Genomic DNA, 217661 nt, shown 5'->3' with positions numbered 1-217661 from the left:
TTAGATCTTAATTAACCTTAACCCCTAGAAATGGACCTAGATTAAATTCCATTCAAGAGTTTACCATTCTAAAACCTGAAACAGCTGACCTGAAAGTGGGAAGATGAAAAATCTCTACACAATCTATTCCAGAAACTCAGCATTATAAAATGAGACTTTCCAAAGCCTGATATCCCAAAACTCCCAGAACATAAAAATTGGACCTAGGGTTAGGGAAAAGGTCAACCCTACCCTAGGTTAGGGTCAAGGTCATCCTTGACCTTAGTTAGGGTCAAGATTAACCTTGACCCTTTAGGTCATTATTGACCCAAAAAGTCAAAGTCTTCAATTTCTCAAAGAAAGTTGTCAAAAAGAGGCTGGAAACAAGGAGAGAGAAGCAAAACATGTGGGAAACAACCAAATACATGCAAAGACCCATTCAAGGCACTTGACATGACCCTAGACTACTTATGTAGAGGGCTAAATACTCTTAACACGGAAGTGCTTAAATTTTAAGATGATACAATATTATTAGTATTATTCTATATAATCACCATTTGCCCCAGATTAGGTTAATGTGATGGATCATTTTCTATTATTGTACCCTTGTTTTGGTAAAACAAGAAAAGTATAAATAAAAAACACAACATATTAGAAGTGCTTGGGAATAGAAGATAGAATCTAGCATGCAGATGCAACATAAAACCCCAGTTTAAAGAAATTATTTCACATAATAACTAGTAATTTAGATATTTAACCCATAATTATATTATTATTTTCCAAGTGATTGTGATGACATCACTAAATTCCAAGGCAACACTTATTTTTGTATATTTATGTATAGCTTGTGAGAGCTCTTTGAAACCAATGAGAAGTCTGATATAGAGAGACAACATGTTTGAGCTTTGGTACATAATTATATAGAATGGCTAAGTCATGTGGATTGACCTTTTGTGGTGGAGAGAGCATTGTTAAATGATAAAAACTAGGTATGATGAGTATCCAATTGATAAAATATATTTCTGCTTCAAAGATTATAGAGGATTCAAGTAATAACATCTACTTCAAATTAGTTGGTTTAGTTTAGTTTTATAGATTACAAAAAAAGTAGCTTCTATCAACAACTCATTTTTTTGATTCTTTGAATGCAAGCTTATGGAGATCCACAAAGGAAATTTCATGTATCAGGAGAAGAAGTAAGTCTATGTGCAATGTGAATAGGGACACTTCTTTCTATTTTCTTTGATAGAACTTTATTTGTATTCCTTTTATCAATGTTATTCAATGTGGCGTCTGTTAGCATTATTTAGAAACACACTCACCCTTGAAATTTTCATTGTTATATTGATTTTGGAAGTCAAGGACAATACTCTAAATGCATGTTTCAAGAAATGAAGATGCATTCCAAGCCATTTTTTTAGTTTCATATGTAAATACTTATACAACTTGTCCATGGATTGTACTTCTCCAAGAATAGGTATGAACCCAAATTTATTTTTGTGTATGGAATGTAATGCAATGAAGATACAAATATTTCTATGATAGTATGTAGTAGTTGGCCCATAGTTTAATAGTCCCTATCTTGAGAGTTAGATGCTTTGATGTTGTTGGTTGCATCTTATAGAGAACTCTATATAGTGTTATTGTGTATTCCACTTGTATTGGTTTTATTAGTTATTGATTAGGGAAAGAATGAAATTCAGGTGACCTTATTGATTGATTAATGCATTGATGCTTACTTTTAGATCAAACAAGAAGAAGACACTTGGTTTACTAATAAAACATTGTACTAATTCAATTATGTTGTAATAGAATGGAAAATAAAGGTTTTATGTAGCCCTCAAGGTCTTTTTTTGATGCCTTGGTATTGTTAACGTAAAATAAAAATGACAACAAGGAAAATATGCATGAATCCTTAAACTGTATGCATGAATCCTTAAACTGTAGGAGGAACTATTTAAAATTATTATCAACTTCCTCATTTTGGAAATCCTTGGATACTTTTAAGTGGTATTTTATGTTCTTTTGATTGGATTCAAAATGGCTAATCACAAAATAAGTTGTAGAAAATGATTGCTCCAAATAATTTTCACTATTAGTATTGAACATCACAAGGCCTTGATTATTTTTCAATCTTACTAAACACTACTGTTAGCATGAATTCTGATGATACTACATTGGGGGAGTATCATAAGCATTAGATGGTATTGACATGTTGCATTCATGACTGTGTTTGTCATTTATGTCTACATAATAGTAGGTCTGTGAAGACTGACAGAACAAAAAACATAGATCTTAATTGTACAGACAATGTTTTGATTGTCTGGTGATGCACATTCATGGACATGTTGGATATAGTGTCCTGATGTGAAGGTTCAATGTAGAGTACCTGAGTTGAAGACGTATGGAAGATATGCCTGCTTTACAAAGAGAAGTACAGAGACAAAGTACCTAAGAAATAGTTTCTGATGTTTTATTATATCATCTGACAAAGATATAATCTAGAGATGCATGGTCAGCCAATGCCATAAGATAGTCCAATGATGATGTCAGTGAATGTGCAAGCCCTAGTATCACACATGTGAGAAGTTGCCTAGAGTGTGAGCCAACAATCTATTGTAATTATGAATTTAATTAATTATCTTATTATAATTAATTAGGAAAGCTTCAAGGCCAACTCAAGGAATTATTTTGAAGATACGGTATAAAGGAAATATTTTTTCCTTGTTTGTAAGATGGTATGGAAGTTGTGATCATTATATTGAGTGCAAACTGTGAAAAGGTGCAGAGTATTTAGTGAATGTGAGTAAGCGATCCAAGAGATTTTTGGATGCAAGATTTGTGATTTGGTTACAAGATCAGAAGGAGCAGAAGTCTAGTTGACAAGACAAAGAAAGAGGAAGGAGTAGTACTAGTATTTTCTATTATTCTACAAGGAATAATATAGAGATCATTTGGACAATGGGTACATTGGTCTTGCCCTGAAGCTGTTTGAATAGTGGGTCCATCTGTCTTCCACAACTCCTAGCAGGGTTGACACAACTCCTAACAAGGATTCAAAGTCTCCTAATAGGGACTGATATGTATTGAATGTTGTTATAGACTCCTAATAGGGCTTATCTCCTAATAAGGAATACTTATATTAGTACATCACCTTGTGGGTACCATCCCAACTGGGGTTTTCCCTTTGGTCAAGGGTTTCCTTACTTAACATATCTAGTGTTATTGTGTATGAGTATCTCTTTGTGGTTTTTGATTATATTGCTCATACAATTAAAGTTTAATAAGGTTGATAATTATGATATTAGTTGGATAACCAATTCACCCCCCCCCCCCCCCCCCCCCTTTTAGTTATATTGGTGGACTATATATTCTAACAATTAGCATTAGAGCATCAGGTCCTTGAAGAAAAAGCTAACATCTTTGGGAGATCAGTGGAGAGCCATTTTAGAAAATATAATCCAAAGTCTAATGGAGGAAATTTTGACACAAAGAAGATGAATATTCTTGGTCAATTATTAGATATGTGTAAAGATCTGATCATTGAGTTTCTTGATCTAAAATCTTTTTGTTGCACACAAAAGAATAGAGACACAAGTAAAGACAAATTCATATCCAAAGAAGACAACAAGATCAAGGAAGGTATTGATCTGCTTATGAAAAGAGATCCAGAAGGTATGGAAATTTTTGTTTGTTGGACATATAAATAGTTTGGTCATTTTTTGTCTAGATTTCCTAAGAGAGTAAGAAAATAAAGAAAGATTTAATTTATGAGGAAGATGAATAATTTAAAGTATGGAAAGATTCTTGAATGACTATGATGCTAAGCATAATGAGCTTGAATTGTTTAAGAAAGATGAAGTAATAGAGGAGATAGCTTTGGTAACTATTGTTGATCCAAAGGCTAACCATGAAAATGTGGAAGTTATCATTGAGACTAACAATGATTTGCAGAATGAGAATCTTATTAAAGAGCATAGATTTGAACCTAGAGTAGAAGAAAGAGTTGAATTGACAACTTGTAGCAGCAATATATCAAAGAGGATGAATGAGCAAGGTGAATTTGTAAGGAACATGGCTAAAATTGTTTGCAAAGGATATTCACAATAGGAAGGAATAGAATATGAGGAGACATATGCCCCTGTAGCCAGAATGGAAGCAATAAGAATGTTGGCTTATGCAGTGAATAAAAAGTTTAAAGTATATTAGATGGATGTTAAATCAACCTTCTTGAATGGAGAACTTGAAGAAGAGGTTTATATTGAGTAGCTTGAAGGTTTCCCTCTAAAAAAAGACAAATATATGGTATGCAGACTAAAGAAAGTTCTATATGGACTAAAGAAAGCACCTAGAAATTGGTATGCAAGGTTGGACAACTATTTGGAGAAACTTAGATTTGCTAAAGGAATGATAGATAGTAACTTGTATTTGAAAGAAATTGAGAATGGTTTATTGATAATATAGTAATATTTTTTGATGACATAATAGTTGGAGGTAATGATGAAGCAAGTGATAAGTTTGCCAAAGAAATGAAGAATGAGTTTGAGATGAGCATGACTGGAGAAATGAAGTTTTTGCCAGGGTTGTAGATTATGTAGAATTGTGATGGTATTTTTATTTCACATGCTAAGTACTTGAAAGATTTGTTGAAAGGGTTTGGATTGAAAAGTTGTAAGCCTATTGGTACTCCTATGATAATTCATCACAAGTTATGTAGCAAGGATGAGACACCTATAATTGAGAAGAAGTACAGATCTATGATTGGAGGTTTGCAATATTTGACTCACACCAGACTAGATATTGAAAATGCAGTTGGAATTGTAGCTAGATTTCAAGTTGGTCCTAAGGAGTATCATTATGTAGTAGCAAAGAGGATATTCAAATATTTTAAAAGAACATTTTATTATGAAATATGGTATGAAAGATCGAGTGATTTCACTCTATGTACATATACTAATGTAGATTGGGCAGACAATATGGATGATAAAAAGAGTATTGGTGGTGGAACATTCTTTCTTGGAGGAAGATTGGTTTCTTGGCTGAGCAAGCAAAAAGATTGTATCTCGTAGAGTATAGGTAAGGTAGAATATGTGACAACAAAAAATAATTATAATCAAGTTTTGTGGATGAAATAGATACTGAAGGGTATCAAGATTGAGTTTACAAAACCTATTATCATAGACTATGATAACACAATTATAGTATGTATGTCTAATAATCTTGTGTTGCATTCTAAGATAAAGCATATATCTATTAAGTGTCATGTCTTGAGAGAGAAGGAAATAGAAAAAGAGATTAGATTTAAATATGTGAGTAATAAATATTAGATTACAGATATCTTTATGAAGCCCTTACCTAAAGATACATTTGGGTACTTGAGAGGTATGCTTGGGGTTATGCCCCTACCTACTTCTGAGTAGATAATGTAAAGATTACACCAGTCTAGTGATATAGAGCATTATTGTTAGACTAGACTGAATGTTGATGCTTCCTATACGGGGGAGTATCTATTATGAGTTGAGTCATTGATGAATGTTGGTATTTGGTCTTGAACAATATCTTTGGACACTTGAGTTGATAGAAGACATGGAGTAGTAGATTGACATAATTATGCCTTTTTCATTAATGTCAATGGGGAAGAATATGCATGAAAAACATCTCCTAAGTATGTATGGGAGAAGAGTGCATGAAAATATCTACTTTATTAGGGAGATTTAGAAAGATTCATGTAAGAAAGAAGGAGGAATATCTCTATGGGGGAGATATGCAACATGAGGAATTTTGATGTATGGCGAGTTGTGTATTGTGAACAACTATTGCTGATTCTAAAGAAGATACAAAACATAGCAATGCTCTAGAGGTTTTCAGATTTGATTGATAAAGAGGATTTGAAAAGATGAGAGCAAAAACTGCAACAATAGAGTGCTAATTTGGTATTCTTGGAACTTAGATGTTTTTTAATCTATGTTGTCATCAATGCCAAAGGGGGATATTGTTAGCATGAATGCTAATAATACTACACTAGGGGAGTATCCTAAGTATTGGAGAGTATTGAAATGTTGCATTCATGACTATGTTAATTATTGATGTTAACATAGTAGTAAGTTTGTGAATACTGACAGAGCATCAGAAAAAGATCTTAGTTGTACAGAAAATGTTTTGATTTTTTGGTGATGCATATTCATGGACATGTTCGATGTAGTGTCTTGATGTGAAGGTTCAATACACAATACCTATGTTGAAGATGTACATAAGATATGCTTGTTTTATAGAGAGTGGTACAGAGACAGAGTACCCAAGAAGTAGTTTATGATGTTTTTATTATATTGTTTGACAAAGATATAATCTGGAGATGTGTGGTCATCCACTGACATAAGATAGTCTAATGATGACATCAACGAATGTGCAAGCCCTAGTATCAAACGTATGAGAAGTTTCATAGACTGTGAGTCGACAATGCTATTGTAATTATGAGTTAATTAATTATCTTATTATAATTAATTGGGAAAGCCTCAAGGCTAAATCAATGAATTATTTTGAAGATACAATATAAAGGAAAGATTTTTTGCTTTTTTGTAAGATGGTATGGAATTCATAATAATTATATTGAGTGTGAAGTACAAAAAGGAGCAGAGTATTTGGTGAATGTGAGTAAGCGATCCAAGGGATTATTGGATGCAAGATTTGTGATCTGGTTACAAGATCAGAAGGAGTTGAAGTTTGGTTGACATGATAGAGAAAGAGGAAGGAGTAGTACTATTCATTTCTATTATTTTGCAAGGAATAATATAGAGATTATTTGGAGAGGGGGTTCATTGGTCTTGCCCTAAAGCTATTTGGATAGTGGGTCCATTTATCTCCCATAACTCCTAAAAGAGACTGATATGTACTAGATGTTGTTATAAAATCCTAATAGGGTCCATCCTCTAATAAGGAATATTCATATTAATACATCATCTTGTGGGTAACATCCCCACCAGGGTTTTCCTTCTAATCATGGATTTTCCTAGTTAACATATTTGGTGTTATTGTGTATGTGTATCTTATTGTGGTTTTTGATTATATTGCTCATATGGTTAAAGCTTAATAAGTTTCATAATTGTGATATTAGTTGAATAACTGATTCAGCTCCACCTCTTAGTTATATTGGTGGACTATATATTCTAACAACTACGTCAAACTTTATTCAAATGGAAAAAATATGTGTAAGCCTTTTAAACTTTGTGCAAATTTTTATTGACTATATACTTGGTTTAGAACAAAGAAGAAATGATTGGAAAATTTGTAGATAGTATTAGAATTCGTCTAACAAGCTAAGCTATTTGTAAGATACTCCAAAGAGGATTTTCTAAGGAAGAAATGAAGTTCATTGAGCATATAGTCACATAAAAAAACATAGAGATGAACTCCAAAAGGATCAATGTGGCATTGATCAATATTGATGAGGTATAAGAATTCTCCAAGGATTTTTTGTTTTACATGAATTCCGCTTTGAGCATCTCATAAATTGTTGGAGTGTTGGTTGAATGGTTGGATAAGGTAAGAATGTTCTTTTAGAAAAGAAAGAGAATGAAAGAAATCATATAAATGTCTATGGATGATCAAAGACATTTAAGGGGGACTAGTATCAATATTAACATGTATGAGTATCAAAGTAAGTGTTATAAGGCATCTCCACATAGAGAGACGAAAAGATGGTTTCAATTAGAGTTGTGTGGAAATAGATACTATATCAGATATGTATATTATGTCAAATACATATATATGAATTTTAATTTTTTAAAAGATCTTATAGTACAGATATAGCTAGAAATGACAATGATACAACTATACATGTATTCAATTAGTAACATATTTATAACTTCATACATATAAAGAATCACATATAGCTTTAAAAATAATAATGAGTTTTGGATAAAATATTTTAGTTTATAATAGTTATTGTGTCATCAAAAATTTTAACTATGTGTGTGCATGTGCATGCCTATGTGACCAATTTTTTGATATTTTCTCCTTTTTTTACAAATTTTTATTTTTTAAATTAAACCTAAACTAGACATGCAATAGGATAGTGTAGTACTATATCCAAACATATTGGAAATGACCCAAATATAGGCTCATGCATAGATATGTTTGGAGATGATATCCATGCTACATTTGGGAGTATTACATATGTATCGAGTATCCAATATGTAGAAATATGTACTTAGAAAGAGGAGGGAAAGTTTCTAATAGCATTGGTTTTAACTTTTTTGAACAAAATAAAATTACAAAATTTTGAATGCTAAGTTTCACACAAGGGTTATTCATATTTATTTAAGTGGTATGGTAAAAAAAGATTGAAGGATTTGATAAGAACAAATCCATAGATCTTGTAGAGCACTTGCATGCAAGAACTTGTCATAGAAAAGAAAAAGACAAGAGAAGGCAAGGGTTTGGCTCTAAAAATATAGAATAATACATTATTAGACTAAAAGAATGAATGAAAATACAACAAATAAATCCTAAGAAAGGAGATCATAAAACCCTAAAAGGGAAACCCTAAGAAGTAAATGGAATTTAATAATTTATATTTAATTATCAAATGGAAATGCATGTTCACAAGGTGAAATATTTAAGGAGTAATATTAATTTAATAAATGAAATGAAATTAATCCTTTACTTTAACACTACCCATTAAGATGAGAAACAATGCAACTACAAACAATGTAAGAAAAAGCAAGGAAACTACAATGCTAAAAGCATAAATGGATCCCAACAACATGGCCCGATGAGGTACCCAATACAACCAAATTTCTAAAAAATGAAGAACTAGAGAAAATCACATGGGAAAAACCCTACTCCAGAAAGAGATAGAAGAAGCTAAAAAATATAAAAGAAGGAAGAAAGGACTCATCACTGAGACCCCCCCATGGAAAAATTCCTTCATCCCAAGCATAGAATGTAGCTAAAGATACTACAAGGATGCAAAAGGTTTAGTGAAGATGTCTACAACCTGCTCAACAATGGGAATGTACTCCAAGCTAAGAGAACCATCCCAAATCAAATGCTTGATGAAGTACATTCAAAGCTCAATGTGCCTAGTCTTTTGATGCTCAATTAGGTTGTGGTAAATGTGTATAACACTCTGATTATCATACCAAAGAAAGGTGGAACAATTAGGGGGAAATCCAAACTCTATCATCAACTGTCAAAGCCATAAAACCTCTTGACATGCTAGCTTAGTTACCTTGAATTTTTCCTTCGTAGATGATAATGTGTGAGCATTATTATTTTTGCAAGACCATGTGATAGGATCAGATCAAAGAGAAAAAAAAGCTAGAAGTAGACCTTTGATCATCAATATTAGTAGCCCAATCTAAGTTTGTATAACCAACAATGTGATGATCCTTTGATGTACAGTGAATGACATAACATATATTACCCTGTATGAACCTCAAGGTACATTTGGAAGCTTGCCAATGATTTTCATGTGGATCATGTGAGAATCTAGAGACAACTCCATCCACAAAGAATATATCAGAAAGTGTCTGTGTCAGGTACAATAAACTACACACAAGTTGTCTATATAAAGTGGAATCCATTGTAGGAGTAGCACAAGTGGTAGATAGAACAACACCCAACAGAAAAGGTGTTGGAGTAGGTTGCAATCAAGCATGATGAATCTCTTAAACATATCAAGAGCATACTTCTTCTGGAGTATGGCTATCCCATCTAAAGAATGAACAACCTATAGCCCCAAAAATAGTGTATTTGTCCAAGGTCTTTCATCTCAAAGTATTATCTTAAAGCTCATTGAATGATCTTAATCATAGAGGATGAGCTACCTGTAATAATGAGATCATCATAATATAGCACAAGTATCAATAAATCAGCCCCATGACACTAAATATATACTGCAGGATCAAAATGACAATGAGTGAGCTGTGAAGCAAGCAACATGAAATCTATTTTCTCATACCAAGCCTGAGGGGCTTGTTTGAGACCATATAAAGACCTCTAAATTCTACATATGATAGAAGAGTCCTACAAAAAACCATGAGGCTACTCCATATAGATCTCCTCATGTAGATATCCATGTAAAAAGATGCTCTTCACATCTAGATGAAATACTACCCATCTCTGAGAAGCTGCAAGAGAGAGTACAAGGTGAATAAAATTTATTTTGGTGACAAGAGAAAAGGTCTTTGAGTAATAAATACCCTCAATTTGTGAAAATCCTTTTGCAAAAAGACGTGCCTCGTACCTATCAATAGAACCATCTATAGCATACTTGGTATGGTACACCCACTAGCACCAACCCAACTTGCTTCCTTTTAGAAGATGACAAAGATCCCAAGTGTAGCTCCTCATCAAAGAATAGTACTCCTCATCCACAACTCTATCCCACTCTAATTGTCTCATTGCTTGTAAAAAAATTTGTGGATCATTTGAAATGGTATGAATTAATAGTTGAGTACTAGATGTCTGAGCATGAGTGCAACAAGAATTAGAAGGATCTCTTGTCATAGGCCCAATTGTATCAACAATATCACAAGCCCATTTGGGAACTCTCTAAACATCTGGAGGAGTTGGTGAAGGGGGGTCAAAATCAAGATCTTCCTTAGACAATACATAATCTTGTAGAGGAGAAGAGGAAGTACTAGCTAGTGAGGAAGAAGTTGGTGATGAAGACTCCATTTGAGGATAACAGTCATCAAATTGGACATCTCACTAAAACAAGACCTCTCTAGAATTAGGATCAAAAAACTTGTATGCCTTTACATACTCACAGTAGCCAACAAAGATGAGTGGTCAACTCTTCCACTCCATGGCTTTCCTCTAAGCATCTAGAATAAATTCCCAAGCCTCACTACCAAAAATGCATAATGTAAAAACACAGGGCTTGACATGAGTCTAAGCCACCTTAGGAATCAAAGTTCACAATGCCTTATGAGGCATCTAATTCTAAATATAGTTAGAAAATTGATAGCCTTAGCCCAAAATGAGAAACTCATAGCTCGACATTGTATCATAGAGTTGACAATATCCTGTAATGTCCTATTCTTTCTCTTTGCAACCCAATTCTCCTAAGAGGTATGGGGAACTATGAACTAATGTTGTAAACCATGCTAAATGAAAAAATATCTAAAATATTGATTCAAATATTCCCTAGCATTGTCAGTATGTATACACCTAATAGAAAGACCAAATTTATTCTCCACAAATGTCTTAAATATTCAAAATGAATCAAAGACATTATACTTGTACTTCAAAAAGTACACCCATGTGCATCTAGAGAAGTCATCTATGAAGGTAACCACATATAGAGAACCTAAAAAAGATGGAATGAGGAAGATATAAGGTCATTGTGTATTAAATCTAATGGTACCTTATCACATGTGGATCAACCTACTGGAAATGGATCTCTATAATTTTTGCAAAGTGCACAACCTTGACAAACACTATTTACAAAAAGTAAACCTAGCACCCAAAATTAAGCCCCCTATTTACCTACATGATCACAGGTAGGTAGAGTTGGGTGGTGGTGGCCTAGTGGTGGCACTTTGGTGATGTGCTCGAGTGGTGATGGTGTGGAGACCGCGGGTTGGTGAAGTGAAGGTGAAACTAAGGTTGTGATGGCATGGGAGGTAGAGGTTGGGTGTAGGTGGTGTAGAGGTTGAGTGCAAGTAGCATGGAGGCCAAGCATGGATGGTACATTGATGACACACTGGCTATATATTTTTTAATGCTATGTACATTTAAAAAATAAAAATAAAAAATGCATCAATTTGCATGCTGAGGGCCATATGACCCTAATATGCAATTGTTTTTGCTTCCCTTATCAACTATGGCCAAAATCAAAGTTGTATATGAAACTAAGTGTTTTGACATGCTCTAAACCCAATTATGAGGTCTGTTTGAACTCAAAGTGCTCCAAAAATTTAGACACCCCCCTATTTCCACAAAAAAGACCAATTTTTTTTTGTCAAACACTCGTTCCTCTTTTTCTCTAAATAAGAACAAGCTACAACATATCTGACTTCGATACCATGAAGGATTTGATGAGAATGAATTCATAGATCTAGTATAACACCTTCATGCAAGAACCTGCCATAGAGAAGAAAAAGACAAGGGGTTTTTCTTTGAAAATATGGAAGAATATATTATTAGACTGAAAGAATGAATGAAAATACAAAAGATCAGTCCTGATAAAGGAGATCTTAAAATCCTAAAAGGGAAACCCTAAGAGGTAAATGATATTTAATAATTAATAATTATTTATTAAATGGAAATGCATGTACATAAAGTGAAATATTAAGTATGGACTAAAGCTAATTTAATAAATGAAATTAAATTCATCCTTTACTCTAGCAATGATCTATTAAAAGTTAAAATGTTGTGATATTTTGTACAATAGCCAAAAAAATGACAAGATGAAGCAAAGTTATAAAATTAAATGTTAGGAGCTCTTAGCATTAATCCATGTGATTAAAGGCATCGAACTATTATATCAAAAACAAATCTAAACTTTGCTCCCTAGTTAAGAAGAATTGGGTTTTTGACAATACAGATTGACCATGCTCTTGAATGAGGTTAATTCAAATTTGTCTTATAATGATAATAATGAAAATTTTATGGATAATATATAGAGGATTAATTTTTCCAAGGAACATTTGGGGAATATTTAAATCAAGCACAAGATAAGATAATTGGTGTTAGCAAAGAACAAGATTCTGAGAATAAGACAAGTTGCATTTCAACTAATAAAATAGAAAATGATGTAGTACAGAACAATGATAAAATAGCCATTTTGGATGTAACCAAATCTCAACACAAGATCTCAATCTTTATAATAAAATTATTAGCTATCCATGGAAAGGAACAAGATGTATAAATCTTTCAAATTTCAAGTTGTCAGAGATTTCCCCCCCCTGATGTCTATCATTAGCAGGGATGAAATGCCATGGATTTGAGGCCATAAATGAGGCGCTTGACATATTTATTCAATCCTAATCATCCAAGGCTTTCATTTTGTTTTTGAAAATTTTCAATATTATTAGATATTTCTAAAAGGAACAACTTTAAAATGAATATGCAACAAGAAGGGGCTCCAAACCAAGATGAAGGTATAAAGTTGGAACCTAAAATGTAATATTGAATAGCCATTGGTTTCTCCTAAAAAAGAAGTTGAACACAAGGATGTATTTATTATTGACTAGTATTTTGAAGGGTTCAAATGATGATTTCCAGTGTGGAATTAAGGATAGCTATTTCCATATAATTGAAGTCAATACAAATGCATTCGCTTCCAATGTAAATAGTACAAATAATAGTATGAATGATGTTGTACCTATGTCTCATTTTCCTCCTAAAATTATAACCCTTACTTTGGATATTGATAAAAAGGATCTAAAAGAAGGTCCTTCCCTTTAGGAAACTTGAAAAAAATCTTTAACTCAATATCTTGAATTAGATATTTTTATTTTGAATGACACCAATCTAATGCCTATTAGAATCAGAAGGAAGAGCACAAATATGGAGCACATCTTGAAGATTTACCTCTATTTTTCCTTGACCTAGAAGGTGAAGAAGAAGAACACCAAGAAAGAGTTATGTTCAAAAAGACTTTGTTGAGGATGATTCCATATGTGGAAAGGATATATCATAAAGATTTCCATGCTCTTAAACCCACAATACATATAATTGATTGCAAGGTTGAGATATGTATTAATAAGCATGTGTCCAATGTTGTGAGTAATAAATTTCCTTATGTAGATTCTTTTCAACTTGTGCACAATGGTACAAACATTTTCTTATCGATTCCAAAAACATGTGATGAAAAGTGGCTTTTTAGTTATGACCCCCTATACCATATCCTAGTTCTTTTTAAGAGTCTCCATTCAATTTGCAACCAATCTTACATTCATATTTTCTTTATAAGTATGCATTTCACTTTCACTATGGATTCTTTTTCTCCCATCTTGTTAATGGTTTTACTTGAATTTTTTAGAGTTGATGTCTCAAGTAGGGTATTCCTACACTACACTTTTGTGAATAAAATTTTGTTGCATTGTAGGTTTCAATCAAATTTATCTTTTTTAGCCTTGTTTTTTTTGTCATATTCGCATTTTCCCTCCTAGTTGCATAGCTCCTTATATTTCTCATTTGACTCTGTAGCCAAATGGAGTGTTGGTCATTGTTTTGAGTTTTGGATTCTCTTCATCCTCTATAGTGCTTATCCCTATTCAGAGCCTATTTTTACCCCTAATCTGAGACCTACCTTGATTTAATTTTTTTGAAATTGGTTCCTTTAATGATGGTGTTAGTAAAAGATTGGAAACTACCTAGTTCATCGCAAAGTCATTATGCTAAGCCAGGTTGTCACATTTTGTCCAAAGATTGGGGACATGAAAAGCTTTCCCCTATTATAAAGCTCAAAAATTGCATGATCCTACATACTATCATGTCCACCACAACTTTGAACCATATTTTGGACTTCTTGTTTCTCGCAATCCCCTTAAATAGAATGATCTATGAGCAGATTGGGTCTTTTCATCCTGAAGGCATTAGAAGTAACAACTCCAAATGTCCATGATTATTTGAAAATATAATTTACCTAAGGGTAATAAATATGCCAATACTCAACCAACATGTGATGCTCATCTTTCCATGTGAATTTGTTTGAATCTAGGAAAATACCATTCTTTAAATGTTGAAGTGTAACAAAATTGACTTATCAAGGTGGCACATATTTTTGTAAATAGGAATTATCATCACTCATCATAAACATTTAATGAATTTGAAAGCTTGATTATCAAGGAGGGTGATGATATTTTTGAGTCAATTCTTCTTTGCAGAAAACAATCAATGAAAATTTTAAAATGGTGCTTCAAGTGATTGCAAAAGAGTAGGAAGAAAAACCTGTACTTGTGGTTTAATCAAATTTGGGTTGGCCTAAGTTAGACTATCTTGATATCATATTTGACTCATGCCATTTTTCATGGAAGGAAAGGACCAACTACATGGAGTACCATTGAGATATCTTTGTCTTGCGAGAAAAAGAGATAGATGTCAAGCTTCATCAACTTTTCATGGAAACTTAGTTGGAAGTTGAATGGGCCCCTACACTTTAGGTAAAAAAAATCATATTATAGTGTGTGTGGAATCTTGGTAATTGGTAATTTTTTGAGTGATGTAACTTTTAATGCCTTTAACCTTTTCATGACACCAATTTCTTTCAACATTGTTACTGTATATTTTGAACATGTTTTGCTCTCTTTGGTATATATATGGACCTTGATGTCCAAAAAAAGTGGGGGAGGAGGGAGGAAAAACTTTCAAAATAATTATTTTTTGTGGTGGAAAAAAAATAAACTTTACATCATGAATTTCTCTATGATTATCATTTAATAGGAATATATGTGTGCAAGGATGTGAATTTGTCATGTTCTTCCTTGACTATAGATTAAACTTTGTGTTATGATAGTATTCTATGATATTTTCCCATTCAAAAAGGTTGGTATTATTTTAAATTTGTTCTAGATGAAATATTGGTCAACTAAAAATCTACAGTCATCCCAGAATCACAAGATCTCTTTGTGTCATCAAACTTTTTGATGCAAAATTTATAACCATTGCATAACATAGCCTTGTGATGTTTCACCTACAATAATGTCAAACGTGTATAAGTTATTGCATCACAAGTTCCAAAACATATGGTTGATTAACATACTTATAAGTACTTGGAGATCTCTTAAACCATATGCTAAATCTATCTTCTTTTGTGTAACATTGGGATCTGATGCAACCAAAATTCCCCAACTAATAAACATAAACATAAGAGAGAAATAACACAAAAATAAATATTAAAACTCCAAATTATTCTTTATTCATCTTCCCAATTCTCTTTCAAAGAAATGCAAATATGAAATTGCCTTTTTTGGCATTTTTTTTCATAAAACTAACTATTGTCTTTTTTGGTAATTTTTAAAAACAACTCAATAAAAACTAATTTTTTTTGTGAAGCTTCCTAAAATTGTGATAAGATGAACTACCAACTAACATTCAAAGTTGGAAGTAATATTTGAAGGTTATTAATAAAAATTAACTTTCCAAAAACTAAGAAAAGCATTAAAAGATTTTTAAAAACTACTTAAAGATCATGCATCAAAAAAACACTAAAAGCTCCTGCATCATTCTCCTCTGGTTGAAAGAATGCAGCTCCTATAAGTTGTTTTTGAATGTTTATAATTTCTTTTCTAGAATGTTTTCTTCCATTGTATCAAACATTAATTTTAATGACGTAGAGGAATGCGAGTTTATTCCTTCTTCTTGGTCTTCCAATTTTTTGAGATCTTATCATTCAAGTTTGCAACTATCATGGGATCCCTCTTCATCTTATTTTTCTTAACCCATAATCTACCCAACATCTTCTCAGCCTTTAAATCTAAAATTCCAATTCTTTTGTATAAACCTTTGTACCATAATCATTTATGTCTTCAACATATAATATATCAACATGTTCACCATGACCACAATTAACATAATACCTTTGGGAACATTCATATACCTCATTAAAAAAAATTTGAAACATCTTCATTAGAAATCTCATAATAAACAACCATTTTTGTTTGCTTATTCTGAACATAAGGTTGAAAATGACAAAAAAACGGTTCCACAATTATGTTTATCTTGGCTTCTTCAATTCTTGATGTCAAAAATAGTCATTGATATATTCACCATTTCATTTTTTGGATCTTCCTTTATTTTTCGTGTCTCTTCTTTCCTTTTCTTCTTCTAAACAATCTTTTGAATAGGCCATGTGATCTTCTTCTTGACTGGTAGGTACCATTTTTGCATTTCTAATTCTATTAGCTTTCTTAATTGTTGCCAACTTTCTTGTAATTTTCTTAACCTTTCTTTCAACTCTAATCACCTCATCTCTTCCTCCTTCCTCTTCCTCTCTTTCTCTTTTATTTTATTTGCTTCTCTCCTCTTATGCAAATACTTCATCAATAAATCTAGTTTTTCAAATGAGTCCATTAACCTTGTTTTTTCTTTGCCTTTGCCTCAACTTAGGTATTTTATCTTCTCTACGTAGTCTTAAACTAGTTCCTCTTCTCAACCTGCATAAACATAAACTCAAAACCACACAACTACAAAAATCTTCTTTTCCCAAAACTTCTTTGCTCTGATACCAGATGATGTAGCCAAAATTTCTCAAATGATTAATAGAAACATAAGAGAAAAAGAAAACAAAAAAAATACTAGAACTCCAAATTCTTCTTTATTATTCTTCCAAATCTTGATGATGAAGCCAAAATTCCTCAAATAATTAACAGAAACATAAGAGAGAAAGAACACAAAAATAAATATTAGAACTCCAAATTCTTCTTTATTATTATTCCAAATCCTCCTCCTCCTACAATGAGAGAAATTACAATTTTAAATACAAATATGAAATTACCATTATTGGCAATTTTTTCATAAAACTTATTTTTGCCATTTTTGGTAATTTTTAAAACAACTCGAAAAAAGCTGATTTTTTTCATGAAGCTTCTTAAAATTGAGATAAGATGAACTGCCAACTAACATTTGAAATTGGAATTAATATTTTGAGGTTATTAATAAAACCCAATTTTCTAAAAACTAAAAAAAAATAAAAATTGGAACTAATATTTTGAGGTTATTAATAAAACCCAACTTTCTAAAAACAAAAAATACATTAAAATTGGAACTAATATTTTGAGGTTATTAATAAAAACCAACTTTCTAAAAACTTAAAAAAAATTAAAAGCTTTAAAAACTACTAAAAGTCCATGCTTAGAAAGCCACTAAAAGCTCCCGCATCATTTTCCTTTGGTTGAAAGAACACAACTCTTGCAAGTTGTCTTTTCAATGTGTATAATTTCTTTTCTAGAGCTTTTCTTTCCATTGTATCAAACATTGCTTTTATTGACTCAGAGGAATGCAAGTTTATTCCTTCTTCCTGGTCTTCCAATTTTTTGACATTTTATCATTCATCTTTGCAATTGTCACTGGATCCCTCTTCCTCTTATTTTTCTTAATCCATATTCTACTTAGTATCTTCTTAGCCTTTAAAATCCAAAATTCCATTTCTTCTATATAAACCTTTGTATGATAATCATTTATGTCCTCAACATATAATATATCAACATATCCAACATTACCACAATTAACATAATACCTTTGGGAACATTCATATACCGCATTAAAAAAATCTGAAACATCTTCATTAGAAATTTCATTATAAACAACCATTTTTGTTTGCTCATTCTGAACGTAAGGCTGAAAATGACAAAATGATTCTTCTGCAGCTATGATTATCTTGGCTTCTTCAATTCTTGATGTCAAAATAGTGATTAGCATACTCACCATTTCATTTTTTGGATCTTCCTTTATTTTTGTGTTCTTTATCTCTTATGTTTATGTTAATTATTTGAGGAATTTTGGCTGCATTATCTAGTATTAGAGCACAGAAGGTCTGGAAAAAGGATATTTTTGTGCTTGTGTGGTTTTGAGTTTATGTTTATGCAGGTTGAGAAGAGGAACTAGTTTCCTAAAGACTAGGTAGAGAAGATAAAATACTTAGGTTGAGTCAAAGGCAAAACAGAAACAGGGTTAATGGACTCATTTGAAGAACTAGATTTATTGATGAAGTATTTGAATAAAAGGAGAGAAGAAGATAAAATAAAAGAGAAAGAAAGGAAGAGGAAGGAGGAAGATAAGAGGCGATTAGAGTTGAAAGAAATGTTAAGAGAATTACAAGGAAGTTGGCAATAATTAAGAAAACTAATAGAATTAGAAATGCAAAAATGGTACCTACTAGTAAAAAAGAAGACCACATGGCCAATTCAAAAGATTATTCAGAAGAATAAAAGGAAAGAAGAGACAAAAAATAAAGGAAGATCCAAAAAATGAAATGGTGAGTATACCAATGACTATTTTGACATCAAAAATTGAAGAAGCCAAGATAAACACAACTACAAAAGAGTCATTTTGTCATTTTCAAACTTATGTTCAGAATGAGCAAACAAAAATGGTTGTTTATAATGAGATTTCTAATGAAGATGTTTCAAATTTTTTTAACGAGGTATATGAATGTTTCCAAAAGTATTATGTTAATTCTGGCAATGGTGGATATGTTGAAGACATAAATGATTATGGTACAAAGGTTTATATAGAAGAAACATAATTTTAGATTTTAAAGGCTGAGAAGATATTGATTAGAATATGGATTAAGAAAAATAAGAGGAAGAGAGATCTAGTGATAGATGCAAAGATGAATGATAACATGTCAAAAAATTGGGAGATCAAGAAGAACGAATAAACTTGCATTCCTCTGAGTCAATAAAAGCAATGTTTGATACGATGGAAGGAAAAGTTCTAGAAAGAAACTACACATTGAAAAAACAACTTGCAGAAGTTGTGTTCTTTCAACCAGAGGAAAATGATGCAAGAGCTTTTAGTGGCTTTCTCAACATGAGCTTTTAGTAGTTTTAAAAATCTTTTAATATTTTTCTTAGTTTTTAGAAAATTGTTTTTATTAATAACTTCAAAATATTAGTTCCAATTTGGAATGTTAGTTGGCAGTTCAACTTATCTCAGTTTTAGGAAGCTTCATGAAAAAAATCAGCCTTTTTTCGAGTTGTTTTAAAAATTATCAAAAATGGCAAAAAATAGTTTTATGAAAAAATTGCCAAAAATTGTAATTTCATATTTGTATTTAAAATTGCAATTTCTCTCATTGTAAGAGGAGGAGGATTTGGAATAATAATAAAGAAGAATTTGGAGTTCTAATATTTATTTTTGTGCTCTTTCTCTCTTATGCTACTGTTAATTATTTGAGAAATTTTGGCTGCATCATCTGGTATCAGAGAACAATAGTTATTGGAAAAGGAGATTTTTGTGGCTGTGTGGTTTTGAGTTTATGTTTATGCAGGTTGAGAAGAGGAACTAGTTTCTTGAAGACTAGGTAGAGAAGATAAAATACCTAGGTTGAGGCAATGGAAAAGAAAAAGCAAGGTTAATGGACTTGTTTGAAGAACTAGACTTATTGATGAAGTATTTGCATAAGAGGAGAGAAGAAAATAAAATAATAGAGAAAGAGAGGAAGAGGAAGGAGGAAGAGATGAGGTGATTAGAGTTGGAAGAAATGTTAAAAAAATTACAAGAAAGTTGGCAACATTTAAGAAAGCTAATAGAATTAGAAATGGAAAAATGGTACCTACCAGTCAAGAAGAAGATCACATGGCCTATTGAGAATGAGCAAACAAAAATAGTTGTTTATAATGAGATTTCTAATGAAGATGTTTCATACTTTTTTAACAAGGTATATGAATGTTCCCAAAGGTATTATGCTAATTGTGGCAATGGTGGATATGTTGATATATTATATGTTGGAGATATAAATGATTATGGTACAAAGGTTTATACAAAAGAAGTGGAATTTTGGATTTTAAAGGATGAGAAGATATTGAGTAGAATATGGATTAAGAAAAATAAGAGGAAGAGGGATCTAGTGACAGATGCAAAGATGAATGATAAAATGTCAAAAAATTGGAAGACCAGGAAGAAGGAATAAACTTGCTTTACTCTGAGTCAATAAAAGCAATGTTTGATACAATGGAAGGAAAAGTTCTAGAAAAGAAACTATACACATTGAAAAAACACCTCATAGGAGTTGCATTTTTTCAACCAGAGGAAAATGATGTAGGAGCCTTTAGTGGCTTTCTAAGCATGAGCTTTTAGTAGTTTTTTAAAGCTTTTAATATTTTTCTTAGTTTTTAGAAAGTTATTTTTTATTAATAACCTCAAAATATTAGTTCCAATTTTGAATGTTAGTTGGCAGTTCACCTTATCTTAGTTTTAAGAAGCATCATGAAAAAAATCAACTTTTTTTGAGTTGTTTTAAAAATTACCAAAAATGTAAAAAATGGTTTTATGAAAAAACTATCAAAAATGGTAAATTTTAGATTTTTATTTAAAATTGTAATTTCTCTCATTGTAGGAGAAGAAGGATTTGGAAGAATAATAAAGAATAATTTGGAGTTCTATGTTGATCTTAGATTAGTTTTGACAAGTGAGTGTCAACACACTTAAGTTATTTACTTAGTTCATGTTGAACAAGTAGTACATGTTCAGCACAACATGTATATTATAGAGCATGCCGAGTCAAAAGCGAGTGTTGAGTCACTCAAGTTCTAAACAAATAGTGTATGCCAAGTAACAAAAGAGCTAAGCAAACAGTGGATGCTGAGTGATATAGATGTTGAGTCATAGCATAGAGAACAGTATATGCCGAGCATCAGAAACTTTAGATGCTAAGTGGCATAGCTTTGATATATTTGTTTGTAATGACACAAAAAACTATTTAAACCATTTTTGAGCCAACTTAAGATTGAATTTCAATATTTTTGGTGATAAGGATGAATCTCAAGTTGGATTCCCTATGCAATTACATGCAGGCAATTAGTAAATAGGAAGGTTTAACCAACAAAATGGATGAATCTCAGCCATAGATTCATACCAAACCCTAAGTCACCAAAGTCTTTTTAAGGAGGACAAACCCTAAACTCTATGTTGAGAAGAAGAAAATAGCTTGCATGCACAAACATAGCATTCATGGTGGCTAAGTAGTTATGAAATAATCTATTGCATTATTAAATCAGTTAGAGCAGAACGAAGGATAGAAACAGGAGACAACAGAGAGACATTTGATCAAGGAGGATTGAGAATACATCAATTTAGAGGTGATATGTTACCAGGCAATCAAGGGCTAATTGCAAGATCAATGCTGAGACATTCTAATAGGTGATTTCAGTTAAAGTCTCTTAACAAAGTAGTCCTAACAGGCTGTATGAAATCTTTTAATAGGGGTTCTTACTTAATTGTGAGTTAACATCCTTTAACCAGGAACACTTATAACAAGGTGTTGAAATCCTCTAACAGGGTAAGGCCTAATAGTCTTTGTAAGCCTTTAATAGGGCAAACCTTTTACAAGGTAAATCATTTATCATGGTCAAAATATTGTAACCTTCATTAAATACACTTTATTACTACAGTAATGAAGATTTGTGGGTGTCATTCCCACCCTAGTTTTACCTTCAAATTGGAGGATTTCTAGGTAATCATATCTAGTGTTACATGTGTGTGTGTGTGAATGTTTACTTGCTTATATGTTTTAGATGTACATGCATTACATGTTATTTCACTTTACTCATTGAATTCATGAGATGGATGTGTGGTGAAATTTTTATGGGTCCAAGTTTAAACTACTAATTCACCCCCCACCCCCCCTCCAAAAGTTTACCTTTCCTATTGTAATTCCAACAATTGGTATTAGAGCCTTGTCCTTTGAAAGAGAAGCTTTTTAGCTTTGAGGAAAGATCTTGAAATGGAAGTCTACAAGTTGAAAAATATTATTGAGAACTAAGGAATTGAAATACAACTCATTCTACATCAACTGGATGAAGCAAGAGAAGAACTAAAGAAGTCTTTGAAGAGAAGGAAAGAAATTGCTATTGCAGAGAATGATACACAATACAAAGAGATGGACACTACTAAGCTATTTGAAAGTGGAGACTCTAATAAATTTGTCACAAAAATTATAGATCTAATGGAAAAGAACAGAGCCCAAGCTGAGGAAATTAGAAATCTCAAGTTAGAGCAACAATCACAAGTTATACTGCTATATGAGGTGACTGAATAGAAGAAGAAAGCTATGGAAGACAAAGCCATGATTGAAGAAGACAAAATAATCTTGACCAATAGACTGGAAGAGAAGCCAACAGAGCTAATCGATATTTCAAACATGTAATTGGATACTTTAAGTCAAATGATGAATTCCAACAATGAATTGAATGTCAAGGACATTGAGACAACTACATTGAAATTCTAGAATGAGCAATTTTAGAATGATCTAAAAAGGGAAAAAGAATCTGTTGAGACCTTCAACAAACCAAATGAAGCCATCAAATTGTTTGAGAAATTATTGAGATCTCCTAGATCCAATAATGATACGTCTAGACTAGGATACACAAGCACTGAAGAAGGAGAGTCATCCAAAAGTGCTAAAGAAAGGAACAAAAAAGGTAAGAAATCTAAACCTAGTTGTCATAATTGTGGTAAGAAAGGACATACTACTAATGTGTGTAGGAGCAAGACTAAAAATCAGAATGTCAAGCCTAAGAGCATGATTCATTGTCATGAGTGCAACAAGTAAGGTCATCAAGAATTTGAATGCAAAACCAAGACCATGCAGACACAAAGATTTGAAGGATATTGCTAAAACTATTAGAAGTATGGACATAGAGCTTTTGAGTGCAAATCCAAACCCATGTGGTCATGAAACAGACAAACAGGCAAGACACAATGAAAGCAATTATAACTAGGATTATAATACGAGATATAGTTGTCATTATTGTCAAGAATATAGACATGTTTCTAAGAATTGTATTAGGACACACTTTAAAGGTGACTACAACAGGTGGTTAAATCAAACCGTATGTTTTAGCTACTTGAAGACTAGTCACATCAGTCAATATTTTCCAACTAGGTCAAAGGCATAAAGTTGTGACTTTGATAAAGGAAAAGGCAAGGAAGATGTTGAACACATCAAAGATGAGATGAATAAGACATGGAAGAAAAAGGATGATTGCAGTACATCAAATGGAGAAGGGATCACTTCACCCAATGGGTTAGGTGATCACATCTCATCAAACTAGGCAATCAAGAGGTATGTGGGACTCATATTTAAAAGCTATATCATACATCATTTTCAAGAGGTTTTAGTACTGGGAATATTACATTAGCATGAAAAAAAATGCAAAATGTTGATAGGGATCCAAGATAGATCTTTAAGTTTTTCATGTTGTTGCCAACCATGAAATATTTTCTATGAGTGTTGAGTGAAATGTTAGAAGATGTCAAGCTAATAGACTGGCTAGTTGATGCTGAGCTTCTAATGGTTGCCGAGTGATTGAAATCATAATGGATGCCGAGTTAGCCTAAAACTTGTTTATGCTGAGCTTACAATTATGTAAGCACTCAACAATAATTATAGGGTTTCAAAGGGTATTTGATCAACTTTTAACTCATTTTTCATCATTTTGAAATCGAGAAATAGCAAGTGGAGCAAAAGGTGATCATAAAACTCATCCAAAGAGATTGTGGAAGATTCAAGCAATGATTCAATATTGTTTCATCTGATCTTACAAGGTATTTATGAAGAGTCGAGCTACACAGTTTATATTTTTGTAAACCCTAGTTTCATACAATGGCATCTAGTTCAAAGAGTGCAGAGGGAAAGGAAGTTTTGAATGTCTAATTAGTAAGTAATGAAGTTAAGCAACCCATTTTCAAAGCTATTCCCAATATTTCTTACAAGGAAGACCCTTTTGGTGTGTTATCTATGATACCACCAAACATTTCAATGGTGAAAGATGTTAGGAAATGCTATAACTATAAAATTGCTAGCATTGGGGATATGGAGATCAGCGAAGCATATAAAAAACTCTATGATAATGATGTTCTGAAGGAAGAATTCAAATTATAGAAAAGAAGGGATCAACACGAGCCCTAGAATTCCCAAATGTGTTTCAGATAGAATGGATAAGGATAGTACTTAGCTAAATTCATGATAGTTTATTTAGGCTAGATAATGGGCCTATCAAGATAACTAAGAGAATGATCCATAGGGTTACTAGTTACTTAACCCTAGATTAGCCTAAGACACTAAGAAGTGGTGCTAAAGAGGTAATTGAAAAGAATACTAGAGTTGTATGGAACAAGAGAGTTATGACTATTGATACAATCACTAATCCATTGATTGAGTTTTCTATCAAGATCATTTCACACAAGTTTTACCAATCTAGTAGATTAAAAAGTGTGCCCTATATAGCTATGGATGTGAGATATTAAATTGTTAATAAATATCATACATATGATCTAGCTTAGTTACAACTACAATAGCTAGTTGAGAACCTTGGAACAATCAAAAAGACAAAGAGTGCACAATGTAAATTTGGTTCTATATGATATGTATATTATTTTATGTGCAAAAACTTTTCCTAGTTTTGGAACAATTACTTGGAAAACCAATAGGTTAGTAGCAATGCAGATTGGTGAATACATTGAGCAATTAGGAGATAATTTTGAATTTGTGATGACTAGCTACTTTGAGGACTTCATGCAGTCAATGAAGAAGAGAATGTGAAAACTAGTATCTCTAGTAGAAAAGCATTGTGATGATGTATGTATTCTAGTAGATGTTGACTATACTTTTGTACAAGCTACTACATCAAGGGTGAGATAGTTAAGACCCTTAGGTTATGAAGTAAATGTGGATGAAGCCTTTGTAGCTATTACAACCTTGCTTACGGAAGAGGTAGATAAAAATGACAAGGAATTGGGAAATTGTGAATTTGTGAATTAGTGAAGTCCAACATTACCATGGAATTAAAGACAACTTCTGCTATGAAGAAGAATGAGAAGATAGTGAAGAAGTTATAAGCTAAATTTAGAGAGGGTGTCAAGTAGGAAGAAGAAGATGAAGAAGAGGATGAAGAGGAAGAAGATTCTCAAGAACATGCATCACTAGTTTTAACAAAAGGTATAGGAAAAGACCAAGAAGAAGATGAGAATAAGGTTACTAAAGGTGTTGAGGAAGAAGAAGCCAAGGAAGCATCTACTTCCACTAAACAATAGAAAAGAAAGGACAAGGCACAACTTGTGGCAAGGGCTAATAAAAAATGTCAAACCAAGCCAAGCCAAGACTACTGCACCTACTACAAGAGCTACTAAATGTGTAACATCATAAAAGGCCAAGGAAAAGATGAAACCAGTAGAGCAAGGAAGTCAAGTACAAAAAAGACCAAGAATGAAATATGTGGCACAAGTAGATTTTAATGAAAAGAAATTAGAATTAGATGAAATCAGCCAATTTAAAGTGGCGAGTCATAATCCTTTATTAGATCTTGAGAACCATTGTGAAAATATTAAGAATAGTGCAGATCTTTTAGGATTTTCTCATGTAGATTTTGACAATCTTGGTAAAATGGAGAAAAATCAAGTGGAGGAGGCCATATATTCCATGATGGAAAAATTCAAAACTGCCCTGCTAGAGATTGCCAACTCAATACATAAGAGTTTATATGATAGAGTTGAGAAAAAATGACACTATTGTTTGAAATTGGAGAGACAAATTAGAGAAACATCTCTAGCACAAGTGATGCCTAGACTATTTAAGGAAAAAATTGCTAAGGCTATGATTAAATATGTAGTTAGGTTTACACCTAAATATAGAACCTTCAAAATTTTACAAAATAATATTCTAGATGTAGTTAAGAAGTCTACATAGATGTGGAAGCTCACTTATGGGTTGACTGCAGTCAAGGAAGGTGAACAAGAACCCATTGAAGTGAAGGATGATGAAGAAGATGATCATGATGACACTATTGAGGGAGGAATAGAAATGAAAATAGATGACAAAGCAATAACTAAGGAAGAGCAACATGAAGAACAAAGTGTGCAAGATGCACAATTGATGAGCATTAGCCCTCAACATGTAACTAGTGTAAATACTAAAACAATCACTATTAAGGATGTTTCTAATGTCAAAGCTTAGAACATCAATCTCCTTATAGAATAAGATCTCAAGAAGATATTAGATCAGTCCACACTACAATAAAAGCTTTGTGATTATCCTATACTAGGCAGTATGGATGAGCTACAAAAGACAGTGACTAATACTGAAAGGGAGAAGGTGAATACACAAGAACCACCTTCAATGCCCCCTCGAGCCTCTCATGTAAAAGCTTTGGACATAGAACCTGAAGGTACATCAGACAAGGTTGATACAATTGCAAAAGATACAGTGGAAGCCCAGGCCATAATAAAAAAATAGAGTGGAATAGGAAAGGTAATCTTATCTAAACCTACAACACAAGATCAAAGTGCATCACAAGTCAATATGGTAGAATAGGGGAAGACTAAAGAGATCAAGATGACACCACAACTAAAGGAACAAACAACCATTCAAGACCTAGTAACCTTACTAGTATCTAACACTCCTTCAAGTCATACTCTTCAAAAGCCAAGCATAGATGCAACTTCATTACAGATCTTAGTGCCGAGCTTGAGTTCATTAAAGGATTAAGAAATAATCCAATATGGAGATGTGAGCCTTGATGAAGAAATAATTTTTTCCAAGTATGAATATGATATAATAACTATAGAACAAATGGGCATATTGCAACAAGCTCTAGTAAGAAAAAAGCATCAAGAAATGCTTAGAAGGGAGCATAGGCAGAAGCAAGCACTATAGGTTATTAAATATGTCTTTTTAGATGCATTTAGTCTACTAACTCTAGATGATACCAAGCCATTGATTGAATAGCTAAAAAACTTAGTGGAAAAGGTGAGTGATGCTAACCTAGATACAAATGCAAAATTGCTAGAATGGTCAGAAAAGAAATTTCAAAGGAAAGTCAATGAAAATATATTAGGTGACAGAGCACTAACACAAGTTGCATTGGAAACTAAGGTTGAGGATGTGAAGAAGGTACTTGAGAATATTTTCTCATTATACACTAAATTGTGTAATCCAACACTCTTCACCCAAGAGAGCAGAAGTCACATTTTGAGTTTGGAAAGTTAGATAAGTTCATCAGGTGCAAAACTGCCAATGCCACCAGCTCAGAGTGAGAAGTACTTCAAGACATTGCTTCAAACCCAGAGTTAATTAGCTACATTAAAAATAGATGAGACCAACATAAGGGCCAAATTGATTAGCATTTAGAAAAATTTGACCCCTCATATGGAAATTTTGCACAAGGAACTAGGTTATGTTGAAACCCTAATAAAGAAAGATCCAAATCTTTCTACACTCAATGGTCTAGTCCACCTTGGTGCTGAGCTGGCCATCCAAATCAAGTTTTTGGATGTAGCATGTGAGACTTGGGATGTAGCACTCAAGATAATCCTAGATGTCCATGAATCCTTTTTGGACAAACACATATTAAGTATATAACCCATTGACATAAGTGTCAAATAGGGGGAGATATATATTTTGGGGGAGAATAAGAGAATTTTGGGGGGATATAAGGAGAATGAGAAATGGGGGACAATAAAAAAAGGGGGAGATAAGAAGAATGAGAGAAAGTAGAAAAAGGGACAGAATAAAGACAAAATAAGCTAAGGATATTTACTCAGTAGGAGTATAGAATTTTGGATATAGAACAAATATATTAACTCAAGGGGAGTTATCAGATTTTGAGGTATCCAAGTCATTGAATTTTTTTAAAATTTTGAAGTTTTGTATATAACCGAGTTAAGATATGTTATGCTTGTAAGGAGAAGGATTTTAATTTATACTTAAAGTGTTTTTGACACTCATGTCAAAGGGGGAGATTATTGATCTCAGATTGGTTTTGGAAAGTGAGTGTCAACACACTTAAGTTATTTACTTAGTTCATGTCGAACAAGTAGTACATGCCAAGCACAACATGTATATTATAGAGCATGCCAAGTCAACTATGAGTGTTGAGTCACTCAAGTGCTGAGCAAATAGTGTATGCAAAGTAACACAAGAGCTAAGCAAACAATAGATGCTGAGTGATATAGATGTTGACTCACAACATAGAGAACAATGTATGTCAAGCATCAGAAACTTCAGATGTTGAGTGACACAGTTTTGGTATATTTGTTTGTAATGGCACAAACAACTACGTAAAACTTTTTTAAGCTAACTTAAGATTGAATTTCAATATTTTTGGAGATAAGGATGAATCTCAAGTTGGATTCCCTATGCAATTACATGCAACTAATTAGAAAATAGGAAGGTTTAAGCAACAAACTAGATGAATCTCAACCATAGATTCATACCTAACCATAAGTCACCAAAGTCTTTTTAAGGAGGACAAACCCTAAAATATCTATGTTGAGAAGAAGAAAGTAGTTTGCATGCACAAACAAAGAATTCGTGGTGGCTAAGGAGTTATGAAGTATGATTGTATTGTTAAATAAGTTAGAGTAGAATAGAGGAAAGTTAAAGGAGACAAAAGAGAGACATTTGATCAAGGAGGATTGAGAATACATTAGTTTAGAGGTGATATATTATCAGGCAACCAAGTGCTAACTGCAAGATCAATGCTAAGACATTCTAATAGGTGATTTTAGTTAAAGTCTCTTAACAAAGTAGTAATAATAGGTTGTATGAAATCCTTTAATAGGGTGCTTTCTTAATTGTGAGTTAAAGTCCTTTAACCAGACACACTTCTAACAGGGTGTTGAAATCCTCTAACAAGGTAAGACCTAACAATCTTTGTAAGCCTTTAACAGGGTAGAACTTTCATAGAGTAAATCATGTATCATGGTCAAAATATTGTAACCTTCATTGCATACACTTTATTACTACAATAGTGAAGATTTATGGGTGTCATCCCCACCTCAATTTTACCTTCTCATTGGGGGTTTTTTGTGTAATCATATATGGTGTTACATGTGTGTGTGTGTGTGTGTGTGTGAATATTTGCTTTCTTGCATATTTTAGATGTACATGCATTACATGTTACTTTAGTTTACTGATTAAATGCATGAGATGGATGTGTGGTGAAAGTTTTATGGGTCCAAGTTCAAACTACCAATTCACCCCACCCCCCCACCCCCCTCAGAAGTTTATGTTTTCTATTGTAATTCCAACATTCTCAATTTTTTTTTTGTGTTATCTCTCTTATGTTTCTGTTAATTATTTGAAGAATTTTGGCTACATCATGATCTCCATTACAATAAGCTTGCATAACAAATGAAGACATAGATTCCCATTTTAATCTATGACCAGAATGTTGATATCATTCAATCCATACCTTTATCCAATTTTAATTGTTTGCAATAAACAAATATATTGTATCCCACTCTTTAGAAACTGTACAAAAGTAATTGGATGACTTACAATAGATTTATTTTGAAGATTAAGAATGAATTAACTACAATAATATCTCATAATTTATTACCTTTCACTATCCTAAATTTTTCGTTCCCCATCAAGTATGTTAGAATTCTTTAGAATAACAGAGAGAGGCGTGAATCAGTTATTCAAGGTCCAATAATGTCCAATCCAAACTTTCTAATAAAAATAGAGAGTGAATCAGAAGTTCTATCATTTTCACTTTCTTATCATGCATGCAATTAAACATTAAACAATCATGAAAAGTAAACATGCATCACACCATACCACAAAGGATTTTGGTGACCCAAAAACCCTCCAGAAATAAGAAGGTAAAATTGGGGTGGGGATGACACCCACAAAATAACTATGCAATTGATTTCAACCACTTCTGATGGTTTGCCCTGTTAAAGGCCTACCCTATTAAAGGCTTTACACACTGTAAGATTTGACCCTATTAAAATATTTCTACACCCTGTTAAGAGTGTGCCCTATTAGAGGACTTAAGAACATTCAACTTAGAATGTCACCCTATTAAAGGATTTACATAGAGCTGTTAGGATCAGCCAAGTCCATGGGATCTACAGTCACCTTCTCAAAAGAATATTTTATCCCTCTCTAAGGATCTCTTATCCTTCTCCTAAGGATCTCTTATCCTTCTCTTGAGGCTTATCCACCTAGCTATTAAGCTAAACTAGCAATGTAGGATTTCATTATCTAATACAATGGTAAGAGAGTATTAGAAAGATTTTGACCTGCTAAAGATTGCAACCCTAACCTTGCAGATTTTATATCACTCTTCAATTCCTTTCTTTGCTTGGATTTTCTTCCTTGCAGTGCTGACAGCTTGTTCACCCTTCAAGATCTGTCTCCTTGAGTTCTTCTACTCATTATTCCAATGCACTCTATGGTCACTTGATCAACTTAGAGTCTTGATGCTCTTTACTTACTCCTCATTGTGTCCTCTTCTTGACACCTCACACTAACCTTCTCTTGGCTTCTTCACATGACCACACTTATGACCAACTCCCTCTCACACATGCTCTTGATCTCTGACCTATAACTCCTTATAAAGAAGTTATGTTCTTCATTTCCTGCTCAAATCTTGATTTGATCTAAGAAAATGATATTGTTTTCCCTCCAAATTGTTTCTTCCAGAAACTTCATGATAAGTCCACCTACATTGGCCTTGAATTGGTTTGCATGGTTTACATAAAATTTTGTGAAATCTACTCATCATCCTTATCATCCAACTATTCACAAAATTCAATGTAACAAACTTATCGTCACTGATCTGGTGAATCTTTTGACTTAACAAATAATGCAACAACTTGGCATCATTGGTTTACTGATGCTTGGCTCCTTCTATGTTACTCAGCTTCTACTGCATTTACTGATGCTCGACACCTGAAGAAATTTGCTCAGCATCCATTAATTTTTTTCTGATGCTCAGCACCTAAAGTCTTTTCCTGAGTTACTCATCACTTGAACAATTACTCGACACCTGAACATTCTTGTGTTACTCTGCACCTGAAGGATTGCTCAGTACACACTGAAGTTGAACTTGCTCGACTTCAACTATGAATTCGCTCGGCTCTAACTAGTTTGCTCAGCTGTCTCAAATGAACTTAGTTAGACTTTACAAATGACTTAGTTAAACCTTACATCTTTGATGTGTCTTAGTGTGTCCATTCTCTATGTCTTAAAGTATGTCATCAATACACTATTTCATCAATGGCTTAGCTGATCCTTATACTTCTTTACAACATCATAACATCAACCTTTCTCTAGGTGCTCTAGTTACATCTTATTGATTACCTCCTCCTTGTCAATCAACCAATTGATAGTACTTGGATCACTTAAGCAATCGTCATTCCTGCAAGTAGCAAGTTTGACATCAATGACAAAACAATGATTGAAAACATTCTTTACTAGTTCCATTATTCTTCATTCATGATCCTTTCAATCATTTCTAACAAAGTACCCCCCTTCAAAATTTATAATGGAGTTGAGATCCCAAATGCAATCTATATGGGTTTTTGCTACAAGATTAGGAAAATATTGAGTAATGTACACCATCATCTAGTATACCATATATCTCTCAACCATAGAAACCTTAGGACATGCTTTTTGTCAAGCCAAACCCTTCAAAATTTTTAAGTGTCTCTCAACCATCCACATTGACCTAGGATGTATAAGTCCATGCAATTCATTCTCCTCAACTCAGTGTATGAGGTAGTGTTCTTGTGCACTGAAAAATGTTGAAGGTAAACACTTTTTCATTTCACACATTAGTCAAAAAATTATTTTCTTCCAATATTTATATCTTCTTTATGGATTTCTTTAGATGAAAACCACCTACAATGGATTCAAGACACAAAAACATATAAATGTGAGACTTTACAATATATTACTTGTTTTATATATTAAACAAATATCACTGCTTACCTCATGTATTTTCTAAGATAATATATCACTTGTTTGATATTATTGTCGAAGTTGTCTAGGAGTGATAGGGGTAGCACATATTGTAACTATTGTCAACTAATGATTTCATTCTTTTCTAACATAATACAATGAAATTTGAATGCAATTTCAAAAATATTATTGTGATGTGGAGCCTAATCAGACTCAGAGGTCTATTCGACGTAGTTTGCCTCCTGATTATTTCTATGGGGGTTTTGAGGTAGTGCCTCCAAGATGAGGTCAAGGGGTAGCACCCTTGTGGGGTCCTTAGGTAGTGCCCCAGGTGCACTCCTTGTCGCAGTACAGGGTGGGGTTGAGGGGCAACACCCCCAAGGGGGTTTTTGGGGGTAGCACCCCTAAAGCCAAAAATGACCTTATATTGTAAAAGGCATCAACTACTATTTTTCTATTATTCTAGCCCTAATTTTTTAAGCAGAAAAAAATATTGTATAAAAGGGCTTAGGGTTAGGGATTTTTATAAGGTGTGATGCAAAAATTGGTTCTTGCAGTGGTATTGAGCTGTACGGGATTACAGATTATAATCAAGTTGTAATCACTAGATAATAATAATATTGGACTTGCTATTAGCGAACATAGCCTAGGGATTGGGTGAACCACATTAAATCTTGATTTTTTGTGTTCTCTTTTATGTGATCTACTATTTTATGATATTGGTTATATTTGCATATAACTATTATTTTTGTCTAAGGTTAATCCTAACAAATATATTATAAATAAAAAAGACCATGAATTACCTTCATGAAGGTATGCCAATCATGAATTTTTAGCCTTGGCCCAAATTCACTTTTCTTTGATATGAGATTGCTTATATTCGTAGCAAATCCTGTAGGAAATCAATTTTTTTGTATGATTTCTTTTATGGCATTACTTTGCTACTCTGTTAATAACCAAGGAAGGGCACTTGAATTAATTTGGTCTCCATTTCTATTTCATTTAATGATTATTTTCATTGCATGATTGGAATCATGAATGTCATTGCAAATTTTGGCAAGTTTTTCTTTGTCATGCCTTCCATCCAATATATTCCATAGTGCCTTTGTTACATTCTTTCCAATATTCATAGTATCAAACAAATGCACAATTTTTTGCTAATTGTAGTAGGAAAACCTATTAAATTCTCTGGGATAACATTTTAGTCCCATTGGAAGGTTGTCAGTGATGCCTTGATGACCTTCATGATCATCAATTACATAATTAGCCAACAAAACACAATCAAAATATATAATTTCCAAACATAAACCATTAGGTGGAGAGATACTACCTTGAATTCTATTATTCCAACTACCATATCTAAGGTGTCATTCTTCATGGCTTTGATGTAGTCTCTTCTTTCCCATTGAAAAGATATTTTTCAATTATTGATACTTATGATTTCTATGGAGGAAGTGCTTATACTCATCAAACACTTGCTTTCTTAAACTTTTGAAATGACGAGATTTCATCTTTGGACCACACATTAGACATGAAAATTTTACCTTTGTTTGAAGACCTACAAGATAATGATACAATTGGATTAAATATGTTAATTTTTAGAATTAGTATTATCACATACAACTAGTTTTCAACATACAATACCACAAAAATATTTCAACCTTGGGGCATCATGAATTTTCAATAGAAGCATTGAATGAAATTGAAATTGTTTTTGTCCAATTGGTCTAGAGATATCATACATAGTGTTGTGGTTTCACAACACATGTCCCATTTCTCATACAAATGGGGATCCCCTAGTGAATTTTTCTCTATCAGGCTCCTAGTTTGGAGCCTTGGTCATCTTGGGAATCTACCATAGTCTCTAAAAAAAAAGAGTCAAAAATCAGAGAGGATCAAAATTCATCATTTTGGGCTCTTATATTCTTTAAGTGCACATATGCACATGCACCCTCGGGGGGTGCGCACTAGGCACCCGAGGCCTATAAGGTCCCCAACCCCTCCACTCACTTTTCCACTCTACAATGCCACACATCTTCACTCTGTATTGCCACACATCTACACCTCCTCCAACCAAAAGGAAAACCTAATAAAAATCTAAAAATAACTCCCAAGGGCTAAAAAGGTATGCACATGCACACCTCCATGAGATGCTTATGTGCGCACCTCCATGCAAGTAAAAGAAATAAAGAGGCTCCTAAGAAAACTCTATTAGGTGCACACATGCTCACCTTCGCACCCATAAGGGGAAGCCAAAAACTAACTTAGACTTCCACCCCAATTAGCACTACACACATGCATAGCTATGCATAGGGGTATGTGCACTCCTTGCATAGGTGTGCATGTGTGTATGTGCTCAACTGCGTAATTACCCCATTCTTGGCCTAATTCAATACACCAACACATGTGTAAGGGTGTGTTGGGTGCGCTAAAATGCATAGCAAAGCATTTTGATGGAGGTTAACGACTTTTTAAAATATTTTAAATGGTTTTAATTTGTTTGGGAGTTAGTCTAGGGTCTTTTCAGGTCAATTTTTTACCTCTAGACTAATGTATGCCTCTCTTTTACAGATAGAATAACATCCTCATCGTCTTTAATGAAGGAGAAGATGGCTCCAAAATTGGTTGCATTTAAATATCAATGAGCCCCTAAGAAGTCATGATTCTAGGATGGGCACTTAGAGATTCAAGATACTAAACTGGGACACAAAGGAGAATACCTTCCTTATCATATGCAAAAAACTAAAGAAAAGATTAACAATGGTATCTGCACTCATCTGGTTAGGGCTTGTCAATGTAACATCTCACCTAACATTAGTTCAATCCTCAAAATTGATAATGATCCTTTTGGATCACTACATGATCTAAGGGAAGGTCATAAAGAGTGTTACATGAGAGATAGTCTAGGCCTCCAACCCTAGAACATAGAAACAATATTTTGTCTCCCAAGGGAAGATCAATACTTGCAAATCTCATATGACATATTAGAGAGAAGCATGCCAGATTAAAATTCTTGGCCCTATGAACTATACCCACAATTGGTAAAGAAGAAGCTCCCATGAAAAAGTGTGTAATAAAAAGTGGTGAATGATGAGTTTATCTTTGCAATTATTAGGTTTATTGAAGGCGACTATGTGAAGAGATTGTTAGTAGAGGCAACAAATAGAGTCATAGAGATCTATGCATACTACATCTGGTTTAAAACCTTCACATGTCTTCAAGTAGCTGGTATTATTGAATGCCCCAAGAAGCTCCCAAGATAGCTATTAAACAGGCTGATACTCCTAGAGATAGCTTGCCAATTCACCTCTTCTTATGATAGAGAGAAAAAAAACATAAGAAGATATGGGTATAGCCCATAAAAATTGGTGCCTTTGAGGTGAAGTAGAAGTAGGATATTGCCACGTTCAATTCTAAGTGGGATCAATATCCCTTGGAAGAATACAAATCCCCTCGCACTTTCTTTGACAACATTGGGATGGTACAACATTTGGTAGGAAAATAATTTGTGCATGTTGATGCTTTAGAAGATCATTGGATGAATGCAATAAAGGACTACAATATACATATAAGGAATTATTGTAGGACGATTCTATGCTTAGTAGAGAATGTGCTAAAGATGAAAGTTCCTTTGAAGGCTATAGAAAATGATGCCAAAGAAGTGATGGATCCTTTATACAATAGAGATAAAATCTATGATTGACCGATTATGAATGTTGAAAGAGGCCAGGAAAAAATGATGACATAGCTCATTGGGCTAGGCATGTAGTTGAATTAATAAGGGAATAGATCTAGAAGCCATTTAAAATGGATCTAGTTCCTTAGGCCATACCCCTACAAGCCATAGCTAGGGTAATCAAAGGCAAAGGTGTGAAGGTCACCATGCCAACCTACCCCACTCAGTCTCCAGTAAGGCTAGAAATGGTTCATCAACATGAGTGTGAGGTTGAGTACTTTGAAGTTGATAAGGGAAGAAGAGGAAGAGAGCACCTCCTAGGGAAAAGGAATTGTTAAAGTTGATGAAAGATCAACCACACAACTCCCAAGAATCACCTGCATGCAAACATGTCACAGAAAGAGAGAAGCAAAAGCTATAGAGGCTGTAATTCCCAGATCCATAGATGAGACATTCTTGATGAGAAAAAAAAAGAAATTTATATTATCAAAAGTGAATTAATTTTACAAAGAGATGTCATCCTTATAAAGGAGATCAAAACCCTAACAGGTCACTAGCCTAGGTTGCATAATAATAATTAATAAAAGAATTAATTACTATATGCTTGAAGTTTAGCTTAAGTAAACTAGAGATAATAAGTGACTTAATAATTAAATAAATACGATTTAATTAATAAGAAAATATTTTATTACTCTAACACCCCCCTTAAGATAAACTTAGGGAGTAGCTAAAAACCTAAAAAATACTACTAAAAAGAAATTTGGGTCTTGACAACAAAGCCTGATGAGGTACCCAAGCACAACCAAATTTCTAAGAGGAGGAGAAATAGAGAAAACCACATGGGAAAATCCCTACTACAAAAAGAGATGGAAATTATGTTGAAATAAATTAGTAAAGGACTGAAGAAGCCTCCAAACTAGGGAATGTCCCATAAGATAGGAACAAAAGATGATCATGAATAACACCAATGAAGCATGATGCTACGAACACTACCAAATTTTTGATTTGAAGAACCTCCACTATATAGAACATGACCACGTAGAGAAGACTAAGTATGAAGAGTTGATCAATTGAAGATGGAAAGTGTATTCATGGCCTCAAAAAATAGGAATGCAAGAATGTCTATATGGTAAGTGATCCATCTCATCAAAATGCATACATATCCAACCATTACAGTCACCTAGTACATAGGATCAAATACTAAATACATAATGTTGAGCTATCATTTTACATGATGCTTAATGACAGGAGTCCTTTCAAACTCCTCTCTTGAAAAGCTAATCTAGGATCAACTCCTAGGTTCTAAGTGATCTTGTGATCTACTGGAATCTTGTCAGTTGAAGATAAATGTACTTGTTCATAAGGAGGCCTTTGCTCATCCTAACTGATTTGGACAAGATGTTTGATCTGCTATTTTGAAAAGTAACCACAAAATAGATATATTTTTGGTATTTTCTATTTTATGATGAAATGCAATTTAACAATGCAACTATATGAATTCCTAATTTAACCAAGTGTTAGCAAAGAAAATATCAAAGATAAGGGAATGAGATATGAAAGCAAATAACTTGAAAGGGAAATATGTAATGGACATAAACCATAGTAACAAAACGTATGCAAGTTAAATTTTTGAAAAGATTGAGTAGGAAACCAATGAAAATAGGAGCAATGCTTCCTTAAATCCACTGATGCAATCATCGATGGGAACTTAGTAATAACTGATAGATGTTTCACTTCTCATCAAATCACAAGGCCATAGAAAGTGCAGTCATGCAAAACAAGAAGCTATGTAGGAACAATAAGGTGATCTTTTTTCCAACTTAGTACGTTAGCAAAATTCATTAACACATGACAAATACTAGAACTAAATGATCATAAAATCAAGTCAACACAAAAAAACCATTGGCTCCATTATAATTCATGAACATGTATTCAAAAAAATAACACACTCTGACAAGAATAACTACAATCAAAATGAGAGCACCAATAGCATATATTATTGCATCAAAATAATGGCTTGGAGTACTTATTACATCCATATATTTATAAGAATTCATCTCCTCTTTTATGTTGACAGTGAGGTCTCTTAGAATGCATACACATGCGTAAACTAATAAAACAAATCTAATTATATACAAACAGACTCTCTAAATGGTGGTAAGTAGGTCTCCACCCTTTTTTATATCAGTTAATGGGTGCATAAGCCTTTACATGACTTAAAACAATAAAAGAAGAAGGAGATAAGTAGAAGGAAGCTACAAGAGGATCTAAGAGTCATTGGAAGCTCTAAAAATGGAAGCTTGACCTTCTTTGGGCATTTCTAGGAGTTAAATTGTCATCAGAATGTGTTTTTGGTTCATGGATGGCTCTAAATTAGGAACTGGTAGTTAATTGACAGTGCATTGTTACTTCTTCAAAATTACCAGTACATCTCTATGAATATCACACTTGCACACCTCGTGCACCTCTCACACCTTGATGATAGGTTCCAAAAATTAAAAAAAAATCCAAGTGCCAAAAATGAATCTCTAGCTTCTAGGTTTTGTACCCCTTTATACCAAAGTGATGTCTAGATATTTGCTCTTGAATTTCTCTATAATCTTAACTACTTGGGGAGCTTCTAGAAAACCCAACACTTTATAATTATCTTTAACTGTCTATTGATAGTTACTAACCACCATATGAGTCTCCACAAAATCCTTCAGTTTAGTGTCCAGTTCCAACAATACCTCTTCAGTCTTAAATTCTTTCCTAATATCTTCATTAGATGAAGAATCCTCAAAAGTTATTCAAAATTGTTGGACAAATGATTGCAATGACTTTAGTTTTATTTTTGAATCATCTTCAAAAATCTCAAGGGTAGAAACATCATTGTACTTTTCTACTTCCAAAATATGCTCTTGAGTTCAGTCCCTTAACCTTTGAATATCTTCATGAAGTCCTTCCATGACCTTATTGTTGGCAACTATCTTCTCAATCTAATATTTGAGCCTATCAAGCTCTTCTATTTTATACACTTCCATGAGTGTACAATACCTTTGACCCTTTATTGTTGTCAAAAACTAGAGATCTTTAGCCCAAGTATGTATCTCATACATTAACCCAAAATCCTAGTTCACTATGGACAACAGTTTATCTGCACTTGACTAAATGTAATACAATAGGTTCAACTTACCCTATATTATTTGTATGCCCTTCTATTCAAAATTGTCATGCCATTGCTGACATGCTCCCAAAAATGGATCCATTTGAATCATCCCCTTTTCTTTCCTCTCTAATGCCACAATAAGAGTGATCTTTGGATGATCTAGGTCTAGTGGACCTACTATTGCATGCTGATTATCTCTCATAATCACATTTAGTTTTTGTAGCACCACCAATTCTAACTCATTCCTATCCATATGCTTGAACACCTCTTTTACACCCTTAGTAATTAGTATTTTGGTAGTGTCTACTATGAGCTTTCCTAATAGGACCTCCTTGATTTGTTAATCACTAGGAGTCAAATCCTTAGTGTCAACATGTTGAGAAGGGATGGCTATATTTTCAAGAAAGTCTTGATTTTGGTTCTTCATAATGAAGGCCAATGGTCACAAATCACCTGTAGGTAGCTTAGGCTTCTTGATGGTTTTACTAGCTCATCCACTCCCTCCTCAATAGTTACATTTAACTACCTCTTTTTTCGAACCATTACCTCCATCTTCAGCCTAGCAGGTGTAGTACCCATTGGAGACATATATTTGAATGAAGAGGGGGTTTTCACTACAAGTCCCTTTCCCTTATTAGTCCTATCTAAAGTCCTTTTTGGTTGAGTGAGATTACTAGTTTGAGTCTTTGTTTTTGCTTGGGCTAAGGTCCCAACCTTAGTATCATGAGGAGTTTGTTGAGGTTCCTAATGTATTTTCCCCTCCTCTAAAACTTCATCGACTTGTATTTAGTGGGGCTCTTCATCTTCCTCCAGTGCTTGTTCTTCTTCTTCAGTAGACAGAGGAAGTAGTGTCATAGATCCTTTGTCCATAAATGATAAATCTTGAGATGGCAGTGGGGGTAGGCCTAGAGGCCCTTGAGGTATAAGTGGTAATTGGTACCAGTTCTCTCCTAGGGATTGACTCATTAGAGTTTCTCATATCTTCTCCCCCACCATCTTAGTGCTTAGAGGCATGAAATCAAAATCTAAGAGGTTAAAGACATCAACCTCTTGATCCTCCATATCTGTGATCCATTGTTGTTGCTCATACTCTAATGTTGTAACTTGAATAAGTTTCTTTGGATCAAATGGTGGTATTAGAGTGGAAATCCTTCTTCTTTCCTCTTCCAAGGCCTTGGATGACTGAGTCCTATGACTCAAGGGAACATTATCAAGTTTCTCCTCCTCTTCTTCTTCAACTTCAGGAATGGTTTCAGGCACCTATGGAGGAGGAGTATTCTTTTTCTTCAATTTTCTCCTATGTGACCCTGCCATAGTGGACTCAATCCTGGCCTTCTTAGATTCTAAGGGGGAGGATTCTTCCTCTTGACCTATTGGTGGAACCCTTTGTTCTTCCTCATCCTACTCCTATTCCTATTTGTGTGGAGGTACTTTCTTAGTCTCTTGGACTTGGGCTACTTGCTCATCTTGAGGCTCTGCTTGTTCATGATCTTGTTGAGGTTGTTAAGGTGGTTAGGTCTGATTGGTTTGTTTGATACCCTTTTTTACTCTCTTCCTTTTGTTATTTCCCTTATCTACCCTAAATTACTCAACCTCCCTATCATGTTGATAAACCATTTTTGGTCTTACTATGGATTGCACTAGGAATGTTGGCACCATAATTTTTATACCTTTGCCTTTCATAGGCCATGTTATGGCTTGTAGAGGAACAACCTATGGAACTAGATGAGGTTTGAATGGTTTCTTGATACATTCCCATGTCAACTGGACAATATGCTAGGCTCTTTTGTTGATGTTTGCATTCTCATCCCTACTAATTTTTGCATTCTTTATAGGCCATTCATATATCTTATCCCTATTTTATAGTGGATCTAAGAAATCTTTTGTATCCTTCTCAACAACCTTAAGAGGGATCTTCATCTTGAGTGCCTTTTCCCCTAAATATAGAGTCATCCTATAATAGTCTCTAATTTAGACATTATAGTCATCTATGGCATTCATCCAGCGGTCTTCTAGTGCTTCCTCATTTATGAATTGCTTCCCTCCTAGATGTTGCACCCTTCCAATATTATCAAAGTATGAGCAAGTGGAGTTGTACTCTTCCAATGGATGTTGATACCGTTCTAAATATAAGGTCATTATATCTTACTTTTTCTCTACCTTGAAGGCACCTATGGTGATTGGACACACCCATGTCTTCTTGTGTTGTTTCCTCACTCTATCATATGTAGATGTGAGTTTCCTAGCAATCTCCAAAAAAACAAGCCTATCAAAAGGATATCTTGGGAGCTTCATTGGGTTCACTTGTGTGCCAGTTACCCTTAGGTATTTGAATGTTTTGAACTAGATGTAGTAGGTGCCAATATTTGTGATTCTAGTTGCTACCTCTATTGACATATGATTAGCATAATCACCCTTTATGAATAAGATGATTGTGAATACAAAAATATCATTCACTATTCTTTACTCCTTGCTCTGATCCACAAGCTTCTTCTTCACTAGTTTAGGGTATATCATATAATGCCATGCATTTGCATCTTGCATGCTACCCCTTTTGTAAAGTCCTAAGTAGTTGGTTGTTCTAGCTACTAGTAAGTACACCATGTATGATGTCATGTAAAATCTTGGATTAACTTTTATGTCTACTAGCTATATATGAGCAATGTTAGTATGCTAATAGAAACCAAATTTAAACAAAGCTTCTACAAACTAAACAAAATTCATAAAATTCAAGATAGACTAAGATGAGCTCTCAATTGAGAATATGAGCCATTAATGGACTCTCTCAATAAGAAGCTCTCTTGTTGAGTGGCTTTGTCTAAATAGATAGGATGTATGCTCAAGCTTATGCTTCAAAAATGGCTTCAAATGGAGTTGGAATTTGGGTGTGAGTGTATGGTTTTGATGTAAAATGGCTTCTTAAAATGGCATTATGACTTTACTTCATGGATTGTGTTGTTTTGCAAAGGGGAAGGATCCAATTTATAGGCAAGAGGCTTGAGGGATTGAGGGATAAGATGCAAGGATGAGAAAAAGCTCATGGAGGGCTCAGATTGCATGAGAGGAGAGCACATGGATTGTGCTTCCTTATAGCCAATCAAGGAGTGACACATGTCACAGGGTGAGAGGATGGAGGAAAGGGGAAGGATGAGTCATCAAAGGAGGCTCAAGGGATAAAATCTTCATAAAGACCCTCATAATGACTTGTAAGAGCAATAAAAGGGCTTGGAAGAGTCATTTATGGCCTAGTGGGCTTTATAAAGTTTTATGGTTGAGATATTTTGAGAAAGATGAGAGCAATTTCGACTTGGGCTTGATTAGGAGGGTTTTAAGATTTCTTAGGATTGTGCAAATGATTAGAGGATGGATTAGGATGGTTTAGGATTAGCTTAGGGATAGGCAAGTGGATGGAATTTAATGAGGGTGGGTGAAGGAGGAGATATTTATTAACTTTGGCTTGGGTTAGTAAGTCTTAACCCATGTTTAGAGAATGTGACAAGGTTAGGAGGGGATTGGGATTAGGTTTAAAGACATCTTCTAGAAGAGTCTAGACTTTGGATGAGGATAAAGACTTTCTAGAATAGTCTAGAATTTCCTAGGATGAGGATGAAGACTTTCTAGAAGAGTCTAGAACTTCTTAGGATGAGGATAAATTAGATTTTAAGGAAATAAATAAAGTTTTATTTATTTCAAGGGTTTGGGTTGAGGAGATATTTATTAAAACTTTTTTAATAAACATGAGGATTGATATTTAATCTTAATTAAATATTTTGAGTTGGGATTAGGGGTAGGAAATGATGGGATTAGCCTTTAATCAAAATTAAAGAAGGATTAGAAGATTTTGGAAGAGGTTAGTGATCTTAAGAAAATTGGCGAAGTTTTGGGCAAAAAATAAATTTTTTATTTATTTTGGGTTTTTTGGTCAATTTATTAATTAAATAATTAATAAATAAGGAAATAATGTTTAAATAAGATTTAAACATTTTTGGGAGGGATTCCTTAATTAAATATTTTAAATTAAGATAAAGGGATTTAATGTCATAAAAATAAATAAATAAATTAAATAAATAATTAATTAATAAATGATGATGTCATTAGAATTTTTTCAGAAAATAAAAATACTTTATTTTCTAAAGGTTTTTAGGTGTCTACATTTTGCCCCTCTTTGATGTGATGCCACAAGTGGCATGGCATCAAAGATAAGAAAATAAGATGCCCAAGGCTAGAGCAAAAGAGGAGAGAATGGACTGCAAGCTGCCCCCTCAAGAAGGCGGTGGGGAGAGAAAGCGAGGCTCGATAACTTCTTGAAAAGTACAAGAATCTGAGATGAGAAAGAAGACTTAGATTGGCTTAAGAGAAGAGGTTTAGTTAGCTCAAACTCTCACTATGGGAGAATGATAAAGGGAGAATTAGAGGCACAAGAGGAAGCAAGCTTAAGATCTTAGGGATTGTAGAGGATGAAGGAGCGGAGCGCTATAAAAAGAATCCAAGATGGGGAGATGGATGAGGGGACTATAAAGCTGATGCAACAAGATTTCAAAGAGTCAGATTGGCAGAAGATGGGTTTCAAAGATCCCTAGGACTAGGATTGTAGATCTCGAAAGATGAGGCTTGGTGGATTGATTTGGATTGGTGGATCCCTAAGACAAGGATTGTGGATCCCTAAAGCTAAAGGTGAGGAGTGATTCAAAGAGATATGGTTGCACAAGCTGGGGTAGGAGAGACAGATTTTGGATATGGATGGGGGATAATGGAGATGAAGAGATTCCATTGAAGCTTTTTGAGTAGGGGATACTTCAAAGAGAAGTACCACCATGTAGTTGAGCACTAGATTTGCTATAGGACTATCGGTTAATTGCCAAGGTTACCAAGAACATCAAGGCCATGTCACCAACCATCCAGAGGACTGACGGACTAACTCAAAACAAACACGCAAGGATTGCCCCAGCATCACACATGAAACCTGGAGGAAACAGTGTGGAACCGACACTGGGTAACCCACAAGCAAAAAAGAAACAAATGAAAGACTTGATCAAAACCGTACGCTCAGAGTACCCCATTCATAGCATACCATGATATGGAAGATCATGGCAACCTTGAGGAGGGAACAAAAAGATTGCTTGGAAAAGATACTTCAAGACCCAAAAGGGAAGATTCCAAATCAAAAGAAAGTGAAAATCCAAAAGAGAACCGTTTGCCAACGAGATGGGTAGGACGAGGTACTAACAGACCAAAATCAGACATGAGGAAAGCTATATCCTACAAGGATCTATCGGAGAGCACCTAAGCTGATGGATCTAGATGAGTGATGCATCTGGCAAGCTAAACTAAGAAGGATAACACTTTGGTGATAGGAGATCTAGTTAAAGGATGCATTGGAATAGCTAACCAAGGGTTGTGCGATGTTTGCAAGATGCTAATCAAGGAGGAACTGACATGAAAGCTAGATAGATACAATGGTACTAAGCTAAAGAGGATGTACAAGCTGACGGACCAAGATATTTACAAACAGACTAATCAAGATATGGTACAAGCTAATGGACCAATGATAGGTATGATACAGATGGATAAAAAGCTCAGGATGAGAGGATAGCAGGATGGTTCGATGTTGTGCAAGATGCAAAAGCTAAGGGTGGGGTGATAGTGAAAGATATGCATCCAATGATGATGACAGATTTTGTGAGCAAGGATAGCTAGAGGAGCAAGATTAGATGGCTGGATAGGATGGTAGATAGCTAGGATTATGATGGATATAAATAGATGACATTGGGTTTGCATGAGGATAGCCTAGAGCTAGATACCAATGACAAGGGAGGATGGAAAAGACAAGATCTCCAAGGAATATAGTGCCCCTAATCAAAAGATAACATGCAGAAGGAGGTCTTATGATGGATGTGTTAGGAATGAAGCTAGGATGGAAAAAGCTGAAGGGGCTAGGGAGATGGATGATAGCTGGGATGGTTGGTTGAAGCTATAGGAGATAAGTGGATGGTGTGAGATGGAAGATGGAGGGTGGAGGATAGGTCAAGAGATGACCAAAAGCATGAGGGTGATAGGCTAAGCTGGGGATGGCGAGATTACGCATGACGCTTTTTTGCCAAGTTTTCATCATGGTACTTGTCTAAGGTGCTTGAATTGCCAAGTTTTCACCAGTGGATGCTTTATTTTTCTTTACTTTTTTTTTGACTTTTTCACTTTGGACTTAGCTGGAATGATTTTGGCTTTCTTCAGCTATTTTTGGCTCATAGATGTTGGTAGGATGGATGAAAAAGGATTGGATTGAACAAGTGGAATGGTGGGTGGGAGTTTGATAGATAATGGATGCGAAGGCATAAGGCTTGTGGGTAAATGGATGAGGAAAATGGAAAGATCATCATTGGCACACACCTTGAGAGGTGATAAAGTAGTGGGAAAGATGGTTTTGAGTGAGGTTGAGGAGAAAATGGAGGAAGAGAAAGATAAGTACTAAAAGTAGAGTTGGAAGATGGAGGATGGTAAATTTAGGATAAGAAGCATATGGACTAAAAGTGGATTGGGGGGATGAAGGATGCTTATATGGGGATTTGGATGAAGGATGGATGGATGAGGCTTTTTGAGTAGCATGAATGGATGCCTATTGAGATTTTTCTTTGAGATGCATTTATTTTATGAGCATCTTGGGTATCCACATGATTTTTTTCTTTTTTAGCTGGGGCTTTTGTGGCCTCTTGACTTTTTCTTTGATTGGGATTAAATGTTTCTTGTTTGGAACATGTATTTTAGAAGGGACATGTTGAGACTTGGATTTTTGTGGATTTTTGGATTTATGCTTTTGTATTTTGGCATCCAATATGCTTCTATTAGCCATGGGATGGGAACAAGAGCATGGAGGAGATGGAGGGATAATTGATGGAGTGATAGTGTTTAAAGGTTGGAAGGGATTCAAGGGTGAGTGCCTTTGATGATCTAGCTAGTGGATTTGAGGGGATGGAAGGATAGATTGGAACATAGGATATGGATGGATATAATTGCCCAAAATGGATGGAGGGAAGGAAGGATATGGGCCCAACATAGATGGAAACAAGGAAGGTGTAGGTCCCAAAATAGATGGAGGGGATAAAGGATTCATATTAGGTATGTAAGGACCCAAAATGGATGGAAAGGGTGTGGGATTTAGATAAGGGATATAAGGACCCAAAATGGAGGGTTGGAGATAAGGAGTAGGATGAGGGCCCAAAATAGATTCGGAATAAGATGGATGGGAACTTTGGGGTGGAGATGGAAGGACTTGGGACCATGTAGGAATAGCGGGGATACCAACATCTAGAAATATATTTTCATTTCTTTTTTCAATATGATGTTCATTATTTGGAACACAAGATGTGAGTCCATTACTAGCTAAAGGAGTTGGAGCTTCGGATATGATAATTAGTTCTTTTTCGATGCATCTATCATCATGCATTATGGGAGATGTATGATCATGAAGCAAAGGAGATGGGAGGATAGGATCTTGAGTTGGCTGGGTTGAGGGAAAGGGATCTTGAGATGGAGTAAGTAAGATGGTAGGATTTAGATATGGAGGGGATGGTAAAAAGTGGATCATGTAGGGGAATAAGTGGGATGGCAATATCTTCTGTTCTTTCGGAGGATATTTCAACATGCTTTTGGACAAGATCTTGACAGGAATGGATGGGAGTGGATGCATGAGGTTCATTATATGGGATTTGGATAATGCTTGGAGGAGGAGATGTGGATGGAATTTGGAGCGATTCGATGGATGGTGGGAATTTGATGCTTGCGAGAAGTGAAAGGATTTTAAGAAACTTGATGGATGGTATAGGGATGATAGCTATGGGAGATGGAGGTGATATTATAGATGGGGAAGCTTCATCACTGACTACTTCACATGGTTGGATTAGATGACATGGCTTATCGACTATTGAAGGAAATTTTTCTTGTATTTCCTCTAGGAGATTCCTTGGAGACTCATGTGTCAGACGTGGAGGTGGATTGACATGAATATCTAGTGTGATGGGGGTGGAAGATTGGAAGCTTGGTTGATTAGGTGATGGAGGAGAAGCTGGGATATTAGATGGCATGACTAGATAGTTTGGAATAACTCTTCGATTTTGGGGGATGGTTGGTGGAAGGCCTCTAAGGCTCTCAAGATACCCGTCATAGTCAACAAGATTTTCATCAACATTGGAATAGGATGTAGTGGGAGAAAGGACAATACGACCAAACACATCATGATAGCTTTGGGATTTCATGTTTTGATGATGAGTTGGAAGGGGATGGGGTCTTGCATATGGATGAACACGGAAGCTCATGGTTGGATTTGGATTAAGCCTAGAGTTTGGATTGGCTGATGAAGGATTTCCTAGGGAGATTCAAAGTTGTATGACAGACCTAAGGAGGATTGGCTGGAGATTTTTGGCTTTCCTGTGGATGGAAGACTTCAGGGGCATGCTGTCAAAAAGTGAGAGTTTTTCTTTCCTATGTGCTAGATTGGTGGAAATTGTGTCAACTTAAGGATAGACTAATGATCCCATGGGCATGACATGAGATTGACCACTTATGGATCCCAACCTTTAGCTCAAGGTGATGAGGGATAACAAGTGACAAAGCTAGATTACCCTAGACAAAGCTCTGTCAAAGGGATAACCTTGGTGAGGATGGTGGATTGGTCGAATTGATTGGATAGCAAATTCTAGTAGAATGACAACAACTCTCTAAAGGCTTGGGTGTGATTTTGGATTGGGTTGCTAGCTGGTTGGGGGGATGATTTGGATGGACTTTGGATTTGGGATTGTTCTAAAGCAAGGAACTAGATAGATTTGGTTGCAGTGGGGGAGCATGGATGATTTTCTGATGAGGCAGTGACTACGCTAACTATGCCTTGCGTTGATTTTTTCTTTTTTGGGATTTTGACCAAAGTTGGCAAACATTCATTCAAAAGCTATGAGCAAACAAGAAAACAAAATTTTGGAGCAAGCATGTCAAACACACCAACATCTTAGGAAGCTTTCTACAAGGATGAAATTTGTTATAGCTAGGGAGTCCTCGATATATGCAAGGTACGTGAGGCCCAAATTCGTAGATGAAACAAAAAAGATGTCACATAACCAAGAGGAGCGGTAACCCACTTCTCCTCTTTCACTTCTCAAGGGTATAAAGTTCCTTGAGGCTTAGCCCGAGTGACAAAATCTTGATTCCAAGAGAGGTGTCTTTGGATTCACCTCTCAATTTTTATACTCCACCGGAATGCTGGAGTTAAGGTCGTCTCAAGGGGTGATGAAATCCCCAAGTAGGCCTCCTAAAAAGTGTAAAACAAGACCACATTCATGATCTTGGGCTTTAAAAGACACATGTTCATTCCAATTGATGATTTAGATTTTGTAAGCTATGATTGAAGACACTTGTGATTATGGCATACAATGTTCATTCCAATTTGATAGCATCGTTAGCATGATGGAAGTCGAGAGATCATCAACATAAGAAATGTGAGCATCATTGAAAATGCATGAAAACCATGCGATGTTCATTGATTGTTAGGCATTCAAGATTGAGTGTGAGTTTGTTTTAAGCCTAAAACAAAGATATGTGAAACTCAATTTGTCAAGTGTGCGCTCGGAGGCCCTCCACGTCAAGAGTTTGTTCAATTTTAATGTCCAAATGAAGTGTGAGCGAGATTAATGTGCATTCAAGAAATTTTCTAACTTAGAAAAACCACTAAAGACCCAAGTGAATGGAGTTTGATATTTGTGGAGCACTTAACACCCTCTTAGGTAGACCCATCCCCATAGATGGCACTGAGATTGCAACCAATGGTTAAATTGATGGGTGATTAAAGAAGGCGAGTCCAACTACAAACTTACTCAAAGAATCTTTATTAGTTTTTATAACTTAGAAGATTTTAAAAATGTGGATTCTTTTTATGCCCCAAAAGATAATTATTTGATTTATGGCATTCAAGATTGGATTTGTTGTTTTAATCATGCATTCATAAAAAAAAAAAACTTGATTTTAATCCATGGCACTCAAGAGTGATTTTAGCAACATGCATTCAAAGACAAGTGATTAAACATTCAAGTTTTTTCCTTTGAGCATTCAAGATTGAGATTTTGTGTGTTGTTTTAAGAACTTTGAAGTGCTTTGTTTTAACCTTAGATCATTCAAGATTTTTTTGGACTCAAAAGTGAAAATGACTCTTTGGACTTTGCTTTTCATTCAAGATTTTGTGTTCTGGTTTGCATGTTTTAAGCCCAAAAATGATATTCCTAGATTGTTTTGATGCATGAAAAACCTAAGAAACATTCAAGATTTTGCAACAAGACATTTGTTTGGAACAAATAACAAAGCTTTTAGGAAAAATTTTGGCAACCATTTAGGACTCTTAGTTTTCATGAGATTTTTTAAAGAACTTCAAAATATTTGCAAATGAGGTTCATTTTATCCTTGATTGATGATTTGAGTTTGATTTAGATTTTAGTGTGCACTTAGTGTTGATTTTGAACCTTTTGAAATGGAAACTTGAAGTTCTTTTTAAATTCCCAAAAATGAAGTGTTCCTAACTTTGCATGAATGCATCTAAAACCTTGATGTTGCAAGGATGCAAATGATTGGATTGGTTTAGTTTCACTTGTTAAAAGATTTTTTCTTTTTTGCAAATTTTTAATTTTTTAATGGATTTAAGTATGATTTGGGGGTTCATTTTAAGCACTAAAAAGAAGTGTGTATGATTTTGCTTCCTTAAAAAAAAATGGCCAATATCTCCCACAAGAAGAAGAAGAAGAAGTAAATGGAATAAGAAGAATATAGATAAGAAGAGGAAGAAGAATTCGAAGTGCTTTGTCCACCTATGAGCTTGAAAAATCTGCAAATACTATGAGATAGACTATGAGTTCCTTTGTCTTCTTCATGCTCATGTGGACCTACAAAACCAATTTATACAATTCTACCAATCACAAAACAAGCAAAATTAGCAAATGACATACAAAACTTGACAAAAAAAGCTAATGAAGATGACCCATGTGGGGTCCCACCGGGCGTGCCAAAATGTATATGAGCAATATTAGTATGCTAATAGAAACCAAATTTAAACAAAGCTTCTAAAAACTAAACAAAATTCATAAACTTCAAGATAGACTAAGATGAGCTCTCAATTGAGAATATGAACCATTAATGGACTCCCTCAATAAGAAGCTCTCTTGTTGAGTGGCTTTGTCTAAATAGATAGGATGTATGCTCAAGCTTATGCTTCAAAAATGGCTTCAAATGGAGTTGGAATTTGGGTGTGAGTGTATGGTTTTAATGTAAAATGGCTTCTTAAAATGGCATTATGACTTTACTTCATGGATTGTGTTGTTTTGCAAAGGGAAAAGATCCAATTTATAGGCAAGAGGCTTGAGGGATTGAGGGCTAAGATGCAAGGATGGGAAAAAGCTCATGGAGGGCTCAGATTAAATGAGAGGAGAGCACATGGATTGTGCTTCCTTACAGCCAATCAGGGAGTGACACATGTCACAGGGTGAGAGGATGGAGGAAAGGGGAAGGATGAGTCAACAAAGGAGGCTCAAGGGATAAAATCTTTATAAAGACCCTCATAATGACTTGTAAGAGCAATAAAAGGGCTTGGAAGAGTCATTTATGGCCTAGTGGGCTTCATAAAATTTTATGGTTGAGATATTTTGAGGAAGATGAGAGAAATTTTGACTTGGGCTTGATTAGGAGGGTTTTAAGCTTGCTTAGGAATGTGCAAATGATTAGAGGATGGATTAGGATGGTTTAGGATTAGCTTAGGGATAGGCAAGTGGATGGCATTTAATGAGGGTGGGTGTAGGAGGAGATATTTGTTAACTTTGGCTTGGGTTAGTAAGTCTTAACCCATGTTTAGAGAATGTGACAAGGTTAGGAGGGGATTGGGATTAGGTTTAAAGACATCTTCTAGAAGAGTCTAGACTTTGGATGAGGATAAAGACTTTCTAGAATAGTCTAGAATTTTCTAGGATGAGGATGAAGACTTTCTAGAAGAGTCTAGAACTTCTTAGGATGAGGATAAATTAGATTTTTAGGAAATAAATAAAGTTTTACTTATTTCAAGGGTTTGGGTTGAGGAGATATTTATTAAAATTTTTTTAATAAACATGAGGATTGATATTTAATCTTAATTAAATATTTTGAGTTGGGATTAAGGGTAGGAAATGATGGGATTAGCCTTTAATCAAAATTAAAGAAGGATTAGAAGATTTTGGAAGAGGTTAGTGGTCTTAAGGAAATTGGCCAAGTTTTGGGCAAAAAATAATTTTTATTTTATTTTGGGTTTTTTGGTTAATTTATTAATTAAATAAGGAAATAATGTTTAAATAAGATTTAAACATTTTTGGGAGGGATTCCTTAATTAAATATTTTTAATTAAGATAAAGGGATTTAATGGAATAAAAATTAATTAATTAATTAATTAATAAATGATGATGTCATCAAAAAATTTTCAGAAAATAAAAATACTTTATTTTCTAAAGGTTTTTAGGTGTCTACACTAGCTACTCATGTACATTATCATGGAGGATAGTAGCCCAATCCATTGGCATCTTGGTCATCTTGATGGTCTCTATGAAGTGCACCATCTAGATATTAAGATGTCTAGCCATCAATAAGTCCACAACTTTGCGCAAGAGCACCATGGAATATCCAATATCATCCTTCATATAACCCTGAGTCATGTCTACCTTTTTCACTCTGTGGACCACTAGTGTTCTATCAATAAAAAATAATGATTGGATTATCTCTTTGGCTTCCTTCTCATGTTCCTAACACCATCTTTCTACCCAGTCATAGGTCATCTTTACATATTGATAGGCCCTTGGGAGATGATACAACTTCTCAATATTTCTCAATGTGAGGTTTAAGAAATATCTCCCCTATGATAGACTTGACAACATTTTCTGTAGGCATACAATGTTATGCCAATGTCATAATTAACTTAGAAGATTGCATAGAAGTTGGATGTGATGTTGCATTTACCAACCCTAACTTAATCATGGATGATACCATTGCACATCTTTCTTTATGCTTGTTTCATCTAGTGAGGAATGCATTCCAATCAATATGTTCGAGCTTGGTGTCCCTAATTTTTGCATGTCCATCTTGTTTGTAGGATTTCTTTGGTGTTCCTTGGTATTTGAAGACAACAAGCTTGACAGAAATATTTTCTGGCATTGAGGATGATGCTGACACCATTATATCTACACACAAGAAAGACATCATTCTAGAGAGATAAAAATATCACCCAAAAAAATATTAACTGACAAAAAACCTAGCCTAGATAACTTTAAAACAATCAAGACAATCCATTCCCCCCTACAAGCCCTAGAATGCCAAATAACGCACCTATTGTACCTTCATAGGTATGCTCAATGGTAATTTTAAGGCCATTTTAGCATAGTTTTGCACATGCAACACATTGGTGAGGTGCACATGTGCACATGTACACAACTATGCACGTGTGCTTTGTGCAAGTCCAAAAGGGGGGACTTAAGTCCATCATGCTTTATTTAAAGTGTGTGCACATGCACTCCTTAGTGAGGTGCCCTTATGTTTTACACTAAGTTTTTTATGAAAGGTGCACATGTGCACACCTTGGGGAGGTGCACACATGTGCACCTTTCCTTAGACTTTGTTAGCTTAAGTTCTAGGTTTAGTTGCAAAAAGGTATGCATATGCATACCTTGAATAGGTGAACATGTGCACACCTTTTCTTATCTTTGTGCCTTAGGTTTTTAGGTGTTGGTTTTAGGGATTTTGTGTTGTGTGTCAAAAAATAGGTGCTCATGTGCACACCTTTGGTGTTATCTAACTCATGTTTTGTGTTTGTGTTCAAGTTAGCATACCTTGATAGGTGTAGATGTTGTAGTAGTAGAGGAGTGTGTGAGAATAATGAAGAGAGGGGAGGGGGTCCTAAGTGTAAGAATTTTCCTTAGGGAAAAATTTACCCAATAACTAAGAACTCAAACACAAGCACAATTGTAGACAAGAAAGGAGGATGATCAAAATAACAATGTATTCAATTCAATATGTATAAAAGTACACTAGGAGTGCCAGGCCTCTGAGATGCATCTAGAATGCCTAAGAATCAACATCATGATAAGTCATACAACCAGGCACATGTCCACTAGATATGGGTTATCCTCCATTAAGCACAAAAGTAAGTGTGATAATGAGAGGATAAGCCTACAAGGGTGTAAGATGCAAATCTATGTTGTAGAGAACATGTGCTAAAAAGGGAGTGTGAATAACTATGTTGTCTTAATGACAACTCAATGAATGATGCAAAATCCAGTGTTGTAGACATCATGTGCTTAATTAGAGTTATGTACTTCTATGTTGTCAACATGACAACTGAAAAAGGTACACAAACTCCTAAGTGTCTCACAAAATAAATAATAAAATAATGCAATATAATAAATAATGAATAACCTAAGTAAACTTAAGTGGAAATAGTAAATACATATTTACACCAACACCCCCTCTTAAGTACAACTTAGGGGAATGCCCTTAAGCTTATGAAAACTAGGATGAAATGCATTATGGGTCCTAGCTACTAGGCCATGTTAGGTACCCATTTACATAATGAAATGCAATCTCTCATAAAATAGAGAAAGAGGAAAAACCTCATGGGAAAAACCCTCCCCCAAAAAGAGAGATGAAAAGGGATGCATGGATAGATGGAGTAATCAAGACCCCCCCAATTGCAACATAAATCTAGTATATACAAAGGTGAAGAATGAGAAAGACAAAACCTTATAAGAGGAAAAAGTTCCCCCCATAAGAAAGAAGAGAAAGAGAGACAAGGTAGCCCCCCCCCCAAAAGGAAGAATGTCAATTAGTGAAAGCCGCTCGAAGGTAGAAGCTAGTCCAAGAGTGTTGAATGATGTTCCTCACCTTTGGAAGAAACAAAGGCAAAGGTAAAATCCTAAAGATGCATGGTGGCCCTAAAACTTGCTCAAGTGTTGGTAGAACCTGTTCTAGAACCATCTTCCCAACTAATAAAAAGACCTTTGACAACTGTTGTTCATAAGGATCCACAATCATGTCAACTTGTAAAGATCAATCATGTAGAGAATGGACATGAGGGTCAGAGTGAGAGCTCGCAACAACTATAGAAGGATCATCTTCATCAATGAGAAGATGTAAGTCATTAAGGCTATCTCCCAAATCTATGGTGTGTGACTCTACAAACAAACCTATAATGTCTACCATGTAGTCATCAACTGAAGCTGGACCTGGAAGACAACATGTACCCTATTGTGTTGGACCTTTCACTATGGCAATATAAGCATGTGGACTAGATTGATGTCATGACCTCTTGCTGCAACTATCAATAGAACCCTACATGTTTGAATCTATTGAAGCACTATCACTGGTGTCACTATCAGTTTCCACTGTGTATGAAGTGTGGAGAGGATTAGAGGATAAGTTGGGTGAACTTTGCTCAAAGTGTACATCCTTCTCCACAAAAATCTCATGAGTCTTTGGATCCATAAATCTATAAGACTTAACATTTTCTTCATACCCTATGAAAGTAAAAGGCCTAGGTGTTGGTGTCTTGCATCCCCTAGAAGATAGGTTTGCCCATGCTAGATAATCAAAGACTCTAAAGTGACCCACAACTAGTTTTCTATCCTACCATGCCTCAAAAGGAGTCTTCTTGTCTAGGGCATTATGAGGAGGCCTGCTAAGTATATGAGTAGCACTGTTAATGGTTTCAACTTCAAGTGTAGGATTAAGAGACTTGGCTTTAATCATACAACTTGCCATGGTCTTAAGAGTTCTAATCCTCATAGCTGCAAAATCTATCTTATGTGGACTGAATTTTGGTGAATTCTAAAGATAAATTCCCTCAAGTTTGTAAAAGTCCTTAACTCTTCTTTCCACATATCTACTTTCATTGTCCATCCATAGAACCTTGATGCCTTTCCTTGATTTGTGTTCAACATGAGTCTTAAAGGCTTGAAGCTTATCAACCACTTCATTCTTGTTATGAAGGAAGTAGACACCTATGAAGCATGCAAAGTCATCGATAAAAGTAAGAATTTAGCAGCCTTGGCTCACTAAAATCATTGCAAAAGGTCTTGCTAATACCATGTGAACCAACTAGAGAACAACTTGTGCTCTAGAAGACTTCCCTTTATTATAATTCTCCTCAAGATGCATATCCACTAAACATGATGAACACTCACCCTTAGAAAAATTGATGTAAAGTAGATCTTTGACCATGTGTTTTGAGAAAAGTTGCTGAAGATAGCAAAAGGCAAGATGACCAAACCGCTCATGCTATAGTTTGATTTGTGAATGTGAGTGAGTAAAAAAGGCTTAAGAAGGAGACTTAGGCACAAAGTGGGAGAAGGAATAAAGCCTCTTGTCATGATTGAATTTCCCCACTACAACCAATGAACCATCTCTAAGACTTCGTACTATCACTAAATCTGGAAGGAACTCAACTTTGTGTCCATCTCCAAAGTGAGTGATTTGGTAAACTAAGAGGAGATTGGAACTAAGGTTTGGAATGTAGAGAACATCTTTGAATTCCCAATTTTCCATTTCCAAATGTCCTTTCCCTTCAACTTCCATTTTAGTATCATCTCCCACAAAGATGTGTGGTACCTGTGACTGCTTCAATGAAGAAAAGTCTCCTTTTGAAGAACCCATATGATAGGAGGCACTTGAGTCAAGTATCTATTTCGAAGAAGAAATTGTATTTTCCATAAGTGCTTTCCTTTTTCCCTTTGAAGAGGTTGGAGTTGAATCCTTGGAAGTACCTGGCACTTGAATTTTGTTCTTCCTGAGTAGGTTTTCCAACTCATCGATTCTTTTAGTCTTGTAATGATGCTTTTCATGATTTGGCTTTTTGCAATATGCAAAATTTTTTTTTTCCTTCTTTTCATTACTTCCCTTCTTGTTGGAAGAAGAATTGCCTTGTTGTGAGGAGGATTGTTGTGTCTCAGATTGTGATTTCTACTTCCATTTCTTTTTCTTGTTGTTGTTAGAACTTTTTGCTCCTTGACTTGATTGGTTCTCATCACTAATCACCAAGGCTTTGGTCTTTGATGTCGTGAGAAGTCCTAAGTCCATCAAGCGAGATTGTTCGACAATCCACATCTCTACAAAAGCATCAAATGTAGGCTTCTAGTAAGCACTTCCCATGGTCAACCTATGAGTATTATAACTTGAAACAAATGAATCATACTCTGAAGGTAGCCTCTTCAAGATGTAATTGTTGGTGTAAATAAGTATTTACTTATTACAATTACTTAGTTTTACTTAGGTTGATGCATTATTTAATTATTTTACATTATTTTATTATTTATTTAGGTGAGACACTTAGGAGTTTGTCTACTCTCACAGATGTGGACAACTCTAATTATGCACATGGTGTCTACAACACATGAGTTTGCTTCATTCACTGAGTTGTCATGTTGACAACACAGTTATCAACACTCCTAATTTAGCACATATTGTCTACACCACTAATTTGCTTGCTACACCCTTGTAGGCTTATCCTCACATCATCACACTTAATTCCATGCTTAATGGAGGATAAGCCATATCTGGTGGACATGTGCCTAGTTGTATGACTTATCATGATGCTGACTTCTATGTATTCTAGAAGCTCTCTTGAGGCCCTTATATATAGGCACTCCTAGTGTATTCTCAAGCTGGCATATTGAATGAATATCATTATTTTGGTCATACTCTCTCTCTATTTTGGTCTACTATGTGCTTGTGTTTGAGTTCCTAGGTCTTGGGTGAATTTTGGCCTAAGCCAACTTCTTACATGGTATTAGAGCTCTGAGGGAGATTCTCTACACATAGCCATTTGAGACCATTCATGCTTCAACACCTCAACACAAATCTAGAGGATCTGCAAAAATTGGGAGCATTTAGAGCTAGATCTGACCTCATCATTGCATCTAGTGAAAGTTGACTGTAAGGAAAATTTTTTTTGCAAATCGAAACTCGGAGTCCCCGATTTGTAGTTTGGATATGATAATTTTATTGATCTGATTATTAATTTTTGGATCTAAATTAATTTTCATCTCTACAATTTTTTCTCTAGTCAGGTATTTTTGGATTTTTTATTTTCCCTATCAGAGAATTTTTTTTGCAGATTCGGGCTGCCAGATCTTGGCTCTGCAATTTCAGATTTTATATATTTTGTAGGGAAATTATTAATCACAGGACTTATTGTTTAATCAGCCTCAATATTTCAACTAGTTTTACTTGCACATATAACCTACAACTATACCTACAACACAATCAAATTTCAGCAAGGACCTACGCCAATTACCCTTGGCGATCCAACCAACATCACCGGCGAGGAGTTCATTGTTTGAATAACTTGTAGGCTTCATTTTAAATAATTGTGGAGGAAACTCCACATCAAATGTGGGATTAATTCCATAAGGTTTTCGACATCTGAGCCCCATTGAATTTGATTACAGTGACCAATAAAATTTTTGACAATGCTCAACATTACACTACACACTTGCCACAAATTCAGTGTCTCACAGGACTACAGGTGACATGCATCAAAATTTAATTCAACCACGTAGTGAACTGTTGTACATCCCTATGCAGGACTCACTGCCTACCACATCACCTATGAACGTGGCATTGACTCATCATCTAAGTTAGCACTCCAATCATCCTCATCAGTAGTAGAGTTGGGGGTTGATGATAAGATCATGTATCAAATTAAGAAGTGTTCTACATCCAAGGAAGCTTGGGATACGCTTAAAAGCCTATATGGTAAAGTGTCTGAAGAGGATGTGTTCAAAATTGAAGATGAGCTTGTCTCCTTAGATCCTAAGTCATATGACTCCATATATGATTTCATCATCAAGGTGAATGAATTAAGGACGAAGCTTACTAATTGTGGGAGTTCTATCAAAGATGACAAACTAATCTATCTCATACATAACAAATTGTCATCAAAGTATTTCACATTTGTATCTTCTTTTAACACCTCAAAGATTACCTTAGGGTTTGCCTATAAGAAAGTCACTTTTGATGAATATGCTAAACTATTGGATGATGAAGAAAAGAATTTGAAATCAATAGGGATTCTCAAATCACCTCAATCTAAAGCATTGGTGGCCAATGAGGGTTCTCAAAATTCAGCTGAACAGTCTTCAAATTAAGGAAAGGGTAACAAGAAATGGAAGAGCAAATTAGAGGATGCAAAAAGGACAACACCACAATCCAATCAATAAGGCAAGTCCTCAAATTCCAACAAGAAGGGGGGAAACAATAAGGAGAAGAAGAAGTGCCCTTATTGCAAGAAATTGGGTCATGAAGAGCATGTGTGTTATCTTAAAAAGATTGATGAGTTGACCAACATCATGAAGAAATATAATGTTCCATTACCTAATGCTTATAAGGAGAAAGGTTCTTCTTTAGATTCAAAGGGAAAAGGGAAAGCACTCATGGTTATCTCAAACTCTTCAAAGGAATGGATATTTGACTCAGGTGCCTCATATCATATGAGTTCTACAAAGGAGGATTTTTCTTCGATGAAGCAATCCAAGGTATCACACATCTTCATTAGAGATGATAGCAAAATGGAAGTTGAAGGAAAAGGAAATGTGGAGATGGAAAATGGAGAGTTTCAAGATGTTCTCTATGTTCCCAAACTAAGTTCTAATCTCCTATCAATCTACCAAATTACTCACCTTGGAGATGGACATAGAGTTGAGTTCCTTCCTAACTCAGTAAAAGTGCATAGTCCTAAAGATGACTCCTTGGTTGCAATGGGGAAAGTGAATCATAACAAAAGGTTGTACTCTTTCTCAAATTTTGTGCCCAAGCCTTGTTAACTCAATCAAATTCAAACATGCAATTATGGCATGAGCAGTATGGCCATCTTGATTTTTTCTATCTTTAGCAGCTTTGCACAAACTGAATGGTCAAAGGTCTACCTCGAATCAACTTTTCTAAGGGTGAATGTTCAACAGATTTAGTAGATATGCATCTAGAGGGGAAGTTAAAAAGAGGGAAGTCTTCAAGAGCACAAAGTTTTCTTCAGATGGTTCACATGGTACTAGTAGGTCCTTTTGCATTCAGCCAAGGTCACTACATACTTACCTTTGTTGATCACTTTTCAAGGTTCACTTGGGTCTACTTTCTTCATAAAAAGAATGAAGTGTTGGACAAATTTCTACCTTTCAAGACTCATGTAGAATAGAAATCCAGAAAGGCCATCAAAGTACTCTAAATGGACAATGGAAGCATGTATGTGAATAGAAGACTTATGGACTTTTGCAAACTTGAGGGCATTGATCTTCAAACTTTTCTAGCATTCAATCTACATAAGATAGATGTTGCAGCTTTGAGGATTAGAACTCTTAAGTCTATGGAAAGTTGCATGATACATGCCAAGTCTCTAGATCTATCATTAGAAGTTGAAGAAATCTCAAGTGCCACTCACATTCTTAATCGTTCTCCTCATCTAGCCTTAGATGGAAAAACTCCTTTTGTGGCATGGTGTGGTAGAAAACCTATTATGACACACTTTAGAGTCTTCAGTTGTCCTGCATGGGAAAAGATATCTTCCAGGGGATGCAAGGCACATTCACCTCGGCCTTGTACCTCCATTGTTTATGAAGATAGTGTGAAGGCATACAAACTTCTAGATCCTAAGACACATTAGATTTTTGTGGAGAAGGACATTTTGAGAAAAGTTCACCTAGCTTGTCCTCTACTCCTCTTCCCACATCATCCAGTATGAAAATTGATAGTGACACCAGCGATAGGTGGGATTCTATTGACAATTACAGCAAGAGGTCACTTCATTAGTTCAATCCACATGCATACATTGCCACAGTGATAGGTCTAGAATAATAGGGTACATCCAGTCTTCTAGGTATAGGTTTAGTGATAGATTTGGGGGATAGTATTGATGATCTACCTCTTCTTCTTGATGCAAAAGTACCTTCTTTAGTTGTCATGAGGGCTCTATCTGACTGTCTTATTCATTCTCTACATGATCAATCATCATAGGTTGAAGTGATTGTGGATACTTATGATCACCAATTCCAACAGGGTTCTTCATCAGTTGTAGAGATAGATAATTCTTTGGGACAAGTTCTTCATCTAGTTGAGCAGGTTTCAAAGACATCACTTATCCATGGGATTCTTTCCACATACAGTGGAAGCATCTCATTTGCACCTTTGGCATTGTTTCTTCCTAAGGGGAGGAACACCATTCTATGGTCTTGGATTAGCTTCTTCATCAAAGCAGTTACTGTTTGGCATTCTTCTTTGTGGGGGAGCCTATCCTGTCTCTCTTCCTCTTCTCATCATTCTCTTATGTATATACCGGATGTATGTCGTGATGGGGGGGTCTTGGTTACTCCATCCATCCATGCATCCCTATTCGTCTCTCTTTTAGGGGGAGGGTTTTTCCCATGAGGTTTTCCCTCTTTCTCTACTTTGTGAGAGATTGTATAGCATTATGTACATGGGTACCTAACATGGCCTAGTAGTCGAGACCTATTATGCACTTCATTCTAGATTTTGTAAGTTTAAGGGAATTCCCCTAAGTTGCACTTAAGGGGAGTGTTAGTGTAAATAAGTATTTAGTTATTAAACTTACTTAAGTTTACTTAGGTTAATGCATTATTTAATTATTTTGTATTATTTTATTATTTATTTAGGTGAGACACTTAGGAGTTTGTGCACTCTCACAGAAGTGCACAACTCTAATTATGGAGGATAATTTAGTACATGTTGTCTACACCACTGATTTACATGCTACACCATTTTAGGCTTATCCTCACATCATCGCACTTAATTTCGTGCTTAATGGAGGATAACCCATATCTGGTGGACATGTGTCTGGTTGTATGACTTATCATGATGCTAACTTCTATGCATTCTATAAGCTCTCATGAGGTCTTTATATATAGGCACTCCTAGTGTATTCTAAATTTGGCATATTAAATCAATATCGTCATTCTAATCATACTCTCTCTCTATTTTGGTTTACTATGTGCTTGTGTTTGAGTTCTTTGGTCTTGGGTGAATTTTGGCCTAAGCCAAATTCTTACAGTAATGAATCAAATTTTCATCCTTCATGGGATTTCCACAATCTTTAAGTAGTGACCTATAATCATTGGCTTTGTTGATATAATCTTGAATTGTGTCAAAGTTCTTGGATCCAAAAGAATTAGATCGTCCTCAATCTAAAAACCCTTTTCCTCATCCACCTTACCATACAATAATTCAAGTTTTTCCCATGCAGGTTTGGATTCCTTGAAACTGGAAATGTGAAAGAAGAGATCTCTATGTACACAATTCATAATAATTCCTAAAGCCTATTGGTCTTGTTGTTGCTAATTAATGAGTTCTTTAGCATTAGTGGGTTTGGGTATTGTACTATCAACATAAAGACTGTAACCTTTTTTCATTAATCTACTTCATGCAATATCTTTCCATGTAGAATAATTATGTGAAGTTAGAAGTGGACATTTAGGAAAACCCCTAATGTAGAAAAGTAAAAGAGCACAAGAGAGAGACAAAATGCGCAATACACACCCCCCCTTTTCACTCAATCAAAAGACCCCCCCAAAAAAGATGCTTTTGGCACATTATATGTAGTGCGTACACAATGGGCCACTTGTCAAAATAAATAAAGTGGACTTCTAATTTTTCTTTTTGCAACTACCTTTTGAGGCCCAAATCTGTCACTAAGAATTATAGCTTAGATGTACAACAATTCTAAAAAGTAATCAAATCAATACAATGCCAAAAAAACCCTAATTCTAAAAGTGAGATTTGTGTCCATACAAACCTAGAATTTGACTATAGGTCTAGAAAGTAGACAAAAAATAATGCACTTTGAAAAAAAAGAACCTAAAAAAGCGACCAGATGAGCTTGTATGGAGCGTTTCAAGTTGCAAAATGTAGGATTAAATAGGTACAGTCACCAAAAAATACAATTTCAAAAAAATCCTTGCACCAAAACTAGAAAAGAACACCACCACTAAAAAGTTCATGAAATTCTACCCAAAATAATAAAAAATTGCACCTGATTTGGAATCCAGATGTTTGAGTTATGGGCTCTCAAAGTCAGGCTGCCAAATGAAAAACACATTTGAAGAGGGGTCTAGAAGGAAAACTGCGTACTTAAATTTGATGGTCAAACAACTATCATAGTAGTAATAAAATGCCTAGTTTTGATGGTCAAATGGCTGTTAATTTTAACCTCATAAATTGATGACATCAGTGACTTCAAATTGACATCACCCTATATGGATGATGTAAATGGATGATAGGTCCTTGCTGACATGGCGTATAAATATCGATTTGGATGTATAGCTGGTCTAATTAGGATTCCACATATGCATGACAACTGGTGCTGACGTAGATGCTTGGCTGGCTCGCTGACTGTGTTGACAATTGTCTTGCGTGGAGGTTGGCAATTGAAGTGGCACCACATGTCTGAAAAATTAGTGGTCAAATACTTGATAGCGATGACGGGATATTCTATGCTGTCACCAATTTTGTCTAGGCTTTTGATAAACTATTGTTGGGGTAAGAAATTATTTTGTGGGGCTGGATGTTCAACTGGTGTTTAGCCAAGAGCTGTTTTATTTGCCCAAAATCTTCACGCCTTGTTGAAAAAGTTTTTAACGATGCCAAACTTCTATTTAAAATCCCACATTCATGGGGTGAGGGACTCCAAATTGTTTTAAAAAAAAAGCCACAATTTAATTAAATAAACAAGCCTACCTATGTGTTATGTATGTTGGCTAGACTTGAGCTGTGGTGGGAGTAAGTTGTCAGATATATGGTAAGACCTGCCAGTTTGTTCAGTACGATGCTAGAATATTGAGGATTAATGCCTGCCAATCAATGCAAAATATTCTTTGTAGAATGTACCCTGCACAAGGTTGGGTGTGTTTTCTCGGTTCTACAAAAAAAAATTCTCTGTTTCCCGAAGGGCAAAAGAATTTTTTGAAAAAAGCATAATTCAAAAATGTAGAGAAATAGAAAATTAATAGATCAAAAAAAAAAATTAATTAGATCTACAAAATGACCATACCTAAATTGCAAATCAAGGCCTCTGGGTGCTAATTTACAAAAAATTCTTGCCTCATGATCGACTTTGGCCTAGGGTAGTCAAATTTATAGTCGATTTGCACCAAATTGATGTTCCAAAGACAATGGCGAGGTCCATTCTGGCTCTAGACACTCCCAATTTTTGCGGTACTCTAGATTCAGGCTGAGGTGTTGAAGCAACAATTGTCTTGAATGACTATGTGAAGAGAAATTCTCCAAGCTCTGATACCATGTAAGAATTTTCCTTAGGAAAAAATTTACCCAAGAACTAAGAACTCAAACACAAGCACAACTATAGACCAGAAAGGAGTATGATCAAAATAACAATGTATTTAATTCAATACGTATAAAAGTACACTAGGAGTGCCTATATATAAAGGCCTCTAAGATGCATCTATAATGCCTAAGAATCAACATCATGATAAGTCATACAACAAGGCACATGCCCACTAGATATGGGTTATCCTCCATTAAGCATGAAAGTAACTATGATGATAAAAGGATAAGCCGATAAGGGTGTAATATGCAAATTTATATTGTAGACAACATGTGCTAAAAAGGAAGTGCAAATAGATTTGTTATCTTCATGACAACTCAATGAATGATGCAAACTCCAATGTTGTAGACACCATGTGTTGAATTAGAGTTGCATACTTCTATGTTGTCAACATGACAACTCGAAAAGGTACACAAACTCCTAAGTGTCTCACAAAATAAATAATAAAATATTGCATTAACCTAAGTAAACTTAAGTAAATGTAAATAGTAAATATGTATTTACACCAACACCGGGCTTTTATAGGCCCAAACCCAATGCACATTTATACATGTACACATCTCAAAGGGGAAATAAGTGCACACTTGTGCATTTAGTGCACCCATACACCTTGGATAGTTGTGCATGTGTGCTAGTGTGCAAGTGTACATTTATGCACTAAAAAGACTTAAAATCTCCCAATTTTCTCATCTTCTGACACTTGATTCATCTTAGTTAGAGAAAAAGGCTAGACCCAAAGTCTAGGTGGAGTTCCAAAATGACCCAAGCCCTAGACTAAGAGGTAAGACATGAATACTAAAACTAAATGCAATATCTCCTGCAAAAAGAAGAACCAGGAAGATAGAGAGTGCAAAAGAAGTAAAAACACCTATAATGGCATGTGTCATCGACACATCATGAGGCTAATGTCATGGAAGGAATAATCACTTGAAAAATGAAGATGGCAAATATGGGCAACATGAAACCCCCCAAGGAACTTTATAATGTAGTGTGAGTACAACAAAACACAAAGATGTGCAAGATCCCAAAATGCAATAGAGTGACACTTTATCTCAATGAATTTGCACAAATACTACAAAAGCATGTCAACAAAGTTCAAAAGAGACATAAGGCTAATACAAGAGATAGTAAAAACCATGAAAAATCATCTAAAACAATAAAATTGATCTCCAAATCTAAAATAACCAAGATTTCACTAGAATGTGAGAAAAAAAAAACAACTGAATGGGATGTGCTTGGAGCAGAATTTGGAAAATAGAATGTCTCACAATATGTCTCCCAGAGTGCAAAATAGAACCTCTGACTATGACTGCATAAATTGGCAACCAAACAACATAAAAAATCCAAATAAACAACACCATCATGATGAGCTCATAACTAGTGTTTCGATTATATTTCATTTGCAAAAAATGAAGTCTGGATGAGAAGGCTAGTAGCACAAAATTATAGGTAGGTCAAAAATGCACTAGAAGGAAAGCCATTTTTCTTATTGCCTCAAGATCTGTGCCAAAATGCCTAAAAAAGCATACCCACCAATACCATAAATTACCTCAAGAAGCATGCCAATTTTGTACAAAATTGTCCCTATTTACACACCAAAAAATCTCAATTTGTGAAACAAAAATCTTGATATGTGTGCAAAAATATGGATTTACGTACCCAAAACCTTGATTTTTGAGTCAAAAAAGCTTGATATGCATGCCAATCAGAAAATCACTACCTCAAGAAATGTGCCAAAAAAATCTCAATTTTTGAATAGGAGAATTTTGATTTGCATTTCGAAAATAAGAAAATCGCTGCTCAATATTAGAGCAATATATTCATATAAAATTTGTCCAATTTGGACATACTTGGAATTTGAGGAAAAAATATTTTTCTCTAATACCATGTTGAAGTTGATGAAAGATCAACCACATAACTCCCAAAAATCACTTGCATGCAAACACCTATCACAGAAAGAGAGAAGCAAAAACTATGGAGGTTGGAATTCCCAGATGCATAGATGAGACATTCTTGACAAGAAAAAAGAGAAATTTCTGTTATCAAAGCTGAATTAATTTTAGAAAGAGAGATCATCCTTATAAAGGAGATCAAAACCCTAACAGGTGACTAACCTAGGTTACATAATAATAATTAATAAAAGAATTAATTATTATATGCCTAAAGTTTAGTTTAATTAAACTAGAGATAATAAGTGAATTAATAATTAAATCAATATGATTTAATTAATAAGAAAATACTTTTTTACTCTAAAACAAAAAGTAGCTCAAGCTCAAGCACCTCTACAATAGGAACAACCTGAATAGGTGCAAGTTGAGCTTCAAGCATAAGATCCTTCAGAGTAGGTACAACCAAAACAACTAGAGTAGGAACAAGTAGAGGAGTAGGGGGTTCCACTAGTAATAAGTGCAGAGGAAGAAGTCTCCCCCTTAGCCCCAAAGAAAGAAAAAATTGAAATAACTATGGTGGGACCATAGAGGAGGAGACTAAAAAAGAAAAGTATTATGTCCCCACAATAGGTTCCTGAGACTATCCTAGAACCTAAGGATGAAGAAGAAGGGGAAAAAATAGAATTTGTCCCCTTAAGCTAAAGGACCCACTTGGCTAAAGCTATAGAGGAAGGGAGGAGAAGAAGCTCCATAGAGACACTTCCATCCAAGTGTCAACTTCGGAAGATGAACATTAGAAGTGGACAATAGAGATGGAAGGTGAAGGAACCTATGTCTTTGACCTTTCTAACTTTGACTTTGTGCTAGTGGGTACTAAGATGGTAGGTGAGAAGATTAGAGACACCCACACTAGTGAGCCCTTAGGAGAGGATTGGAATCAATCGAATCCTCTACATTAAGGACCTCTGGGAATTCAACCACATCATAGGCTATGGCCATTCTAGAGAAAGTGTCTCTAACTCCACTTCCTTTGGACACTCAAGAAGAGGAAAAAGAACAAAAAGATGAGGAAGGGGAGTTCCAACAACTGATGAAGTATTTGAGGAGGGAAAAATACCAAAAGAAATTTAGCAAGCTCCTCAAGATACATAGGCTAGATCCTTAACCCAATAGAGTGTAGAGAACCCTATTGAATATCTTCGATATGAGAAGACTTCAAAGAGAAGTGATAAGTTTAAGTATCCTACTAGAGAACCAGCCTCTTTAGCCAAGCACATGTCACCCATGTGCACTACACTAGCATGGCTAAAGAGGGAGGTTATGTTTTGTCAGAAAAGGTAGTTGAACTTGATAGTAGAGGAAGGAATGAAGGAACTGATTAAAGTAGTGAAGAGGCCTGGGCCACTTAAGGGTGATGCAAGAAAATTGCTCTTGTAGTGGAATTAGGAAGAAAAGGAACATGAATGTGGTTGAATCCATTTTTGGAAGCATGTTAGCAATGGTGTGATAGTTTTGAACATAAGGAAGTGCAGATAATAAAAGAAAATTTGAACCTATTACACCACATCCAATCAAGTGCCGATAAGTTGGTTTCTATAGTGAACTAATATTTTGGGCTAATGGATGAAGTACCTACATGCATTAAAATAAATAAAAGGTCGAAGTTATCAGATGCTTATGGAGGTGTATACTACAGAGGAGCTAGATAAGCTTGATGATTGGATAGAGAAAATATCACCAGGTAATAAAATTATGGAGGGATTGCATGAAGAGATCTAACAGATTAAAGATAAGGCTCAAGACCAATTTTTGGAATTAGAGAGGCATTATAATGCCACATACCTTGAAATTTTTGAGGATGAGTCAAAGATCAAGATTATTTTGGTACGATTAGTAGTTCAAAAATTTTGAGGAACTTTTGAAGAAGGTTCATTAGAAGATGACATTAGACAAGCCTTCAAAACTAAAGAAGCATCATTTGAACTAGACACCAAGCTTGAAGATTTTGCAAAGACAAGGATAAAAGTTAGTAATTACTAACAAGTTGTAAAGAGTAAATATGAGGCTCTAGATCTATCAAAAGCTAGCCTCATGGCTAAGATAATAGAGAAGTTCAAAATAAACATCTAGACATCATTTTGGTGTAAAGAGGGAAAAAAACCCAGATGCTAGAGATCAAATTTTGACATTTAAGAAAATTTTGGATTTTTGAAACCTATCACCAAGGTGCATAGGTGTGCTTTTCACAAAGGTGCACTAATTTTTTTGAAGAAGCAACAATGCACCAATAGTTAACTACTAGTTCCTAATTTAGAGCCTTTTATGCCCTAGAAACATATTTTGACGAAAGTTCAACTCCCAAAAATGCCCAGACAAGGCCGAGCTTCCATTTTTAGAGATTCCAGATACTTCCATATCATCTCACATCATCCTTCTTGTTATCTTCTCATTCTTTTATTCTTTTGTGTCATGTAAAGCTCATATACCTATTAATAGAGATAAACAAGGGTGGAGACCTACTTAGCACCATTTAGAGAGTTAGTTTGTGTATAATTAGATTTTTTTTATTAGTTTTAAGCATGAGTTTTCATTTTAGGAGCTCTCATTCCTAACACAAAGGGAGGAGATTATTTTTTATAGATACATGGATGTAATATGTACTCCACATAGTTACTTTGATGCAATAATATATGCTCTCAATTGGTATTATCATTCTAAGTATAGTTATTCTTACCAAAGTGTGTTATTTTTGTGAATGCATGTTAATGAATAATAATGGAGCCAATGGTTTTATTGTGTTGTTATGATTGTGTGATCTTTTAGTTTTGGTGTTTGTCTCGTGTTAACAAATTCTACCAATGTAACAAATTGGAGAAAGGATCATCTTTGTTCTTGCATGGCATCTTGTCTCATATGAGTGCACTTTATGTGGCCTTGAAATTTGATGAAACATAAAATGTCTTTTAGTTTATATTGAGTTCCCACTGAATATTGCATCAGTGGAGTTGAGGAAGAGTTGCTCCTAATTTCATTGGTTTCCTACCCGATCCTTCTGATGATTTAATTTGTAGATGTGTTGTTACCGTTGTTTAGGTCTATTAGGAATTTCCCTTTTAGTTATTTGTTTTAAATTCTCATTACCTTATCTTTGTTATTTCTTTTTCTAAAACTTGGTTAAATAGGAATTCATATAGTTGCATCAATAAATTGCATTCATCATGAAAATAAAAAATACCAAAAATATATTTCTTTTGTGGTTGCTTTTTTTCAAACAAAAATAGATCAAATAGATTATCTAAAATTGGTTCAAACCAACAAAGGCCTCCTCATGAACATACACATTTATCTATAATTGAGCAAATTCTAGCAAGTTGTAAGACCTCCCAAAACATTGGAGTTGATCCTTGATTATCTCTTCAAGAGAGGGATTCGAAAGGATCTCTACCATTCAACATCATGCAAAATGATAGCTCAACATATGTGGTGAAACAAGGAGGGCCTACATACCATTTGAATAAGAAAAACAACTGTTTGTTTGAAAATTTTGTAGTTTTTAGAACTTTAGAGAAAAATTTGTTAGACACAATCAAAGGGTGCACAGGTGCGCTATTTTGAAGGGGTGTTCTTGTTCAAAGGTGCACTTTTCTAGAATTTACACAAACTAGAAGATCTTGATCCACCATCTCTATTTTAGTGAGCTTTATGGTCCTCACATGGTGCACATGAGTTCCTAGAACACAGTTATTTTTTGATGCCTTGCAATGATAAAGGATTACCAAGAATTCTACCACTTCTATTCCAAATTTTGTCATCTTCAGCTCCACCTCTAAATCAACCTCCACCTTTCCTTCCAAAAAATCCTCCATTGATATCATTCTTTGCTAATGCAATAGATTCACCAATCAACTTGCAAGGTGTACTCAATAACCTTCCCAAGAATCTTGAGAAATTCTGCCAAAGGTTCATCTATAGAGAGAAATGAACAACTGAGGACCATATCAAGGTATTCAAAGAACTATACAATCACAAATAGATTCAAGAAGAGAATGTGGTCCTCCATTTATTTCCATACTCATCGGGAGAAGTTTCCTTTAATTGGTACATGAATATGCTTCTAGGATGTATCCAAAATTGGGATGCCTTTGAAAAGATGTTCCTAGAACAATTTAAAATATTTGTCAACCTAGCTATGATACATCATCAATTTATATCAATCAAGAGGGATCTAGTAGAAACCATTGCACATTTCAATCATCACTTTCACATGGCCTACCACAAATTGGAAACACCCTATACCATACTAGTTGAAGATGTAATACAAATAAATCTTAATGCTATGGACCATCTTACTACTATTTTCTTGAGAAGATTGCCTACTACAAAGATTGACACATTGGACAAAATCTTCTTAGAAGTAATTACATTTACTAAGAAAGCCAATCCTAATGGAGGAGGATTGATCATTCTAGCTCAAGCTACAGCAACAATACTAACATATCCTATTGGAGTACAAGTGATGCATATTCAGTTCATTCCAATGAATCCAATTCAACTACAATATCCACTAAAACAAAAAATAATGTTGCATCTGAGATTGGCCAAATAATGAAGATCATGTCTCAGGTTACCAACAAACTAACTATTTTGAGGTTGTTGCAAGGGAGAAACAATAAATTTCAAAGAAAAAATGTAGGCCCCAACAACAACAACAACTATGGTCAGAATTACAACAAGAATTTTAGCAGAAATAACAATGCAGGGAATAATTTAAATCCTCTAGATTGCAACAATGGTTTTGAAAGACATAATCAATAATGGAACACCCATCCAAACAATAGAAGCATCCCTATAAATAACAACAATGCTCAGTTTGTATACATCAATCAATTTGACAATAATTAAAATATATCCAACGACGACAACTCATATTTCAATTGAAGTCAAGAAGTGAATCAGAATTCACAAGGCAATAATAGTGAGCCCCCTATGCAATTTAATACTATTTTGATGGAATCTTATGATTCTCCACAAAATTTATGGATGGAAAAACAAGTCAATGAAGAATTTACTTTTCCATTCAGTCAAGAATTAGATCCTCAACCATAAGAGGTGCTTTCTTTTCAGAATGACAATAAAAAAAACTTATAGTTTTTAGAACCAAAGGGAACCCATGACTGATGGGATTCCTCCTGCTTTGCAACCAATGCCTCTAGATCCAAGAGATGATAAAAATGATATGCCTACCAGGGTACCCTATGTTGGACAACAAAATCAAAACCAAGGAAATGTGCATACAATACTAAAGAATCCTGCTTGGTCAACTAAAAATTATAGTGTAGGGGAAGATTTAAAAAGAATAAAGGCCAATATATCCTTGTTCGATATGCTACAAAATTATCCTAATAAAAAGGAAGAACTGTTGAAGAATCTTGATCATACAAAGGTAGCAATTAATGCAGTGCCTAACATAGGCCCTTAAAAGACAATGTCATAAAAATTCAACACTTCTAAGGCTATGCCGACCATGTATGAAGACAAGGCAGAAGTGCCCCCTTTCTTTCTTAGTATCAGAATATTTGGAAGAAACCTTCACAATTGTCTCATCGTTGCATGGGCTTCTTGTAATGTCATGCTACTTTCGATAGCTCAAAGGTTGGAAGTCACTCCTCAACCTACGAATCAAATAGTGATTCAACTCAATAAGAAAAAACTAAAAGTTATTGGAGCTATTGAAAGATGTTTGAACATAGTTGACAATAGAGCCCAGAATTCAAGATATCATAGATATACATATGGTGGAAATTATGGAAACATATGGCTTGTTACTAAGTAAAGAATGGAAAATTTTCTTATGAGGATGGTTCTCAACTGATTTTACTCAACTATGACTACCTTGGAAGGGATTGAATAATCAAATAAAGAGAGACATTGAACAAAAATTGAAGACAATGGTCAGAGAATATAATACCCCAAATAAGGTGGCATTTTTTCAATTAGATTTAGGTTCTTATAAAGTGATAGCTTTTGCCATAACTTCATTAAAGAAACCAGGCCATCTAAATAAAGAATCCATGATCCCTACTACAAAAGAAGAGGTTGTGACTCAGTTCATAGACAACATGGTTGCAAACTTAGAATGCTTAGGTGAAGAAGTGGACCCAAATGATTTTCTTCTTCTAGGATTTTGCAGGCTACAAAAAGTAAGTCATTCAAAATTTGAGTGCTCACATTGCCAAGAAGAAATCACTTAGGTGCTGACTTAGATAATGCAATTAAAAAATGGTTAAAATTTGAGGGAGATACAAGAGGAAAATTCAAGTTCCATGTACATATCTAAAGTCATGAATAATGTTAAAGATGCAAAAAAAGATCTCAATGCATCTTATATTGATACCTCTTCAAATGGTGGAGCTTTGTCTTGTCCCCCACTAGGAATGATCAAAGTACTTAGGAGAAGACATTTTGTAATAAGGAAAGCTTGGACCTTGGCAGTTGTTCATCCTAAGACAAAATTTAATAAAATCACAGAATTAAATATTAGGGAGATTCAAGATCAACAAGAGAAATGGACAATCCCCATATCAAAGGTAAACAATGGCAACTCACAAAGCCCCCCATGTGAAAGATTGAAATGGATCCCAAAGAAAAAATCCTTCAAATTTCAAGTGAAAGAAAAAATTTAAATGAATAAACAAGTCCAGAAAGACCAAAGAATAACCAATTTGGATGCTCAACTTTGAGGGATTTAAATGAAAATTAGGAGTTGGTGCAGATATTGAATTAATTAATCCCAAATGTAGGTCTTTTTATGCAACATATCATTTGCAATTTAGATGTACTAAAAATGTTGTAGAATATGAAGCCTTGCTTCATGGACTTCTCTTCACACTAGAGAAAGATGTCAAATCTCTACAATAGAAGGAAATTATCAATTGGTGATTATATAGGTTAAATAAATCTACTCTTGCAACAATAAAAGACTACTTGCTTATTGAAAAAGAGTTTGGAACTTGATGGAAGATTTTGAAGCCTTGAACATGAGGTCCATCCCAACAAGGAGAAACATGGTATCTGATGCTCTTGTGACTTTAGCCAGTAAATTACAACTCGTTGAAAGAAAAAATCGAAAGGTTTTCAATTGAATTGGTTGGTACTCCGTCCATTCTATATGACATTACTAACTTCCAAGTCTTCCAAGATGAACAACATGTTCTTGAGTTCATTATGTGCAATGATATTTTCAAAGGACAAGAGATTGATGATACTCCTAATGATAAACCTAAGGATGATGAGCTAGAAGAAGAAGAAGGGATTATAAATTTGAAGACCAATACTATTCCTAAAGGGATGGTAGAGTTATAATGTATCTTTGATTGAGATGAATCAACACATAGTAAAAGAACTATTGAAGGAAAGGGAACTAAAGAATGTGATTCATATAATTTGGCCACAGAAGAAGATCCTAAGATAATAAGAATTAGAAAATCATGTAAGCTACAAGAATGAACAACTATGATTTAATTGCTTACAAAATACATAGATGCCATAGCATGGAGTTATGAAGAACTCAAAATATATGATCCTAAAATCATCACCCATGACATTCCATTGGAATCTAATACCAAACCTTTTTGTCAAAGATAGAGACTGGTGAATCCTATTATTGAACCACTAATAATGAAAGAGGTCCAAAATTTTCTCAATGCTAAAATTATCTTTCCAATTTGACATTCAATGTGGGTTGATAACTTGGTTCCAATAATGAAAAAGACTAGAGAAATTCACCTTTATGTGGATTTTCACAATTTGAACCTAGCATCCCAGAAGGATAACTACCCTTTGCCCTCACTTGATGAAATATTGCAAATTGTGAACGGGTCTAAAATGTTTTCTTTTTTAGATAGATGTCCAAGATACAACCAGGTGATGGTTGATGAAGATGACAAGTTAAAGACTACATTCACAACAAAATGGGGAACTTTTGCATATAGAAGAATTCTTTTTGGATTGATCAATGCAAGAGAAACCTTTCAAAGAGTCATGGATGAAGTATTCAAAGGATTGATCAATAAATGTATGGCTATATGGATGACCTAACCTTCTTTTCAAAAGATTGAAGTACCCATATCGCTGATTTGAGAGAAGTTTTTGATAGATGCAGAAGATATGGAATATGTCTTCATCCAAAGAAGTGTTTGTTTGGGGTTACCAAAGGAAATCTTTTGGGGAACATTATTTATGAAGTTGGGATATCCATTGATCCTAAAAGGGTAGAAGCTACTCTAAAGTTATCACATCCTCATAGTCATAAAGAGCTCAAATCTTTCTTCGAGAAGATTAATTTTGTGTGTAAGTTCATTAATGGATTTTTTGAGATAGTAAGCCCCCTCAACCACTTGCTAAAAAAGGGAGAAAAGCCTAAATGGGTTCCTAAAATAAAGAAATCTTTTAAAGACATCAAAGTAGTTATCTCTATGGCTCTAGTACTTGTAAGTCCAGATTATGAGTTACCCTTCAAAATCTATTTGTTTTCTTCAAAACACTCATGTGTTGGGATTTATACATAAAAGAAAGACAAAGAAGATGAAAGACCCATCACATTCATGAGTTTTCCACTAAAGAATGCTGAATTGAAGTACTCCAATCTTGACAAACAATCTTTTGCCTTGATAAAGGTAGTCAAGAAAATTTTCCATTACATACTCAGGAGTAAGGTATATGCCATTGTGTCCAATCCCATAGTCAAACAATTACTAATTCATAATAAATTAGGTGAAAGTCAAGGAAAATGGATGGATATATTAAAAGAGTTTGATTTGGAGATTCAACCAATGATGCTGGTGAGAGGAAAAGGGCTAACTAAGATGATAGTTGATAATGAGTTTAGTACTAACAATGAGATCAGATTTGATGACGAAATCAACACTGACCATGTTGATCTCACTTTGGTTTTGACAAGGCAGGGATAAAATACTTTTATCTAGAAGAATTACAATCCATAGTATATGCCAAGTGATTAGAGTGAGCTGAGAAATCAATGTGAGCTGAGTGATCAAAGCATGCCAAGAATAAGTTTCTAGAAAGTATGTCTTAGTAATATGACTAGTATGTTCTGAGTCACTCAAGTATCAAGAATTTTATACATGGCAAGTGATTTAGGTGCCGAATAATAGTTAGTGCTAAGTTACAACATTAAGAGCACAATGAAGGCCAAGCATCAGAGCCTTTGGATGCCAAGTGAATAGTTTTTGGCATAGTTTTTTGTTATGGAACAAACTCCTATGTAAACCATATTTGGCTAACATAATCATGAATTTACAATTATAAGAGATAAGTTGTTGCAAGCTAGAGTTGTCATTGCACAAAGATCAACCTATTAATGCCCAATACAACCACTAGACTTATAAAGCATAGCAGGCGATTAAGCCATGTCATGAATCTCAAAGGGGAACATTGGTAGTTAGTCCAAAAATTCCCCTCAGTGTTACCTAAGGAGATTTGAACCTATGACCAACCTTTGATACCACTTGTTACAAGCTAGAGTTGTCATTGCACCAAAAGATCAACCTATTAATCCTTGATACAACCACTAGACTTATAGAACATAGGAGACAGTTAATCCATGTCATGAATCTTGAAGGGGAACGTTGGTGGTTAGTCCAACATAATTATAGGGTTATATTTTGAATCCCTATGAAACCTATCAAATTAAGGGAAACATTAGGTGACAATAAGGATCAACCACAACCGTTGATTCTAACCTAATCCATCTCCACCATTTTTATTTAAGAAAGATAAAACCTAAGAATTTTTTCATTAAGAGAGGAGACAAATGCTAAGTGTTGAGAGAGAATTCATGGTGGCTATGGTGGCTATAATAGAGATATGCAAAGCAAAATCAATCTAGAGGAACAAAGACAATTAGTGAGAGGATTATAAAGGATAGATATGATCAGAAGGATCAAGATTCAATTAGTAAAGAGGAGATCTAATATCAAGTAGAAAGGTGCTAACCAAAGATTGGGTGTTCAATCATTCTAATAGGTAATGCAGTGTAAAATCTCTTAACTAAGTAGTCCTAACAGGCTATTGTAAATATCTTACTTGAGTGCTTACTTAATTGTGAGTTGAAATTCTTTAGCAAGGTGAGACCTAATAGCCTTATGCCTTTAATAGGGAAGACCCTTCATAGGGTAGATCATATCTTATGATCAAACACTTTGTAGCCATAGTAGGCCACACTTTACACTTGTAGTAGTGAAGATTTATGGGTGTCATCCCCACCCCAGTTTTACCTTCTAATTGGAGGGTTTTTGGGTAACCAATTTATTGTGTTATGTGTTATTTAATTTATAAAATGGTTGTAATGCACAATAATCTATTTCAATTTATATGTTAAGTTATGAGATGGATGTTGGTGATATGTTTTAGAGGAAAAAGTTTAAAGTGTTGATTCACCCCCCCTCTCAAAACTTACTTTCTAATCGCTATTTCCAACAATTGGTATTAAAGATGAGTTCTCTAGAAAGAAAATTTTTACAACTTTGGAGGTAAGATCTTGAAGATGGAAGTCTACAAGTTGGTAAAGACTATTGAGAACTAGAAGGTTAAAATGTAACTTGCCCTACATCAACTCAAGGAGGAAGGGGATGAACTATAGAATTTATTAAAGAGAAGGAAAGAGTTAGCTATTCAATAAGATGACACTCAATATCAAGAAGTTGACACCAAAAAATTATTTAAAGATGTAAACTTAGAAGAGTTTGATGCAATAATTGTAGATCTGATGGAAACAAATAATGCCCTAAGTGAAGAAGTTAGGAACCTAAAAATAGAACATGAAGTTCAATCAATATTATTATGTGAAATAACTAAACTAAAGAAGATAGATCCATGATTGAATAAGAAAAAATAATATTGGCTAGCATACTTGAAGAGAAGACATTAGACATGCAAAAACTTGCAAGCATTCAATTGGATACAATGAATCAACTGAGGATTGCAAATCAAGAACTGAATAGGAAAGTCATTGAGATTAAAAATTTGGAAACACAACATACCCTACTATCAAATAAATTGAAGGCTAAAAAGGAAAAGCTTAACAAGCCTAATGAAGCCATCAAGAACTTTGAAAAATTGATGGAAGCACCAAGGCCAAAGAATGACACTGCTGGTTTGAGATATTCTACTACTGAACAAGGAGAATCATCTAGGAGTGGTGAAAAAAGGAACAATAAGGGAAAGAAAATCAACCCCACTTGTCATCACTATGGAAAATTGGGTCATACAACAAATATTTGTAGAAGAAACACTAAAATTTAGAACCCTAAGAAGATATTCAAGGGACATTATCATAATTACAAGAAGCAAGGACATCAAGCACATGAATGGAGGACCAAGACCACCAATACTCAAAGATCTAAAGGTTATTGTTACAACTCTCAAAAGTATGGACATAAGGCATATGAATGCAGATCCAAATCCAAGTGGACATAAAAGAAATAAACAAAGGTACACCATAATGGAAACTCTTATGATTGGGATTACAACACAAGGTATAGTTGTCACTATTGCCAAGAATATGGTCACATTCCTGAAAATTTCATAAGAACACATTTTAGAGGTAACTACAATCGATGGTTGAATGAGATTGTATGCTTTAGTTGTCTTAAGACTCATCATGTCAGTAGAAAATATCAGACTGATCGATCATCTACACTAAGTAATGAAGGCAACAAAGGAAAAGGAAAGGTTGATGCTGAAAATGTAAAGATATAGAGGAACAAGACATGGAAAAGAAGGAATATCACAATACATCAAATGCAGATAAGGTCATTTCATCCAATGGATCAGGTGATCACATCACCCCCAAATAGAAAATCTAAGATTCAAAAAGATCATATTAACATGAATTAAGATGCAATGAAGAGATTAAAACCAAGAGAAAATCTATCATTTTGTTGTTTTCTATTTTGTTTCTCAGCATGGAAGGAATTGTAGTTATTGCCAAGAAATGTAATAATGGTAGTGTGAGCCAAGCTCACTATGTAAGCACTGAGCAATTAATATCAAATCTGAAGGGTTATATAGTTAATTTTTAATTCATTTGTACCTACCAGAGTTTGAAGATCACAAATGGAATGAAGGGGAATTGAAAAAAAAGTTTCAAGTGTCTGTAAACCAGATTCAATCACTACTCAACATCATTCCTTAGATTTGAGAGGTATTTAGTTTGTGTGAAGTTACACTATTGTGTTTTCTACAAACCCTAGGAAATCAAAATGGGAGCTATCTCTTCTACAATAGTTAGGAAAGAGGGGAAGGAAGTTTTCAATGCTCAATTAATTAGTAATGATGTAAGACAACCCCCATTCTTAGCTATTCCTGGGATTGCATATAGGGGAGATTTGTTTGGTGCGTTATCCTTGATACCACCAAAGGTTTTAATGGTTAAAGATGTGAGATGTTGCTACACTAGAAAGATTGGAGAAGTTGGAGACACAAGGTTAGAGAAACTTACCAAAAGTTATGTGAAAATAAAGTTTTGAAGGAGGAAAATAAGATTTTTGAGTGAAAAGGGTTGACACATGCCCTAGACTTTCCTCAAGATCAAAACTAAATAGATTAGAATTATGTTGAGCCAGATATATGACAACCAAATATGGTTAGAGAATGGACCAATCAGGACTACAAAAAGGATTGTGCATAGAGTATCAAAGTACCCTACCCTAGATAGATAGAAGAGAATGTAGAGTGATGCAAAGGAGGTTATTGAGAAGAACACAAGTGCCATATGGAACAAGCAAGGGATGTCAATTGATACAATTCAGACCCCTTGGTAGGCTTTGCCATTAGAGTGATAGCTCACAAATTCTTTAAGTCAATTTGATTGAATAGTGTTTCCTATATGGTAGTTGACCTTGGTACAAGATTGTGAAAAGACATCATTCATATGTGTTAGATTGTGGTGACTGATTAGGAAAGTACTGTACATACTTCAACATGGTAGCCGACATATTATGGCCGACATATGGCCGACATGTTATAACCCTAAAGCGGTTTAATACTTGTATAAAAAGGGCTTAGGGTTGGGTATTTTTTGATGTGTGGTGATATGAAATTGGTTCTTGCGGCGGTATTGAGCTGTAAGGGATTACGGATTGTAATCAGGTTGTAATCACTGGATTGTAATAAGATCGGACTTGCTGTTTGGTGGACGTAGCCCAGGGATTGGGTGAACCACGTTAAATCTTGGTGCCTTGTGTTCATTTCTGTGTGTTCTATTATTTTCTGTTATTGGTTATATTTGCATGTAGTTTTTATTTCTGTCCGTGGTTTATCCTAACAAGTGGTATCAGAGCCTAGTTGTTTCTCAGTTATCCTCTGCAGGAAAGTCTCACGGTTAAGTGGGAGTCTCACGGTTGAGTGGGAGCAATGGCAGATGATGGTAAGCTAAGGGTTGATAGGTTTAATGGGCAGAACTTCCAGTTATGGAAGATGCAAATGGAAGACTATTTATATCAGAAGGATTTGTGGAAGTCGTTGGAAGGAAAAGCCAAGAATCAGGGAACTATGTCAGAGGCTGAATGGGATCTTTTGGACAGAAAGGCACTTGGAAGCATTCGATTATGCTTGGCACCATCGGTGGCATTTAATATTACAAAAGCAAAGATGACAGAAGATTTGATGAAAACCCTAGCGACACTGTATGAAAAGCCCTCCGCTTCAAATAAGGTATTTCTCATGAAGCGTTTATTTAATATGAAAATGGCAGAAGGTGGATCTGTTGCAGATCATTTAAATGAGTTTAATACTATTACTAGTCAATTATCTTCTGTGGGTATCAATTTTGATGAAGAAATTAGGGCTCTCTTGATTTTGTGTTCTTTGCCTGAAAGCTGGAATGGCTTGGTAATGGCGGTGAGTAATTCTGTTCCTGGATCTAGTACCCTAAAATATGATGATGTGATCGGTGTTATTTTAAGTGAGGAAACTCGTAGAAAATCCTCAGGTGGATCTACATCAGGAAGTGCTTTAAATGCACAAAGCAGGGGCAGAACGACTGAAAGAGGAAGTAACTCTGGAAATCGTGGGAAATCAAGAGGAAAGTCAAAGGGGAGGAGGTCTCAATCGAGAGGACCAAATGACTGCTGGTACTGTGGGAAACCAGGGCACAAAAAGAAAGATTGCTGGACTCGAAAGAAAAATGAAGGAGATAAATCAGATGGAGACAAAGAGGCAAATGTGGTAAGTAACAAATCCGAAGAGGATGCTTTGCTTCTGTCTTTAGAGAGTGTTGATGATTCATGGGTTTTAGATTCTGGTGCTTCTTTTCATGCTACACCTCATAGAGGTTATTTCATTGATTATGTCCAAGGGGATTTTGGGCTTGTTTATTTTGGGGATAATGAACCCTGTCAGATTGTTGGAAAGGGAAAAATTAAGATTAAGTTGCAGAATGGGAATCATTGGCTACTACATGAGGTAAGACATGTTCCAAAACTAAGTAGAAATTTAATTTCAGTAGGGCAACTCGGTGATGAGGGTTGTGTAGTTACTTTTAATGATAAAAATTGGAAGGTTTCAAAAGGTTCCCTTGTAGTAGCAAAAGGTGTGAAAGTAGGCACCTTATATCTTTGTACAGGTCATATTGTTCCTTCTACTTTGATTGTTTCAGAGAAAAATGAATATTCAGGAACAATTACTGCAGATGAGCAGGGAGAACAAATAGCTGCTGTGGATTCTGATACAGCGCTGTGGCACAATAGACTTGGGCACATGAGTGAGAAAGGTATGAAAGTACTTCATTCAAGGAAAGTTTTACCAGGTCTAAAATGTGTGAATATGGATTTCTGTGAAAGTTGTGTGTATGGAAAACAAAAGAGAGTGAGTTTTGTAAAGACAGGGAAGGAAAACAAAAAGGAGAAATTAGAACTTGTGCATACAGATGTATGGGGACCGGCTCAGGTATCTTCCCTTGGTGGCTCTCATTATTATGTTACATTTATTGATGACGCAACTAGAAAAGTATGGGTTTATTTCCTTAAACAGAAATCTGATGTATTTCAAACTTTTAAGAAATGGAAATGCTTGGTTGAAAATGAGACTGTTAAGAAATTAAAATGTCTCAGATCTGATAATGGTGGTGAGTATTGCAGTCATGAATTTGAAGATTATTGCTCCACTAATGGTATTCGTAGACAAAAAACTATTCCAAGGACTCCACAGGAAAATGGAGTGGCTGAACGCATGAACAGGACTATAATGGAGCGCGCAAGGAGCATGAGGTTGCATGCTGGGTTGCCCTTACACATGTGGGCGGAGGTTGTCAATACTGCAGTATATTTGATTAATAGAGGTCCCTCTACTCCTTTGGGCTGTGGTATTCCAGAGGAAGCATGGACTGGCAAGAAGGTGAGTTATTCTTTTCTCAAGACCTTCGGTTGTGAAGCTTTTGCTCATATAGACTCTGAAAATAGAACCAAGCTAGAAGCTAAATCAAAGAAATGTGTCTTTGTTGGATATGGCATTAATGAATTTGGTTATAGGCTTTGGGATTTTGAAAATCATAAAATTATAAGAAGCCGGGATGTCATATTCAATGAAAAAGTGTTGTACAAAGATCTGTTGCAGCAACATGAGAAGAAAGAAGATGATTATGTAGTGCTGGATGATACTCCAAAAGTTGATGTTCCAGCCATTCCTCATGATGTGCAACAACCGCAAAAACAAATACCACATACACCAGTGAATGTTAGACGGTCAACAAGGCCAATTAGACCTCCAAAAAGGTTTTCTCCCTCTTTGTATTCTATTTTACTTACTGATGCTGGTGAACCTGAAAGTTATGATGAAGCTGTGTAGGTGGATACTAAGATTCAGTGGGAGTCTGCAATGAAAGATGAAATGGACTCTTTGCTGAAAAATAAGACATGGGATTTGTGCAAGTTGCCTGCAGGTAAAAAGGTTTTACAGAATAAATGGGTTTACAGGTTGAAAGAAGAGGAAGGAGGTAAGAAAAGATTTAAGGCTAGGTTAGTTGTAAAAGGATTTGCACAGAAAAAAGGAATTGATTTTGAAGAAATATTTTCTCCTGTTGTTAAAATGACTTCTATTCGTACTGTTTTAAGTCTTGTGGCTACTGAAGATTTGCATTTAGAGCAGATGGATGTTAAAACAGCCTTTCTTCATGGTGATTTGGATGAAGAAATATATATGGCTCAGCCACAGGGTTTTGAGGTCAAAGGTAAGGAGAACTTCGTGTGCAAATTGAAGAAAAGTTTATATGGCCTGAAGCAAGCACCTCGGCAATGGTATCTGAAATTTGATAGTTTTATGCATGAGCATGGATATAATAGGTGTCATTCAGATTACTGTGTTTATTTTAAGAGGTTGGATGATGATAGCTACATTATTTTATGTTTATATGTTGACGATATGCTTATAGCTGGGTCTAACATGGATCATATTAAGGGGCTGAAACGCCAATTAGCACATGCATTTGCTATGAAGGATTTGGGGGCAGCAAAAAAAATCCTTGGTATGAAGATTTGCAGAGATAGGAAGAACAGAACATTGATGCTATCTCAAGCTGATTATGTTGAGAAGGTGTTGCAACGTTTCTCTATGGAGAATGCTAAAGCTGTCAGCACACCTTTACCTGGTCATTTGAAATTGACTAAGGAGATGTGTCCCAAGACACAGGAAGAGGAGGATAAGATGTCCAAGGTACCCTATGCTTCAGCTGTAGGAAGTTTGATGTATGCTATGGTATGCACTAGGCCAGATATTGCACATGCAGTGGGAGTCGTTAGCAGGTATATGAGTCATCCAGGTTTTGAGCATTGGAATGCTGTCAAGTGGATTCTCAGATATTTGAGAGGAACATCCAATAAGTGTTTACACTTTGGGGGCTCTACTACTGATTTAAAGGGCTATGTTGACTCAGATTTGGCTGGGGATATTGATACCAGGCGGAGTACTACAGGTTATGTCTTTACTGTTGGTGGGGCAGCCGTGAGCTGGGTTTCTAGGCTACAGAAGATTAATGCTCTCTCCACTACAGAGGCAGAGTATGTTGCTGCTACAGAGGCCGCCAAAGAGATGATATGGCTTCAGTTCTTCTTGGAAGAATTGGGACATCCTCAGAAGGATAATTTTTTGTTCACAGATAGTCAGAGTGCCATTCATCTTGCTAAGAATTCAGCTCTGCATTCTAAGACCAAACACATACAGTTGCGGTACCATTTCATTCGGTCAGTTTTGGAGGATGGACAGTTAAAGCTGGAGAAGATACATACCAATGAAAATCCAGCCGATATGTTGACAAAGGTTGTCACAAGGGAGAAGCTGAACTCCTCTTCAGCTTCAGTTGGTCTTTTAGACTAATTGTGAATAAAAGAACAGCAGAGTCCAGGGTGGTTTGATCCAGTGGGAGCCCCATGCGGTAGTTGTATTGCTACAGGATAAGTCTCCAAGTGGGAGATTGTTGTTTAGTGTGGAGCCTGATCAGTCCCCAAGTGGGAGATTGTTAGATTGTGGTGACTGATCAGGAAAGTATTGTACATACTTCATAAATAGTGGGGTTCGGGGCATCGCCCCGAAAAAAATTTTTTTTGGAAGTAGCCGACATCGACATGGTAGCCGACATATTATGGCCGACATATGGCCGACATGTTATAACCCTAAAGCAGTTTAATACTTGTATAAAAAGGGCTTAGGGTTGGGTATTTTTTGATGTGTGGTGATACGAAATTGGTTCTTGCGGCGGCATTGAGCTGTAAGGGATTACGGATTGTAATCAGGTTGTAATCACTGGATTGTAATAAGATCGGACTTGCTGTTTGGTGGACGTAGCCCAGGGATTGGGTGAACCACGTTAAATCTTGGTGCCTTGTGTTCATTTCTGTGTGTTCTATTATTTTCTGTTATTGGTTATATTTGCATGTAGTTTTTATTTCTGTCCGTGGTTTATCCTAACAATATGAGCTATCTACATTGCAACATCAACAATTGTTAGAAAATATGGAAGCCATTATGAAGGCCAAAAGTGCATATTGTAAGTTTGGATCTTCAATTGTTTGCATATTTTTCTATGTGAAAAATACATTCCCCACTTTAAGTAAAGTTTCTTGGAAGATAAATAGGTCAGTAACACATCAAATTGCAGAGCTCATTATGAAACTTTGAGACAATTTTGAGTCAGTTATGACTAGTTATTTTGAGAATTTCAATAAATCCATGAAGAAAAGATTGAGGATACATGTATCATTAGAGGAACAACATTACAATGATGTGTGTTTCCTAGTAGATGTAGATTACACATATGTGCAAGAAATAATACCCATGTTTAGATGGTTAAAAACCTTGCTATATGAAATCAATGTAGATGAAGCCTCTATAACCATCATAACTTTGATAGCTGCAGAAATTTACAAGGATACTATATCCTTTAGAAACTATGATGAGGCTAAATCAAGAATAACAATAAATTTACAAACTACCTCAATAATGAGAAAGAGGAACAAGATAGTAAAGAAGCTTAAAGAGAAGTTTGGTAAAGGTGGTAAGGAAGCAAAATAAGAAGAAGAAGAAGCACAAGGTCAAGAACTTTTAGAACTTATACAAGCTTTGGGTGAAGATGCTGGTGTAGAAGGTGTCGAGGGAGAAGAAGCTGAAGAAGCACCTAAGGTTGCTAAGAAGAAGAGGAAAGAAAAGAAATAGGTAGTGGAGAAACCAAAGAATGCTATAAAGTAGTCTCCACAAAATCAAGCTATACCTTTAACTAGGTCAAGAACTAAGGCATCCACTGCATAGGCTAAATAAGTTGCAAAGCCTAATGGAAAAAGAGAAAATGTCATAGCAAAGCCAAGCCAGCCTACTCAAAAGACTTTCAAGAGATTGAGGAAGAAGTATAGGCCACAAGAAGATTCAGATGAGGAGAAGACAAAGTCTAAAGATTTGAGTCAATTAAAAGTGGTAAGACATAATCCCTCTTCTGACATTGATATCTTGTGTGAAAATATTAAGACCAATGCAGATTTGTCAAGCATCACACATGTTGATTTTGATAATCTAGGAAGTGCAAAGAAAAATACTATAGATGAGGCCATATATGATATGATGGTAACTTTTAAGACCACTCTTCTATATATTTCCAACTCATTACTAAAGAGTTTATATGATAGAGTTGAGAAAAAGTGGTAATTTATTTTAAATACTAAAAGACAAATTAGGGAAACCACTTTAGCCCAAGTAATGCCTGAATTAGATAAGAAAATTATTGCTAAGGAAATAGAGAAGAAGAAAAGGAAAATTTCTCCCAAATATAGGGCATTCCATATTTTAAAGAAGAAAATAGAAGATGTGTTAACCAAGAATACATCAATTTGGAAATCTATTTATGGGTTATCCACTAAAGCAATAACTGAGAAAGGTGAGAAAGTAGTTGTAGATACTAATAAAGAGAACCTAGAAAAGGAAGGTATTGTAGAGGGAACTAAAGGAATAATAGAGGAAGCCACATTTGGAGAAGAGAAACATGATGTAAAAGATGTATAGGTGTTGAGTGTCAGTCCCCCACACGATGACCAAGAGAGTCAACATGACTAAGTAAGCATCAAGGATGTTCCTAATACAACATCAAAGAATGTTAATACTTTGACTGAAGATTATTTGAAGAAAATTTTGCAAGACTCTACCAATGTACTACTTTTATCTAGTAATCCAATATTGGTGAGAGTGGATGAGATTCAAAAGGTAGAAGTTGCATCTATAGGGGAGGAATCAAAAGATACATCAAATGTGCCCCCAAAAACTATAGAGGTAAAGAAAAAGGAATCACAAGGTCTACATATAGGTCAAAATCTAAACCTTGAACATGAAGATATTACACCAAAGACACCATCTACAATGCCAATAACTATCATTTAGATGAAAAAGGTAGAGGCACAACCAACAACTATATCATTTTTTAGCCTACACAATTCAAGTTTACCAGCCATAATGACTCTTGACAAGGATGGAACAGAAGAAAACAAGGGTAAGGAAGAAATTCCTATACCTATTCCACCATCATAGGGTGAATTTCATAAAGAAGGAAAGAATATTGAAGAGGATAAGTTGAGTACTACATTTGAGGAGAAAATTTCCATATAAACACTAGTTACTTTGCCAGTCTCTACATCTCCTATCAGCAGTTGAGCTCTTTAGAGATCGAGTATACAAGATATTCCACTATAAATATCAAGTCCAAGTTCCAACACACCCAAGAGTGTTGAAGTTACATCATTTGAGGATGTAAGATTAGATGAGGTGATTGAGTTGCCAAAGTTTGATTTGAACAAAATCACAATTGAAGAAATGAACATTCTTCGAGATGCTCTACAAAGGAAGAAGAGACAAGAAATCTTAAGGAGGGAGTGTAAGAAAAAGAAAGTTTTGCATGAAATCAAATACATATTAATTAATTATTTTAGCCTCCCAAAAATAACTAAATATAATCCTATTATAGAGAAACTTGTTAGCATTGTGGACAATATTAATGATGAAGACATAGACACAAATGTTAAAATATTAGAATTGTCTAAAAGGAAGTTTCAAACCAAGAATTTGGAAAAGATATCTACTGCTATTACACTCAAATAGGTTGATCTAGAAACCAAGATGGAAAATCCAAGGAAGGTGTTAGAGAATATTTTCTCTCTATACATAAAGCTATGCAATGTTGAAATATTTACTAAGGAGACTCAATGGGCTATTGACCAATTTTAGGGAGATTTTCAATTCATAGGCACCATAATACAATAATCAGTTACATTTTTAGAGGTTGCTATCATCTCAAAATAGGTTTGTTGAGATGTAAGCACAAGATGAAAATATTTGGTGTACTCTAGTTAGTATCCAATCCATATTGACATCTCACATGGAAGTATTATACAAGGAACTAGCCTATGTAGAGAAACTGTTAAAGAAAGATTCTCATCTTTCTACACATGAAGGCTTAGTTGATCTTGTTGTACAATTAGACAGTCAATATCAATCCTTAGATGCAACAATAGGAAATTGGGATGCAACATTGAAGATAATTATGGAGCTCCACAAACCATTTTGGATAAGCACACTGCCAGTGTACAACCCAATTGACCTAAGTGTCAAAAAAGGGGGATTATAAATATTTTTTGATTAAAATGTTTGTCAAGGTAGATAGCTACTCAATAGGAGTAATTGAATCAAACAAAGAAATGAAGTACTGACTTAGGGAGAGTAATAAGGTATGGAAGATAGACAACATTCTTGATACAAATGTAAATTTTGAAAGTATTGTATAGAAGTCGAGCATCATATATACATTGTCTGACTTATGTACAAAATAAGGATGTATATGCCATGCCAAAGTATTTTTTCCACTCATGTAAAAGGGGGAGATTGTTGATCTCATTTTGGTTTTGACAAGGTAGTAACAAAGAACTTATTCATTATCTAGTAGAATTATTGTGCTTAGTGTATGTCGAGTGATCAGAGTGAACCAAGCAATCAGTACATGTTGAGTAATTAAAGCATGTTGAGCATAAGTTTCCAAACAATACAACTGACTAATATCAGTAGTATGTGCTAAGTCACTCAAGTGCCAAACATTTTTTACACGTTGAATGATTTAGGCTCCGAATAATAATTAGTGTTGAGTTTTATAGAAGCTGAGTTACATCATTAAGAGCATAGTGAAGGTCGAGCATCAAAGCCTTTGGATGTGAGTGAACAATTTTTTGGCATAGTTATTTGTTATGGCACAAACTCCTGTGTAAACTATTATTGGCTGACATAATCATGAATCTAGGATTATAAGAGATATGTATGGAGTCATATTTTGAATCCCTATGCAATACATGCAACCAATTAGATTAAGGGAAACATTGGGTAGCAAAGCAAAATTAGTCTAGAGGAACAAAGACAAGTAATGAGAGGATTATAAAGGATAGATATGATTAAAAGGATCAAGATTCAATCAATAAAGAGGAGATCTAATATCAAGTAGAAAGGTGCTAACTAACGATCAGGTGTTTAATCATTCTAACAGGTGATACAAAGTAAATATCTTAACCGAGTAGTCCTAACAAGTTGTTTAAATCTCTTGACTAATTGCTTACTTAATTGTGAGTTGAAATCCTTTAGCAAGGTGAGACCTAATAGCCTTTTTAAGCCTTTAACAGGTAGACCCCTTACAGGGTAGATCATATCTTATGATCAAACACTTTGTAGTCATAATAGGCCACACTTTACAACTATAGTAGTGAAGATTTGTGGGGTGTCATCCCCACCCTAGTTTTACCTTCTCATTGGAAGGTTTCTAGGTAACCAATTTATTGTGTTATGTGTTATTTACTTTATGCCATGGTTGTAATGCATGATAAGTTATTTCAATTTATATGTTAAGTTATGAGATGGATGTTGGTGATATTTTTAGAGGCAAAATTTTTAAGTGTTGATTCACACCCCCCAACCCCCCCCCCCCCCCAAAACTTACTTTCCCATTTCTATTTCCAATAGACCATGAACAAAAGATCATAGTGTCTCAAGTGGATATTGATCAAGTAATAATCATAGATGTTTGGTATCAAGATATTGTCGACTATCTTTTGCAGAATCAATACACTAACTGGATGAATAGTTCCCAACATAGAGAACTCAAGATGAAATGTGAATCCTATATGATTCGAGATAGGAATCTTTATAAAAGAAACTATGAGAGAATTTATTTGAAGTGTTTGGGAGATCAAGAAGCAAAAGTGGTGTTGGAATAATATCATGATGAGTATGGCACATGAAATGGATCAGCAGAGGCTATGACCCATATAATTTTTAGATCAGGTTACTTTTGGCCTACAATAAACCCATCATCATCTATTAAGTATATAAAATCAAGAAAAGTGTTTTATATTATATGAACCTCTCTTATATACTCTCTCTCTCTCTCTCTCTCTCTCTCTCTCTCTCTCTCTCTCTCTCTCTGTCACACACACACATGCATATGATTAAGGCTATATTAGAGAAGTCATTTATGTTTTTCTGTACACTAATATATATATATATATATATATAAAGTGTTATGTCATAAACAATAGATAATCAATTTATGAATTAGTGAGATTATATTATGGTTATGAATTGTTACATATCCACTACATGGCCATTGGCCATGTAGAGTCATACCCCTACAGGGGGCATGTATTCATCTCCCTATTTATGCCAAGTCCACTGATGAGAAAATATAGCAATCAAAGCCGCAATGATCAAAGAAATCATCAATAGTTACCCAAGTCTTCATCAGTGATCAAGAACAACTTTAGATATTATATTGATCCATTACTACAACATACATTGACTTGGTTTGATAACTATATAATGAAGGATATGATCAATACAAATCCACAAAGCCCTCGAACACCTGCATGTAAAAAAGATGTTATAGAAGAAAAAGACAAGAATAGGCAAGGGTTTTTCTCTAAAAATTATGTAAATGTATTCTCAAAAATGAAGGAGATAAAAAATAATTACAAAATATCAATCCTTATAAAAGGAGATCGTAACCCGAAAGGGTAACCTAAAGGGAAAAGCTATTTAATAATTACTAATTAAATATTATATAGAGATGAAAAAGGTGCATAAAGTAAAATATTAAGATGAGAATGAAGCAAATTTAATAAATGAAATTAAATTACAACTTTACTCTAACATCCCCTCTTAATATGAGCAACAATGCAACTACAAACAATGCAGAAAGAGTAAGGAAACTATAATGCAATGCTGAAAGAAAACTTGAGTCTTGACAACAAGGCCTAATGAGGTACCCAATCACAACTAAATATCTATGAAATGGAGAAATAGAGAAAACCTAGTGTGAAAAACTCTACTCCAAAAGGAGATAGTAGTAAAAAGAAGGAAGGAAGTAATCATCATTGAGACCCCACAAGGACAACTTCCTTTGCCTCAAGCATAAAATGCAGCTAAAGATATTGTGGGGGTGAGAAAGGTTTAGTGAAGATGTATGCAACCTACTCAGTAGTAGGAATGTACTCCAAGCTCAAGGTGACATCCTGAATGAGATACCTGATGAAGTGCATGTGAAGCTTGATGTGCTTGGTCTATTGATGCTTAATTAGGTTGCATGAAATGTGTATAACACTTTTATTTTAACACCAAAGAAAGGTGGGACTATTGGGAGAAAAACTAAACTTTGTCATGAACTATCAAAGCCATAAAACCTCCTAACTAGCCAATATAGTTGCCGTATATTCTACCTCTATAGATGATAATGCATGAGCATGTTGCTTCTTTCAAGACCACATGATAGGACTAGAACCAAGAAAAAATACAAAACTAGAAGTAGACTTGCAATCATCAATATCACCAACCCAATCTGAATATGTGAAACCAACAATGTAAGGATCTCTTGATGTGTAGTGAATGCCATAACATGTTGTATCTCTAATATACCTCAAGATAAATTTGGATGCTTTCCAATGACTCTGATGAGGATCATGGGAGAATTGAGCAACAAATCCAACCGCAAAGGAAATATCAAGACTTGTGTATGTCAAGTACAACAAACTAACCACAAGCTATTTGTATAGAGTGGAATCCACTATAGGAGTAGAGCAAGTGGTAGACAAAAAAACACCTAACTAAAAAGGTGTGGGGGTAGGCTTGCAATCAAGCATGCTAAATCTTTGAAGCATATCAAGAGCATACTTCTACTAGAATATGACTATCCCATCTGAAGATTGAACAACCTGTAGGCCCAAAAAAAGGTTTAGAGGCCCAAGATCTATCATCTCAAACTACTCTCTCAATGCTTTCTAAAAACCCTATGTCATGGAGACTAAGCTTCCTATGATGATGAGGTCATCAACATAAATCACAAGTATCAATAAGTTAGCTCCATGATGCTGACTGTAAATTGTAGGGTCAGAATGACACTGAGTGAACTATGAAGCAAGAAAGAAGGAATCCATATTCTCATACCAATCCCTAGGGGCCTATTTGAGACCATATAAAGACCTCCAAAGCCAAAATACCAATTAAGAGTCCTACACAAAACCATAAGGCTACTCCATATAGATCTCCTCATGAAGGTCTCCATGTAGAAAAGTACTCTTCACATCCATCCAAATAATTGTCCATCCTTATGAAGCTACTAGAGAGAGTACAAGGTGAATAGAATTCATCTTGACAATAGGGGAAAAGGTCTTAGAGTAATCAATACCCTTAACCTATGAAAAACCCTTTGCAACAAGATGTGCCTTATACCTATCAATAGAACCATTTGCAACATACTTGGTATGGTATACCCAATGGCACCAAACCAACTTTCTTCCTTTCATAAGAGGATAAAGATCCCATGTGTGGTTCTTCATCATAGATAAGTAATCCTCATCCATAGCCCTATCCCACTCCGAGTGTCCTATCACCTATGCAATACTTTTAGGATCATCTAAAATGGCATGACTAAAAAGGCCACTACCTATACTTTGAGAGCAAGTGCAATGAGTATCTGTAGGATCATCTACCAAAGGTCTAGCTACATCAATAGTATCACGAGCCCACTTAGTAACTCATGAAACATCTAGTGGTGTGATGAAGGGGGATCAATATCAAGATCTTCCTCAGAGATTGCATAATCTTGTAAAGGAGTAGAGGAAGTACTTGGTAGTGAGGAAGAAGCTAAAGATGGAGGATCCATCGGAGGATAATGCTCATCAAACTAAACATCTCATTGAAATAAGACATCTATGGAATCAGGATCAAACAACCTGTACACCTTCACATCCTCATAGAAGCCAACAAAAATGAGTGGTTGACTTTTATTCTCCATGGCTTTCTACTAAGCATTTGGAATAAATGTCCAAGCCTCACTACCAAAAATGTGGAAATTAGAAACATTGGGCTTGATATGAGTCCAAGCCTCCTTAGGAGACAAGTGTCACAATGCCTTCTGAGGCATCTGATTCTAAATATAGTTGGCACAATTGATAGCCTTAGCCCAAAATGAAGAACTCATAACACAAGACTAAATCATACAATTGACCATCTCCCATAATTCCCTATTATTTCTCTCTACAACCCCATTCTACTGAGGTGTATAGGGAGTAGAGAACTGCTCTTATAAACCATGCTTAGTGCAAAAATCTCTCAAAGATTTATTTACATATTTCGCCCATTTTCAGTACATATACACCTGATTGAAAGACCAAATTGATTCTCCACAAAAGTCTTAAATATTCAAAATGAATCAAAGACATCAGATTTGTACTTCAAAAAATACACCCATGTGCATCTAGAGAAGTCATCAATGAAGGTGATCACATATCCAATGGCTGAAAAAGATGGAGTGGGAAATGACATAAGATCACTATGTATCAACTCCAATGGTGTCTTAGCATGTGTGGATCTACCTACCAAAAAAGGATCTTTGTGACATTTTCCAAGTGCACAACCTTGACATACACTATTAGTACAAGAGATGTAAGGTAACCTAATCACTAGCTCCTATGTACTCATCTATTGTAGATAACTATAGTTGATATGGCTAAAATGCTCATGCCAAAGCTTGCTCATTGTGTTTGAATGAGAAATGAGAGAAACACCTATAGAATCAAAGCTCTCAAAGCCATCAAAATGATATAAGTGAGACTGAAGATCAACACTCCATGTAGCAATAACCAAGTCAGGATCATGGAGGTCACAAATAACCACATCATGTGGTGAGAACTCAACTATCTTTCCAGATCCTGAATGATAAATTTGAAAGACAAATAGGAGGTTCATAGAAATAGCCAGAACCAAGAGAACATCCTATAGTGAACCACCTTCTAAAGAGATAGTTCCTAAACCTACAACTGAAAGTTGAGAAGAATCACCAACTGTAATCTATTTAGTAACACTTTGAGCAAGTGAGGTAACCAAATCAATTAAGCATGTCGTATGATAGGAAGCTTTGGAATTAAGAATCCCTGTAGGCGAAGGTGGAGGCTTTAAAGAAAAAATATTTGAATGTTGCATGGCCTCCTCTAATGCCTCAATATGTTTCCAACACCTAGAAATTGGATGTCCTTCCTTGCCACAAAAACTACAAGGTTCATCTAAGTACTTCATAGTCTTGGAGGATGACTCACCAGACTTAGAAGTATTACCCTTCTGAGAGGGCTTCTGAGCATCTAATTTTAGAGAAGGCTTGGAGGAACCCTCACTACATGTTGAATCTGACTTATGCTTTAGTTTCTTCTTTGGCTTTCCTAAAGATGTTTAAGCTACCAATGCCTTCATCCTAGAATCAACCATAGTATCCAACTGTGTAAGCTTTGACTGCTCTCTAGTCAAGCAATCACAAAAGACCTCAAAAGTAGGCATAACAAACCTATTCCACAAAGAATCTTTGGTGGAATATAATGTGGAAGAAAATATTTTAAAATTACCTTGAAGCTTAGAGAGAATAAAATAGATGCACTCAGCATCAATTTTCATCTTTCCACAACCATGCAACATGGATATCTATTGATTGAAATTCATCAAGAAGTCATCAATAGTTAGAAAGGAATTTGACAAAAGTGAAGTAAGCTTTGCCTCTATCTAAAATGCCCTGAACTCATTTACAGTACCAAACAAGCCATGAAGCTTGCTCCACATTGTTAGAGGAGTACTACACCCATCCAAATGAAACTATAGACTAGCTGGTACCTATAATGTAATCAATCTGATTGCCTCATCCATTTTTTTTTTGAAGCTACATGATCTCATAAGGCCTCTAAAAAATAGGCTACACAACATCTAAACATGACCACAACCCTTTTGATCAGAGAAGCCAAGTCATCAAGGTCTTCCAAGTGTGGTAATTACAAGAGATCAAAAGTTCTAGAGGAGAAATAGTCTTGGCCATTGTTTTAGAAAGGGTTTTTAAAGTTTTTTGATATAATGATACAATAACAAAAAATAATATAAAAATGCCCCCAACAATGCAATAAACCGAACCATATCTTACAAATAGATTGTATAAATAAGAGAAGAGAAAAAAACTTCAGATATAAATTACAAATACCTAGTATTAAATACTGGTGAAACGACAGAGAACTTAGAAAGTTCTTAAGAAGAGCTTTCTGACACTTTTTTTAGAACAAAAAATGAAGCTATAATAAAGAAGTTATGGCCCCTGGAAGATAGAAGTAATCAACAAACTTCAAGAACCAAAATAGGTATTAATTTGGAAAAAATCCCAAAAATTACTTCTCCATCATCTCCGCCTTAGAACCAGATTTCCAACACTTTTTTGGGATCAAAAAAAGACCCTTTTAGGCTCCCCCAAAAAAGCTTGAAAAATAATTTTTTTAAAGCACCACCACTGTCTAAGTGATGGTGGCAGCTAGGCAGTGGTGTCGTTGGTGGCAAGGTCACGATGGCTATGTGGTAGAGGTGGTGGCCATGATGCTGCCATAATGGTAGCTTAGTGGTGCAGTAGGGGCCTCCTGAAAAATTTCAAGGCAACCAAAAAAATAATGCTGTCAGTGGCCAAAGTATGGCAACACGCTAGAAAAGCCTTTTGTGGTGTTAAAAAGAAGACTACAAGATGGAAAATGGCTCTATGACCATTTTTTGATTTTTTGATTTTTTATTTTAAAAAATTGCGTTGTAACACATGCGGGAGGCCATATGGCCTTTTGGGCAATTTTTTTTTGCCTCCTGGATCAATATTGTCCAAAATGGACAAACTTTATATGGAAACAAGGGTTTTGACACTTTTGGATCCATCTGTGACATTTGTTTGGCCTCAACCTACTCCAAAAATTAGTGAACCCCCTCTTTTCACAAAAAATACATTAAAAACTCTAGATCTATTATGTCAAACCCTCATTCTCCTTTTTCTCCAAATAATGAACAAGCTACAATAGATCTGGCTCTGATACCATGAAAGATTTGATCAATACAAATCCATAAAGTCCTCGAATGTCTACATGTAAAAAACCTATCACAAAAGAAAAAGATGAGAGGAGGCAAGGGTTTTGCTCTAAAAATTATGCAAATGTATTCTTAGAAATGAAAGAGATAAAAAGTAATCACAAAATATGAAACCTTGTAAAAGGAGATTGAAACCCGAAAGGGTAACTTGAAAAGTTACAAAGGGTAACATAAAAGTGAAAATCTATATAATATTTACTAATTAATTATTAAATAGAGATGCAAAAAGTGCATAAAGTAAAATCTAAAGAAGGGAATAAAGAAAATTTAATAAATTAAATTAAATTAATGCTTTATTCTAACATATCAACCATTAAAGGTACAATATTCAATCTGTTATTATATTGACCATTATATTAGACTTATAGTCTATAGTTTAATATAATTAATATTCTAATATTATATATAAGATTGAAATAGCAATAGTAAGTAGAATCTCTATCAGAGATCCTAGACATTTACATGGTATTAGAGCCATCCTAATAGAGAAAGATTTATCTTAGAAGTATTAATCTCAGAATCATTAAAATCAGATTTTAAATATCTTAAAGTAAAATGGTGAATCATGCAAGGTTAGAGGATATACTTGAAGGAGCATCAAATTTTTCATTATGGAAAATTTGAGTAATGATTATACTACAAGAGATGGAAATAGAAGAATACATAGAGTCAAATAAACCAATACTAGAAAATGATCCAAATAAAACAACTTGGAAGAGGCACAACAAAAGAGCCATGAAGATTATTATAGATTTTGTGAAGGATCACATTCTCCCCTCTATATCTAGTCTTAAAAAAACCTTTGAGATGTTTTCTACAATTAAGAATATGTTCAAAATTGAAAACACTAGTAGATTGCTAACATTGAAGCAAGATCTTCTATATATCAAAATGAATAGCAAAGAATCAATTGTCTTTTTTCTTAAGAATTTTTGAATTGAAAGATCAACTTGCGACTATTGGAAGTCAAGTAGATGACAAAGAACTTGGAATTATAGCCTTGAAAGGACTACCACTATCTTGGCAAAACTTCTATTTGTGGTCTAAGCTCTCCACCTGATCTTCCTAAATTTGAACTACTAAAACATGAGTGCACTTAAGAAGAGTCAAGATTAGTTTCTAGAGGAATTAGAATAAATCAACAAGGAGACATTCAAGATCTTCAAGATAAAACTAACAATAAATAAAATGTAAATACAAACAAAATAGGAAGGAATTCAATAAATCATACATGAAATGAGATTGGTCAAGAGTATAGTGATTCAAATGTGAAAATTTTTGTCACACTCATAACTTTTGTCCACAATGAAAGAAAATTCAAGCAACTCTAGTAGAAGTTAAAGAGGAAAAATAGGAAAAATAAAAAACTACACATTTTATCTAGCACTCTCAAGTAAATTAAAATCCAAATAAAATACTTGGATTATGATAGTGGTGTGTCATGTCATATCATATGCTTTAGAGATACATTTGAAAGCTTCAAAGGATACTCCTCCAAAGAAGTAACCACTGGAGACAATTTTACACAGCCAGTTAAAGGTATTAGATCATGTTCAATTCAACTAAATTCAAGTATTATTTTCCAACTTAAGAATGTTTTATTCATACCTGGTATAAAAATAAATTATGCCTCTATCTCTAGTCTTGCTAATTAAAGGTATCGTATCACCTTCCAAGAAGATAAAGTTCTATCTTGGCCAAAGAATTCAAACATCAAGAAAGCTATATCCATTGGATTTAGAGATGGAAGTTTATATAAGCTTTGCAACCAACAAAATTTAACTCTAAATCATGAAACATCAAATATAAATGAAATATGGCAAAGAAGACTAGGTCACCTTCATTTCTGTGCTTTATCATTGATATATAGGAAAAATTGTAATAGGGTTACCTAGCCTCAAACCTTGTCATTTAGGCATTTGAAAAGGATGTGCCCTAGGTAAAAACACAAAAAATCCTTTCCCAAAAGTGTACACAAGTCAAATTCTATACTTGAACTTATTCATACTGATCTATGTGGTCTTATGTCTATACCTTCCCTAAATGGATGTCTCTATTATGTGATCTTTATAGATGACTATTCTAGGAGAACCTAGATCTAATTCCTTAACAAAAGGAATCAATTGAAGTGTTTTCTAGATTCAAAGAATTCAAAGCCCTAGTTGAAAATCAATCTAGTCAAAAAATCAAAACCTTAAGATTAGATAATGGAGATGAATACATCCCAAAAAATTTCAAAGAATTTTGCATTCATGTTGGGATTAAGAGGGAGTTTTCTATACCATATAATCCTCAATAGAATGGAGTCATTGAATGTAAAAATAGATCAATTATTGAATTGGCCAAAGCTATGATGCATGACCAAAACCTTCATACCTCCTTTTGGGCTAAAGCTTCTAATACTGCAATTTATATTCAAAATAGATGTCCTTACTCAATATTGGAAAATACAACTCCTAAAGAAGTATATACAGGCATTAAACCAAACCTAAGTCACCTAAGAATATTTGGGTACCTTTTTAATATTCATATTCTTAAAGAAAATAGAAGAAAATTAGAACCATCTGGAAAGAAGAGTATACTCATTGGATATGGTAAAACAACCAAAGGTTACCGGATGTATCTCCTTGGTCAAAGGACCATCGAAGTCAGTAGGGATGTGAAATTTGAAGAAGAAATTGCTTTTAATTTTTCAAAGAACATTGATGAATCATATGCAAAACCTATTATTGAACTAGATGAGCATCTTTCAATAGAGAATGAGAGGGATAATGACACTAAACATATTACACCTATTATTCAAAATTCAAAGAATACTAGAACTTCTAATAATAAAAAGAGGCCACTTTGGGTTAGAAAAATGATAGAAGAAAATCATATAGAACCTAAAGAAGTAGTCAGAGAAAGAAAGAGAACAAGAAACCAATTATGTTATGTAGCACTGCTCTCTGAATTCATCAAAACAAAACCTTCAAATGTTGAAGAAGTCTTATCAAGAAAATCTTGGAAATATGCAATGATTGAAGAATATCAATCAATATTTAAAAATAATGTATGGCATGTTATACCTACACCAAAGAATAAATCAATTGTCTCTTCTAAATGGCTATACAAAATCAAGCATGTACTTGATGGTAACATTGAAAAATAAAAAGCCAGATTTGTAGCTCATGGATTCTTGTAGAAGAAAGGAATTGATTATGAAGAAACATTTTCTCTAGTCATCTAGTACATCAAATAGATATCAAAACAACATTCCTAAATGGTGAAATTGAAGAAGAAGTATATATTGAGAAACCATAAGGATTCATTGCTCATGAAAAAAACTTTCATGTGTGTAAGTTTAAGAAAGCACTATATGGCCTTTAATAAGCACCTAAGGCATGGTATGAAAGAATATATATCTATCTCACACAATTAGGGTATTACAAGAATGAAGCTGATCTTAACATATACTTCAAAATAAATAGAGATGATATGATTGTTCTTGTATTATATATTGATGATTTTCTAATAACAGGTGAAGAACATCTTATAGCCAAATGCAAATAGGAACTAACAAAAAAATTTGATATGAAAGACCAAGGACTTCTTCATTATTTTCTAGGCCTAGAAGTTTGGAAAAAGGAGAACTACATTTTCTTAAATCAAGGAAAATACATTGTTGATATTTTGACTAAATTTTGTATGATGGATTATAAACAAGTTTCTACTCCTATGGAAGTAAAATTACATAAACTAAAGAATGATAGGTTCAAATATGAACCTACTAATCCTACTTACTACATGTAGGTCATCGGGTCACTAATATACTTGGTGAACACACATCCTAATATATGTTATGCAAATTATACATTAAGTCAATTCAAGTGTACACAAAAGAAGATACATCTAATGGTAGCTAAGAATATCTTATGATATCGAAGAGGTATAGTTGGTATGGGACTCTACTGAGAATAGATTGAAAAAAATAAAAGAGGGAGATTGTTGAGATCAGATTGAAGAAGACTATCGAAGAAGGAGATTGTTGAGAACATACAAGTATGATCACTATGTTTCAATCATTGTTTTGTCACTAATGTCAAACCTACTATTTTCTAATAAGACAATTGCTTATATGATTTCAGTACTATCACTTAGTTGATTGATGAAGAGGATTTGATCAAAAGATGTAACAATAGTACCTAGAGGAAAGGTTGAGTTATGCTGATGTAATGAAGTACAAGAATTAGTTAAGACAGTGATAACATAATGTATTGATAATCTTCTTAAGGTTAGAAAAGGTCAGTTACACTAAGAAATTTTAGAAGAATAAGTTACACAAAGGTTATTTGCCAAACTTGACCAAGTAGAGAGTAGGAATCGAGAAAATTTAGTATAGGCCGAGCAGAAAATAAATTGGAGCTAAGTAAAAGTTCATTCTATTGTATGTTGAGTAGAACAATGGATGCCAAGTAAAGTTTAGTTGATGTTGAGCACCAGAAAAATTTAGTTCATGTCGAGTAATTTCAAAGAGGATGCTAAGAAACATAGTATGTGCCAAGCATTAGAAGCTATATAATGCCAAGCTAATACATTATTTTAAAGATCATAAAATTGATGAATCTGAGCTGACAAGTTTGTTTTCTTAAAATTTGTGAACTAGGTGGAAGATAAGATTGATGAGTTGGTGGCACAAAATTTAAGGTAAACCATTTTTAGGAGAATTCAAAAAGGATTCAAGCAAAAGTTTCTAGAAGAGATATGAAATGTGCGATAGGTTCGTTATATCCTACCTAATCCATCCTAAACCATAATCTGGATGATGGAGAATAAGCAGGAAAAGATCTTAGTTTCCTATTTATAGGAATGGTTGGTTAGAAGCAAAAAGGGATTGAGTGGGAGAACTTAAGGAAGAGAAGGAGTCAATGGTTTTGCTTCATCAAGTGACCTAAGAGAAGAGACTGCATTGGCATATTAATCATGAAGGCTTAAGAATATGTATGCTTGAAGGGTGAACAAGCTATCGGAGCTAAAAAGTAAGAAGGCCAAGCAGAATGGAGGACTAAAATAGTGATCTATAATCTACAAATGAAGTTGTAAGTTGTTATTAGATCAAGCCTTATCGTTACTCTCTAACAATTGTATCAATCTAGGGTACAATCCTTTGGATTAAGGTTGACCTAATAGTCATTTGTAAATCCTTTAACTAGGTGACATTCCAAGTGAATGGTATAAATTCCTCTAACAAGGCTCACTCCTAATAGGGTGATTGAAATCATTTAATAGGATCACATTTAACAGTATGGATTGTAACCTTTAACAGGGTTGGCCTTTCACAGGGCATCACTTCAAAAGAGTGAAAAAGAGTAGCATGTTACTAGTGGTTTTTCCCTAATTGGGTTTCCATGTAAATAATTGTGTCAAGTGTGTTGATGAATCTATTATGTTTCATGTTTACATTTTTGCAAGTTGATTTGATAGTAACCTACAAGTTTTAAGTGACTCATAATCTTATGGATGAATGCATGATGAAGATAAATGTTTTATGGGTTCACTAAGCTATGAAAAGTTTTATTTATACATCTAGACCTTGGATAACTAATTCACCCCCTCTTCTTAGTTATTCTAAAGTATTCCAAAAAAATCAAATATGGTCAAGTTAAAATCAATCTTCATGGATATCGTGATTCTAATTGGGTAGGTAGCTTCACGAAACATAAGAGTACTACCAGATGTTGTTTTAGTCTTGGATCTACTATGGTTTCTCAGTTCAGCAAAAAAAATATTCAATTGCATTAAGCTCCACTACAGCAAAATATATAGCCTCATCTATGGGAGCAAGAGATGTTGTATGGTTGCAAAAGTTTCTAGTTGGCTTGTTTAAAAAACCTTTGAAGATTGCTATCATTCACTGTAATAATCCAAGTTGTATCAACTAGCTTTCAGCAAATCTAGTTTTTCACAATTGATCTAAGAATATTGAGATCCCTTATCATTATATTAGGGATATGGTAGATCAAGATGTTATGAAACTAGCATGCATAAGTACTAATGAGAAAACAATAGATGTTCTTAACAAACCTCTTGCCAAGTTTAAATTGGAATATTTGAGAGGAAAACTTGGTGTGGTCAAATTGTAAATTTGAATAATAAATTTGAGTTTCAATCTTATATCTGTGTTTATGCTTCTAATTGAATAGTTACATCATATATGTAATGAAAGATGACGATCTTTCATAGAAATATATATTTAGAAGGTAATCTTTGTAAGGTGACAATATTAAAAATGATAGGGTTGTTATCATGACAATTATGTTTCAAATATGTCAAAAGTCATTGATAACAAAAGTATTATGATTATTTTAGTTGTTCCAAAATGTCAGAGATCATAATACATGTTATGATAGTGTTCATAACATTGTGGTTATATTTATTTGACAAGTCACTATTTTAGAGTGTTAAAGTCAAATAATCTATTATTTTTTATAACTTGTTAAAAGTTTATGAGATCTAATTGATATTTCACTTCTTCCTTGCTAAGAGGGAGTGTTAAGTATATAGAATCAGGAGAATTATTTTATATTCTTTTACTCTCTCTTATATATACTCTCTCTCACACACACATACACACATATATATACATATGATTAAGGCTATATTAGAGAATTCATTTATGTTTGTTTGTACACTAATATGTGTGTGTGTGTGTGTGATAAATAATAGATAATCAATTTATGAATCAGTGAGATTATATTATGGTTATGACTTGTTACATACTCACGTAGGGTCATGACCGTACATGGAAATTGGCCATGTAGAGTCATGTCCATACGAGGGGAATGTATTCATCTCCCTATTTATGCCAAGTCCACTGATGAGCAAAGGTACCAATAAAAGTGGCAGTGATCAAAGAAATCATCGGCCATTACCTAAGTCTTCATCAGTGATCAAGAATAACTTTAGATATTGTATCAATCCATTACTACAGCAAACATTAACTTGGTCTGATAACTATATCAATTGTTAAAGGTATGATATTCAGTCTATTATTATATTTACCATTATATTAGACTTATAGTCTACAATTTAATATAATAGATATTCTAATATTATATAGTAGATTGAAATAGAAATAGTATGTAGAATCTCTATTAGAGATCCTAGACATTTACATCATCAAGAGGACATATGTTCATCCTCACGACTATAAATTATTGTACATAGTAGACAAAAGCTGAGACTTTCAAGAACTGCACAACAAAAGTGGTTATTGATTTCTTAGAGGAGCATATTGTTACTAGATTTGGAATGTCATTCTTCTTGTTCTACAAAAATGGGTCATCTTTTAGGTCAATCTTCCTTACTCAATGGGCATTAAAAAATTAGGTTATAATCAAGTTCTCATCTAATTACTGTCCCCAAGGGAATAGTTTGGCTGAGTCCACCTATAAGAACTTGATCATAATGATAAAATGATTGCTCAAGGAGAACCCAAAAGATTGGCACACTCAGCTCAAATATGCATTGTGGACAGATAGAATTAGGATATAAAAACACTTTGGAAACATCCCCATATCTAATTATCTACAAATAGGAACTAGTATAGTTTTGAAATTCATTAGAGGGTGTGTTAAGGATGCTAAAAAAGTTCAAATCAGATTGATGAATCTCTTGGAATTGGATGAGAAAATAACATCTTTAGAGCACATGTCAAAACATCAGGCTATCATAAAATGATGGTTCAACAAGGAAAAAGAAAAGTCAGACAGTCACACCAAGTTTAAATGCATGTGGATTGGTCCTTATTAGATTGTGGAGATTTCGGGAGAAAATATAATTAGGCAAAGTTCTTTACAAGGGGAATTGGTCCCCATTCCAGTCAATGGCCAATTTCTAAAACATTATTTCAAGGCCTAAAAAAATAAAAATTATTTTAAACTCTCTCCATGTGTGTTTACTTTCAATCGTGTGTTTATGCAAGTATATTTTCTTTCAGTTGGGTGTTTTCTTTAAAAGTTGTCTATCTTTGCTTGTCAGTATAGAGGGTAGGTGCAATCAAGACTCTTTCTTGACTCATTCAATAGATCACTCCTTTTAGTTTCAACTTTACAGAAGAGGTATTTCTTTGTCAAAGCATTCAGATGATTTTTTTTCTTATACCAACTAAAAATAGATGTGGCTTGCAATTGTAGAGGACATCTAGTCTTAAAATAAAAAATACAGATTGATAGTTCTCAACACTTTACAAACTTAAGAATTAATTATATTGGTGATTTTTGAATCTAGATTGACAGTTGCAAGGGGTAATCCAAAACTCACCAGTTCAGATAAAGGGTCTCTTCAAAGAACTGCTAAGATCACTATTTGGCTTGAGATTTTTCCAAAAGTTTATTAAAGAGGAACATGAGGGTTATCAAATGGAAGAACAAATCTAGAAAGCAACACCAATTCCTTGGCCATACAGTCTAAGCATGGTCAAGGTATAAAAGAAATAAAAGAATTATAGGTGGTGTTAAATGTAAATGTTGCATACAATTTTGTAAAAAAGTAATTAGATAAAAAGGGACATGCATTCCAAAATGGCTCTCCTATTCTATGCAAAAAAAATGTTTCAAGGAAAAATAAAATGGAAACATAAAAGCTTTATGAAGAAAATCAAAAGCAATTATCAAAGACTCAAAATGAAAGAATTGATAACTCATTAAGAACCCTCATAATAGATTCGCTCATCTACTTAGACATTGATTGATAAACAAGTTTTACAAGAATTCTTGATGAATGGACCGAGGGAGAAAAATTGTTGCTCCAAGTTGCTAGAAACTCATGATAGACTACACCTTGAGACATCAAAAGAAATGAATCCACTAAGAACACATTGAGCATGAAGAGTCAAGATTCTAAACTTTTGACTACCAAGGGACTTGAAAGCTGCTTGAAATATTCAAAATTTAGCTGTCATGTGACTTACATTAGAAGAATGGTTGCTGATGAAGAAATGCCTTTTTCATTTCTTCCCTTTTGTTGGGGCTATTTGTTGTGGTTTCACAACACATGCCCCATTTCTCATAGAAATGGGGACCCCCTTGTGAATTTTTCTATATCAAGCTCCTAATTTGGAGCCTAGGTCATTTTGGGAATCTACCCTAGGTCTGGGTCAAACCCTAGTCTTTGACTATGAAGAGTTGGGAAACTGAAGATGATAAAAAATCATTATTTTGGGCTAGTATATGCTTTAAGTGTGCATATGTGCACTTGTGCACTTACGCATGTGCACTAAGTGTGCACATGTGCACTACACCCTCTGGAGGTGTGGACTAGACACTATTTTCACTTTCTCTTGCCCAATCATCTCCATTGCACTACTATGCCTCCACTCCCTCCTGCACAACAAAGAAAAGATAAGGTCAACACTTCATTAGGTGCATAAATGTACACCTTCATGGGTGTACATGTGGACATCTTTTCCAACCAAAATGGAATTCTAATAAAAATCTAAAAAGAGCTCCCAAGGACTAAACAAATTGTACATGTACACACCTCCACACTAGTAAAAGACATAAAAAGGCTCCTAAGGACACTCTATTAGGTGCATACATGCACACCTTTGTGCCCACAAGGAGAAGCCAAAAACTAACTTAGACTCCCCCCCCCACCAGTTAGCACTGTGCACATGCACAAATGAGAAATTAGCTCATTCTTGGGCTAATTCAATACACTTGTGCACTTGTAAGGGTGCACTCAATTTTTACCTTCAAACTAGTACTTTACTCTCTTGTATAGATAAAATGGCATAATCATCCTCTTTAATGATAGAGAAAATGGCACCAAAACTAGTTGCATTTAAACATCAAGGAGCCCTTATGAAGTCACGATTCTATGATAGGCACTCAGAGATTTGAGACACCAAATTGGGACACATAGATTGTAACACCTTCCTTACCATATGCAACAAACCAAAGAAAAGATTGGCAATGGTATCTACACTCATCTGGTCAGGGCTTATCAATGTAACATCTCACTCAACATTAGTTCAATCCTCAAAACTAATAATGACCCTTGTGGAGCACTATGTGATTGAAAAGAAGGTCATGAAGAGTGTCACAGGAGAGATAGTCTTGGACCTCTAACCATGGAACATAGAAAAAGTATTTCACCTCCCAAGGGTAGATCAATACTTTCAAATGTTGTATAATGGATCAGAGAGATGGTATAGGGAGAATGAGAAAAAGGCAAAGGAAATAGTGCGATCCTCTTTCTTGATCAGCAAAATACCAATGTGTCATAGAGTAGGAAAAGTTGATATGAAAAGGGCATACATGAAGGATGATATTGGATATGTGATTGTCCTATTGAGAAGATTTATGGGTCTCTCAACAGGAGGTCGACCTTTAGACTTGGATGGTCCATTTCATTAGAATCATCAGAATGAAAAAGATGCCAATTGATTGGGATACCATCCTAAGTGACAACTTGGATGAGAAACTAGTACCTATCAATTTTGATACATGCTTCTATATGACATCATCTATTGTGTACCTACTAGCAGCAAGAACCACAAATTACCCAGGCCTTTACAAAAAGGAAAGCATGCAGGATGAAAATTCTTGGCCCTATGTGGTATACCCACAATTGGTAAAGAAGAAGCTCCCACTACAATGTGTGGAATATAGAGTGATGAATGATGGGTTTATCTTTACAATTATTAGGTTTATTGAAGGCGACTATGAAAAGAGAATGTTAGTAGAGGAAACAACCAAAATCATAGAGATCATCACCTACTACGTTCATCTCAAAACCTTCACCTATCTTTAGGTAGTTGGTACTCTTGAATGCCCCAAGAATCTCCCAAGATACCCATCAGACAGGCTAATACTCCTAGGGATAGCTTTCCAACTCACTTCTTCTTGTGGCATAAAGAGAAAAAAACATAAGAAGACATGGGTTTGGCTCATCATAGTTGGTGCCTTCAAGGTGAAGTAGAATCATGATATTACAACCTTATATTCTAATTGGGATCAATATCCCTTAGAAGAATACAACTCCCCTCACCCTTTATTTAACAAAATTGGGATGGTGCATAAAGGTTCCTTTGAAGGCTATAGAAAAGGATGTCAAAGAAGTGATAGATCCTTTATAAAATAAAGATAAAATCTATGATCAACTGATTGTGAATGTTTAGATAGGCCAAGATGAAAATGATGATATGGCTCATCGAGCTAAGAATGTAGTTGAATTAACAAGAGAATGGATCCAAAATCCATTTATAATAGATCCAATTCCATAGGTCATACCCCTACAAGCCACAACTAGGACAATCAAAGGTAAAGGTGCAAAGTTACCATGCCAACATAACCCACTTAGTCCCCAATAAGGTAAAAAATGATTCATCAGAATGAGTAGGAGGTTGAGTACTTTAAAGATGATTAGGGAAAGAAGAGGAATAGAGAACCTCCCAGGGAAAAGAAATAAGCAACTCAAGCTCAATCATCTCCACAATAGGAATAACCTAAATAGGAACAAGTTGAGCCTCAATAACAAGAGCTTGCACAAGAGCTTTTAGAGCAAGTACTACTAGAACAATTGGAGTAAGAAGAAGTAGAGGAGTAAAGGGTTCAACTAGTAACTGTTGGATACAATTGTCTAATTGTGTGTTTTCTTTGATGTTACACAAATGTCATATCAGTTAGCAGTCAATGCTTATCGAGCTCACTTGGTCAGCAAGGCAATTTTCCTTGTCTATCGAGAATTCCTAGAGATTACTCTACAAAGACAGTGTCTACTGAGTGTTGGCTCCTTATTTAACAGTTTTGAAAATAACCAAGAAACCAAACCAATACATCTAAGGTTAGAAAATTCCTATCATGGATGCACTTGACTATAGTCTTGGACCAACTATAAGGATAAATCCTTCTTATTCTTCAGGCTCTATAAGACCTAGGTGGGTGGACCTTAGATTCTTTATATGGTACCAGTGCAAAGGCATATGACTGAATCTAGAAAATGGATGAAATCCCTTAACCTTCTATGTTTATGCAAGCATTCATGGATGAAATAGATAATAACATAGCACATGAACCTGATAAACCAAGTGAGGGAAAACTCTCTAATTCTTAAACATAAAGGGAAAGATATTCAATTGATAATTTGGATCTCAACATCATCTGGGTATGCAACAACAGAGAACATGTACCCTCCAATCTGACCAGTCCTTTATCCATTGGGCATCAACTGAATCTTTGCATACAGATGGATACCTAAATTATACTCATATATTCAGGCATATAATATATCTATTTGACTTGCAAATAGACATCAATATTCATAACAACTCTCATACTTATGGTGAAATCCTCCCGGTGTAACCTGAAACCCTATCAATGTAAACAAGCATTTACATGGATCTTTGTTCCAATAGAAAATTCATCTTGACATATAACCTTAAGGGATTTCAATTGAGTTCAAGCTCCTCATTCTCAAACACAAAACATTACAGATAATAGAAGAAGGAGATGAAAATCAAAATGAAACTAAGAAGGTTAAGCTCTTGTATTAATTTTCTTGAAACCAATACATCATCTGTATGTCAAATTTAGTAGATACAAAATGAATGACTGCATAATATGAATGCTTCCAAAAGAAATACACTACTGATGTTCATATTAGAGGAACACTAGGAAAATGGTTTCATAGTAATAGGAAGGGATTTCAACCAGACTTGAGCCACAAAGTAGTTACACTATAATGAAAAGTATCCAAATATTGGAACCCCTACAAAGAGCAGAAAAAGAAGATATATAGGAGAGAAGATATTTCAAGAATTGCCCTGTAAAATTGGCATGTGTCCCCTTTGAAATAATCTTCAATCTGAAGTTGCTGAAAATTGAACTTCCTACAACTGCCTCCAACTAAGATCATCAATGATGCACAAATATCTGATATATCCCCTTTTAAGCTGCAAAATATTTTATGGAGAAATATCAAGAATTCATCATAAATTGTACTAAAGCTTCAAAATTTAATCTTAATATGTCACTTTTGCTTTTGCCAGCAAAATTAACTTGTGTTGTCAAAAACACTATTACTTCAACCACCTTCAAAAATATTCAATCCATCCTTAAAGTTGTTGGAGAAGTCAAATATGATGAAATCGTGGCCAAATCTGATTGCAATTTCATCTGCAACTTTAAATCTACACTTTTCACTACAAAGCCCCCAAAATTAAAAAAACCTCATGTAGCTTCTTTCAGCAAACACTTGCACAAAAACTTATAGTAAAAATGGAAAATTCATTCTTTGTTGATTCCAAAGGTATATTACACTATACATTTCTAATCAAATTTGTGCCCTTGAGATTGAATTGAAAAACTGGCTCCCATGCTGAACAAAGCCATTAAAAAAATGAAGAATTTAAATTTTTTATATAGTTTAAACTATATAAAACTTTAAAAATAATTCAAATCTTTCAAATTGTAAATCTTATGCATTGATAATCTTGGACTTTATTTTTAAATAATTTTCCTCCCCCCAATTAAACAATGCCAAGTGTCGACTTATGATTCAACAATCATCACTTGAAAAACACTAATTAATATTTATAGCCTACAATAGTAATTATAATATCGTAGCTTTCCATCTTCTAATCTCTAACCATACGGTGAGCATTTTAATTAAATCCTCAATTTATAACATCCCTTTCTCCTTTACGATCCTACGACAGTTTGAAATCAATTAATCTTTTAATCTACTCCTCATGTTACCATATTACGATTCCATTTGGAATATCTCAAGGCTCCAACATTCATCCTACAATGCTACAAAGACATCGTAGCATCGCACCACTCCACGCATGAGCTTTTTGACCACATGGAAAAGGGGGGTTATCATAGCATCTTGGTTGCTTGAAAGTTGATCCCTGATCTCCCAACATGATCGTAACATCGTAAGCCATAAACTTTCTTCACCCGATCTCACCATGAGCCTCTTGAGTCATGCCATGTGTCCTGTATGTGTAGGCTTTTGTTTGATCAAAATTTTGCTTCATCATCACCAAGCTAGCTGCAGGCAGGCCCCTCCAGGTCAAGCAACAACTGTTCGATGAGTTGGGTGTCTCTCAAGACACTTAACATTTGAGTGCTTGGATTTATGAATAATCCAAAGTTCTCTTGTGCCCCCAATGTGGGATAAAGTAGTAGAATTGTCTCCTGCAACTATCTTCAACCATGAAGCGAATGGAGCTATAAAATGATGGAGACTCTCCTCTTTCACTGCATCTTCTTACAAGTTGTAGCTAAGGATGCTCCTTCCTTTTGCCAGTGGCCTCTTTTTTACCATTCATGTGGTTTGCAGCTATGGTTTGGGTTCCCCTTTGCATCGAAAACTTCCTCTCCTTTTGGCGTGCACATGGAGTTGGGTGGAAGCTCATTGTTTCAAATTGGCATCCCGCTTTAAAAAAAATGTGGATCTCCTACTCATCCTCCTTTAGCATGAGACTTCTTGTAGGCCATGGGCTTCTGCCCCATCTCATCCCCTGCTACTATTAAAATGGAGTTCCAATGGTTTTGGATGTTCTCCTCCTCTACTTGGATGGGAACCCTCATATAGATGGTGATTCAAATTTCATCCATCCCCTACAATGATATGGTCCTTCAACATGGGGTGTTGTGGACTTGGATGGCTCCCTACCGCAAGCTACCCCTTGTGCGAGTTGGGGTCCTTATAAAATGTAATGCAGGGAACAAAATAAAAATTGAAACCCCATTCATGTTGTGCCCCTGCCATGCTGGGGTGCTCTAATGTTGTGGATTCCCCTTGTTCCATTTAGCTTTGTATGTAGTTGGTATCATAGTGGGAGACCTCTATTTTATGTACACATTGCGGCTTTGGCTTTCTTGTGAGATGCAAATCTACTTCCCACATGGGCTTTTATAATGAAGTTGCCCCACATTCTCTCACTTAGTGTGGGGATCCTTGCATATTTTGACTTTAATATTGATACTGCCCATACTTAGTATTATCTTCTAAAATCTAATCCCAATCCTAGATGGATTACATGTGGATGAGGTACTTTGAATATTTGAAACATGAAGTGGTGCCTCTCTTTACATTCGGTATGGGCCTAATCCAACTAAAATCATTTGATTATTGAAATGTTTTAGAAGCCACATCATTAAAGAAATCACATGAATTGGAGAAGTCAAAAAGTATTGTATTGATTGTGCTCTTTCTACTGAAGCAATTACATGGAAAAAAGCCTGGACAGACCTGCAGGAGAGCCCAATCCTAAAAGGTACTTAAACCCCTCTTTATAATCATTAGGACAATCGTATTTCTAGAACTTCCCATGTTCAGAGAAATGCCAATGTACATTGGGTGCCAATCTGGAAATAAAAACCATTTAATCCATGTGCAATTTCATCAATCTGATGTAATTAGTCGGACCCCAAAGCGGGTCTGACTGAAGAAAAAAAAAATTTGAACCACTGATATGTAGACTAATCCATCGATCATCTTGAACTATTTGAAATCAAATTTGAATGCTGATTGATCACTAAAACCTTTTTCAAATTATTTCCACACCACTATGAAATTTGTGTTAGGAGACCTGTTGCCTAGCTTTAAAAACTGATATAACCACCTGGTCAGGCCCTAAAACTCTGGAATTCTATTATCTCTGACACATTCAATAGGCCTGCCAAATCTCATCACATGAAAATAACGAGGTCAAAAGATATCGACCACCAAAGTTGCATACTTAAATTCACCTGCAAATAAACATGTCAGAAAGATGGAAATTCCATTTGGTTTGGGCTTTGAAAACTAGGCAAATGGGCACTTGCAGGCTTGAGAACTGGAGAATTAGTTCATTGTCATGAGGAAAACATAATTATATGATTTGGGCTTATGATGAATCATGAGATGCATTTGGCAAAGGTTTGAAGTTAGCTACCTAGATTTGCAAGAGAGTGAACATCGGTTAAATAGTATTTTTTGCAAATGGAATGGCCCTGGAAAAGTGTGTAGACGGATTCATCAAGACTTGAAAACTAGCACACTTGTAGAATTTTCAAATTATAATGCAGGGGAACAAACAATTTATTCAAGTAATCACAAATTTATAGTTATAAAATCTTGAATAGGGCACCTGATCAATCTGCATTTATGATTACCAGTTAAACTCTATCCTTTGTAAATGGAATCATGTTTGAAAACTGATCAAACGGATTCGTCATAAGCTCAAATTAGGAACATAGGAATTCTCTAATCCCTAGAATATAATGCAAAAGGAAAATTCTTATTTGAGTCAACTGGTCAAAACTTATAGCTTGTCAAATAGGGCTACCCAAAAATATGAACAATATGCAGATGTATGAAAATAGTAAATCACCAATTTTGAGGGGTTCAAAACCTAGTCAAACAAATTTGAAATAACTTGAAACTTGGAACATAGGTTCTATGTTATGCATGCTAAACATCCTCAAAGTGGCTAGTCATGAAACTTAACCAAGTACCATATATTTAAATGCAAACATACCCTTTTGTCACTATTTGACACTTAGGCAAGAAATGCAAAACTGAGGACCACTCAAAATAAGACTTTGTAAAATGGCTCAAAATGTTAGTTGATCATTAAAAAACTCATGCATAGGCTAAATGAAGGGTGTTAGGAAAATGAAACACCACTGAGACCTTGATACAATAGTTGGGTACATATGCATCAAAAGTGTTCATAGGGGCTCAAAACTTAGAATGGACACTCAAAATGGGAAAGCAATTTTGAGCGCCATCACCAAGATCACTCAAGTGTCAAAGGAAATTATGGCAGAAAGCAGTGTTAACCGAGTTCTCATAATTAACAAAGGAAAGTTGGTCAGAGTCAATGTTCACCAAGTTCACTCAGTTGCCAAAGGATTTTGCAAGTTTGTAGTGTTAACCAAGCTTCTATTGGTTAACACATGAAATCATTTCAAGATCGGTGTTTACTAAGCAAGGTCAGCCAATGAAGGATTTTTTTGATTTGGGATATGAAGTTAATTATTTCAAGTATTGATTCTAGCTGAGTATGTTAATGATTATTGGTCATTGTAATTTGTAATTGAGCTGACTTGATAATCTAGATGATATAAAATAAGGTCAAGTTGAGATTCTAATGTGTGTGAGAGAATGCAAGTGTATTGATTGATTGAGAAGGAAAGCATGTGAGCGAACTCTAAGGATGGTCAGATATCCTTATGGAGTAGCAAAGTAATATTTGATCAAGTTAGATCTAGCATGAAGTAGAATAGAGATCTATAATCAGAAATTCAGTTACATCTCATTCAGGTCATTCCATTGTTACTTTCTTACCATTGTAGTAGTGATTCCAAAATCTCTTAACAGAGTTGGTTTAACAGCCAGTTGTAAACCCTCTAACAAGGTGATAGTTCTATTGAATTGTTTTAAGACCTCTTACAAGGCCACTCCTTACAGGGTGATTAAATCCTCTAATAAGGTCACACCTAATAGTATTTTATTTAACCTTTAATTAGGTTGGCTCCTAACAAGGCTCACTTAAAAAGAGTGAAAAATAGTAACTAGTTACATTGGTGGTTTTTCCCATATTTGGTGTCTACGTTAAATCCTAGTGTCTCACGTGTTCATGTTATTTCTTTTATGCTTTCAAGTTAATCACTGTGAATGTTTAAGGTCAATAATAAGTAAATCACGTGGCTTTTACCTAGTTACTGCATTTTTTTTGTGTTTGTCGAATGACAACAGTATTCAATTTTATTGTTAACATCCAAGGGATTTGAAATATTTTTGTGGTAACTGATTCACCCCCCCCCCCCCCCCCCCTCGCCCCCCCCCCTTCTTAGTTACTCCATCTATATTTCCAACAATTGGTATCAGAGCTTTTGGTGCTTGTAGGAAAGGTTTCAAAGACCTAAGATAAAGATTAGGATGTTTTACAAGAGAGAAATTTCAAAGCTGAATAGAGATAACTTTTTAGCATGGCAGGGACTCATGAGACTTCATCTGGCTTCCATTGGTGAATCAAGATTGAAATACCTTGATGAAGAATACACAACTCCCCCTGGTACATTATCTATTGGAGACATTGTTGAGAAAAAGAATCATAACACCATGATGATAGACATTGTATCTGCTCTAAGTTATGAGGAATTTGATGATATCAAAGACTGCAAATCTACCTTTGCTATGTGGAATAAGCTAAAGGAAATCTATGGTGGTGATGACAATGTTAGGAGAGCTTAAGTAGAAAGCCTTAGAGGAAAATTTGATCATATGAGAATGAGAGAAGATGAAAATATTGCCAAATATGTGGAAAGAATCAAAGCCAGTGTTAGTGCAATTAAAGCTTCTGGAGGAGACATCAAAGAAGAAACTATTATAAGTAAAGTTCTCAGAACATTGCTTCCTATCTATGCAATTAGAATATCTACTATTCAATAAAGGAGGTGTGAGTCAAATTATAAGATAACTTTGGATACCTTAGTAGGAAGATTGACAACCTTTGAGCTAGATAACTTTGACAATTATGTTCCAGCTTCCAAGAATATTGAATTTGCATTCAAGTCCAAGCTTTCACTTAAGGAAAAAAGAAAGAAAATAAAGGACACTCAGTCAAAAAGTAAAGAAGAATCAAAGGAAAGTTCTAATAGTGATCTTGAAGTTGTTGAAGCTCTACTTGCAAGAAAATATTCTAGAGATAGAGAAAAATACAAAGGTAAATTTCCCTTAATCTATTTTTCATGTGAAGAAATTGGTTATATTGATGCCAGGTGCCCAAACAAAGAAAGAAAGGATGAGGTCACAAGTGCAATGGCAAGAAGGATTTCAAAAATCACAAATCATTCAAGGACAAAGTTAAGAAGACATGTTTTATGGCCAAATATTTTGATAACAGTGAAGATGAAACAATTTACATTGCTGTAAAAGATGAATTTGATTATGAAGAAGATAAGATGGCACTTGTCTCGCATGTGAGTAAAAATAATACATGGATCATAGATAGTGGATGTTCACATCATATGATTGGAGACAAAACAAAGTTTTAACACTTTGAAGACTATGATGGTGGTAGTGTAAGATTTGGAAACAATGAACCTTGTTGCATAAAAGGGAAAGGTTGAATCTCATTAACCAAAGAACTTATATGTGATAATGCCTATTGGGTTGAAGGACTAAAACATAATCTATTGAATGTGGCACAACTAATTAACATTGGATTCAAAGTGGAATTCATGCATGGCAAGGAAAGACTACTGGATGACAAAGGAAAACTGATTGGATTAGGCAAACAAACAAAAGGTAACATGTTTTATCTTGATCTTGGTGATTGCTCATGTTTTATTGCTCAAGTTGAAGAAATTTGGTTATGGCATAGAAGGTTATGTCATGAAAATTTTGATAACATGGTGAAAATAAGAAAATTTAGGAAAGTAAGGGGCATTCCTAGTTTGAAGAAACCAGATGTTCGTTTATGCAATAATTGTCAGATTGGCAAAATGGGAAAGACTAACTTTAAAAGCAAAAACTATCAATCTGAAGATATCTTAGAAATTGTGCATACTAATTTGTGTGAACCTATTGGAATAGAAATCTATAGTGGAAAAAAAGTATTCATTATTTTTGTTGATGACTACTCTAGAATGATGACTATTATGTATTTAACAGAGAAGTTAGAAGCATTTGAAAAATTCAAATGGTATCTAGCAAGAGTAGAGAAGGAAATAGGGAAAAGATTGAAATGCTTAAGATTAGATAGAGGTGGTGAATTCATCTCCAATAAATTCAATAACTTTTGCATTGAAAGAGGAATCAACAGACAAGTATCAAACCCTTCAACTCTTGAGCAGAATGAAATAGCTAAAAGGAGGAATAGATCTATCATGGATTGTGCTAGGACTCTAATGATTGAAAGGAACATTTCTATCAAATACTAGAAGGAAGCTATCAACACTATAGTTCATACCTTAAATTGGGTATAGTTGAAGAAGGACTCATATAAAACTCCCTATGAGTTATGGTATGGCTATAAACCCAATGTAAGTTACTTGAAAGTATTTGTAAGTAAATTTTATATCTTGAAAGAATCTAGAAAAGGAAAATTTGATGTAAAAGGTGATGAAGGTATATTTTTAGGATATTCTTGTAGAAGTAAGGCATATAGATGTTTAAATTTTTTTACTCATAAAATCATAGAAAGTGCACATGTGAGAATTGATGAGTTTGCAGAAAGGACTGAAGAGGAAAGCAAAAAGGAACCAAAAGATTACAGGAGATTTGTTTGCATCAAACTTGATACATTACCAGACACATCCATCAATAAGGAGACTTCTACTCCTGAGTCTTCCTTGGTCACTGAGTTGCAAGAAGTTCAAACCGAGTCACAAGGACCCGAGTCACATTCTGAAGCTATCGAGCCAATGCCTACTAAGTCTAAGCAACCAAAACTAGAAGTTGAAGTTCAAGAGGATGACAATGCAATTCATTCAAAAGGCAAGGAACCTATATTGGCTAAGTATGTCAAGAGGCATCTTGCAGCAGATCAGATTATTGGAGATAAACTAGAATGTACTATGACAAGAAGTAAACTAAAAGGTACATATTTACTTGCTGATTTTGAACCTAGAAATGTCAAAAATGCATTAGAAAATGAAAGTTGGATTGAGGTTATGAATGAAGAGATAGAGAAAATAGAGAAGAACAAAACCTGAACTCTTGTACCTAGGCCTAAAGACAAAAATGTGATTGGAACAAAATGGGTATTCAAGAATAATTTGAATGAAGATGGTAAAGTATCAAGAAACAAAGCTAGATTGGTATGTAAAGGCTACTCTCAAGAAGAAGGCATTGATTATGGTGAAACTTTTTCTCCTGTTGCAAGACTTAAAGGTGTCAAGACCTTACTTGCATATGAAACACATAAAGGATTTAAGGTATATCATATGGATGTTAAATCTATATTTCTCAATGGTATTCTTGATGAAGAAGTCTACATTGAACAACTAGAAGGTTTTGTTGATCTAGACAAAAGGGACATGGTTTGCAAATTACACAAAGCATTATATGTTCTAAAACAAGCCCTGAGGGCATGGTATGAAAGATTGCATAACTACCTTATACAGATTGGTTTCTAGAGAACTAATTATAACAATAGTTTGTACATTAAGGAAGGACCAAATAACAAGATTGTATTGGCAGAAATATTTATGGATGATACTTTATTTACATGGAATGATGATCTATGTAAAGAATTTTTAGAGAAAATGAACAAAGAATTTGAAATGTCTATTTTTGGTGAGATCAATTTCTTTGTTGGTCTTTAGATACAATAGAGCAGGAATGGTATCTACATCACTCAATCTAAGTATATCAAGGAGATAGTCAAGAATTTTTGTATGGAAGATTCAAAACCAGTTGGACCCCCATGTGTACTAGATTAAAGTGTACCAAATATTATGACTCAAAAGAGGTGGATCAGACCTTATATAGATTAATGATTGGAAAATTACAATATGTAGTTCATACAAGGCCTGATATTGCTCTTGCAGTTGGTATAGTGGCAAGATTCTCGATAAAACCTAAAGAAAATCATATGATGGCAATCAAAAAAATCTTGAGATATTTGAAAGATATTGAAGACTATGGCTTATGGTATAGACTTGGAGGAAATCTAGACTTAAAGGTATTAACTAATGTTGATTGGGTAGGAAATATTGATGACAGAAAGAGTACAAGTGGTGGATGATTCTTTCTTGGTAAAAGGTTGGTATCTTGGACAAGCAAAAAGCAAAATTGCACATCCCAATCTACAATAGAAGCAAAATATGTTGCTGCAATAGTAAATTGTTCTAATCTTGTTTAATTTAAATAGTTGTTGGAAGGCATGAAGGCTGAGATCAAAGAACTAGTTGTCATGTTTTGTGATAATACAAGTACAATTAACATATTAAAGAATCCAGTGATGCATTCCAAAACCAAGAACATTGCTATAAAATACCACATTGTCAGAGAATTGGTGTAGGATAAAGAAATCAAATTGGAATATGTCCATATAAAAGAAAAGATTGCAAACATATTTACCAAGCCATTATTTAAGGATGCGTTCTTGTATCTAAGAGGTAGTTAGGGGTCATTCCCCTATCTAAAGCTCACTAAAATAAATTTTCAGTGTTGCATCAATAGGAACCAAGTTGAAGATCTATCAATTGATGTAGCACAGTCAAGAGAACATTTCATATGAGTCAGTACTCAAGGTACATTGATACTCATTTGGTATGTATTATCTTTGGCATGTGTTGTCAAAGAGGCAGTGTTTACTATCATATCTTTCTAAAATTTGTTTTGAGAAAGAAGCTATGTAATTCCTTCATAGAGATAGATTATTGCATTAGAGAAGCTTGTGGAGGGAGAAAATTTCTATCATAGAAAGTGTTGTTTTCAAATTTCACTGTGCTATGACATGTTGTGTTGCCATCAATGCCAAAGAGGGGGAGTGTTGGACACAATTGTCTAATTTTGTGTTGTCTTTGATGTTACAAAAATGTCATATCAGTTGGTAGTCAATTCTTACCAAGCTCACTTGGTCAGCAAGGCAATTTTCCTTGTCTATCAAGAATTCTTGGAGATTACTCTATGAAGACAGTGTCTACCGAGCTCACTCAGGTGTTGAAGGAAATTATGGCAAAAAGCAATGTTAACCGAGTTCTCCTGATTAAAAAAGGAAAGATGGTCAAAGTCAGTGCTCACTGAGTTCACTAGGTGGCCAAAGGATTTTGCAAGTTTGTAGTGTTAACCAATCTTCTATTTGTTAACACAAGAAATCATTTCAGGATCAGTGTTTACCAAGCAGGGTCGGCCAATGAAGGATTTTGTTGATTTGGGATATGAAGTTTAATTGTTTCAAGTATTGATTCCAGCTAACCATGGTAATGATTATTGGTCATTGTAATTTGTAATTGAGCTGACTTGATAATTTGGATGGTATAAAATAAGGTCAAGTTGAGATTCTAATGTGTGTGAGAGAATGTAAGTGTATTGATTAATTGAGAAGGAAAGCGTGTGAGTGAAATTGAAGGATGGTCAATATCCTTGTCGAGTAGCAAAGTAATATTTGATCAGGTTGGATCTAGCTGTTAGCCTAAAAATAGTTTTGACACTTGAGTGCCAACACACTTAACCACTTTCCACATTGAAGCCGAGTACACTATGTATGCCGAGCCACAACATGTGCCAAGTCAGGAAATTCATCAGGTGCCAAGTGATCTTTAGGTGTCGAGCAGTCTTCAGGTGTCAAGTGAAAATTAGGTGCCGAGTGAGTATAGGTGCCAAGCATGATCTAAGTACCGAGCATTATTCAGGTGCCAAGTCTTAAATGATGCCGAGCAAGATAGGAGCATATACAAAAGCCGAGCAAGATAGAAGCATCAAGAAGCAGTAAGTGCCAAGTAACTCAGAATCAGCATATGAGTTTGAAACTTCACAAACTCAGATGTAAACCATTTTCATAGCTGACATAAGAAAAATCTCAGAAGATTCAAGTGATAAGATCAAATCATTTATATTTCCTATGCAATCTACATGCAACCAATAAGAAAAATGGAGAAGGCATGCAACCAATAAGAGATGTGCAAGGAATAAGCAAAAATTAGAGATTAAATATGGATTGTAGATCCATACCTAACCCTAAGTCTTCGATTGTCTTTATAAGGAAGATGAAATCACATTGAATACAAAAAAAAAAAAAGGGTGTATAAGGAAGACTAATATCAGAGAAAAGAGAATCAGATCACAGAGGATCAAGATCAGAAAGAGTAGATCAAGTGCTTGTATTCAGTAATCAAAAGATTGTAAGACATCAGGTTTATTATACCTAATACTCTTTAGTCATTGTATTAGAAAGGAAATCCTATGATGATAGGTTAGCTTAGCAACTATTTTATAGATCCTTTAACTAGGTGACTAAATCCTTTGACAGGGTGACACTTCATGTAAAGTGTTTGTAAATCCTTTAATCAGGTCACTATTGATATAATGTAAAGCCTTTGACAGGGCAGGCCTTTAACAGGGCAGACCATTAGAAGTGGTCAAATATTATTACTGTAGTGATTTTGTGGGTATCATCCCCACCCCAGGTTTACCTTCTTATTTATGGAGGGTTTCTGGGTTACCAAATCTTAAGTGTTATGTGGTGATACATATTGGTTTCTTATGATTGCTTAATATTTATATGCATGCATGTTCGTTTAAAAAATATGTTATTAAGGATTTGAAATGGTTGAAAGGCTAGTACTTCTGATTCACCCCCCCCCCCCCCCTCTCAAAAGCATTCTTTCCAATAATTTATTCCAATAATTGGTATCAGAGCTGAGTTTCTCTCAAAGAAAAGCCTAATAGCTTGGAGGAAAAGATCTAAGGATGGAAGTTTTTAAATTTGGAAAGATCATTGAAAACCAGGTGATAGATGTGCATCTCGCTCTACAAATGATAGAGGAAACTAGAGTGGAATTAAGAAAATCTTTAAAAAGAAGAAAGGAGATAGCCATAGCTGAAAATGACATACACTACAAGGAGATTGATACCACACAAGTGTTTGCCAATGGAGACACTAAAGAATTTGATGTAGCAATAGCAGAACTAATGGAGAAAAAAAAAGCTCAAGCAAATGAGATAAGATCTCTCAAGATGGAACATGAATCATAGGCCATAATGTTATGTGAAATCACTGAAAAAAAGAAAAGAGCAGTTGAGGACAGAGTTATGATGGAAGATGACAAAAGAAATCTTGCAAACAGACTAGAAGAAAAATGTACTAAATTAACAAGGATCTCAAACATGCAGATGGATACACTTGCTCAAATGATGAACCTTCATCATGAACTTAATATGAAAGATATTGAGATCTCTACTCTGAGGATGCAGAATGAACAATTATAGAATGGATTGAACAGAGAAAATGAGATAGCAGAGAATCTCAACAAGTCAAGCGAAGCCATAAAGTACTTTGAATAGTTGTTGAAATTCCCAAGATCAACTCATGATACATCAGGACTTGGATACAACAGCACTAAAGTTGGTGAATCAGCAAAGAGTGTTGAGCAAAGAAGTGACAAAGGTAAGGATTTTCAACCCACTTGTCATTACTGTAATAAAAAAGGGCATACTACTAATATTTGCAGGAGTAGAAGAATCAATCAACCAAACACACATAAAAGCAAGAGTTACTATCACAAGTACAAAATGCAAGGACATATGACACAAGGCTATAGATCCAAAATCCCAAGAACACAAAGATTTGATGGACATTGTCATAATTGCAAAAAATATAGACATAGGGCATTTGAATGCAGATCAAAGCCCATGTGGACATCAAACCAACCAGCAAAAGGGAATGAAAGCCACTACCATTGGGATTATAACACCAAGTACATTTGTCACTATTGTCAAAAATATGGACATATACCCCAAAATTGCATAAGAACACATTTCAAGGGAAAACATAGAAGATGGTTGAGCCAAATCACATGCTTCAGTTGCTTGAAAACTGGTCATACTAGCAAGAACTGTCCTACAAGGTCCAAAGCACCAAATACTGAAGCCAACAAAGGAAAAGAAAAGATTGATTTCATAAGAGGACAAATGAATAAGACTTGGAAGAAGAAAGATGAATGTAGTACATCAAGCAAAAGGATCACTTCACCTAACGGGTCAAGTGATCACACTTCATCAAACTAAGCATAAGGGAGATATATGGGACTGATATACAAAGTTATATCATACATCAGTCCCAAGACAAAGAAGCACTGAAAAGAAGAATTAAGCATAAGATAAGATGCAAAGACTAAAATTCGAACAATGATGCCGAGTAAAACTACTTTGGATGCTGAGTTATCAAAAAAGTAAGTAGATGTCGAGTAATCATAGCTATCGAGTGGATGCCAAATTGAAAAACAATTGGAAGCTGAGTGAAAAGTGTAGGTACTAAAATGCATTAAATGCAAAAGTTTTTTCTATCATTTAAAAGTAAAATTCGATTCATTCTTGAGCCATTCAAATGAAGAACGATTACTTTGAGCATGTTTGAGCAATTTTCAAGCTTTCAACCAGTGATTTGCAGCAATTCAGCACCTACCCAAGTGATCTAAGTATCTATCCAGGTATTTCCTTCAAGTGCTAAGTTTTATAGTTTGAGAAGTTTTTCTTTAAATCATTAAAACCCTAGTTCAGATATAAATGGTATCATGCTCAAAAATAACCCAAGAGAAAATGAGCCATGAGATTCAACTTGTCAGCAACAAAGTTAAGCAACCTGAGTTTAGACCTATACCAAAGGTTGCATACAAAAATGATCCCACTAGTGCCCTATCCGCCATCTCTAAAAAAGTTTTTATGGTTCAAGATGTGCAAAAATGCTATAATTGTAAAATAGGAGCCATAGGAGATTTGAAAATCTTTAATGCCTATGACAAACTCTATGATAATGGTATAAAGATGAGTTTTCTATCTTAGAAAAGAAGGGTTTAACCAAAGCCCTAGTTTTTCCAATTGTATTAAAAAATGAGTGGATACACATTATACTCAGCAGAATCCATGATGGATCATTCTAGTTAGAACAAGGGCAAGTCAAGATTACTAAGAAGATGGTTCATAGGGTTACTGGCTTTCCAACCCTAGATCAGCCAAAGACCTTGAGAAGCAAAAAGAAAGAAACAATTGAGAAAAACACAGGAGCAAAGTGGAACAATAGAGGCATGACTATAGACACCATAACCGATCCCCTTTTAGATTTTTCTGTAAGGATCATATCACATAAGTTTTACCAATCCAACAGGTTAAATAGTGTACCCTGCATAATAGTAGATGTGGCACATAAAATTGTAAAGAAAGATCACACTTATGATCTTGCAGAACTCTTGTTGCAACAAATCAATGAAAATCTTGGAGCTATCAGAAAATCCAAGGGAGCACAGTGCAAATTTGGTTCACTGTTGGTTTGTATGTTCTTCTATGCAATGAAGGAATTCCCTTCATTTGGCAAAGTCAACTGGAGTCAAAATAAAACAATTGTTGATCAAATTAATGATTTCATTGCACAAATGGGAGATAGCTTTGATGATCAAATGTCTATCTATTTTGAGGATTTAAAAAATGCAATGAAGAACAGAATGAGAATACTAGTCTCACTGGTAGAAAAGCATATAAATGACATATGTTTTCTTGTTGATACTGATTACACCTACATTCAAGAAGTCCTTCCTAGAACAAGATGGCTTAGACCATTAGGATATGAGCTTGATGTTGACAAAGCTTCTGCAGCCATCATAGCTTTACTTTCAGAGGAAATGGACAAAACTGCCAAGGCATTTGGAACATATGACACTATAAAATCAAGAGTTGTTACAGAACTTAAAACAGCCTTAGCAATAAAGAAAAAGGACAAGTTGGTAAAGTAGATAAAGAAGAATTTTTTTGTTGGAGAATCAAGTGCAGTAGGTGAAGAAGAAGAGATTAGTGAAGGAGAAGAAGAAGGTGAGCCAGGACAAGAGCCACTTAAATTTCCTCAAAGTCAAGGTGAAAAGAAAGATGAGAGTGTTGAGGAAACAAAAACCAAGGAAGCACCCATCAGAGGCAAAGTCATCAAAAGGAAAAAAAAGACATCTCCTACTTCTCAGCCCTCACCAAAGAAAGCTACTGTGCAAATGCCAAAGAAGCCAACAACCAGAGCTACAACAAGGGCCTCTACCCAAAAGGCTAAAGAGGAAGCCACAAAGAAGAAAAACACAAAGGCACAGGAAGAGCCAAAGAAAAGGAAAAGATATGTGGCCCAACTTGATACTGATGAAGAAGATCATACTGAAGAGGTAAGTCCTCCTAAATCATCAATTGATATATTATGTAATAAGATTAGGAATGGAGACTTAAATGAAATGAAAAAGATTGATTTCAATAAGTTCAGTAAAGAGGAACAAAATAGCATAGAAGAATTAGTCTATGCATTAATGCCACAGTTCAAGTATACACCTCTTGAACTAGATGGACAATTGCCAAAGGAATTGTCTAAAACTATAGAAGATAGATGGCATTTTTGCCTAATGATGGAGAAAGAGATGAGGGAATCAACCCTAGAAAACCTACTGCCTGATTTAACAAAAGAACAGGTAACTCAAGCAGTCAAAAGGCATAACAAAAGGTTTACACCTAAATATAGGGCATTCTCCATCCTGCAAAACAAAATTGAAGAAGTTGTGCAAAGAACAACAAGAGTTTGCAAAATCTTGTACAAGACGTTTGAAGATGTTCTTGAAGAGATACACAAAGAGGAAGCTACTGCTAAACCTAAAGAAAGAAGGAAGAGGAGAGAAGAGAAAATAGAAGAAGAGAAAAAGGTTGAAGAAGAGGAAAATAAGAAAGAAAGAGAGGAGGAAAGAAAAGATAAAGACAAAGGAATTGATGAACAAAAAAGTGTGCAGGGCACACATCTTTCACCTCCTAGCTCGCCTCATTCACCTACCACACCTACAGAAATCATAGAGATTAAGGATGTTGTTGACACTACATGTCAAAACATCAATCCATTAACTACAGCGGATCTTACTAAGATCCTTGACCAAACAACTCTACAAGCACAATTGTGTATAAGTCCCATATTGGTCAGTGTGTACAATCTTCAAAAGTCAGTAGATAAACTCAAAGAAGTCAAGGTGTCATCACAACAACCACCTCAAACCATTCAAACTATTGGGCTTACATTTCTACCATCTTCATTAACACCAAGATTAGTCACTCAAACTCGTCAAGAGCCAAGTGCAACAATAGAGGTAATCACAGGGACAACAGTTCAGACAACGAGTACTCCTCTAGCAGCAGTAACACAACAAGAAGAAGACAAGCAAGAAGAAGAGGATAAGGAAGAAACTAAAAATAAAGAGGAGTCTGCAATAAAAACTTTGATTGAATTACCAAAAACAAAAAGTCCCACCAAAATTAGTCATGAGCAAAGTACTGAAAAGATAACCTTACATGTCAGTACACCAAGTTCAAGTTCTACAAGGGTAGCTAGGACCATCCATTATGGTATTCCTGAGCTTGATGAAGAAATCAAAATACCCTATTATGATTCAAGCACTCCTAATGAGTAAAAGATGAATGAAATACAGAGTGCATTGGATAAGAGGAGGAGACAAGAGGCAATGAGAAAATACTACAAATACAAGCAGGCACTGAATGAAATAAAAGATATATTCATGGATGCTTTTAGTCTTCAACCTCCAGATGCAAACAGGCCAATACTTGAGCAATTATCTGATATTGTTGACCAAGTAAATAATGAAGACCATGATACTAATGTAAAACTATTGGAATGGTCAGAAAAGAAGTTTATAGGAAAAGTCAACCAGAAAATAGCTAATAACATAATTTTGGGATAGGTTGACCTAGCCAAGAAATTAGAAAATGTAAAAAGTGTATTAGGGAACATATTTTCCCTTTATAGCAAATTGTGTGATTTTTCTAGGTTCACAAATGAAATAAATCAAAAAAATTTGAACCTTGAGAGTAAATTAAAACTCTCCAGCATGCAACTACCCTTAGATCATGCACAGAGTGAAAAGAAATTTGCTCATACATTACACACTCAGAGGGAATTAGCTGCATTATTAGCAGAAGAGGCCACTGTCAAAGAAAAGTTGATGCAAATTCAAGCCTCCATTACTCCTCACTTAGAAGTATTGCACAAGGAGCAAATGTATGTAGAAATAGTCTTGAAGAAGGATCCCAATATTTCTACACATGAAGGACTGGTTGATCTCACAACAGAGCTTGTAATCCAACAAAAGTCATTAGATATTGCCTTAAATAATTGGGATGCAGCTCTCCAAATACTCCTTGAGGTAAACAAGACATTTTTTGCCAAACATGGCATTACTATTTAGGACCCTTTGACATAAGTATCAAAAAGGGTGAGATAATATTATGAAGATATATTAAAGAGAACATAAGGCATAATGGCACAAGACATTGACATGATCAACTCAGGGGGAGTTATAAGAGTTATAATAATTTTGAGGAATATATTGTAAGTTACAAATTTTTGATAAACCTTTGTATACATACCAAGCAGATCAAAAAAATATACATACCAAGCAGATTAGAAAATGTACTCATAAGATCAGATAAATATTGCTTAGTTAAGTGTTTTTGACACTCATGTCAAAGGGGGAGATTGTTAGTCTAAAAATGGTTTTGACACTTGAGTGCCAACACACTTAACCACTTTCCACATTGAAGCCAAGTACACTGTGTATGTCGAGCCACAACATGTGTCGAGTCAGGAAATTCATCAGGTGCTGTTTTGTTCTTCAGGTGCCGAGTAGTTTTTAGGTGCCGAGTCTTAAATGATGTTGAGCAAGATAGGAGCATATAGAGAAGTCAAGTTACAAAAGGTGTCGAGCATCAAGAAGCAGTAAGTGCCGAGTAACTCAGAATCAGCATATGAGTTTGAAACTTCACAAACTCAAATGTAAACCATTTTCATAGCCAACATAAGAAAAATCTCAGAAGATTTAAGTGATAAGATCAAATCATTTATATTTCCTATGCAATCTACATGCAGCCAATAAGAAAAATGGAGAAGGCATGCAACCAATAAGAGATGTGCAAGGAATAAGCAAAAATCAAAGATTAAATATGGATCGTAGATCCATACCTATTCCTAAGTCTTCGAGTGTCTTTATAAGGAAGACAAAATCACTTTGAATACAAAAAAAAAAAAAAAGGGTATATAAGGAAGACTAATATCAGAGAAAAGAGAATCATATCACAGAGGATCAAGATCAGAAAGAGCAGATCAAGTGCTTGTATTTAGCAATCGAAGGATTGTAAGCCATCGGGTTTATTATACCTAATACTCTTTAGTGATTGTATTAGAAAGGAAATCCTATGATGATAGGTTAGCTTAGCAGCTATTTTATAGATCCTTTAACTAGGTGACCAAATCCTTTGACAGGGTGACACTTCATGTAAAGTGTTTGTAAATCCTTTAATCAGGTCACTATTGATACAATGTAAAGCCTTTGACAGGGTAGGCCTTTAACAGGGTAGACCATTAGAAGTGGTCAAACATTATTACTGTAGTGATTTTGTGGGTATCATCCCCACCCCAATTTTACCTTCTTATTTTTGGAGGGTTTAAGGGTTACCAAATCTTAAGTGTTACGTGGTGATGCATGTTGGTTTCTTATGATTGCTTAGTATTTATATGCATGCATGTTCGTTTCAAAAATATGTTATTAAGGATTTGAAATGGTTGAAAGGCTAGTACTTCTGATTCACCCCCCCTCTCTCAGAAGCATTCTTTCCAATAATTTATTCCAACACTAGAATGAAGTAGAATAGATATCTATAATTACCAATTTAGTTGCATCTCATTTAGGTCATTTCATTGTTACTTTCTTACCATTGTAGTAGTGATTCCAAAATCTCTTAACAAAGTTGGTTTAACAGCCAGTTGTAAATCCTCTAACAAGGTGACAGTTCTCTTGAATTTTTTTAAGACCTCTTGCAAGGCCACTTCTTATAGGGTGATTAAATCCTCTAACAAGGTCACACCTAATAGTGTGCTTTGTAACCTTTAACGGGGTTGGCTCCTAACAGCGCTCACTTCATAAGAGTGAAAAATAGTAACTAGTTACATTGGTGGTTTTTCCCATATTGGGTTTCCACATTAAATCCTGGTGTCTCATGTGTTCATGTTATTTCTTTTATGATTTCAAGTTAATCACTATGAATGTTTAAGATTGGTAATAAGTAAATCAAACTACTTTTACCGAGTTACTGCATTTTCTATGTGTTTACTGAATGACAACAGTAATTAGTTTTATTGTTAACATCCAAGGGATCTAAAATATTTTTGTGGTAATTGATTCACCCCCCCCCCCCCCCCCCCTCTCAGTTACTCCATCTATATTTCCAACAATAACAAGTGCAAAGTAAGAATCCTCCCCCTCAACTCCAAAGAAATAAATAATTGAAACAATTGTGGTGGGAACACAAAGGAGGAGACTAAAGAATAAAAGTGCCCATCCGTATAGGTTCTTGAGACCATCCTAGAAACTAAGGATGAATAATAAGGGGAAAAAATAGAATTTTTTCCCTTATGCCAAAGGACCTACTCAAATAAATTCACAAAGGATGGGAGGAGAAGAAGCTCCACAATGACACCTCCATCTTCTCCAAGAGAGCTATCCAAGTGTCAACTTTAGAAGATGAACAATAGAAGTGGATAGCAGAGATGAAAGGTGAAGGAACTAATGACTTTGACTTTTCTAGCTTTGACTTTATGCTAGTGGATACTAAGATGGTAGGTGATAAGATCATAGACACCCCTACTATTGAACCCTTAGGAGAGGATTGGAATCAATTGCCTCCTCCACCTCAAGAACCTTTTGGCATTCCACCACCACCATCATAGGATATGGTCATTCTAGACAGAGGGTTGGTAACTCCACTTCCTATGGACACTAAAGAAGAGGTAGAAGAACAAAAAATTGAGAAAGGGGAGTTCCAATAGCTTCATACCAATGAAGTATCTAAAGAGGGACAAATACCAAAAGAAATTCAACAATGTCCTCAAGATATATAGGCTAGATCCTTAATCCAACAAGGTGTAGATACTCCTACTAAAGATCTTCAACATGAGAAGACTCTAGAGAGAAGTGATAAGGGTAAGGAACCTACTAGAGAACCAACCTCTTTAGCTACGGACATGTCACTAATGGGCACTAGACTAGCATGGATGAAGAGGGAGGTTATGTTTTGTCAGAAAAGGAAGTTGAACCTAATAGTATATGAAGGAATGAAGGAACTGACTAAAGAAGTGAAGAGGCCTGAGCCACCTAAGGGTGATTCAAGAACATTGGCCCATATTTCCATTCCTTCTCCTCGTGCTAATACTAAAGACCTAACTTCCAAAAATTTTAAAATTAAGGAGGTCATGTTGGGAAGGCCCATGGTGGACACAACTAAAGTAATGATCACCATAGGCATGAAAGAGGTGTTCATCCACATGAACTAGGATGAATTAGAGGTTTGTAAAAGAAAAATGAGCTACTGAGAGGCTATTTGAACAAAGTTGTGGGCCCCATTGACCTAGAGAATCCAAAGATTGCTCTTCCAGTGGCACTAGGAAGAAAAAAAAAAAAAGAATATATTTGGATCCGTTTTTGGAAGCATGTCAGCAATCGCATGATAATTTTGAAGAGAAGGGAGTGTAGATAATACAAGGAAATTTGAACCTATTGTACCACATCCAATCAAGTGCTGAGAAGTTAGTTTCTATAGTGAACCAAGATTTTTGGCTAATGGATAAAGTACATACTTGGGCCAAAGACCTATAGGTGTTAAAATCAATAAAAGGTCAAAGGTATCAAATGCTTACGGAGGTGTATACTACAGAGGAGATAAATGAGCATGATGATTGGATAGAGAAAATATTAATAGGTAATAAAGTTATGGAGGGATTGCATGAAGAGATCCAATGGATTAAAGATAAGGCACAAGAGAAATCTTTGGAAGTAGAGAGGTATTATAACTCCACCTACCTTGAAATTTTTGAGGATGAGTCAAAGACAAAGCTTTTTATGGTGCAATCAATAGTTCAAAAATTCCAAGGAAATTTTGAAGAAGCTTCATCAAAAGATGACATTAGGAAAACCTTCAAAATGGGAGAAGCATTGTTCGAACTAGACATCAAGCTTGAAGAGTATGCAAAGACAAGGATCAAAGTTAGTAATTACTGACATGTGGTAAAGAATAAATATGAGACTTTGGATCTACCAGAAGAAAGCATCATGGCTTAGATAATAGATAAGTTCAATAATAAACATCTAGACATCATTTTGGTGTAAAGAGGGAAAAACCCATATGCTAGTAATTGAGTTTTGACAGTTAGGAAAATTTTGGATTTTTGGAACCTATCATCAAGGTGCGCAAGTGTGCATGTCCACTTTTCACAGAGGTGGGCTGACATTTTTGAAGAAGTAATAGTGTGCAGACAATTAACTGTCAGTTCCTAATTTAGAGCCTTCCATGCACCAGAAACACATTTTAACAACAATTCAACTCCCATAAATGCCTAGAGAAGGTTGAGAGTCCATTTTTAAATCTTCCAGAGACTTCCAAATTGTCTCACAACTTCCTCCTTCTTATCTTCTCATTCTTTTATTCTTTTGTGTTATGTAAAGGCTCATGCACCCATTAATAAAGATAAACAAGGGTGGAGAGATACTTAGCACCATTTCGTGGGTTAGTTTGTATATAATTAGATTTTTTTTATTAGTTTTAGCATGAGTTTTCATTTTAAGATCTCTCACTCCTAACACAAAGGGAGGAGATGACTTTTTATAAATATATTGATGTAATATGTACTCCTAGCCATTATTTTGATGCAATAATATATATTCTATTGGTGATCTCATTCTGAGTGTAGTTAGTCTTGCCAGAGTGTGTCATTTTTGCAAATGCATGTTCATAAATAATAATGGAGCCAATGGTTTTATTATGTTTTTATGATTGTGTGATCATTTAGTTCTAGTGTTTGTCTCATGTTAACAAATTTAGCTAACGTAAAAAATTGGAGAAAAGATCATCTTTGTTCATTCATAGAATCTTATCTTGCATGAGCACACTTTCCATGGCCTTAGGATTTGATAAACACAAAATATTTTTTAGTTTATATTGAGTTCCCATTGACGATTGCATGAATGGATTTTAGGAAGTGTTGCTCCTAATTTCATTGGTTTCCTACTCAATCCTTTTGAAGATTTAATTCACATATGTGTTGTTACCATGGTTTATGTTTGTTAGGAATTTCCCTTTTAGTTATTTTATTTAAATTCTCATTACCTTATCTTTGCTATTCACTTTTCTAACACTTGGTTAAATAAGAATTCATATAGTTGCATCAATAAATTGCATTCATCATAAAAATAGTAAATATCAAAAATATACTTCTTTTGAGGTTACTTTGCTTAAAACAGAAAAAAAATTCAAATAGATTATTTGAAATTGGTTCAAACCAAAAAAGGCCTCCTCATGATCATACACATTAATCTCAAATTGAGCAGATTCTAGTAGGTTGTAAGATTTTCTGAAATCTTGGATTTGATCCTTGATTAGCTTTTGAAGAGATTGATTGAAAAGGATCCATGTCATTCAACATCATGTAAAATGACAACTCAACACATAGTGAAACCATTCCATAACACCAGCAACTCATTGCTAAGAGGTGCAACATATACATTCATAGCTTACACTTGGTACTTACCTAGTTGAATGAACAACATAAGATAATTATTGTGGTCATTTCACTCCAAGACTTATAATTACATGTAGATAACAATAAAATAATAAAATACCTAGAACAATCATTAACAACATATTGTGCTTCCTCTTTTTTGAGATCCATGGAGCAAGGTTATTGTTGATTAAAAAAATAGGGCACACTAAGTAAACAAATCTCATCTTTCCAAATGGGTTGACACCATCTATTGCCAAAGAAAGCCTAAGATTTTGAGGTTCTTTAAACTGTGGCCACTTTTCCTCTATGTCCATAAATGTTGAACCATCCACAGGAATTTGAATAATGTCATCTCAATTTCTATTGCATTCTTGGTAATCCATAAATTGTGCCAAGCTACTACACTTGAATAATCATTTAAAATTTGGAATAATGGGGATGTAATGAAGAACCTTGCAAGGCACCTTTTTTGTCACTTGATCATCTCGATATCTTCTCAAATGGCATTTGAGGCATTCTATTGCATTTTCATGTTCTTTATGATAAATAACATCATCTTCAAGTTAAGCATCTATTTCTTGATACTCCATTTCAATATGTTTCATAGTGGTACATAATTCTCGGTACAAGTGAGGGAGAACAATTTGATGGTAGTAACAAAAAGTCACCTATCAATCTACAACTAAAGATATAAGTATTTAGTATAAACAATCTTAATGGTACTTATTTCACCTTTTATAGAATATAATGACATATATGACAAACCTTAGCATACATGACATTGTTATGTTGGATAAACCATTCATAACCTTTAAACTCACCAACAATAATACAACAGATAGAAGAGTTGATTGGGATCCTTCGTAAAGGGTCATGTTTAGCTTCTCAAGTAGAGTTATCTAATGGACAACCTCAATGTCATCCTCATCATAATCATCATCATTATCATCATCAATAGCTATAACACCAGTACCAAATGTGTCATGGATCAATGCATTTGTAATATCATCTTCAAATGTGCTTTCTTATGTATGATTTTCATCTTCGATGGGATCATGATCTTTTCCTTCAATACTCACACCTCCATTTTCCTCCATATTCACACCTCTATGTTCCTCTAATATGTGGTGGTACATATCACATACTACCTTGGGGAGATTGACCTATATAAAAATGATGATAATCAAACCCCCCTTCAATGTGATAATCCAACCCTAATTATGTGGTTCATATGTATATTAATTGCCAAAAAAATATAACAAACAACTTATCAATGGATGATAATCAAACCTCCCTTCAATGTGACATTCTCCCTACAATGTCTCTTAGCTATTTGATTTTGATTCTTCTTGTCTTTAAGTCGTTATAGCTCTTCCAAGGACAATAACATTTGTCATCGCCTTTTCTTTGAAAGTTAGACAACAATCTAGGAATTGTCTCCCTATTTTAATCAAATTCCCTTGTATTATCTTACATGATCCTTCTTCATGTGAATAACTTATTCGTGTACCCTTATTGAATTGGTTGTACTTGCTAGATCTATCATTGATAACCATTTCAACATACACATTGACATTAGAGAGAAAACCTTATTAAAAAATTGGACACGTTCTTAATATTTATTTATACACATAGTTTTGAAAGAAAATAATTAGGTTTACTTAATGTGTATATCTACAAAAAAATTGGACATATTGTACTTAATGTTTATATCTGTACATATGGTTTTGAAAGAAAAATTTAGTGTAATTAATGTGTATATTTGAAAAAATATTGGACATGTACTTAATGTTTATATCTACACATGGTTTTGAAATAAAATTTGGTGTAATTAATGTGTATATCTACAAAAATATTGGACATGTTGTACTTAATTTTTATAGCTACACATATGGTTTTGAAGATGGTAGAATTATTGAACAAGTTAATCTTTTAGAACCTACTCAAAACTCATAAGTGGTATACTTGAATATGGTGTTTGATTAAACTCATAAGTGGTTGGAAAACTCAAAATAATTTTGGAAAAATGCATTTCACCACACCTCACTCAAATTCACCATTATTCCTTTTCAACATCTCACCTTTGCATTTTATCCCTATTCATCACATTTCTTACCCAATGATCACTACTACATTTGGACCTGAATTGTGATGGTAGGGTGTTGCAATTGCAACAACCTCCCGTCAACCAAAAAAGTATATAAAGAGTAATTATTACATAATTTCATTCTTAATATTATGATATACCTTCTTTCCTTGGGTGGTACTATTTCTCCATCATCTCTTTCTTTTATCTCGATGGTATTCTTTATATGATGATCCAACTCAATAATGGGAATATATGAGGGCCATTGATAACAAGGTTTTGTTTTCATTTGGGTCCTATAGTTGAACCTAATATGCTTCAAAGCTTGGCCCTCTTTCTCAAGGAGTCTAAATCTTTGAAAGGTGTTGGCTCCAAAAAGTGATGTCATGACATCAATGAGTTAATCCTTTAACTCTTTCGCTTGCAAATTCCACCTTTTAAGAAAAGAAAAAAATTGTTAGATTCATAAATGAATTGAAGCTACCTTTTAATTTACTTGAAAAAATTGATCAAATAAAGGAAACATGATCTAGAAATAAAATCAAAATATGATACCCTATGTGTATGGTCGGCCCAAATATATGCAAACATTCATCATTAAGTTTTTCATAAAATATATTATTCCTTGCAAAATAATAATGTGATTAGTAGTTATTGCAAGGGACTACATGAGAGGTTAGTGCATTTTATTATGAGTATAAGATTGTATAGTAAAAGAAAGGATCAATCTTTAAAGTACCTGGAAGTTGGGGTATGTCATGACATCAATGAGTTGATCCTTTAACTCTTTCGCTTGCAAATTTCACCTTTTAAGAAAAGAAAAAAATTGTTAGATTCATAAATGAATTGAAGCTACCTTTTAATTTACTTGAATAAATTGATCAGATTAAAGGAAATATGATCTAGAAATAAAATCAAAATATGATACCCTATGTGTATGATCGGCCCAAATATATGCAAACATTCATCATTAATTTTTTCATAAAATATATTATTCCTTGCAAAATAATAATGTGATTAGTAGTTATTGCAAGGGACTACATGAGAGGTTAGTGCATTTTATTATGAATATAAGATTGTATAGTAAAAGAAAGGATCAATCTTTAAAGTACCTGGAAGTTGGAGTGCTTTTAGGGGAAGACCATCTTCATTTCTAATGAGCAATTGATCACAATTCTTTAATGTTCTTGTACATCTAACATGAGAACACCTAGGAAGGTCCTCATCACTTCCTATATAAAATGAATCCAATATTACAAAATTCCTTCTAAGAAATAATAATTCAATTGAAATAAACAAATGAAAAATGAGAGAGAAAAAGAGAAATTGGCTTACCAATAGGTGATGCCACCGCATCTCTCATTAAGCTACATGTTGCTGAATTCACAGTCAACAATCCCTCTTTGGTTTTGTTCCTTGTAGTAAGTGGTGTAGTGAATAGAGGATCAATGGTAGGAGCTGAAAAATGAGATTGTTAGCGCACAATAAAACAAGATTGTTAGAGATATTTTTAAAAACATTGTGCAAGCAATTTACAAGTGTAGGATAGAACATGCAATGTACCTTAACCACCTAAAGTGTCATCCTTTGGGGGATTTCCCCTTAACGCCCTTAGCATCCTCTAAAAAAATAACACATGTATTTTATTTAATGACATAAATAAAAGAGTATACTATAAAAACTATTATTTAACTTTTGTTATAATTAAAAACTACATTAATACTTACTATGTATGTGTGAACTAGGTTCACCAACCTATCAATCATATCATCTGATGTAGAAGTCTAACATTGAGTTAATGCCAATTGTGATAATTTTATTCCTATATCATTAATTAATTTTTTTAATACAACCACAGGATTAGGGGTTGAACCAAAATCAATAATAAATTTAGCCTACTCATAGTGCAGCTCCTTGTCCTCGTGGACTACATTTTCCTTTCCCTTGTCCTAATCAATACTCATTTATGAGAGAAATATTATTACCTCTATATTTAAAGTCAATCCAAAATATTAGTGAAGAGTAAAACATAATAAGAAATACGTATTATCATATTTCTTGTGTTTAATTTGTACAACAATAATGAGTTTTACCTGTCAAAAAGAAGAACCATTGTCACCATGCATATCTAGTGGTTGTTGATCTATAGTGTAGCCCTACATTTCAAAAAAAATCACTAATACATGTTAAAGCACATTTTATTATTCTTAGTTCAAAAAAAATACAAATTTAATGGTGTGTTATTGCTTGCAGTTGATTTTAAATGTACATAGTATGTACCACCTCACCCATGATAGTATCTTTGTTTTTATCTATGCAATTCAAATTGTAATCAATAAGAAGCTCTTCTCTTCCACATATTGATTTTATTGCACATACAAATACATGATTCCCCTCATGCATCTCAAATATGCAGTTGGGTTGCTTCTTAGTTGACACAATTCATGTACTATTTATTAAACCTGCAATATTCTCTTATGCTTTTAGCCTTTCATCAATGTATATAGCTATTGTTTTGCTTTGTTCACTAGCTTTTTGTTGTATATAATTTTCCATGAGTGCATACCTACATTTCCTTTTTATTTATCTAACAATCTATATCCAACTACTATAATCATAGAAAGGTCTGACATACTCCATTAATTCAACAACCTTGTTGTAAGAGACCTTTATGTCATCCATGGAAAATAGAGCCAAACCATGTAATGAGGATGATGCTATGCGATATATCCTTCTCCAACACAAAAATTGGTATTTATTGGAGGAAGATCATTGGGGACCCATTATTTGTGTAGATCTTTGTACCTAAAGGGCACGTCAGATTCACCTTTACTCTCATCATCATAAGTACATGACCCCCTTGAGAAAGGAAAAATTCCATGTTCTTATTGAATTTCTTTTTGATTTTTTGACCTTGAGTCGATCTCCTTGATTTAGACATACTAAATGTCTCACTTTCTTCTTCCATTCCTACAGTTTTCTTGCTTGAGGAAGATAAATCTAACAAATACCTATTTGGTGGTACCTAGACTTCATGAAATAAGAGAGATAGGTGGCAATAAGAGAGATATTTCACAAATGGTAAAAAACATTAATCTCTATGGGGTGTACTGAAATGTCCCTTTTTCTGATTTTTTATGATATTTCAAGCCTCTAATCAGATTTTCAAAATCAAACAACCAATATTACAAAGATCCATCAATTTCTCAATAAACCCCAAGTCGGGTATGTCTGAAATAGTGCCAAAAACTTCACAACTTCACATATTATTAATAAATCTGAAAATGAACATTTTTAAAAAAATTTCAGCAGCATAACGGCTTAAAAAATGACATTTCTATATTTGTATAGCATTTACACAACAGCTCACAAACGTAGGACAAAAACTATGCTCATCGGGCTCCCGAAATTAACACAAAAATGCCCAGAAACACCACAAAAACACTAATAATCTATCTCAAAAGTTTAACCATGTCCCAATACATATATTAAGCTCTATTTTAACATCTTAAATTCTGAAATACAGCAAAAACCAAAACTGATATGAAATACTCAACCGAAAACACCAAACTCTTACAAAAAACACACCTGAAAACCCACAAATTTGCATTGTTCAGCACAAGGGCAAACTCTGCATGAGCTTGCACATGGAATGGCTTCAAACTCCTATCCTTAGCCTACTTGGAAACTTGCAAAATCCCATCCTTGGTTGTCCTTCTCCACAGGTTTGGCAGCCTCTGAAGAACAACAAAGCAATAAGCGAAAATCAAGTTCTTGAATGAGCCCAAAATGCCTCCAAATCCCTTAAAAGAGGGCATAACCCTAACTCACATCCAAAAGGGGTTAATAAAACATATTTTAATAATAATTTTTATTTATTAGTCCATTGGTTTCCAAAGATTAGCCCCTTTTGCCGAAACTTCACCTTTTTTTATTATTATTTTTAAATATTTGAAAAGGGGACATGACATGTACTAACTTATACCTAATGATCCATGAGACTGTGTGGGATGCTTGTAAAAGGGCCTCACATTTCTACAATAGTAACTCAATTGTCTTATGGTAGCTAAAAAAATCATGATACATATACTTAAAATTACATCGAATATTAGCATCACATATGAATTATAAATAGTAAAAGGTTATAATTATCATCATCATCATTGTGATCATTAGCAATATCATTTGCATCAGGAGCATCATCTGCTTAACATGTATTCTACACATATGGTTTTGAAAGAATAATTTGGTGTAATTAATGTGTCTATCTATAAAAATATTGGGCATGTTGTACTTAATGTTTATATATGCACATATGGTTTTGAAAGAAAAATTTGGTGTAATTAATGTGTATATCTGCACATATGGTTTTGAAAGAAAAATTTAGCATAATTAATGTGTATATCTACAAAAATATTGCACATGTTGCACTTAATGTTTATATTTGTACATATGGTTTTGAAAGAAAAATTTGGTGTATTTATGCCTCTTCATTTTGATTTTTTTTAAGAGAATCCCATCAATGGTAATAGAAAACAAGAATTCATTTTCTAAGAGTTTACAATTGTTTAAAAAAATTAATATTTTACAAGAAAATGCACTTGAAGAACCGTTACCTTAGAAGAAAGAACATGGTGTTGATAAATTAGATCTACCTTGATAACTCCTAATGGGTTGGGCTATTATTATTTGTCCCCATCACATTCATTTTGATAGCTAGGTTAGGGAGGTGATCTCACCTAGTTCATACCCATGACTTTGAAGTCCTTAATCATGATCTTGGGTGCTCAAATTAATGTCCAAGACATTTGCACCTTAGGGCCCTATTTGATCATCATTTGAAAGGGCCTCAATGTTGACCACAAAATTTCTCTCAACATGTTTAGAGGTTTAGAGGTAATGTCACTCAACTCTTCACTAAAGTTATTTTTCAACATCCTTGGCTTCCATTGTTGGGCCAGCATATGGAGCCTTTATATACAACCATTCGATATAAGTTGGAGAATGCACTTCATACCTGACATGCAAGTGATGCATTTACAAATGCAATTTTATCACCTTGAAAAATTTTATTTGATCTTGCTAGTTGGGAACAACTAATTGTTAAAATTATTTTCACTTGAAAAATTATTTCTCTATCTTCAACTAACCTAAATCCTTGCTTCTCCTAGCTGTATTCTTTCTCTATTGTTATATATTGTAGAATAGATTTTTCAATTTCTTTCTCGATGTTTTTATGATGCATAGAAAAGCCCATATCATCTTAGGATAACACTAAGGAGAGTGGTTACAAATATATTAATAAAAAACTCAAAAAGAAGTTCAATCAAATAAATAATTTGTGTGTCTGATGCTATTTAATGAAATAATAAACTAGCTAATCAGAATATACTTATAATGATCAAAGTATACACAAAGTAAGATATTGGTACATAAAATTTCAGAAAAAAATAGAGGGAACAAAATTCAAATAGGGAGTCATATAGTATCTAAATATAATTATGAATTAAATATAATATCAAAGACAAGGACCATGTTCATAATGTAATATCATTATGTGTATTTTTTTAGTCCCCACCAAAATCAATAACATGAAAATGAGAAAGAGAATATCATACTATTAATTTAAAAGATTGCATTAGTTTTATATGTATATCATTCACTCAGAAGACTAACATGGAAAACCTATGTTGTACATAAAGTTTTGAAAAAAGGAAGGGTCCCAATAGGCCATATCCAAATACATAATGATATCCAACAAGTCTCAAGATATAGCCATCTATAAGAACTAAAAAAAAAGAGTTGAACAAAGAGAGTACCCATTCTTACAAACCATTACCTTCAAACCACATTTCAATATGAAACCACCCCTGATTAAAATTGGAAATACTAGCTATAACATATTTTCTAATTAGAGAAAAAAAAAGATTATTTGCATATAACTGATTTTTTTGGAGTACTTTGAAGCCAAGTAAACTACGTTGTCACATCCAAAAGGCCCAAAAAATTTATGATCAACTTATCAAAGTTTGCATTAAAAGCACCAAAGGATCAAATAATAAACAATAACACCTTCCAAAAGAAAGGGTAACATTCCTTAAAAAAATTTCATAATATGCAATATGAATTACAATGAAGAGATCAATTTATTTTATAGAAATAATTAGTCCTAAAAATATGCAAGAGCTAAATCAAACTAAATTTATAGTATAATAGAGCTAGATATGCAAGTTAGAAGTGCATGATATGTACAATGCATAAACTAGAGCCCAACTAGACTAGAATATTATAAATTTAGGCTTGATTAAGTGAACTTAAGTTACAACATGAATGTACAAACATGTTCTTGATTATGTATAAAAATGTCTATGATGATATTCTTGAACATGTAGGAAATTAGTTAATCAATATTTCAAACTCTCTAAGCATGAAATGCATGAATAGGTCGTAACAAAAAAAAAAAATTATTAAGTACCCTTACATAATGAAAGCCTCTCAAAGTGAAGAAAAAGGACCCCTCAAAGACAAATTCCTTCATTGAAATAATTAAACACAACTAAAGATGGCATGGAGATGCCAAAGGATTTATAAAGATGCTTACAACTTGTTCCTCTATCAATGTGTACTCCAAGTGGAGAATATCATCTTGAATCAATTGTTAAATATAGTGAACATGTGAATTTCAATAAACTTAATCCTCTAATGCTCTACTAGATTGCACAAAATGTGAATAGAACTCTAATTATCACAAAAAATAATAATCAGACTATTACGAGGAAAGAGAAACTCTATCATTAACTAATTAAGCCATAAAACCTTTTGACTATTAAGAATTGTTTCTTTGTACTTAGCCTTTGTATATGATAATGCAATTAGATATTAGTTCTTGCAAAAAAATGCAGCAAGGCCTAAGCCAAGATAAATAAATAAACAAAGCTATAAGTAGACTTCCAATCATCAAAATCATAGACCCAATCTAAATCTTTGAAGCCAATGATGCAAGAGTCGCTTGATGAATAGTATGTACCTCAAAATGCATTTGATAGTCTGCCACTAACTCATGTGGATAATGAGAAAAGTGAGCACATAAAGGTCAACCATAAAAGAAATAATAGGACAAGAATGTGTTAGGTATAAAAGATTGCCAAATAAAATATCAACTAATAGAGAAGTGCTATTGGTATTCAAAACAATACCCTACTAAAAGAGTGTGGCAGTAGGCTTGGAATCAAGCATGTCACTTTTGTTGCCAAATAAAAATCACATGGAAATATTGAACAACCTCAATCCCAAGGAAATAGTGTATACACCTAAGATCTTCCATGTCAAAATTTTCCATCAACATTCACTAAACACTTTGAATCATAAAGTGAGATCTATTTGTAAGGACCAAATCATCTACATATAATACCAAGATAAAATTATACCCCTCTTGTTGTTTCCCTCTTTCTATTGAGTGTAAACTCTGGGATTGGAATGATAATGAATGAAACTAGAAAAGAGAGAAAAAGAGTTCATCTTCTCCTACCAAGCCCCATAGACTTGATTGAGGCCATATAATGAATGTTGGATACTACAAGAAACATATAATTCCTTAAAAAATCCATATAGTTGATCCATATAGAAGAGAGAGAAAAAGAGTTCATCTTCTCCTACCAAGCCCCACAGACTTTCTTGAGGCCATATAATGAATGTTGGATACTACAAGAAATATACAATTCCTTAAAAAATCCATATAGTTGATCCATATAGATCTTCTCATGAATATTTATATGCAACAATGCACTCTCTACATCTATTTGAAAAAATTACCATCCCTATGATGTTATTGTACAATAAGTAAAATGATGTGGAGGCCAATGTTATGGAATATGTATGTAGCTGGATCATATTTGGTAAAGTTTATTATTTGTTTTATTGTACCTAATCTGATGACAGTTCTACAAGAATTTGTAATCAACCTACCTAATAAGAAACTAGACCAATCTAATAGGGTTATGGCTTCTTTCTTTCTAAAAATATCTGCTATGATATGTTTTTGAAAAATTTCTTGCTCGCTCTACCTAATTTTTGTGGTATGCATTATTTTTGTGTAGGATCTTGAGGTAAGTCACTTTGCGTGGGTTGAGTGAGTTTTATTGTTTTATTATTTGGATTTTGAAATATGTATGTAGCTCAATCATTTTTGAAAAATTTGATTGTTCATTTTATTGTAACTAATCGGATGATGGTTCTATAGGAATTTGTAATCAACCCAGCCAATCAACAACTAGACCAATTTAATTGGGTTATGGCTTGTTTCATTCTAAAAATATCTTTTGTGATATTTTTTCTAAACTTTCTTGTGAACTCTACCCATTTTTGTGGTCTACATTATTTTTGTGTAGGATCTTGAGGTAAGTCACTTAGCATGGGTTGAGTGAGTTTTATTTTTTTATTATTTGGATTCTAGAATGTGTATGCAATTGGATCATTTTTAGTAAAGATGATTGTTTGTTTTATTGTTCCTAATCTGATCATAGTTCTACGGGAATTTTTAATCAACCCAACTAATCAACAAATAGACCAATTTAACTGGGCTATGGCTTGTTTCTTTCTAAAAATATTTGCTATGATATGTTTTTATTAAAAAAATTGTGAACTATGCCCATTTTTTGTGGTCTGCATTATTTTTGTGTAGGATCTTGAGGTAAGTCACTTAGCATAGGTTGAGTGAGTTTTATTGTTTTATTATTTTGAATATGGAATATGTACATAGTTGGATCATTTTTTTGTTGTGAGATAATATGCAACAAGCACCTTTAAAAAGATCTCTTTAACTATATAAACAGATACATGTTTACAAGGAAAAGAAAAAAACATTTGCATATGTACCTCTTCTCACCCTTGAAAATAATCACAAAGCAAGGACATGCAGATCACAAGGGCATGATACAACAATGAAATCACAGACCAAGGGTATGATATGACAATGAAATCACAAAGCAAGGGCATGACAAGATAATGAAATCATAGAGAAAGGACACTAAAATGAAATGGAAAGATGACAAGGGCACATCAACCAAATGTGCCAATCATAAGGGCATGACAAGTTCATAGCTCTCCACCCTCATTTACAGCTCTCCGTCACTTTTGTGCACAACTCTCCACAATTTTTAAAAAATGGAAAATGATTTATGTCATTTTTTTTTAATGCTTGCAAGGGCATCACAATTGTGACTCCAACATCGGTATTGCGACAATGTCAAGGAGAATTGCAAAAAAAATTGAAAATCACCACAAATTACTTGTCATCACAAATTGTCATCATAATTTGACCCCAAATGTTGTAGTGTATCAATAACTATTATCCATTTATATCTCCATCTACCAAATCAAAACATTTCCCATTTCATATTGATTACTTATTTGGACTATCTTTCTCCCATTGATAAGTTTTGATAGTGGTTGAGAACTAATTATCTTGGTTGTTGATGAGAACTAGTAGATATTATTATCTAGCTTAGGGACATAAAGAGAAGATATGGGTGCAATGAAGGAAATTTCATAATTTGTGTTTCATTTATGCCTCTTCATTTTGATTTTTTTCAAGGGAAGCCCATCAATGTAATAGAAAACAAAAATGCACTTTCTAAGAGTTTACAATTGTTCAAAAAAAAAATCTTTTACAAGAAAATGCACCTGAAGAATTGTTACCTATCAAGGATAAAACACCTATGCAAGAGTTACAACACAATTTGAAGATTATTTTAGATATGGTAGATGCAAATATTCAAAAGTTTGATCAGAATTTAAGGCATGAGACAGAGTTTGTGGCAATATACCAAAAGGAGAAGCAGTAGCTTTAGAAAGAGACTGCACGATAGAAACAATAGCTAGACAACATAGAGGCTATTATGGGAGCACTTGATAGAATCTAGGAAAGTTTTTTGGTAGGTATTATGATATTGGAATCAGTTGGAAGTGTTTTTGAGAATTTACAATCTAAGTATTGGGAGGACTACAAGCTATGTAATTTGTCATGTATTGCATCGACATTTGCTTTGCCATTTCTTATAAGAATGTTTCAAGGTTGGGAACCACTTCAAAATCCTTTGCATGGTTTAGAGTTAATTCCATTATGGTAGAGGCTTCCTCAAGGGAATGAACCTCATGATTATGGAATTTACATAGAAGCAGAACTTGCTTCTTCAACTCCTTACACTCAACTCTTTACTGAAGTTATTCTTCTAGTAGTGAGAATAACTGCTACAAATTCCCAAGAGCCAAGGGATCCTGAACCTATGCTACATTTTTTGGAGACATGGGAGAAGTTACTATCAGCTTTAGTACTTCATAACATTCTAGATCGTATATTAATTCCCAAATTAATAGTAGTAGTAGATACTTGGGATCCTCATAGGGAGATTGTGTCAATACATGCATCGTTACATCCTTGGCTTATATTATTGGGCCATTGTATGAAGCCTTTATATCCAACCATTTGATCTAAGTTGAGGAATATGCTTCATGCCTAGCATGCAAGTGATACATCTACATATGCAATTTTATCACCTTGGAAAACTATATTTGGTCCTGCTAGATGGGAACAACTAATTGCTCATTTAATTATACCTAATCTAATGATAATTTTATAGGAATTCGTAATCAACCTAGCTAATCAAAAACTAGACCAATTTAATTGGGTTATGTCTTGGACATCTGCTATTCCCATTTATCATATGGTTATAATTTTGGAGGCAACATTTTTTTCCAAAGTGGCAATAGGTTTTGTATCATTGGATATGTTCAAATACTAATTTTAATGAAGTAAAAAAGTGGATTTTAGGGTGGAAAGGACTATTTTGCCCCAATTTTATTGCTAATGAGAGGACAAGAAGTTAGCTAAATGTAGCCCTTAAAATGATGAATCAATTTGTAGAGGGAATAACTGTGGAACAACTTGGGGCTAGAGAGAATGTGAGCTATCATAGGGTGACAGAGCAATGACAATTTGAGACACTTTAGCAAAAACAAGAAGCAATAGTATATTCTCAACAACAAGCCTTAGCTTCCATGGGTAATGGGATTCACCTGAATAATTCCATGTGTGCACCTCAATTGAGTTTGAAGGAATTCATTCAAATATATGCACAAGAACATGACATCCGATTTTTCCCTAAAATGGGACACACACATGATGATCTTAAGGTTTATAGCTTTGGAGATATCAGTATCTATCTAGATTATGTAAAACAACAAGTTCTTGCACAATATGGAGATACATGGGTGATTGCATCATTAGAGAAGCTAGTTAATATGCACCATAATCAAACTAGAAGAAATCATTGATAAACCAAACATATAATGAAGAGATAATGTACATTGTTTGAAAGCTCAAAAATATCATATGAAACATTTCTATGGAGTTTAAAATGGATGTTGTAGGAATGGTATGTTGTAGATCTTCTTCCAAATGATGTAAAGCTATACAAACAAAAAAAAAATCTCACCAATCAAAATAGTATATTACTGACCATTTTTGTCCATCTACACTTTCTCTATTTTCTATATTACATGGAAAATCATTTTAAAATAATTATAAATGAATTCAAAATCCTTTTTGGTAGGTACATTAGAAAATCTATATATATATATATATATATATATATATATATATATATATATATATATATATATATATATATATATATATATATATATATATATATTTTTTTTTTTATTTTTTTTTTTATTTTTTTTTTTCATTTCTTGAAAATGACATGCCTTTGAACCCTTGTTAGCCAATAGGTTATATTGCATGGGGTTAAACTTGTCTCACCCCTTAAACAAATTCTTGGAAACCACTATTCATAATACAAGCTTGGTAAACTATTAGGAAACTCAAACATTCCTTATATCAAGTCTGTCAATGTCCATCATACTTGTAGATGCTCATGTCTAATCATTTTGTATGCTCTAATATTGTAGATTCAATTCGATCTTCAAATCTAATAAGATTTTAGAGCACTAAAATGCCATTTACTATTTATAGATTGAAGGATTGATTTGGGCTTGTTTCTTTTTGAAAATATCTTCTATGATATGTTTTTGTAAAATTTCTTATGAACTCTACCCATTTTTCCTAGTCTGCATTATTTTTGTGCAAGATCTTGAGGTAAGTCACTTAGCATGGGTTGAGTGAGTTTTATTATTTTATTATTTGGATTCTAGAATATATATGCAGCTGGATCAATTTTTTCATTGTGCTAAGATGTAATAAGCACCTTAAAATATATATATATATATATCTCTCTCTATATATATACATACATACATACATAGACACACACACGTGTGTGTATATATATACACATATGCATATATATACATACATACATATGTGTGTGTATGCATATGTATGTATGTATGCATGCATGTATGTATTTATATTAAATTAAGTTTTAAATCATATTTCTAAAATCCCCTAACATTAATTAAAAATATAAAAGAAAAATGATATTCTACTTTCCTTCTAAAATTCAATCTTTATATGCATTTGTAAAAAAATCAATCTGACTTCAAATTACATAAGCTTATCCATTCCATTTTCTCCACAACTTAATTAGAATGAAGGACAATCATGACATTCTTGAGAAGGCCCTAATTCATGTTTGAATATTTTTAACCACCATTCTACATATAAAAAAATGGCCTTCAAAAATTTGATAAATAAAATAAATGGTAGGATGATCTTCTATGTAATATAGGACCATTCCAGTTTCCTTGAGTTATCAATCTTTTGGAGGGAAATGCTCTAAAAATGTGGTCTTGGAATTTATGAGGAATTATAATTTATTGATGTAAATAATTGTGTTCTCTATGTTGATGAATAATTTCTAAAGAGAATGAGTCACAGGTCTGGATGGATAGAGTTGGTTGTAATGAATTTATCTTGTTATACACTTGTGAGATTCTAGGACTGAATCATGGTAAGATTTAAATAGGATTAGCTAGAGAGATTTTAGTATTTGAAAAAAAATGTTTTGTTTCTACATTAGCTATATTTAGTCATTGTAATCCTAAGTAGGAGAGTCATAGAGAGGTTGAGTAACAATATGATGTAGAGAAAGTGACGAAAAATGGAAGGGAAAAAAAGATAAAAGGGCCATTTCGTTTACTAAGATCTTATATTGGAAGATTTCTCATATTATAAGAAGTTAGAGTTCTCTCATCTTGGAGAATTTGTAAGGATTTTCAAGTATTAATGTATGCTTTGTAAAATATTTTCTCTTCTTTTTATCTCCATGTTGTTATGTGTAATCACCCAAAATTGGACCTACAAAATCAAATGGCTAAATTCATCAATTCTTATGATCAAATCAAGCAAAATTGAAGGACACTGAATCAAATTCTAGCTCATACTCATTAATCTCTCATTTCTACCTAGGATGGATATACATTTGAATTTATTTAAATGTTAGACATTCTAATTTAATTCAAATTGGAACCCCTTTGAGAAAAATACATGAATATCCATTTCTAATAAAATCAAAATGAGTCATATTTCCAATCAAATTCATTTCACTCCTTTAACACTATATTAATTAATTGAATATCTCCTTTGACATTATGATTAATTATTAATTAATTAATTATATTTTGTCATATTTTTCTAGTTATTTTAATTAATTTTACTTAATTAAATAAGTTCACTTCCCTAATGTATTTTGAATTTAATTCAAATAGTACTCCCCTCTAATGTGTTAAATTCATTTAATGCATAGTGACATCATATGTTCCCTTTTAAATAAATTTAATTTATTTAAATCCTCGACATGCTTAAGTTTCTTAAACCTAATTAAGATTAATCTAAATTAATCTTAACCCTAACCTTTCCTCCACCAAGTTTAAAAATGATTTCTGAAAATCATTTATTCCCCCTTTATCCATCTAGCCCTCAAAATGAATTTTTAATTCATTTATCCTCCATGACTCCCACTCCTCCATGTCTCTCACTCACCTCATTCTTTATTCCTCCACTATGACATGTCTCCCACTCTCCTCATTTCTTTATTCCTTCACTATGACATGTCCCCCATTACCTTCAATTTTAAATTCCTCGACTATGAATTATCTTCCACTCACCTCATTCTTTATTCCTCCACTATGACATGTCTTCCACTCTCCTCATTTATTTAGTCCTCCACTATGAAATGTCCCCCATTACCTTCAATTTTAAATTCCTCCACTATGAATTGTCTTCCACTCACCTCATTCTTTATTCCTCCACTATGACATGTCTTCCACTCTCCTCATTTCTTTATTCCTCCACTATGACATGTCCCCCATTACCTTCAATTTTAAATTCCTCCACTATGAATTGTCTTCCACTCTTCTCATTTCTTTATTCCTCCATTATGAATTGTCTCTTCCATTAGAATATGATCCACTTATTCTAGATTCATCTCAACCCTTGATTTGGATATTCTTATCTTTTGATCTCTACCATCCATTTTACTTTAAAAGGGATAGAGCTTTCCCCCTCAAAGGGATCTCATTTTGGCTAATATTATGCTATAGAATTTGAAGAGCTTCTTGCTTGTGGAGAGCTTCTTGCTTCTTGTCTCATTCTTACGTCCACACTCTTGAGTATTGTTGTGTTGCAAGTTTTCTATTAAGATTCTTGAAGAGCCTTTTGTGGAGAACTTATATTTCTTGTCTACATTTCTTTCATCCATGGCATTTTTTCATATGGCATTCTAGTCTAGTTGAATGTTATTATAGTTCTTTTGCAATAGCTTAGCTCACATAGTCTAATTAGTATGGATGTAACAATTTTATTTGCTTAGCTTAGTTGCATTGTGCATTTCATCTTAGTTTATCTCTCATTCTTGCATTTCATACACAAGAGTTTTTTGACACTAGCATTCTTGCTCTTACTCAAAGAATCTCCCATCTCATGGTTTGCTAGCAAGGGCTATGTTTCTAAGGCTCAACTAAGAGCTTCTTTTGTGCTCATTTGTATGCCTCTTGAACTCCATGACTAGGGAGATCTAAGCTAACATCTCAAGCATTCCAACCTACGGAAAACCTTGGATAGAAGAGTTTAGAGAAGAGGGCTTTTCTTAGTGTACATTATGTTTTTGGTTATGATTTGGTAAAGGTGGTGTTACCCTTTTTCGTAGCATGCAAGTGGCTAAGACAAAATATTATGTATCAAACCAAATGTTATGAATGAATGAGAAGTAAGTGCAATGAAAATATTTTGAAGGAAACATCCTTTATATTTTATCTACTTAATCTATTTTACATGCCCTATCTCCTCATGATTTGATATTAAAGACAAAGTTTCATATTGTTAGAGAAGATGTGAAAGACATTTATTAGATGCATGAGATGAGTGGTATTATTGTTAGTTGACGTGGAGGTAAATTGCTAAGGAAATCACCTCTAGGATTAACTTGTGTGATGTTCTTGGTATTGAATGCATGGGAGATTTCTATTATGTGGTCATTTAGAATTTGATAAGTTCAAATGTATATTAATGGTTTGATGATACACCCATATTGGATTCATTATAACTAGTACCAATTTAAAGTGTTGGTTGTAAGTATTAGTTGAGTAAATTGCTACATTGGATGCATGTGTTCCAAATTTAGAACAATATTGAACTTGAAGATAAATTGAAAGTCTAGAGTTTTTCTTTGAAGAGATAAATTAGTATGGTAAGAGATGATGAAGCTGAATTAGTATCACCATGTGCTAAGTGTCATAGTTGAATTGTAGCTAGAAATAATATTCTATGTTTTAAGAGCTCCAAATTATTGTTACGAATATGGTTTAAGATGAACCATAGATGAAACCCTTTGAAGAAGTAATATGCCAATATAAAATTAACTACATAACTCATAAAGTATTTGAGTGAGTTGTATGTAGAGATATATTCTTTTGGGTGTTCCAGTGCAAAAGTATAATATTCAAAGCATTGATATTTTGATGAGAATAAATCTAAGTCACTAGACTACTGAAGATGTAGTAATTGGGTTTGGTTACAAGTTTTTAAATCATGTGGTTGTACCTTTATTGTGATGATATTGAAATGATTTTGGTCTTGGATTAATGAAGTTATTTTTAATCATAAAATGATTTAGATCCACCATATGATGTGTTAGTATAAGTAGCAAATAGAAGTGCCACTTGTGTTTCAAATATGTAGTTAAGTGTTTTATTTTCTAGAGAGTTGGATCTTATTAGAAAAATGACTAAATGTTTTGGAGATTATAGTTAAAATAAATTTGAAATTATTTAACATGTAGTATAGATTTGGGGAAAATGATTGAAATCTAGTAGCAAGAACAACCCAGCCACATTTTGACCCCAACTTTTGGTATTAAAATGGGTATTCTCTTTGGATTAGAATCATTAGTTGGGTGATTCTTTTACAACTTTTAGAAATTTAGAATCTTATATATGGAAGTTAAAATGTTACTGTTCTTTTTATGTCAAGATATTTATGAAATCAGGCTGACTACTAATGTATAGTAAATTTGTTAAAGAGAAGAGTCTTATGCCAAATGTTTTTGGTAGAGCACTAGTACTGTAGAACTGTGCATCAAGGGGGGAATGGAGGAAGTGTTACTAATGTTCATAGCATTCTATATTACTTATAGAAATGATAAAAGAAAAAGTGCTTTTTCTATAACAAATTCCCTTCTTGGATATTCTTGTACTAGTGTTTCTAGTAAGCCAAAACCAAATTTCATCCCAATTATTTATAAAGGACAACAAATTCCATTGCATCTTATTGTTTTTTATTATTTGGTTGGTAAAGATCTTTCATAGAGAATGCATCAAGCTTAGTAAAACCTTAATTTTCTTGTAAAACCTTAACTTTCTTGTAAAACCTTAATTGTATATGATTCAAAGAGGCAGTGTTTGATGAAGTTTAGTAAATTAATATACAAGAAAATGCAGAGTAAGGGCAAAGAGATAATACTTAATCCTCTTCCACTCCAAGGAAATGCAAAAAAATGTTATAGAAATCACAAGGGCATGGCATGGCAAAGAAATCAGAGAGAAAGGGCACAAAGATTACAAGGGCATGACAACAAAAAGAAGAGATCAAAAACTCTTTGACAACTTATCTCCAGCAACATTCAGAGCTCTCTACCCTCATTTGGAGCTCTCCACGCTCTTTCCTCTCCACATTATTTTGCATGCAACTCTCCACAATCGATTAAATGGGGAATGATTAATGTCATTTCGTTTGTTTATAATCACATGGACATCACAATTATGATGCCAATATCACCATATAATGATGATGTTGGGGAAACTTGTAAAACAAACATAAAAATCACAAACAAATCACATCGTTGTCACAAATTGTTGTCATAATTTGACCTGAAATGTTGTAGTGTCCTGTTGAGAAAGAACTTCAGAGTGAGCTTCTATGTCAACTTGAGCTAGGGACCTAGCCTCTATACTGGGAGGAGTTTGTTTCCTTTCTTTCATAATCTTCCCCTCTTCTAATACTTCATCGGCATATAACTAAACATATTCTCCCTCCTCTAAGTTTTGACTTTTGGGTTTAGCTACTAAAGGAGGTAGGGAAATCAATTTTTGATCTAGTTGAGGAGGCACTGAAAAAATATCTTGTGATGATGGAGGAGGAATACTAAGAGGCCCTTGTGGAAATGGAGGTAATTGATTCCAATCTTCTCCCATTGCCTCATTCTGATGAGTATTGTGTATCTTCTCTCCTACCATTTCAACCCCCACTAGCATAAAGTCAAAATCTAAGATATCAAAAACGTCATTCCTCTCACATTCTATTTCTTTAGTCCACTTTTGTTATTCCTCTTCTGAAGTCTCAACATAGACAAGCTCTCAAGGAACAAAAAGTAGTGTTTGAGTTAAAATCCTTCTTTCTTCTTCTACAATTGTGGCTGAGAGAGTCCTCCTATTCAAGGGGAAAAATTCTATTTACTCCCCTTCTTCCTCATCTTCGACCTTGAAGATGGTTTTGAGAATCTGAGGTGACAGAGTTCTTTTTTCCTTCAATTTCCTCCTCTTTACACCTACCATCATCATCTTAGTTATGGCCCTCTTGGGTACTGACAGTGAGGCTTCTATTGTAGGTTCTTTAGGCACTGGTGCTTCCTCTTCTATTGGTTGAGCCTCTTCCTAGTTAGGTTGAGATTCTTCTTCTTAGGTAGCTGACTCTTCTTGAGCCACTTCTTCTTGATCCCTTACCCAAGTGGTCCTCTTTCTCTTCTTTCTCTTTACCCTTTCTTCCTAAAAGTACTCTTCCTCCCTCTCATGTTGGCATACCATTACTAGCCTCACAAGTGATTTTACAGGGTAGGTAGGCATAGTGCCTTTGGTTCCCTTTCCCTTCTTGGTTCAAACTGTGGCTTGAAGAGTTGGGGCTTGAAGAACTAGGTCCATACAAAAAGGCTTTATGATCCATTCCCTTGTCAATTTGACAATATGTTGAGCCCAATAATCAATATCATCATTTTCCTCTCACCAATTTCTACATTCATAATGGGCCTTTCATATATCTTTTCCCTATTATATAAGGGATCCAACATTTTGAGGGTATCCTTGTTCCATGCCTCAAGAGGTATCTCCATGTTAACTAATTTTTTAGCAAATTGTAGACTCATTCTATAATAGTCCCTAATTCAAACATTGTAGTCATCTACAATGTTCATCTAGTGATCCTCCAGTGCTACTTTGGGCACAAACTTCTTTCCTACCAAATGTTGTACCATCTTGATATTGTCAAAATATGGGCAAGGTGGTTGGTAATCCTCAACAAGATATTGATCCCACTATGAATAAAATATAGTAATATCTTGTTTTTATTTGACTTCAAAGGCGCCAATAGTGATTTCCCACACCTAGGTCTTCTTGTGTTTCTTCCTCATCTTGTCATAAGAAGAATCTAATTGCCTTGCTATATCAAATAGTAGTAGCCTATTTGACAAATATTGTGGGATCTTCTTTGGGCACAGGAGAGTACTAACTACCTAGATATAAGTAAATGTCTTAAATTCGATGTAATAAGCTCCAATCTATGTTATCCATGCTACTTCTTCTAGTAATATTCTTTTTGCATAATCTCCTTCAATGAACTCTATGATGGAAAATATGAACCCACCATTAACCACCCTATATTCAAAACTTTGTATGGGGGAGTTTCTTCTTCACTAGCTAGGGATAAACTACATATGGCTAGGCATTTGCATCCTACATACTTCCCTTCCTATACAAGCTTGGATAATATGTGGGTCTTCTTACTAAAAGATACATCATGTAGAAGATCATATTAAATTAGGGGTCATTCTTTACCAAAATGAGTTACTCATCTAGATTGTTGTTGAGTATAGTGGCCCAATCAATAGGCATCATCCTTGTTCTGATGGCTTCTATGAAGTGTGACATCCATGTTTCCAGATGACCAGCCACAAGAATGCCCATAGCTCTTCTTAGAAGAACAATTGAATAGCCAACATCATTTATCATATAGCCTCTAGTCATATCGACCTTTCCACTTCTCCTACCCAAAGATGTTATGTTAATCAGGTACTTCCCTTGTACCAACTCCTTAGCTTCTATCTCATTTTCCTTGTACCATCTATCTGCACCATCATAGGTGATCTAGAGGTAATAATCTATCCATGGAAGATAGAAGAACTTTTCAATGTTATGAGGTCTAATATCTAGGACTATCTCTTATGTCACACTCTTGACCACTTTCTCTTTCGACGCATAATGATATGCCAAAGTCATGATCAGTTCATATGATTGAACTAACATTGGATGAGAAGAAATGCTTACCAGCCCACTTTGGATTAATGCTGACACCATGGCTGACCTCTCTTTAGACTTGTTACATAATAAAAAAAAAGTGTTCTAGTCAATATGCCCTAGTTGAGTATCTCAGATCTCAAAATGCTTGTCTTAAAATTGAGATTTCTTGGGTGTTCCTTGAGACTTGAAGGTGACTAGTTTTGGTGTTATCTTTACAAAGATGGAGGATGAAGATGATGCCATTACATCTACACAGAAGAGATAAATTACTATTCTTGAAGTTGGAAACCTATGATGACCCTAAAGTATGACTCAGACTAACAAAATAGAAGAAATTGGTTAAAATCCCCCCTATTATGCCTAAAATGTGCACTTACACACCTTGTGCACATGGTGCACCTATGCATGTGCACATCTAGAAGGCTTAAAAAAATTAAAAGAATAAAGCACACAGTTGTGCACTAAGCGCACATGCGCACTGCACTTGTGCGGTGGAAAACCATCTTGTGGGGAGGCTTGTGTTATGCACACCATGCACAACTACTAGGGATATACACATGTACATCTTGGGTGGAATTTTTTGTTACCTTGAAGGTAGATGCAATATTCTCAAAGATGTAGAGTTTCAAAGGAGCAAAACTGGAGAGGGTGTGAAGGTGCGACAGTTAGAGGTCTAAAGATATCAAGTTTGAATAAAGAGAGGGGGGCTATTTATAGGAAAGGAACTTCATGTTGCACACCCTCAACTAGAGATAAATGCATAGATGCATAGTTATCACACATGTACATGTGTGCATGGTGCACTAGTGCGCAATTGCATACTTCTTGCACTATAAAGAAAAAATATTATGTTTCTAACCTTTAAATATGACTCAATTTTAGCTAACCAAGAACTAGGGACTAACCTAGACTCATAGGAAGGTCCTAATCAACTGAGACACCTAACTGGGTGGTTCAAGATGGTTATTCAAGAAAAAAAGGGAGGTCTTTATTTTGTGACTCAAAATAGGGTGTGTGTTGTGAGACCACAAAAGGTCACTATGTATGACATTTCTAGACCAATAGGACAAATAAAATTTCAATTACATGCAATGCTTGTATGGATAATACATGATGCCCTAGGATAAAACATTTTTGCAATATGTTATTTTGTTAACACATATTTTTGGTATGTTATAGTGCTAACACATTTTTTTTGTATCTTTAAGTTGCATATGATAATTGTAATTATCAAAATCAATATATTTAATCCAATTATACATTATCTTTTGGGTTCTCAAACAAAGGGAAAAAATGCATGTCTAGTTTGTGGTCCAAAGATAAAATCTCATCATTCAAAAAGTTTAGGAAAGAAGATTGTCGATGAGTTTAGGCACTTTCTTCACAATAATCATAAGTATCGAATTACTAAAAAAAAATATTTTGAATGGGAAAGAAGAGACAACATCAAAGCCATGAAGAATGTCACCTCACCTATGGAAGTTGGGGTACAATGGAATAAATCACTGAGGTAATTTCATTCTATCTAATTATTTTTGTATGAAATTTATATTTTGATATTGTGTTTGATTTAGTAATGATGTAATTGATGCTCGTGAAGGTTGTCAATAATGACCAACTTCCAAAAAGACTAAATAGTTATCTTAGATAATTTAGTAGGTTGTCATACTATGAGTACATCCTAATCATGTATTTGTTTGATGTTATGCATATTGCAAAGAATGTAACAAAGAAACTATAGAAAATATTGGATGGAAGGTGTGACAAAGAAAAAATGTCAAAATTTGTAATGACATTCATGAATCCAATCATGCACTAAAAAATATTATTGAATCATATAGAAATGGAGATCAGATTAATACAAGTGTCATTCCTTGGTTATTAATGGAGAAAAATAGTGATGTCATACAAGAAGTCATACAAAAAACAAAATTTCCCACAAGACTTGCTACAAACATAAGAAATCTCATATCCAAGAAAGGTGATTTTGGACTATGGTTGAAAATGCATGATTGGCATACCTTTTTCAAGGTAATTCATGATCTTCTTTATTTATAATATATTTATAAGATTATATGTACATTTCATTATATTATTTTATAATATATTAAAAAAAAAAAATTATAATTATTGCAGTATGTTCTACCTCTATCCCTCCCACACCATTTTGACAATAGTGTCAAACAATTTATATATGACGTTGGAAAATACATAAGGTTAGAAGTAGTTTTTTAGATTTTCCATATAGATATCATATTTGTGACTTGCTTTACATTTTATGTAATTTATTTAAATTTTTGGTGAGGCCTCACCCCGACCCGTCATAGCATAGATATTTTATTTACATTTTGATAATTGAGGCTTTGATATTTTGACAGCTATTCTATATAGGCTTAGATGGATAGTGGATTGTTTTATCTACTGATTTTGATACTTTAGTAGTGTTTTACATTATGATATGCACTAAGAACCTAATATTGTGTATGAAATGATAGAACACATACGGATGTAGTTTTATGACATGATACTATTAGATTTTGATGCAATGCAAAATGTTAATTTATGATGATTTATGATATGTAGATGAATGATTATGATATGCAGATAAATGTTAATTTGGTTATGATGACTTATGATATGCAGATTTTGAAATTTTAACATTTCGAATGAACTATTTGAAATGACTAGGGAAGGAAATTGAATTTAATTTATGAAATTATATGCATTTATGATAAATGTATTTTATATAATCTCCTTTGACTACCAATGCTCAAGTTTAATGTGTAGGAAGTGGAACCATGGAAATTCTTGGGGGAAACAGGTTCCAAACCTTTGTGAACATAGTTTAACCAAGGAAAATCTTTGGAAGATTCAAAAGCCTTGTTGTGAAAGTATTTTTCTTCATAAATGTGAGTTTGTTTGCAGGTGGAAATGTTTAATCATAAAGCTACACTAGGGACATGTCATGGTGATGTGGAATGTGTTTTTATGTGTCACTTGACACTAGTGAACTTTGTGTGTAAATTGACATGTCATTTATGGTTTTGATAATGGTTGCAATTTATCCTAAAATTGATTACCCTACTAATGAGTAAGAAAAACCCCCATAGCAAGGGGTAGGATGGGTCACAATCAAAGGAAATTCGGATTTGGATTTGGTTAGTGTTTTGAGGGGTCATTAGGTGGTCCCAAGGTGTCTTTTATGTTAAAATAAGTTACCCATCTGATAGTATATCAAGTTAGGGACCTAATTTTGACCATGTGAGTGCCTAGACAGCCTAGGGGGGGCCTTGACCCGTGTATTCTTCCATCAATTCGAATTTGGGGTTGTCACATGTGCCTTCTCCCATGTTCCCACTAAGTCAAATATAGAAAATTTAGAGGAGACAAGTTTGTAAGAGGAAGTGGCTAGGTGTTTTTGCCAAAATAGTTAGTGGGAAGGCCTTATTAGAGAATCTTGGTCAAATTAGTGTGTTGTTCACCCACTCTCTAATTTTAGAGATAGTTAGGGTTTTGGAGGAAGATTAAGGGAGCTCTACTAAAACTATCATTGCCTTTAGCTTGGACCAAGGTTGTCGTCTTAAATTATGCTTTTTTTCTTTCTTTTAGTATGGCAAAAATAAATCTACAAGTATGGAGGATTTGTCAATGGAGCATGCATTGTATTGTGAATCTTGCATTGTGGACTTTGGTATTGTGTTGTGGTGATGTGAATGTATATTGTGGTCTTGAAGACTTCTTGAATTATTTTTTCCTTCTTGATTTTCTTTTTGGATTTGAATGTTGAATGTGATCATGGGTGTGAAGGCTTCACTCACCCTTGGGAGGGAAGAGAAGTCTTGGGTGAAGGGATTAGTTGGGCTCGACATTGTAGATGAGAGAGAGTTTACCACATTATGAGGAATTGTTCTTATTTTGTGGAGTATGGGCTCTATTGAAGCCATACACCTTTTTTGTTTTGGGAGATATAAGGGGTTTTGTGTGAAGAAGAAGGACATGTTTATGATGGCCTTGAGAGGAAAAATGCAATTGCAATATGATTTTTATGTTTGGTTATGGAATCTCCTCTTTGAAGAACCAACCTTCACCCAATGTAATAATGGTTCCAATGGTGAATCAATGTGTAAACCTCAAGAGGGAGTGTTGTGTGTTGTTTTTTATGTTCTCATGCAATGGCAAGTAACGTGTGTGTGTGTAACCCGTTTGGATCTTGTTTCCCCTACTTAGTGGGTTGCTTCATAGAAGCCTAGGATGGGAGGTGAGCCTCCATGGTTCCTAGTTTGTGTGTGGATGCAGGTCTTATGAAGATGGATTCCTTGAAGATGTTAGGGTTTCACCCTTGACAAGTTGGAAAATCAAATGTGTAAAGAGAGACCAGTGTTCCATGTCATCTCAAATGTATTGTGGTTTCAAGTCTTCATTGTTATTGCATATTGATGTAAAAGAGATTGTTCATCATTATATAATGTTGAAATTGTATAAGGGAAGGTTGAGAAATTGTACATAGTTCTCTTGTAAGGAAATATTCATTATAAGTCTTTACTTTATGTGATTGATGTCATATGGGAAATCATGTAAATGAAATACTTCTCCTTTCAATTCAATTAGTGTAAATATTTCATAGAGGTTGCAATTCTTCTTGTAAATGGTTGATTTAATTCAATACATAATTGGTTGTAGTGTAAATGTATAGGCTATGCATTCAATAAATGAAATGGAAGAAAATTGTCAAATGTTGATAATTCATTTTATGTGTTACCAAATTTATAATTATTTTTGCATGTAGATTTGTAGAATATGTCTCATACAATTTAAAACTCAATAAGTAAATAGACTTCAATGAAACCCACAAGAAGATGCAATAATTAGTATGTTAAGGTTGATTTTAAAATTAATACCTAAAAATAACCTCATTTTAGCTAGAAGGAGGAAGGAGTATAACCATAGTATAGGACTTCATAAAATGAATAGGTCTGTATGTGCATAAAATATTCTCTAGATTTTGTATGGGAGAGATAGACAAGTCTCCTCCCTAATACAGTCTAATATTTTAATCTAGGGAATATCCCTTGGATTCTTCCAAAAAGTTTCATGAAGGTCAATCCCCCCAATCAAGAAGGAATAATAATAATGCACTTAAACTAAAACCAATATACTTAGACCCATATAAAACATGTGACCCTTAGGTCATCCTTTCTTGAAAACAACATATATATATATATATATATATATATATATATATATATATATATATATATATATATATATATATATATATATATATATATAACTTAAGATTATGTCAATTTAAAAATTATGCTAAGACTAGACACCTAATGATTAAACTTGGAAGTACTAAAGAGAAGTCCCCATCAAATAATAAACTAATTACAAACAAATTAAAGAAAAAAAAAAATATATATATATATATATATATATAAAATACAACTAATCATCTCCCAAGCGCATACTTTTCTTTCCTTGGAAGACTTACACATGTGACAAGGGTTATGGGGATGGGAACAATTCTGACATGAAGTCAAACCCCAATCCCAAGCACATCTACCTTGGGCTAAGGGAAATGTACCCTTCTAAGTTTCTAGGTACCAAACTTGAAGGAGGGCCAAATAAGAACATAGAAATCTATGCAATGTTAAGAAAATTAACTTTTCCAAACCTCAACTCGCTTAGAAAGGAGGGACATGGATTTTGAAAAGAGGGAGGAGTAGGTGGCTATTGGGAAGTGTCCCATGTCAGCTCTCCACCTTGGGATCATGGTTGATGGAACCCTTCCTTTTAGGTGCATTAGGGGAAGTTTGTAATCATGTCAAAACATTATGGAAGGAGGGTTAAGTGGGCATGTGACCCTATATTGCTAGGAAAATTTGCATGGGAAGGAATATTAAGCCTTAGGAAATGTAATGATATGTAAGAATTTGCGAGGGGGGTGGGGGCGATGTAAATGGATAGATGTTAGGACACAGGAAAATTTTTGACAGTAAACTTAGAAAATTAAAGTTGTTTAGGGGGTTAATTAAATTCATGATGTATGTTATTAATGGAGTCCTTAGGATGATTGGGGTTGTTAGATTAGATAGGTTAATAAAGTATGTCATGGGGTGTTAGTGTTATTTAATTCAAGTTTTTTTTTTTAATAGATTCATTAACCATTATGCTAATATTAGGTAGGCATTGAGGAATAATGGATTAGATTATAAAGTAGAATGAAGGCATAGGAATTGTTAAGTGCTTGATAGTTAAATTATTATTATAATTTTTAAAGGGAAAATCGTGTGCTAATAGAAAGTATGTGTTATGGAGATATATGATAACTAATTGTGTTATCCAGTTATTAATTATATATAATTAGCATCAAAGGAATAATCAGTAATAATAATAATTAATTAATATAAAATCAAATAAGTAATTAATAATTAATCTTAAAATAAAATCAAATAATTAATTAATAATTGGAACCTAGTTAGTAGCACCTAACTAGTAAATTATCAAAATGGTCGAAGTAGGAAAAAAGAGAGAGATAAGAGATAAGAAGTTCATTAAGGATATATATATATATATATATATATATATATATATATATATATGCAATTTAAAAGAAATGGAAGATAAATGGGAAAGGTGTGTATGTATGTACATGGTAGGGTACCTTAAATTTGAAACATTTAGGACAATTTTTAAATATCTCCATATTCGCAAAACCTAGTACCATTGCAACTGCATTAATGCAAAAATTGAACTTCAATTGCTTATACAGAATGTCTCAATTGGAGTAAAGAAGGTGAAAGGTTTATAACCATAACATCATTATAACTTAGTACTACAATCAAAGTTAAACAACTAGGTGACCTCTCATTAAAACTTGAAATCCAGATTTTGAATGGAACAAATTTCATTATATCAACTAACCTTAACATCTCCAAACTCAATGGACAAATTAATAAATTTTCCAACACCCTCAAAAAAAATGTTGGTTCTGTTTTTGCCACGTAAATTTAGGGCATGAAATTTTTTTTGTAAAGTCTCAATTACATGTTATTTCATGTTGAATCTCTTTTAGGTGGTTGTCATCTAAAGAAATTTATAAAAAATAAATTAAAAATTGGAAGAGAAAAAATTCTCAACTTATGTGTGAAATGTAAAAGTGTCTACCTTCAATTTTTTTCAATGCACAAGATGACTACCTCATACATCAAGTTGAGGAGATTGAATTATGTGGACCTATATAAACTAGGTCAATGTGGATGGTTGAGAGAAACTTGAAATTTATGAAATACTTGGGTTCAACAAAGAGCATGTCCTAAGGGTACTATGGTGGAGGGATATATTGTATACTAGACCATGGTTTATATTAGTGAATATCTTCTGAAGTTTGGAGCAAATATACATGTAGATCACATTTGGTATCCCAACTCCATTAACAAATTTGAAGGGGAGTACTTGATGGGGAAAGGTATATTGAGGAAAGTTAGAGGTAATTATAAGATGTTAGTGTAGTTATTAATCCTTATAAATCTTCAATATAAGTTGTTTCTAGGTGGTCTATTTTTTTTTTTATAGTTAGTCGTAAGTGGGATACACTAGTTAGTCGTAAGTGGGATACACTACATCTATATATTACAAACAATCTTGATTACATGATGGTACCAATTGAATTTCTCAAGAAAATGGTAGCTCATTAACATATCAAAGTGTTGCATCATTGGTTAAAGAAGCTCTTCGTAATGGAGATGCTAATGTTACGCCAATGGTAATTGATCTAGTATACAATCTAAGAGGTAGAAAGGTATGTACAAGTTTATTAATCATGACCCATATCTTTAATGTCAACTCATGGCTTGATGCAAATAATCTTGACATGTTTGAAAAATTTTAAGTCAAACACCACAAAACTATGTATACCATGTTCGTAAATTTTGCATAAATAAGTTGGATGACACAAATAAATCTTGTGATTCTAGGACAACAACAGTCTTTGAGATTATTAGTATTTTATCTAGAAACTAAATAAATCCTCAACAATCTAAAAATTGATACTATGGCATTTTGGATGATATACTTGAGTGCAACTTTAATTCCTTCAAATTAGTTCTATTTGTCCTCAAATAGTACAGGCTATGACTAAATCAAAATGATCTAGATAGAAATGTCATTAAACATGATAATGGATTTACAATGATTAATACAAGGTCGTTTGAGCTAGTTAGAAATGAGCCCTATGTTCTTCCAAGCCAAATGTGAGAAAATTTTTTACTTTGGCATTCCATATAAACCAGGTTGGTATTTTGTTGTAGAAATGATCCAAGAGGAAGGTCATTGAAGAATACTATGATGGAAGAAGAAGATACCAAATAATTAGAAGATTAATTAGATGATGATTATGAACAAATATTAGATAATGATGAAGAAGAAGAAGAAGATGATCATCATCATCATCATGGTTATGAAGAAGAAGAAGATGACAATGATAATGTCAGTGACGATAGTAATGATCATCATCATCATCATGGTGATAAATATGATAATGATGATGGTAATGATGATGGTGGTGATGGTGGTTGTGATAATGATGATGATGACGATGAAAATGATGATGATCATGGTGACAATGATGATGATGGTGATGATGATGAAGATGGTAATGATGAAGAGATAGATGAAGAAGATGATCAATTAAATGTATGAGTTATGATCAATGTAACATATGATGTATTAATTTATTCATTGAAATTTATTACATGTTGAACTCTAATGGCATGGTATATAGAGTTATATCATTGTGTTCAATTCTAATCATAATAACATAGGTGATTTATGATACACATATTTAAACTATTTCTCATATATCTAATGTATATAATTTGTGCATGATTTTCACCCTTTGTACATATAGGAAAATGACTATAGACATCATCACCCCTTTTGTTGATGATCTTGCATAGCTAGCACACATAAAATAGAGGTAAGGAATTAAAAAATATAAAATGATTATGATGAATGCATATTGTTCATATTGGCTTCTATGTAATTTGAAGCATTTACATCATATAATTTTTGGCTAACTTAAGATAAATGATTTACATCTGCAAGAAATTTAACCCCTTTAACAAAGATCCTGCATAGTGAAATTGATCAACATGTATACGTCAATACACCCTATAGAAATAGTTTATTATTTTCTTGCATTCTCTTCACCGTTAATATAAAATTTAGGCTAACATCATCAACATTACCCTCATTTAGAAAAATATAGAGATCCTTACTGAATATATTTCCATCATATTGTCAAATAGGTATTTTCAAAAATGTCTTCCTTGAGTGAGGAAAGCGTGGAATTAGAAGATGAAAGTGAGACATGTAGTAGGTCTAAATAGGGAGATCAACTAGAGATCAAAGATTAGAATAAAATTCAATAAGCACATGCAATTTTTCCTTGTTGAAGAGGGGTCATGATCTTATGATATGATACCTAAGGCATTATTAAGGTTCCCTTGAGGTACACACATCTTCAAAAATAATAAGCACCCAAGGAACTACCTCCAATTAACATTAGTTTTTATGTTAACTAAAGGATATATCACATATCTCGATCTTCATTACATGGTTTGGGCATATTTTCCATGGATGGCGTAAATGTTGGTTATAAAAAAGTTGTTAAATTGATGGAGTTTGTAGGACCTTTTTACAATTATAATAATTGGATGCAGATTGTGCAATAAAAAAAAAATTATGTGTAGGTATGCATTGTCAACAATTATATACAATGCAAAGAAAATGATTGAAGTAAAAGGCTCACTGTGTACATTGATGGAAGGCCAAAAGCAATAGGGAATATTGCAGTTTTTATAAATAGTACACAACATGGGTCAACTAATAAGTGACCTAATTGCATATTCAAGAGATGTGAGGGAAACTGTCTTTTTTGCATGTGCAATAAAATCAATAAGTGCAAGGAACATATAATAGAATATACTTTAAATCCCATAGATACAAAAAAAAAATCACTAAAATGCGATCGGTAAGTATTATATATATAGAATTTAAACTAATTGCCTCCAAAATGACTCTAATATACAATCTACCATTTTATTAATAAATTTTGTTAAGTCTATTACTTAAATAATTTTTTTGATGTTTTTATATGGCAAAGGCAAGGATGTTCCTCTCACGCCTTCTTTAGTGAAGTTAAACCTTACTAAGTGTAATTGCAAAAATTAGATAGAAACAAAATCTCATAAATTATTATGTTCTTTTCTTTCTAGCTTTGGAGTTATTTTGATAGTTTTACTAATATTATTTTCTTAAATTGATACTTATTGAAAGGGAAAAGCACAAATAACAATAGAGAAATTACAAGTTGAAATGGAGGTAACAATATTATGTGATGATGGCATAACATATACTACTGACCCTTTCAATATGGTCAAAAAGAGAATAAAAAAATCAATGCACAAATTATTAGCCTTGTGATAAAACCAAATTAAACTAAGGAGACACAAGCATTGAAAAAGGAATTGATATAGAGAGTCCATTTTTTGGAAGTAACCAGTAATGAATCTTTAGCTATAACAACAATTCAATAAAGGTTTATATTTTATACTATTTTATGGATCGTGATCTAAAATATGTATGTGTACTTCTTACAAGACTTTTTGAGACCTCAACAACTTTTTGGATATGACGAGGGTACTATCGAACTTCCTTCAGGTAAATAATCCTTAAGGGGGATTAATAAAGTTAACAAGTTACAAGGAAAAAAAATTTTGGAACATTCACAAAAAAAATAGAACTTAAATGATTTTATGAAATGAAATTTATTCTTTGCTAACAATTTATTCTTTAGGTCATGACGAAGGCCAATTAATGCCTCCTTCAAGGATCTTCACTCTGATATTGTCAACTACAATGTTCGCAACAAGGAGCATGCAAAGTTTGTACCGACTACATCTGATAAGTCCTTATTTTTCTATATTTTGTTATGTGTTAATTATGCATTATTTTTTCCTAGGTGGATTTCATAGTCATGGATTATATTGATGTAGGAGCATCCTAGGTGTAAGAGCAATCTTGCATCACCCAAAAATATTTTCTTTTTAGTCTTTTCTATTTTAATAAGGACTAGTAGATAGGGTGGTTACTATTTATGGGAACTTGCTATTTTTAGTAAGTTTGTCATACAAGCTCAGAATGTTCTCATTTTCTACATGAAGGTTCATTATAGAGTTATAAGCTTACCATAAAAATTGCATTTCTCTAGCTTAAGTATCAGAGAATTTATTATGGATTTTTGGTGGAAAAAATTGTAGAAAAAATCTGCAAGCTCACCATTGAAGGCCTTAGAGTTCTCGGATGAGGTCCATAAACTTGACAAAAGGGTGCTTGTGCAATTCTAAATCTATAAATTAGAAGCTAGTGTTTTCGAAAAGTGGTTATATTAATCAATCGGAGCAACTGTTCAAGATTTATGGCCTTCCGAAGTTGCGCTACCCGAAATATCTAAAATAATTGTCAAAGATGTATTTGGCTGACTCTATATGTATTGTTAGGGTTTTTCAGCCCTAGGTATTAAGTTTGAGCATCTAGAACCTTCTCGGGCAACATAAAATTGCCTACTTAAGAAAGGTTTGAACATTGTCTGGAACAGCTCTAGGTGGTAGTTTGCAATTAAGTCTTGTAGATTACTATAATAAAGGTGTCCATGTGGGTTAGCATATTGTACTTGTGAATTCTATAATTCCACATTTGTGGCACAAATAAGAAGTCCATATTTTGTTCTCGCATTTGTTGTTGTTTCTTTGTTTCTATTATGAGGTTATGGTTTTAAGGGGAACACTCTTCATCATATATATGTGTGGTAAGAGATAGACCTCCACAAGATAGAACATAGACCAATAGTAGTGGTAATTTACCATCATTTCCTGGATCAACTTGTGTTGTTAGTACTAGATCATTGCAAGCATCATTGCTATTGACTGAGACATATATGATTCTATTAAAAGTACTTAAGCCTCCAAGTGCTTTAAAATTGTTATTATTTATATTGTAATTGTAGTTTACTTATTCATAACTTGTTTTGGACTAATGATCCCATAATGTTCTTGTATGAACAGATGTTTTTTATGAAACTCTTTATGAAATGATATTGAATCTATTTGGACCCACCATACATAAAAGGTACATACTTCCTTTCGTCCATTTATTTTTACTATATTCAATTTGTGTAGCTTAAGCTAATTTTTTTTATCTAACAATTTTGTTTTTTCTTAAAAGGTGGAATGAGCAAGATGGTGGCTTAAAAAATCAGCTCATAAAATCTTTAAAGGAGCTCTTTGGAAACAATATTTTTGACAATGCCAAAGTTCTTCAAAAAGCTTGTAGACATCTAAAGTATGTCAGAGACCAATACAAAAGGGCTCTAAATCTTAACCCAAAATACGAGCATCCTCATATGATTCCACCAATGGAGTGAAATGAAATCATGGAAGACTCAAAAGAGATAAAGATAAAGGATAAAGGAATTCAACCAAAAGAACACAAAAGAAGGTATGTGAAAGTATTAAGTAGAATGTCATCGTGCACTAAGTAGTGATCTTTATATTTATATAATCTAAAATATTTCAAACTTTTCATAGATTGTAGGACATCAAAGGATACAAAGGCCATACTAGAAAATCATGGCCAACACAAACTTGGCTCTGGTGGCGCTATATGAGACTTCATGCACAACTTGTAAGTAGCAGTAAATAAAATTTCATATCAATTTTTTTAATATAAAATTGTAAACAATTTTGTTTAATCAAACCATGTATGGAAAATTTACAAAATTTACAATTTTAAGCCAAAAATATAGGTCTCAAAATTCAATGTAGCGCCCATAGAAGAAGACAAAAGAATTATCCTCAAACAAGGCTATAGAGCCATGGCTGCACACTTAAATGCCAAGATTCTTGTGGTCATACCAAAGATTCTGGTGCATTGAATCACACGCAAGTAAATAGGTCAAATGAAAAATAAATCAAATTGAATACTTTAGAAATAATATGTTTGATGTTAATTTCAAACATAAATTGACTGTTCTTGTTTTATAAATAAAATAATGATAACAATGGGCATGGGATTTTGTTGCAGCCTTCAAATCCTGGCACAAAACCTCCACATGACGAAGGCCATGATGTGCATCACAATGATGGAGGTATTCATTTTCTATTAAAAATAAATTATATAATTATTAATTCAATTTAACATCTTCAATTGCACTTGGTGTAACCTTTTTTTAAAATATTTTAGAGCATGTTGAACATCATGGTGAACAAGTGGAGCATGATCTGCCCATTCATCATGTTGAGGTGGGGGATGATCATAATGTTATTGTAGATGATGTGGACCTATCAAGTAACAAAAATTCTTGTTATGTTCTTTTGATTAATAAAATACTTTTAACAATAATTTAAAAATGTTTTGAATTTAACTCATTTACTGGTTATTGCAGTGGACCCCCCTTTGGCGCAACAACCTCATGATCCTAAAAAAATGAGGAAGCATCATATGTTGAGATCACAACCACAGGAGAAGGAGAATTCCAAAGATATTGATGTCCCTATTAGCCCTTACCTTCAAAAATCAAAGAAAAAACCAAAAAATTAAATGATTGTTATAAACCTTGTTTGATAAACTATGTACGAAAAATCTTGTTTGATAATGAAAGAACATTGTCCTAATGAATGTGTTAACAGATTATTGATTACTATTTCATACTAATAAACTTTATGTCATGTAAATGAATATTGTTATGTGATTATAATGATTGACATTTTAATGAACTATTGATGAATGTTGTGTATTAATGAATTTTATGTCATATTAATGAATTTTATGTGATTGTATTAATTGAATGTTATAGTTCATAAATAGATGAAAGAATGAAATAAATATGTAATTAGATGTTAATGGGGAATTTAGAGTGATGTTAGTGGAGGATGGGCCAATGAGCTTCCATGTTCATTCGGTTGGCCTTGTTAAATAGAGAATATTAAATTATTCTTGAAACTAAGTGAAGCTCAAACTAGGATACCCTTTATTTATTACCTTGACAAGATTGCCAAAATTTATGTGACCTAACCTCCTATTCCATTTTTTCTTTGTGTCCCATGATACATTGTAACTCATTGAAATCTTTGAGATAATACACATTAGCATTCACTCTCTTATCTTTGGAAATCGTCTTCTTATTACTTTATATTATGATCTCATGTCCTTTTGAATCAAAAGTGATTTGTGTCTAATTTCCCACATCTGGATCACATTAAGAATGTTTCAAGCCTTCAATGTATAGTAAATATTTTTATCTTTAATATTCTCATACATTTTAAGTGTTCCTTTTTCTAGGGTCAGTTATATTAAAGTACAATACGTTAGATGCTTACCTCAATTCAAGATTTCACTCATACCTCTTCACACACTCTCACCATTTCACTCTCTCATATTGATACAATGTATTATACTTATATAGTTTTTCAACCTAAGAAGAATAAGCAAGATCACCTTAAACCCTTAACACCTAATTAAAAACTATTTAATTAATTTATCAAATGCAGTCTAATATATGTTGGCTAAGATAGAGCAATAATCTATATCATCATCCTCAAATATGAAACAAATCCAATAATTATGCCTTGATCCTTTGTAAAATGCTACACCATCTTATCAACCAAGAACATGAAAAATAGTAACTCATTAGCTACTAAATCCTAAAATTTGATTACACTAATCAATGTGATCTAGAAACACCAATAGAACATTATTTAGAAACATCAACAAACACCACAAATACCATAACGATGCCTACAAAAACTCTATCTTAGAATTCATCATCATATCTAAACTATTAAACAAGAACACTAATAGGAACCTCTATCATTAAAGGGGGAAAAAAACTTACAATCCTCCAAATCATGAACCAATCAAGAAACATTGATGCGGGAGCATCCAATGACGTAAGGAAAATCTTGTATCACCCAAAAATATGCTTAGTGTTAGTTTTAGTTTAATGTGTTTGTATTTTTGGATATCCATTTTGACCAAATAGATATTCCAACTCTCAAAGTTCCACAATTGCTTTTTTGGGCTAGTGTTTTTAGCACCTATGATACGTGCTAGTGTAGAAAATGGGTTATTTTTAAATTGAGCCATAATTATGATGATTCAAAGGTTTTATTTGGAATGATGATTGTACTTGTAATTTCAAGCACTCTAGAAAAAATAATCAGGTCAAAAGGCTTTACAGTTTGAAAGTTATTGTAGTTTTAAGTTGCTTGGAGACCTTTTAAAAATGCTTCAAAGTTAGATTTGAGGCACTAAACAGTCTTGTAAGGACCCAAAAAATGGGGTTCCAAAAAATTTGGTCCATAGGAATATAGAGCGCTCAGAGATATTTTTGAAAATGTAAACAGTTCGTTAATCAGAGCCTCGAATCAAAAGTTATGTCTCTCAAAAGTTGGACTACCATTTCTAGATTCTTCTAATTTTGCACTAACTTCTGACGTGTCTTCTAGAACCTTCTACTTTGGTGGTCGATGCCAAATGGCATAATCTAAAATTTAATCCTAGCCCTTAACCTAATTTGGGTTAATGTCATTTCTTGCATTATAAAGTCAATTTTTTGTGGAGTTTGGGAGAAGGTATTGTGAGAAGGGTTTTTCTCCAGAATCTAATTATGTTGTAAGCCCATAGGGCATATAGTTGAGTCTATTTTTTATGTAAAGAATGTACTAGAATATTGTTTTTTATTATAAAAGTCTCCTTTTATGTTGTTATCATTTTTTCTTGGGAAGTGCCATCATCAAACACATCCATGTCTGAAACACTCCAAGGTTGGCCAAAGACTTTTCTATATTGCAAAGGCAGCCATAGATTGTGCCCATTAATATTAATTTCATCATTCATTTTCATCCAACTTAGACAAAAGGTCATTTTTTTCTAAAGCATATAGAAATACAGCCATTATTTTGGCAGCTCATATAAATAGACTTTATATTTTTTTTTAATATACCATGCAAGGCAAATATAGGAGGAAAAGACAAATAGTCTTGTCTCAAAACAACTCATCACAAGCCTCATTTAATTACTAAAAAAGGTTAGCACTTTGATCATCATTAAATCCATATTGGAACTTTGTTTTCTTAATGTTGTTATATAAATGGAAAAGAAAATCAAAAAAAGGAGGAAATACCAAATGTAGAACACACCAAATTGTGCATTGAATTCTCATGTATTGCAACCTCAATTGTTGCAATTGAATGGCATTTGAGACATGATGCATTGCATACCACATCTCTCAACTATTATAGAATCTTCATCATTTATTAGAATGACATTTTAAATTTCACTATACAATAAAACTACTATTCCCAATCATCCAATAAAACTACTATTTTTTCCATATCTACTTAGTGATGGCAGTTTGTGATGTTTTTGTTTTGAGTTTTTGAATGTGGGTTTCATAAAATTTCTACTTTCATAGTTTGTGATGGTTTTGTTTTGAATTTATAATTGTTGGTGCTATAAAATTTCTACTTTCATGATTAGTTTATTAATTTTGTTGAAGACCATGAAACACTTCCTTGCAAGAGCAATAGTTTGGAGTGTGATCATGGAGTAATGGTAATTGTCTAATTGTATTGTGTATTTTTTTGTTTTCTACTTAGATGCATGTTTAGCTTCACTCTTTCTCTATTTCATTTTGATTACAGATTGAACTTTTAAAATTCTCTACATATCAAATGTGCTATACATTTTTTGGTTAAGAAATTTGGTTGGTCCTGCCTTTGTGCATGGTTTACATTTTGGATAGAGTGGGCATAATTATTAGCATTTTTATCGTTTTATTTCCATGAGTTTATGTTTCATCAATACATGGGATATATAGAACTGATATCTAGTTTACAATCAAAAATTTTGATGTTTATTTTCTTCTCTAATTAAATAAAAAATATGTTGGCCGAAGTGTTAAAATCTGTTGAACTAATATAAATGTTTGACAATGTTCATCTCTCATTACTCTTTTGTATTATATTTGTACAGACATATGCAATTTTGTCTATGTTATAGATTTCAACTGTTGTTTGAGTGAACAGTTTTTGAAATTATATTTTTGGAAAAACTTCTCCTTCTTGAATTTATTGAGATTTTGTAGCCTTGTGACATGAAGTAGATGAACACATTAGTGGATCTATGTCCTTAATGTAGGGTGAATTTCCATAATGTTAATTTTATGAAATGGGTCTAAATGGCTACTAATTGGATTTGCATTTTCTAATTAAGTGTGCATGGATTGTAATCATCAACTTAAATTTTCTCTATTTTTGCCTTCTCACAATTCCTAAATGATCATTAGAAATTGACTTACATATAAGTGTTAGGATAAACCACGGACAGAAATAAAAAACTACATGCAAATATAACCAATAACAGAAAATTATAGAACACACAGAAATGAACACAAGGCACCAAGATTTAATGTGGTTCACCCAATCCCTGGGCTACGTCCACCAAACAGAAAGTCCGATCTTATTACAATCCAGTGATTACAACCTGATTACAATCCGTAATCCCTTACAGCTCAATACCACCGCAAGAAGCAATTTCGTATCACCACATTATATAAAATACCCAACCCTAAGCCCTTTTTATACAAGTATTAAACCGCTTTAGGGTTATAACATGTCGGCCATAATATGTCAGCTACCATGTCGGCTACTTCCCAAAAAAAAAAAAAAATTCGGGGCGATGCCCCGAACCCCACTATTTATGAAGTATGTACAGTACTTTCCTGATCAGTCACCACAATCTAACAATAAGGTAGGATGAAACTATACAAAACTTTGACATACAATATCCCTTCATATTTTTTTACTATTTTTATTTGTATACTTAAATGATTTTCTTTTATAGTCCACATTTAAATATTTTTGAAATGCAAATTTTTTATTTTTTTCCTTTATCATACTTTTCTTCATCATATTTTTCATATGTGATTATTTTCATCAGAAGCATTTTTGTTCCATTACTCAACTCTTATTTAGTTTGGAGCTATTCAACTTCACATATATGTGTTGCTTATATCAGTTCTTTCACAATAATGTTTTTTGCTTATAGACCAAGCATTTTGTATATAAAAATTTATGCTTACAAGAACTGTAGGATATCACCACTATTAGTCTTGTATAGAGCATTTTGTGATTGGAAATTCTAGTCACTACTTTCCTATTTGTGTGGTTGAAGTTGGATGTACTATGATAATATTTCCTGAACTATTTTGGATTTTTGGCACTCACTTTTCCACTCTAATAAAGTTACTACTTTTGTCCTCAAGAGGTTTGGCTTGGACTTTAAATATCTAAAAACCTCCTTGACTAATGGACTTGCTAGTGGTTTCACACCTTATATCTAATTCTACCACAAGTTTCTTTCCACTTAATATTTTTGCTGACTTTCTACTTTTATAACTACCTCAATTTGATCTATCTATTATATATCATTTTATTTTATAAATTGTGATAACTCAACTTGTTATTTATCCAAATTGGATAGTGAAATATAGGCTAATGAATGTGTTCACAATGTTCATGTCTCAATTTCCAGTTACTTACATAATATACATATATGTATGTATATAAACTAATGTACACATGTTTTGTCATACTTCCTATAAGAAACAATGAAACTTGTTCATGTACCTAAAATAATCTAAATACCTACCATTGGGTTGAACTATAGTTTTTATTGGTTACACCCCATGTCAATGTTATTTAGTAGCTCAATCATAGATGAAAATTAACTTATTCCATATAGTAATCACAAGCTACTAGATCTAGGAATCTCCTTCTAATTTAAGATTCAAGATACATAATTACTTAATCCATAATCCCTTGATCCTTTAACTTCTTTAATGTCTCAATTCAAATTGTGCCATGAACAATAAATATACCCCTCATGGTGCAAACTTGCATATTAATTCATTTGTATTTATAATCACAACTCTTTGCACCCAATTTAAGTAATATTGATTGGACTTATAAGGCCATGCTCTTGGCTGAACCTTGTTGTTCCCTAGGTAACATTAATTAAATCCAAAATTTTATTTTTTATTTTTAAATTTTGGTCATCATAATTTTGATGCATCCCACAAATTTGTGACATTTCCATCATTGCAAACTCTTGTTGATAGTGCCAACTATCGATGAGGTTTGTGACAAGAAATGTATCATAGGTATGACATCCTTATCACAAAATGTGTGGTAGGAATCAAAATTCCAACTGCCAAAATAGATTTCTAATAGCATGGTTAGCCATTTTGGCTTCATTTGTGATGAGAATAAGTGTTAGACTTCTTAAAACTCCAATGGATTTCCCACACCAAATATTGGCTCCATTTGCAATGAGGTTAGTGTCAAAAGTTTGACACACTATTTGGTCATCAAATTTTTGATCAAAAAACTACACTAATGGCCTTGGTCGTACATTCGACCAATTGTCGTTGAACATTTAACCAAATGCCTTAAAAATTTGACACCAATTTTACTAGTGTTTTATTATTGCAATTCTTGTTTTGCCCTCTTGGCTTTGAGGTAGGATTCTTCCATTTTTATTTTTATTTTTCATTCATTTTTCTATTTCTAAATGATTGGAGGATGTGAACTAGTGTTACCATCTATTTGTAAGCTTCAATTTGACTTAGTTTGGTGTGAACAAGCATTTCTATGTTTCTATTATTAAAATTGTAGGTTTTGGTAGAGGTATACTGCTAAAAATTTTGTGCAAGCTTGTAGCATGAATTTTATTTAATATTTGGGTGTTTCATCCCATTTGGGAAATAGGTTTTTGATTTCATTGATTTGTGACAACTTTGATTTTTGAGTGATTTTTATATCACCTTGTTTTGTGTGTCACCTTGATTTCTTAGGTACTTATTGGCACATGTTTTGTTTGTATATTTGGATATGTGATATATTTCTAATCCAACCACAGTTTAACTTTTTTTTCATCAGGATTCATTTTAAATTCATACTCCTAATAATATGTGTGGTTGAGTATTTTTATATTTATTGCTTCTTGACATTTCTCATCCAACCCATGGATTGGTGTTATGTGATTTTAATTGTGAATTTGGTTGTGCCCACACATGATCATGTGCACATATATATATGATAATATCTCGTAAGAGCTGAACTCCCAAATATAGGCCAATTGAGGTATTGTTCATTTGGGAGTTGGGTTGGGAATTTATATTGCCTATGAGCACTCATCATGTGATGAGCATTGGTATGTAGGGTAGATGTGTGGAGTGTCTTCTCTCGTGTATCATAGTCCATAAGTTTCTGACAAGGTAACATGAAGATGTTTATACAAGTGAAAACCAAATTAACTAATGTGTAATAAAATTTAATGAAAGATAAGAGAACACTTGTATGGCTACCAATCTTCTATAGAAGTTGGTATGAGGGTTTGGTATATGTATGGCTACTACTTTTCCATGGAAGATGGTACAAGGGCACAATATGTGGCCTCCCATTAGAATTGAGCCATGCAAGGTATGTGGCCTCCTAGGGAAGTCAATCCATGCCACATATAGTTTGGGCTTCCCGATGCCAAGCAATCTACACTCCACTAAAGTCCCTACATAACTATCCCATAAAGTGTCTGATCAGTAACTTGTTGTACTACATTGTCTCATGAGCATGGTTTTGGTTAATGTTATTTTTGGTGTGAGTTTCATACTTGGATGATTATACTATGTTTTTTTGTTTTGGATCACTATCTCCATTAGCATGATGGGAATGGGCTAATGGGTACCATGTGGTTGGGAGGTGAAACTAGATATACATCTACTCAAGACTAATATATAAAGTTGGTCTACTTCTAGTTTAGGACCGAAGCTTGATGCTTCACTTGGATTCATCAGTAATCTAATGTATGTTCCCTTATGATTTATATTATTAATAATGCCTTGATATAATGTTTAGATAATGTATCTTATGGTTGTACATTTCTTTCATTGCAGTTTTGCTTATGTACTTGTTTTTCATGATGTTATTTTATGTCTTGAGAAATATCTTAGATGTGATCTATATTTTTAGCTTGATTAGATTTTTAGATTTATTTCTATGCTCTTGAGTGGTGACTCCTTGATTTACACCCCTAGTGTGGAGGTTTAATCTTTTCCTTTTTCCTTTTATGTATTTTTAGTCTTTTGTTATGTGGAAAGATATTCTCTGGGAAGATATTCTCTTGGATGATTGAGCAAAGTTTCATATGAAACATACATTATCTTGTGTGATTATGCAAATTATTTTACAATCCTTCATTGTCTCATATGGGCCTAGATAGTAATTTGCCTAGCTCATGGGGAAAGCTTGCATGGGGGCTAATCCTGATCACTCGCATGATCCTAGATATTATTTTATCACACAATAAACAATGAGTGTCTATTCTTTCTTTCTAGAATTTTGAAATTGTCATTTATTCCTAGATAAAAACATATCATTTTGAGTGTTTATTACAAGGATTTACCTTTGGAGCTCCCTTCATGGTATAAAAAAATTAACATGTATAATTAATCATCTAGGAACTTTTATTTTTGGTTTAAAATGTACATCATGTTAAAAATTAACTTGTAACTTGGAATGAATTTAGTGTATGGTTAACTCATGTAGTTGGTAAATAAATAGATGGGTAAGTAGTAGTGCTTAGGGATCTTTGGCAGTTGGTTTTTTGTTAGTCTTACATCACTATCTTGTATGGATTTTTATTTTTACATCTTATCCTTTAAAATAATATATAATATCTTTATTTATTCTTGTTACGAAGGTTCTCTAGGGGGGGCATTATATCCATAAACAAGTATACTAAAAATAACAAGAAATGCCTAGTGTTTACTAATACTTAAGTCAATTCATTAAAGTGGCCTTGCTAGATAGAATGTCTCAACTATTAATTTCATACTCTTAAGCTACTAGAAGATATTGGTGGTCACCTAAAAAGAGAAAGAGAATACATTAAAGATAATATGAGACTCCATGATTAGAGTAAAGAGTATTATGACATGGAACCAAGGAGAAGAGATTGAGAGAACCATTTATGACATTGGCTAGGAAATTTATGTTTGGTTAGGATATCCATGAGGAAGATAAGGGAGAGGAAGGACAATTGATAATCTAGCAAATTGCGTTATGAAGTCAATTCTATCTTTAGAGATTTATTCCTAATAGTGGCTTGAATGTATTGTAGCTTTGGAAATGCCAACTTGAATGTGCCTTGTCTTTGTAAATTTTGATTTAAAAATGCCTTTATGCCAAGGATAGGTCAAATTTTCTTAGAATTTTTTTGTTTTTCTAGTTTAATCAATCCTAAATATATTTAAAGGAGGGGAATATGGCCCTAGAAAATTGTATTATGCTTGTGTACTCTACCTCAAAATGTATGTAGTTCTAGTGTACTCTTCCTATCATAATTAAAGTGAAAAAATTGTATGAAATATGAAGGCTATAAGTGTCCCACCTTCAGATGGAAAATTAAGTACCATTTTTTTATCTTAAGTAAAAGAAGAACAAGGATAAAGTACTTTTAACACATAGTATCCACAAGAAACACCAAGTCCAAAAAAAGAGGTTACAACTCCTTTGAGGTCATGGAAGAGACAAATGTAATACCATGTAAGAAGAAAAAAGAATCCTTTTTAATGGTGATAAATTGTTCAGTCTCAAATATAAAATATTTTTTTGAAATGGAAACCCAATAGGAAACAATGAAAAGTGTGCGATCAAGGATGCACATCCTTAATGAAAAATGACATTTTTATGTAAGATTGGATGTTGCATAATATGAAATAACATTTAACCAATGGAAAAGTGGATCCTTGAAGAGTATTAAGGACATTGATATAATACCCTTGCCCCCCAAGAGTAAAGGCAAGGATAAAGGGGACCTATTATACTACTTAAAATTTATTATGACACCTTGCATAAAAATGATCCCCCAAGGAATAAGCTAAAAAGGATTTTAAAATAATCATTGCAATATGATATGTGAATAAGATTATTATTGAAGATTTTTTCAAAATTTTAATGTGAGGCCTAACATACATAAGTAGAGTGATCACAATATTAGTGATACATGCAAAAAAAAAGATTCGTAACTTATTGACTACGTTTATTTTTCCATTTAGGCCTAGTAATAACCTTAGCACAAAGAAGTCCAGGCAAAACTATTTCTTGATTAAAGATAGTTGTAGGAGAAATGGAAGATGATGAATATGTGGATAAAGAAGTAGACTCAAACCAAACACTTAAATAGGTTATCACTATTCTCAATGCTTTTTTGTGCACATCCTAAATCATCTTTGGTATTTTGATTCATGATAGTGTTAGTATTTAGAGTAACTATTTTTGGATGCTTGTAAGAATCAAATCCCAATCCAGTGCCTGTGAATCCATATTTTTGCTCATAAATTATAACCAATGTCATATTCAGAAGCCATATCAAAAAGATTTAATGAAACCTTTTTAGTCGCCATGTCATGATAATTATGTTTGAAATATTTGTTAGGAGTGAAAATAATGAATTTTTTTTTCACTAAGCTCATCAAAAAAAGGAGCTTTTGTGTTGCATTCCTTGTCAAGTTTTATATTGTTAAAGTAACGATGAGACTTTGTATTTACCAATATAAATTGGGTTCCTTTTCTATCATGTGATTTTTTCCCTTTAAAAAATCATCTAAGGTGTGTCCAAGTCTCAAAATGACTAATGTTTTCCAAATTGTAAATTTTGCAAATTTGTGAACCCTACAAAAGTGTGAGGAATGAGAAGAAAGGCATTCATAAAGTTTAAATTATCTCAAAGCTTACAAGTTTACAAACTTTATGAGAAAGGACAATTTCAAGTGATATAAAGTTTGCAAGTTTGTGAAATTTTTGAAAGGATGAGTGTTTTTTAAATTGACAAAAAAAATTGACTATGTGATATGGTCCACTAAGTTCATAAAAAATTAAAGAAACAAAAAAGTCACAAATTTATTATTTTCCCTAATTTCACAAGTCATAATGTTACCTAAAATGGTAGAGGACCACATACATATCATATGTATACAAGAGATCCTAATGAATATTTTAATGTTTTATTTCATTTATATGTTTTGTAATGTCATTCCATGTAATGGAATCCAATTATAAATAAATTTTTAATAACAAATTTAATGTTGTTCACATTGTCGTAGTTAAGGTCCCAATTGGTTCAATGTATCCAAAGTTATAAAATTGCCATTGAAAGGGTAGTAAGCATGTAAAAGGTTGTTAAATGGTTCGTTGGATATGTCTTGAAGGCTTATGTAGAAGCCATGGAGTCATATTTGTCAAAAGTCATAAATGTTGCCATGAAGATGAAAAGTTACAAAAATGCAATAATACAAAATTACGTGAAAAGTTGTAAAAGGAAGTCTAATGGCCATGGTTGCTAGTTGTAAGGTCCAAAATAACCAAGGAAATTTAAAAATCATTGTAAAGTCAAAACAAAATAGGAATTGGAGGAAGGTGAAATATTTAAGATCTTTTGGAGTACTTTTTACTTGTTGTTTTGATTGGTTTTCTTAGTTCTTTTGCTATTTACAAGCCTTGTATGGGCATTTATAGCCTAGAAATAATGTAAAATTATCATAGTACAGTATAAAAATGATTAATGTTTGCATTTATTTTAGTTTCAGTTAATTTCATGTATATTGGAGAAAGTTGTGAGCATTTTATGGATTGAGCATTTCATGGATTGTATTTTTATGATTTTATAAATATTGTCATGTTGCAACAATGTGTATGGTCATGTAATGATTTTTTATAGAATAAAACTTATATTAATGGAAAGTGAACTAAATTATCTTCCTAATTCAATTGTTTAAGTATATTTTGCTTAATTTTTGTGGAAGTTATGTTGGTTTTGGTGAAAATTGGTTTCAAACCCTCTTCAATGGAGTTCCTAAAAATTAGGTCTTTGTACGAGGGTTGTATCTCTCAAATTCCACCTTTAGATTTCTCTAAATTTTAAAAATGTTTTAAAAATAATAATTTTCTATATTCTTATTGAAATGATTTCTAAACTTATTCCTTGAACAAAATATATGGATGACTGAGTGCGAGCCTATCCAAACTATCAATGATAGGCATAATCATTAAAGAACCTCTTATGGTTATTTAAGGTTAGCTTTGTAAGTAGAGATACCCTTTTGGGATTTACAAAAAATCTCAATGTCTCAATTCTTGATTCTCAAAGGAAGTTCCAAAATCACACTTCACTCGCAGACCTAATTAGGCTAATTAGGTCTTAGTTACAAACTAAGTACTTCAAGACTTTCACTTTATATCAAACTATACATCCTAACATGTTAAGGATCCCTTCTAACTATTAATTCTATAATCTTGAGGTCATATTCCACCCCAATTAACATTTGCAACCTCTTTTACACTACTTTAACATGTAGTCACATATGAATGCCCACCTAGGGCTTGGTATTTCTCCTAGGGTTTGAGAGTTTTCTAAAAAAATCCATATGAGTATTCTGACACATTTACCAACATCAAATATCCCCAAAATTCATTAATTTACTATAGAAAAAATATCAAATTTGGCATGTTTCGTCTTCAAACCCTTATCAAACAAAGGTTTCAGACCTATAATGACAAAATGTTGAATATCTCTCTAATCAATATAGATTAGAACCCTAAATAAACTTCTATTAAAATTTTAAATAGTACACTTCATGTATCAATAGAGTTCAAAACATCATTACAAAACACCCACAAGACAATCAATTGACCAACACAATTGTAGAAAAACTCAAATATCCTTTATTGCTTTTAACTCAAAGTATCTTCCATCTATCCATGGATTTGATCCCAAGGGACTTTATACATAATTACTTAGTGGCTCCAATGAAAATTTCAAACCAAATGAAAGTTTGGGTGTTATTACTCAACTTTGGCAAAAAGTTGGCAAGTTGTTGACAACTTCTACAACTTTTCTTATTTATTTTGTAACATTTTGCAATTAATTTTTCCAAAATTTTACATATTTAAAAGTTCCTTCTAATGGATATCAAATGACTGTTAGACTCTCTACTGATGATTTATTGTACCTATATGGACCCCTATGATCAATTTCTCGTCATGGCTCATAAATATGCAATCACGACAATGACCTTACAATGTGGGTCTTATTAACTACATAGATTATCTTACAACATTCATTTTATGTTTTCAAATATGCCTTCACTTATCTTCCTACTTTTTATTATCTTCATTTTCTTCATAGGTTTCTCTTGCACCATAATACTAGGGTGAATGAATCCCAAGCCCTCTTGAGATGAGCTCCTCTAATTTTGTACCATCCTTCTCTATACAAACTTCATTCATCCACGCCACATCATTTTTAGGGAGTCCCTTCCATTTGAATAGGTATTTATTATAGATTCTCTTCCTTGTTCTTTTCACAACTTTAGTGTCTAGGATCTACTCAAGTTCTAGAAAATCTTTCCTTTGAAATTCTTTCAAATTTTCTTCATTTTCTTGTGCCTATAAAGAATCACCTACATTCATAGCACCTTGAGATAGGGTTAGATATGCTAGATTAAAAATAGGTAGTTTAAACTCATATGCATTATTTCCAAACTTCTTGGTGATTTGACAAGGACTGAGTTTCCTCGTAGTCATTTTGATGTGCTTTCCATTTGGAATCCTTTCTTTTTTCAAGTTTTCCCATACTAGGTCATGTACATCAGATTGCAAATCTCTTCTTTTATCATTTGTCTACTCATTATATTATTGTTTTTGTGGTATTTTGTAGTTTCATTTTGACCTAATCATGTAATTCCTTGATTTGTACAAAACATTCTTCACCATGTTCACTGATAGGTTCAAATAAAGGAAAATTTCTCAACTTAAGAACTTCTCTTGGTTTTAAACTATACACTATTTGAAATGGTGACTTTCCTATGCTCATATTCACAAAATCATTATAGGTGTATTCTTCTTGTGGTATGATATAATCCCACTTCTTATACTATTTGGTAAGGCACCTTGCCATGTTTCCCAATGTTCTATTGATAACTTCAATTTGGCCATCTATTTGGGGGTGGTATGTAGTGGTAAGTGAAAAGTTTAGCTTTCTCCACAAAGTTATCCAAAAATAACTAACAAACTTCACATCCCTTTTAAAGACAACATTCAATGGGAGTCCATGTAATCTTACTATTAGAAAAATAGAACAGCAGAAACAAAATAGAGAAAGAAATAATTTCTAGCTTGATTTATCAAACAATAGATGCAAATTTATACAATAGCTTGACTCAACAACATTGCTAAATGACTGCTAATTAGAATGACAACAAACTACTTCATGATTGACAACACACACATAAACTTGACAGCTAACTGAAACTTATGGACACCTAACTCAAACACATCTACAATAAGAACTCGATTCAAACTAGAACTCTTTGACTCAACCTAAACTAAACTTGTGCTACCAGAAACTCAACAAGGTTTTCCATATGTGCAACAATTATTATTGACTATTGTCAAAAAATTAATTCCAACACCCCCACTTAATGTGACAACTAAAGGAAACATTACGTAGAAATTATACTTTGAAAATATGTCATAGAGGAGTAAGACTATCTCATAGTTATGCAGCTTTCATCCAACTTTGAAACACCATTGGACATGCCATTTCCACATGAAATGTCTCATAACCCTCATAAAAGTAAGATTCCAAGCTTCTAGACTTTTGAATCTCCTCAAACTATTAGACACACCATCTCCACATGGAATGCCTCATTAACCCTCATTAAGGGATAGCTTCTTCAATTATATAGCACCTCAAACTATTCGAGCATACATCTAGCCTCTACCACATCTTTTCCTATTTTTCAATGAAAACATAATCATCCAGTGGTTCTTCTCTAGGCCTCATCTTCCTAGCAACTTCTTCTCTAATAGATAAAACTTAATAGGAAGATAGCTCTAATACCATATTGGAAAAATACAACAATAGAAACAAAATAGAGAAAGAAAGAACTTTCGGCTTGATTTTATCTAATAATAGATGAAAATTTATACAATAGCTTGACCCAACAACATTCCTAAATAACTACTAATTACATTGATAAAAAACTAATTCATGATTTACAACACACACATAAACTTGATAGCTAACTAAAACTTATGGACACCTAACTCAAACAAATCTATAATAAGAACTCGATTCAAACTAGAACTCTTTGATGCACACCTAAACTAAACTTGTGCTGCCAGAAACTCAAAAAGGTTTTCCATACATGCAACAATTATTATTGACTACTGTTGGAACATTAATCCCAACACTTCCTACCTCTTTGAAGAAAATGTCTTCTATATAGGAGGCATCACTTGTGGATTTACATGAAAAAATGTATCATTTTTTTGAACCTGTCTACAACCACAAATAAACTATCAAATCCTCTTTACATCCTAGGTTAGCCCATGGAAAATTCCTTTCTTACACTCTTCCAAAGTATTGAAGGAGCAGATGGAGGTTGATAAAGACCTGCATTGGTTATTGTTTCTTAAAACTTTTGATAGACCATACAAAAACCCAAAAAAAATTTGGCATTCATTTTCAATTTGGGTCAGTAGTAGTACCTTCTCACAAGTTCAAGTATTTTTTTCCAAACCAAAAGGTCCCCCCATAAAACCTCTATGATTCTCTTTTATAATATTATTCCTTGTAGATCTTTTAGTAACACATATAATTTCCCTCATTTGAAAGGAAGTCCTTCTTGGATAAAAAAATAGAATACTCCAAGTAGTAGTATCACTTAATTTAGAACATACCTTATAAATTCCTTTGACCTCTTCATCCTCATCATACACACCTTTTACTGCTTTTGTGCCAACACTTTCCAACAAAAAATTGTATATAGTTAATGCCCTCCTACTAAGGGCATCAACAACTTTGTTAGAGACACCCTTTTTATGCTTAATAGTGAATGTATAGGTCTATAAGGAAACTACCCACTTTGTGTTCCTATGACTCAACTTGTCTTCTCTGTGTAGCAAACTTAAGGCTTGCTTATTTGTATAAACCAAGATATCTTTAGGGACAATATAGTTCCTCCACTTTTTGATGCTTTTAATAGTGCATAGATTTCCAAGTCATAATATGAGTACTTCCTTATTTCATCATTTAACTTTTCCCTAAAATTTTTAATTGGCCTTCCTTCTTGACTCTATACTGCACTTATTATGACTCTATACTTGCATCACATTCAATTTTATTAATATTATTAAAATCTAGTGATGCGAGTATAAATGATTGGGCTACCTTTTGTTTAAGTGTCTCAAATGCTTCATTTGTTGATTGTGTCCATAAAAACTTACATTTTTTTCAACCTTTGATTGTTTCTCGAATGGGAGCACAAACATGACTCAATTTATTAATAATTTTCCTATAAAATATTGGGATACCATGAAAACTCCTAACATCCCCAATTTTCCTAGGAGTTGTCCATGAAATAACTACGCTTGCCTTATTTGTATCCATTTTAAAATTACCCTTAGATAATACAAACCCAAGGTATGTTCTTTCATCTTGCATGAATACAAACTTGTCCATATTACTCATTGAGTTTTCTTCAATCAACCTTTTCAAAACCATATCACGGTTCCTCAAGTAATCTAACTTTGTTTTGCTAAATGTTAAGACGTCATCTAAGTATGAAATTCAAAACTTACCAATGAAATCCTTGAGCACTTAATTCATTAACTTCATGAATGTACTACGGGCACTAGATAGCCCAAAAGGAAATATTTTCCATTCACACAAGTCTTCATTAGTGGTAACCTAGCCTTATTCTAATTTAGTGGTAACCATTTTTTAGATCAATTTTTGAAAATTACCTATCCCTTCCTAAACAATCAAGTAGATCCTCTATTATATGCATAGTGAATCGACACTAGATAGTTATATTATTAATGACTCTTGAGTCTATGCATAGTCTCCATATTCCTCTTTTCTTGGGTGCCAAAATAGAAGGGACTACACAAGGGATCATATTTTTCCCAAATAAACCTATATTAAGAAGTTATTTAACTTGCTTTTCTACTTACACATTTTATTTTGGAGTCATTTTCTAGCCACGCTTGTCTAGTAATGTAGCTCCTAGAATAAAATTAACACACAAACTAATGTCTCTTATAGGAGGAAGGGTCTCTAACATTCCATCTGTAACTATGTCTTTATACTTATAAATAATCTTCTCTACATCATCAGGGAAATCCACCTTCTTCTTCTTTTCTTTTCCATTAGTATAAGGTTATATTTTCTAACTTGGAATTGTTATGATTGCATAGTAGGGTCTTTCCTCTTCATTTATCATTTGTGAAACTCCCTTCCTTCCATGATCATAATCTTGGATTCTTTTTCTTTCTACTCTTTACCATTACTAGGAAAGGGTATAAATTAAATCACCTTTCCATCCTTATTAACATTGTATTGGTTTTTATGTCCATCATGGTGATCTTTCATATCATATTACTATGGTCTTCCAAAAAGAAGATGGCATGCATCTATTTCAATAAGTTCACACAAGATTTTATCTTTATAAGTACTAATTTAAAATTCTACCCATGATTGTTCTTCTACTAGTGTTTCTTAGCCCTTAGTCAATAATAAAACCTTATAAGGAAAGGGATGATTGATTCTTTTATGCTATATATTTTCTACCATTTCTAAAGAAACCAAATTCCCAATAGAACTAGAATTTGTGATTACCTTACATACTTTTCCTCCTAATTTGCATGTGGTTTTGAAAATGGTTTTCATTTGTGGTGGTTCACAAGTGGTAGGTACCTTCAACAGAGTTCTCATTATCAATGCTTCCCCTCTTTTTGGAAATCCATAGGAGTTAGAGAGTTTACAATTTGGAAATCAATATCTTGGACTAGTGTGTTCTCCTATCTCCTTGGGAACTAGATCTTTCTCTCTCTGGATAGTTTGGTGAAATTTGGCATTCCTAACTATAACTAAAACATATAGGTGGTATTGAATTTCTTCCCCCAATTCTTCCTCCATTATTTGGTCTTCTCCCTCTAGGGATTTTTTAGCCTTGAGAATTATCTTGGTTTGAGTCTCCTTGCAATATTAAGTTCTTATATCTTCCTTTACTCTTCATTCCTTCACCCATATTGTTCTTCTTTTGTCTCCTCCTGATGTTATCTTAAACCTTTAATGTTAATTCATAGTATTTATAGATGATATCAGGGAATAATAGGTTCAACTCCTCTTGTATGTTCATCCTAAGCCCATTTAGATATCTTGTTGCCTTCACACTTTCATCTTCATTTTTCTTAGACTTTAAGCACAATCATTATAACTCTTATTTATATGTATTGACATCTATCCCCTTTTGTCTAATAGTTTATCTTCATTTCAATTGAGCTTCATGTCCTCTAGTACATATTTCTCTTTTATTTTAGAAACCATTCTACTCCAAGAATTAATCATATTTATTCTTACCTTCATCATCTCTCCTTGGACAAAATTCCACCAAGTTATGGATACTCCTTTTAGTTTGGATTTGGTGACTTTGACCTTCTAATTTTCTTGGATTTCTTCACATTCAATGTAGTTTTCTAAGGACTCTATCCATTCCATGCAAATGTCAATATTCATCTTCCCACTAAAGATAGGAATGTTAGATTTAATATCCATGGATCTACCACTCCCGTTCTTGATTAAATTTAGGAAGGGCCCATGTTTTAAAAGAAATCCTTCCTCCTACCCATGGATCTCCTCATCATCCCCTTGTTCTTCTTCTCTATTAGAGGAATCTTCTACTTCCTTTCTCGACTTACCCATTAACCTTTCTAACTCTTCCTTGAATAATCTATTGTGTTCTTCATTTTTGTGAATTCTTTTTTCAAGTTATTTCTTTTTAATCCTACGAGGCATGAATGAAGCTTCACTCTCTCAATCTTTAGCCGACATACATATTTAACTCCTTTTCCCAAAGGATTCTCCTTATGCTTTGATGCCAATATGATGCAAAGACAAAATGGAAGATTGGTGTAACCAACTTCTCACTCATTCAAATTTCCAATCCAAAAGACATTTTTCCTTCAATTAGATCTATTTTTACATAATCCTTCATGTCAAGATCCATACAAGACATCTCCCTTACACCTATAACTCTTTATAAAAAATTATTTACTCGACCTCCAAACTTATGAATGGGGTGAAACCAATTTGTTTTTCTGACTCCAATAGGCTCAACAAATATATCCCAATCCATAGATTGGATCTTTTGACCAATCTAGGGGTACTTTCTTCATAACGAACTAGAACTCCTCACAGCCCTTTCCTAAGAGTTTTATCCACTTAAATTCCTAGTCTCCCAAAGTAATTGACAAACAAAAAAACTTGAGATAACATTTTGGGACTTATACAAAACCAAAAAGTCTCAATTCTTGATTCCCAATAGTAAGGTCCAAATTCACAATTCACCTACAAACCTAATTAGGCCAATTAAGTTTATTTTACAAAGAAAATTCTTGAATACTTGAAATCCCTTCAAACTCTTAAGTCTCTAATTTGGAGGTCAAATTCCACCCTAGTTAACATTTGTAACCTCCTTTGCACTACTTTCATAGGTGGTCACATATGAATGCCTCTTTAGGGCTTGGCAATTCTCCTAGGGTTTGAGGATTTTTTGAAAAAAAAATTGAATCTTTTGACACATTTCCTAACCTAACATCTCCCCAAAGGCTATGAAATTCATGTACCTAAAATGTCAGATAACACATGTTTTATCTTCAAACCCTTGTCAAACTAGGTTTTAGACTTGCAGTAACAAAATGTTGAATACCCGCCTACTCACTATAGATAAAAACCCAAAATTAAATTTTTAAAAAAAATTAAAATAGTACACTTCATGTATCAATAGTGTTAAAAACATCATTACAACATATCCACAAGATATAGTCAATTGAACAACAAAATTACAAAAAAATTCAAAGATCGTTTATTGCTATAAACTCCAAATCTTGCAAAAAACTTTAATATATCCTTGGATTCAATACCAAACCAAATTTTAAATAAAATGACCATTTGGGATTTATTTGTTACCTTTGGAAAAAATTTGTCAAGTTGTTGACAACTTTTCTTGTCAATTTTTCAACATTTTGCAAATTGAGTTTTCCTAACTTTTACATCTTTGCAAGTGCCTTCTAATGGCTATCAATGGAATCTTAGAATCTCTATTTACTATTTTTTGTACTTATATGCACCCCTATGATTAGTTACCCATGATGGCTTATAAATATGCAATTAGGACAATGGCCTTACAATGTAGTTCTTATTGACTACATAGAATATCTTATTACATTCATTGTATGTTTTCAAACATGTCATTAGTTATCTTGCTCCTTTGGATTGTCTTCATGGTCTTTATAGGCTGATATTTCAACACCTTTTATAGTTCTTATTTGCATAGGGTTATTTGAAAATTATTTGTGTCATTGATGTCATGGTTCATGTATTTGGTATCATTTCTCTTTAAATATATTTGTTATGTCAAGATTTTGTGATCCTCCTTGATTGTTTTTTCTTCTATTTACCTTACATTTTCTTACACTTTATCTATTATTTTTGAAACATTTATTATGTACATTAGATACTCATCACTCCTATATTATGCTTTATGCATTGTGTTAGATTTTTAGGTGACTCTACAACACCCCTAGGATCAAAGGAATGTACAAGATAACTTCCACAAAAGATTGACAAGATAATTGCATTAAGATGCAAGAATGATATTAATTAATAAATGAACATGAATGGATTTATTGGAAATGATTGAAATTTAAATAATATGTCTTCTTATATAGAAACACGCAAAAGAGACATTGATAAGAACTAGATAAGGTATCACCTACACAAGGTTGAATCACATGTCCACCAAGGTGAATCCTCCTTCATTATGCAAGAAAGTATGTGCAAAGATAAGGCTGATAATATGATATGTGCACTTAAGGTGGATCTAACACATAAAGTGGAATGAGATAACAACTATCACCACCTATAGTAGAATTATCCAACACCATGTGCATAAGTGAGGTGAAAAATTCTAGGTGTCTCAGTGACAAACTAAAATGCAATGGATTGTCCTAAGTACACTTATGTAAAGTGTAATTAGATAATATTTAATTGCACCAAAAAATGACTAGAACTAGGACATCCTCCTTTTTAAATAATTCTATGTTTTAGTTCTTGTTCCTTTTTTTCATACTAAAAATCATCAAAACAAGGGTGTTGGCCCTTAAAAAGAAAAACTTAAAAAGACATTTACAAAATGATAAGAAAAATGCAATTAAAAATATACTAGAAAATTTGATGGCACCTCACAAAAAGATAGGGTAGACAAGTCAAACATAGTATTGGAAGGAGAATGAGAAAGTACAGAATATTTTTTCCTATTCCAATAGACAATCATCTAGAAAATACAATCATTAGGGTCCCCACCACAAAGAGAAAGTGGCTAAGCCCTCTTTGTGATAATGTTAGTGCAAGGGGAAGAGTGTTGGAGAGAATGTACATAATCGACCAAAGGTTGTATCAGTGTAGGAACAATAAGTAAAAATAGTCCAACAAGAGGGGGTCCTACCAACAACAAGAGATGGAGTAAAGATCTAGTGGGTATGAGGAGGCCAAATCAACAAAATAAGAGCATCATGTCAAGGGAAGTCATAATTATCTTATGAAGAGTCATCAATCAAAGAATTATAATCCATGATAGTCAAATGATCATAATTAGAGTCCTTCTACTAGTGGAAGCACCTCTACAACATGAGAGAGAACAACTTATTGTTAGGTGACCACTAGAGAAGAATTGATGAAATTGAAAGGGAGGCCTAATAATCGAACAATTTATTTCATGTTTTATACCCAAAATGAGAATCACATCCCTAGGAAGAGGTGTAGAGATGTCAATGTCATCCAAATTACTTGCAAAGGTAAAGAGAGTCATAGAATTCATTGTATCATCCACCTTTAAGGAATGACTAATAGGGTTGTTGATGGCCTTAGAAAATAAATTCTTCCAAAAATAAAGGGGAAGATTGGGATGGTGATCAGACATTGGATATGAATTGAAAGGTTTAGTAAAAGGGCTGATGAGGAGTGTTCATGGTTTAGCCAAAAGAGAGTGAGTCCCCCAAGTCCACTAATTGCTCATCCCTACATCCTAGACATTAGAAGAAATAAAAGTAGCAATAAAATCCCCTTAGCACAAGAAAAATTACAATTTTTCATAGAAACTGAGGATCTCCAAGAATCTATTTCCCAAAAATGAAGATTTTGAAGAGAAAGTCAAAAACCAACAAATCAAGAAACCAACTTGCACTTTTGGTAGAAGTATATATTATCCAACACATCAAGGCTACACACCAGCACATGGGAGGTTTTGGCATAGGCAAGTGGTTGCTATTTTTCCTTTGAAAGAAGATCGAAATTAAATATAACAAAATAAGGAATTATCTATCCACCAAAAGCATTGAGAGGCTTTTGGGGCTAGAAGAGGGGGACTAGGGAGTAGACCCCCTCCTTAATAGCATTGTTGACCCAGTAACAACTTTCTCAATAGAGTGCCAAATGAGAATTCCACCAATAAAAAAATTTGAGCCACCTAAAAACTAAGGGGAACAAACCCAATGCAGCCACAATAATCATATATCCTACCTTTGGGAGAGTTGACGTGGTGGGACCTACATACATCTGTTGGTCTTACTGCAGGAGCAAAAATCTTAAAATTAAGATTTCTGAGGTCAAACTTATTATGTTATTTTTTTGTTAGCTATTTAGCTCCTCATATATTACTTTTTAAAATTATCTATGTTCTATGACCAATATCTATGTTTTATAGTCTTTTGTCAACAAACATATTTCTACAATGTTAATTCATGTTTCTCTTATTATCTCTATGTTCCACTTTCCTTATGTCTAGTTCTATGATATCTACAAGTTGTGCTAATGATTCTTATCTTTATTATGATCCTAATGATTTTTTTGTTTACATATTATACTAATTTCATTATTTATACCTCAAGATTGGTTAAAATCCCAAGGGATAAATTATAAATTGTGCAACCTCACTTTCACTACCCTTCTAGTGAGCTAGGGGGTCAAGGCACTAATGTGATAAGATGACTTAATGAATTTAAGTGATAAATGTGGAAGAAAATCAAATAAATACTACCTATAAGTCCAAATAATATTCTAACTATAAAATTTGAAAAAATACACTACATAGGCAACAAGATAAACTTCATCGGCTCATTGCCCCAGAGGAAGGCACAGATCTAGGACACCAATAGGGGTACATGATGACAAAAAAATACATGCACATCTCATGTGAACATAGTAAAAGATTTGACACATAAAAAGAGTAGACTAACTAGAAATCAGAGAACATATAAATTTTGAAAACTAGATGTAATAGATATAGCTAAACTATGAAAATAATGACATGGTGATAGATTCAGGTTGATGAAACCCATAACCTACCTTGATTTCCCTTATGAACTTATACACATGAAAATGAAGGAAAATGTTGGGCGATTTGGATACCTACCTCACATCCCTTTTGGTGTTTCCACCCTCATAAAAGTTGAGACAATGGTGATAGATACTACAAGGAAAAATAAGAAAATTATAGAACTATAAGATAATGATAAAGAAATGTGATAAGCTAAGCAAGATATAAAGTAAAATGTTGTAATTGGCTTCCCTTCATGATGATGAAGCACAATTTGTCCCAATACAATAAGAAGCTTCAAAATGTGATGAGAGGGTTGTGTAGAAAAGTGTGTAGAAGAACAAGAGAATGGAGTTAGAGAGCCAAAAGGTGCATGTCAAAAATGGAGATATGATGGTTGAATTCAAATATGGGCATTAGTGGGCAATGGAATTAATATTACACTACAAGGATGACAGTTTGTAATTCCTCAACAACACTCTTCTCATCTGCAAAGTTGTAGACAAGTGCACACTCAACAAACATATGTGCATCATGCATGCATCCTAGGCCATAAAGTCATGTGGCCAAGATTCTAAAAGGTCAATAACAAGGATAAATGTAGGGGTGCACAATGTGCTGTGGAATTTCATATTTTAGGGTAAGGCAGGGGCAGAACGTAATGGTAAATTACACAAGGGAGCCAATTTATGATATTACAATTTTTTCATGGCATTTTCATATTTCCATTTAGTTATCATGCTCATATAATATAGTATCATGTTTATCTTATGTACAAATGCCCATTACTATGGCCCTTATCATACTTAGATCTTATTTCCATGTTAAGAAATTTATCATGTTAATTGGATTACATCACATGTTCTCTTTAATCATCCTCCTCTAGTATTTATGTTTGGGCATTACCTTGTCATTTCCCTCATTTGTGTGCATATTGTCATTCCTTTTTTTATGTACTTCAATATAACCATACCTATGGTCACACATGATTATAGTACTCCAATATATTTTACCATATTGCACTCCAATATATTTTACCATGCTTACATGTTTTCTACTACTCAAATTTTTTTTGTCAACTCCAATTCCTTGCATCTTTTATATGCAAACAAGTCTTAGCTAGTGCCTATTCTAAATGGGTACCAAATGTTATTAATTATATTTTGTGCAAATTGGTAATTGAACAATCATTGAAAGGAGTATTGAAGAACTATTTACACCATCTATGTCATTTGAGCATATCAATATTTAATGAGTATTTTCCCAATACTTAATTCACATGTTTACTAGTTTCACTGATATGTTTTATCATTGTAGTTTGCATGCACACAAAAAGGTGGATAAAATCTAATAGTTGTGTTATCATGGCTAAAGGTGGGTTTGAAAGGGAAAACCCTTTTTATAAATCATTTAAAGATATAGCAATAAAACCAACAAGCCAAATGAAGATTAAAATTAGGATTAAATAGATTGAAAGTTATAAACTTTTTTTAAAAAAAAATTTAAAAGTCATTATACCATAGCAACTTGAAAGCAAATTGTTCCAAAGGGCTTTGTGCATGGCCACTAGACTCACAAGAGCTCTATAGAGCTAGAGTCCTGCCTTGTGTAGAAAAATATGAAAAATAAGAGGGAAGTGACTTCCCACGAAACCATCAAGATGACTAGATAAGTGATTGAAGTACATAATAATGAAGCTAACCAGACTTGTGCTAGGAAAAACCACTCAATTAACTAGATAATTTAAGTCTGCATATAAATAAATAATTTTATAATTTTAATACAAATGTGATAACTTATACTTATTTTCATATAGATGTAGTTTGCAATTTAATTGATAACAAATAAAATTTATTCTACTAAATCTTATGGTTTGACTTTGTAGATGAATAATATACAACTTTTTTTTCTTGAATAGGTGAGCGTGGAGATTGTTTGGAGTTTACAGATTTAATAACAAATAAGATTTTCTCTAGTGGACCTCATGAATTGAGATTGTAAATAGAATAATATTTAAATTTTGATTTCTTGAATTGGGGAGTATGGAGATAATTTGGAGTTAGCTAATTCATGGATAACAAAGAACCTTTATTCTACTGAACCTTATGGTTTGACTTTTTAGATGGAACAATATAAAACTTTTATTTCTTCGATTGGTTTAGTGTGGAGATAGTTTGGACTTTGCAAATTTAATAACAAATAAAATTTCTCCAATGGACCCCATGGTTTGAGATTTGACTAATATATGCATTTTAATCTCTTGAATTGGGGAAATTTATACTACTCAACCCCATTGTTTGAGTTTGAAAATTAAATAACAAATAAAATTTATTCTACTAGACTAGTGGTTCGAGTTTGTAGATGGATTGATATTTAATTTTATTATCTCTTGATGAGTGTGGAGATAGTTTGGAGTTTGCTGATTTAATTTTAGAAAAATCCATTGGACCCCATGGCTTGAGATTGTAAATAGAATAATATATAAACTTTAATCTATTGAATAGGTGGGTTCATGAGTAACAAATAAATTTTATTCTATTCCACCCTATGCTTTGAGTTTTTATACAAAATAATATTGATTTAATTTTGTAAGTGAATAATGTGGAGATAGTTTGGAGTTTGAAGATTCAATTAAAAATGAACTTTATTCTACTAGACCTTATGGTTTGAGTTTGTAAATGGAATAATATTTAAATTTTATAATCTCTTAAAACTATGTGTGTGGAGACCATTTGGAGATAGTTTGGAGTTTTTGAATAGAGTAAATAGATTAGAGTTTGTAGATTTAATATATATAAATTTTTCTCAAAAAAACTCTAGGATATGAAATTTTTAATCAAATAAAAAAATTATAATCTCTTAAATTGGTAAGAGTGGAAGTAATTTAAAATTTACAGATTAAATTACAATAAATTGTATTCTATCAAATCTTCGAATTTGAATTTTTAAATAGAATAATATGTAAAATTAGTTATCCCCAATTTTTAGAAATGAATTAAATAACTAATAAACTAAATTAGGGTAGACCCCATAATCTAAAATAAGTAGACGAATAAAGAAACGTTAATCCCTTAACCTTATAGTTTGAATCTATAGATTAAATGAGACATAACTTAAGTCCAATGGATCCCATAATTTTATGTTTGCAGAGTGGATTGAAAAAAGGAACTCTAATCTCCCAGCATCATTGTTTGAAAACATTTTCTAGTAAACTCCAATGTTTGGGAATTAGAGTCCAAGACTAAGAGCATGGTGATTTTGTTGGAAATTCCTATACTCTATTTTTTGGCAAAGAAAGATGTTGATGAGCATGTCATCTCACATATGTGCCTTATTTCTCCCATGCTTGTCTTGTAATGCCTACCCCTAGTTTACTTTTCAGATTGTATTGTCAAACTCTTTTAGGCCAACTTTATGATTATACTTGATGATTAGCAACATTTGATTTCCAGATTGTTGGATATTTTTTTCATACTTAGTTGATTATATGATGAGATTACTTTGGTACTAGTTATTTCATGTATGCATGATTATTCTTTGGTGATGAGGATTCTATATGGTGATTTCAATTATTTCATGATGTTAGATGGATTATTTATATGTGTTTTCTATGGATACTTACTCCATGCTTGCATGTGTATGGTGTACCTATATGTTTTACTTTATGTATGATGTATTTGATGTGGTTGAGGGAAGAAGTCATAGTCACCTGCTAGTCGAAATCTACACGATGCACCACTTCCCATCATTGTCTATTTAGTTCAGATTATATGTGTATGTACATGCATGGATTTTATGCAAATTGCAGGTACCGGGTACCAACTTCCCTAAGTTACCAGGATGAGTGTACCCTATCACAGTATCTCAATGGTAAAAGAAGGGAGATAAATTGTTGAGTCCAAATTCTAACCTTAAACAATGTCCTAGAAAGTAGGGCAAGTATCTGAGTTGTTTACCATTCAAATTTGTCAAGTGACGTAAATTCATGATTATAACACTTGAGTTTGATTTAGTTTTTTGTACTTTATTATGGGTTTTCATATTCAATCTTGTGAGTTTGTGATGATTTTATATTATAATTAAATCAAATTAAAAGAGTATTTAATTATTTAATCTTAATATTTAATTATATTTAATTAATTGAGAAATTAATCAAATAAAAAGGATTAAATTTAAAGATGTAGTTAAAATTCTAATTTTAGCCTAATCATATTTATTTTATTTAATAATAAAATATTTAGGAGTTTCATTTTTAAAATAAACTCTAAATATTATTATTAGCTAAATTAATAAGTTTTTTATTAAAACAGCTTGAGAGTTAATTAAAGAGAAGAAAGAAATTAATTTAATTAAGATATTTAAATTAAATTGCAAAAAGGTTGCACATGAAAATTAAAATATAATAAAATAATAAAAGATAAAGGGTTTTTGCGTGATTGCAGGATCGAAGCCCTAAATTGGGGGAAAACTCTTTATTAGGGATTTAGAGTTCATTTCTCGATTGTAGGGGATTTTGATGAGCGATTTCTAAGGAGATTTTCAAAAGAAAGGGGATTACTTGCATGCTCTATTTGTTTGCTGTATTAGCATCAGATTCAAGTAGAATCTTGTGGGTTATTTGCACAGTAGTTTTATGTTCTCTGAATTCCTATATCCTTTGTGTTTGGATAAATCTGTTTTCTAAATTTTAAATTTGGTTGAAACCCTTGTGTTGAAATTTACTCTATTTTGTTCTTGAATACATATATGAACAAATTATTTAAATTGAAACCCTTGTTGTAAATTTTAATTATTCTGAGATTATTTGTATATGAGAATTGAGAATTTAGAAACCCTTGTTCTGTTAATTTAATAGAATGGTATTTTAATTGGGTAGGGTTTGGAAAAGAAATCAATTTTTAAAATGAAAATTTTGATTAGTTATTCGAGTTTTCCCTATCAGATCTAATTCATAATTTTATAGAAATAAAAATAAAAATAAAATATGTTAATAAAAACTACCATAGTAAAATATTTACTATGATAATTTTATCACATATAATATTTATCAAAGATCGAAATTGCAATTGAATGGGGGCGAGTTTGTTTGGTTTTTTATAAATAAAAATTTATATATAATAAATTGTGAGTGGGAAGTGGACCACCACACCCCAACTCCCCTCCTTACCTCACCTACACCGGCAGCATTTGTTGTCATATGCAACAGACCTTGCTATGACAATAACAGGTACTGTTGCTACTGATGCAACAGTACATTATTGCATTCATAGCAGGCTACTATAGCAATCTTTAGGGCCAAGCCAGCGAACCTTTAAAATGCTTACTTTTAATGTTATTTTTTAAAAAATTGTTTGTTTAATTTTATTAAATTCTAAAAATATAGTTTTTATTAATTAATTTAATTAAATGTCTTTAAATTATATTTAATAAATTTTATTAAAAATAGTTTTGGTTAATTAATATATATTTAATTATATTTAATTAATATTAGATGTTATTTAATAATTTAAAATAAACTTTTATTAGATTTTTAAGTAATGATTATGAGTATTAATAATTTGCATTATTAGTAGTTGGATAATTATTATTTAATAATTTATTAATTACTATTTAATTTGTTTTATAGTTTTAATAAAGACATCGATTATGTGAGTTAGTGTTGATTGTTTGATCCGATTTAAAAAGGGAAAATGAATTCATTCATATGGGATATTGTAAACCTTTTTATGATGAAAATCTATAACGAAATGTAAACTTGAACCTTTGAAACTATATGTTTTGAAAACCACACAAAACTATGAAACTACTTTGCCAAATTGTATGTCTTCTTGTGTGTTGGGTTTGGGTTTGACTTAAGTGTTGACCAATTTCAAGATGTCTACCAGAGGCAGAGAGTTATTATTTTTGGTGATGTCATGTGAGGTCATGGTTTGGTATATGTGTACTTGATTTTTGAATCAGTCTTGTTAGAACGATTGTATTGGTGAAATCTGTGATTTTGATCAATGATGTATTTCAGTGCTTTCTAGTTGCTTGTTTAAGAATTGATGTGTGATTTATGGTCATATGAAACCTTCTACTTTTACTGAGTTTAGGGTAGGTTATATTTATGTCATTTTGAGAAGTGGCTTGTAATGGAGGTCAAAGCCCTAAAGAGGATGCCTAGGTAACCCATTGTAGGTTATTTTAATAAGTGATAACATTTCATTAAATGAGAGTAAAATGAATTAATAAGAGTCATTGTTTTTCCTCACTCATGCCTCAAGTGCTAGTACAAGCTAGGATGCAAGTAGAGAGGATGCTTGGTTGTGACCTTGTTTCGTTAGTATGCCTTGTCAATACAAAAAGATACTAGTGCCGCATAGTATCACTAGGGGGGCAGATTCCATCAAGGCTACTAGGGTAACCTTAGAGTTGACTCATGTAATGACACTTGCCCACTTACATATTAGATTTCCTACGTGTTATTGTTGCCTCTAGGTTTAGATGTCATTTGTGTCTTGGTACCTTTGAGATAGATTACTTCCAAATTTGACCTAGATGTTGGATTTGACTTTTGAGTTTGTTATCCTATTTGGGACTTGAGACTATCTCCTCAACATGGTGGGAATGGATCATTTAGGTGACCGCGAAGTCAGGTGGTAGTGTTTTTTTACTTTTATCATTGAGATCTGACAGTTTAGTGTCGTGGCTAGAGTTCATTGTTTTATATTTCCTTTCATTTTGTTCTTGTGTACTAGGATGGATGGTTATACCTATTTTATTGTATTTTATTTCATGGATCTTAAGAGATGATGTAATCTATTTTATGGTCTATATTCTTTCAGCATTTCATACCCTATGACCTGTATAGTGGATGATTGTGCATTCCAATTATTGCTAAGTGGCATTCGAGATAATTGTATATTATTGAAATGGATTTGCACTTGTAGTTATTCTTTGATGTGTAATTATTATATATTGGTTTTAATATCAATTAAACTTAAAGGTGATTCAATGTCATAGGACCCTTAAGAAATGTAATATGTTTTATGGTATGTGTTTGTGTATGTTATTGCTTCCACTATATTATTTATGTTGTTGTTACGTTATTATCTTTAAAAAAATGTTTGGAAAACTTAGTGAAACTTTAGGATAATTTCATTTGGATTCCCTAGTAGGGCATTACATTAGCACGCCATTATTCTCGTTTATTAAAAATCTCCTAAAAATTCTAGCAATGTTCTTTACCAACATGAGAGAACCGTAGGTTCTATATTTGACCTACAAATTTCATTCCACATTGTTTTCTTGCATTGGAAAGATGAAACTTCTCAAGTTGATGGAATTGAGGGGAAAATAGATTGCTAAGATATCTTTAAGTGTCTCCTATCTTGATATTCAAGCCCAATCGAAAAAGTGAACCAAGGTGTTGTCAACATTTTCATTTTTTACAGAAAGCCAAAGGGAGTGTGAACATTTTCAAGGACCATAGTATGACAAATGTTTATCCTGTCATTAAATTTTATAAAAATTAATACTACATCACTAGAGAAAGGTAAATTTTAACAAATAATACACTAAATCAATGACCTAATATAATTTATTCTACGAGACACATAAAAATTTACAAAGCTGAACATTTTACATACTTTCCTCCACATTAGATAAGAACTAGATTTTTGATAAATATTAATGTCTTTACTATTCTAATTCAAACTAATGATTTATAAATATATCTAAGATTTCCTTCTTGGTAAAATTACAACAAATCTCTATTGGAAGTATATTTCCTCAAGTATCCTTAGAATGGTTGTTAGAATTAGTAATCTTTCCTTGTTTGTATTTATTTATTAAATGGGATAAGCCAAGGTATCCCTTATGTTTTTTTCCTCTTGTCCACATTTGAGGGCATGTCACTTCTTCTCCTCTTGTCCATTTTTTGTAATTCCTTTTATAAGGAAACTAGTTTGTCCTCCTTAAGAGGATCTTGACACTTTGTACACACTTATTATGAATGGTGGCATTCGTATAAATGGGAGTTACACATGCAACTCCATTCTCATCTCTACCAAAAAGATGCCTCTATCTCATTCTTCAACTCTTCACATCACTTTGATGTTATTATAATGAGCTAATTTTCTCCACTCTTTCTCTCTCTCTTTCAATAGGCTTTTCCCTCATTCATAATATTACACAAGGGGTTTTCTTTTCTTTCCCTTTTCAAAATATCTTGTCTCCATTATTCTTATCCATTGGGAATCTCACTTGGTTTATGGTAAACTTCTTCACATCAAGCTCTCTTGGATTATTTCATTAGTATTCATTTTACTCAATTTCTTACATGGTATCAAAGCTACCTAATCCTTATTTTGAGTTTGTGTGAAGGTTACCACATTGGAGACTTTTTTTAAGAGGGGAAGAGAAGAAAATATCCATTCCTAATTATTATTTTTTGTTGTTTATTTTTATTCAATCTATTAGTTTATATTTTTTTCTAATCCTCTTTGGAAGGTTTACCGGCATAGAGTTATTCATTTTATCATCTAACTCATTTTTTTCTCTTTTTTGGAAGGCTTTCCGCCAAAACAAAGAGAACATTTATTATATTATCATTGATCTAACTATGTTTATTGCAAGAATCTACATTCTCATTCCTTGCAGGAAATTATAAAATCTTTGGTTTTTTATCACAATATTTAGTTGTTTTTGCTCATAGTTTTTAAATTGAACCTAATCTAAATCTTTTATAGATCTATCTCTATTAAATTAATTTATCTCTATGTATTTTTTATTTTCTTTGCAAGGCCCTCCACATTTGTGTCTAGTTCGAGTGTGGAAGTCTACTATTTAGTATATTCTTCATGTACTATAGGTGCATTTTTCATTTTCATTTTTATTTTTATTTTTATTTTACATTACATAAATTAGATTTATATATCTTTTCTCTATTTATTTTAAACCCCTATGCTCTATGCTCATCATTTGTCTTTGTGCTCTTCTTGCTAGTGGTTTTCATCCCTCCTTTCTAACCCCTTGTTCTCTGAACCTTGTCAGCATTCTCTTTCATTTTCCCTCCTTCATTTCATTTCTCATGTCCTTTCTTTTATCCCCAAGTGTTTTTCTCTTTTTTTCATATTGAGCCTTCACCTTATTTATCCACACTCCCCTTCACATTAGCTGCAAATTTTTCTTAATGAGCTAAATAATCCAAAGTGAGTTTGAAATGAAAAATAGTAACCATTAAACTTTCCACCAAAGAGATAATGTAATAATCAAATTCCAATGATAAACCACCAAATAATCAACAAGAGGAGGTAGTGAACATTTAGTATGTAAACTAAAGAAATCTATTTATTGTTTAAAGCAATCTCCTAGAGTAGTATTCCAAAATTAATGCTCTCTTTATTTCTTCGGGTTTTGATAGAAGTAAAAATGATCCTAACTTATACATTAAACATATTTAAGATGATATTATCATTATTATTCTATAAGTTGATGATTTGATTCTTACTTCTTTCAGTTGCTAAATTATGTCAAGATTATAAAGTTGAATTTCATAAGGACATGTGCTATGTTATTGATTGTAGAACTAATGTCATTGTTGCTAATGCTAAGTTGGATCATGATAACTTGTTCAAGTTTTATGAGTTTACCTCTCCAAGGTACTCTTTGTAAGAAAATATTTATTTTCAAGTGTGTAATGAAAGGCTTGGTCATTTCAATTATGATTACATCTCATTGATGCAAAAATCAAATATGGTTGAAGGATTACCTCATATTGTTCCATCTAAGATTGTATGCACTAGGTGCATGAGTGGGAAAAATGCATATGGAGCCCTTTTCTCATGGTTCATCATGGAGGATCTCTCATAAGTTACAGTTGATTCATAGTGATCTTTTAGGACCTATGGAGAACATCTCCATTCAAGGTTCAAAATACACTCTTACTCTTATTGATGAATTTATAAAAAGAATTAGGATATATTTCTCTAATATTAAAGATCAAGTACTTGATACATTTTTTGAATTTCATATGTTTGTGGAAAGGCAATCTGATTCTAAGATTAAGATTCTTCGAACTAATTATGGTGTTGAATATGTTAACAATGTTTTTCATTCTTATACACCATAACAAAATGGTGTGGTGGAAATGAACCATAAAACTATTGTGGAAATGGCTACATGTATGTTACATGCTAAAAACATGGATTACAAGTTTTGGGTTGAAGTTATGGCTTGTGCCACTTATATTCTTAATAGAACTCCTACTAAGGCTTTGAGAGATATAACTCCCAAAGAAGTTTGGTCAAGTAGAAAGCCCAATTTAGAACACTTAAGGATATTTGGATCTATTTCTTATGTTCACACACCTAAATAAAAAAGGTATAAATTACATGCTAAATCTTCTCCATTTATATTTTATGGGTATGATGAAAGTACTAAAGGTTATAGAGTTTATAATCCTCTTACTAACAAAGTGCAAATTGCAAGAGATGTTTGTATTTCAAAAAATGGCATACATGACTTTTCCAAGGCTCAAGATGATGAATTTTGTGGAAGTAAAATTGTGGTAGTGGAGGATCAACCTCCTTCCCTAAACCCTACTCCTTCTCTAAACCCTACTCCTCAAGTATCTTTTTTTATTCCTTCTATTTTTTCTAATGCTAGTAATGATGATAATGTTGATACTAATGATGCTTTTATAGATCATGACTCTATTACTACTAATATAAAACCTAAATGGGCTCAAGGTTTATTTAATGAAAGTGATTATTATCTTACTAGATTTGGTGGACTTAAACCTAGGAGAATTAATTATTGTAATTATGATTTGATGTCTTTTCTTATGACTTCTAATGATCCTCAAACCTTTGAACAAGCTAAGATTCAACCTCATTGGCAAAAAGATATGCAAGATAAATATGATACTTTAATTTATAATCAAACTTGGGATTTAGTCCCCGTGCATCATGGTAAGAATTTAGTTTCATGCAAATGGTTATATAAAACTAAACTCAATGCCAATAATGAAATTGGTAAGTTTAAATCTAGGCTAGTAGCTAGAGGATTTTCTCAATTTGAAGGTTTAGATTACAATGAAACTTTTGCACCAATTGCTAAGATGCCTACTATAAAGATTGTGTTTTCTTTAGTTTCTAAAATGAATTGACTTATTCATCAAATGGATGTCAAAAGTGATTTTTCAAATGGTGATTTACATGAAGAAATTTATATGGCTCAACCACCAGGTTTTATCAAAGAAGGTAGTGAACATTTAGTATGTAAGCTAAAGAATCTATTTATGGTTTAAAGCAATCTCCTAGAGATTGGTATTCCAAAATTAATGCTTTCTTTATTTCTCGAGGTTTTGATAGAAGTAAAATGATCCTAACTTATACATTAAACATATTCAAGATGATATTATCATTATTATTTTATATGTTGATGATTTGATTCTTACTTCAAGTTATAACACTTTAATTTCTAATATTAAGTTTCAACTCAATCAAAAATTTCAAATGATTGATTTAGGCATTACTTCCTCGGAATGCAAATATAGCAAACACCTAAGGGTATTTCTCTTTCTCAAAGGAAGTATGATCAATATATTTTGGATAAGTTTCAAATGAATGATACTAACCATGTTTCTATTCCTTGTGAACTAGGAACTAAGTTAATGGTTGATACAAAAACTCTTTTTGTTGATTCTACTTCTTATAGACAACTTGTAGGAATATTGAATTATCTCACTCTTATTAGACCCAATATTTCATATAGTGTTGGTTTAGTTTCAAGATTTATGTCCAAACCTCAACAAACACACTTTAAAGTAGCTAGAAGAATATTAAGATATATCAAATGAACTCTTAATCTAGGTATATTTTATGATGCAAATTCTGATTTTACTTTACAAGGGTTTACTGATTCTGATTTAGGTGGACAATCTACTTGTGGGTATTGTTTCTTTGCTGGTTCAGGTGCTATATCTTGGAAAAGTAAGAAAGATGTCTATGTTTCTCTATGCTCTATTGAAGCTAACTATTAAAGTTGTACTAATACATCTAAATAAGTTTTATGCTTAGAAGAATACTTGAAGATTTGGGTCTACCTCAACAAGAACCTACACATTTATATTATGAAAATCAAAGAGCAATAGCCTTGGCAAAGAATACTATCTACCATACAAAGTCAAAGCATATTTCTCTCCACCATCACTTTATTAGAGAAGATATTGAAGAAAATAAATTATCCCTCATATATTTCAAGGGTGAAGATCAAGTTGATGATATTTTGACAAAGCCTCTTTCTAGAGAGATTTTTGAATTTTGTTGCAAAATTTGGGTTTAATACCCTTTGATGTAATCTCCCCAAGCAAAGATTAAAGGGGATCTTAGAACTAGTATTATTTCATCGGTTTTATTTATTTATTAAATGAGATAAATCAAGATATATCTTGTGTTGCTTGTCCTCTTTTCCACATTTGAGGACATGTCACTTCTTGCCCTCTTGTCCATGTGCGAGGACAACTCATTTTTTGTAATTCCTTTAATAAGAAAATTAATTTATCCTCCTTAAGAGAATCTTGACACTTAGCACACACTTATTATGAATGGTGGAATTTATAGAAATGGGAGTTACACATGCAAATCCATTTTCATCTCTATAAAATATGTGCATCTCTCTCATTCTTCAACTCTTCACATCACTTTGAGGTTATTGTAATGAGCTAATTTGCTCCACTTTTTCTCTCTCATTTTCCATAGTCTTTTGCCTCATTGATAATATTACACAAGGGGTTTTCTTTGCTTTCACAATTCAAAATCTCTTGTCTCCATTCTTGTTGCTCCATTGGGAAGCTTGTTTGGTTTATGATAAACTTCTTTACATTAAGCTTGTTAGAATATATAGTCCACTGATATAACTGAGAGGGGGGTGAATCAATTATTCAACTATTATCACAATTATCAACCTTAAATAAACTTAACCATATGAGCAATATAGACTAAAACCACAACAAGATACTTAAACACAATAACACCAGATATGTTAATTAGGGAAACCCTTGATTAGAGGGAATAACCCGATGAGAATGGTACCCACAAGATGATGTACTAATATTAATAATCTTTATTAGAGGATGGACACTATTAGGAGTCCCTATTAGGAGATATTGAATCTATGTTAGGAGATTCCAACCCTGTTAGAAGTTGTGGAAGACAACTAGACCCACTGCACAAACACCTTCAAGGGAAAGACCAATGAACCCACTGTCCAAATGATCTCTTTATTATTCCTTGCAGAATAATAGAAATAAAATGTACTTCTTTCCTTTTCTTATGTTATGTCAATCGGACCTCTCCTCCTTCTAATCTTGTAACCAGATCACATAACTTGCATCCAATAATCCCTTGGATTGCTTACACACATTTACCAAACAGTCTGCTCATTTTTGCACTTTGCACTTCAATGGATACATTACAAACAAGATAAACATCTTTCCTTTATACCGTATCTTCATAATAATTCCTTGATTCAACCTTGAGGCTTTCTCGGTTAATTATAATAAGATAATTAATTAATTACAATTACAATAGCATTATCGGCTCAGAGTCTATACAAAACTTCATGCATAAAATACTAGGGATTGTGCACTCACGGATGCCATCAACAAACTATCCTCTATCACTGTTTAATTGTACATCACCAAATAATGAAACCATTGTTCATACCATTAATATCTTTGTCTGCTACTCAACCAATCTTTGGAGAAACCATGTTATGTTGACATCAATGACAAAAATATTCATGAATGCAACATGTCAATACTCTTCAATGGTAGTATCATCAGCATTCATGCTAACAATATCCCCCATTGGCATTGATGGAAACATAGATGAAAAAATCATAAAAGTTTCAAGAATACCAAATAGTAATTTGTTCCTGTTGCTTGCCAACATTAGTTTTCCACACACTAAAAAAGAAATTCTCAACACAACAGGTGCATATCTCTTGCTTCTTCTTCTTTTGGATTGACAACAATTAAACAATTCACAATACATCAAGTGCATATTCTTTTTTCCTTACGTGAATCTTTCTAAATCTCTCTAAAGAGATATCTCTCCCTTATTCATACAATTCTTCTCCCTCATTGCTTAGGAGATGTTTTTCATGCATGCATATTCCCTCCCTCATACTTAGGAGTAGTTTTTCATGCATATTATCTCCCCCATCAACATCAATGTCAAAGGACTCAATGTTACAACATACCAATTATTACATACCAATTGCTCATATGATGCTCCAAGTCTTCAACTAGCTTGAGTGTCCAAAAATAATATTCAAAACCAAATACCAAGTGTCCTCAATAACTCTTCTTATCACGATTACTCCCCCATATTGGAAGCATCAACATTTACTCTAGGCTAACAATAGTGTTTTGTACCACTAGACTAATGCACTCTCTGTATCATCTACTCCGAAGTAGGCAGGGGCATAACCCCAAGCATACTTCTCAAGTACTCAAATGTATCTTTAGGAAAAGGTTTCATAAACATATATGCAATCTAATCTTTCATACTCATATTCCAAACTAGTCTCCTTTTCTATTGCTTTCTCTCTCAGCACATGATACTTCATAGATATATATATGCTTAGTCTTAGAATGCAATATAGGATTCTTAGACATACTCATTGTACTTGTGCTATCACAGTAAATGATAACAAGTTCTTCAAACTCAATTTTGATATCCTTCAGCATCTGCTTCATCCACATAACTTGGTTACAATTATTTTTTGTTGCAACATACTCTACCTCAGTTGTACTCTACGAAATACAATCTTGCTTCTTGCTTAGCTAAGAAACCAATCTTCTTCCAAGGAAGAATGCTCCACCATTGATGATCTTTTTGTCATCCATACTTCCTGCCCAATCTGCATTAGTATAGCACATAGAGTGAAATCACTTAATCTATCATACCAAATTCCATAGTCAGATGTTCCTTTCAAATATATGGATATTCTCTTTATTGCTGCAAAATCATACTCCTTTGGATTATCTTTAAATCTAGCTACAATCCCAACTGCATTTGATATATTTGGTCTAGTGTGAGTCAAATACTACAAACCTCCAATCATGGATCTGTACTTCCTCTCTACTACAGGTTTCGCATCTTTGTTGGATGACTAGTTATCATAGGTGTACCAACAGGTTTACAACTTTCTAAACCAAATATTTTCAAAAAGTCATCCAGGTACTTAGCTTGTGAAATGAAAATACCATCATTGTTCTATACAATTTGCAATCCTAGGAAACACTTCATTTCTCCTATCATGCTCATTTCAAACTCATTCTTCATCTCTTCAGCAAATTTATCACTTGCTTTATTGTTACCTCCAAAAATGATATCATCAACAAATATTACTATTAGTGGAAAAAAGGTGAGTTTAAAATCTTTATCCTGGATCCTTTAGTTGATTTTTCTATGTCTTCCAAAAATGATATCATCAACAAATCATCCTTTTTGCCGATGACTGCTAAATCTTGTTAGGAGAAAGGTGAGTTTCAAAACTTTATCCTGGATCCTTTAGTTAATTTTTTTGTGTCTTCCATGGATTTTACCCTAGTGGGCAAATTTTTAGGGGCTAGACCAAATTTAGATTCTCTGAGGAAAATGGTTAAACAAAAATGGGTTATTAAAGGGAATGTGGATATTGCTCCCATGTTGAATGGCTTTTTCTCGTTTATTTTCAACTGTAAGGAAGATATGAATCTGGTTCTCTATGGAGGCTCATGGTCATTTGGGAAAAGTTCTCTTACTATTAAAAAATGGCAGCCTAATATGGATTTATCAAACACTTTTTTCTTAACCACCCCGATTTGGGCTAGACTCCCTGGCCTCCCTTTAGAATTTTGGCATGAAGATAGTTTTAAAGGTATCTAGCTCATTTGGTGAACTGGTGGCTTTGGATAATGCTACGACTACTAGAACCAAACTTCATAGTACCAGACTTTATGTTAAGGTGGCAGACCTGAATCATCTTCCAGAAAAGGTTGAATTAATTTCCAAGCTTGGAAAGAAAACACAGGAAATTATTTTTGAAGATCTTCCAAATTCTTGCTGTGCCTGTAAAAAATAGGGTCATCTAGTTAAAAATTGTGCCAATAAAAGTAAGAATCATTCAAGAACAGAGAAGGAAGTGAAGAAGGCTAAAGTTCAGAAGAAAGTGTGGAAACCTAAAGTTTCTCACCTGAAAGAGGAGGAGATCATGGTTTCAAAAGCTCAAGATGAAGCCATTGATAAAGATTTTGAGAATAGTCAAAAGGAAAGGAATAGATCTATGGGGAATAAACGTATGCTACAACCTGAGAAAGAGAACTCTAGAAAAGGTGATAATGGATCCATGTTTCAATCTGTGAGGCCAGAACAAAATATAGAAGACTTGGCAGATTTATCAAAATAAATTGTTATTTATCAAAAGATGGAAGATCGATAGGAAGATTTAGATGAGAAGGAGATTCTTGAGGAAGGGGAAATCCTGGCTGACTCTGGAGATCTGTTAGAGGAGACAGATATTACTAGGTGTAAATATGTTGTTCCTTTTAGGAATGATCTTATCCTAGAAGCTTCAAAGGAGGAAGGAAAAGACTCAAAGCATAAACCAAATCAAAGGAAAAAGGTTTAAAAAAAGACCAATACAGTTTCTAAGGGGATAGAGACTAGAAGCAATAAAGTGGATCAACAAGTTAAGGTGAAACCTATTGATCGTACCCTGAAAAAATTGGAAGTAGAATGGATCAGCAAACAACGGTGAAACCAAATGTTGGTATCCCAGATAAACCTGGAAGAAGATCCTCTAGGAAAACCAGAGAATTAGAGAGTATGCAGAATATTGTTGATGGAAGACAAGCAACTATTCTGGATTTTACCCCTAAAAAATAGTAATAAAAATTATAACTTGGAATATTAGGGGGTTGAATAGCATCCATAAACTTGATGTTGTCAAGAATTTTGTTAGAGAGCAAAAGCCAGATTTTCTTTTACTGCAAGAAACAAAGATGGATAAAGAGAAAGTTGAACAGATTAAATCCTTTAAAAATTAGTCAATAAATGCTAGTAGTTTAGAAGGCACTTCACGGGAAATTCTAATGTTATGAAAGAAAAAAAATTATTCGGGAACCATTTTGAATGCTAGTAAATATCTAATGGTAGCCAAAATTACTAGCATTGATCATAAGGAAGATTGGTATATTGTCAATATATATGCTCCCAACAATAAGAACCTTAGGAAAAAGGTCTGGGAAACTCTCTCCAATATAAAAAAGTAAGGATTATCTTGGTCAATGGATCATTATGGGTGATTTTAATGTTCCTCTCTATGACCATGAGAAAAAGGGAGGAATGTGAGTCAACTAGAAGGTAGACTGGATCTTATGGATTTCATTAACAAGGAGGGTTTAATGGATATGGACCTCCATGGAATCCAGTTTACTTGGAGTAACAAGAGAGTTGGTAATGAATGTATTTAGGCTCGTCTTGATCGTGCTCTTATCTCTCCTGACTGGACAGAAGATTTTATTTGTAAGTTGGAAGCCTGTCAAAAGATTGGGTCAGATCACTTTCCTCTGATCTTTACTACTACAAAGATAAACTTCAAGAAAAACTTTCCTTTTAGATTTGAAAAGATGTGGTTGCAACATCCTCAGTTTGAAAGCAAACTAGCTGAATGGTGGAATATAGACATTGAAGATACTACTCTCTATAGAGTAGCTTCCAAGCTCAAAAATGTTAAAAAAGAAGTTAAAATATGGAACAAAAATTGTTTTGGTAATATTTTTGAGAATAAATTTGCTATTAAGGAAGACATCCAAAAAATTCAAGATAAAATTCAGAAGGAAGGATACACTCCTGACCTTATTACAGAAGAAAATGATAAGTTGGCCCAATATCATGACATCATTACTAAAGAATAAATCTACTGGAGACAAAGATCAAGATTGATATGGTTGAGTGAAGGTGAAAAAATACCAGATTCTTTCATCTCTCTACCCTCAAGCACGGAGCTAAAACTCACATTTCACATTTGAAAAAGGGGGATCTGAAGATTATTGAGGATAAAGACATTATGGAAGAAATGGTTTCCTTTTTCTCTTCTTTAATGACTGATGATCCTACTATTAATCTGGACCACCAGGCTGATTTTCTCAGAGTGATTCCACCTTTGGTTTCGAAGGAATAGAATAAATTGTTAAGCTCTATTCCCAAAGATGAAGAAATTTTCAAAGCTATTTGTTCTCTAGGAGGAGACAAAGCACCTGTTCCAAATGGTTTTCCCATGTTTTTCTTCCAGAAATTATGGAAACTTGTTGGAAAAGATGTTTGTGATGCTATGAAGGAATTTTATGGAGTGAAACAAATGCTAAAGGAAATCAATTCCACATTCCTCTGTCTGATTCCCAAGAAAATTGGAGCTAATTCTCTATATCAGTTTAGATCGATCAGCTTTTGTAATTCTTTCTATAAGATTATTTCCATAGTCCTTACTTCTAGATTACTTATGGTGATTCCTTCAATTATTGTTGATTAGCAAAATGGCTTCATCCCAGGTAGACAAATTCTTAATTTTACTATCTCAGCCCATTAGAATATTCATTCTTTGTCATGTTCCAATAATCAGGGTTTTATTATGAAAGTGGACATTGCTAAGGCCTATGATAGAGTTGAATGGGAATTCCTATATAAAATCTTACGTGCTTTTGGGTTTGACCATAAGGTTGTTGGAGCTATTTATCAGTTGATTTCAACCTCTTCTATAGTTATCTTGGTCAACAGTAGTTCTTCTGATTTTTTCAATCCTTCCCGTGGTCTGAGACAAGGAGACCCTTTATCCCCCATTCTTTTTGTTATTATGGTTGATTGTCTGGGGAGATACGTAGGGGATTTGGTTCAAAAAGGTGTTATTAAAGGTTTGCAGCCTTCTTCCCAACCTCTTATTTTCTCTCACGGTTAGTTTGTTGATGATACAATCTTTATGGGTAAATTTGAAGTCAATGAAGCCAGAAACCTGAAGCAAGCTCTAAATTTGTATTCTTCAGCTTTGAGTCAATTGATTAATTGGAATAAAAGTGTTGTGTTTTTTATTAACACCCCTATTCCTAGATAGAATAAAATTATTAATATCCTTGGTGTTCTATTGGATCTTTTCCTTCAATCTATTTGGGTCTACCTTTAGGTTTGAAAGTCCCTGATTCCTTTTGGAAAGATCTCATAAATAAATTCAATAAGAAGTTGGCAGGTGTTAGAATTCTTTAGAATAACTGAGAGGGGGGGGGGGGGGGGGTGTGAATCATATATCCAAGGTCCAAATGCCCTATTAATACCTTTTTACTACTTTTAATGAATCCATACACTTTTCATCCATCCAAACTTTAAATTCAACCATATTAGCAAGTTACAGTAAATCAACATGCAAAGATAAAACATCAAAGATCAACACATGACACAATGATTTACATGGAAACCCAATTTGGGAAAAACCACCAGTAACATGCTACTTGATTCTCACTCTTCTGAAGTGATGCCCTGTTAAAGGCTTACAACACATTGTTAAATGTGACCCTGTTAGAGGATTTCACCAAACTGTTAGGAATGGGCCTGGTTAAAGGTCTTTAGAATATTCACTTGGAATGTCACCCTGTTAAAGGATTTATCTTATGGCTATTAAACCAACCTAAGTCCATAGGATTTAAACTTACTGTTACAATTGCTAGAAAGTAACGATAATGGTCTTTTGATCTAATATAACTTACAACATACTTTGCAGATTTCATATCACACTTTCAGTTCAATCCTTATGCTTGGCTTCAGTCACTCCATCTCTGATTGCTTGTCTTCCTCTCAAGCTTCGTCTCCTTGAGTCTTCTTACTCATTCTGCCAATGCAATCATCCTTGTGGTCATCTATCCAAACAGAATTCTTGTGCTTTCTTCTCCTTGACACCTTCTTCAGTACTTCATGCTTTTATGCTTGACCACCTCTCTCTCTCTCCTTTTTTTATTAACTTATGTCTTCTTAAATAGAAATCTGATTTTCCTTTGCCACTCAATTCTCCCTCTCCAATTTTAGGGTTTTAAAATGGATTAGGTAGGATACAATGTATCTACCCCATATCTTGTTCTCTTCTAGAAACTTCGCCAGTTGTATCCTTAAAAACATTCTACATGGTGTTCTATGCCACCAGCTCATCATTCTTATCTTCCTTTTAATTTACAAATTTCTAGATAACAACCTTGTCGGCTTAGATCTGGAGAATCTTCAATTTCCAAAATAATGCAGCAACTCGGCATTATTGGGTTACTGGTGCTCGGCACCTCTGTGTTACTTGGCACCTATACCTGCTCGGCACTTGGTTCTGCTCAGCACTTGATTCTGCTCGGCACTTGATAAACTCTCTGTCACTCTGCATCTAAACTTTCTTAGCATCTAAAGTTTACTCGGCATCTGAACTTGCTCGGCATCTGAAGTTTACTCGGCATCTGAACTTGCTCGGCATCTGAAGTTTACTCGGCATCTAAACTTGCTCGGCATCTGAGGTTTACTCGGCATTCACTAAGAATTTTCTCGGCTCTTACTAGCTTGCTCAGCTCCTTCTCTCTAATGAACTTAGTTGAGCTTTACAAAAGACTTAGCTAAAGCCTTAAATCTTTGATATGTTTCAGTGTGCCCATTCTTTGTATCTTATAGTATGTCATCAAATACACTTTTTCATCAATGGCTTAGCTAATCCTTGTACTTCATTACAATATCATAACTTCAACCTTTCTCTAGGTGTTCTAGTTACATCTTATTGATTGCCTCCTCCTTGACAATCAACTAATTGATAGTATTTGGATCACTAAAGCAATTGTCATTCCTGCAAGTAGCAAGTTTGACATCAACGACAAAACAATGATTGAGGACATTCTTTACCAGTTTCATATATTATTCCAACAAATTTTCTTATGATCATTTCAATCATTTCCAATAGCGGGTTGGAAAGGAAATCTTTTAAGTGAAGTAGGTAAATTAACTCTTCTCAAAGCTTGTCTTCAAAGTATACCAACTTATGCTTTGAGCCTTTTTAGAATTCCAGTGAAATTTGTAGATACTATTGAAAAAATTCAAAGGAATTTTTTATGGACTGGGACTAAGGAAAAAAAGAGATTTCCTTTGAATGCTTGGGACCAAGTATGTAAGCCTATCAGAGAAGGTGGACTGGGAATCAGGACAATAAGAAGTGTGAATAGAGCTATATTGGCTAAAATGGAGTACCATATGGAAACATAAGTACCTTTTCAATGTTAATACTCTAGTTGATTTCCTTTCTTCTCCTAATGTCCTTCATCCATCTACCAAATGGGGTGCAGTTCAGGGGACAAAGAATACTCCTAGAAAGGGTTATTTCTGGAAAATTGGAAATGGGCAAAAGGTGAGATTTTGGGAAGATGTTTGGTTAATGGATCATCCTTTGCTAGAAGACTTTCAAGATATTGCTCAAGTTGACATATGTAAGCAAAGGTATGGTATTTTAGTTAGTCATTATTGGCATAACAATTCTTGGGTGAAATTGACTGATATTGATCAAGGCTTCAATAACATACAATTAAGTTTGAATGCTTTTTCTCTATATCCTACTTATGAGGATGAGATGATATGGAATGCTGATCCTAGTGGTCAATTCAAAGTTTCTACTCTCTTTACTTCTAGGGAGAAAGGTAATCATCCTTTTTTTTCACAAGCTTGGATTAAGGGTCTCATACCTAAAATAAACGTTTTCTACTAGATTATGCTTCAAAATAAAATACTCACCCAGGATAATTTACAAAAAAGAGGTATTAATGTGGTAAATAGATTTACCTTATGTAAAAATGGATTTGAAGACAGAGATCATTTTTTCTTGAATTGTTCTTACAGTCAACAAGTTTGGGCTGAGTTCTTAATTACTGGAATATAACTTGGGTTCATCAAAACAATGTTGAACTTTGTTTTAAAAGTTGGAAGTGTCCTTCTAGGGATCGTGATGTTCAACTGCAATGGAAAATAACTCTTCGCCATCTCTGGTGGGGTATCTAGAAAGAAAGAAATAATAGAATCTTTAGAAATAAAGATTTGCCAAGATGGGTGCTTGGAAAAAATATTGTTACAGCAATAAAGGAAAATTTCAAATCTCAGAGGAAAGTTGTTCAAACTTTTCAAATTGACAATCCTTTGCAATCACAAGGTCCTAATTTGAAAATTGATAACCCAAGATTAACTTCTAGATGGAATACTCCCCCTAATGTATGGATTAAAGGGAACTTTGATGGTGCTACAAAGGGCAATCTGGGAAGAGTAGGATGTGGAGGGGTCTTAAGAGATCATGTTGGCAATATAATTGATGCCATTGCAGTTCCTATAGGTAATTCTAATAGCCACATTGTTGAAGCTACTGCTGCTCTATACACTATGAAGTTAGCAGTTGATTCAGGTTACCCTAAACTATGGTTGGAAGGTGACTGATTAAATATTATTAACATACTCAATAACAAAAATTCAATTACTTGGTCGATTGAGGCAACGATCATGGAGATTAAATCTCTAACTAATAAATTTGAAAAAGTCATAATATCTCACACCTATCATGAGGCTAATGGGGTAGTTGACTGGGTTGCCAATTATGGAGTCTAGATGGGTTATAAAATGATGTGGATTGGTGAGCTATACAAGCACGTTGATCTTAAAGCCCTTATTAATTATGATGTTACTCATGCAAAGGTGGGAAAGATATGCCAAGATTAGAAATTTAATGATTTTTGGTAGTGGGCCTATGGTTGTCTGTGTTCCTTCCTCGAGGAGGTACATTTATGTAATTATAAGGCAGGATTTGCACATATCATCTCTAAAGCGAGTTTTATGTGATGTGATGAAAATTTTGTATATGTTTAACTTGTTTGCTTTTGGCTTTCACTTGCTTTTGGTTTTAGTCATTCTTTGTAATTCTCTGAAAATGGGAGGTGAGCCATGAAAACAAGAACACAAAAATTGTGATGAATGGAAGGCTAGGAAGGATGTTTGGAAGATTTTGCAAAAGGGAAAGGTGACCAGTTATTTGGAACGCCTTCACGAGTTCAAACCGCATGTCACCATGGCCTTTTTCAAAAACTAGACTAAGGACAGGGTCTCTTTACATGGTGATACTATTAAATTGACGGAGGACTTCATAGCCGAGATCACGGGTTTACCCACAGAAGGCATAAAGTTCACTAAACAAACCAGCATTTCTAATGCTACTTTCAAAAAAATTCCTAAAATGGATGTTGAGGAGAAAAATCTAGAAAAAAGTGGAGATCTCTATGATTTGGAGCAGATAAAGGAAATTTGGCGAGATGTGTTCTCCTATACCCGTGAGTATTTCATTCTGGATGGTAGAAATAAAAGAGTACGTAAATTTCATTTTGTCTTTCTCAATCATTTCAAACACAAGGATAGACTTTCTTTTCCTTTCTATTTGCAGTTTTCTTTGCTTCAAAGTCTGCATGCTCATAGGACGAAGGAGTTGTGTCCTATTTTACATGAAGTTTAATTCTCCTTATTGAGGGTTACTGTAAAAGCAAGTCCATTGTTTCCACTCCTTCATTAGATAAAAATAAGGGTTTTGTTACTGATTCTCATTCTAAAAAGAATAAGAATGAAGAGAATGTTAAGGGTAAGAAGAGGATTCTCGGACAAAAACCCTCGCATTCTCAAAAGGACAAGGTGGAACTGAACACTGAGTTTGAGAACTCTGAAAGGAAAGAGGACGATACTCTAGAGAAAGAGGAAAACACGGATGTTGGAGATTTTAGTTCTAACCTGGAAGGTTACTCAGAGAGCAAAGGAAAAAGTGGGAAAGAGGATGAGGAAGAAAATAGTGAAGAAAACATAGAACAGGGTAATACTGGTGATGAGGGTAATCAAAGTGATACTGATGCTGGTGAAGAAGAGATAGAAAAGGCTAAAGAGGACCCTGTTACTATGAAGGAGGAGGATCAGACTGTTAAGATTGCTTCACCCACCAGAGAGGTTGTAGAACAGGACACAAATGAGGACCCTACTGCTATAAGGGAGGAGGAACCGATAGATAAGATTGCTTCTCCTACCAAAGAGGTTATGGAAGAGGACAAGAATGATTCTCCGCAAAGGGAAACTATGCTTTCCTTTTTGCATTCTACTAAACAAAAAGCTGATTCCATTCTCCAAGTTGATTCATGGATATATAACGAAATAATGGGTCTGAAAAAGAAAATGGATATTGTGCAACAAAACCAGGCTATTGACTGTGCCAAAATTAGCTAGCTGGAAGTGCAAGTGGGAAACATCCCAAAAAAACTCAAGGATTATGAACAAAACCTCTGAAAGCTTATTAAGAAAAGTGGTAATAAAATGGAACAGATGACTTCTAGTATCTGCGCTACTACTGCCAGTCTTGGAAAATGCACAAATGAAGAGATCATATCACCAGGGGGTCCAAGCAAGAAAACCAGGCAGAGTTCTAGGAAGTAGGCTCAGGAGGTTTTTGGTGTTTCGGTTGTTGATTCCATTCAAGACACTACAAAGATTGGAAAAGAGGTTGTCAAAATGATCAAAGAGCTACAGTAGCAGCTCTCACTGGGTTTTGATCTCTGGTTTTTGTTTCAGCTTTTGGTCTTTTTTGCTAGTTGCGGTTAATGGTTTATGTTTTTGGTCCTTTTTACTGATTTTTGTCTAGTCTTTAAACTAGGTTCGAGGTCCTTGTAAAACGTAGGTACTTTTATTGGATATTTTATGTGGTTCTAGGTCCCTGTAAAACCTGATTTTGATGTTGTTTCTCAATAGGTTTCAAGTCCTTGTAAAACCTGGTGGACTTTAATGCTTTATCTTTTCTGCTTTTGTTAAAGGGTTTCAAGGCCCCTTCAAAACCTACTTTTACTGTAATCTAAAACAAATATTACTATTATCAGCAAACCATTCTCAACTTATTTCAAATACAAGTTACTATCTATCGTACATTTAGAAAATCCAAGATTTTCGAAATAATTGTCCAACATTGCATACCAAGTTCTAGGTGCTTGATTCAAACCATATAGAGCTTTCTTTAGTCTACATACCATGTCTTTGTCTTTTGATAAAGGAAAACCTTCAAGGTGCTCAATATATACCTCTTCTTCAAGTTCTCCATTCAAAAAGACGGATTTAACATTCATCTAATAAACCTTGAACTTCTTATTTGTTGCATAAGCCAAGAACATCCTTACTGCTTCCATTCTGGCTACAAGTGTTCTAGGCAAAGGTAGTTGTCTTTTGATTCCATTCTCTTCACAAAATATGTTACTCTCTAGAGATGAATTCTCCTCTTCTATCAGATCTCAAACACTTTATCTTAACACCAGATTCATTCTCAACTCTATTCATAAATATCTTAAACTTTTCAAAAGCTTCAGATTTCTCTTCCACTTGGGAAATTAGAGCTCTTTCTTCTCTAATTTCTCTATCAAGATCATCTTCCTTGATAGCCACAAATCCCAATTCATCATCACTTTCACTTTGACCTTTGTCATCAGCTTCTTTAGCTTCATTTGCATACAAACAATTTATATCTCTATCTCTTTTAGGCTTAAACTTTCTCTTATATTTTTTTCTCTCTTTTAAGACATTTAGATTCATAATGACCGAATTCATCACAAGTCCAACATTTAAAGATTTGCTTACCATCTTTTTTCCTTCTCACAAGAAGGGCTATTCCTTCCTCAATCTTCTTGTCATTATCAAATCTGATGCTACCAACAAAATCTTCATGTGCGCTTGCACTCCTTGTCAGATTAGGTTGAATTCTCAAGGCACTGAAAGTTGTTTCGACTCTAGCTAGATCTCCAGACTGTCTCAAATCTACTTCTGTAGATTATAATCTTTGAAGCAATATTTCCTTTGCCAAATTTTTAGTGTAGGGCATCACTAGCTAAATCATCTAAGCTACTTTCTTGAATGGTGGCATCAAGCTTTTCAAGATTTTCCATATTACTTCATCATCTTCCTTGGTTCCACCAAGTGACCAAATTCCTGCAACAATTTCTGATATTCTACCAATATAGATTCTTATAGATTCATCTTCCATCATCTTAGCATCTTGAAATACACATCCAATTTTACAATCTCATTCTTTTTGCATGTGTATCACCTTCAAAAGTATGTTCTAATGCTTTCCAAATTTCATGAGATGTTTGAAATGACTTTACTTGACTGTATTCATTCTTTGGAAGAGCTTATAGGAGAGCTTCTCTAGCGCTCATGTTACACATAAATAGATCTCTTTTTGATTCACTACATTCTTCAAGTTATTTTGAATCCACAGTCATCTTCTCTCTTTGTCAAGATCCAATAACCCAGACCCATGCACAACAGATGAGTCTTCATCTTCTCCTTCCAACTGTCATAGTTGGCCCCATCAAATCTAGAACTATCATTTTTGAAAGATTCTCCATCGATCTCCCAAACCTGTTAAGATTATCCTTCAAGGACCTAGTGCTCTAATACTAATTGTTAGAATATATAGTCCACTGATATAACTGGGGGGTGTGGGGGTGAATCAATTATGCAACTATTATCATAATTATCAACCTTAAACACACTTAGCCATATGAGCAATATAAACTAAAACCACAACAAGATACTCATACACAATAGCACTAGATATGTTAACTACGAAAACCCTTAATTAGAGGCAAAACCCCGGTGGGGATGGTACCCACAAGATGATGTACTAATATAACTATTCCTTGTTAGAGGATGGACCTCACTAGGAGTCTATGAATACATTCAGTACATATGAGTCCCTATTAGAAGACTTTGAATCCTTGTTAGAAGATTCCAACCCTATTAGGAGTTGTGGAAGATAGCTGGACTCACTACCCAAACAGTTTCAAGGACAAGACCAATGAACCCATTGTCCAAATGATCTATATCTTATTCCTTGCATAATAATAGAAATGAAATGTACTTCCTTCCTCTTCTTTTGTCATGCCAACTAGACCTTTGCTCCTTCTGATCTTCTAACCAGATCACATAACTCGCATCCAATAATTCCTTGGATCACTTACACACATTTACCAAACACTCTGCTCCTTTTCGCACTTTGCACTTCAATGGATACATTATAAACAAGGAAAACATCTTTACTTTATACCATATCTTCATAATAATTTTTTGAGTCAACCTTGAGGCTTTCCCAATTAATTATAATAAGATAATTAATTAATTACAATTACAATAGCACTATCGGCTCACAGTCTATATAAAACTTCACACGTCGATACTAGGGCTTGTGCACTCACTGACGCCATCAACAGACTGTCCTTTGTCATTGCCTGACTGCACATCACCAGACAATCAAACTATTGTTCGTATCATTAAAATTTATGTCTACTACTCAGCCAATCTTTATAGAAAGCATGCTATATTGACATCAATGACAAACACAATCATGATTGCAACATATCAATACTCTCCAATGCTTAGGATACTCCCCCAAAGTAGTATCATCAACATTCATTCTTGTTGCTTCATTAGGAAGCTCATTTGGTTTATGGTAAACTTCTTCACATCAAGCCCTCTTGGATTGTTTCATTAGTATTCATTTTACTTGATTTCTTACAATGGTAGACATAGCAAGAAACTATTATAACCATAAATAAATTCTTGTACACAATACTTTATATTAATAGAAAGCAAATAATTACATCAAAATTATGTGTTAGAGCCCATGAGAATATTTCTAAAAGCTCCAGTACTAAATTTTGTTTACAACTTCGTAATAATATTTACAATTGTGAGAAATACTTACATGAACAAGACAATAGAGTTTACCTTAGCAATTTGTTGAACTGTAGAAATACACCATATTCGCATTACAAAAAGCTACAGTTTTGTATAAGACTTCTACACGAGTGAAACAAATATCATTATTGATTGTATGAAACCATCACCTCATATCAACTTAAAAGAAAAGAGCTTAGTCCATTATCTAATATCACTTATATAGAAGAATCTTTAGTATGGGATATGTTTTTTATGAAAATTGTGTTTATCGAGTTTTCTTTCATCTTCTCTTTGTAAGGTGCAAAATGGTACTTTACTTCTACGTTTTTCTCGGGTCAAAGCAGACTTTGTTGAGGCCTTCCATGATTTGAATAAACCATATATCTTATTGAACTTTATTTCATCCGCAGTCATTGAATCAATTATATTGAGTGGAACGTGGACAAGAGATCATAGAAAGAAAAAATTTAACACACAGTGACATAAATAGGGGATGAGATGCTCTAATGTAGGAAAAAATGGGGCAAACATTCATATTTATACCTTCACCCTTTGCTCCTGCAAACGAAGGAGCTTTACCTATACAAAAAAAATTATACTTCTAAACCTAGTTTCATAGAATTTCTATACATTCTCACATTTTTAATGTTCTACAATAAGGATTTGATTCAAAGTCTCAAGGATGCTTGTCCCTCTCATATGACACTCTTGCAAGTTCAAAAGTAGATCCAATGACAAAGATCATGTAATCTACAAAGTTTGTAGTAGGAAGGTTAAATTAAATAATAATCATAACAAATTCTGAGGAGGAAATATTCACCTAGCTTAAGACAAATAAATATCAATCATTTGTAAGGACGTCATAACCAAAATCTTCGATAATTTCTTTCAATATTCAAAAACTTGAGTACAAATAAGGAAAGAAAACCATGTTCAGTTATGAATGAAAGGTGCTATCAAATTCAAGGACAAGTTTGTGGTCTCCAGATTCGCATCTGGTTTGGTTGTTCTACCAAGAATGAAAGTTACATACATAATTGTGGGGAGGAGTTGGATTAAACTTATGATAGTGCCATGACACATGTCGTTATGCATGTAGCATAATGCCACATAAAACCTACAAGATGTTATGTGTCTATTGCCTTTGTCAAATGCCATGATTCCATGAACCTTTGTTTTCCCTTAAATTTTCTTAATGATAAAATGAAAAGACTCGCCAATATCAGACTCATCCAATAGTATAGCAAAAAATTAAATTGTGAAATTTCATTTAATGAGAAATTTTAGTTAGACTAAAATATAAAGGAAAAGTTTTGTAAACTGCATGACTATTGAAATAAGGATTAATGCAAAACAGTGGATTGAAAACTATAGTCTCCACCTATAAATAGGTGGGACTAACAATACAAATAATGATAAATTTATTTTCTAAGTGTGTTCTATTTATCTAAAGTGTATTCTAGAACACAAAAATTCTTAAGATTTTCATTAGTGAACTTATTTCTTTTATTTTTTTAAAAGAAAATAAATAAGATAAGATAAGATAAATTTATTAATGTCCAACAAGGGACCAATGAGGGTCTAAGGGATTGGAAACAATACAAAGGG

At 33.6% G+C, this 217661-nt stretch overlaps 1 pseudogene; it reads left to right on the top strand.

Annotated features, from left to right (window-relative positions):
- Nucleotides 1–26701: 26701 nt before the first annotated feature.
- On the top strand, nt 26702–143132 carry LOC149540702 (septin and tuftelin-interacting protein 1 homolog 1 pseudogene; annotated as a pseudogene).
- The last annotated feature ends 74529 nt before the right edge of the window (nt 143133–217661 follow it).

The sequence above is a fragment of the Cupressus sempervirens genome, chromosome 9 (assembly GCF_028749045.1).
Source record: "Cupressus sempervirens isolate cs-2001-9-10 chromosome 9, ASM2874904v1, whole genome shotgun sequence".
Taxonomy (NCBI): domain Eukaryota; kingdom Viridiplantae; phylum Streptophyta; class Pinopsida; order Cupressales; family Cupressaceae; genus Cupressus; species Cupressus sempervirens.
This window is presented reverse-complemented; position numbering and strand designations above follow the sequence as displayed.